At 41.4% G+C, this 246,764-nt stretch overlaps 3 protein-coding genes across 9 annotated transcripts; 2 read left to right on the top strand and 1 right to left on the bottom strand.

Annotated features, from left to right (window-relative positions):
- The first annotated feature begins 22,908 nt into the window (after positions 1-22,908).
- Positions 22,909-148,228, top strand: FOXJ3 (forkhead box J3). 7 transcript variants are annotated; one of them, XM_059885181.1, is made up of 14 exons: positions 23,565-23,743; positions 45,057-45,117; positions 50,243-50,516; positions 69,867-70,209; positions 82,511-82,585; positions 100,005-100,088; positions 110,976-111,077; positions 126,860-126,988; positions 130,272-130,446; positions 132,554-132,979; positions 134,211-134,312; positions 134,667-134,858; positions 144,801-144,908; positions 145,233-148,228. In XM_059885181.1, exons 4-14 carry the CDS (start codon positions 69,886-69,888, stop codon positions 145,346-145,348), a joined length of 1,833 nt encoding a protein of 610 aa, XP_059741164.1. In that variant the 5' UTR covers positions 23,565-23,743; positions 45,057-45,117; positions 50,243-50,516; positions 69,867-69,885; the 3' UTR covers positions 145,349-148,228. The 7 variants fall into 7 exon arrangements, with proteins under 7 accessions (XP_005204974.1, XP_059741164.1, XP_059741163.1 ...); XM_059885180.1 differs by lacking the exon at positions 50,243-50,516 and adding an exon at positions 56,242-56,266 and having other exon boundaries at positions 69,885-70,209; XM_005204917.4 differs by lacking the exons at positions 23,565-23,743; positions 50,243-50,516 and adding an exon at positions 22,909-23,159 and having other exon boundaries at positions 69,885-70,209.
- A 10,060-nt stretch (positions 148,229-158,288) lies between these two features.
- GUCA2A (guanylate cyclase activator 2A) lies at positions 158,289-160,277 on the top strand. Its single transcript, NM_001205990.2, has 3 exons — positions 158,289-158,399; positions 159,452-159,650; positions 160,024-160,277. The coding sequence occupies exons 1-3, from the start codon at positions 158,325-158,327 to the stop codon at positions 160,086-160,088; spliced, it is 339 nt and encodes a 112-aa protein (NP_001192919.1). The 5' UTR covers positions 158,289-158,324; the 3' UTR covers positions 160,089-160,277.
- Positions 160,278-163,825: 3,548 nt separating this feature from the next.
- On the bottom strand, positions 163,826-167,081 carry GUCA2B (guanylate cyclase activator 2B). The gene is made up of 3 exons (NM_001205816.1): positions 166,963-167,081; positions 165,655-165,841; positions 163,826-163,941 (listed from the first exon to the last, which is right to left on the bottom strand). The coding sequence occupies exons 1-3, from the start codon at positions 167,053-167,055 to the stop codon at positions 163,880-163,882; spliced, it is 342 nt and encodes a 113-aa protein (NP_001192745.1). The 5' UTR covers positions 167,056-167,081; the 3' UTR covers positions 163,826-163,879.
- Between the last annotated feature and the right edge of the window lie 79,683 nt (positions 167,082-246,764).

Here is a 246,764-nt window from a genome sequence, read left to right on the forward strand (position 1 = left end):
GGAAATATTAGGAGATGAAAAATACTGGTAGTGACTGGGGCTCCCAGTGGGGAAGTGGGTCCAGGTAAATTATTTGGATCCTTAACAACCAATTTTCTACTTATTTAATAGCTAATCTGTAATGACACCAGGACCCAGGAGAAAGAAGCAGTGACCCCACAAGAGACTGACCCAGACTTGCCTGAGAGGGTCCAGGAGTCTTCGGCAGAGACGTGGGTCAGCTTTGGCCTACTGCGGGGGTGGGGGCACTGAGTGTAGCAGGGCCTGCATGGGACCTTTTGAAGGAGGTCCCCATTATCTTCATTACCTCCACCATAGTTTGGCCTCAGGTCAAATAATAGGGAGGGAACACAGCCCTGCCCATCAACAGAAAATTGGATTAAAGATTTACTGAGCATGGCCCCACCAATCAGAACAAGATCCAGTTTCCCCCTCAGACAGTCTCTCCCACCAGGAAGCTTCCAAAAGCCTCTTATCCTTCTCCATTAGAGGGCAGACAGACTGAAAACCACATCACAGAAAACTAACCAATCTGATCACATGGACCACAGCCTTGTCTAACTCAAGGAAACTACAAGCCATGCCGTGTCGGGCCACCCAAGACGGACGGGTCATGGTGGAGAGTTCTGACAAAACATGCTCCACTGGAGAAAGGAATGGCAAAGCACTTCAGTATTCTTGCCTTGAGAACCCCATGAACAGTATGAAAAGGCAAAAAGACAGGACACTGAAAGATGAACTCCCCAGGTCGGTAGGTGCCCAATATGCGACTGGAGATCAGTGGAGAAGTAACTCCAGGATGAATGAAGAGATGGAGCCAAAGCAAAAACAACACCCAGTTGTGGATGAGACTGGTGATGGAAGTAAAGTCTGATGCTGTAAAGAGCAATACTGCATAGGAACCTGGAATGTTAGGTCCATGAATCAAGGCAGATTGGAAGTAGTCAAATAGGAGGTGGCAAGAGTGAACATTGACGTTTTAATAATCAGCGAACTAAAATGGCCTGGAATGGGTGAATTTAACTCAGATGACCATCATATCTAGTACTGTGGGCAGGAATCCCTTAGAAGAAATGGAGTAGCCATGATAATCAACAAGAGAGTCTGAAATGCAGTACTTGGGTGCAATCTCACAAATGATAGAATGATCTCAGTTCATTTCCAATGCATTCCATTCAATATCACAGTAATCCAATTCTATACCCAGACCAGTAATGCTGAAGAAGCTGAAGTTGAACGGTTCTATGAAGACCTATAATACCTTCTAGAACTAACACCCAAAAAAGATATCCTTTTCGTTATGGGGGACTAGAATGTAAAAGTAGGAAGTCAAGAAATACCTGGAGTAACAGGCAAATTTGGCCTTGGAGTACAGAATGAAGCAGGGCAAAGGCTAATAGAATTCTGCCAAGAGAACGCACTGGTCATAGCAAACACCCTCTTCCAACAACACAAGAGAAGACTCTACACATGAACATCACCAGATGGTCAATACCAAAATCAGATTGATTATATTCTTTGCAGCCAAAGGTGGAGAAGCTCTACACAGTCAGCAAAAACTAGACTGGGAGCTGACTGTGGCTCAGATCATGAACTCCTTATTGCCAAATTCAGACTTAAATTGAAGAAAGTAGGGAAAACCACTAGACCATTCAGGTATGACCTAAAGCAAATCACTTGTGATTATATAGTGGAAGTGAGAAATAGATTTAAGGGACTAGATCCGATACACAGAGTGCCTGATGAACTGGATGGATGGATGGAGGTTCATGACATTATATAGGAGGCAGTGATCAAGACCATCTCCAAGAAAAAGAAATGCAAAGGCAAATTGATTGTCTGAGGAGGCCTTACAAATAGCTGTGAAAAGAAAAGTGAAAGGCAAAGGAGAAAGGGAAAGATATAGTCATGTGAATGCAGGGTTCCAAAGAATAGCAAGGAGAGATAAGAAAGCCTTCCTCAGTGATCAATCAATGCAAAGAAATAGAGGAAAACAATAGAATGGGAAAGGCGAGAGAGCTCTTCAAGAAAATTAGAGATACCAAGGGATCATTTCATGCAAAGATGGGCACAATAAAGGACAGAAATGGTATGGACCTAACAGAAGCAGAAGATATTAAGAAGAGGTGGCAAGAATACACAGAAGAACTATACAAAAAAGATCTTCACGACCAAGATAATCACAATGGTGTGATCACTCACACTCACCTAGAGCCAGACATCCTGGAATGAGAAGTCAAATGATCCTTAGGAAGCATCACTACGAACAAAGTTAGTGAAGATGGTGGAATTCCATTTGAGCCATTTCAAATCCTGAAAGATGATGCTGTGAAAGTGCTGCACTCAATATGCCAGCAAATTTGGAAAACTCAGCAGTGGCCACAGGACTGGAAAAGGTCAGTTTTCATTCCAATCCCAAAGAAAGGCAATGCCAAAGAATGCTCAAACCTACTGCACAACTGCACTCATCTCACAAAATAATGCTCAAAATTCTCCAGGCCAGGCTTTAACAGTATGTGAACCGTGAACTCTCAGATATTCAAGCTGGATTTAGAAAAGGCAGAGGAACTAGAGATCAAATTGCCAATATCTGTTGGATCATCGAAAAAGCTAGTTCCAGAAAAACATCTACTTCTGCTTAATGGACTATGCTAAAACCTTTGACTGTGGATCATGATAAACTGTGGAAAATTCTGAAAGAGATGGGAATACCAGATCACCTGACCAGCCTCCTGAGAAATCTGTATGCAGGTCAAGAAGCAACAGTTAGAACTGGACATGGAACAACAGACTAGTTCCAAATCAGGAAAGGAGTATGTCAAAGCTGCATACTGTCACCCTGCTTATTTAACTTATATGCAGAGTACATCATGAAAAATGTACTGGATGAAGCACAGGCTGAAATCAAGATTGCTGGGAGAAATATCAATAACCTCAGATATGCAGATGACACCACCCTTATGGCAAAAAGCAAAGAAGAAATAAAGAGCCTCTTGATGAAAGTGAAAGAAGAGAGTGAAAAAGTTGGCTTAAAACTCAACATTCAGAAAACTAAGATCATGGCATCTGGTCCCATCACTTCATGGGAAATAGATGGGGAAACAGTGGAAACATTGTCAGACTTAATTTTGGGGGGGCTCCAAAATCACTGCAGATGGTGACTGCAGCCATGAAATTAAAAGATGCTTGCTCCTTGGAAGGAAACTTATGACCAACCTAGACAGCATATTAAAAAGCAGAGACATTATTTTGCCAACAAAGGTCCATCTAGTCAAAGCTATGGTTTTTCCAGTGGTCATGTATGGATGTGAGAGTTGGACTATAAAGAAAGCTGAACACCAAAGAACTGATTCTTTAGGCCAGTGGTGTGGGAGAATACTCTTGAGAGTTCCTTGGACAGCAAGGAGATCCAACTAGTCCATCCTAAAGGAAATCAGTCCTGAATATTCATTGAAAGAACTGATGCTAAAGCTGAAATTCCAATACTTTGGCCACCTGATGCGAACAGCCGACTCATTTGAAAAGACCCTGATGCTGGGAAAGATTGAAGGTGGAAGGAGAAGGAGACGACAGAGGAGTTGATGGTTGGATGGCATCACCGACTCAATGGATGTGAGTTTGAGTAAACTCTGGGAGCTAGTGATGGACAAGGAAGCCTGGCTTGCTGCAGTCCATGGGGTCGCAAAGAGTTGGACACGACTAAGTGACTGAACTGAACTGAAATGCCACCTTGGAATATATCAAGTCTGTGTATATTATGAATCTCTTTCTGGGGTCTCTTTTCTGTTCCACTGACTAATATGTCTATCCCTATACCAATATGAGGCCATCTTGAAACCTATATTTTTACACTGACATCTGGTGGGACAGTCTTTCTATTTTGTTCTACATCTTCAAAATTTTCTTGTCCTTTCCCTCTTCTATAGAAATTTTAAGATTAGTCTGTTTAGTTCCACAAATAGTCATACTTGGGTTTTATTTAGAATTATATTGAATTTATAAACTAATTACTGAATCTTCCAATTCACAAACATGGTATATCTATTTATTCAGGTGTGTGTGTGTGTGTTTTATTCAATTTTTATACTTTTCTTCATGATGATCTTACACACTTACTGATTAACTCCTAGGAATCTTGTTATTGTTGTTACTATTGTGAATGGGATCTTCTTTCTTCCTACAGTTTCTGATTATTTACTGATGTGAAAGGCTACTGATTTTTTCATACTGATCTTGAGTAGGGCAAATTTGCTAAACTTCTTTATTAGTTTTTTTTTTCTGAACTTTATTTTTTTTATTTATTTTAATTGGAGGCTAATTGCCTTACAATATTGTATTGGTTTTGCCATACATCAACATGAATCCACTACAGGTGTACACGTGTTCCCCACCCTGAATCCCCCTCCCACCTCCCTCCCCAAACCATCCCTCTGGATCATCCCAGTGTACCAGCCCCAAGCATCCTGTATCCTGCATCAAACCTGGACTGGTGATTCGTTTCTTATATGATATTTTTCCGAACTTTAAACTATTAGTTTAAACTTATTATTTTTAATAGATTCTATTCTGTGTATTACTTTTGGAATTTGCATGTAATCAGTCATATATTCTGTAATTGAGGATAGTGGCCTTCAGATCCCAGTTTTAAAGATTTGTAAAAATCACGAATGGGTGTTAAATTTTGTTGATGTACTTTTGACATTTATTGGAATGATAAATTTTCTCCTTTACTCTGTTTAAATGTTCAGTAGATTTTAGGATTCTGCACTTCCTAGTATTTCTGGGATAATCAACTTAGTCTTTGTAGAAACAGTTCTTTTGATATTCATATTACATTGTTTCACATAATTTTAATTTAAATTATGTAACTCTAATATCAAATGCACCTTGTATCAATAGGTTATGAACTAAAATACAATCTACCCTGGATGAGCAGAAAAGTGTACAATAGCCCCTTACCTAGCAGGATAACACTGATCATTCTTCTAAGACAGAATAGGGGGCTTCCCCAGTGGCTCAGTGGTGGAGAGTCTGCCTTCCAATGCAGGAGACATGGGTTTGATCCCAGATCCAAGGTGATTCCACATGCTGTAGAGCAACTAAACCCATACACCACAACTGTTGAGCCTGTGCTCTAGAGCCTGGGAGCTGCAACTGCTGAAGTCCATATGCCTTAGAGCCCATGCTATGGAACAAGAGCAGCCACCACTCACTGCAACTAGAGAAAAGCCCACGCAGTGACAAAGACCCAACAACAACAAAAATGACAGAATGGGGAGTTAAGTAGAAATCAATTAACAAAGTGTTCACTGTTTAAGGAAATCAGTGGTGACAAAGCTCATGCTCTGTAAGTCAACATGAGTTGTCTCCATCCAACCACATTCAAGAAATAGTTATTGAGAAATCACTATATATTAAGTACCACGTTAGGCATCATGGTTACACACAAAAGTGAAAGAGATAGTTCCCTTTCACAAAATATTTTCCAGTCTAGTAGAAAGATTACGACTAAGTGCTTTTATACATCATGAAGAGATAGAAAGAGTAAGACAGATGTCTAAGGAAGCATAAAAGCTATCACGGGAGTAAGTAAGGTGTAACTGGGAGGAAACAGTGATCGGGAAAGGAATCTAAGAGGAGGTAGATTCCGCTATGAGCTATGAAAGGAGTTGGACATTTGATATCCACGCCAACTGGCCCCTTTAACTGATCCCTGTCAGTTGCCTTGAAAGCAGAGCTACCCTCTGATCTGCTCTGATGACCATTTCTTTTCTTGTTGGCCTCGCACACAGATTCTCCCTGTCTGTCCGGCCCTTTGAGATGAGATGTCCACTTCCTAGTCCCTGTAAACTGCCACCATGTTATCTTACATGACAATGGAGAATGAAGACGGAAGATGAAAAAAAAAAACTAATCAGCTGATTTTAAGATTGGGAAGTTAGCCTGAATTATCCTGATGGGCCTGGTATAATCAAAAGGGTTCTTTAAAGCAAAAGAGTAAGTGGAAGAATCAGTGCCACTGTGATGCCGCGTGAGGAAGACTTGACCGGTCATCATGAGCCAAAGAATGCTGGTAGCCACTAGAAACTGGAAAAGGAGAGGAAGTGGATTCTCTTCTGAGGCTGCAGCCCTGAGACACTTTGATTTTAGCCCAGTGCAACCCATTTCAGACTTCTGACCTGCAGAACTAGAAGATCATACATTTTGTTTTAAGCCACCAAGCTTGTGGTAATTTGTTACAGCAGCAACGAGAAAGCAATACAAAAGGTTAATAAAGCTGATCAGGAGAAAGAACAGGTTTTGAGAGTAAGTTTCTGGCTTTGTTGTTGCTGAGCTGAAGAGCTGGTGGTTATCTGTGAAGGGGCCAGAAGGCTGTTGGAAAGGCGGGTTTGGAGCTGAGAAAAGAGGTTGGGATCTGAAATTCTAGAATCATTTCATCAAGGAGATATTTGACAGCTACAGCATGGCTGTGATGGCTTTCGGGAGAAAGCTTAAGGCAGTGGTACCCAATAGAAATAAAACATAAGCCACAAATGTGAGCCAGATTTGCAATGTAAATTTTTCAGTAACCACATTAAAAACATAGAAAAAATCATATAAAATTAAATTTTAATAATATATTTTATTGTACTCACATATCCAAATTATCATTTCAACATATAATTACTATAAAAATTATTAATGAGACATTTTACTTTCTTTTTCTTGGTTTAAAGTCTTTAATATCTGGTGAGCATTTTACACTCACCACATATCTCTGTTTGGGACTTCTATAATGAATTTCAAGGGCCCAAACCATCATGTGGCTAGTAGATACAATATTGGACAGTGCAGTTTAGAGAAGGTGCACAAAGAGTGGAGACTTGAGAGACTTCTGCCTTTAGGAGATAGGAGGAGGAAAAGGAGCCAGTGAAGGAATAGACAAAGGTAGTGCAATGTTTCAAAATCCAAGGGAATTTTACTTAGGAAAATGTGGTGGCGGAAAAGCATCACATGATTTCTTTCTTCAGTGCTCTGGCTCATTCACCTCTTCCATTTCAGAAGTATTCCCGCTGTCTGTAGTGAAGTTTTGCACTACATTTTCCTTTTCCCTGCCTTTAATGGTCTCATATATATATACATGTAGTCATAAATTTAGGGGCTCCGATAACCTGTTAGGGATAAGAGGGTGACTAGCAGAAAGAAGAAAGGCGCACTAAGGTGGTATGAGGTGGTTGGAGGATGTGATGATTTGGAACAGGTGCCTGGTGGGAGTAAGATGAAGATCATGTTGCCATGACAACTGATTATTTCATTGGTCCAATGACCAGTTGCTATGGTGACAAAATCTTTGTGTCAGTGTGACATGGATCCCAAGGGAGAGGATGCTTGTGCAAAGGACCCTTTGCTCATTGGTAAAGCTTTTATGTTTGCAATAATTTCTGCACTGTTTGAAGAAACCTCCCCCAGGAACTCCAGTCAACATTGAGATCCTCCCTCCTTCCTGTTCATTTACAACAACCATTGCTTGTGAAATGCACACATTTTCATTGTTCATGCTTTATATGGTGCTTCCGTATCTGAGAGTCCTTAATTGTTTATTAATTTAACTCTTTCTTCTCCACAGATATAATCCTATTGAAGGTAGGGATCATTCCTATAATTCAGATGTATTTTCAAAAGCCTGGGGGTTAGTGGAAAAGACAGACTTTTGGGAGCCAGACATATGTGGGTTTACATACCACCTCTGCTTCTGCCATTTGCAAAGCGCGTGGCCTTAGGAAAGTCATTTCATCTTCTTGAGATTTTATTTTATTCTATAAAATGAGGATAATAAAACTTGCACTGTGAGATTGTTGTGATGATTACAGATAACCTACATAAAGTAGCTGGCTTACAGTAGGGACCCAGTAAATAGTCTTAATTATTATAATATCATGTCCAGCCCATGTTATAATGAGCACTCAGTAATACTTGATGAGTAATAAGATAATAATGACAGATGACAGGATAACAATAGGACTAAGTTTAATCTTCAGGATTCTTAAAGATCAGCTGTCCTATGGTAGTCCAACTATATATCACCTACAGTCTGAACTGTCAATCCAAGTTATGCTGGTTGTAACATCTTGGGAGAAAAGAATTTAAAGTATTTCATTAGAAAACATGAGGGAAGAGATAACCAGATATTATGTGCCTCCTGATGGAAGAACATGCAACCAATTAACTATTAATGCTGCTGCTGCTGCTAAGTCGCTTCAGTCGTGTCCGAGTCTGTGCGACCCCATAGATGGCAGCCCACCAGGCTCCCCCATCCCTGAGATTCTCCAGGCAAGAACATTGGAGTGGGTTGCCATTTCCTTCTCCAATGCATGAAAGTGAAAAGCGAAAGTGAAGTCGCTCAGTCGTGTCCGACTCCTAGCAACACCATGGACTGCAGCCCACCAGGCTCCTCCATCCATGGGATTTTCCAGGCAAGAGTACTGGATTGGGGTGCCATTCTAAAACAAAACAAAACATCACACATAAATGTAATTCAGCCTCTTGGCCTAATTACTGATTTCCAAGAAACATAGAGGACAGCGTGTGTGCATATTCAGCTGTGTCTGACTTTCTGCAACCTCATGGACTGTACATGGGATTTTCCAGGGAAGAATACCAGGGTGGGTTGCCATTTCCTCCTCTAGGGGATCTTCCTGACCCAGGGATCGAACCTGCATCTCCTGTGTCTCCTGCCTTGGCAGGTGGATTCTTTACCACTGAGCCACCTGGGCAGAGTTCATGTTAAAAACCAGCATAGGGAAGCAATCAGTAAGATTCAAATTGTAGGAAATACTATAGGAAAAATAATGTAGTTTCTTCGACAAACACATTGGGAAAAAAGAGGCAGAGATGGAACTTAAATATTAATAAGATTTAAGAGATGTATCATTAATTTCCATGTGTTATTTGAGCTCTGATACAAACAAACATTTAAAAAATTCATAAGGCGACTGGAAATTTAAATACTGACAGAATGGGTCTAAGATATGTCTTAATGCCAGTGACTTCAGAAATTCTCATTAATTTTAGATAAGGGAATGATATGTTTTGATATAATAAGAGCTCTTATCTTTTTGAAATAAGACCCTGACATTGGAAAAGATTGAAGGCACGAGGAGAAGGGGACGACAGAGGACGAGATGGTTGGATGGCATCACCGACTCAATGGACATGAGTTTGAGCACCCTCCGGGAGATGGTGAAGGACAGGGAAGCCTGGTGTGCTGCAGGCCATGGGGTCACATGGGGTCTCAAAGAGTCGGACACAACTGAGCGACTGAACAGCAAATCTTCTGGAAATACAGATTTAAAATATGTGTGTATTGATGAAGTATGATGTTGGCAATTTGCTTCAAAATAACATTGATGGGACAATGTCAGTGTGAGGGTAGGAATCAAAATTGAAAAAGATTAGCTGCTACTTAGTAATTGTTGAAGCTGAATGATGACTATGGGGGTTTGTTGTGCTATTTGTCTATTTGCACATCTGCTTGATGTTTCACAGAAAATAAAGATGTTTGGAAAACGTTAAGGAATCATATTTAAAACATTAAGTGCATTTATCCAAGATTGTAGGCACAATAAGGGCTTCTCTGGTGTCTCAGCAGTAGAGAATCTGCCTGCAGTGCAGGAGACACAGAAGACATGGATTCAGTCCCTGGGTCAGGAAATTCCCTGGAGGAGGAAATGGCAACCCACTCCAGTATTCTTGCTGGGAAAGCCCAGAGGGCCTCGTGGGCTTCAGTCCATGGGACCGCAGAGAGTTGGATACAACTGAGCGACTGAGCACAGCACCCACAGCACATGCACAATAAAGATGCTCAAATGTAAGAAAATACAGAATATTCTCTGGTATAGTGGTGGACAAATGCATTTCTATGGCTTAATGAATAAATTCATGTATATTTCACTTAGCTAGTCCTCCAAAGTGCAATTTCTACATTGGACACATCAATATTTTTCTATTTCAAATTACAATCAGTACCATTCATGTGGTTGTAGGTTACATTCCTAGGAAAAAAAAAATTCCCTAAGAAGGAATGTGTAGACAAGATGTTTTTTAGGGGGAAGATAGAGAGGTGTGCTTTTGTGATCAGTCCTAGTCGAGGAGTAAAGAGGAGAGGGCAGAGGAAAGAGTTGAATGGTGGTGATACGGTTGTCAAGCAGATTTCATTTGAAGCAGCCTCCCAAGCCCCTGGGAGCTCAGGAGATGGAAGGGCCCTTTCCAGATGCACCACTTTGAGGAATGGGGGTTTATACTTGGAATCATCCTCCTGCCTACCTTGCCCCAACAAACTAGAACTCATCCTTTGAGGCTGAGTTCAAATGTTTCTGTGTCTGCAAACTCTTCCTTAAAACATTCATCCCCAGTCAGATTCATTTCCTTCCTTCACACTCCTTTCTCTATGAACCATACAGGGGAATAGGAAGAGCTCACATTTGTAACATTTATGATGAGCTAGGCATGGCGTTTGGAGAAGGAAATGGCACCCCACTCCAGTACTCTTGCCTGGAAAATCCCATGGATGGAGGAGCCTGGTAGGCTGAAGTCCATGGGGTCGCGAAGAGTCGGACACAACGGAGCGACTTCACTTTCACTTTTCACTTTCATGCATTGGAGAAGGAAATGGCAACCCACTCCAGTATTCTTGCCTGGAGAATCCCAGGGACGGGGGAGCCTGGTGGGCTGCCGTCCATGGGGTTGCACAGAGTCAGACACACTGAAGCGACTTAGCAGCAGCAGCAGCAGGCACGGCGTTAAGGACTCTAAATGTGCAGCTGCAGTTGGTTCTATTATTCCCATTTCCACATGAGGAAACTGAGTCTCAGAGAAGCTGAGCAATTTTACCTAGCTAAAGCCATTGAGCTAGTAGTGAACAACAGGGCTAGTGAGGGCGATTTAATGCCTAATGAAGGAGCCCATCCATACTCACTCACTTTTCACCATTACTCACTTATCACAGCACATACTCAATCACTATTGTGCTGGACTGCCCCCTAGCTACTGCTTTTATCCTTGTACTCCAAGCCCTGAGCCCAGTTACCCAACCTAGAGTTAGCATTTAATAAATGTTTACCGAATACATGGATAGCCATCTGATCAACATTTGTAGAAAATTTCATTTTGGAAACAAATCAAATCCAGAGGCAATTTACAGGCACAAGGAGGATGACATATTTCCAGGTAACAAGGAACAAGAAATCCCACTTTAAGGACTAAGATTGCCTATACCCAATATGGCAGAAAAAGAGATTGGGTGAAGGGAGTGAACGTGTAGGCCATAAATTAACTGCTAGGTGGCTAAAAAGGAAAAACTGTACTTAGGTACTTGAGCCAAGGCTTTGTGTTTGTGCATGCTGGTCTTTTGTCATCTCTTGCTTTGAGAATCATTACAAAAAGAAACATTCCACATTCCTTCCACTATGCTGAACAGTGGGAACAAGTCACAGGTAGAGCATGAATTTAGATTAAACAAAATTAAAACTACTTCCTGAGTCAAGACGTATATAAAATAGTTGCTCAAAAGTGGAGATGAGAACCTATAAGGAGAAGAAGATACATGAATTATACATGTTTCTATTATATAGAAAAACAACTCTTCTCCTTTTCCATTAAAATTTTAGAATCTGAGAAAATATATTTAGACAATCAGTGTGGAATATTAGGAAAAGGAAAAATTTGGAAGTCATTGAATTGAGGCTCAAGTTTCTTTTTTTAATTGACTTGGCTGCACCAGATCTTAGTTGTAGCATACAGGATCTAGTTCCTTGACCAGAGATTAAACCCAGGTCCTCTGCATTGGAAGCATGGAATCTTAAACACTGGACCATCAGGGAAGTCCTAAGGCCTAGGTCTTTACATTGCTACTTACTAGGAATGTGACCTCAGTTTGGGGGTGTTTTGTTTTGTTTTTTTTTTTTTTTGCCTGTTAAACGGGGACAGTGATCTCCACCTTTTAGGATCATTATGGGGATTTAAGTAAGGTAAAATATTACCACCTCTAAACGTCTATAGAAATCAGCATTTTGCCTGTCTTCTTTCATAGATCTACCACACATTTTTTCTGGAGTATTTCAAAGCAAATCTCAGTCATCATGTCAATTCACCTTAAGTATTTCAGTTGCAAGGATTTCTGTTATTTTTACCAAAAGAAACCCCAATGTAAATTCCTGACCAAAAAAAAAAAAGAGAGAGAGAATTTTTTTGTACATGTTACTAAGTTTGGTTTACCTGTTGAGTTTAACCCTAACAGGTTCACTGGATCACTCTTCATTTCTCTGCTTTGTGTATGTCCTTTGAATAAACTAATTATGCTCAATGCTGTTATAATTTGGAATCAGCTGCATGTCATGTATGCAGTGTCTTAACTGTTTAAGTGAGTGTTAGTAACGGTTTCTCTTTCTGGTTTTGAAGCACTGATCTGGGTAGTCCTAATTCACTTGCAGGGCTTTCTTCAATGCTTGCTTCAAAGATGTTTCATGGAAGGTTTTACAATTACTGTCCTGTACTCTTTGGAGATGCTCCTTCATTTGCCTGAGTTTAACCTTCACCTGTATATTCTCTTAATCAGGCCCGTTAGGAAACTTGATTCACAGTGCACTTCAAGCTATATTTCTCCTTGCCAAGTCCACTGGGCTCTTCTTCAATGTTTTCTATTCTTCATAATTTCCCTCAGGATATTTGTGCACCTTAATTGTCTATCTTACTCCAGCCCTGCAGATCTCAATGTCCCAGCTATTGTTCATTTAGGTGGCATTTCAAATAAATGAGGTGCATATCACTTGTAAAGTATTATATCAGATCAGATCAGTCGCTCAGTCGTGTCTGACTCTGCGACGCCAAGAATTGCAGCACGCCAGGCCTCCCTGTCCATCACCAACTCCCGGAGTTCACTGAGACTCACGTCCATCGAGTCAGTGATGCCATCCAGCCATCTCATCCTCTGTCGCTCCCTTCTCCTCCTGCCCCCAATCCCTCCCAGCATCAGAGTCTTCTCCAATGAGTCAACTCTTCGCATGAGGTGGCCAAAGTACTGGAGTTTCAGCTTTAGCATCATTCCTTCCAAAGAAATCCCAGGGCTGATCTCCTTCAGAATGGACTGGTTGGATCTCCTTGCAGTCCAAGAGACTCTCAAGAGTCTTCTCCAACACCACAGTTCAAAAGCATCAATTCTTTGGCGCTCAGCCTTCTTCACAGTCCAACTCTCACATCCATACATGACCACAGGAAAAACCATAGCCTTGACTAGACGAACCTTTGTTGGCAAAGTAATGTCTCTTCTTTTGAATATGCCGTCTAGGTTGGTCATAACTTTCCTTCCAAGGAGTAAGCGCCTTTTAATTTCATGGCTGCAGTCACCATCTGCAGTGATTTTGGAGCCCAGAAAAATAAAGTCTGACACTGTTTCCACTGTTTCCCCATCCACTGTTTCACGTCCGAGGCCAGGGGCAGCAGCCCGGAGGAGCAACCCCACGCCTGAGACCAGGAGGACCAATCCCACATCCTGCGTGGGAGCAGGAGGGCCTAGAGGAGCTATCCCACGTTGAAGGTCAGGAAGTGGGGCGGTGAGGAGATACCCCTCGTCCAAGGTAAGGAGCAATGGCTGCGCTTTGCTGGAGCAGCCGTGAAGAGACGCCCCACACCCAAGGTAAGAGAAACCCAAGTAAGACGGTAGGTGTTGCAAGAGGGCATCAGAGGGCAAACACACTGAAACCATACTCACAGAAAACTAGTCAATCTAATCACACTAGGACTACAGCCTTGTCTAACTCAATGAAACTAAGCCATGCCCGTGGGGCAACCCAAGATGGGCGGGTCATGGTGGAGAGATCTGACACAATGTGGTCCACTGGAGAAGGGAATGGCAAACCACTTCAGTATTCTTGCCTTAAGAACCCCATGAACAGTATGAAAAGGAAAAATGATAGGATACTGAAAGAGGAACTCCCCAGGTCAGTAGGTGCCCAATATGCTACTGGAGATCAGTGGAGAAATAACTCCAGAAAGAATGAAGGGATGGAGCCAAAGCAAAAAGAATACCCAGTTGTGGATGTGACTGGTGATAGAAGCAAGGTCCGATGCTGTAAAGAGCAATATTGCATAGGAACCTGGAATGTCAGGTCCATGAATCAAGGCAAATTGGAAGTGGTCAAACAAGAGATGGCAAGAGTGAAAGTATTATATAAAAATTGGCTAATAAAATTACCACAGCCGTCCCCTCGAGATCCCTTAACCCAGTGGGCAATATACTACAATATAGAAGAGCCTTTGTTGGGGAGTTAGGAGACGTTAGTTATTTTCCCAGATAATTCCTTAGCATTAGTTTAAAAAAATTATAAAAATGTATTGAATGCCTAGTCAGTGCCAGGTACCCAGTAGGGTGCTAGGTTTAAAAATGAATGAGGTGGCTCTTGCTTCAAGAACAGGGACTATACTGCAACCCTCTTTGTAACTTCCTCTGGGGTGTGACACAGTCCATGGAACCTATCTTATAAAGGCTTGTCTAAGCCCACAGATCAGGATTGAGCTTCAAATCCTGTATTTTAAAACCTTTCACTATACTATACCATGGACATGAATCTGAGCAAACTCCAGGAGATACTGGAGAATAGATGAGCCTGGTGTACTGCAGTCCGTGGTGTTGCAAAGAGTCAGACGCTACTTAGTGACTGAACATCAAGAAACATTACATTAACCACCCATTTCCTCTATTTTCATGTAATTCCCAAACAAACTCTTTTACCTGGGGATGACTCCAGAAATTTGGATCAGCAAAAGAAAAAAAGTTGGGAAAGCCACTAGGCCATTCAGGTATGACCTAAATAAAATTCCTTATGATTATACAGTGGAAGTGACAAATAGATTCAAGGGATTAGAATTGGTAGACAGAGTACCTGAAGAACTATGCACAGAGGTTTGTAACATTGTACAAGAGGCAGTGACCAAAAACCATACCAAAGAAAAAGAAATAAAAGAAAGCAAAGTGATTGTCTGAGGAGGCTTTACAAATAGCAGAGAAAAGAAGAGAAGTGAAAGGCAAGAGAGGAAGGGACAGATACACCCAACAGAATGCAGGGTTTAAGAGAATAGCAAGAAGAGATAAGAAAGCCTTCTTAAGTGAACAAAGCAAAGAAAAACAGGAAAATAATAGGATGGGAAAGACTAGAGATCTCTTCAAGACAATTGGAGATACAAAGGAACATTTCATGTAAGGACGGGCACAATAATGGACAGAAATGGTATAGACCTAACAGAGGCAGAAGATGTTAAGAAGCGGTGGCAAGAATACACAAAAGAGCTATACAAAAAAGATCTTCAGGACCCAGATAATTACAATGTGTGATCACTCACCTAGAGCCAGACATTTTGGAGTGTGAAGTCAAGTGGGCCTTAGGACGCATCACTGCAAACAAAGCTAATGGAGGTAATGGAATTCTAGCTGAGCTATTTCAAATCCTAAAATATGATGCTGTGAAAGTGCTGCATTCAATATGCCAGCAAATTTGGAAAACTCAGCAGTGGCCACAGAGATGGAAAAGGTCTGTTTTCATTCCAATCCCAAAGAAAGGCAATGCCAAAGAATACTCAAACCACCATACAATTGCATTCATTTCACATGCTAGCAAGGTAATGCTCAAAATCCATTAAGCTAGGCTTCGGCAGTACATGTATTGACAACTTCCAGATGTGCAGGCTGAATTTAGAAAAGGCAGAGGAATGAGAGATCAAATTGCCAACATCCGTTGGATCATAGAAAAAGCAAGAGAATTCCAGAAAAACATCTACTTCTGCTTAATGGACTATGCTAAAGCCTTTGACTGTGTGGATCACAACAAACTGTGGAAAATTCTGAAAGAGATGGGAATACCAGACCACTTTACCTGTCTCCTGAGAAATCTGTACGTGGGTCAAGAAGCAGCAGTTAGAAGTGGACATGGAACAACGGACTGGTTCCAAATTGGGGAAGGAACACAACAAGGCTGTATATTGTCACCTTGTTTATTTAACTTATATGCAGAGTACATCATGCGAAATGCTGGGCTGGATGAGTCACAATCAAGATTGCTGGAAGAAATATCAATGACCTCAGATATGCAGTGATACCACTCTAATGGAAGAAACTGAAGAGAAACTAAAGAGCCTCTTGATGAGGGTGAAAGAGGAGCATGAAAAGGCTAGCTTTAAACTCGGTATTCAAAAAACTAAGATCTTGGCATCCAATCAAAGTGGAAACAGTAACAGATTTTATTTTCTTGGGCTCCAAAATCACTGTGGAGGTGGCTCATACATACAGACACTCCAAAATGACTGTAGCCATGAAATTAAGAGATGCTTGTTCCTTGGAAGAAAAGCTATGACAAACCTAGACAACCTGTTAAAAAGCAGAGACATCACTTTGCTGACAAAGGTCTGTATAGTCAAAGCTATGGTTTTTCAGTCGTGTATGGATGTGAGAGTTGGACCATAAAGAAAGCTGAGTGCCAAAGAATTGATGTTTTCGAATTGTGGTGCTGGAGAAGACTCTTGAGAGTGCCTTTGACTGCAAGGAGATCAAACCAGTCAAATTCTAAAGGAAATCAATCCTGAATATTCATTAGAAAGGACTGATGTTGAAGCTGAAGCTCCAATCCTTTGGCCACCTGACGTGAAGAGTCGACTCATTGGAAAAGACCCTGATACTGAGAAAGATTAAGGGCAGGAGGAGAATGGGATGACAGAGGATGAGACCCTTGGATAGCATCACTGACTCAAAGGACCCGAGTTTTAGCAAACTCCGGGATATAACAAAGGACAGGGAAGCCTGGACACTGCAGTCCATAGAGTCACAAAGAGTTGGACGTGACTTATTGACTAAACAATAACAACAAGGCCAGGAGCAACTTCCAGTTTTCAATGGCCCTATCAGCAAAAGTCAGTTTCCTCACTTAGGTTGCATGTCATTCCCAGGTCAGCTTTGCTGCATGTGATCTTCCCTCTAGGATGAAGGCAGATGGATCACTCTCTATCCTGAACGTTGCTGGTCATCAGGGCAGCAGGAAAAGAAAACAAAGTGAAGTGCTCTGACTCAAAGCTTCCAGGTTGACGCAAAGCTTCCACCTGGAGGTGGCTCATCCAGTCACTCACATTTTACTGACTAATTCAAGTCACATAACCAAACCTGTTGCTGAGGGAGCGGGGGAAGTACAATCCACCCTCCCAGAGACACAGGAAATGTTTGGGAACAATAATGTTTGAGCGCTTTACCCTTTCTTGATTGCAAAACAAACAGATTTTTAGCCTTCTGCCCCCTCTCTCAGCAAAGAATATTTGGACTGTGTTTGTTTCAATAGGAAAAATGAAGAGAATTCTTTGGGATTTTTCGTGTAGAGGTTCCCACCTCAGCTGTGTCTCTGATATGGTTTGAAAGGTTTCCTGAAGTGGTACTTGGATGTAAATACACCCTCCTGCAGTGGCTAGCACCCAGCAGGTTACATTTCTCATATTAATGTAAACTGACCGGTTAGAGGGTCTTTGAAGATGAGCTTAGAGCCACAGTCCTGGGTTCAGATTCCCACTCCATCACTCTCAAACCACTGAGCATTTGTTTTCCCCCTTCTTTAAAATGAGGATGACCCACCTCATAGTTTTGCTTTAAGGATTAAGCGAAAATATTTGCAAAGGGCCTACCACATTCCTAATCACACAAGAAACAATAAATATTAGCCACTCCCTACCACTATTCCTCTAGCATAGGGGTTTCTTGATCATTCTTATTTAGCCCATCAGACATGGAGAGGTAGAAGCTCACAACTTGAAATCAAATAGTTTCCTAAATACCATGTTTGTACCCAGAGTTTCAGGATTCTTTGGGCTGCAAATCTTGGCTGAGATGCTCCTAAGTCACTGGAAGAGAGGCGGGTTCCTCTGCCCCCACTCCACTTGAACATCTTCTGACTCACCCTTTCTAGCATCACCCAAACTTCATCTTCACCATTGCTTGTATGTAATGTACGTACCTTATTTAATCTTTGCATTTGTTCTTGTTTGTTCAGCTGTCTCAGTGCCCTTGTGTCTTTCACTATGCTTTTAATTAGGTCGGTTGATTCTGAGAATGGAGGGAAGCCAAGGTTTAAACCAGGTGGTTACAAGGAAGATGGTTGGAAGGAGAGTATGGGGGAGGTAGGTGGTATGAGCGCACTAGTGTAAATTCATTGCTAAGAAAAAAGATTTAGCCTTCCACTTTCTATTGGTGAGATGTAGTTCAAGTTACTCCTTTCTTGTGAGAATGATTAAGTAGTAGAGTGTTTGGGAAGGATCACATTTTGCCTTAGTGATAAAATCTGAGGTTAACACCAAGCTCCTAGAGGGCAGGAACTCAATTTATGGATGGTTTACATAGAGCGATATGGTCTAGATTCATGAGTTAGCTCTTTTCATTAGCCATTAGTGTTTAATGACCACTTTTAAGACTGTAATTTCTGCGGCCTCTACTTTTCTTGTATCCACCCAATCCCTGACTTTGCACAGGCTTTCCTCCTCTACTCCAAATTTTCTTTCTTTACCCTCAGCCCTGCTTCTGTCCCTGTGGCAAACTCCTACCTATTTATTCAGACTTGGCCTTAATCTTACCTATGGGAGTGAAGCTCTCTTTGGTGCTTCCCCTCCCCAACCAACCTGACAGAGTTGAGTCTTGCTTTTCCTTTGTTCCTGTGGCACAAGTACAAATCTCTACAAACTGCACTGGGATTGACTGTTAACACGTCTGTTTTCCAGAAGCCTAGGAGCCCACTGAAGGTACAGAATTTACTTATCCCCTCTTGACTCCGTAGTGTTCAGCCTAATATCTGTTATAGAGTAGTTGCTTGATAAATGGTTATTGAATGCTATTTAAGTGTGCATAGTGACCAACACCAAACACCCAAGTATTATCATTAAATAGCAGTTAGTGGTGCTAAAAGCCTCCTAGTAGCCTCTGTATAGCTTTTTTTTTTATTCTAGTACATGAAATATAAAGTATTATATAAAGATACCCAGGGAATCTGGAAAGCTCCTCCAGGACTGGGAATGATGGGAAGGGCTCTCTCCCCTTTGCAGGTCTTGTGTGTGTGCTAAGTCACTTCAGTCATGTCTGACTCTTTGTGACTCTATGGACTGCAGCCTGCCAGGCTCCTCTGTCCATGGGATTCTCCAGTAAGACTACTGGAATGGGTTGCCATGCCCTCCTCCAGGGATCTTCCTGACCCAGGGATCGAACCTGTGCCTCTTTTATCTCCTGCATTGGCAAGTGGGTTCTTTACTACTAGCACCACCAATTCATTCCTTATTTTCTGCTTTTGTTTTATAATAAAGAGGGAGAAAGGATCAGGCAAAGCCTCATTAGTCTACTTGGCTGTGGGTCATGTGAAGTGTTGAACATCCTGCTACTGACACATTGCTGGTGCTGAATTAAGGTTTTGTAGGGCTATGGCAGTCCAGTTTGGGATTTTCTTTCAGGAAATTTATAATCAAGGTCGACAGAGGATGAGATGGCTGGATGGCATCACTGACTCGATGGACGTGAGTCTGGGTGAACTCCGGGAGTTGGTGATGGACAGGGAGGCCTGGTGTGCTGCAGTCCATGGGGTCGCAAAGAGTCAGACACGACTGAGCGACTGAACTGAACTGATAATCAAGGTGAGGCTGGGAAAAGATTGCAAACAACACAAAACAATAAAACCTCTATGTCATTTCTCTTAAGGATCATCCCCTGAGTTGGATACCATTTTCTTTCTGAGGGCTCTCCCGCTCCACCCTCTCCCTTCCAGGCCACTCTCATTTCTCAAGACTATGAACTGCTCTTTTCTGTGCCGACACTTGACCTTGTACCTAGTAGTAGCTGTCTTTGGGGGCCTTTATTTCATGGCAACTTGTGCATGATCTCTTTTGCTATGCAACTATGGTTATTTTTCCTATTTAATACACCTGGAAATAGAGACAAAGAGAAACTAAGTAACTTGATGTAGGCACATAGGAAGTAAGATGTAAAACATGAGGTTGAACCCAAGTCTGCATTCCCAATCTGAGCTTTAAGCTTTTCCTGCCCACCCTGCTAACCCTGCCACTACTATTCCAGAACCACCCCACTCCATGCTATGGTCCTTACAACTTTTGGGGGGTGGCATAGGGGATAGGGTGGTCCTCAGCCTTTGACATTCTGGGGCTTGTGATTCTTTCCTTCTCAAAGGCTGCTGATTCCCAAGCCTCCAACCCCATTATGACAGCTATCCAAAATGTCTTTCTACTCTTTTATTCCATCATCTGGCTGACTCAACTCAAGTGGCTCAGAGAGATTCCTGGTTTGAGGACCTTGATTCCAAGTCCAAGTCTCAGATTAAAACCTTAACTATTGGTCTTGTTTTCTTCCTCTGGCAAATAAGGATAATCCCATTTTTGCTCATCTCCTTAAATGCATGACCCAGACTGTTCTTTAGTAACTTTCTGCTCATAGGACCACTCAGATGATAGTGGGGTTCAAGTCCTGAAGGGCTGGGAAGAAGAAACATGTTATCTATGTTATCAAGGATCCACCCAGTGACCCAACAAAGAACACAGAACTTTCAACTCCCTTGGCAACTTGGTAGAAGAGGGAATGTCTACTCTGTCAGAAAAACTGGCAAGGGTGGCCTCTTCTTCAGGATACTATTTCCCTTATCACAGTGTATTGTAATTACTTATCTGCTTTCCACTACACTGTGAGTCCTTAAAATATAGAAACTGTATCTTATTTAACCCACTCACTGCTAATAGTTTGGTCCAAGCTATTATCCTGCACCTAACTAATGGAGCCTCTGGCATCCATCAATGTCCACTTGCTATCTACTCTTAGCACATAGCCAGGGTGATCTTCTGAAAGCACGAATCAGATCATATCACTCCTCTGTTCCACGCCCTGTAGTGTGTCCACTTTAGCCAAGATCCTTACAATGGCCGACAAGACCCCACTCTCTGACCTTATCTCCCATTCCTCTTTCATTTGCTTACCTGGTTCCAGTTGTCCTGGCCTCCACTATTTCTAACATTTCCACAAATACTTTCACTTCAGGGCCTTTACCCTAGCTGTCCTTTCTGCCTGGACACTTTTTACTATTCACTGCATGACTCACTCCGTAACCTCTTTCAAGTTTCTCATTAAAGTCGCCTCATGAATTGGGTTCTCCCTGATAGTTCTATTTAAAATCTCATTCTGTAAAACTGGAGTTGGAATTGGAATAAGCTATTATGAATCTACCTTCATTTTTCTTCCACTATATCTTCTTAAAGAAACTATAAAGGACTATAAAGAAAGCTGAGTGCTGAATGAAGGATTGATGCTTTTGAACTGTGGTGTTGGAGAAGACTCTTGAGAATCCCTTGGACCACAAGGAGATCCAACCAGTCCATCCTAAAGGAAATCAGTCCTGAATATTCATTGGAAGGACTGATGTTGAAACTGAAACTCCAGTACTTTGGCCACCTGATGTGAAGAACTGACTCATTTGAAAAGACCCTGATGCTGGGAAAGATTGAAGGCAGGAGGAGATGGTTGGATGGCATCACTGACTCAATGGACATGAGTTTGGGTAAACTCTGGGAGTTGGTGATGGACAGGGAGGCCTGGCGTGCTGCAGTCCATGGGGTCGCAAAGAGTCGGACACGACTGAGCGACTGAACTGAAGTCTTCTTCGCTACCCCTTTTCTTTGTTCTACATGTCTAGATTTTTGATGTCCCCCATGTTTTCCTCTAAATATTTTATTTTCTCCCTCCCTTTGGCCCCAATGCAGATCTAATGTCATTCAACTATATTCATGTATCAGTCTTCTTGATGAAAGAGGTAAGGCATGAAACAGAAAAATATGAGTTCTCAACTGAGGTGAAGCTGGAAAGGGAGCTGGACTCAGAAGACACTGAGTTTGAGTCCCAGTTCTCAGCTTCAACTTCATCAGCTGTAAAGATGAACACAGGAGTTCTAACTGAGGGACTTGGTGAAAACACTGAAGGAGAGGGCAAGTGCAAGCACCTGGCATGTGGTCTCTACCAGTGGCAGAGCCTTGGCTTATTGTTCACTGAAGCCCCCCTGCACCTAACATGGTCCAGTTGAAGTAAATGAACTAATTATTGATGAAGAAATGTTTGATGTTAAAAAAAAAAAAAATCCCACTTTTCTTCCTTCCTCCAGATTTTTTCATACCTCTTACCCTGGTCTTTTTTTTTTTTTTTCTCCATAGCACTAAACACCTTCTATCATACTAAATTCTTTTCTTGTGTTGATCATCTTTCTCTCTATACTTAAGATGATAGCTCCAAGATGGAAGGGTATTCCCACCCTCTTCCTGCTTCTAGTCACTGATCCAACCCAAACACTAAAATGGGGTCTGACAACCTGATCAGCAAGTATTTGTTGGATGGATGAGTGAATGAATCTTTTAATCTTCAGAATCTCGCTGGAGTCTTAGGTATAAAAGGATATAGGAGTAATTTGAATCCTCAGGGCCTAGTACTACTTGGTAAATGGCAGGCGTTCAATGTTGGCTGAAGTTATTGGGTACTCAGCTCTTTACCTGCAGTCTTTATCTGGTTACTACAAGACTACGTCCGTCAAAAGATGTTCCCAAGGTCAATTCACTCAGGCCTCTCCTTTTCATCCCATCCAATCAACCTAGTATTCATCTAACAAGTTATCTGAGTTTCCAAATATTGAACACCTACTGTGAGTTCAAAAGCATACTTGGTGCTATATGTGACTAACATGAAGAAAGCAATAGCAAATAATACGATGTCTGAATGTAATTAAACGTGAAATTACAGGGCAGATACTTTAGAGAAAAACTCAGTAAAGACTGACGTAGAAGTAAATTCCAAAGTTCATAAGTCGCCCAACTACTCTTCTAAGTGCTCCACCTGTTGATATCAAGGACCATAACCTGAGCAGCTGCTTAACAATCAGAAGGGCCTTTAGAGTTTCATCTCCTTTGTTTTCAAGAGAAGGAAACCAAGGCGAGGCACAGAAGAGGCCCCGGCAGAGAGATGGGTCTAGAACCCGGGACATGTGGCGTTCTGGAAGAAGAGGTGTCGTGAAGGTCCAAGGTGCCTTTGCTGGGGCCGTAGAAGCCGCGGTAACCGGTGTCCCGGAGAGGCTAAGGTAGCTGTTGCTACGGTGAGGTAAAGGGAGCTTGGGGGAAAGTCGCAAGGCGCCCTTCCCCCCGGGACACAGGGCCCCGGAGTCCCTGGGGAGGGTTCAAGGCGGAGGTTCCTCTTGTCCTCAACTAAAGGGCCGCCCCAACTGCCTTCACTTCCTGGCCGCCACTCTGAGGGACAGAGAACCCGCTACTCCCCGCCTCAACAAGTCGCTCGGAGCTGTCTGCGGCTGCCTGACACCCGCTTCACGGAAGCCGGGGCCCGCTCGGAGTCCTAGGGTACTATTTGCCCCAGCGGAAGGATCTCGCGCGCATATTCGCAGCAGTGACCGCAGAGGGGCAGTGACGCCGCCGACGCCGTACCGGTGGCGCAGCGACGTCGCGGGAGGCGGGGGCGGGGGAGCTGGTCGGGAAGTAGTTCCGGGTACGCGGCCCCGGATGTTGGCTGCTCCCGCTGCCGCCGCCGCTCTCGGCGCTGCTCCGGGCCTCAGCGGCTCGCACCAGGCGCCGTTGGGACGTTTCCCGGGGGGCGGAGACGCACACAGCGGCCGGGGGCTCGGCCGGGCCGTCCCGGCCTGCGCAGCCTGAGGTGAGCGCCCGCCGCCGGGGCGGTCGGGCCGGGGCGGCGGGCGAGGAGGCGGGGCCGGGGCATCTCCCGGGACGGAGGCAGGGGCTGCCCTCCGCGAGACGCCCTCTCCGTTCTCTCAGCTGCGGCCGCGTCGCGGGGCGGGCGGCGGGCGGCGGGCGGGGCAGGGGGCCTGGGCCCAGGCTGAGGCCCGGCGAGCGGCTAGGGCTGGGTTCCTCCCTCCCCCGCGGCGCTTCTCAGCTGCTGCTGCCCCTCAGCAGGGAAGCGGCGGCTCCGCGCCTCCCGCCCCTCCCCCAGGCGGGGCCCGAGGGAGCTAGACGGGATTCCCGGGGGCGTCGAGTCCGAGGACAGTGGCCTCCGTCTTCTCTCCGTGACCTGCCCCTGGCCTGGGCTAGCCCCCCTTCCCCGGCGCGATGCAGCTTCTTCCCTTCAAGCTCCGGGGTGCTTTTTGGCCGGCGAGGCGGCCAGCATCTCGCGCGTCGGGGGTGCCCTTCGGGGTGGGGAGGCCCGTGCGGGGGGCCTATGTTCCCACCCATCCTGTCGCCGTGTCCTCTATCGGCATTGGGCAGAGGCAGCAGTTCCATGCGGACGTGTTGCTGTCCTGTGTGTGTTGCATCCTGCCCACGTGGTAGGGTGTCTCCCCCCCCCCGCCAACCCCCCTCCAGTTTGCAGCTGGTGAGGAGGGAGGTTAAAGCGGGCTGGTTTTTTCCTCTGTGATTTCCTCCGGGTGGCGTGGAAGGTGTTAGGGTCAATTTGCTGTGCCGAGGCCGCCGGTTGGGCAGCTGGAAGAAGCAAGACTTGTGCTCTCTGAGATTGAGACTAGTAAGGGACTTAGTTTCATTGACATTTTCCCCTCTTCCTTGAGCTGCTCTTGTTCTTTTCTCTACAGTTTAATCCTAAACAGAATAATAAGCTCTAGCTGCTGATGCATTGAGGTGTATAGTTTTCACTTCTCCGTTGTACTTTTTTGTGTATGGTTGGCTAAGGTTTTTCTTTTCTGTATTGTGCAATCCACGTCTGTTCCTGGTTGGATTCCTGAATGAGCTTAGTTGGATTGACCAGCGAGTTAGAGATTGATGGGGCATCTGCCTTGTCTTTTTCTGACATTTTTTCTTTCTGTTTTGTTTGCCAGTGAAACAGGCGTGCGTGTCATGGATGTGTTACATGCATAGCTCTTTACTTGCAAGGCAGCACTAGATAAGTTTCAGTGAGTCACCCATTTCGTGGGTGCTTTTTTATTTCACTTTCCCTCTCTTTCTATTGAGTATCATTGTACTGTCTGGTTTTTTAAACATTTGTTTTGAGTAATTTTTTTCCTTAATGTCTCTCCCAGGTTAAGGTTTCCATCTTCCTGTGTTTTGCTCTTTTATGACCACAGATTGCTCCCTTAACAGGGAACAAGCCACAGTAGCAGTGAGGGAAGCCTTTTATTTCTCCTAGGCTAAACATATTTATAGACGAGCAGTGAGCGCCTTTTCATTTTTATGTTTGGGTAGCATCTAGAGATTTGATTTAATTTTTTTTTTTAGGTTTCTGTTTGCTTTTTGTGTTTCTTGAAGTTAAGGTGAATCTTGTTTTTGGTTTTGTGTTACTGAAGATATGAGGGCTTCCTCATGTTTTTATTAGCTATGTTTTTGGATGAGGTCGGGTGATTTAGACGATTCTCTCTCTTTCTTTTTTTTTTTAAATCTGGTACAATTGTTAGTATAGTCTCCTTCTGTGTATGTAAAATAAAAATATTTAAAGACAGATTCTATCTGCCATCACTGTGCTAAGTATGGGTGGGGCAGTGGAAGATAAAGAGGGTTGTTCTGATACATTCTGAGGCATATTTATTAAGTCAGTATTTGTGTACTTCTGCAAAATACTGTGCTGTGTGTGAAGTAGTCTATGTGATATGTATGAAGAGACACAGGAAATAAAATATGTGGTCTCCTCTCACTTTTGTTAGGGAAAGAACATATAATATGCATCATTCAGAATTCCATACAGCATCAAGCTCCTGGTTGGGATAACAGTGCAGCCAAAATCAAAGGTATAAAGTGAGATTTGGAGAAACTGAAATTTTCAAAAGGCAAGAGATGTATTCCAGGAGAGTGAAGGGGTATTTACCAAGACATACACTGACAGTGCATCAGTACAGAAGATACCGAGCAACTTGATTGGCATAGAGCATCTTATTGGTGAAATATAATAATAAATGAGTTTAGGCTTGGTAGAGTAGGTATTGATGGAGGACCTTATTAAGGATATATAGTTTAATTTGATGGAGTACCACTGTGGGTTCTAAAGATTGGGAGTAAGATGATATTCCTGAGGAAGATTTTCATAATTAGTTGAGCATTCTGGAGTAGGGAGACTGACTAGAAGGCTCTTGAAGAATTTTAGGAATAAGCTGATGAGGGTCTGAGGTAAAATGGTGATGTTTGGAATAAAACAGTAACTAGCATTTATAGAGTACTGTATGCCGGGTACAGTGTTTTAAACTATATACATGTATTTAACTCCTAAAATCTTTATAATAAGCTGTTGTTATCACTGAAGAAACTGAGTTACAGAAAGGTTAAGTAATTTGCCCTAAATCCCATAGAGAGTAGGCAGCAGAGCCAGAATTTGAATCCAGGCAGTTCTACCTTTGAGCTTATGCATTCAGTCTTTAAATTATATTGTCCTGTGAAAGAATGTATAGAATATATGAGGATGTATATTGGAGTAAAAATTAATTTGAACTTAGTGATATCTGGATGTGTGCCAAGGGAAGAGGGCAAATTAAACATTAAAAGATTAAAGGCTAGAATTTTGGGAGAATGGCTGATAATGATGAGGAAATTAGGAAAGTGTCCCTATAAAGATAAATGAGCCGGGGTGGGTAATGGTTAACACTTAGATTGTATACAATCAATTTTTCAATAAAAGATTAGCCTCCTGTAACTCCTGATGGTCTTTTCTGCTTGCTGGTTTGACTTGGAAGTGTAGGCTAGTTTAGTATTAGCCTAAGCAAAACAATTAGAAAAACAGATCTGCTCAAAAGAAAAAATGTATAGGAACTATTTTGGTTGAGCCATATCACTGCTTTCCAGCCTTAGCAAAGATAATCAAGATTTGAATAGAGTAATCCTGTAGGGTATCACTGTAAGATGATATGAAATGTAGATTGTATATTGAGCAGGGCTGTATTTGGTAGTAAAAAAAAAAAAACAAAACATGAGTAGATGAGTGTTGGAAGGTTAGTAGTGTGATGGCGAAAGAGCTTTGAGGTTTGGAACTGTGGGTGACATTATAGGCTAATAGATAAAGCATTTCTGAGAAGAACCAGGAAGTACATCAGTGCCACAGAAGCCAAGGATAGGAAGGGTAATATGGTAGACAGTATCAAATGCAGTCTTAAAGTTCAGAAACAATGATCATTATGAAAAGACTATTGAACTGGGACCAGGAGGTGATTTGTAACCTGTGAATTTTGAAAGGAAGGATAAGAGATTCCAGATTTGTTTTCTACAGAAGGCATGTAGAGATGTTATGGTCTAGTGTGGTAATTCTTAGTATTTTCTCCTAATGTTTCCTTCAGTCTCATTCTTGTCCACATGTCAGAGCTGCTCAAATATTAGAAAACTCACTTTTTTTCATTAAAAAAGAAACAACCTTGTGTTCTAAAGCCAGTGATTTTATACTTTAAAGTTTCTCTCAAACTTATTTTTCTTTTTTTAAAACGGTTTTATTGACATAATTCACATACTATACAGTTCACCCATTTGAAGTGTACAGTTCAGTGGCTTTTGTTGTATTCACCAAATTGTGCAGCCGTCATCACAGACATCATCTCAAAAGAGAAAGTCTGTGTCCATTGGCTGTCACTGTCCATTTCCCCTTCATTCCCCAGTCCTAAGCAAGTGCTAGTGTACTTAACATTTCTGTAGATGTGTCTTTTCTGAACATTCTGTATAAATGGAATCATACAACTCATGGTCTTTTGTGTCTGACTTTTTTCACTTAGCGTAGTGTTTCAAGGGTTGTCCATTTTTGTATTGTGTCAATATCTCATTCCTTTTTATTGTTGAATATTCTGTTGTATGGGGCTTCCCAGGTGGTGCAATGGTAAAGAATCCACCTGCCAGTGCAGGTGATGTGGGTTCAATCTCTGGGTCAGGAAGATCCCCTGGAGGAGGAAAAGTAACCCAATCCAGGATTCTTGCCTGTAAATCCCATGGACAGAGGAGCCTGGGGGGCTGCAGTCCATGGGCTTGCAAAGAGTTGGGCACGACTAAGCACCAGCACGATTCCATCTTCTGGCTCTACCGCCTTTTGTTTCTCTACTTTTCAGTTGATGGACATTTGAGTTTCTTACTCTTTTATCATTGCAGTCCCCACCCTGTCAACTCCATCCTTCTTACGGCTTTCTTTTAGACTGTAACCTCTGCTATGCATTTTGCTAGGCATCGGGGATATGAAGATGAGTATCACATGGCTCGTGAACATTCATATAGTGTGTTTTTGGCTTACATATGTTTTCTCATGTGTTATCTGTGTATCAGGCAATAGCCCTGTAAGGTAGGCAAAGTGTTTTTTAAGGTGAGCAATTTGAAGTTTAGATTAGGTGACTTGCCCAAGATGAAGTCAGTGATGGAGCAATTAGATCATCTTAGTGCATGTCTGTTGCTATTTCCACTTCTTTATGCTGCTCTTCTAACTTAAAGGAGCCTTATGTGAATTACGGGAGAATTAGAGAGATTGGAAAATCCCGTTGCTTAGGGAATGAGTTGGAGAAGGCAATGGCACCCCATTCCAGTACTCTTGCCTGGAAAATCCCATGGACGGAGGAGCCTGGTGGGCTGCAGTCCATGGGGTCGCTGAGGGTCGGACATGACTGAGCGACTTTACTTTCACTTTTCACTTTCATGCATTGGAGAAGGAAATGGCAACCCACTCCAGTGTTCTTGCCTGAAGAACCCCAGGGACGGGGGAGCCTGGTGGGCTGCAGTCCGTGGGGTCGCACAGAGTCGGACAGGACTGAAGTGACTTAGCAGCAGCAGCAGGGAATGAGTAACTTTTAATATTAAACTTCAGGATTTAAAATGAGATTTTTCTTACTGCATTTTGTCACTTCTTTGTAATTTAGATAAGTCATTTCATATTTCTATCTTTCTTTCAGAACTTTACTGGGAATTAATATGATGATGATAATAGAGGTAGCAATAATAGCTAACATATTCTGAGGCTTTAGTATGGGCTCCAAAGTGTTCTGACTATATTATTCATATATTCCTCACAACAACTCTGGAAGGTAGATCTTATTATCACCAAAATTTTACAGATGATATAGGTACAGAGGTTAGATAAATTGGCTAAGGATATGTAGCTGGGAATGGAAACAGCCAGGATTTGAACCCCTGCAGTCTGTTTTCAGTACTCATTGACTCTTAATCACTGCAGTGTACTGTTATTGTGTTATGAATTAACAGAGGGTAATGTTTCAAATAAGGATATGACCAGAATATGAAGATGTGATTTTGAGTTTGGTTGGGGAAATAAACAGTAAAGTTGACGTTTTATCCACATTTCTTTTAAATACCGGTCTTTAACACTTCAGTGTACAGAGATACATGTTGTTAGGCATCCAGGTACCTTTTTTCCTGTTTATCCCTGCTGATAGCCTCTCAAATCAGAAATTGTGTTTTCAGTGTTCTTCACTGTCAGCTTTGCTAGTCACTTAGCTTTTCACATTGCCACTACTCAGAAACCTTGGCTTAGGACAGCTGAAGCTTACTATAACTACTCTCCTCAGCCTTCCTTTAGCTGTGAATCTTTTTCATTTTGAACAGTTAGCCTTTCAGTCCTTAATGGAGGTACTCTTTGCCTCCTCCACCCCAAAACTCAGAAAACACCACAGAGGCATTTTATAGTAACTGTCAAAAATTTTGACCATCTTAATTGGCATAAATGGATTTTAGTGCACAAATAACAAGAACCAAAGCTTAATATTTTGGTTAAAGAGATTGACTTATACTGAAATTGGAAAAGGCATCTCCTATACAGGATTTTGGATTTAATAGAATTTGTTATAACCAGATCAACAAAGCATTACTACTGTGGGCCATCTGCTGGGATATGGAAATAGCTTTGTTATTTGGAACCACATGTATTTATAACAATGGAATTCTACTTATTTTAAGTAATCTTTTTAGTTAGGTACCTTTGGCTGCTGTTTTACTTGGCATGTCAGCTGATAACCTGAGAATGCAGTGTTTTTCAAAGTGATTATTTTCTATAGAATTGAGACAAAAGAACTGAAATGGAGAGCAAATGAGACTCATATATGGTGTCTAGTACTGTAACAAGAGAAAATATAGGGTAGATATGAATTTGATATAAGATAATTAGGGCCATATTCAGTTAGAACTCTGGCACTGTCAAGGTTAGTTTCTGATAATTATGAAACTGCTCTGGTTGCTCTCAGAATTTTACTGTAATCTAAGTGACTTCATTTTGGTATAATCAGACCTACATTAACATTGTCCTAGTCTGACTTTCTCAGGTAAAGAAGTCTGTTATGGGATGCAATAAGAGACACTATTGCTTAGAACATAGTCCTAGAAAACTCTTTTGAATTGAATGCTAATAATTTTGGAGATGGAGAAAGTCCTTGGGTGGAAGTTTTTAGAGAGTGTCTGTAGAAATCTGGTATTTTGACTGTCTTTGTTTGGGCTGCTGTAACAGAATGCCACAGACTAGGTAACTTATAAACAGCAGAAATTGCTCACTCTTCTGGAAACTGAAAAGTCTAAGACCAAGTGCCTTCTGGTGAGGGTCTCCTTCCTAGGTCATAACTGATGCTTTCATGCTGTGTGGAAAGGGCAAGGGATCCCTCCTGGAGCCTCTCTCATGAGAGGCTAATCCTATTTATGGAGGCTCTGCCTTCATGACTAGCCACCTCCCAAAGACCCCACCTCCTAATATCATGTTTAGGGGTTAGGATTTCAACATAGAAATTTTGTGGGGGACACAAATATTTAAGCTATAGCATTGGCTATTTTTTCATTATTTTCAAATAATATGTATGTCATGGATTCTATTGAAGAGTTGACTGATGATCCTAGGATGACTGTGTGTCTGAAGGAGACTTTACCCAGTATACTGAGTTTTAGTTGACGTTTTTACCTGGAGTACAAAGCTGAAACCTGTAAATGAATTCTACTAAACAGAGTCCTGCCCAGAGGTGTATAGTGGTGTCAAGGATATAAGATTGATGTTCTGATTGATTGGTAAAATGTGGTGTCAGTGTGACTTTATTAAAGATTTCAGAAGTTGGAATTGGCATGTGGTGCCAGTGACCTTATTAAAGATTTCAGAAGTTGGAATTGGCTTTTTCCTAAGGCTGAGACCTGGCCTTACTGTGGAACATAGATTTGTGAGAGAATGGATGAGCAGAGGAAGACTGCTAAAACTCCGTAATAACAATTTCAAATTCTGTTTGCTTATAGAGAGATAGGATTGGGTGTGGGGTGCAGTGTGATCCTAGATTTTGGCTGGTGTGTATATGGGAACTAAAATGTTTCTGTGGCTTGGCTGTACAACTTTGGGAAATTACAGACAGGGCAGTCAAGTATGTTGCAGTCATGAGCAGGTTGACTTTTCTGAATGAAGATGGAGCAGACTGTCATGGCAGGAAAACAGTATATGTCATCAGCTTTTGCTAGTGTGATTGGGTCTGTGAATTTGTGACATGCTTTACCTGTCTACCCTGTGTAAGGAGCTGTTGATGGTATTGTCTCATAAGTGTGTACATAGATAGGAATCACTGTCGGAATGGCATCTGTGTGCATCAGGGCAAGTCATGTTTTCTGTTTATTATAGGGCATGTGTGTATTGGAAAGATATCCACCTTAATTTGAATAATACTTTATGAAAAGCTTTTTCTCTGAGCTGTTAGATTTTGGAGCCTCACTCAGTCCTGTGATGTAGGTAAGGCAACTAATACTTCTTTTGACAAATGGAGAAAATGAGACACAGGCTGAGACTGACATAGTGTTACTCAGTTATATAGAGCAGAGACAGTAGCCTGGATCCTGCATTCTGTTTCTAGTCTTGTACTCTGTAGTAGAAAGCTGACAGGATTTTTATGAAGAACATACATGGATTTTTGAGGTAGAAATTGAAGTTTAAGAACATCAAAGGACCTGGGCTACTTGGAGTAGAACTTGTCTTATGATGATGTCAGACTGAGGGACAAAAACTGTTGGGAGCAGTGTCTTCCTTTGTTAAATTTGGATCCTTTTCCAGTAGTTGGATGTACTTTTACTTCAGCTTGCATTCTTTGTGAATTCTGAAGGTAAGAAGAAGATGGAATCAGAAGGGAAACATCAAAGGATTACTAAATAGATTTGGTCTTATTTTTATGAAAGTATACATCTGTAAAATTTAGAGATTGAGAAATTGTACCTGGAACGTGATTCTACCGAGGATACTTGGGTTACTGCCATAGTGTGAATCTGTTTTCTCTTGTGCAGTGGGTAGGGAGAGTGACAGTATATAAAGAATTTTTAACTCCATCGAAAAAAAGACTGGGAAGGAAAGCATTTTTACATTGGGTAGTCTTATTTTCCAAGTTCTCTACCAGGAGCAGATAATCATTTTTATAATCTTCTGTTTTCTAGTTTTTAACTAAAAACAACCTAATTTTTATGGTTCAAATGAGAATTTGAAAAATGTGAAGCATGGCACTTTTGAAGAATAATTTAAGCACTTAGTAGTATTATAAAAGTATTTTGCTTTTTGGTCAGTTATGTTAATAAATCAGTTTTATAAATTATTTGATTATACTCTTATAGGTCAAGTTGTGGGTGTATTAAATGTTTTAGGTTTTTCTTTGCATTAGACATTTGTCATTTAAACTTTGCTGATCAATAAATTTAGTCCCCCAGAAGCAACCAAGAACTTGGATTTACATATAAATAAATGACATAAAAATAGCACTTTTATAGTGAAAAACTAGATTTAAGAATCTACTCATTTTCTTTCATTTCCTTGGCAGATTTCTAGTAAGAAAAATAAAACTGTTAGTGATACTTTATTAAGTACTTGTTTTCATCCAGCAACATTGGACTCAGTTTTTCTCATTTGTTTGCTTATTTATTCAGCGTCTAGTATGTCCTGGGCACGGTACTAAAAGCTGGGGACACAAGTAACTGATAGGGTCCCTGCTGGCAAAGACGACCACTTTTGGTTTGGGAGAGACATCAGAGAGATATCCTAGGCATACGGAGACATCTATTTTTTTCTCTTTTCTAGTTTTTAACTTAAAAGGCAGCATGACTAGCTTATTTCTTTGAAGAACTTAATCCTTTTAGTGGTTTGGTTAGATGACTTTGAGAGAAGCTGATGGCTTCATAATTATTTTGTCTTACTGCAAAATACGAAAATCATTGACCTAAAGAATTTCCTTATCTAAGGAGCTCTGCTTACAGAGGTGGATGACCTACCTGTTTGTATCTGTTCTGCTTTGGAAGCATAATTAAGAAACCCTGTGTTGATTCTTCCAGAATGGATACAGTGTCTTTTTTTGTTTGTTTCTTTTATTCTCTCTGCTGGTGATCCTTGAGCAATAAGGGTTTGAATTAACAGGTCCACTTGTACGTGAATACTTTTCAGTAGTGACTGCTGCAGTACTACACGGTCCATGGTTTGAGTTCAGAGATGCAGAGGAACTGCAGATATGGAGGGGCAGCTGTAAGTTATACTCAGGTTAAACCTCACATTATTTGGGGATCAGCTGTACTAATAAATGAAAGGATATTTCATATTTGAGCTTAATTTTAAGAATTTAATGTATCAAAAGTTATCTTTTGTCTAATATACATATCCATATAGACATACATCTTGAGTTAATCTTTTATTCAGGCCAGTGAGATATCCCACTAAAATGCTTGATACAGTCATTCAGCTACTCTTAGAATACCTGTAGTCACTGTAGCTGAAAGGTAACTTGTTTGTTACTAGCTCTAATTGGGGCAAAATTTGCTTCTAACTTCATCTCTTTTTCCTTCTCCTTCTCTGTGCAACATTGGAGACCTAGTTTGCCTTATTTAACAAGATAACTCTTTAAATATTTGAATGTGATTATTCATTCAGCAAATATTTTTTCAGCACCTACACATTCAAGACATGGTTCCGGGCATTGTGAGAGATCCAAAGGTAGTTAAGAGGCATAGTCTCTTAAAGAACTGATGTAGAGAAAGAGTCAGGGTTTTGTTGAAAAGGGTGGTTTTTGCTTATGACCTGGAAAGCTTCTTGGAAACAATAATGTTTGAAATAAGATAATGAGAGGGTAGTCTACTGTGAGCACATAATTAGAAATCTAGAGGTGAGGAGAAACAATGCAAGTTAGAGAAGTAGCAAGAAGGCTCAGCCTGGCTGTTTCACAAACTGTTCTCAAGGATATTGAAAACGTTCATTATTGTATTCTCAGTGCCTGGAGAAGTGTTGGCAGGTAATAGGGGCTCAGTAAATATTTGTTGAATGAATGGTTACATTTGGGAAATACAGAATTTCTTGAGTCATAAAGTGCTCTAGGATATAGAATACTTTGCTAAAGTCCCTTAGAAAAGTATTTGACTCAAACTTTCTTGATTATGGAATGCCTGTTAACAATTTTTAAAACCCTCTGGAAAATATTATACTGGGGTCTCTATGTTAGAGCTGACATGGAAGGCTGGAAAGTGTTTGGTTTTTTTTTCAAGCTAAACACACCCATTTTCTTCGGTCATTCTACATTTGACATTTGGCTTCTAAACTCCTTGCCAGTCTGATATCCCTCCCTCCAAACTTTCTAGCTCCTAAGTGTTCTTAAAATGTGGTACTCAGAATACAATACTCCACTTGTGAACTAACCAGTGAAGAGTGAATGGGACTGCTACCTCCCTGATCTCGATACTGTTCTTCTAATGAACCCTAAGATTGTATTTTCTTTTCAGCAGCTGAGTCACTGTCTTGGCTCATACTCAGTCCTCATATTAATTTACAAGAAGTTCTTTGAGTCAATTCAGAGAGATTTCCTATTAGTAGAGCTAACAAATGAATGCCACCCCCCCTTTTTTTTTTCCTGATTGAGTCTAGGCTGTTTTCTCAGAAGTACTAGTCATTCTTAAGCTTCCTGAAATGTGAGGAAAAAAAGAAAAAGAGTTGATTGTACAGTGCTGCTGGAGTAACATTAAAGTCCAGCTGTACTGCTGAGTGCACTCAAAGCTAGATAAGATGTAACGAATCCCCCTATACCTGTTACAGATTTAATAATTATTAAGCTGTTGGCCATATATGCCTCAACTGCCTTTTTTCCTTTTTTCTCTTTTGCTTGAGTATTTTAAAGAAAATTGTAGACATTGTCTTTTCACCCCTACAAAGCTTAGTATGCATGTCTAAAAAATATAGACATTTTCTTACATAACCATGTGCTGCTATTGTAGCTAACAGAATTAGCCGTATTTCCTATTAGTGTTGTCCAGTGTCAGTTCATAGTAAAAATATCCTTGATTGTGTCTTTTTACAGTTTTTAATTGAATCAGGATTCGGACTAGGTCTACACATTACATTTAGTTGTTATTGTTTGTTGTCTCTCTTAACCTGAGTTCCCCCCTTTCTTTTTGGCATAATTTCATTCTGTCCACTTCTTTGGATTTTCACGTTTCTGTACCAAGTTCTGTTACTATTATTTTGGAAATAGCTGTAAGAGTTTTACTTCATTTATAGCAATTTAGTAAACGTTTTGGACTATTACGTACAAAATATGTGCTCAGGATTACGGCAGGTAGAATGGTTAATTTGACATGTCCCTGGCCTACTAGGAGGCCTGCAATCCAGTGGCAGAGACAGGTACATACAGGAACAATAGGAAAGAGATTATTTGTCTTTACATGGAGCATGCCTTGATTATATAACCTCCCATTTATTTTCACGGTAAATGCTGCTAGTGGACATTACTTCAGTCATGTCCTGATCAGAAACCCATAGTTGATTTTTGTCTCTTGATTCAAACTAAACTATACTGTTTCAGGCCTGGCAGTCAGTGCTCCACTAATTCTCACCTTTACCTAAAGTGAAACTCCTCAAAGCACAAATACCTTTTTTTTTTTTTTTAAGACCAAGTGTATATTGTCATGTAGAAATTTTCATTTCTCAAGCAAGATTATAGACATTTTGAGAGCAAAAATCTTTGTGTATTATTGGAAAGCTTTATAATTACTTTTGAAGAGTTCTGGCACACATGTTGGTGGGCCTGCTCTTACTGCCTATTACCTTCCCGGAGAGAGCTTCTGCCAGTTAAAAGTAAATAATCCAATTCTGGATCTCTTACCCAGAAGCCTCCTTAAAAAAAGCCCATTCGGTCAGTGATCTGAGTCACGACGGCAGATACATGGTTTGCATGTTATCACTTCCCGATCACCATGTCCATGGCGAACTACTAATTTCTTGTTTTTTTAAGACATGACATTCTCATTGTAGCACTTTAGGCAACTACTACCTATTGAACATAATTGGCAAGTGATAGGAAACCTTTCTGCTATCCCAGTCCTAAAGCAGTAGTTCCTGAATTAAGCTGTGCAACCAGAATCACCAGATACTTGTAATTAATAGATTTCCTAGGTTTCACCCTAGACTCTTGAATCAGGATTTCCAGGAATAGGATAGAAACGATTCTTAAAAGTTGGCAGTGGTTTGTTGACTGGCTTTGGGGACCAGACAGGCAATTCTTCTTTTGTGAAAAAGCTGTAGCAGTGGAGACTATAGCTTCCCATCTTTCCCAGGTGTAGTACAGTGTCTCATTCCTCTAACAGTCATGATGTTCCGATGTGTTCAATTTACGTTTCAGGAGTATGGTGGATCTCTTGCTTTGAATTATACCAGGCGAAGCACATGAATCAAATGCCTGAGATAAAGATACGGGATCCAGAGAGGTGGCATCTTGGTTTTCTAAATATAACTGAGCATAAATTTAAAGCCTCAAAACTGTTCAGTCCTCTGAGAGCTTCTTCTTTCTCTGTTTAGTGAATACCTTTAGAAGTTTAAAATGAAAGAGTTCAACATTTTTGGAGTGAACAGGTCTTTAGAATTTTTTTCATATTTCTTGTATATTCTTTAAAGATTTAAACATATAATATGATTTAGTTTCATATACCTTTGTCAGATTTTTCATGAAAGTAAATCTACAAATTGGGGAAACATTCTTTATTAGACCACATGATTTGATTTTGGGACTGGAAATTGTGGTTAAGTTATTGAGCAAAGTAGACAGACTGAAGTTTCAAGATTATCCAGTGAGTTAATAACAGACCCAGAAATAGAATCCTGTGTTATTTACTTGGGTTATGATTTGGTTTGAAGAGGAAGGCCTGTGATCTGTTTACATAAATTTAGGGATTTGGAAGAAGTTATAATTCTGTGATGTTTAGCCAAGAAGCTCCCCTCCCCCACATTTACCACCTGTTTTATTGACACTAACCCTACGCTATAGAGGGTAAAGAGACAGTTCATATTTACACTTCCTACTTCTAAAACAGTCTTGTAAAGCCGAAGCTGATTGTTGGTTTGCCTGCTTTTTTTCATCTTCTGTTATTAGAGAATAACAACACCTTGCCCTAGTTTTTTTTTTTTTTTTTTTTTTAGGAGAGGTGGTATAGCCTAAGTAGTTGTTTTATAGGTAATGTTAGAGTGGTTTCCTATAGCATTTTTTCAGGGTTTATACAGATGTATACCCAAGTGTATCTTTGTTAAACATGTTTAATTAGTGTGTGGTTTGGAAATGGTGGAGACCACCAGAAAACGAACTTTCCTGAACCACTAATGGTTGAAGGGGTTATAGATTTCAAAGTAATTGCTATAATAGAGTTGCTTTCTGATGAAGTCATTACTTTTACTCTCCCCTTTTCCATTTTGTGGAATAGGGTGGCGGGGGGGGGGGAGTTTCCTATGGCACCAGTGGGGAAAGAAGCAGGAACTTACAGAACAAGACAATATTTGTGTGTGAATGTGTGCTTAAACTTGTGAGCAAGTTTAAGAAACTTAGGAAAAAACACAAAGGACCCCCCCCCCCAGCTTTATTGAGATAAAATTCACATACCATACAATATACCTATTTAAAGTGTAAAATTCAATTTTTTCTAAACATTTTCGTAGGGTTGTGTATGTTTTCCTCTCCCTCTAAAACAAGCCCCACACTTATTAGCAGTAAGTCCACTTTACCTGCCTCTCTGTGCTTAGTCACTCAGTTGTGTTCAACTCTTCCACTCCATGGACTGTAGCCCACCAGGCTCCTCTGTCCATGGGGATTCTCTAGGCAAGAATACTGAGTGGCTTGCCATGCCTTCCGCCAGGGGATCTACCCAACCCAGGGATCAAACCTAGGTCTCCCTCATTGCAGGCGGATTCTTTACCATCTGCCTACCAAGGCCACCTGCCTCCCTAGCTCTGCTGCTGCTGCTAAGTCGCTACTAACCCATAATCTAATTTGTCTCGTTTGGACATCTGATATAAATGGAATCGTGTAATATATAGTCTAGTTACTGGCTTCTTTCACTTAGTATGTTTTCACGGGTCATTTATGTCATAGCATGTACCATTCCTTTTTATTGGCAAACAGTATTCTGCTGTATGATTATAACATCTTACTTATCCATTCATCAGTTATTGGGCACTTGGGTTGTTTCCACTATTTTACTGTTATTTAATGCTGCTATGAACATTTGTGTATAGATTTTTCTGTGGTGGTATGTTTTCATTTCATGGGTATATTCCCTGTAGAATGGCTGTGTCATATGGTTACTCGATGTTTAACTTTTTGACAAACTGCCAGACTGTTTTCCAGAGTGGCTGCACTGTTTACATTTCCACTGCCAGTGTATGAGAGCTTCAGTTTCTTCAAATCTTTGCAACTTTTGTTATTGTCTGTTTTTTTTTTTATTATAGCCATCCTAGCTGAAGTAATATCTGATTACTTAGTATCTGATTACCTAGATGAAGTAGTAGTGTGATTCTGATATGCATTTCCCTAATAACTAATTATTTTGAACATCTTTTCGTCTTATCGGACATTTTAATATGTTTTTTTAAGAAATACGTATTCAAGTCTCTGCCCATTTTTTCTTTTTTTTACAGTCAAATGCTCTACCCCTTTGCTCTGTCTCCAAATCTTTGGGCGTTTTTAACTTGGGTTGTTTTAACTTGAGTTGTAAGGGTCCTTTATATATTCTGGATACCCAACTTGTTCTTCTAACTGTGAATTTGTCTTAAATTATTTGCTTCAGAGGCAGAGAGAATTAATGGATACAAAGACTACATTTAAAAGATTTGGTGAATTTTCAGTTAGATCTTAGCTGTACTTCTTTTGGGTTTATTCTCTTTCCAATCTAGAGGAACTTGGTTTATTAATTCATTTGAACAAATATGACCGCAGACTACATACTAGCATTTGGGGATATAACAGAGACTGAAACAGAAACTTAAATCTGCGTTCTAGGGGGACAGAAGCAGACAGTAAAAGAAAAGTCATTATCAAGTCGTATCAGATGACAAGAGCTATGAAGAATAAAACAGGGTAATGGGGATATAGTGTGATGGATGAGCTTTCTAATATGTTCTTCACCTTTCTTGATTTCTTAATCCGTTCCTCTCTGCTCTGTTTGACCTTATTGCACTTTGTTTATTTTCATTTTATGTAGTTTGTAGCTAATTTTTTATTTCACTCTTTCCTGGTTCTTAACACCCTTCCAGTCTAATTTTTGTTCCCACTAGTCTGCAAACCCCACCCTCTATAGTATTAAATGATCTTCCGTTAAAAGCCTGTTTTGTGTTTTCCATTTATGTCCGTCTTAATCTGTGTGTAACACTTGCCTTTTTCCCCATTAAATCACTTGCTGCTATTTCCAGTACAGTTTTCTCAAGGGTGTTTTTTAAAACTTGTTCCTCTTCTCTAAATCTGAGTTCTCCAAGTTTAAGTTTTGGCTTTTCTTCTCCCTCTAACATTACCATGGTGAAATGATCATTCTCACATGATTTTGCTTTCTGAGAGCATGTGACTCTGAGTTCTCGCTTTTTAGCTATAGCTGCATCACTGCCTTTAGGTTCAACGAGTGGAGCTGCGATGAACAGCTGATTGCTACTCACTCAGCAAGATTCTTTTCCCTTTACTCCTTCCTCTGGCAGATTTTTCCTGTTTAGGATGATTAAGACACAGGTTATTTCCATGACTGCTTTAATGATTACCTGTGAGTAATGGTATAGCAATTCACGATGTTCAGTCAAGGAACCTGACTCAACAGGGTTGTTCCTTCATGAATGCTAGTAAATTTTTATTTTCAAGTCTTATGAAAGATAGAGCTGAATTCAGAAGTTTATTTTTTTTTTTAAGGAATGCTTTCTTGACTTACAGTGCTTTAGAATTTATTTTCAACAGACTTAATTATTTTATATGCCACGGTGGTGGCTTCATTAAAGCTCCTATTACAGTAACTTGAGGCATGACTTTTCCCTTTTAACAATATGCCCAAAATCACAGTTGGGATTGCAATCAAGGTCTTGGCTCAAGGTCTTTATAAGGTCTTGGTTACGAGTTCTTTATAAATAAAAATACTTCCATTTCACCTCCTCCTCTCAAATAATATATTTTATACACCTGTTAGTTTGTTAAACATCTGCTTCCTAGATGTGAATAGTTTGTAACTCAGTTTAATGTACACTTGATGACTGCTTGTATTAAAAGAAATTCTGAATTCTTCTGTTAGTGATGACATGTAATACAGTAGTTTCTATTGGAGTTTGTGCATCAGTGCATGACTGATTTTTACTCCCCATACTCTGGTTATGTTATGCTACACAAAGTTTCTTGTTTGTTGATTTTCAAAGGATTTGCAGAAAATGCTAGTTGGTGCTGTTGGCAACAACTTAAACTGTATAAATTTTGGATGAAGTTGAATGAATTAATATAATTGTTCAACATAGTTGACTTCAGAAATGTGAGTTTGTGATTTGGAAGAGACTGATTTCACTATGAATCTTAGCCTTCTTCTGTGAGCATTCCATGTTTCTGGACATTTGCCTGGGTAGGGAGAATAATATTGGTGTATTTGTTCTTTCAACTAACCTGACTGGTGTTCAAGACACCATGTAGGAGCAATAATCTTAAGTTAAAAGAGTGAAGAAAACTGAAATGAAGGCATCAAGGCTGCAGTAGATTAGAAAGATAAAGTTCACCATTTAAAAGTGTAAAATTTGGTGATCTTATACTAAAGGATTTTATTCACAAAGTTGTGCAACTCTCACCTCTATCTAATTGCAGAGCATTTTTATCAACCCTGAAAGAAACCAGTTAGCAGTCACTCTCTATTCTCATCCCTCCTCCCATCCCCCTATCTACTGGCTAATCTACTTTCTGTCTCTTAAGATTTGCCTGTTCTGGACATTTCATATGAATGGAGTCATGCAGTATGTGGTCTTCTGTATCTGACTTCTTTCTTAATGCTAAGATGTTCAAGGTTCATTCATGTTGTGTCATGTAACAGTGTATCATTCCTTTTTATGGCTGGATAATATTCCATAGTATATGGATACTGTGCAGATACGCCACGTTTGTGTACGTGTTCATTGGTTGATGGACATTTGGTTTCTTTACACTTTTTGACTTTATAAATAATACTGCTATGAACATTTGCGTGCAGGTTTCTGTGTGAACATATGTTTTAAGTTCTCTTGGTGGAGAGTGTATATTATATGAGTATATATTATATAGTCCCAAGAGCATTCTATATATATTCATGTATGTATATATTTGTGTGTATATATAATTTATATATGTAATATAGATATCTCTAAGGGTAGAATTGCTGGGTCATATGGTAACTTTTATAAGAATTTACCTTTGTTCTTTGTAAAGCTGATAATGCAGAATGTAGTTTAGGTTTAAGAGCCAAATGTGCTGGCTAACTTTCCATGTTCTCTTGTCCCTACCCACCCAATATAGACAGCTCACCTGATGTCTAGATTAACTGTTGGAGTCAATAGGGCAGTCATACTCAGATAACTACCTTGCAGAATCCTGGATATAGAGTCCTGGAGTTAGCTCTACCCACTTGGTGAGGAATGGCCTGAGAGCCCAGGGGTGTTTAAAAGTCATTCCTCATAGAAATCAAGAGTTAAAGTGTTCACCTCTAACAAGGAAAAAGAAAGGTGTTAGGCTAGAAACCTGAAAGCCATTCTTAGATAAAGGACCCTAAAGGTAGGAAATACTACTTTAAAGAAAGAGGATGAATTCAGCTTTGGACATAGTAAATTTGGGATTTCTGGGAGAGAATGTTAGTTATGTGTAGAGATTAGGAGATTGATCCCTAATAGGGATGTGGATTTGAAATTCATCTACATGTAGGCATTTGAAATATAAGAATGGGTAAATCATTCATAAAATAAAAACAGTAGGGAAAAGTCTCATAATTCCCATATCTGAAGTCTGAGTTTTTGAGTCTGCCACCTGATGTTTCAGCTGTATTTTACTCTTGAGTGGCTTGTTTCCTTCTGGTTTTGTGATTTTTGATTGTGAATTTATTTATCTTGGGACCTTATCCTTGAGAATTCTTCCAAGCCTAGATCAAAGGCAGATTGCCAGAGAGGATTTGCGTTTGCATCTGTCAAGGTTGAGGGGCAGATAACACCGTTCTAGGACCATTCTAAAATTCTGAGTATGAAGCTTTTTAAACCATAATCTAGGTGAGGGTTAGCTTCTGGTTGTATCTGAGAAGACACTGTTGAACCGCTCTTTTAGCCTCAGTCCCTCACCAACACTCAATGCCAAGGTTAAGAAATTTTCGTTGAGATTCTCTTGGATAACATCTGGACTTTGCCTCTTGTACCTTGAGCCCTAACAAACTTTGGAATTGCAAGCTGAAATTCAGGGTTTGGCGCAGTGCCAAATGAGTGAAAGCTGGTTTCAGTACTCTGCATACTTCTCTAGTTTCCCTCTTTCACTTAGTGTTTAGTCTTGATCATACTTTATTTCCTTTCAAATTATTGATTAATATATAAAGGTTTAAAATTATCCGGTGTTTGTATTTTCACTGGACATGTTGATCAAGCTATCTATTCTGTTGTTCTGGCAGAAGTAGAACATCTCTTGACAATTATTGATAGATGCAGGGAGTGGAGTCAGCCTCTAAAATAAAAGTTATAAACTTGGGATAACCACCAATGTTTTGTTTGGCCCACATAGTGTTTAGAAAATAAAAATTAGGAGATTTCAAATAAAATTTTGGATATTTTGCTTTTCTTGAAAAATTAGATGTTCTTAACCATATTTTTGGGGCTCCAAAATCACTGCAGATGGTGATTGTAGCCATGAAATTAAAAGACGCTTACTCCTTTGAAAGGAAAGTTATGACCAACCTAGACAGCATATTAAAAAGCAGAGACAGTACTTTGCCAACAAAGGTCCGTCTAGTCAAGGCTGTGGTTTTTCCAGTGGTCATGTATGGATGTGAGAGTTGGACTATAAAGAAAGCTGACCGCCGAAGAATTGATGCTTTTGAACTGTGGTGTGGGAGAATGCTCTTGAGAGTCCCTTGGACTGCAAGGAGATCCAACCAGTCCATCCTAAAGCAGATCAGTCCTGGGTGTTCATTGAAAGGACTGACGTTGAAGCTGAAACGCCAATATTTTGGCCACCTGATGAGAAGAGCTGACTCATTTGAAAAGACCCTGATGCTGGGAAAGATTGAGGGCAGGAGGAGAAGGGGACAACAGAGGATAAGATAGTTGTATGGCATCACCGACTCGATGGACGTGAGTTTGAGTGAACTCCGGGAGTTGGTGATGGACAGGGAGGCCTGGCGCGCTGCAGTTCATGGGGTCGCAAAGAGTCGGACACGACTGAGCAACTGAACCCGAACAGTACGGGGCTTACAATCCTGCTCAGCAGCAGTTGGCTAGAACTGGAAAAGGAGCCAATCCTTTTAGAGTGAACCTGTTTTCTTTAGTTGCAAACAATTGTATGCATATTATACTCTTCGATTCCAGCTTCTCTCATTCATATTACTTGTAGACACTGAATGATCCTTGCACTGGATAGTAGTGCTAATAGATAGTTTCACATTTGTTCAATGATTTAATTCTAATAACAAACCTGCAGTTTATCTCTTGATAAAGATCTAGGTGATACTATCCCCAAGCTACAGATGGAAAAAATGGAGGTTCTCTGCTGCTGCTGCTGTTAAGTCACTTCAGTCGTGTCCAACTCTGTGCGACCCCATAGACGGCAGCCCACCAGGCTCCCCCGTCCCTGGGATTCTCCAGGCAAGAACGCTGGAGTGGGTTGCCATTTCCTTCTCCAGTGCATGAAAGTGAAAAGTGAAAGTGAAGTCGATCAGTTGTGTCTGACTCTTAGCGACCCCATAGACTGCAGCCTACCAGGCTCCTCTGTCCATGGAATTTTCCAGGCAAGAGTACTGGAGTGGGGTGCCATTGCCTTCCCCGGGAGGTTCTCTGAGGATATGTAATTCTTCAAGATCTCAGTGTCATAGCTAGAATTTGAACAAAGCCTTTTCTGTTCAATGTTATTCTTAACTTTTTAATTAAGCAGTGGAACTGTTCTTCAAATCAGGTCTTATTGAGGTCCATTCTGTGATACCAACAAAGATATCACTGCTTTGATTGAAGGGTAGATGAAGTGGGAGATGGGAACCTGTGAGGATGGGGACCTGCATGCTGAGCTGTTTGGTAGCCTTTAGGCACCTCTCTGGAATCCCTCAGTTCAGTTCAGTTCAGTTCAGTTGCTGAGTCGTGTCTGACTCTTTGCAACCCCATGAATTGCAGCACGCCAGGCCTCCCTGTCCATCATGAACTCCCAGAGTTTACCCAAACTCATGTCCATCGAGTCGGTGATGCCATCCAGCCATCTCATCCTCTGTTGTCCCCTTCTCCTCCTGCCCCCAGTCCCTCCCAGCATCAGGGTCTTTTCCAATGAGTCAGCTCTTTGCGTGAGGTGGCCAAAGTATTGGAGTTTCAGCTTTAGCATCAGTCCTTCCAGTGAACACCCAGGACTGATCTCCTTACACTCTACTAAACCATTTGGACTCTTTATCTGTAACTAAGCTTAATTTGTTAAATTTTGTGAGTTTCTGGCTTCTTTGGGTGTTACAGTTATAGTGTGCCTATTTTTCCTGTGCTTCTTGGTATGTCAGTCTTCCTTAATGTAGTTCATCATATTGCTCAACAGCATTTTTAGTATATTTTGATTTATAGTTTAATTTATTTTGGAGCATCTGATAACTAACTCTTCTTTACTTTTCAGATTCTCTTTGTGGCCAGATGGGTTTGTATGGACAGGCTTGTCCATCTGTAACTTCATTAAGGTGAGTACTGTTTTTTTTGTTTTTTTTATTAGAACATGTAACATTTTAAAAGTTACGCTGGTCAAGTCATATTAGAATCAGTTTCACTGTAAGGTTCACAGTAAAACACTGTAGTTTGTTTTGGGAAGTAGCGCTGTTTTGTGAGACAGGGAGATACTTTGCTTAATAAGACTAGATAATAATCGAAATTCCTTTCTAAAGGATGATATAAACAGGATACCTAAATTATCCTCATTTACAATAAATAAGTAAAATGTAAAAAAGTAGGAACTAAGTTGTATTCAACCCAGTGGTTTTGTATTTTTTTTGAAGTTTCTAAATACTTTCTTCAAATTAAATCTTAAGTGAAATCCTGTGAATAAATTAAATAGGTAAATGCTGGGCTTAGACTTCCATGTTCTACCCCCATAGTTGCCCTTGAGGGATTACTGTAGTTCTCAGAGCACAGTCTGAAAACATAACGTAGATCTAACCTGTTTATTAAAATTTTTCAGACTGGAATGTGAAGTGTTGATGGCAGCACCCACCAGCTGCGTGTGGTGTTGCAGCTAGCTACCATGTGTGGTTGCTGCCATTTCTTTGTTCAGCATATTGATCACCTAATATAGTGTCAGGAGCTGTCTGAATGCTGAGGCTGCAGTAGTGAACATAACGGATTAAAAATCCTGTAATCATTGGGTTTATAGTTTGGTGAAGGCATAATTAAACAAAATAAGAAGTGTTAGACACTGATAGTGATAAGAGCTAAATGAAAAATAAGAGAATGGGATTAGGAAATTCAGAGATAAAGTGTTATTTTAGATAGGGTAGCCAGGGAAAGCTTTACCAAAAAAATGACATTTGAACGAAGACTTGAAAGAGTGATGGAACAAACCTTTCGTTGGATAGTAGAGGATGAACATTCCGGGCATAGGGAACCTAAGAAGTGCTGGGGCAGGAGCCTTGCTTTGTATATTGGAGGAACAGTGAGGTCATTATAGCTGGAACAGAGCAAGTGATAAAGAGAGTTGGAATTAACCAACTTTGGAGGGCAGAAGAGAGAGGAGGGGTACAAAATTATTAAGAGTCATTAATGTGGAGTCATGGAATCTTCAGGCTTGAAAGAAATTCTGGTGGTTTAGAATGCCACAAAAGAAAAATAAAGTTGCCTTTTTTGTTTTCATATGCTTGAATTTTTATCAGACTAAGGCTGATATCCTTTTTCCTCAGTGGGAAAGCTTTACCCTATGCTGTTTTGGCATTTCCCTAAGAATACATCTTCCAGCTTATAATGGAAATAGGTGGAGTGATGCGTTTCTACCTTGTTGGAGTCCATATGCCCCCACACCCCCACAATAGACACCTGTACAGTTTTGAAAAGAACTTAAAAAAAAAAAAAAAAAAGGGACTGTTATCTTTCATCTCCAAAGCTGCTGTAGAACTAATTTCATTTAAGAGTGATTTCTGCTTAATATGTTGGGAAGAATCATTTTACCCTTTTTTTGAATATTTAAAACTTTAGATATGACCAAATCAGGTTATTTTTGTAGACTTTGATTTTCCACTGATCATAGATTTCCTTAAAGACACTCGTTTGTGGGTTATGTTAACCATGTATTAAAGTCATTTACTGAGATTTTATATCCCTCTGTTTGAATAGTTCTGTCTAGGTGAAGCTTATATATGACATTGGATTAGGAATAATAGATACCTAACTTTTTTTGCTTGATAGAATTATATTATTGAAAGGGATGATGAAAGAGAAAAGATACCATGAATTATTTTATAACTTGCTCACTGTGTTTAATTCTTGTGTGTAATACTCTATAATCAAATTTTTATGGATATAGCTATAAATTTAGCATTTAGTTAATAAACTGAGAAGCTCTGTGACATTTGAGCTGAAATACTTAGGATCCTTCTATCCTAATCTTTCATTTTTTTGTAATCTGTATGGTCCAGTCCATCTGGGAGGCAGAGAATTCACATTCTCAGATATATGGGTAGACCATTGTTTGTCATTGATTTTTCTAACTGAAAGCCAGCTTTGGTTTGATATAAGGAGGAGAAGAAAAGAATGACTGTTTTTTTGGTGATGGGAAGAGAAACTGAATTACTTAAAACCGCAATCAATTTTTGTCTGCTTTTGCATAGTCTTTCCCAAGCCAGAAATGGCCTCTAACTACACTATCCCAATAGAAGTAGAGTAAGAAGTCTTAAAGTAACTCAAACCCAGTGACCAACACTGCTTATTTGCCATAACTCTCTTTGTATATATACCTTTATGTCTTGTGTATACTTTCATATGCTACCTATATATCTAGAAAGTGACTAACTTCAAGATAGGAAAGCATGGGAGTTGTTGGAGAAGAACCACCATATGGCTGGGAATGAGAAAATGGTTAAGCAGGTGGTGGGGAGGGTTGTAGGCATAGATGAGAGTGGGAGTGGATTACTTACGTGAGGTAAAGATAGGGGGTGGAATGAAATCATGTGACAACTAAAAAATTTGTTAGGTAGGAGAAGGTGCTTAGTAAGTGATTTAAAACTCTTCCTCTGCCCTTTAAGGTAAACAAGTTAAATATTGTTTTCTATAGATGATATTTGATCCTTGTTGAATTTGAGCATGTTAGAATTATTTTAAAAATTATGCTCAGTGTATTTTCATGATTAAAAAGTAATCATAAAGCAATTATTATAGAAAATTTGGAAAAACAGAGATAGCCATTGTTGATAATGTCTTATCATGTAATTTTATTCCAGTGGATACTGTGTGTGTTAAAAAAAGGTGCCCCAAATTTTCTCTAAAAGAATGGTTGCAAAAGATTTTGTTATGATAGCTAAATACACTCAATTTTAGTCAGATTGCTCTTAACTAGCATTTTGTTCTTTACTTTATAGTGTAGGTAAATTGCAGTTTCACAGAAGTTACTATAATAATATCATATACTATTACAGTATAACGAGATTGTTTTCTTTTTATCAGGATTCTGTCAGGAGGCAGAAACCACACCAGTTACATGAACAGAGACTTTAATAGAGTCAATGAGTAGATTTGAAGTTGTTAACTAGATAACAGAATGGATAAAAATAAAACTACTTAAATTATCATGGAGATAGATACTTCCAGAAGCAGCCATGAGCCCTAAGAGCTTGGGCACCAAAGGGGAAACCTAGAGACTTAGAGGAAGGGTCCTGTGGAAACAATTCAGATCTCCAAGGTGAAGGTACTACATGCTAACGCTTGTATTGAGTTCAGAATAGAAATCCCATAGGTTTGAAACCCAGAAATTTGGGGAAAGGGTGCTGGCTGGTGCTGGGGTCTTTGAGTAGGGTATGATTAAACTAGTTTCATAAGTGTTAGAAAAACTGCTGTGGGGAAGACTTTCTGTTGTAGGGGTGAAGAAACCTTTGCTGGGATAGTGCTCCTATGAAGCCCAAAGAAGAGATGGGAAAGCACAAGTATTTCTCTTTTTTCTCCAGGTTTGCAGTCCATTTTTAGTGTTTCCTCTTGGCAGACCCTTATAGGAAATCAGCTGGTAAAGCAGAAATGTGGTTTGCAGGCAGAGTTCCACTTCCAGCATCATTAAGGCAGATGGGGAAGAAGCAATGCGGGTTTGAAACTGAGGGGCAGTAACTTAATAAATTGTTTCAGCAAACTACTAAGAAATACAGTGTTAAAAAATGTTTTCTCAGCTCTGTTCTGCAGCCAGTGTTTATGTGATTTTAGAAAGGTATTTGCATGTTGCTAAAAAAGTGCTAATTTTATAAATCATGTGATATATATGAGTTACAGATATTCCTTGCAGTCTGAATCTACTGCATTCGTATCCTAAGTTTGAATAGTAGGAGTCTGGATAGTGAATACTGAGTTATGCTACTGCTGCTGCTAAGTCGTGTCAGTCGTGTCCGACTCAGTGCGACCCCTAGATGACAGCCCACCAGGCTCCCCCGTCCCTGGGATTCTCCAGGCAAGACCACTGGAGTGGGTTGCCATTTCCTTCTCCAGCGAGTGAAAGTGAAGTCGCTCAGTCGTGTCCAACTCTTAGCGACCCCATGGACTGCCGCCAACCAGGCTCCTCCGTCCATGGGATTTTCCAGGCAAGAGTACTGGAGTGCCATTGCCTTCCCCACTGAGTCATATACATTATTTAAGTCCTGAGTTTTGAATAGCAAGAGTGAGAGTTCAGGTAATGATGGATATAGTTTCTGTCAGACAGTAGAATCTTAAAAATTTAGCAGAATCTGTTTGCTTACTGAGTTTATATAAGAGGCTTTGAATCCTGAGGTGAATCTCCTTTTTATTTCCAGGTACAGACTCAGTAATAGCAAAAGCTTACTGAAAAAGCCAAAGTTTTCCTTGAACATTTGTTTTATGTAGACAGGTAAACACATATATGTATGTAACATACTACTTTCACATATTGTAGCATTAGATTTTTTATAATTTGGTTTGATTAAAGCAAAATAAAATTTGATATTTCTTTGGACTTGTTAAAGCATATCTGAATTGCCCAGCATTTATGAGGACTGATTTTTTTGGTTCACATGTGCGTTCAGCCTAGGGCACTAGGTTATCAGTAATACTTTCAAGTATCAGTAGTTTTTGACCTTCTGCCTGAGATTTTTCCTTTCATTATCTTTTCTGTTTTTATGGTTCACACTTAAACCTTTTCCTTTTTGTTACGCTTCTCCCTTAAAGATGCCTTTTATTATTGATCCAGTCTGTCTGTTTATGAGGTTAGGGAATAGACAGGGATTTTTAGCACCAGAAAAAGCTTGTGTGTTAGTGTCCCAAATGAATTTCCTGTCCATCCATTTTCTCATTGCCCTCCATTTGATATTGATAACTGTGCAGTTTAGAATGACCAGAGAAGGGTAGATTTATTTTAAGGCTTCTTGCTGCCTGGTTTCTAGTTGCAGATTTGGTATTGTTAAGGCAGTTCTGCTACATAGTTGTAGAATCGGGTAGGTACAGGTTCAGATCTCTGCCACATATTATTCATAAGATCTTGGGTAAGTTACTTAACTTTTCCTAAGTTTTTTTGTAATAGAGTTGTTAAGGTTTACCTCACTGGCCTGTTTGAATTCATGGGATACATACATAAAGCATCTGGCATAATTTTTCCTCTCTTGTGTTTTCCAGTAGTAGAAAGGGCTTCCCAGATGGCGCAGTGGTAAAGAATCCACCTACCAATGTAGGAGACGTGGATTCGAGCCCTGGGTCAGGAAGATCCCCTGGAGAAGGAAATGGCAACCCACTCCAGTATTCTTGTCTGGAAAATTCCATGGACAGAGGAGCCTGGCAGGCTATGGTCAACGGAGTCGCAAAGAGTTGGACACGACTGAGCACGCATTCAAACCCTCAATAGTAGAAAGCAAAAGGGATCATTATTTTTAGAACAAAAGAGGACATATTTGTATCCTTTGCTGTCAGCTCAAGAACGTGGGGTAGAAGAGAATTTCTTTCCTCCTATTTCCCCTTTTCCCTCAATTCTTATTTTTAAAATTTCTTAAAATTTTTTTTTTAAGAAGGATGGTTGATTTTCAATGTTTTTGTTTTTAGTATATAGCAAAATGATTCACTAATGCATACATATATAGGTATATTCTTTTTCAGATATTTTTCCCACTATAGTTTATTACAAAATATGTTGAATATAGTTCCCTTTGCTACAGTAGGACCTTGTTGTCTATTTTATATAGAGCAGTGTGTATCTGTTATTCTCAAGCTGCTAATTTATCCTCCCCCATACCTTTCCCCCTCTGGTAACCATAAGGTTTGTTTTCTATGAGTCTGTTTCTGTTTTGTTAAGTAATTTTTACATGTTTTTTTTAATTGTACATATAAATGATATATATTTACCTTTCTGTCTGGCTTAATTCACTTAGTTTGGTACTCTCTAATATGATAATTTACCAGTAGTGTTGAGGTTTGCAACTGACCTTAGGCTAAGGATCTTGCTGACATTGAATATTAGATTTTTATCGTATTTATAATTAATACAGTTTCATGTTTTTATATCAGTTCCACACAGTGGCAGGAATAACTTGTATTATCATAGTCCATTATATTTATCAAACTTTTTGTAATTGAAATCTATTAATTTGTGTGTTTAGTTCTGACATGTTCCAATTAAATGAAGAGTAGTAATTAACCATCTTAATTTTGACCATTACAGAAACTTTTCTAAAATCTGTTTTGAACTTTCTGGCTTATCTTCTAAAGCTTGTGTCTCATGTGGTAGCCAGTAATGTCATGTGGCTCTTTAAATTAATTAATTAAATATCAGTTCCCCAGTCACACTAGCCACATTTTAAGTGCTTGATAGCCACATGGCCACTGACTGTCATATTGGCTAACACACTAACATTTCCATTGTTGTAGAAAGTTCTGTTGGATAGTACTGGTCTAGAGTATCCTAAATGTAATTTAATCTTTGATTTACACTGACTTCTAGGGCTTCCTCTTCTGAGCATCAGGTATTGAAGAGTACCATTGGCTATTCACTGACTTAAGGCTGTATAAAAATTATTATGGGACTAAACATTGACTTTGATAAGGGTGGTGTCATCTGCATATCTGAGGTTATTGATATTTCTCCTGGCGATCTTGATTCCAGCTTGTGCTTCCTCCAGCCCAGTGTTTCTCATGATGTACTCTGCATATAAGTTAAATAAGCAGGGTGACAATATACAGCCTTGATGTACTCCTTTTCCTATTTGGAACCAGTCTGTTGTTCCATGTCTGGTTCTGTTGCTTCCTGACCTGTATAAGGTTTCTCAAGAGGCAGGTCAGGTGGTCTGGTATTCCCATCTCGTTCAGAATTTTCCACAGTTTATTGTGATCCACACAGTCAAAGGCTTTGGCATAGTCAATAAAGCAGAAATAGATGTTTTTCTGGAACTCTGTTGCTTTTTTGATGATCCAGTGGATGTTGGCAATTTGATCTCCGGTTCCTCTGCCTTTTCAAAAACCAGCTTGAACATCTGGAAGTTCATGGTTCACGTATTGCTGAAGCCTGGCTTGGAGAATTTTGAGCATTACTTCACTAGATGAGATGAGTGCAATTGTGCGGTAGTTTGAGCATTCTTTGGCATTGCCTTTCTTTGGGATTGGAATGAAAACTGACCTTTTCCAGTCCTGTGGCCACTGCTGAGTTTCCCAAATTTGCTGACATATTGAGTGCAGCACTTTCACAGCATCATCTTTCAGGATTTGAAATAGCTCAACTGGAATTCCATCACTTCCACTAGCTTTGTTCGTAGTAATGCTTTCTAAGGCCCACTTGACTTCGCATTCCAGGATGTCTGGCTCTAGGTGAGTGATCACACCATCGTAATTATCTGGGTCGTGAAGATCTTTTTTGTACAGTTCTTCTGTGTATTCTTGCCACCTCTTCTTAATATCTTCTGCTTCTGTTAGGTCCATACCATTTCTTTCCTTTATTGAGCCCATCTTTGCATGAAATGTTCCCTTGGTATCTCTAATTTTCTTGATGAAAGTGAAAGAGGAGAGTGAAAAATGTTGGCTTAAAGCTCAACATTCAGAAAACTAAGATATGGCAACCGGTCCCATCACTTCATGGCAAATAGATGGGGAAACAGTAGAAACAGTGTGAAACTTTATTGTTTTGGGCTCCAAAATCACTGCAGATGGTGACTGCAGCCATGAAATTAAAAGATGCTTTACTCCTTGGAAGGAAAGTTATGACCAACCTAGATAGCATATTCAAAAGCAGAGACATTACTTTGCTAACAAAGGTCTGTCTAGTCAAGGCTATGGTTTTTCCAGTGGTCATGTATGGATGTGAGAGTTGGACTGTGAGGAAAGCTGAGCGCCGAAGAATTGATGCTTTTGAACTGTGGTGTTGGAGAAGACTCTTGAGAGTCCCTTGGACTGCAAGGAGATCCAACCAGTCCATTTTAAAGGAGATCAGTCCTGGGGTGTTCATTGAAAGGAATGATGCTAAAGCTGAAACTCCAGTACTTTGGCCACCTCATGTGAAGAGTTGACTCATTGGAAAAGACTCTGATGCTGGGAGTGATTGAGGGCAGGAGGAGAACGGGACGACAGAGGATGAGATGGCTGGATGGCATCACCAACTCAATGGACGTGAGTTTGAGTGAACTCCAGGAGTTGGTGATGGACAAGGAGGCCTGGCGTGCTGCAATTCTTGGCGTCGCAAAGAGTCGGACACGACTGAGCGACTGAACTGAAATACTGATTTTGATAGCTAGCTTTGTGGTATTCTTACTAATATACTCGACCAGGCATTTAAGAATTTTAAAATACATTAATTAAACTTCCCCTCACAACTCTTTGAGGTTGGTGTGATTATTATTTTCATGTCACAGATGAGAAAACTGAGTAAAAAGCAACTCAAAACATACAGTGAATAAGGGACAGAGCTGGGTTTCATTCACAGGTCTTGCTCCAGGGTCAGTGCTCTTAATCACTAAATTCTACCTCTTGGCTAATCAGTATTTATCATAATTTGAGGCTTTCTCTTAAATGAGGAATGCTAAAAAATATTCTACTTAATTGAAGACACTGTTAAAGAGTAAGTGCAAAGGGGAAATACCAATGCAGGAAACAAGGAAAAATGATAGAAAAATAGTGATTTAATTTTGAAACACATTATCTAAAATTGAAAAAACCTTGAAAGGCAGCAGTTTTTTAAAAGGTGGGTAGAGAAATGTAAATTGTCATGAATTCATATACATGGAGGGAAATAATATCAGAGGTAATAGAGACTACAAAGCATCACTGGATATACTGGCACAATAAAGGAGGTGTTAAATATAAAATCTGTGCCTACCAACAGTGCACAGAATGTAAAATAATAGTACAGAACGATAAAAAAATTTTATGATTTGATTCAGTAAAACATATTTTAGTCAAGTTTTGCTTAGTTACAAGTAAAGGAAGCCAGCACTGGATATATATCCAAAAGTAAAGGAATTTATGTGGTGAATACTGCAGTATTTCTTGGAATCCAGAGATAGCTGGATCTCATAATAGAACTTACGTTCTTAGGAACCTAGGCAGTGTATTTTCTTCTCTCTTGCTTTTCCCTGAATGTAACGTATTTCTTCATTTTTTACAAACCAACTTTTCTTTGCTTTTCTGGCACATGGCTATCCCATACTTCACAAGTACATAGCTTGTTCATTCAGGAGACCAGCCCAAACTGTTTTAGTCCTAATACTGAATTTCCTGAAGAAGAAAATTCAGGCAAACAATTTGTGTCAGGTACAAATCCTTTAATCTGTTGTTGTGGCACTGACTTACAGGGCCCTGGAAATGGAGCCAACACTGAGAAAGGGCTTGATGAGTTAGGCAAAACTCAACAAAAAGTTTGTGATACAAAGCAGCATGTGTTCAGTGTTGGGTGATAAGAGTTAGGATTTCAAGAGAGGATATTTTTAGGGTTTAGAATTTTCCTTACTATTACATTGGTAGTGAATGAAAAACTTGATTCCCATCTTCATAGCAGAACAGAATATCCTTAGGATTGTGTATTTGAAATTGGACTCCTGCTTCAGTTTTGTTCGGTTTGACGTATATATGTGTATGTTTATTTTGTGTATGTGTATATATACAGACACACATACATATATATTTTTTGCTCAGGGTTCAGGATCCTAGTCCCCTGAAGGAATTGAACTCATGCCCCCTGCAGTGGAAGCCTGGAGTCTTAACCACTGGACTGCTCTGAAGTCCAGAGTTTGACATGTATATTGAATACTTACTATGTGCTTATTTGTATTCAAGATTCTCATAAAGGCAACAAAAGCAGGGAAAAAAGGTTAGTCTGCTCATAGTAGGGCTTACTTGAGAACCTGAGGGATAGGTGCTATGGACAGGTCTCTGTGGAAGGTTATGTCGCTAAATAGAGATTTTAAGCAGAGGAACCCTTTTCTTTGTAGTATGTTAACATTCTTCCTTCCCACCTTCTGCATAGCTTAAAGTGGGGGAGAGCTTCAAGTGATTAGCTGTGTAAAAAAGCATAGTCCATGCAGGTTATGGAAAGATGAGACTATTTGAGTAAATGGAGACTGAGATAAGCATAGTGCTTCTTAATATATTACAGGTAGGTCTGTAGAAAATGGAAAACAGGAAGGAAAAAAAAGAAAAACAAGAAGAAAAGCCCCTGTAATATAATGAGAGGAATGCTGGTTTGGAAGCCATATAAAATGGAGATAATCATTCATTATTTCCTTGCAACACAAATCAGTTATGTTTGTTTTTGATACCAAGAAGAAACCTAAAGGATATAAATTCATGAAGATTATTACTGCCTTTCAGATTGATTTTAGACATTTTACTGAGTATGGAGTAGTATCTCATTATGATTTTCCTGATGACTGATGATGTTGAACATTTTTAATGTACCTAATGACTACTTGTATGCCTTTGTTCAAATCTTTTGCATATTTTAGAACTATATAGCTTGTCTTCAAATTGCATTGTAAGAGTTCTTTATATATTGTGGATGCAAATTATTTTGTTAAAAAGTAAAATTTTGATAGCATCCAGTTTACCAATTTTTTCTTTCATAGTGTTTTGTTTTATGTCTTAGCTGAGAAATCCTTGTTGTTGTTCAGTCACTCAGTCGTGTCTGACTGTGACCCCATGGACTGCGGCATGCCAGGCTTCCCTGTCCTTCACCATGTCCCGGAGCTTGCTCAAACTCATGTCTTGAGTCGGTGATGCCATCCAGCCATCTTGTCTTCTGTTGTCCCCTTCTCCTCCTGCCTCCAGTCTTTCCCAGTCTCAGGGTCTTTTCTAATGCGTTAGCTCTTCGCATCAGGTGGCCAAAGTTTTGGAGCTTCAGTTTCAGCATCAGTCTTTCCAGTGAATATTCAGTGTTGATTTCCTTTAGGATTGTCTAGTTTGATCTTCTTGCTGTCCAAGGATAAATCCTTACCCACTCCAAATTGCAAAATTTTTTTGTTTTATTGAGATATAATTGACATGGTACAGTTTGATGTTTGACATATATACATACCCATAAAATCATTACCACAACATGTCCATCATTTTTAAAAGTTACCTGGTGTCCCTGTGATTCTTCCCTCTTATCCCTCTCTCTACAAGATAGCAGTTGATCTGTTTTTCTGTTTGTTTCTATTTTCTAGAATTTTATAGAAATGGAATCATACGGTATGTATTCTTTTCTGGTCTGGCATCTTTTATTCAGCACAGTTATTTTAAGATTCATGTATGTCTCTGCAAGTATCAATAGTTTATTCTGTTCCATTGGATTTATGTATAGCAATTTGCATATTCATTTACCTGATGATGGATTTTTAGATTGTTTCCAGCTTTAACTGTTACAAATAAAAATGCTGTGAACATTTGTTTTTATGTCTTTGTGTGGACATATGATTTATTTTGGATAAGTACCTTGGAATGAAATGACTCTTAGCACTTGGTGGGTGCATGTATAACTTTAGCAACTGTCAAAACTGTTTTAGAAATCGTGGTACCATTTTATATTCCCACCAGCAGTGTATGAGAGTTCCATTTGCTGCATGTCTTTGTTAGTGCTTTGTGTGGCCAGTCTTTTGATTTTAGCCATTCTAGCAGGTGTGCAGTGATACCTCAGTGTAGTTTAATTTGCAGTTCCTTAATAACTAATGACGTTGAGTATCTTTTCATGTGCCATAACACACTTACTTTCTTAGTTGAAGTATCTATTCAAATCTTTTGCCCATTTTTAAAAATTGAATTTTCTTTACAGTGAGTTTTGAGAGTTCTTTATATATCTTGGATACAAGTTCTTCTTAAGATACATGCTTTGCAAATGTTTTCTTCCAGTCTGTGGCTTGTCTTTTCGTTCTAACAGTGTGTTTTGAAGAATATAAGTTTTTGATTTGATAAAGTTTGTCAGTTGTTTTATGAATTGTAATTTTTCATGTCATATCTAAAAAATGTTTGCCTAACCAAAAGTTATAAAGATTTTCTATTATGATTTCTTTTGTAAATTTTATAGTTCTAGTTTTTACATTTAGTTCTGGGATTCGTTTATCAAGTTTTTGTGTATGATGTGAGGTAAGGGGTCATTGTTAACTTTTCTTCCCATACAGGTAGCCAGGCAGTTGTTTCAGCACCAATTTTTGGAAGTCTTTCCTTTCCCTGCCAACTTGTCTTGGGACATTTATCAAAAATCACTTGGCTGTATATGTTGGGTCTATTTTTGGATTCTGTTCTGTTGATTTATGTATCTATCCTTTCACCAGAACCACTTGTCTTGATTACTGTAGTTTTTCAGTAAGTCTTGAAATCTGAGTCTTAAGTACTTCATGCTTTACAAGTTGAGGAAAGAGCTCGATAATCCTGTATTTGCTTAGTGATGGGTTAAACATTGAGATAAAGACAGACGTTCATATATATGAATTACCAATTAAATTTTTCAGAGATGATAAAGAACTATGGCTTCCTTGAGCACGTGGGAGGAAATACCACTGAGGAAAGATGGTGGCCATTTATGGAAGAAGTTTCTGTAAGGAGAAGAAGATAAAGTCTATGTTAAAGACAGTAAAGATAGGCTTTAAAGTGATGATGGCAAGAAACAAGAAGTAGAAACAAAGAATATAAAATCCTTATGAGCCAGTAGTGAAATAAGCAAGATAATTCTCCCCTGGAGTCTAAGCTGCAACAGCTTGAACAGATTTTATTAGTAAATATTTCACCCTACATTGCGTGCAATTTCTATGAAAATTAATCCTCTTCATACCACAGAATGGTAATCAGTATTAATGTATTATATTAATTGATAATGATTCATGGGCACTTAGAAAAGAAGGTCTTATTTATATATTAACTAATGGATAGTATCTTAAACTTTTTGGTATCAAAAATTAGTGTTCAAAGAGCATGCGTTTGTGAATTTTATCTATCAAAATTGATTGTATTGAAAAGTTAAAACTAAAACAAAATTAAAATATTTATTAATTTACATACATATATAGTAAACTAATTATATGTTAACATAGATAACATTGTATGAAAAATCATTGTATTTTCCAAAACAAAAATTTAGAAGATTAGTGTTGCTTTACATTTTTGCAAATTTTTAAAATGTCTGGCTTCATAGAGATAGCTGGATTATATTCTATGCCTCTTCGTTCAGTCTCTTTTGATAGCACCCATCACATAGCATCTGAACAGCTCCACTGTACACTTTTGAGAGGATCACAGTGAAAAAGACAAGTAATATCTTACTCTGAAAACTGTTTTGATCCTTTAGATCCCCTGAAAGGGTTTGGGCTACGCTTGAGGACCAACGAGCCATAAACATCATATGTAGCAGCTTAACCTGTTTCTTTAGCATTTTCTGTGTATCACACTTAACACTTAAAAATTAAATGGGCTCACATTCCATGATTTTAACCTTCTGCTAACATAGATGGCATATTATTGGTATAATGTCATGGAGGCAGTGTGTATGGAGATATCAAGTAAATGTTGTGTATCGTGAGTTGAAGCAGTATGGTTGCAGAGAGGTCAGGATAAACACTTAAATGAATAAATACATGTTACTCAGAGGACGTTTATTATTGCATGAAAGTGAAAGTCACTCAGTCGTGTCCTGACTCTTTGCAACCCCACGGAATTCTCCAGGCCAAAATACTGAAGTGGGTAGATTTCCCCTTCTCCAGGGGATCTTCCCAACCCAGGGATCAAACCGAGGTCTCCTGCATTGCAGGCAGATTCTTTACCAGCTGAGCCACAGGGGAAGCCCGAGAATACTGGAGTGCATAGCCTATCCCCTCTCCATCGGATCTTCCTGACCCAGGAATAGAACCTGGATCTCCTGCATTGCAGGTGGGTTCTTCACCAACTGAGCTATGAGGGAAGCCATTATTATTGCATATACACATATTTTTAGAAAACTGAGTATAAGAACTATTGTGATACCAGATTCTGTCTTGGTTTTTAAGTAACATGTAGAGATGCCTTTGAGTATTCTTATATCAAAGGGATTCTTGTTCCTTAGCTTTCCAGCTGCTCAAGACACATAGAGATTCTAATATGTAGAGTGAAATATAAATGTAAAATACAGTACTTACATGATGACAGAATGTAGTTCAGTGGTTAATGTCCAGAAATAATTGTTTTTTCCTCCTTAAATTGTAGAGTAAAATATTTTTAAGGTGAAAATTACATATATAGCATAAAGGTATCTTTTGAAAGTATGATCCCTAAACTTTAGCTCAAATGGACTTTAACTTTGAGTATGGCTTGTATGAATTTATGAATCTCAGATTATATATTTGAATAATAGAGTAATTTGGAGAGAATCTAGAGAAGAGCAGTAACTATATTATGGTTCTTAATTCAAATCCTGTTGGAGTTCTGGACATTAAACTTTGAGAAGGAACCCAAATGGTGTTAAAACTGTAAATAATCACAATTCTGACCAGGTCTCATATTCCAAGATAGACTTTAAAGAAATTTTCTTCTGTAGCGAGGGAGATATAGATTAGCCTGTTAAAATATTGTTATTTCAAACACAATGAATTACTACATACTTTTTGTGAACTTTTCTTCCCTTGGAGATAAAGAATATTGTTGGTTTCCAAAACAGGTCTCCAAACCAGGGCTTTTAAAAATGATATAATGAAGTTCTTTTTCATCTCTGATTTTATGATAGATATCTCTGAAACCACAATTGTGTTTGCAAATGGCAGTTGCCTCACTAAATCCAAGTTTTTGCATAAGCTTTGTTGTGAATATTCTTGGAATTATAAGGGTAAGACAAAAGTTGTGAAGGTCAAGAGTTTTGACTTGTAAACTTGTACTATTTGTGTATTGGATTTCTTATCCTAAATTATGATTCTTCCACCTGTATTCTCACTTCAAACCAGTGAGGATTTTTGTAGCTTGTCTTTTAAAAAGATCATTATTCATTGGAAGTTTAAAGGCTCAGTCATTCATACCTTAGTGGTGATTAGTTTGATGCTGTCCACTTTCCTCCTAAATAGAGCAGAGATCAACTGCTTTGAAAAGATGAGAGTGTTTACTGGAAGAGAAGAGCAAGTTACTAATTTTGGAGCTTATAATACCAATTTCAGGGATGAATTTTGGAGGCTTATGTCAGTGTGAGATGGGAGAGCCAAGATAAAGATGCTTCTTAGAAGTATGCCTGATATAAACCATGTACATTGAATTTTATTGGGAACAAGCTGGTTCTATACCAGGAAAATGGAAAAATTTATTTCTTTTTTTCCCTTGTTATACTTCTGTCTCTCTGCTCCAAAATATCCAGCTGGGACTTTTATACTTTTAGAACTTTGGATTTTTAGAACTCCTTTATAGAATAAATAAGATTTTGTGGGCTGTTTCAGGAATCATCATTATAGAATCTTATTTCTGTGGGAAGAGCATATTTTCAATTTTCATATGCAGTCTACAAACAAAATTTAAAAACACAACCCTTTCTGGGTCATTTCTTTGGAGTAAATAATTGAATGAGGGGCTCATTTCCATTGAGGTTGATAAATGATTATTGTCCCAAAGAAAGGCAATGCCAAAGAATGCTCAAACTACCGCACGATTGTAGTCATCTCACATGCTAGTAAAGTAATGCTCAAAATTCTCCAAGCCAGGCTTCAGCAATACGTGAACTGTGAACTTCCTGATGTTCAAGCTGGTTTTAGAAAAGGCAGAGGAACCAGAGATCAAATTGCCAACATCCACTGGATCATGGAAAAAGCAAGAGAATTCCAGAAAAACATCTATTTCTGCTTTATTGACTATGCCAAAGCCTTTGACTGTGTGGATCACAATAAACTGTGGAAAATTCTGAAAGAGATGGGAATACCAGACCACCTGACCTGCCTCTTGAGAAATCTGTATGCAGGTCAGGAAGCAACAGTTAGAACTGGACATGGAACAACAGACTGGTTCCAAATAGGAAAAGGAGTACGTCAAGGCTGTATATTGTCACCCTGCTTATTTAACTTCTATGCAGAATACATCATGAGAAACGCTGGGCTGGAAGCAGCACAAGCTGGAATCAAGATTGCTGGGAGAAATATCAATAACCTCAGATACGCAGATGACACCACCCTTATGGCAGAAAGTGAAGAAGAACTAAAAAGCCTCTTGATGAAAGTGAAAGTGGAGAGTGAAAAAGTTGGCTTAAAGCTCAACATTCAGAAAACGAAGATCATGGCATCCAGTCCCATCACTTCATGGGAAATAGATGTGGAAACAGTGTCAGACTTTATTTTTCTGGGCTCCAAAATCACTGCAGATGGTGACTGCAGCCATGAAATGAAAAGACGCTTACTCCGTGGAAGGAAAGCTATGACCAACCTAGATAGCATATTCAAAAGCAGAGACATTACTTTGCCAACAAAGGTCCGTCTAGTCAAGGCTATGGTTTTTCCAGTGGTCATGTATGGATGTGAGAGTTGGACTGTGAAGAAGGCTGAGCGCCGAAGAATTGATGCTTTTGAACTGTGGTGTTGAAGACTCTTGAGAGTCCCTTGGACTGCAAGGAGATCCAACCAGTCCATTCTGAAGGAGATCAGCCCTGGGATTTCTTTGGAAGGAATGATGCTAAAGCTGAAACTCCAGTACTTTGGCCACCTCATGCGAAGAGTTGACTCATTGGAAAAGACTCTGATGCTGGGAGGGATTGGGGGCAGGAGGAGAAGAGGATGACAGAGGATGAGATGGCTGGATGGCATCACTGACTCGATGGACGTGAGTCTGAGTGAACTCTGGGAGTTGGTGATGGACAGGGAGGCCTGGAGTGCTGCAGTCCATGGGGTTGCAACGAGTCGGACACGACTGAGCGGCTGAACTGAACTGAACTGAACTTAGGGCATGTCAGATTAAAACCACTGAGTAAGAGTGACAGTCATTTAAAATTTAGAAAATTCTGAAGAGTAGGAATTTGATGATAATAGGTAATATTTATTGAATGATTATTTACAAAATTCTTCTTCAGTCAGTCAGTTCAGTCGCTCAGTCGTGTCTGACTCTGCGACCCCATGGACTGCAGCACGCCAGGCCTCCCTGTCCATCACCAACTCCCGGAGTTCACTCAGACTCACGTCCATTGAGTCGGTAATGCCATCCAGCCATCTCATCCTCTGTCGTCCCCTTCTTCTCCCGCCTTCAGTCTTTCCCAGCATCAGGGTGTTTTCAAATAAGTCAGGTCTACACATCAGGTCTTCTTAATGGTTTGTATATATATCTCACGTAATCCTCACAACAGTTCTTTGGGGTGGGTACTGTTTTTATCCTCACCTTAAGGTCATATAACTAAAAGTGAAAGAACTTGGATTTCAGTACAGGCAGTTTGCTCCAGAGGCTGTGTTCTTTTTTTTTTTTTAATTAATTTATTTTTAATTGAAGGATAATTGCTTTACAGTATTTTTTTGGTTCTTGCCATACATCAACATGAATCAGCCATAGGTATAGTATGTTCCCTCCCTCTTGTAGGTCCCTCCCATCCCCTACCTCACTCCACCCCTCTAGGTTGTCACAGAGCCTGGGTTTGAGTTCTTTCAGTCATAAAACAGAGCCTGTGTTCTTAATTACCATATTTTTTCTAAAGTAGGATGTTGGCCATGTTATTTTGCTGAAATTGAACTAGGAAACTTTGGCTTTGCTGGTATATGATAACTAATCTTGAAAAATAACAGCAGCTCCTTTTGCTTGGAATAACTTAAATTGCTTCACTTACACATTAAAAAAAATTTTTTTTTTTAATGTCACATGCTTCCAAAATGTAAGGTCAACCTGTAGTAATTATTTTTTTACTTTTTAAGGTTCTGCTGCAATATGCCTTGGGTACCCAAATATCTACATGTACTCTTCTTCCTATAAGTAGAACTCACTTCCCCCTTTCCCAAGAGAAACAACCTAGAATTTTATTCATTTATTATATCCAGCTGAAATTCTAAGCTCTCTGGGTGCTTTCACTTTCATTAGATCCCAGAGTGGCTTCTTGGTTTATGGTAGAGGAGAAGGAATAGAATAAAAGCAATAAAAGCCATTAGTTAGAAAATGGGATAATGAGAAGCACAAAATACTCACTAGGCCATATTGATTATAAAATCTTCCTGGGTAGCAGTGGCAGAGCCTCATGCCATGACAGTATAATAAGTTCCTTGATTCTGCTTTTGGGCTCTGCATTGTTCCCTGTGCCTTCTGAAGGGGCTCACCTTGTGGCCACATCTGAGGTGGGTATGGGTGAAGATGCCCTTTCTGGGAAATGCACAACTTTATAGCTCACTTCTTACTGATTAGCTTGGGTATTATTTTGGATACCTAAGAGACTTTTGCAGTCTAGGCATCCCCCTGCCCCCATACAGTTATTTTAAAAAGCTTAATTTTCTAGACTTTTTGCTACTTTGAGCCAAAGGACATGCCTAGGCAGAATTTTTTAATGTGAAGACTCTGCCCTCTGTGCTTGGAACTTACCCCAGGGACTTCTAACCTTCTGGTGCCATGGAATCCCTTCAAAGTCTGGTGAAACCTGTAGACACTTCTCAGAATAAGGTCTCAAAATTCATAAAATAATATACTTAGGATTATAAAAGAAACCAATTAATTATATTAGCAAAATATTAACTTTATAACAGTAATATATGTATCTTTGAATTAACACATTAAATAAAAAATCTAATGGCAAATCTTAATACACTGTCATAAATTTGAAGTAGTGAATTTAAAAAGTTGAGATTCTGTAACATTTATCACAGTATATGAATATATTAGTGATTTTTGTTGATGGCAGAGTCATGGGTACTGTTAATGCTACTGTGATTTGTTGTCTACTTTCCTAATTAAAGAAAGTGCTTAGTTTCAGTTACAAGTTAGTAGAAATAAAGGTTATATTTTCCCCCGTCCAAGTTCTTTTACCTCCTGAGGGAATGATGGCGCTGGTGAGGCCATTGAGGTGTAATAGTCTTGGGTAGAAAGTCAGCACCTCACAACATTGCTTTTGTTTGGCAAGACAACACTCTTCTCTATTGCTAAGGCTGCAGTTTTGCAGCCATCAGTCAGTTACTTCGGTTGGCTCTTTCAGAAGCAGTATGTGTTTTTTTTTTTTTTCAACCATGTAGGACTTCCAATTGTAGGACTTTTATCTTGAACTGCAGGCCATGAGCAGAGAGTACCTCCCTTAGCAAATCTGCGTTTTCTCCATCTCTGCTTGCAACTCTATTTGAAGTTAATTTTTCTTTTAGGACTTTGTTTTAATTAACTAGAAGGAGGCAACACATGCCAGTATTCTCAATTTTTCCTATAGTAATTCTCTACTTGCTATATAGCCTCAGTTGGCATATGATCTGTTTTCCATTTACAGTAGGTGACAATTTGACCAAATCCTTTGTCACTTTAATAAGTGTTACCAACTTTCCATCCTGCAGTTTTAGAGTTCTTAATGTTTACCTCATCCTCTCCTCTAAGAGAGTGTCTTTTTTTTTTTTTCCTATTTTATGTATGTATCATAATTTATTTCTACTGAATATCTAGGTTATTTTCAATTTTTACTATTATAAATATTTATTTTAAATTTTTTTTTTTTTTTTAACTTTACAACATTGTTTTGGTCTTATTTTAGGTCCTATTACTTGTATCGCTTCACTTCCGTGTCCCAGATTCCATGTTTGTTAGTAGTTGCGTTCACCTGCTGGTAGAGTTCTTTTTATAGTACTTAAACACGTAAAACTTCCCTGGTAGCTCAGCAGTAAAGAATCCGCCTACAGTGCAGGAGATATGGGTTCGATTCCTCACTTGGCATTAAAGGAAATGGCAACGCACTCCAGTATTCTTGCCTGGAAAATACTATGCACAGAGAAGCCTGGCAGACTACAGTCCATGGGGTCGCAACAGTCAGGCATGACTTAGCGACTGAGCAACAGCAAACATAAAAAGTCTGGAAGGTAGCAGTTCAGGACTAGGATGGCAGCTTCACAGTTGGTTCACCAAAAAATCAGGGACCCAGATCCCTTCTTTCTGCTCCATGCCTTCAGCATATGACTTCCATTTCCACAGATCACTTTATGGCCAAAGATGACTGTTGGCACACTAGCTGTTGTATCCACATTCAGGATAGGGCAAAAGGTGTAATAGTATCCAGAATAAAATTTGGGTTGTAGTCTTAAGGAAGAAGGCCACAACAGGTATTAGGTGGTAGTTAGTGGTCTCTGCCATCGACCTTGCTTCTGATTGCCTTGAATGCTGAGATGCAGTAACAGGAATTATGTTTTAAAATGTTTAAGTATATATATGTATTTTGACCCCCTGAGATGCATGTGATCAGAATTACTACTGTGGTAATTACAAGGATTTCTTTTAAGTTCCCAGTTGCTCAGTTTTTCACATGATACCAGGTCTTAAGATAAAATGGCAAGGAATGGAGGGGGAACATTCAGGCATATCTAGGTCACAAAATCATAATACTCATTACTCTTATTTTCCTTGATGTCTTCCTTGATGTCTTCCTCTTAGGTCCATTTAGGAAAGCCAACAGTACCTCTACCCATTTCCCACCTTTTCAATCCTATTGAAGTCTTGAACTTTTTCTTTGTAAGCTTTGGTTACTCCTCAGGTATTAGAGAAATTACAGAGGGAAGCCAAGCAACAGGCTGAAGTAGCTAAAATGCGAATTTGTGAGCATATCATTGGCAGTATGTCATTAAGTGAGGTCAGAACCCCTTTTTTCCTCCTGTATGGTGGAGTTGTTAGATCTTGATACTCTTTACCTTTTCATTGTATGCAGAGAAAATTCCTCATGCAACTCCTTTTAAGCAATAGATACCATTATAGATTTAAGAACTTCAGACATAATTTCTTCATGCCTTGCTTTATCCTGCAAGTAACATTATCTTCTTACCTTTACTTCCGTCTCCCCATTTTTCTCTCCTCTTGTAGTAGAACTTTCTGTCTCTGTGTAGTGCTACTTGTCAGTCTGTGCTGAGTCACATTTTTTTCCAGTTCATAAAGGACTTCAGTCCTGTGGTTTTCCTTCCTCATACTGTTGAGTCCTCTTTTCTTTTACCTCTTCCTTTTAGCTTGAAAACATGTTTGATCTTGTTTGTTTGGGGAGGAGCATACCCACCTTCATTGGATAGTCACTATTCTGATCATTTAAGCACCCTTTACCCACTATATTCATAGGCATTGCAGGAGCAGAAAAGAATCAGAAAATTCCTTCTTCTAAGGAGCTCATGGCCTCATGAGAGAGTTAAAGATAATTTAATTCTGTGTAAGTTCTGTAATAGAAGTATTTATAATCTGTAGGGGTAAGATCTAGTTCAATTTAGGAGATGGAGAATGAGAAGAGTAGATTGACAAGACTTTCTGGAGCGGGGGGTGGAAAAGGAAGTGAGGATAGAAAGCTTATGATGTAATTGTACATGTGAAAACAGCATGGTTGAGCCAAACTGAGGTTATAATTGCTCTAGAAATTTATCAAGAAGGATTAACAAAAGGTAAATGAAAGCTAATGTAGTTGAAAATGAGGCATTTAGAATTAGTATAATAGGAGAAGAGGAACCATTGAAAGTTTCGGGGCACAGTGGCAGGAAAACATTGCTGACTTCTCTCTTGGAGTATATGCATGGACCCTGGAGGTGCTTAGCAGGGAGGAATCAGAGCCTACAAGGCCAGCTAGGAAGCTTTTGGAATGAGGTGAGGTAATGAGGGCCTGACATTTCTTAACCAGATTTCCATAACCAGATTCCTCAGAGCCTCTCCTGCTGTTTTTAAATCTGCCACCATCTGTTCTCTTATACAAGTGGACTTCTGTCATCACCATTCCATTGAGAGGTTTCTTTCTAAAGTTACTTGATGATCTGGCCAAATCTAATGGTCATTTTTTTGTCTTCTCAGTAGAGAACCACTGCAGCAACCAGCCTAAGCAGCAACAATGGAGACACTTTTTATCTCCCCACCAAGGATATGTAAAATTGAACAAACAGCAAAGAAAACAGAAACCCAGTTTTTCAGATTTTAAATTTAAGAGAGATTTTTATAGTCTACTTCAAATTAGAACTAGTAGACATAAGCACAACAATGGAATACTTTTTACTCATGATGTCTTTGACTAGGCACAAATTCTTTCCAGCCTATTTAGATCTTAACTTACTTCAAGTCTTAGCTAAAGTTCTTCTGTTTCTTAAGGCTGCAGCCCATGTTGTCTTCTACTTTTTTCTGAACCATTACAGAACCCATAGCTCTTTTTCAACTCTTTCTTGTATTTGACTTTCCTAATTGGAGTATAGGTTCCTAGAGGATAAAAATTTTATCTTAATTGCTGTGTGTATAAAATTTTACTCTAGAATAATCTTGTATACATGTGTAATCACAAATTCTTATTAAATGTTATAACAGTATTAAGTACCTACTTACTGTATGTTCATGTTTTATTACTGAGATTCTCATAAAGTCAGTGGCACTGGTGGAAGGAAACAGAAGTTAAAGATGATTTTCAATAGGAAGCATCCGCAATATCTGTTATATTCCAGTTTGCAATGTACTTTTACATTATCTTTGAAAATGTATATGACTAGCTGCGTGGGGAATTTGAACAAAATAAAGCTGTTTGGTAGAGACTTAATTGAGACCAATACGATGACAGCCTGGTATAATAGCCAATGCTTGTAGAATAAAATGTGAATGATAATAGCAGCAACTATCAATACTGTTATCACCACCACCAAGAGCTAATATTTATTGCCTGTTTATTGTTTGCCAGTCACTGTACTTTATGTCAGCGAGAGGTAGATACTATTATTCTAATATTACAAGTAAGTATGGTAGAAAAACTGCTAGACTGGGCATCAGGAGCTCTGAGCTCTGGTTTTAGTTCTGCTGTTAACTATTTGTATGAATTTGTTTTTCATCTTTAGATTGAAGCGATTGTTCTCTGATCTCTAGGGTACTTTGCCTACTCTTTGACATTCTGTGATCTCTAAATTATCTTGGCTTCTTATTCCACAAGTTTCTATAACTTATTTCATTCTGGAAACAGACGTTTCTGGCTGAGATTGTAGAACAGGAGGGTGAGGTTTTTTTTTTAGATCTCTGAAGGTGCTGTATAGAGGAATTTAAAGTTCAGGTTTCAGAGGAATGCATACTGTAGAGATGGGAAGGGAGAATGAAAAATGTAAAACTGTTAATCAGAATATAAGAAAAAGAATATCTGGTAATGCAGATAGAATCCTCATGGCTGTCTCTCGATTGCTTGATCTTGTTTACTTTATGGTTCATTAGTACCTTCCCTAGATACTCCTAGAGCAATATTATTAACTAACACTTATTGAGTGTTTCTTCCTAGTGTAAGTTACCCATTTAATTTTTAATTCTCAAAGTAGTATTTTAACCATAAGCATTATTATTGTTTCATTTCACAGATGAGATGGGGTTTAGAGATACTAACATTTTCATAGTCTCACAGATAGTAACTGGTAGATTATGTACTTGAATTCTGGTCTACTTGACTCTAGAATCTGTTCTTTATCAGTTCTACATTGCCTTCCAGAAGTTCAGATCCTAAGCACAAAGTGTAGATTGTTTTTTGCCTGTGGCCATTTGGAATGAAGGGTATATGTGGGATTTTCTTTGCCACAGTTTTTTCTTTTTACTGAGATATTTTAAATTTCCTATTTTGTTTTCTTTTTTCCTTTATTTTCATATCAGTTAGAAGTCTTTCATGCCTCTCTGCTTTGTTGTCAGGCTCACTTTTCCTGCTTCTTTGATCCCAGGATAGGAAAGTTTGTAGCCCTTGTTGAAAGTTAGCCATGCTAGTGTGAAGTGTCAAGCTTTGTTTTATTTTATCTTTCATTCTTAGGGCAGCTTCCTTCTCTCTCCAGAATATGTGTTAACCTGGCAGGTGTTGTTTTTTCTTTCTTTGAGTGGTAATGGTTTGAAATTTTTCGGCCTTGGAGAGAGAGAGATTACAGAATCCAGATTACTGGATTACTGGATGTTTTTGTAAGCCTGTCCTTGAGTTTTTAATGCTTCTTTTCCTGCTTTTCATTTATGTGACTTTATCTCTTATATCCTATACTCCCAGATCTTAGTTTTTTAAAGCTTGTTCTTTGACTTTTTTTTTTTAAACCGCGTGGTGCTGCCTATTCTCCATTTCTGTATTTCATCTGTGTCCTTGAGTTTGCATTCCTCTTTTCGGTCAACTCCCCCAGCTAGCTTGTCTCCTTGCTATTCTTGTCTACCCTGCTTTACTCTTCCTACCTCCCACCTGCTCAGCTATACCTTCTTTCCTCCATGTAAATTCCTGTGCCTGTTTCTCAGTTACTTCTCTGACCTCTTGTCTACACTTTACTTTTGGTATTCTTTTGTATGATTTCCCTAAAATTTATGTAAAAGAAATGCCAGATATGTAGTCTTAAGTTTTAAAAGGGCCTGTGGTGTTGGTGAGTAAAGAGCTGGACTGCAGACAGATTTTTTTTTTTTTCACACTGTGATCCTGTCTATCTGTTCAAAGTGACAGATAGTTGTTTTAAGAAAACTGACATAAAAATTTTTACACTTTGTATGTTTGCATTGTTCTGTCTCTTGTATAGTTTCAAACCAAATTTGTTGTTTTGGAGAGGAAGAAATTAAGAAAAAAAATTGGAAATGTAATCCCTTAAATATTTGGTTTGGTCATTAATATACTCAATCTTTTTCCTCCAGATTTAACTCAGGCTTTCCCTCACTTTGGAAGTCCTAGATTTGTGAATATTGGATATTTTGAGAAGCAGGGGTTCTTTCCTTGATATTGACTAAGGAGTCTATTTACCTTCAGGATGACATCTGAACTGGAGAGCAGCCTAACATCTATGGACTGGTTACCACAGCTCACCATGAGAGCAGCCATCCAAAAATCTGATGCTGCACAAAATGCACATGGAACCGGAATTTCCAAGAAGAACGCACTCCTTGACCCAAATACAACCCTGGACCAGGAAGAAGTCCAACAGCACAAAGATGGGAAACCTCCATACAGCTATGCCAGCCTCATTACATTTGCAATCAATAGCTCACCCAAAAAGAAAATGACTCTGAGTGAGATCTACCAGTGGATTTGTGATAACTTCCCATATTATAGAGAGGCTGGCAGTGGTTGGAAGGTAAGGATTTTATTTAAGTTTTTATTTTTATACTGTGAACAAGAACAATATTGGCTTCTACTGAAGGTAAAGCTTTGTGGAGGTTTATGTAATTAAAGGTGAAATTCTGATTACTAGTCATTTTTAGGATGTAAAAGAAATGTTTTTAGTTTGATGAATAACTATTTTTGGTAGAATATTAATTTGTTAGAACTTTATTGCAAGAGCATAGCATGAAGTGGGAGTAGAGATAAAGTAGCAATCACTGGAAAACCGTACCCACAGTTCAGGTAAGTTGAGAGTCTAAGGTTCGAAAAAACCAACATAGTATTGCAACTAGTATTGTTTTCACGACCCAAGATTTTTAAAAAACCTTTATTTTGAAAGAATTCTAGATTTACAGAAGAGTTACATAAGTAGTACAAAGCATTCCTGTATATCCTTCAGCCAGTTCCTCCATGGTAACACCTTATATAACTAACCATTAACAAAACTAAGAAATAATACTTTTGACTTAGCAGTACTGTTAGCTTCTAAGTACATTACAGACTTTATTCAGATTTCACCAATTTTTCCACTTATGTCTTTTTATGTTCCAGGATTCATTTCAGGATCTAATCTAGGATCCCACATTGCATTTTGTTGTCATTGTCATGTCTCCTTAGGCTTCTTCAATCTGTAACTGTTCCTCATCTTTTTTTGCCTATAATGATCTTGACACTTTTGAAGAATACTTGACACTTTTGAAAAGTACTTGTCTGGTATTTTGTAGAATGTTCCTTGGTTTGGATATGTCTTATATTTTCTTGATTAGATTGAGGGTAGTGCATTTTGGGGAGGGATAATACAGAAATGATGTGTCCTTTTCTGTATATCAGTCATATCGGGGTATCTTGACGTCAGTATATCTTATTACTGATAATGTTGACCTTGGTTCTTTGGTTAAGATGGTGTCTGTCAGGTTTCTCCACTACGAAGTTACTATTTATGACTTTGTAAATTGTGTTTTGGGGGAGATACTTTGGCATGCAAGTACCCTGTTTTTTCCTTAAAACTTTATTCATTTCAGCTTTCATTGGTAGATCATTACAGCAGTTTTTGTTTTTTAGCTGTGATTTTCTCTTTTCTTTTATTCCTCCCATATTAATTGGGATTCTTCTGTAAAAAAAAAACTTATCCCTACTTCCCCTTTTGTTTATTTATTCATTCATTCAATCATTATTTGTAATAGTTGGCACCCATGGATATTTATTTTTTGTATTGCTGTTATTTGTTCTTCAAATTGGTGCTGCTTTTGCCATTGGGAGCTCTTAACAAGTTGGCTCCTGTAACTGTTGATATATGGTTCAATTCTTTTGTTTACTTCTTAACTTTGTGACTCCACAAGATGTTCCAGGCTCATCTTATACCTTTCCTGTCCCAGCTCTAGAATCAGCTACCTTTTTAAGAAGTCCTACTTCCTCACCTAAGCTTTTTCAGGAACCTTCAGGGTAGTTACCTGCCTAACTTACGTTATACAATGGATAATTCAACTTTCTTTTGTATCTACACATGTTGCATTCATATTCTTATGTAGGAGTTATCCAGTTGTGTGCTTTGTGGAGGTGTGTGTATTTGTTTATGTGCATGTGGAAGAAGGGGGTTTACAGAGGTGCCATCAGCTGGTAGTTACACTTGCTTCTCTTAATCTTTCCTGTCTTAACATCTTTGTCTTTTTTGTTTAAATGTATTTATTAAAGGCATTTACTAAATTACTGTGTACCAATGATGTGCTCTGTACTGTGCCAGATAACCAAGTGCCTTATGGGAAGGGATTTTTTTTTTAATCTCTTCCTCTATTCCATGCCCCAGCATAGTACTTCTGTTTGCTGCTGCTGCTGCTACTAAGTCACTTCAGTCATGTCTGACTCTGTGTGACCCCATAGACGGCAGCCCACCAGGCTCCTCCGTCCCTGGGATTCTCTAGGCAAGAACACTGGAGTGGGTTGCCATTTCCTTCTCCAATGCATGAAAGTGAAAAGTGAAAGTAAAGTCGCTCAGTCGTGTCCAACCCAGAGCGACCCCATGGACTGCAGCCTTCCAGGCTCCTCCGTCCATGAGATTTTCCAGGCAGGAGTACTGGAGTGGGGTGCCATTGCCTTCTTCCATACTTCCATTTAGTAAGCCTTAATAAATGCAGTTTGAATGAAAGCCAGCATCCTGGTTCCAGCTTTCTTTCCTAGCTTTATCTTTTGTTAGTTCCCTCTCATATACTCTTTCTTCTTCTATCTAGTCCCACCTATTAGTTTTCCTAGATAAAGATATTTTGATTTCTTGCTTTTTTCTCTTACTTGTCCTTAGACTTTCTCGCCCTTTTTTCTGTTAGCTTTATTCTGTTTATTCTTTAAGCTCATATGTAACCTCTTTTCTCCATGTAGAAGTCATCTTTTGTGTTTCTATATGTTTTATTAATAACTCTATTACCAGGTGGAACCTGCGGCAAAGAACCCGCCTGCCAGTGCAAGAGATACAAGAGACGTGGGTTCGATCCCTGGGTTGGGAAGATCCCCTGGAAGAGGAAATGGCAACCCACTCCAGTATTCTTGCTTGGAAGAGAATGAATCCCATGGACAGAGGAGCCTTGCGGGCTGCAGTCCGTGGGGTCACAAAGAGCTGGACATGACTAAGAGACTTAGCACACAGCACTATTATAGAACTTAGAGTTTTTTGTTCAGAGATCTTATTTCATCTGAGTCCACCTGTGAGTGCCAGATTCGGTCTGTTGTATTTCTGGCTGCTGGCCAGACCAAGTTATGGTCTGAAACTGGTTTAGAAATAGTGATATTTTACCTGGAAGATACATGGTTTGAATGTAATGAAGGAGAAAAATGGGAATAGGTGGAGAAACAATGCTGCTTTTTAGAACTAAAGGATATGCCGAGGAGATTATCTGGTTCAGTTTTTTATATTAGGAAGCCATTTAGTATTTCCAGGGATTGCTATTTCATAATTATTCTTTTTTAAAAAGTTTTCTTCGACCCAATTTTAGGAGCCTAGAACTGGCCATAATTACTTTTAAGTTTTATTTTTGTAAACATAGAAATGTAATATTTTGAACATTTGAAATGGAGATACATGGAAAGTGATTTATCTTCTCCTTTGCCAAGGTCTTATCTCTCTTTTCATGTTTAAAAGTTCCCATTCATGGTCTTTAGATTTGTTTAACATTGCTTGTGCAATTTTCTGTTCACTATTTCTTCTTCAGGTATGGAGGAGATGGGTTAGGGAAGGTCATGTAGAATTTGTGAAATTAGCTTGTGTTGCATGAAATGAGAGTTGAATAAAGATCCTAAAGCAGTTGTCATCCATCTTTCCAGAAACATAGAGACAGTTAAAGTTACCCAAAGGAGAAAATGTTGCTGTGCTTGCTTAAAAGATTCAAATAGAATTTTAATATTTAGGTGAAGTGAAAGTCACTTAGTTGTGTCCGACTCTGCGACCCCATGGGCTGTACAGTCCCTGGAATTGTCCAGGCCAGAATACTGGAGTGGGTAGCCTTTCCCTTCTCCAGGGGATCTTCCCAACCTAGGGATCAAACCCAGGTCTCCCGCATTGCAGGCGGATTCTTTACCAGCTGAGCCACAAGGGAAGCCCCAAATTTAGGTGAACTCCCTTTCATTTTGTGCCAAGGCATTGAAGGGAGATTACATATTAAAAACAATCCTTTGAATAATCCATGACAGTTCAAAAAACTATATAAGTTTCTATAATTGAATGATTTTATAATCTGAACTAGAAGAAAAGGAATTTAGATTTTCGTGCTATCCACCTTACTGAAGAAAGCTAACCTGTTGTTGGAATTTAAGGTAGTAAAAGAAAAATATGAAAGAGTGGTATTGGTATGTGGGGTATATTCTACTTTTCTGAGTGAAGGAAAAAGAAATAAGAGTATATTATGTATTTGCTTATTGTAAAAAGAAATTTAGGAGTAATAAACTAGAAATACAGTAAATATAGGTATGTATAGAACTGAGGTAGAAGAGAGAGAGAATGGAATGAGATTGTGAGTGTACCTTTTTATATAGTTTTGAGTTTTAAAACATCTTAAGTGTTTCACACATTCAAAAACTATATGTAAGGAAATAAAAAAAGGTTTAAAAAAAATCTTAAAACTGAATAAAAGTAGTAATAGTTGTAACTCAGCTAGTAAATAATCTGCCTGCAATGCAGCAGACTGTGGTTCTATATCTGGGTTGGGAAGATACCCTGGTGAAAAGATAGGTTACCCACTCCAGTATTCTTGGGTTTCCCTGGTGGCTCAGACCATAAAGAATCTGCTTGCAGTTTGGGAGACCTGGGTTCGATCTCTGGGTTGGGAAGATCCCCTGGAGGAGAGCTTGGCAATGCACTCTAGTATTTTTGCCTAAAGATCCCCATGGACAGAGGAGCCTGGCAGGCTACAGTCCATGGGATTGCAAAGAGTCAGACACGACTGAGTGACTAAGCACACAGCACATATACACAGTTGTTGTTCAGTCGGTCTTCTGGATTCTCTCTAGACTGAGATGTTTGCTTATTTTCTTAAAATCCATTGTTCCTAGACTTTTGTGGTCATCTCTTCTTGATCCTTGACCTTGATTATTGTGTTCTGGTTTTTGTTGTTGTTGTTTAGTTGCTCACTTGTGTTCAACTCTGCAATCCCATGGACTGCAGCACGCCAGGCTTCCCTGTCCTTCCCTATCTCCTGAAGTTTGCTCAGACTCATCTGTTGAGTTGATGATGCTGTCCAACCATCTCATCCTTTCTCACTTCCTTCTCCTCCTGCCCTCAGTGTTTTCCAGCATCAGGGTCTTTTCTGATGAGTCAGCTCTTTGCATCAGATGGCCAAAATACTGGAACTTCTGCTTCAGTATCAGTCCTTCCAATGAATATTCAGGGTCAGTGTCCTTTGGGATTGAGTGGTTTGATCTCCTTGCAGTTCAAGGGACTCTCAAGAGTCTCCTCCAATTCTCCTTTTAATCCACAGTTCAAAAGCATCAATTCTTCAGTGCCCAGCTTTCTTTACAGTCCAACTTTCATATCCATACATGACTACTGGAAAAACCATAACTCTGACTAGATGGACCCATTTGTCAGCAAAGTAATGTCTCTGCTTTTTAATATGCTGTCTAGGTTGGTCATAGCTTTTCTTCCAAGGAGTAAGCGTCTTTTAATTTCATAGCTGCAGTCACCATCTGCAGTGATTGGGGAGCCCAAGAAAATAAAGTCTGTCACTGTTTCTATTGTTTCCCCATCTATTTGCCATAAAATGATGGAACCGGATTCCATGATCTTAGTTTTTTGCATGTTGACTTTTAAGCCAGCTTTTTCACTCTCCTCTTTCACTTTTATCAAGAGACTCTTTAATTCCTCTTTGCTTTCTGCCTTAAGGGGGTGTCATCTGCCTAACTGAGGTTATTGATATTTCTCCCGGCAATCTTGATTCCAGCTTGTGCTTCATCCAGCCTGGCATTTCTCATACAGTACCCTGCATATAAGTCAGATAAGTAGGGTGACAATAGACACCTTTCTCGTTTGTGACAGGATGACAATATACATACTCCTTTTCCAACTTGGAACCAGTCAATTGGAAGTGATCAAACAGGAGATGGCAAGATGTGAACATCGACGTTTTAGGAATCAGCGAACTAAAATGGACAGGAATGGGCAAATTTAATTCAGGTGACCATTGTATCTACTATTGTGGGCAAGAATCCCTTAGAAGAAATGGAGTAGCCCTCATAGTCAACAAAAGAGTCTGAAATGCAGTACTTGGGTGCAATCTCAAAAATGACAGAATGATCTCTGTTCGTTTCCAAGGCAAACCATTCAGTATCATGGTAATCCAAGTCTATGCCCAACCACTAATGCTGAAGAACCTGAAGTTGAACGGTTCTGAAGACCTAGAGGACCTTCTAGAACTAACACCCCCAAAAGATGTCCTTTTCATTATAGGGGACTGGAATGCAAAAGTAGGAAGTCAAGAAACACCTGGAGTAACAGGCAGGTTTGCCCTTGGAGCACAAAGTGAAGCAGGGCAAAGGCTAATAGAGTTTTGCCAAGAGAACGCACTGGTCATAACAGACACCCTCTTGCAACAACACAAGAGAAGACTCTACACATGAACATCACCAGATGGTCAATACCGAAATCAGATTGATTATAATCTTTGCAGCTGAAGATGGAGAAGCTATATACAGTCAACAGAAACAAGATTGGGAGCTGACTGTGGCTCAGATCATGAACTCCTTATTGGAAAATTCAGACTTAAATGAAGAAAGTAGAGAAAACCACTAGCCCATTCACTTAGAACCTAAATTAAATCTCTTACGATTATACAGTGGAAGTGACAAACAGATTCAAGGGATTAGATCTGATGGACAGAGTGTCTGAAGAACTATGGACAGAGGTTAAAGACATTGTACAGGAGGCAGTGATCAAGACCATCCCCATGAAAAAGAAGTGCAAAAAGGCAAAATGGTTGTCTGAGGACGTCTTACAAATAGTTGAGAAAAGAAGAGAAGGTAAAGGCAAAGGAGAAAAGGAAAGATATAAGCATCTGAATGCAGAATTCCAAAGAATAGCAAGGAGAGATAAGAAAGCCTTCCTCAGTAATCAGTGTGCGTCGTAGGATAGAACAAATGACTACAGGTATTCGTATTTTGGGAGTCCCAGCTCTCACCGTGGGAGAAGAGAAATATATGTGGGAACATGGTGATTGATGGAATTAGAGATGCCAGATTAAACTCAAGTTGAAAATAAAAATCAGTAAGAGTGCTTTTAAAATTCAGATTTCTGGGTCACAAGTCCAGAGATTTTAAATTAGTCATCTTAGAGCCTAGTAATCTGCATTAATATTCATCTCAACTGATTCTAGGGTAAGTAGGCTGTACTTTTGAGAAGCTGCCTTTGAAGATGTGGTTTCCAAGGACAAGCAGTTTGCCTTTAACAGTTATTTTAGTTCAGTTCAGTCGCTCAGTTGTGTCCGACTCTTTGCAGCTTCATGGACTGCAGCATGCCAGGCTTCCCTGTCCGTTACCAACTCCTGGAGGATGATGCCATCCAACTATCTCATCTTCTGTCATCCCCTTCTCCCTTCAGTCTTTCTGAGCATCAGGGTCTTTTCCAATGAGTCGGCTCTTCACATCAGGTGGCCAAAGTATTGGAGCTTCAGTTTCAGCATCAGTCCTTCCAGTGAATATTCTGGTTTGATTTTCTTTAGGGTTGACTGGTTTGATCTGCTTGCTGTCCAAAGAACTCTCAAGAGTCTTCTCCAGCACTCCAGTTCAAAAGCATCAGTGCTTAAGTGCTCAGGTTTCTGTGGTCTAACTCTCACATCCATACATGACTACTGGAAAAAAAATCCATCAGTTATTTAACCTGGGCCATTTTTCTCCACCTTTAACTTGGCCATCCTGATTATGTCTGCCTCTACTCTTTGAGCTTTTTTCCTTAGGGTTGTTAGATGTAGTGTGTGTCCAAGTTGTGAGGTCTGAAGTAATCTCTTTTCTCTGTTGTGTACTGTAAATACATGTCATGGCTCTCATAGCTCTCTGGGTGTTTTTATTTTCTGAATATGCTCTTGGTATTTTTCCAGAAGATTCATGATTACCATATGAAAAGCATTATATTCCATTTTCTGAATTGGTAGAAAAGATCCTTACTTAGGAGGAAGAGCATTAAACAATCATTGCGTAATGTGAAATGTACATTTTGCCTGACCTAATCATCTATGAAAGTCAGAAAAGATTTCCTTAAGGAACTAACATTTAAACTAAGAATGAATTGGAGATTGAGTAGACTCAGGTGAAGGGAGTGAAGGAAGGCTGGAGGCCGTAACTTTTGCAGGAGACGGAAAGCCTACAGGTGAGAGAGAACATTGGAGAGGATGAGGGTAGAGTACAGACAGTATAGACTTACAGATAGCAGGTTAGGGTGAGGTCATGAAGATGCTTGTGGAGGCTTTAGGATTTTAGATTTTATCCTAAGTGCAATGAGAATTTACTGAAAGATTTTAATTGAAGCGGTAAAGTCAGATTTGCCTTGTGAGGAGGTAACTGCCTGCTGGGTGGAGAATACTGGAGAGGGGTAAAGAGAGGACTGCAAGGAGATCCAACCAGTCCATTCTGAAGATCAGCCCTGGGATTTCTTTGGAGGGAATGATGCTAAAGCTGAAACTCCAGTACTTTGGCCACCTCATGTGAAGAGTTGACTCATTAGAAAAGACTCTGATGCTGGGAGGGTTTGGGGGCAGGAGGAGAAGGGGACGACAGAGGATGAGATGGCTGGGTGGCATCACTGACTCAATGGATGTGAGTCTGAGTGAACTCCGGGAGTTGGTGATTGACAGGGAGGCCTGGCGTGCTGTGATTCATGGGGTCGCAAAGAGTCGGACACGACTGAGTGACTGAACTGAACTGAAGTGAAAGAGAGGAACGAAGCTATTGTACTAGTTTTTGGTGTGACTGGTGTCCTAGACTGAGATGGTAACAGAAGAGATGGAATAAAGAAGGTAAATTGAAGGCAGACTTAAAAAATTTGGTGATGGATTTGTTTTAGATGGTAAGGAGGAGGGAGGAGTTAAGGAGGCTTGACAGGTGTCTGATTGGAGCAGTTATATGAATAAGCAGAGAAGAGGAAACTAAAGGAAGACCACATTGGAAATAAAGATTGAGTTTAGTTTTAAACATGTTGGGTTGGAGTTTCTGGCGATGTCTAGTAGATTGTTGAAAATTTATGTTAATTTAGGAGAAAGGTCTGTAACAGATGTTATTGAAGCCATGGCTGTGGATGAGATTGCCTACACAGCAAATGTAGAAATGAAAAAAGAACAGTGGTAGAATCTGGAAGATTTCCAGCTTTTAAGCTTTTTATAGAGGCGGAAGACCCAAGTAGAGATGTGTTCTTACAAAGCCATTTAGAAAACATGACCATTTTGATTTCATCTTGATTTTTTTTTTCCATCTTGAAGTTTTTAGATGGGTAGTTTTTCAGATTAGTTCTTTCTTTCCTTTGTCTTCTTTTGGATTTGGACTGAGTACTTTTTGTGATTTCATTTTATCTTCACTATTATTTTATTAGTTATATCTCTTCCTAAATTTTGTTTTGGGAAGTAATTATTCTAGAACTTACCACCCATATATTTAACTTATCACACTCTACCTTCATTATACTATTTTCTATATGGAGTGAGAACTTTATAAACCTTATACAGTTGATCCTTGAATAGCCCAGGCAGTGCAGGCTGACTCCTCCACAATCGAATGTATAATTTTACAGTTGGTTCTCCATATCTGTGGTTCCACGTCTGCACATTCAACCAACCTTGGATTGTACAGTACTGTAGCGTATTGTGGTGGTGGTTTAGTCACCAAGACATGTCTAACTCTTGCAACTCCATAATTGTGGCTCGCCAGGCTCCTCTGTCCATGTATTTCTCAGGCAAGAATACTCAAGTGGATTGCCATTTTCTTCTTCAGGGGATCTTTCTGACCCAGGGATCAAACCCATGTCTCCTGCATTGCAGGCGGATTCTTTACTTCTGAGCCATCAGGAAAGCCCACTATAGTATGTATTTATTGGAAAAAAGTATGTTTAGTGGACCGGTATAATTCAAACCCATATTGTTCAAGGATCTGCTGTACTTCTGATTCCCCTGAGCCAGCCTTTATGTTGTTACCATGTTTTCCTTTTACATGTTATAAACCTCATAATAAGCTGTTATATTTGCTTTAGACAGTCATCTTTTAAAGGCATTACAAATAAGAAAAAGTGATTTTTGAAAATTTGCCTTCATTTTCACGGTTTCTGGAACTCTTCATTTCTTCTTGTAGTTTCAGGTTTCCATTTGGTATCATACTTCTGCCTGAAGAACTTCCATCTAACATTGCCAGCCAACTGGTGGTACAAAAAGTGAATTTTTTCAGCTTTTGTGTCTTGCAGAGTCTTTATTTTGCCTTCATTTTTGAGAGATATTTTCACTGCATATAGAATTGACTTTTTCTTTTATTATTTTAAAGATGTCGCTTTTTTGTCTTCTAACTTGCACAGTTTTTTGAGACATCTGCTATAATTCTGATGTTTATTTCTCGGTACATAATCTTTTTTTTTTTTTTTCTCTTGCTTCCTTCAAAATGTTCACTTCATTTTGAATTTCAGCATTTGGGCTATAATGAATATAGGTGTGTGGATTTTTAATTCCTTCTGCTTGATGTTCTCTGAGATTCTTGCATCTGTGATGTGTCCTGCATTATTTTTGGAGGACTCTTGACTGTTACTTCTTCAAATTTTTCTCTGCCCCATTCCATTTCATTTCTTCTTCTGAGACCCTAATTACATGTATTGTTAAACAACTCTTGGATGACTTTTTTTGGATTTGTGCATGTGTACATGCCCGCATGCATATGTGTTAGTCTGGATAATTTCTACTGATCTAGCCTCAAGATATCTGAGCCTTTCCCTGGTTCTGTCCCATCTACTGATGAATCATCTAGGGAATTTTTTATCTTTGACCATGGTTTTTTGAAACATAATCATGTTACATTTGACCCTTTCTTATAGTTTACGCATCTCTGTTGAAATTCCCCATCTTTTGATGCAGTTGTGCACTTTTTCTGCTTGTTGCTTGAACATATAGTTTTCTAAAAGTGCTTGTCTGATATTTCTGACATCTGTGTCATTTCTCAGTGGGGTTTTTCTGATTACTTTATCTTTTGATAGTGGGTTTTTTTTCCCCCTTCTTTTCCATGTCTCTTGCAACTTTTGACAGTTTTAGCTACATGTGTAGAAGAATGGTTGAGATAGAGGTAAATAGTATTTATAACTGTAAATGGACAGTCATCTTTTTTCACAGGCCATTTGTGTCTGGGTTGAATTACTCTTACCAGAAGTTGAGCTGGATTTGAGTTTCGTTGTTGGTACGTTTACCTTTAGTATGCCACAGACTTTACGTTCTTCCACAGTAGACTCCTGTTACCTTGTGCTTGGAGACAGGCTTGGGTATTGTAGAGTTTTCTCAGTGTTCCTGCTTTCTCTTTAGGTTTTAGTTGTCTCTGCCCACCTTGCTGCATATGGGGGGCTCCATGCTTCTGCCCCTCCTCTGTCAGTAGATTATTACTTCTCATTCCTGCCAGGCTTGTGCTAGGGTCTAGTGGTTTTGTGTTCTTTTTTTTTCGGTCTTGATCCAGACTTAGTCTTACTCAGGCCCTTGGACCTGTGGGGGAGGGGTGTCCTTTTTCAGTGTTTTTTTGCCCCCTCAGCCAGATCAGTTATCCTTGTTTATCCAGTTAAATTTGAGTGGGAGTTTTGTGCCCCTTTCCAAGCTATAGTCAACCTCCAGCTCAGTGTGGTATATTGGAGTAGAGTCCTGGCCCCAGGGCAGTTTCTGACACTTGTCCCATTGTTGTTGCTGTTACTGTTCAGTCTGTCAGTCATGTCCGACTCTGCAAACTCAAGGACTGCAGTATGCCAGGCTTCCCTGTTCTGCACTGTCTTCTGGAAATTTTGGAGCATTTAATTAAGAAGAAATGGCCTGTAGGTATTTTCTTTAATAATTGAGGCATAGTCCTGTTTATTCATGAAAGATTACCTGTTTCACAGCTTCTTCAGGTCTCTGTGTTTTCCTTCTGTCCAAGTTGGTTTTCCTTTCCTGCTGTCATTGAGGAACCTGCATGTTCTTGCTGACTTCTGTAGCCCATGTCTTCCCATGTGGTTTTCTTTCTTACATATCGTAGTGAGAACCTAGTTGGTTTTTATGTGCTGCTCTTGTAATGGAGCACATAAACTTTTTAAACTCATTAAAAAGTGGTAATATATGTGCCTTGTGGATCATTTGAACATGATAGAAAAGTGAAAGGAAGAAAATAATCTTCACTTATAATTCCGTGTAGAATAACTCCTAGCATTTTGCATTCTGCCTTGTTTCTAAGAATAAATAAATTAGCTAATAAATATATACCACAATTAAAATCACAATATGCATATAATTTTTTATTTGGTGTTTAACATTGATCATAGACATCTTCTTGCATCATTAAAAGATCTTACTAAACATTTAAAAAGGGACATTTACTCCCTGTTTGGAGTTTTGTAAGATTCACTGGAACTATCTTTTCCAATAACTATTTCCCTTTGCAGCATTCATAATTTGAAAATCAGATTTAAATTTGAAGCTCATTTAAAAAGCTTATTCCATTTGTAATGATATGTCAGCATATAGAGATATTTAGGTTGCTGATTCTGTTTTTAAAGGGGGTTTTGGTTTTTGGATTCCAATGACCCTATAGCTTTTCTTTTTTAATTTCAGAATTCCATCCGACATAATCTGTCACTGAACAAATGTTTCCTTAAAGTGCCTCGATCCAAGGATGACCCTGGAAAGGTAGGATTCATTTTCTTAAAATAATTGGATTCCTCATTGTATCTGTTGGCATGTTTGAATCTGAGTTATACCTATTATATAAAGAAAAAGAATTGGGATTAAAGCTTCAGGACCTTGTCTAGTTCATTGATAAGAAACCTTTGTGAAATAGCAAGTCCTCCGTTACCCTATACTCCCTATTCTACTTCACCTCGCCTTACCCTATTTTAGTTTGTATGCTTCAAGGAAAACAGCAGACAGGAAGAGATTTCTTTTCAAGCAGTAAGAAGCTAGCTAGCTACTGAAGAGTTGGTCTTCTGTTCCAGGTTGCTGTTTCTAATCTAGTTTTTGTTTGGTTATTTTTTTAAGTGTTATGTATTAAATTAAACATGACTTTTGAATTTTAGAACCACAATTTATTGTTGCATATAAGAAGTGAATCTGGGTCAAGGGGGAAAGGAGTGAATCTATATGTAATTGACTAGTGGAAGTAATTCTTACCCTGAAGTAAAATTTTTCTCTGTTTTATCCTTGTTTTCTTGGTTCTCATTTTTTCCTCTTCATTCCATTTATCTTCTGCCATTGTTGCATTTTTAATATTTTATCTGCAGAAACTTCCTTTTTTTGAGTTTCAAACTGTATCAACTGAATTGTAGCCTGAACTTGGTACTAGTTGTTTGGTTTCTGAAGCTCAGAGTACTTGCTTGCACCATTTTTCGTTGTCATGATAAATTGATAGATTAGGACTTTTGAGATAGTCTATCTTTTGGAAACCACACATTCTTTTTCTGTTGGTTAGACTCTTTGTCACCTTCTTCAGGCTACTGTCACTGAAAGAATTTTTCTAAAATGTAAGCCTGATCATGATATCACCCTGTTTAAAAGCACTCTCCAGTGTCCTGGAGGTGTTTCTTACATCCTTTACTATCTTTTCCTTATCTTCCTTTCTAGCTATGATTTCACCTTACTCAATATCCATTGTGAGGAACTACTTGAAGTTTTCCATACATACCTTTCATATAGTTTTCTCCTATTGCACAAACTCCCTCAACTTGTCTTCATACTCGTCTTTTAAGATTGAGCTGCAACATTACCCTGTGAAGTTTTTTTGTTTTCACGTACTTCAATTGAGTTTGTTGTTCCATCTTTTGAGTTCCTGTTACTTTGTCATCACTATAGTAGCTTCTAACTGATATCTCTATCCTATGCTATGCTATGCTAAGTCACTTCAGTCGTGTCCGACTCTGTGTGACCCCATAGACAGCAGCCCACCAGGCTCCCCCGTCCCTGGGATTCTCCAGGCAAGAACACTGGAGTGGGTTGCCATTTCCTTCTCCAATACATGAAAGTGAAAGTGAAGTCATTCAGTCGTGTCCGACTCTCAGCTACCCCATGGACTGCAGCCTACCAGGCTCCTCCGTCCATGGGATTTTCCAGGCAAGACTACTGGAGTAGGGTGCCATTGCCTTCTCCGTTCTCTATCCTAGGGCTTACTATCTTCAGTATATAGTAGCCAGCCATCTTTCAAAAATGGCCATATGGTCTATGTTTAAAAATCTTCATTGGTTTATTTACTGCCTTTAGGTTAAAGTCTAAATGTGAAGAGGATGGGGATAGTTTGTATATAGTTCAGTTTTTTAGCCCCAGTTGCTTGCACAGTGACTGGTGGCACTGAGGAGACACTCCTGTTGAATGAATGAATATAAAGCTGACCCTGAACAATGCATGGGTTAGAGGCATTGACCCTCTGCCAAGTATAATTTGTAGTTAGCCCTTGGTATACATGGTTTCTGTGAATCCACAGTTCCACATCTCCCAGATTCAACCAACTGCAATTATGTAATATTGTATTTAATATTGAAAAATGTGTGTATAAGTGGACCCGTTCGGTTCAAACCTGTGTTGTTAACTGTATTGTATCCTCTGTTAGACTGTTGACTTCTTGAGGTTAGGACATGGAGAGTTATTCATCTCAACTGTAAAGCAGGCACTCTTAAATAATGTTTTATGGCATCTTCTATGATCTGCCCCATCAAGTTGATTCTCAATAAGATTGAATAAATTATTGTAATAGTCTTGTTTGACACAGTTTACTATTTGTGTTCATAACTCTCTAAGGTTGTGAATAAGAATTGGTAAAATTTTTCTTAGCTTTAAAGCAGGCTTATTATAAAAGAAGAGGAATTGTAATTTATATTTGCTTTATTACAATTTCTGATGAGTAATGAGGGTATATGAATCTGACTAAAAGTCTTCTTAATAGAGTTTCAAGATTATCTGTGTTATTAGAGTTCTATGAAGCTAGTAATTGCAATCAGATTTAATTTTTAAATGATATTTAAATCATTAAAAATAAAAAACCAACACCCATGAAGCTTAACTATATCATGTACTAAATTTTAACCAGTTGGAGATTTGTTTAGTAAATCTTGTGCTGTCAGCTTTTCTTTTGTGCAGAACTTAAAAGCTTTTCTCCACTTTTAATTAAATAATATCATGGGGGTATGGCAGGTGATTAAGTAATACTACATTATTCTTTGCAACTGTTCTTTTTGAATCAGGATTGTCTTACTATTATGCAGCCAAAACAGTACAGAAATTGAATCCTGGTAGGTTAATAAAGTAGAAGGCAATGGCACCCGACTCCAGTACTCTTGCCTGGAAAATCCCATGGATGGAGGAGCCTGGTAGGCTGTAGTCTTTGGGGTCGATAAGAGTCAGACACGACTGAGCGACTTCCCTTTCACTTTTCACTTTCATGCATTGGAGAAGGAAATGGCAACCCACTCCAGTGTTCTTGCCTGGAGAGTCCCAGGGACGGGGGAGCCTGATGGGCTGCCGTCTATGGGGTCGCACAGAGTCGGACACGACTGAAGCGACTTAGCAGCAGCAGGTTAATAAAAGCTTTTAACTTTTAGCAGTAGTCTTTTTAAAGTTTTGTTTTTATCAAATACATCATTTGGAGAAGGAAATGGCAACTCACTCCAGTTTTTTGCCTGGAGAATCCCATGGACAGAGGAACCTGGCAAGCTACAGTCCATGGGGTTGCAAAGAGTAGGACACGATTGAGCAGCTAACACACACAAATACATCATTGTTCTTATTGATTTTAGTCATTGTAGTAAAATATACATTTGATATGATAAATATCATACATTTGATAGTGTATTTATACTAATAGTCATTTTTATTTTCAGTCTCAAGGTGAGATTTAAATACCAGTTCTTAATTGATTTCGGTCAGAAGTAAATGTAAATCTCATAAAGTAGATTTATATGAATAAAATCATTTTGGTTTTTAATATCAAAATAAGATTTTTTTTTAAAATAAGTTCTGTTGCTTAAAACAGTTTGGAAAACGTTAAATTTAGCCCATTTTATAGATGAGGAACTAAGGTCCATAAATGAGGAATGACTCACTCAAGTTCAGTGTGGAATTAGAACCCAGGTGTATTGGCTAGACTTACTTGCAAGTCACAGGAACCTATTACAGACTAACTTAAGGGAGAATATATCTGCAGGAGGGACTGAAATGGGAGCCAGATTCTTCAGTTGTATCACTGGGGATGTCTCTTTATATCTGTTAGTTCTACTAGCTTCTCTCATGGCTTCATTTTTAGCCAGATTTGTGGCAGAGATGGCCGTCAGCAGCTTCTGGCACATATTCACTTAGTTCAGTAACCCTTAGCAGTGTTTGGTGCCCACCCCACCAAATCCCTGGAGTACAGCAAACATCTTAGAATGAATGCCCAACAAGGAGACTACAATTGGTTTCTTGGTTCCTACTACTGGTGCCTTTTCCATTCTACCAGTCAGTCTTCCTTGAAAGGGAAGCCAAAATGTTAGTTAAGTTTTGGTACTTATGAATTGTTTTTTTTTCTTTTTGTATTACAGTGTTTCCTGGCATTTGAGGAGCTTTTCCAAAACCACCCTCACCACAGTGGGAGAAAACCATTGAGCCAAGGTGGGGTGGGAGTAGTTTTTGGTCTTGGGTAATGGGTGTATTTTAACCCCTTAGGATTTGCAGGCTTCTGCCATGATCCAGATGGGTCCAAAGAGGTTGAGTTAGAAGTAGCTCATACAGCTTTTTTCCCATAATTCTGTGGTATATAACTCTGTTCAGTGTATCCACCAGAGAGGTGTAGTGACCAACTTAAACTTGAGAAGTTCTTGTTGAATTACAGGTGCTTTTATATGACTACTTATTACTGACTCAATCCTTATTTTCTAGTAATTTTTGTCATAAAAGCCCTTAATATTTGATACTCTCCCAATATACCCTAATGGTCTGAAATCCATTTTTCTTAGTTCCCTGAAACTAAATGCAAACAGCTACTTTATTGCTCTCTTTAAAAAGAAGATCAAAATGAAATTGTATTTTGCACTCATAACTCTGCTGCCTTTTTTGGGACAGATTTGTTTCCTTTCCCCTGATAACAGCCCTGTTTCTGCATCCTGTAATCTGTCTGTCTCCTTTTTTTTTTTTTTATTCCTGTCTTTTATCTCCTCGCTTACCATTAGCTTTGTATTTTTGTCTGTTTTTTAATCTAATTTTTGCCAAAAGTCTTCTCATTCTGCAGTTCACACATGCCTCTTTATTTTAGAAATAAGTATTTTTGCTCATATTATGAAAAGACAAATTCTATCAGCTAAATTTTGTTTTAAAAAAATAGAGTTCTCTTTTTTTGCTTTCCAGCTTAATCTTTTCTCAACCTTGTTTATTCTTCTCTAAGTCAGGAAAATGATACTTTGACTTTAAAGGAGATAAAAGATTATAAAAGGTAGTTTCAGCAATTGTATAATTAATAGCAGGAGTGAGCTCTGGAGAAATTAGATGATAATTAAGACCCCATGAAGGCCACCTGCCTGGCGTGGGAGAGAGAACTGCAATGAATTCATTGTAAGAAGAGTTCTTTGTTTTTTGGTTGGTTTTTCTTACCTGGATTGGGGAGGTTGTAAAATGCTCAACGGCTGTGGAGATTGGGGATCTCCTGATTTGTAAAGAAACAGCAAACTTACTACTAGAGGGTTAATTTTTAAAAGCTCTGAGATAGTGATTATTTTCTACTCCTATCCTCTGTCGTAGTATAGGAGACCATAACATAGTTGACAGATTGCTTTTGTTCAAAGTGTATTCTTTTTTTGGTCCATGTTAGTACTGTATTGTATTTATTTGTAAATTGTCTCTTATTTATTGGAATTCTGTTTGGGTCATTTCATTTGTAAAGCATTGTAGAAAAACTGGAAAGGTTTGAGAAAACATAAGATACAGCATTGAGTGATAAACAGTGTTGCGAGAATTATAGATATGTACCTTGAAGAAGGAAGATAGTGTAATTTTAATACTAGCCTTAAAATAGATGCATGATTTTTGTGAGGAAGAAGTTGACCTCTTATCTGTGTCTTTGACTAAAACCAAACACGAAGTGGAATTTAAAGATAGGCAAAAGTTTTCTTGGACAAAAATAAGGACGTTACGTTTATTGGGGTGAAAAAAAAAAACCCAGGGTTCCCAAGGGAGGCTTTAGAGTTTGCCACTTTTAAAGTACCTCAAGGAGAGAAGAAATTAGCAACTTTCGTAGTAGCTTTAACTCATGATAGGTAAGAACACCAGTTGAAGACTGAGAAGAGGACTTGATCAGGTTTAGCTGAGGGACCCATCAGAACACAGCTGAGATAGAATGAGTAATTAAGGGAGCTAATGTAAGTACTAACATGAAGTCAGGAATGAAGAAAATGCGTTGGTACCAAGGGTGCATGTTAAGACAAGAGTGGATTATGAATGTGAGACAGTCCCTTAGACAAACCAAGGTTAGAAAGCCCAGAGTAAGCGTTAAGAGGGGCATTCAGAGAGGGTTTGAAAGATTGGGATAGATAGGAGGTGAGGGTCTGATTCAGAGAGATAGCACTGCAGAAACAGAAAGAAGTACTGGCATACAACGCTGACAAGACACGATTAGTCAAAGCAGTTTAGTTAAGAACTGTGTTTTATTTGCACATAACAGTATTCTCTATTCTCTTCTTAGGAGCAGTATATATAACATTTTGTTGGTGGTGGTCTCCTTTCCATATCTACTTTTTTAAAAAATAATTTTTTGCCCTCAGATTAATTTTTTAATTGCCCCTTGGTAGTCAGCACTGCCTTGTCCCCCACCCCAAGCCCTGGCAACCAACCACTGATCTATTTTCTGTTCTTATAATTTTGCTTTTTCCAGAAATTCAAATAAGTGGGACTCATTCAGTAGGAGGCCTTTTGAGTCTAGCTTCTTTTACTTAGCATAATGCATTCGAGATTGATCTTTGTTGTTTGGAGTATCAGCAGTTCCATTTTGTTTCATATAGCCAGTCTTATGGATTTGCCACAATTCAATCACCATTTGAAGAACATCTGGGTTATTGCCAGTCATAAGTTCATTTGAACGTGAAGTTTTCTTTTAGACTTAGAACAGTAATTAACTTGATAAATCTAAGACACAAGACAGTGTTGAATTTAACCTGAACTAGTAACGTATATGTAATAGTTATTATATGTGAGTCACTCAGTTCAGTTCAGTTGCTCAGTCGTGTTCAACTCTTTGTGACCCCATGGACTGCAGCACGCCAGGCTTCCTTGCCCATCACCAACTCCCGGAGTTTACTCAAACTCATGTCCATTGAGTCAGTGATGCCATCCAACCATCTCATTCTCTGTCGTCCCCTTCTCCTCCTGCCTTCAGTCTTTCCCAGCATCAGGGTCTTTGCAAATGAGTCAGCTCTTCACATCAGGTGGCTAAAATATTGGAGTATCAGCTTTAGCATCAGTCCTTCAGGACTGATTTCCTTTAGGAAGGACTGGTTGGATCTCCTTGCAGTTCAGGGGACTCCCAAGAGTCTTCTCCAGCACCACAGTTTAAAAGCATCAATTCTTCAGCACTCAGCTTTCTTTATAGTCTTAACTCTCATATCCATACATGACTACTGGAAAAACCATAGCATTCACTAGACGGACGTTTGTTGGCAAAGTAATGTCTTGACTTTTTAATATGCTTTCTAGGTTGGTCATAACATTTCTTCCAAGGAGTAAGCGTCTTTTTATTTCATGGCTGCGGTCACGATCTGCAGTGATTCTGGAGGCCCCCCCCCCAAAATGTCTGCCACTGTTTCCCCATCTATTTGCCATGAAGTGATGGGACCAGATGCTGTGATCTTAGTTTTCTAAATGTTGAGCTTTAAGCCAACTTTTTCACTCTCCTCTTTCACTTTTGTCAAGAGGCTCTTTAGTTCTTCTTCACTTTGTGTCATAAGAGTGTTGTCATCTGCATATCTGAGGGTATTGATATTTCTCTCACATGACCTTCTAAATTTTGTATAAATATACCTCATTTTATTGTGCTTTAAAGATATTGCATTTTAAAGAAATTGACGTTTGTGTCAACCCTGTATCAAGCAGGTTTATTTGGCACCATTTTTCCAGCAGCATATGCTCACTTCATGTCTCTGTGTCACATTTTGGTAATTGTTGCAGTATTTCAAACTTATTTTTATTACTTTATTTGTGATGGTGATTTGTGATTGGTGATCTTTGATGTTACTATTGTGATTGTTTTGGGGTACTAGGAACCACATTCACATAAGACCACAAACTTAATTGATAAATGTTGTTTGTATTCTGTTAAACTTACTGGACTTTCCTCCAATTTTCATTTCTCTTCTTCTCCTTGAGCACCCCTATTCCCTGAGACACCAATATTGAAATTAGGCCAACTGATAACTCTGCAGTGGCTCCCAGGTGTTCACGTGAAAGGAAGAGTTGCATGTCTGTCACTTTAAATCAAAAACTAAAAATGGGCTTCCTTGGTGGCTCAGTGATAAAGAATCCTCCTGCCAGTGCAGGAGACATGGGTTCAATCCCTGGTCCAGGAAGATCCCACATGCCATGGAGCAGCTAAGACCTTTGTACCACAACTTTTGAGCCTGTGCTCTGGAGCCTGGAAACTGCAGCTACTGAGCCCTCGTGCTACAAGCACTGAAGCCTGTGCGCCCTAGAGCCTGTGGTCAGCTACAAGAGAAGCCGCTGCAGTGAGAAGCCCATGTACAGCAGCTAGAGAGTAGTCCCCACTTGCTGCAGCTAGAGAAAATCCTGAGCCAGCACAGCCCAGAAATAAATAAAATTTTTAAAAAGTTTCACATTGAAAGAAAAATGATTAAGCTTAGTGAAAAAAGCATGTCAAAAGCTGAAATAGACTGAAAGCTCTTGTGCCAAACATTTAACCAAGTTGTGAGTGCAAAGGAAAGGTTCCTGAAGGAAATTAAAGTCCTCCTCCACTGAACACACAAATAAATGATAAGAAAGCAAAAATAGTGTTAATATTGATATGGAAAAAGTTTTAGTGTATGGATATAAGATCAAATTAGCTACAACATTCCCCTAAGCCAAAGCCTAATCCAGAGCAAGGCCCTAACTCTCTTCAATTATATGAAGGCTGAGAGCTATAAGGAGGCTGCAGAAGAAAAGTCTGAAGCTAGCAGAGATTTGTTCATGAGGTTTAAGGAATGAAGCTGTCTCCATAACATGGGAGTGCAAGGTGAAGCAGCAAATGCTGATGTAGAAGCTGCAGCAAGTTATCCAGACAGTCTAGCTGAGATAATTCTTTGTGATGGCAACACTAAACAACAGATTTTCAGTGTTGACAGAACAGCCTTCTACTGGAAGATGATGCCATGTAGGACTTCTATAGCTAAAGAGGAGAAGTCAGTGCCTGGCTGCAAAGCTTCAAAGGACAGACTGACTCTCTTGTTAGGGGCTAATGTAGCTGGTGACTTTAAGTTGAAGCCAGTGCTCATTTATCATTTTTACCACCACAATACGTCTGACAACATGATTTACTCAGTATGTTAAACCCACTGTTGAGAAAGAAGTGTGTTTCGTAAGGATCTAGCTGCCATAGTGATTCCTCTGATGGATCTGGGCAAAGGAAATCGAAAGTGCTCTGGAAAGAATCCAGCATTCTGTATGGTGTTAGAAACACTCACAAATTCATTGGAAGAGGTCAAAATATCAACAGTAACAGAATTTTTAAAGAGGTTAATTCCAACTGTCATGGATGGCTGGGAGGGGTTCTAGACTTCAGTGGAGAGGTAACTGCAGATGTGAAGTGGAAATAGAGAACTAGAATCAGAAGTGGAGCCTGAACTACTGCAAACTTTTGACAAAACTTCAGTGTTGAGGAATTGCTCCTTAGGGATGAGCAAAGAAAATGGCTCCTTGAGATGGAATCTACTCCTGGTGAAGGTGAAGATTGTTGAAACAACAGCAGAGGAATTTAGCATATTACATAAACTTGGTAGAGAAAGCAGCAACAGGATTTGAGAAGATTGATTCTGATTTTAAAAGAGATTCTGTGGGTAAAATCCTATCAAATAGCATTACATGCTACAGAGAAATAGTTCATGAAAGGAAGAGTCAGTTGATGTGGCAGACTTCATGGTTGTCTTATTGCCACACAGCTACCTCAACTTTAGCACCTACTATGTTGAATAGTCAGCAGCCATCAGCATAGAGGCAAGACCCTCCCTCTGCCAGCAAAAAGATTATAACTACCTGATGGCTCAGTATTGATGGTTAGTATTTTTTAGCAGTAAAATATTTTTAAGTTAAGGTTGTACATTGTTTTTTTTAGACATAATGCTGTTGCACACAATAGACTACAGTATAGTGTAAACATAACTTCTATATGTACTGTGAAACTAAAAAATTCATGATTTGCTTTATTGTGATATTTGTTTTAAATTGTAGTGGTCTGCAACTGAACCTGCAATATTGCCGAGGTATGCTTATAGTACTTTTGTTGGAATTTAACATGGTGTATTACTTAGGAAAAATTTTATAGGGAGCTTGCCTAGCAGTCAGTGAAGGAAGTTAAAGAGACTGATGTCAGTGTGACTTTGATAAGAGTTGAAGTTGCCTCAGCTCCTGAATCAGGTGAAACAAGTGTGGATTTAGCAGACACAGATTTCAAAACAGCCATTATAAATATGTTGAAAGAATTAAAATAAAACATACTCTAATAATTAATTAATGAAGAGAGAGGGAATTTGAATAGAGATGGAAACTAGAAAAGAACCAAAGAAAAATTGTAGAGATGAAAATACAATAACTAAATGAATAATTTACTGAATGGCTTTAACAAAATATTGGATACACCAGAAGAAAAGATCAATTGATCAGGAACATCTGAGAATTATAAATGTATGTGGCCAAAAACAGAGCTTCAAGAAATCAAACAAAAATTATCAGAACTAAAAAGAGAAATCAACAAATCCACAATTTTTAAATTATGGTGTAGTTGATGTAGTGTATTATGGAAGTTTCAAGTGTATCACATAAATAATAGTGATTCACAATTTTTAGTCATATTTATAGTTATTATAAAATATTGACTATATTCCCTGTGCTGTACAATATATCCTTGTAGCTTATTTATTTTACACATATACCCAGGAGTGGAATTGCTGGATTACATGGTAGTTCTATTTTTAGTTTTTTGGGGGGAACCTCCATACTGTTTTCCACAGTGACTCCACCAATTTACAGTCCCACCAGCAGTGTACAGGAGTCCTCTTTTTTTTCACATTCTTTCAACATTTGTTATCTGTGGTCTTTCTGATGATAGCCATTCTGGGTATGAGGTGGTATCCCATCAGCATTTCCCTGATGATTAGCGATGTTGTATGAACTGTTAAATTGACATTAATCCCTTCTAAATGATGAAGTCTTTGAGATGTATATTTTTTGACTAGAGGAATTAGATTAGGAAGAAAAAACAAAAAGATACTTAGGAAATTCCAAACATTTAGAAATTAATGTAGTTCTAACATATCTCTGGGTCAAAGACATCATAAAAATATTAGAAAATATTTGAACTGAGTGATGAGAGCAGAAAATATAAAAATTTAAATACTTTTATTTGAAAAATCAGAAGGGTCCAAAATCCATTACTTTAAGCATCTTTCTTAAGTTAACAAATAAGAACAAGTTGAATCCAAAGTAAGTAGAAGGAAGGAAATAATAAAGGTAAATAAATAAAATAGAAAATAAACAAAAAGCAATGAAACAAGAAGCAACAATGCCAGTCTTACACAAATTCTTACCAAAAAAAACATGAATGAAGAAACAGTTCATTTCGTCAGCATCACCATGATGGCAAAGAAGTAACAGATCTATAGACCAGTATCTTTGTGAACTTAGACCCAGTAATCTTTAACACAATATTAGCAAATTAAATTCATTGATATATAAAAGGGAAAATAGATCATGAGCAGGAAGGATTTGTCCCAAGAATGCATTGCAGGTTGAAATTAAAAAACCAATTGATTTAACTCACCGTGTGAGTAGAAGAAAACTGAAAAAAATAATATCTCAAGTGTAGAAAATTTTTACAAAATTTGATACTTATTCAGCAAGCTAGGTATATAAAGGAATTTCCTTTATTTAAAGACATCTATAAAAAAACCTACATTTTATATCATATTTCATAGTGAGACACTGAATGCTTTTGCTCTGAGATTGAGAAATAAACAAAAATGCTTATATTCACTGTTACCATTGTTCTGTTAAAGGTTCAAGCCAATGAAGGCAAAGGAAAAAAAGACATCCAGGTTGAAAAAGAATATTTCTTATGTTTGCAAGTGACTTTATTGCATATGTAGAAAATCCTAAAGAGTCTGTGGAATAGCTGGTAGAACTAATAAGTGAGTTTCGCAAGTCATAAGATACAAGTCAGTACAGTTTTTTTTAGTTTTAATTTTTTAATGCTATCAATTAATGGTTGGAAAATGAAGTTTAAAAGAAAAGCAGTTCCATTTACAATAGCATCCAAAATAGTGAAATACTTTAGGGATACATTTTAACAAAATATATGCAGCCTATTTATTGAAAATTGTAAAACACTGCCGAGAGAAGTAAAGCAAGACCAAAGTAAATGGAAAGATATAGCATGTTTGTGGAATAGAGGAGTCGTAGATGTCCGTCTTCCCCAAATTGGTTTATAGAGTTAATGCAACCCCAATAAAAATCCTAGCAGGCTGCTTTTTAAGAAATTGACAGACTGATTCTCTTGGTCGTATGGAAATACAAAAGACCTAGAATTGGCAAAACAATTTTTTGGGGGGGAAAAAAGATTGTAGGACTATAGTGCTTGATTTCAAGACTTTCTATATAGCTATAGTAATCAAGACAAAAGGGTATTAGCACAGGGGTAGATGTGTAGGTCAGTGGAACAGAATAGAGTTCAGAGGTGGACTTACATATATATCCAGTTGATTTTGGTAGAGATGCCAGTGTAATTCACTGGGGAAAGGACATAGTCTTTTTCAAGAACTGTTTATGTCTTGGTGGAAGAAAAATTTATATTGATCCTTAACCTCACACTTACACAGAAAGTTAACTGTATATCTACCTCAGACAAAAGACTTGTTATTTAAAAAGTATAAACAATTCTTAAAAATAATCAAAAGTCTTATATAACCTCAATAAACCATATGGTCAAATTTATGAATGACTGCTTTGCAAAGGATGATACCTGGATGCCAGTAAGCACATGCAGAGATGCCTGTCAACATTATTCATGATGGAAATGCACGTAAAAATCACTAAGGTACAACTGCACATCCCCTGCTGCTGCTGCTGCTAAGTCGCTTCAGTCCTGTCCGACTCTGTGCGACCCCTAGATGGTTGTAATTGGTAAGACTTAAATACCAAGTGTTGTCAAAGACATGGAGCAGTTCAACTCATATATTGCTAATCAGTTCAGTCGCTCAGTCGTGTCCGACTCTTTGCTACTCCATGAATTGCAGAAGGCCAGGCCTCCCTGTCCACCACAACTCACGGAGTTCACTCAGACTCACGTCCATCGAGTCAGTGATGCCATCCAGCCATCTCATCCTCTGTCGTCCCCTTCTCCTCCTGCCCCCAATCCCTCCCAGCATCAGAGTCTTTTCCAGTGAGTCAACTCTTCGCATGAGGTGGCCAAAGTACTGGAGTTTCAGCTTTAGCATCATTCCTTCCAAAGAAATCCCAGAGCTGATCTCCTTCAGAATGGACTGGTTGGATCTCCTTGCAGTCCAAGGGACTCTCAAGAGTCTTCTCCAACACCACAGTTCAAAAGCATCAATTCTTGGGTGCTCAGCCTTCTTCACAGTCCAACTCTCACATCGATATATGACTACTGGAAAATCTACTCACATCCATACATGACTACTGGAAAATCCATAGCCTTAACTAGACAGCCTTTGTTGGCAAAGTAATGTCTCTGCTTTTTAATATGCTGTCTAGGCTTGCAGTTAGTCGTTGTCATCTCCAATGGCCAGCCACTGTGCTGCTCATCTCAAGGCTCTTGTCTCCTTTGCAAGGCTTCTTGAACCACCACTGCACTATATGTTAGCAATTCCTGGGCCGATTGCATTGTTGATGTTGCGAGTTGTCTCTGCTGCTTTATGACCCATTTTGAACTTGAATAAAATCACTTGAATTTGCTTTTTGTCTAGCATCATTTCTGTAGTCTAAAATAAATGTAAAATAAACAGCAAGTAATAAATCATTGGTTAAAAAAAATAGAAAAATGCACATTAAAATGATGTATAACATAACCACATTTGTTTAAGAATGTATTCCAATATCAAATGGCAAAGTTCATCAGTGCAAAACCACCATTATGTTTGCACCAACCTAATAAACACGTAGTGGATAGGGTTAGGCTTATGAACAGTTGTTTTCTCTTTTGTTGATCTATTTGTGATAAATTACAGCCAGTCATATTTTGTGTGGAAGGACAGGTACATATTAGTTTTTGTAGTTTTATTAAAATGTTTAATAACAAATCACTGTAATGTTTGGACAGTAAGTGGTTTCTCAGATTAATACAAATATACACACTCATGCAAAACAAACTAAATACTGAAATTCATCATTTCCATGAACAGTGATTTAAACTGTTGTCCATTGAATTTGAGTATTTTTCTTCCTGCTTCACTTTCAACTTTAGTAACAGCTGGGTGTAGAACTTTTTCTTGCTTTGCTTATTTTGAGACCTGCTAGCCTGAACCATAGTTATGAAATTGTTGTTTTAATTGTTAGTGCTTAATTTCTGTAGCATTTACATTTTACATGATTCTTGGCAAGTTTACGTCAGGTCTGGTAGGCTTATTAGCTGAAATGCAGTGACCACTTAGAAAAGATAACGTGGAAGAATGCCCCAGTATGGCTGTGTGTGAAGTGAGATACACTGCCTAGATTAGGACCTGGGGAAGCCTGATGTTACACCCCGTACTTGGCACGGTTTGTGCATTATCTTCCCTCTACCCCCATTCTAACACATGTTTATTGAGTACTTACTCTGTGTCTGATGTGGTACCTGGCACTGTTGATATAGAAATGAGTTTCTATGCTTTAAGGAATTTGTAGCCTAAAAAGGGTGTGCTGTATGTGCATGTGTGTGTGTGCTCTAAGTCACTTCAGTGGTATATGACTCTCTGACCCTAGGAACTGTAGCCTGCCAAGCTCCTCTGTCCATGGGATTCTTCAGGCAGCAATACTGGAGTGGGTTGCCATGCCCTCCTCCAGGGGATCTTCCCAACCCAGGGACTGAACCTGAGTCTCTTATGTCTCCTGCATTGGTAGGTAGTTCTTTACCACTGGTGCCACTTGGGAAGCCCCATAAATAGTATAGAGAGAGCTTGTAGAGAGAGAGATGAATTCTTGAGTATTGTAAAAGGATCAGAGAAGGATTCCTTTAGATAACATCTGAGCTAACATTTGGAGGTGGAATATGAGTTTGTCAGTGGTAAGGTAGCTGTTATAGGCAAGGAGATAAGCATGTAGGACAGGCACAGATGCATGAATGAACATGGTGTATTTAAGGAGGTATATTCAGATAATTCACGCGGGGTACCACGATTGATAGATGAAAGCTGCACTTTCCCTCATTGTCAAATTCCAGTTTCAGTTCAGTCGCTCAGTATCTGACTCTTGGCAACCCCATGAACCCCAACACACCGGGCCTCTCTGTCCATCACCAAATCCTGGAGTCCACCCAAACCTATGTCCATTGAGTCGGTGATGCCATCCAGCCATCTCATCCTCTGTCGTACCCTTCTCCTCCCACCCTCAATCTTTGCCAGCATCAGGGTCTTTTTAAATGAGTCAGCTCTTCGCATCAGGTGGCCAAAGTATTGGAGTTTCAGCTTCATCATCAATCCTTCCAATGAACACCCAGGACTGATCGATCTCCTTTAGGATGGACTGGTTGGATCTCCTTGCAGTCCAAGGGACTCTCAAGAGTCTTCTCCAACACCACAGTTCAAAAGCATCAATTCTTCAGCGCTCAGCTTTCTTCACAGTCCAACTCTCACATCCATACATGACCACTGGAAAAATCATAGCCTTGACTAGACGGACTTTTGTTGGCAAAGTAATGTCTCTGCTCTTTAATATTCTGTCTAGGTTGGTCATAACTTTACTTCCAAGGAGTAAGCGTCTTTTCATTTCATGGCTGTAATCACCATCTGCAGTGATTTTGGAGCCCAGAAAAATAGTCAGCCACTGTTTCCCCATCTATTTGCCATGAAGTGATGGGACCGGATGCTATGATCTTAGTTTTCTGAATGTTGAGCTTTAAGCCAACTTTTTCACTCTCCTCTTTCACTTTCATCAAGAGGCTCTTTAGTTCTTCTTCACTTTCTGCCATAAAAGGGTGGTGTCATCTGCATATCTGAAGTTATTGATATTTCTCCCGGCAATCTTGATTCCAGCTTATGCTTCTTCCAGCCCAGCATTTCTCATGATGTACTCTGCATAGAAGTTAAATAAGCAGGGTGACAATATACAGCCTTGACATACTCCTTTTCCTATTTGGAACCAGTCTGTTGTTCCATGTCTAGTTCTAACTGTTGCTTCCTGACCTGCATACAGGTTTCTCGAGAGGCAGGTCAGGTGGTCTGGTATTCCCATCTCTTCAGAATTTTCCACAGTTCGTTGTGATCCACACGGTCAAAGGCTTTGGCATAGTCAATAAAGCAGAAATAGATGTTTTCCTGGAACTCTTCCTTTTTTGATGATCCAGCAGATGTTGGCAATTTGATCTCTGGTTCCTCTGCCTTTTCTAAATCCAGCTTGAACATCTGGAAGTTCACGGTTCACGTATTGCTGAAGCCTGGCTTGGAGAATTTTGAGCATTACTTTACTAGCGTGTGAGATTAGTGCAGTTGTGGGGTAGTTTGAGCATTCTTTGGCATTGCCTTTCTTTGGGATTGGAATGTTGTCATTGCATTGTCATTGTCAAACATTGCCTGAAAAGCAACCTGGGAAGACTAATTAAATAATAGAGGCCAAGATTAAACTTGATTCTGGTCCTGGCTCTCAAATTCTTGGTTGAACAGGCTTTTATTTTTTTGAGCTTGGATCTCCTCGTTCGTATATGTGGAAACTATATAATATTTGCTTTTCAAGATACTTCTCGAGGAAGTCACAATTTGAGGGCCTGGAATACAGTAGGACATCAACATGTATTTTTGAAAGAGTGGTCTGAGAACTTGTATCAAAAAATAAGGGAGAATGAATAGTTAAAATTAGAATAAACAATAAAAGATATATCTATAGACCATTGCTTCCCAGGGTGCACTTATTGTATAAAATGTGATCAAGAAAGTTGTTTTATAAAATGTTTCACTTACTTGTTTAGTTTTCGTGAGGTCCCAGGTTGCAGAAACTACACATCAGATTCTGGCAACTTCCCTGGTGGTCCAGTGGTTGAGAATCCTCCTTCCAGTGCCTGGGGCGTAGGTTGGATCGCTTGCCGGGAACTAAGATCGTACATGCCATGGGGCAGCTAAGCCTGTGCACCGCAACTGGAGAGCCCTTGTGCTGCGGTGGGGCTTGTGCACTGCAATGAAAAGATACTGACGTAGCCAAATAAATATTTTAAAACATTGTGTAGGCATTGCAAGTTATTACTGCAGAGAAAAGCAAGGAAGCTGGGAAGGAAAAGACCATAAAATAGCAAATTAAAAAATAAAATTAAGGGAAAAAATTAAAAGAAACATTCTCTTTCCCTTGAATGTCATGTGCTGTTGTAATGATCACATATGTTCAAATAAGATTTAGTATATGTACATTTTAAATGTCTTTGGATGGTCATTTTCCTGTTTTTATTTGCCTGTGACATATTTCTTGGACTTGGCTTTTTCAGATTGTGATTTTTTTTAATCTTTAATAATTAGTTATAAATGGACTTTGTTTCTTATGTAAATGTTTACTTTTCCCAGTTGAAAATTAGTGTTTCCTCTCACTCTACTCTCCCATTGTATCTGCAGAATGTTTTCTTTTGAAGCACAGGATTGTGAAAGTCCATGTTTAATGTTACAGAATTGCTGTAATATACTGTTAATATTTGTTTCTTTACCTTTAGGGGTCCTATTGGGCAATAGACACCAATCCGAAGGAAGATGCGCTGCCTACTCGGCCAAAGAAGAGAGCACGATCTGTAGAACGGGTAAAAAGCTCTTTATCACTAGTTTAGTATGATGGGGTTATTATTTTGGAAATATAGATCTCAAAAATTCATATTTGTATAATGCTGTAATTTCCAATATTACAGTAAGTATAACTGTAATGAAGGTAATATTTTACTTGGGTGACATTTTCTGTTTTTTTTTTTCAAAACATTTTGAGACTTATTTGATCCTGACAGCTCTTGAGTGAGGTGGGCAGTTTAGCAATCAGGTAAAAGGGTTTTTGTTTGTTTATTTGTTTTGTAATTAGGGCACAGTTATCTAACTGAAGGTTGAATCCAGGGCTCTTCATTTGCTACTCTTCCCTCTCTGCATCATTGAGGACTGGTTTTAGGTAACAAAACCATTCACTTTGACTGCAGATAATCAGTCTGATTATATTGAATTTTCCTGATTATCCTCAAAATGCCTTTTCCTGATTCCAACTATGTAATAATTATTTTGTGCACAAAACTGTCAGGACCTCAAGCTGGGCTTAAATTGGGATTGGATGAGCCATGAGGTACGGCAGCAATGGAATTTAGTCAGGCAAATTTATGGTGCCAGCAGAGGGAATTCAAGTACTCTAGTTACTAAACTTTGCAAAATTAAAAGTGAACTCTCAGGTCAGAACCCTTTTTGGTTTTTTACAAACCAGAATTTAAAAAGGCTTATATTGATGGTATAGTTTTATGGTAATAGAGTTTTAAGGCTGAGATGATGAGCTCTGTAGGTAATGGTTTGAGAGGAAATGACCTTTGGTTATTGCTGTCAAGCTTTTGTTTTTTTTTAAACATGCGACTTTTTTTTTTTTTTTGGTATCTTTTAAAAAATTTATATTCTATTTTTTAAAGTTTATTTTTAGTTAGAAGAGAATACGGACTTTTATTGTGTGAAAATGTGGAGAACACAGTGTTTAGCAGCTACTGCCAGAATTTGAAGGAAGGGGAGAAGAGTCCACATCATTTAACCCAGAGCGTTAGCATGGATGATTTTATCTTGAGGCTGAAGAATTGTGGTCTCTACCATTTGCTCTCTCCTTCTGAATTTCCTGGAACTTGAATATTTTTGGAAATTTGAATTGGTAGTTGGGTTGACAACTGGGCATTCTGTTTGGATATGAAGCCTGGCTTTTATTCTGTTACCTTGTTTCATAATTCTTAGAGCAATATTTCTTTATTTCTAAGAGCATTCTTTTTTTTTTCTGAAGACCATATTGTCAGTTTTATAATGGAAGTCTATGAAAATATAGTATTCTGATTACAGAATTACATTTTATATACTAAGTATATGTTTTTGAATGTGTATTTGAACATGTATTTTCTATATTTTCTGTTTATATTTTTATCTTTTAAGTTTAAAGCATTTAAAAGATCCAACAATTTGCCTTTGTAATATAGTGCCATAAAATATCCAGTACCAGAGCCTTTCAGTTAGTATAGTATATTTTTGCCTGAGCTTTGTGTTGGTTGCTACTGTAGGAGAGGAGCCTAAAGAAAGAGAACAGCTGTGAGCAGAGTATGTCTAATCAGGGAGACAGATGTTGTTTAATACAGAGTACAAGCTCTCACAAATACTCTGAAAGGTAATATTTTTACAAAACATAATTTTGTGCCCTGATAAACTGATGTGTCTGTACTTGTTTATTTAGAGGGTTTTGGGGGAGCAGGTAGTATTTTTATTAGGACACAATTTGTATTTAAGTGTACTTGTATTAAAGTAGTTACTGGGTTTTATCTAAGGGAGTACCTAAGATGGTCAAATAGTATGATTGTTAAACATTTAGAACTTTTTGTCAAAAACTAAACATGACCCACAGGTTGAAACTTGAAAGAGTTTTAAAATGTAGATGGTAAAATATGTTGACATCCCTGAAAGCTTATTAAACTTCTGAAATGTTATTTCTTTGTCCATGTGTAAACATCACAGTTCTATGTGAAATATTAATGTATGTCACAAATTTTTGAAGAAAGAAGAGTTTTTAATGTAAGAGAAGCAATTTTTAAAAATGCACGTAATAGTATCTTCATGTCTTAAAGGAAAAGTAAAGCATGATTGTTATCTCCAGCCTAGTATTCTTAACACAATTGTCTGGACTATCTTCCTGTTCCCTCCATTTACTTGAATAAACCTCTGTTCTCTTTTGTCCATTGTGGTATTACTTTTTTCTTTTCTTAATCCTTGAATATGTATCAATAAATGCCTTTCATTTTCCTTTTTCTGTTTTCTTTCATCATCTTACCATGTTTTCTTTATTTATCATAAAGTAGACATGAATACCTAAAAAGAATTATTAATAAAGTTTAGCATGGTGAAGATGAATGGGCTCCATGACTAGGATTCCTGTGTTTTCCTTCTGGCCTTACTATTTACATCTTTTGTGACTTTTGGCAAATTGTTAGAATTTTTGAGCTTCAGAATCCTCAACTGTAAAGGAAAAGGATAGAAGTCTTAACAGCTGCCATGGACTAAATGTGTTCCCCTAAATTCATATGTTGAAACCCTAATCCCAGTGTGATGGTATTTGGAGTTGAGGCCTTTGCTAGGTAATTGGATCAGGACTGTGAAGCCCTCATAAATGGAATCAGCGTCATAATAAGAATAGGCCAGAGAGCTGGCTAGCTCTTTTCTGCCATGTGAGAATACCAATGAGGATACCTGCAAAAGAGCTCTCACAAGAACCTCAGCATGCTGGTACCATGATCTTGGACTTCCAGGCTCCAGAACTGTGAGAAATAAATTTCTGTTTTGATAAGCCACCAGTTTATGGTATTTTGTTATAGCAACCTGAATTAAGATAACAGCATAATAAAAATATAATTGAGTTTATGTGGTAGATGTTTTTTAAGAATTTTATGTATATTAAATTATTAATTTTTATAGCAAATCCAAATGATGAAAGTGATAGACACAGATGTTAATTTGTCCAAGGGTACAAAGGACAGTAGTAAGTACCAAGGCCAGAATTACGAACTCAGTCTGCCTTAAGGGTCTGTGCTGTTTACAGTTGCACCACACTGCCTCCAGTATTTGCTGTGCTGAAGATCATAGCACTCAATCAGATTTCTTTTCATCTATACATATCTTATTATGAGATAATGGGCTTTATTTATTTTTGGATCTGAATACTAATTTTTTTATTTAATGCTATTTAAAAGTATTTTTAAGTCAGTTGATATACAACATTATATTAGTTTCAGGAATATAACATAGTAATTCAATATTTTTATAGATTATACTCCATTTAAAGTTATAAAATAATGGCTATATTGCCCTGTGCTATACAATATACCTTTGTTGCTTATTTATTTTATACATGGTAGTTTCTCTTAATCCCATACCCTTTACCTTGCCCCTGCCTTCTTCATTCATCTCACTGGTAACACTAGTTTGTTCTCTATATCTAAGAGTCTGTTTCTCTTTTGTAATTTATTTTTGTTTGTTTTTGAGATTCAGCATATAAGTGATGACATAGAATGTTTGTCTTTGACTTATTTCACTAAGCATAGTACCCTCTGAGTGCATCCATATTGCTGCAAATGGCAGAATTTCATTCTTTTTTATGACTAATATTCCTTCATACACACACAGATTTATATATATATATATATCTCATTTCTTTATCCAGTCACCTGTTGAGGGACACTTACATTGCTTTCATATCTTGACTTGTAAATAATGCTGCTATGAACGTTGGGGTGCATGTATCTTTTCAAATTAGTGTTTTCGTTTTCTTCAGGTATATACCCGGGAGTGGAATTGCTGGATCATATGGTAGTTCTTTTTTTATTTTTTGAGGAACTTTCATATTATTTTCTATAGTGCTGTACCAATTTACAATCGGAGAAGGCAGTGGCATCCCACTCCAGTACTCTTGCCTGGAAAATCCCATGGATGGAGGAGCCTGGAAGGCTGCAGTCCATGGGGTTGCTGAGGGTCAGACACAACTGAGCGACTTCACTTTCACTTTTCACTTTCATGCATTGGAGAAGGAAATGGCAACCCACTCCAGTGTTCTTGCCTGGAGAATCCCAGGGACGGGGGAGCCTGGTGGGCTGCTGTCTGTGGGGTCGCACAGAGTCGGACACGACTGAAGTGACTTAGCAGCAGCAACCTCAGTGGTCCCAGTAAAACATGTATTGTATCCTTCTGATAGTTCATTATTGGTGTCTAGAAAAGCAACAGATGTCTAAATATTGTATCTTACAGCTTTACTGAATTCATTTCCTAGTTCTGAGAGGGTTTTTTTTTTTTTTTTTTTTGGCTACAGACTTTAGGGTTTCTATATATAGTATGATGTTATCTGCAAATAGTGACAGCTTTACTTATTACCTTCCAATTTTTTCCTGTCTGATTCCTGTGGTTAAGGCATCCGGTACTATGTTAAATAAGAAATGGCAAAAGTGCGAATTCTTAGCTTATTCCTGATTTTAAAGGAAAGGTTTTCAGCTTTTCACTATTGAGTATTGGCTGTTAGTTTGTCATGCATGGCCTCCTTTATGCTGATATATTCTTTGTATACTAACTCTGATCAGAGTTATCATTGTATCATAAGTGAATGTTTAGTTTTGTCACATGCTTTTTTTGTGTCTTTATATGTTGTTGAATTTGGCTTGCCAATATTTTGTTGAGTATTTTTGCATCTATATTCGTCAGAGATACTGGCTTGTCATTTTCTTTTTTTGTAGTGTCTTTGTTTGGTTTTGGTTCACCAGATCTCTTCATTTTGAGAGAACCCACCACATTTAATCTATATCTATATATGCGTACACACATATATATAATTCTCATAAATACTATTACAAATGACAACAAATTACTATATAATTAAAGCAACATGTTAGAGCAAGCAGTGGTAACTAAAGTGACTCAAAGTAGAAAATGCTTCTGTGGGAAGGCCTATAGGAAGAGGAGTAAGACTTATAAATTTGATGCAGAAGTATAACTTTTTTACATAGAAAATAGTAAAAGATTGGGGACTAACCTAGTTGGTTCAGTGTTTAAAACCCTGCACTTCCACTTCAAGGGGCACAGGTTTGATCCCTGGTTGGGAAACTAAGATTCTGAATTGTTACACAGAGTGGTTTTGTTGTTTGAAGTGAACTCTTACCACTTGCCTTTCTCTCTCAGGCTGAGTCTGAATGAGGGAGGCTTTAGTTAAAGGTATATATGGGCAGAGGAAGGAATGCAGTCTGCATACTCTCAGAACTCTTAGAACTGGAAAACATTTCAATGGACAAACATATACTGAGTGTACATTGTGTGGGAGGTACTACATGTTGCCTCCATGAGATACATTGAAATATAATTTCTTGAGAAATGCTACTCATTTTTGTAGACCAGAAAGTGTTTCATAAGGGATTATTTTGATCAATGGGTAGGATTTACTTTTTTGTTTTTTAACAGTATTGTTGGAGATAGTTTATGTACAGCTAATTGAATGTTTAAAATTTACAGTTTGAGGATTTTTGTCATGTGAAGTTATTACTAGTTGACGGTATGAACATTTCTTTCACACCCAAAGTTTCCTCATTTCCTGTTGTAACTTGTGCTTCCCGCCAGTCTTGTCCCAGACAACCCGATCTGGGGAGAATTAACATCTTAACAATATTATTTCAAGCCATGAAAGTGTGATATCTTTCTATTCATTACATTGTTAATTTTTCTCAGGAATATTTAGTTTTCAGTGTAGAGGATTTGGATGTTTCCAGTTCAATCATGAATATTTTAGATTTGGATGCTATATGTTTAAAGTTCAGTTTTTTGCTGCTAGTGATAAAAATGTAATTAATTTTTGTACATTAAACTTGTATCCTGCAATCTTGTTAATTCTAGTATTTTTTAAAGATGCCTTGGAATTTCTATAATTATGTTAATAGTTTTCCTGTGTCTTTCCTTCCTCCTCCTCTGTCTATTCCTAGAACCTTACTGCAGTGATGAGAATCTCTCATTTCAAGTCTTTACTTGAAATGAGAAAGTGGGCATCCAGCCTTATTTCCATTCTTAGGAGGAAAGTATCCAGTCTTTCACCCCTAAATATGACATAGTCTGTAGGGCTTTTGTAGATGCTGTTTATCAGATTGAGGAAGTTCTCTAGTAAGCCCAGTTTATTGAGTTTTTATCATGAATGGGTGTAAATTTTTTTAACTGCTCTTTTTGTTCTTTTGAAGTGATTATATGACTTTTCTTTTATTCTGTTTGAGTGTTGAATTACATTGATTGCATTTGAAATGTTGAACTTGTATTCCTTGGATGAACCCTTACTGAGTCATGATATATCATCCCATTAACGTATAGTTGGATTCGTTTGCTAATATCTGAAGGATTTTCGTATCTGTGTTCATGAGGGATGTGGATACAACAAAAATCAGGTAGTCAGAACATTAAAAGATTATGTTCAAGAAAACTAGACCTCTCAAGTTAATGAATTTAGCACTTTTCTATGTATGGGAAGATGCAAGAGTCTGGGCTCATTGAAATCATTCCTTTGATAGATTATGCACCTTAGTATCTAGGGTCAGTATCCTGTTTTTCTCCATCCTGAATCGCCTCAGGGTGCACAGTTGACGGTGGCTGCAGTGGCTGATGGCTTGATGGCCTTATCATCTTCTGTTTACTGATTTGACAGGTGACATTTTTCGTCTCTAGTAATATTGGCTAGATTTTGATATTAGGGTTATGCTAGCCTCATAAAACTGATAGGGGTATATTCCTTCTATTTTCTGAAAAATTAATTGACTGGTAGATTGATATATCTTCCTTGAATATTTGAGAAAATTCATCAGTGAAATCATCTTGACCTGAAGCTTAAGATTTTTTTATGTGTGTGGAGGCTCAGCTTGTAAAGAATCCGCCTGCAATACGGGAGACCTGGGTTCGGTCCCTGGGTTGGGAAGATATCCTGGAGAAGGGAAAGGCTACCCACTTCAGTATTCTGGCCTGGAGAATTCCATGGACTGTTGTAGTCCATGGGGTGGCAATGAGTTGGACACAACTGAGCAAATTTCCCTTTCAGTTTCACTTTTAATAGTTACTTTGTTATGGGACTGTCACATTTTCTCTTTTTATTCCAGTTTTGGTAACTTATGTTCTTAAGGAATTTTGTCCCTTGTATCTAAATGGTTATATTTGTTAGTATAGAGTGGATCATAATATTCTCTTACTTTAATATATATAGAGTCTGTAGTAATAACTCTTTTCATTCTTGATATTGATTATTTGTTTTCTCTTTTTTCTTCATTGGTATAGCTAAAGGTTTGTCAATTTTGTTAGTCTTTTAAGAATCGGGTTTTGTCTTTAAAAGATTTTTTTTCTGTTGGTTTTCTGTTTTTATTTCTATTTTTATCTTTATCATATACTTCTTTTTTATTTCTTTCTCATTTCAGTTCAGTTCAATCACTCAGTCTTGTCTGACTCTTTGTGACCCCATGGACTGCAATACACCAAGCTTCCCTGTCCATCACCAATTCCTGGAGCTTACTCAAACTCAGGTCCATCGAATCGGTGATGCCATCTAAACATCTCATTCTCTGTCGTCCCCTTCTTCCACCTTCAAGCTCTCCCAGCATCAGGATCTTTTCAAATGAGTCAGCTCTTCGCATCAGGTGGCCAAAGTATTGGAGCTTCAGCTTTAGCATCAGTCCTTCCAATGAAAATTCAGAACTGATTTCCTTTAGGATGGACTGGTTGGACCTCCTTGCAGTCCAAGGGACTCTCAAGAGTCTTCTCCAACACCACAGTTCAAAAGATCAGTTCTTTGGCACTCAGCTTCCTTAATAGTCCAACTCTCCCATCCACATATGACTACTGGAAAAACCATAGCTTTGACTAGACGGACCTTTGTTGACAAAGTACTGTCTTGACTTTTTAATATGCTATCTAGGTTGGTCATAGCTTTTCTTCCAAGGAGTAAGCATCTTTTAATTTCATGGCTTCAGTCACCATCTGCAGTGATTTTGGAGCCAAAAAAAAAAAGTCTGTCACTGTTGCCACTGTTTCTCCATCTATTTCCCATAAAGTGATGGGACCAGATGCCATGATCTTAGTTTTCTGAATGTTGAGTTTTTAGCCAGCTTTTTCACTCTTCTCTTTCACGTTCATCAAGAGGCTTTTTAGTTCCTGTTGACTTTCTGTCATAAGGGTGGTGTCATCTGCATATCTGAGGTTATTGATATTTCTTCTGCAATCTTGATTCCAGCTTGTTCTTCATCCAGCCTGGCATTTCTCATACAGTACCCTGCATATAAGTTGAATAAGCAGAGTGACAATATGCAGCCTTGATGTACTCCTTTCCCAATTTGGAACCACTCTGTTCCATGTACAGTTCTGTTACTTCTTGACCTGCATATAGGAGGTAGGTCAGGTAGTCTGGTATTCCCATCTCTCTCAGAATTTTTCACAGTTTGTTGTGATCCACACAGTCAAAGCCTTCAGCATACATAGAAATAGATGTTTTTCTGGAACTCTCTTACTTTTTCGATGCTCCATCGATGTTGGCAATTTGATCTCTGGTTCCTCTGCCTTTTCTGAATCCAGCTGGAACATCTGGAAGTTCATGGTTCACGTACGTTGAAGCCTGGCTGGAGAATTTTGAGCATTGCTTCACTAGCGTGTGAGATGAGTGCAATCGTCTGGTAGTTTGAACATTTTTTGGCATTGCCTTTGGGATTGAAATGAAAACTGACTTTTTCCAGTCCTGTGGCCACTGCTGAGTTTTCCAAATGTGCTGGCATATTGAGTGCAGCACTTTCACAGCATCATCTTTTAGGATTTGAAATAGCTCAGCTGGAATTCTGTCACCTCCGTTAGCTTTGTTCATAGCTTTGCTTTCTAATGCCCACTTGACTTCACATTCCAGGATGTCTGGCTCTAGGTGAGTGATCACACCACTGTGGTTGTCTGGATCCTGAAGATCTTTCTGTTTTTCTGTGTATTCTTGCCATCTCTTCTTAATATCTTCTGCTTCTGTTAGGTCCATACTGTTTCTGTCCTTTATTGAGCCCATCTTTGCATGAAATGTTCCCTTGGTATCTCTAATTTTCTTCAAGAGATCTCTAGTCTTTCCCATTGTATTGTTTTCCTCTATTTCTTTGCATTGATCGCTGAGGAAGGCTTTCTTATCTCTCTTTTCTATTCTTTGGAACTCTGCATTCAAATGGGTATATCTTTCCTTTTCTCCTTTGCCTTTAGCTTTTTTTCTTTTCTCAGCTGTTTGTAAGGCCTCCTCAGACAATCATTTTACCTTTTTGCATTTCTTTTTCTTGGGGATGGTCTTGATCCCTGTCTCCTGTACAATATCATGAACCTCCATCCATAGTTCTTCAGGCACTCTCGTCTGTCAGATCTAATCCCTTGAATCTGTTTGTCACTTCCACTATATAATTGTAAGGGATTTGATTTAGGTCATAACCTGAATGCTTTTTGGTTTTTCCTACTTTCTTCAATTTAAGTCTGAATTTGGCAATAAGGAGTACATGATCTGAGCCACAGTCAGGTCCCAGTCTTGTTTTTGCTGACTGTATAGACCTTTTCCATCTTTGACTGCAAAGAGTATAATCGGTCTGATTTCAGTATTGACCATCTGGTGATGCATGTGTAGCGTCTTCTCTTGTGTTGTTGAAAGAGAGTGTTTGCTATGACCAGTCCATTCTCTTGGCAAAACTCTGTTAGCCTTTGCTGTGCTTCAGTTTGTACTCCAAGGCTAAATTTGCCTGTTACTCCAGGTATTTCTTGACTTCCTACTTTTGCATTCCAGTCCCCTATGATGAAAAGGACATCTCTTTTTGATGTTAGTTGTAGAGGGTCTTGTAGGTCTTCATAGAACCATTTAACTCAGCTTCTTGGGCCTTAGTGGTTGGGGCATTGACTTGTATTACTGTGATATTGAATGCTTTGCTTTAGAAACGAACAGAGATCATTCTGTCTTTTTTGAGATTGTTTTTGAGGGTATTAACTTCAGCGTGCTGATTATACAGGATCACTACCACCACATCTGTGTCCCAGGGTTGCAGGGAGAGGGAAATAGAATGGGGGATAAGCAAATTCTTTTCAAAGACATGACCCAAAAGTTGCACACTTCACTCTTGCTCAAATCCCATTTGTCACACCTTAGTCCCATCAGTGCAAGTAGTTGCAAATGAGGCTGGAAAAGGTGGTCTTTAGCTGGGCACTGATGAATTAATGACTACAGAGATCCATTACTAAAAGGTAGAAGAGGGAGGGATTGGCATTAGGGGACTATTAGCAGTATCAGCTACAGAAGTTTCTCTCTCATTGTAAACTCATTCCATAGCCCATGGTGATTATCAGGTCAGTGGGTGTGTGCTACGTCACTTCATTTGTGTCTGACTCTTTGCAACCCTATGAATGATAGCCCACCAGGCTCTTCTGTCCATGGGATTCTCCAGGCAAGAATACTGGATTGGGTTGCCATTTCCTTCTCCATATCCGGTTGCTGCTGCTGCTGCTAAGTTGCTTCAGTCGTGTCCGATCTGTGCGACCCCATAGACGGCAGCCCACCAGGCTCCCCGTCCCTGGGATTCTCCAGGCAAGAACACTGGAGTGGGTTGCCATTTCCTTCTCCAACGCATCAAAGTGAAAAGTGAAAGTGAAGTCGCTCAGTCGTGTCCGACTCTTAGCGACCCCATGGACTGCAGCCCACCAGGCTCCTCTGTCCATGGGATTTTCCAGGCAAGAGTACTGGAGTGGGGTGCCATATCAGGTTAGTAGTAGCCTATTAAAATATAGTAGAAGATAATTCAGCAAGGAATTTATTTTCAGAAACAAAGTACAAAACTGGATGTTGGAGAATTTTGTGAAATAACTTCAAATTGTGTTAAAGTTGGTGGTTTTATGAGCTAATAATTATTTATTTTGTTCTTGTATTTTAGGCCTCAACTCCATATAGCATAGATTCAGATTCTTTGGGAATGGAGTGTATTATTTCGGGAAGTGCCTCTCCAACTCTGGCAATCAACACTGTGACTAACAAAGTAATTCTTTTTTTTTGAACATTTTTGAAATGTCATTGATAATACATTTTATTCACTTATATAGTAACAACAGGTTTCTTTATGGTTGAGGTTCAAGAAGATATCAGTTTGACCAAACCATACATGGCAGTTTGAAAGCTGAATCCTCAATGCTTTTTAGCTTTACGTAAGTTAGAAGTAAATAAATAATGCTCTGGAAAATTGAAAAATACTTATTGGGAAGCTCTATATTAAATCTAAATTCTTGACATTTCCGGTCCCAAAAACTTTTTTTGAGTACAGCATTTTATTGAATCAGTTTGTTTCAATATCATTGGTTACCCCTCTAAATATGTGATTTAAAAAAAGATTGACAAAGTCCCAGGGCATCAACTGAATCCAGTAAGGTAAATAGTTCAGGCAAACTTCTGGAGTTGATTTGAATGTTGGTCAACATCTTTCATGATATTCAAGTCTAGGTACATACCCAGAAATAATATGAGGTAGTCTACTGCAATTTTTTCTTTTTTAGACAAGGGTCAAAACTTTGTGCCAGCTCATTATTAAGTATACCTGCTGCTGCTGCTAAGTCACTTCAGACGTGTCCAACTCTGTGCGACCCCACAGACAGCAGCTCACCAGGCTCCCCCGTCCCTGGGATTCTCCAGGCAAGAACACTGGAGTGGGTTGCCATTTCCTTCTCCAATGCATGAAAGTGAAAAGTGAAAGTGAAGTCGCTCAGTCGTGTCCCGTGTCCGACTGTTCGCAACCCCATGGACTGCAGCCTACCAGGCTTCTCTGTCCATGGGAGTTTCCAGGCAAGAGTACTGGAATGGGGTGCCATTGCCTTCTCCAAGTATACCTAGTGGGATACAAATATCTCTTTGTATCAAGAGATATTTGAAATGAAGGTAATTTCTTAACTTCATATCTCAAAACCCTATAAAGGCTGTGGGAGGTTCATGAAGTAACTCAGTTCTGTGCATTTGTTTCCTCCTTACTGGACAATGATGGGCACCTTGAGGATGTATATTTCCCACACTTGTACTCATATAATCTGTCAGTCTTGCTTTTACCCTCTCCTCTTGTTTCCCTTGTTTTCACTTGCTCTGTTTTTTAATCTCTCATGCTTGTACTCTCTTGTGCACCTACATAAACACAAACACATACACATACTCAATTGCTATATGTAGTATCTTTCTATTTGTTAAAGTTAATGGACTAACAGAAGACAGGTTATATCAGAGTCAGATTTCTAATTTAGATAGGGAACTGGCAGCTGAGATAAAGAGTAATAATTTTTGTCAGATAACAATATACAGGCTGATGGCATCAGAATCACTTAGGAGAGGGGTGAGTATGTTAGTGTGTATGTTTGTTTGGTGATGGTAGTAATTCCTAGATTCCATTGCAGCCCTACCAAATCAATTACTTTATCTTTATGGAGAGGACCCAGAAACCTGTACTTTAAAAAATCATCCCTGAGGGTAGCCAGCTAGACTTGAGTATTTCTGGTGAAATCTATGGGCTGGAATCAGAAGTATCCAGTACTGTTCTTTGCAGTAGTCCAAGTAGGAGATACTGAGTTCTAAACATGGAAGTTGTGGCTATTAGGAAACAATTAGAAAATAATAATGCTGAGACTTCATGACTATTAGGAGCTGGAGTTTTTGGACTTCTACTTTCAGATATGATAGAATAGCTAGTATCAGATTAACCCTTCTCCCTATCTATATAAAATTACCACTCCATCCCCCACCCCCTGCCTACCAGTTAAAAAGAGGGGAGAGGCATTGGAGAAAAAGATAGAATTTCAGAAGTGAAAATCTCAATAAAAAGGGTAGCACACTGAGATAAGCTATTCATATTTTCCTTTGGGACGTTTCCCACTTCTCAGTGCATGGCATAGGGGCTGAACAGAAAACTGCAAACCTTGAGCAGTCATTGAGCTAGGGAGGTAAAAGCTGAAGTTTGAGGTTGCCAAAGAGCCAGGGCTTAAGGACCATTATCCTGAGGAATCTCAAAAGTGAACCTCAACTTTTAGCAAGCAGTATCCACTTAAGGCTTTTGCTGACCACTAACCTGTGTGTGCTTGGACTCGGACACAGACAAATCAGGTAGAGCTGGCACTAGCCAGGATTCAGCAGTCTCACAGAGAAGGGGGAACAAAAATTGTAGTTTTTCCAGAAGGGAGCTATGGTAATCACCCCAGTATTTCAGATCGATAATTCGGAAAGATTATATTCTATGAGTAAGAGCAAACCAAAAATAACACCAGTTTCAAACTGTTATTAGCGTGGTATGCTAATCTACTTGCCAAAAGGAAACTAAATTCTTTCTGGAAGATAACATATCCTCAGCTTTTTCAAGTTTTCATAAGTAAGGTCTCATTTTCAGGAAAGAATTGTCAGACATTCCAGGAAACAAGACCAAATAATTAAATGCCAAGACAGGGGAAAGAAAAGGATATCACAGTATCCACAAGTGATCTAGATACTGATTTTTAAATAACTGTGACTAATATGTTGAAGAAAATAGGCAAATTATAGAAAATTTAATTGGAATCTGTGTGGAAGAATCAAGAGAACTAAAAAGTATAACAACTGAAATTAAGAATTCAATGGATGGGTTTAAGAGAAGATTAGACCCACCAGAGGAGAGAATCAGTGAACTGGAAGATAGTACAAGATATGCATACTGATGCATGATGGAAAATCCTGGACAATTCATAAAATTTAGGAGATAAATGGGATATCGGGAAAAGCTCTACTGAACTTGCCATTAGGGTTCCAGAGGAGAAGAAAAGGAAATAGAGAAGAAGCAGTGTTTTAATTTTTTAAGACTGATAAAAGATAACACAGTACAGATTCAAGAAGTCCTGAGAAGCTCAGGAAAGACCAATTAAAAGAAATCACTATTAGGCAAATAAAAATCAAACTACAGAAAAACAAGAATTAAAAAAAAAAAACAACTTAAAATCAGGAAAATAACAGGCAACTTTAAAGAAACACACTGAATTCTGAATAGAAATGATAAAAGACACCACCAGAATGAACTTTTTGTAGTGGTGAAAGGAAATACCTGCTAACCCAGAATTCTCAAATTAGAATTTCTATGAAAAAGGGTTAAAAAATAGTCTTTTACAGAAACAAAATGTGAGGGAATGTTACTAGTTCACCCATATTAAAAAAATTAAAGGAGGTTAATTTTTCACATAGAAGGAAAATTGCCCTGTGCAGAAAAGAATGAAGAAAACCAAAAGAATATGTATGTCAGTAAATAGAAATATGTATTCAGTGATTAAAACAATAGCAGTGCTGTTGTATAACACAATGATTTGGAGTCTAAAATGCTTGCAGAAGTTAAAAAGTGCATGACAGTACTAGGGTAAGACAGGAAATGCATGTACTTAATGTCTTCACATTGTGTGGCAAGTAGTAAAAGTACTAACTCAAAGACGTGTAGCAAAATAGAGGGTACTGATTCTTAATACTTCAGTATATATCAGAATAACTAGGAAGGCTTGTTAAAAACTCAGATTCCTGGGCCCTACTCTAAGAATTTCTGATTCTCTTAGTCTGGATTGAGATCTGAAAAACTGCATTTCTTTGAAGTTCTCAGATATTGGTCTTGTATTGGTTCAGGTTGCTTGCCTTATAAACCACTGGTCTAGCTTACTACAAGAATAGTAAAAGAATATTACCAAGTAAGGAAAAATAATAAATCCTTGATTAATCCAAAGTATCCAAGAAAGGAGCAAAAAATGAACAGAGAAGAAATGGGAACACAGGAGAATAAATAGTATTTAAATCTAATTGCATTAGGAAATATGTTAAATGTAAATGCACTGAATATTCAATTTAAAAGCCAAAGAATCTTTTCTGACCACAATAGCATGAAACTAGAAATCAACTGTAGAAAGAGAAATGAGAAAAGAAAAAAAAGATTACATGGCAGCTAAACAACCAGTGCATCCACAATGAAATCAAAGAAATTTAAAATACCTTGAGACAAATGACAAACAACCATACAAAATCAATGGGATGCAGCAAAGCAGTTCTTAGAGGGAAGTTCATAGTGATATAGGCATTCCTCAGAAAAATAAGAAAAGTGTCAAACAACCTACCACCCAAAAGAATTAGGAAAAGAATAAACAAAACCTAAAGTCAGCAGAAAGAAAGAAATAGTAAATAGAAATTTTTTTAAAAAATAGGAAAAAATAAATAAAACCAAGAACTGGTTCTGTGAAAGGGTAGACAATATAAATAAACTTCTGGCCAGGCTCACCAAGCAGAAGAGAGGACCCAAACAAAGTAAGAAGTGAAAGAGAAGTAATAACTGATACTGCAAAAACACAAAAACCCATAAGAGAATACTTTGAACTATACTAAGAAATGGACAAGTTTCTAGAAAAATACACCCTACCAAAACTGAATCAAGAAGAAATACATAATATACCAGAAGTGAAATAGAATCTGTGAGAAAAAAAAAAAAAAAAGAGAAACTCACTGCAGACAACAGTCTAGGACCAGATGGCTTCACTGAAGAAAGCTACCAACCATACCAAGAATTTATACCAGTCCTTCTCAGACTCTTCCAAAAGATTGAAAAGGCGGGGGGAGAACTCTTCTAAAGTCATTCTATGAAGCTCTTATCACTGTGATACCAAAAACAGACATAGACAATAACAAAAAATTACAGGACAATATCTTTGATTCATATAGATGCAAAAATTCTCAACAAAATATTAGTAAGCCAAATCGAAGAATACATAAAAATTCTTAGGTGGCTCAGAATCTGCTTGCCAATGCAGGAGCCACAGGAGACGTGTGTTTTTATCTGGATTGGGAAGATCCCCTAGAGAAGGAAATAGCTACCCACTCCAGTATTCTTGCCAGGATAATCCCATGGAAAGAGAAGTCAGGCGAGCTACTGTCCCTGATTGTGAAAGAGTTGGACATTGCTAAGCTGAGGATGATACTATGATCAAGTCGGATTCATCTCAGGGTCACAAGAATGGATCAGTATATGCAGTATATTTTTAAAATCACTATACTATTCAAAGCAGTCTACACACTTAATGTGATCCCTATAAAATTACCCATGATGTTTTCCACAGAACTAGAATAATCCTAAAATTTATGTGGAACCATAAAAGAAACAGAATTGCCAAAGTAAACCTGAGGAAAAAGAACAAAGCTAGAAGCATAACCTTCCCAGACTTCAGACAATACTGCAAAGCTGTTGTAATCAAAACAGCATGATATTGACAGAAAAACATACATATGGATCAGTGGAACGGAATACAGAGCCCAGAAATAAATCCACCCACCACAGTCAATTAATCACAAAGGTCCATCTAGTCAAGGCTATGGTTTTTTCAGTGGTCATGTATGGATGTGAGAGTTGGACTGTGAAGAAAGCTGAGTGCCGAAAAATTGATGCTTTTGAAGTGTGGTGTTGGAGAAGACTCTTGAGAGTCCCTTGGACTGCAAGGAGATCCAACCAGTCCATTCTGAAGATCAGCCCTGGGATTTCTTTGGAAGGAATGATGCTAAAGCTGAAACTCCAGCACTTTGGCCACCTCATGCAAAGAGTTGACTCATTGGAAAAGACTCTGATGCTGGGAGGGATTGGGGGCAGGAGGAGAAGGGGATGACAGAGGATGAGATGGCTGGATGGCATCACTGACTCGATGGACGTGAGTCTGAGTGAACTCTGGGAGTTCGTGATGGACAGGGAGGCCTGGCGTGCTTCAATTCATGGGGTCGCAAAGAGTTGGAGACAACTGAGCAACTGAACTGAACTGAAGGAGGCAAGAATACACAATTGAGAAAAGATAATCTCTTGAGCAATGACAGAAAGGGAAGAGGAACTGAAGAGCCTCTTCATGAGAGTGAGAGAGGAGAGTGAAAAAACTCACTTGAAACTCAACAATAAAGAAACTAAGATCATGGCATCTGGTTCCATCACTTCATGGCAAATAGATGGGGGGAAACTGGAAGCAGTGACAGATTGTATTTTGGGGAACTCCAAAATCACTGCAGATGGTGACTGCAGACATGAAATTAAGGACACTTGCCCTGTCTTGAGAAAGAAAAACGGAACTGGAGGAATCAAGCTCCTTGACTCAGATTATACTACAAAGTTAATTAATCAAAATAATATTGTACTGGGACAAAAATAGAAATATAGATCAATGGAATAGGATAGAAAACCCAGAAATAAACCTTTGCACCTGTGGTCAATTAATCTATGACAGAGGAGGCAAGACTATACAACAAACAAATGGTGCTGGGGAAACTGGACAGCTACATGTAAAACAATGAAATTAGATCATTTTTTAACTCCATACAGAAAAATAAGCTCAAAATGGATTAAACACCTATTTGTAAGACTGGATGCTATAAAATTAGAGGAAAACATAGGCAGAACACTCTCTGACATAAATCACAGCAATATATTTTTCATTCCATCTCCCAGTATAATGGAAATAAAAACAAAAGGAAACAAATGGGACCTACTTACACTCAGGAGCTTTTGCACAGCAAACAATAAATAAACCGTAAAGACAACCCACAGATTGGGAGAAAATATTTGCAAATGATGTGACAGATAAGGGATTAGTCTCCAAAATTTACAAAGAGCTCATGACACTCAACAGCATCAAAACAACCCACTCAAAAAATGGACAGAAGACCTAAATAGACATTTCTCCAAAGAAGGCATACAGATGGACATTAGGCACATGAAAAGATGTTCAACGTTGCTAATTACTAGAGAAATGTGAATCAGAACTACAATGAGATATCACTTCACACCATCAAAATTTCACAAACAGTAATTGCTGGAGAAGGGTAGAGAGAAGGGAACTCTTGTACACTGATGGTGGGAATGTAAATTTGTACAGCTACTATGGAGAAAAGTATAGAGGTTCCTTAAAAACTGAAAATAGAGCCACCATGTGACCCTGCAATCCCACTCCTAGGCATATATCTGGAGAAGAATGTGATCCAAAAGGATACATGCACCCCAGTGTTCGTTCATTGACTGTTTACAATAGCCAAAACCTGGAAGCAACCTAAATGTCCATTGACAGAGGAATGGATAAAGAAGATGTGGTATGTATATACAGTGAAATACTACTCAGTTGTAAAAAAGAATGAAATAATGCCATTTGCAGCAACATGGGTGGACCTAGAAGTTATCGTGCCAAGTGAAGTAAGTCAGAAAGTTCTAGACAAGAATCCTATGATATCACTTACATGTGGAGTCTAAGATACGACATAAATGAACGTATTTGAAACAGACTGACAAATGTGAAAAAGTTATGGTTACCGAAGTGAAAAGAGAGTGGGGAAGGGATAAAACAAGAGTTTTGAATTAGCAGATATACACTTCTATATATAAAGTAAATAAACAACAAGATCTTACTGTAAAGCTCGGCGAACTATATTCAATACCCTATAGTAAAGTATAATGAAAAAGAATGTGAAGAAGCATATATGTGTGTGTGTGTATAACAATCACTTTGCTGCACACCAGAAACTAATACAACATTGAAAATTAAATAACTTCAATTTTTTTAAAATGCTAAAATTGTCAGACGGGATGGAAATACAAAAATTAAACTATGTTCTACTTATACAAGATAAATTGTAAAAGAAAGAAGACACGTCACTAAAAACAAAGATTTATTTTTGGAAAAGGACCATTTCAGTAATTAACTGTAACACTACTAAATTTGCATATGCTTAATAACAGCCTCAGAACCTGGCAGGACTGAAAGAAGAAACGGATGGATCTTTGACCAGTGAGGTGGGTTTTAACATGTCTCTGCTGCTGCTGCTTAGTTGCTTCAGTTGTGTCCAATTCTGTGCGACCCTATAGACGGCAGCCCATCAGGCTCCTCTGTCCTTGGTATTCTCCAGGAATCTCCAAGAATACTGGAGTGGGTTGCCATTTCCTTCTCCAATGCATGAAAGTGAAAGTGAAGTTGCTCAGTTGTGTCCAACTCTTAGTGACCCCATGGACTGCAGCCTTACCAAGGTCCTCCATCCATGGGATTTTCCAGGCAAGAGTACTGGAGTGGGTTGCGATTTCCTTCTCCATAACATGTCTCTAGAAATCATAAAACAGCAGATCAATACCAAAACACAAAAATCAGACAAATCCTATTCAAGATATTTAAAAGAATTGAACTACAAAATTAGGAAATTTGACTCAACTGATATATAGAATGTCTTATCCAACGGTTGTAGAATAGACTTTTTTTTAACGTATGCATGGAATAATTACCAAAATTGATCATGTTATACTGACTTGTGCTAGAGCATTAAAGTGATTCTCAGCAAATTTCAGAAACCAACAACATACAGTGAGTATTTTCAAATGCAGTGGAGTTAAAGGTAGAGATAATAGCAAGGACGTAATGAGAAAATCACCCAAAGTTTGCAAAATAAGCAATATAGTTACACAACCCGTGGATCAAGGAAGAGTCATTACAGAAATTAGAAAATAGTTGGATTGATGAAAAACAGAAATATGAAATATCAAAGCCTGTAGAGCACAAAATACTAGCCTCAATTGCATGTAGTAGAATACAATAAAGATGGAATGTTAACAGTTTAAGCATCTAGAAAAAGAAGAGCAAAATAAATTCTAAGGAGGAGGACATAAAAATAGAGGTCAGTGAAATAGAAAGCAGGTGTACTGAAGCCTGAGTCAACAAACAGACATTCACTTCTTTATAAAAGATTAATAAAGTAGATAATTTGTTTCTAGCCAAGGTGGAAGAGCAGGGTCTAGACTTAATTTGTTACTTCAGACAACTGAAAAAATAGACAATGTATATCAAACAATGGTTTTCAGGAGATTGGGTCTTAAAGACAGTTATCCCCTGAGAAATGGTGAACAAAGTGAGTCCTGTGGTTGTACTTACTAGATTACTGCCTGGAGAAAGTTTCCAGGACACAAACTGGAACTAGAACCAGGAGAACTTGGTGGCTGGCGTTGCCAGGGCGGCATGTCAGAGGAGAGAGCTGCACAGAGAGGAATTTCAGAGTTACACAGAGGGTTCCTCTTGAGTCTTCCGGACTGTCGCCTACCAGGCTCCACAGTCCATGGAAGTTTTCCAGGCAAGAGTACTGGAGTGAGTTGCCATTTCCTTCTCCAGGGGATCTTCCCAACCCAGGGATTGAACTTGGGTCTCGGGTCTCCCACATTGCGGGCAGACGCTTTACTGTCTGAGCCACCAGGGAAGCCCTATTAACTGGGTATTTGAAGGTAATTATTGAGACTGAGGAAAGAACCACCTGAAAGTATTGGTGTCGGCAGTCATTGACATTCAATGGGCCAGAAGTAATTACTGTTCCCACCACAGTGAGATGCTTTGTAATTCAGTCTTTTGCCCTCGTAATGGAACAAAATTGGCCCTAGTTTAAAATACTGATCTGGTCCTACTTATACACTTTAAAAGAAAAACCCAGAAGGCTCAAACTGTTTTAAAGTAATAGCCTTTTTCAAATTAATTTTTTTTTTTTCCAAATACAATTCAAAGCCCATAAATTCACCCTTTTAAAGTTTACGGTCAGTGGTTTTTGGTATATCCATAAGGTTGTACGACCATTAATTATCATCTAGTTCCAGAACATTTTCATTACTCCCAAAAGAAAATTCCATACCCCTTATCATTCATTTCCCATCTCCTCCATCCCCTGGTAACCATTAATATATCTTCTAAAACTGTATTTGCATATTCTGGACCTTTCATATAAGTGGAATTGCAGAATATATGGCCTTTTATGTCCAACTTCTTTCACTAAATACATTTTCAGAGTTCATCCATGATATAGCTTGTAACCATATTTCATTCCTGTTGTCAGATAATTTAACTTTGTCCCAGAATAAAGCCCAAGAACATTTATAGGAATATAAAAATATAGCACTTAATAATGTAAATTCACAGTAGTCCAGCATTCAATAAAAAGGCCGTCAAAAAAGCAGTAAAAAACAGTCCATAATGAGAATTACCAGTCACTCAGAACTGACCCAGAAATGTCACGCATGATAGAACTAGTAGAAGAGAACGTTAAACCAGTTACAACGAGCCAAGACGTGCACTAACCTAAAAGTGTCCGTCAGCAGATGAATGGATAAAGAAAATGTGGTACGTAATTTATAATGGAATAATGCTCAGCCATGAGACAGAAATCCTGCTATTGGTGACAAAATGGATGGACCTTGAAGGCTTATGCTTAGTGAAATAAGTCAGGTAGAGAAAGAAAATACTATATGATGATATTACTTGTATGTGGAGTCTTGAAAGGCCAGACTCAGAAAAACAGAATAGAATGGTGGTTACTGTGGGCCTAGGGGGTGGGGAGAAATGGGGATATGGTCACAGGGAGTTTTTTTTTTTGTTATAAGATGATAAAGTTTTAGAAATCTAATATATAGCTTTGTGATTACATGCATGGTAATACAGCACTGTTATATACAGAAAAGTTTCTGGGAAATTAGATCTTAAATGTTCTTGCCATTAAAAGGAATGATGATCCTGTGAGGTGATGGAGTTGTTAGCTAACGTTGTGATGGTAGTGATTTTGTAATATATATCAAACTACACCTTAAACTTACACAATGTCATATGTCAGTTATATCTCAATAAAGCCTGAGGCTAGGAGTTAGTGGGAACTGTTATTATATTTTATGGAAGTTCAGGTTGAATATGTATATAGACACTTGGAAGACATTTTAAAAACCCAAATCAAAATCTTTAGGGATAAAATTTATGTTTAGGGAAAAATTATGTTTGAGTTGAAAAATAAGCTAGATGGGAGACCTCCCTGGTGGTCCAGTCATTATGACTGGAGTCATAACACAGAGTATTAACTGAAGTTATGACCCGGAGTCAATCTGTTTAAGAGATAACTATGTAAAGCAAAAATTCCAAAAACAAATTGTGGATTTGTAACACATAAAAGTAAAATATATGACAGTCATAGTGTTCAGGCAAGGAGAGTAGAAATTAGTTACGAAAAAAGAAAAAGTTTAAAATTCAGGAAGTCAGAAGTAAAGCTGTCACTCACAGATGACATGATTGTTCATACGGAAAACTCAAAAGAATCTATAGATAAACTGTTAGAATTAAAAAATGAATTTACAAAAGTGTCAATATTAGATCATTGTTGGATTTTGTAAGTCATTCGTATTTCTTTGTATTAGCCATAGACAGAAAACAAAATTTGGAAGATAATGCTTACATTAGCATTCAAAAGCATCAGGTATAGAGATACCTTGTTTTATTGTGCTTTGCTGTATTACCCTGGCCAGATACTGCACTTTTTACAAATTGAAGTTTTCTGGCAACACTGTGTTGTCAGCTGATGGTTAGTTTTTTTTTGTTTTTGTTTGAGCTAATAAAGTACTTTTAAATTAAGGTATGTACATTGTTCCTTTAGACATAATGCTGTTAACACACTTCATAGAATTAGTACAGTGTAAACATGACTTTTTTATGTACTAGGAAGCCAAAAAAATCGTGTGACTCACTTTATTTTGATACTTTCTTCATTGCAGTGGTCTGAAACCAAGCCCACAATATCTCAGATATCTAGGATTGAATGCAAGACAAAAAAAACTATAAAGAATTCCTAAGAGAATAAAGGGTATAAATTAGTAGATATGTAGTTTTTGTAAAGAAGATTATTGTAAAGAAGTCAGTAGATTTAATATCCGAGTCAAAATTCCACAATGCTTTTTTTAGGAAAAGGAAGTTAGTAGAAAATGAACAGCTAATTTTGAAATATAAATGAGACTCCAGATGGGACACAGTAATTGAAGAAAATATTGAAGATAAAGGTAAAAGAGGATTTATACTTCCAGATATCAAGAGTAAAGCTATAATAATTGAAAGTGTAATATTAGCATAAGAACAGACAGACAGACTTATGGAACAGAGTTCAGTGATGTCTTTCAACAAATGATGCTGAATCAGTAGTAAAGTGAGATTTTTTGTTCACAAAAATCAATTTCAGATGGATCAGAGACCTTAATATAAAGTTCTCAATTGTGTGAAAAAAACCCCAAATTTTTAAAAATGGAATGAAAGAAGTAATAAAGATTAAGAGCTGATACTAATGCTGTATGAAACAAAGCTTATGTAATCCTTGAGCTAAATTTGCTGCAAAAGGATAGAAAAGGATATATACATAGTATGAAACTAATCATTAATGGTAGCTGTCTGTATAAAGGTTACCTGTAACAGGAGATAATGTGGATAACTAATGACTGGCTGGTGAATGATGATTGGGGGAGTTTATGAGCAGGCCTTTGGTGTGCCAGTATGTTCTATGTCAGTAGTTCTGTGATCTGTGGACACCTGACTAACAAGTACTCTTTTTGGGATTCCATGAGAATACTAAAATATTACTTGCCTTTTTCTTTGTTTTTGTGTTTTCATGGATGTAGCAGGAGCAATACAGGTAAACATCAGCGCAAGGCAAGGCAGTACTGACTGTGCTAGTACTCACTGTATTCTTCACAGCCACACACCCTTCAGATTGTGGGGGGACATAACGTTTTACCTCAGAATATCCTTGGTGATGCAGGAAAAATAATTTTATTAAAGTATGACCTTTGAGTACATATCTTTTTAAGAGTGTGCAGTGAAGCTGCAGTCCATGGGGTCACTAAGAGTCGGACACGACTGAGTGACTTCACTTTCACTTTTCACTTTCATGCATTGGAGAAGGAAATGGCAACCCACTCCAGTGTTCTTGCCTAGAGAATCCCAGGGACGGGGGAGCCTGGTGGGCTGCCGTCTATGGGGTCGCACAGAGTCGGACACGACTGAAGCGACTTAGCAGCAGCAGCAGCAGCAGCAGTGAAGTGAGAAGTATGCGTAAAACACGGTGTGATGGCTTCAAGGAAGAGCATTCATGTTGAACTAGCTGCTCTGTTAATGGAGATGTGATTTTACTTGAAAGACCAACTGACACTATTACTCAGATTTGAGTACTTGGCAGATATTTTCTTGAAAATGAATAAGCCTCTCACTTCAAGGAAAACAATTAACAGTGTCTCTTGCCAATAGTAAAAGTTGAGCTTTTAAGCAAAACACATAAGTTTGGAAAACTTGTATCCACTGCAGTGAGTCTGATAACTTCACAGTCTTTTCCAGTGAGATTATTGGTGATGTTAACAAGTGTGATGTTTTGAAATACGTCAGTATTTGGAAGATCTGCAAAGCTTCGTGAACAGTATTTTTCAAATGATCAATGTATAGTGTTATAAAATCATAAATGATGCATTCAGAATACAAAGTGGAAAGTGGATTATAATGCAGAAGAGTATGATAATTTATTCATGTGGTTTCAGGTTCTCCATTGCAACTAATCTTTTAAAAATCGCCATTTGTTGTATTTTAGTGTCGTATCAAAAAAGACTAAAGTTATCTGAAAAAGCTATTAAAATATTCTTCCCTTTTCCATATGTGTGTGTGTGTGATGCCGGGTTTTCTTCCTATCCTTCCACCTGAACAACATATTGCAACAAATGGAACGTAGAAGCAGATATGAGAATCTAGCTGTTCTCCCTTTAAGCCAGGGTTTGAGATTTACAAAAATGTGAAACAGTGACACCCTTCTAATTTTACTTATTTATTGAGAGAAAAATTTTTTATGTTATATTATATAGTTGAGTTTGTGATTATTATTTTTAGATAAATAAATACTTAAAATTGTTCATTTCTGATACGCCAGTTATTGATAAATGTATCAAAAACTTGTTGACTGCTTAATTTTTAAGACTGTAAAATGCTTCTATGATCAGAGTTTGAGAACTGTTGATTACGTGAGTATGATTCTATGAATATGCCCATTTTTTAATTAACAAACTATAATTTGTATATTTACTCTATGTTACATTTTAGTAAATCTTATCTTCCTTAGTTGTGAGGATTTGTCTAAGATGATGGGAAGTATTTCTGGCTTGAGTAATAGGTAACAGCATAGACAGGAGAGAATGAGCAGCCAACAGAAGGACTATAGAAAGGATGGTTATAATTTGTTGATATTTTATTGTTTAAGAGCCTGTAAGGTTGATTTTTTTTTAAAAATGAAATGTATACTGGAAATACCAGAAAAATCTTTGCCATAGTTTTATTTCCTCTCATTTTCCCTTATCCACTTTAATTAGTTCGTAGACATATAATTATTCCTAGCTGATGTGAAGGTGAGACAGTTTGGTTTTACCTGAAATATAGAGGCATATATGCCTCACTTCCCTGGTAGCTCAGCTGGTAGGAAATCCACCTGCAATGCAGGAGACCCCAGTTCAATCTCTGGGTCAGGAAGATCCCCTGGAGAAGGGATAGGCTACCCACTTAAGTTTTCTTGGGCTTCCCTGGTGGCTCATAAGGTAAAGAATCCACTTGCATTGTGGGAGACCTGGGTTCAGTCCCTGGGTTGGAAAGATCCCATGGAGAAGGGAACAGCTACCCACTCCAGTATTCTTGCCTGAAGAATTCCAGGGACAGAGGAACCTGGCAGGCTACAATCCATGGGGTCACAAAGAGTCGGACATGACTGAACAACCTTCACTTTCAGCTTTTGACAGATGAACATTGGGCTTGACCCCATTTTTAGTTTAGACAGAAGAGCGGTGATAGATCAATTGGTCATTAAATTCAGCAAGTATTATTATTTGTATACTGAGTAGAGAGCATAAGTGTAATGCTTACACTTATTTTGGGGGGAACTCAAGTTGCTAACAGTCTACTGTTGGAGAAACATTTGGGGAAGTGGCTAAGACTCTGAACTCCCAATACCAGGGGCCCAGATTTGGTCTGTGATCAGGGAACTAGGTACCGCATGCCATGTTAAAGATTGAAGATCCTACATACTGCAGCTAAGACCCTGCGCAGCCAAATAAGTATATATATATATTTTTCATTTAACAAGAATTAATTAGCCCATAAAATCAAATGAGGGCTTCCTAGGTGGCACTGGAGTTACTGCCTGCCAGTACAGGAGTAATGGTTCCCACGAAAGCAGGAGCACAGAAAGAAAAGTAGTAGCAGATGAATAGAACTTTAAAGGGTAGTTGGGCTAATTTCCTCTTTTAAAAATATCTTTTTGTTCTTATTTCTAATTAAAAATGATAATGCATATTATATACAGACTTAAGCATTGTAAAAACATATACCATCAGTGATGAAAGTCTTAAGGGATACCCAGCTGCCTACCAGTTAACCATCGGTAACAGTTTGATACATAGTTCTTTCATATCTAATGTACATGTTAGCATATTATTTTAAAATCAGATCACATATTTATTGATTGTGCAAATACGTTGGATAGTTAAGTTTCTGCTTTTCAATATTATAAACACCATGATGCCTAAATTCTGGTTTCTGTATTCTTTTTTTGATGCCTAAGATTTTGAAAGAAGGAAAGATCAGTTTTGCTTAAAGCTTGAGTGAAAATAAGTTTATGCATTATAGAAATATTTAACAATAAAAATCTATTATAATCCCCTTATTAAATGTTGATGAACTAATTGTACCATTTAGAAAGTTGAATTTATGTACCTCTAGATGGGACATATCCTTCAGTTTGAAAGTATTTTGTGGTGAACATGGAATTAGTGAGTATAGAGCACAGATCACACCAAAGGAAAGACCAGTAATATTTTGCCTTCCTTCCATAGTCCCGGTTAGTTGTATTTTTGTAGAGTTGTTTAAAATGTAATTTTTATAGTGGGAATTGCTCATTCAAATGTTGCTGTTCTTTTCATTGTAGGTAACATTGTACAACACTGATCAGGATGGTAGTGATAGCCCACGCAGTAGCCTTAACAACAGTCTCTCAGACCAGAGTTTGGCATCCGTTAATTTGAACAGTGTTGGAAGTGTGCATAGTTACACACCGGTAAGTCTTAGTGAAGTTAACTCCTTTGTTGAGTACTCATTTAGTGCTTAAAACTGAACAAAATGTAATTGATAATGCAAATAAAAAGTGAATATGTATATTTCTCATTGGTCAGTTCATGATCATTAGCTTAGATAAGTAAAACAGATTTTTATTATACCTTAGCAAGTTAGATACAAACATATTGTACTATGTTATATATTTTGGTCTACTTAATCTGTTCCATGTCCAAGTGAAAAACAATTGGAATAGGAAAAGAATTTTCACTTTACTTTTCTAAAGCTGTGTTTGATGGTATTTTATAGCCCTTGGTTAAAAGTGCTTAGAGGATATGTATATCACCTTGTTTCCCAGAAGTGGATCTGAGAATAGGATTCTACAAACCCCAAAAGTTAGGATGACCTGGTACCCAGTTGCTTACCAGTCTTGTATTTTTAGATTGGGTCTAGAAAACTAAGGTATGCTATAAAGGGACCTGTGTGAGTCTTCTTGTTCCTATGCTGACCCTTGTTATCTGATACTTCTTTTCAAGTCATCTTGAAACTATCTTCCCCAGTAGACAGAAGCCCAGGAGAGTCACACACCAGCCACACTGTTCATGGTACAAATTTGATCTCATCAAATCACTCTCTGTTCCAAGATGATAAATAGATAAAAGCCTACACAGGGAAAACGTAAAAGGGACAGAGGGGACCCGAATTTAAAAAATAAGAAGAGGGAAACAAAAACTTGTACAGTTCACATTGAATGTAGGAAAAAAGATGACTGAAAACCACTAACAGTGCTCTAGGGGAAAAATATTTTTCAAGAACGCAGAAAAAAACAGATAAAAGAATAACAATTATGTAAAAGAATGCAGTAGGTATGGAGAACTGCGAATTATAGGTGTCCCCAAATAGTTGGTACAGAGCAGTTTTCAAAAGAAATAAAGAATAAAAGGGTTAATGAGCTCTAAGAAAAGTAAATGGAAAAAACTATCTAGACACATCATGACAAATTTTTAAATGAAGTAATCATAGATACTCTAGCAAAAGAAATAAGGTGCATTCAGAGAAACACAAATCATACTTTTCTTCCATAATACTAAATGCCAAAAGATAATGGAACACTTTTATACAGAGTGTTGAGGGTATAGATTGAGAATTACAAATACTATGCCCACCAAATTGTCATTCAGTTGTGAAGTCAAAAAAAGACATTAATTCTTTAATACAGAGTTTGGAAAGCATCCTACCCTTGTTTTCATGCACGCTTCCTGAAAAAAAGTTACATATTTAGCTGATTGGGTGGTGAATTAACTCAGTAATGATGAAGTCATGATAGAAAAGGACTAGTATTGATTGGGAGCATTGACGCAAACTCAGCAAAGATTTAATAATTTTAAGTTGTTTTAAAATAATTAGAGTAGACAATTGTGAAATGGAATCAAAGAACACAGAATTCGGTATTACAGAATATAAGAAGAAAAAGAAGCCTTTATAGAAACAGGTGACAGAAGTGGGAGCAGACAGGTCTGTTATTCCAGTACATGTAAGAGGGTTAAACTCCCCTGTTAAAAACTAGACATTGTAGACCACTTTTTTTTTCTCCTTCATTTAATAAGATAATCAGTCATCAAGAGCTCCTAAAGCAACAATACAATGTGAGCTTCTGGTTGGGCTTATCACGTATCCATAGATTGAGCCTTTAAGGACACAGTAAGGCTAAATGCACTGTGACAGTTTTGTTACTTATGCATACTGTATAAGCCAGATCACTATGGTGTCAGCTCCCTGGGTCCCACAGGATGACACTAAACCAAAGGAACCAGATGAGAAACCGTGCAAGTGATGGGTGCCTGTTGTGGAGGAGTAAATTCCATTCTGTACCTAAATTGTTACACAACTTGCAGCTGTACCTTAGAAAGTACCCCTCCCCCCCACCCCCATTTGGGAACAAGGAGGTAGATGAGAAACCATCTCTTGGCAGATTCCTGCAAGTTAGAGAGATGGACTGCTTTCCTTCAAGTAGAAAAATGGATGAAAAATATCAGATAATAATTTGCTGCTTGTAAGGCCACTCATCATCCCTTGTTCTGGGGTAATCACAGGATTTTCAAAGGCCTAGATTATTCTGCCATTGAGACTCGCTTACATGGCCTGTGTGGAGACAACGTTTAACGTCACCAGAGTGCCAGTTGGTGAAGCCATTGCCCTACACAAAATTCGTATTTTTTCAGGTTATTGTAGACTCCTTGTGAGTATCATTTTGAAAGGCTCTATAAACTTACGGTCACTGAAAGTGAAAGTTGCTCAGTCGTATCTGACGCTTTGCGACCTCATGGACAGTATGTAGCCCACAGGCTCCTCTGTCCATGGGATTCTCCAGGCAAGAACACTGGAGTGGGTTGCCATTCCATTCTCCAGGGGATCTTCCTGACCCAGGGATCAAACCCAGGTCTCCTGCATTGCAGGCAGATTCTTTACCATCTGAGCCACCAGGGAAGCCCACTTACAGTCACTGCTCATATCTTATTTAATTTTGCAAAACACTAAAACATATGGTAGTTTGTCACTGCTTGATATAATCTTTAAGAGATATTGCTGATCATGTTTCATTAATTTTATTTCTAGTTGTGCTATTTTCAGAGATAATTCTTACTTTAGTGTTCATGGTACTCTTTTTCCCTTTCAGAGCTCAAGGCCCTGATCTGTTTTTCTCAGCATCTCCTTTGTCTTTTATCCTTCACTTCTCATTTCCCCTAAGTTTCATTTAAAAAAGAAAAATTTACCTACAAATGAAGAGTTAGATGAATTGAAGTTCCTTGTTTCTTTGGGCAGTGTCATACAACCTGACTCAGCAATACTCACAGTATATTAAGTACTTAAAGGTTAATTGAATAAACAAATGAGAAATGTTAGTTTCAGAGTATAGTGCGTTTGAGATGAGATTGCTTCTGTGGAAATTGAGATGAAAATTTCACAGAAACTGGAAGAGTTCCAGGCTTGATTTATCACTTATTATGACCTTGGGAATCTCCTTTAATTCCTTTGAATACGTAACTCCTCCTGTGAAATGTGGAGATTGGATTAGATTTCTGTGATTCTTTAAGAGACAAGTTAATAATTTATGGTGTGCCCTTTATGTGTATACAATTTAATAGATGATAGGAAAGCCACAGACAGGGAAGTTAATTCCTTTGGATTCTATTTTCAGTTCTAGTATTTTTAGTTACATATTTTATGTAACAAATCAATTTTGATATAAAGCTACTAAATTAGTAGGTTTTTTCTTTTCCTGTTAGGTGACAAATCATCCAGAGCCAGTTCCTCAGTCATTAACGCCTCAACAGCAGCCACAGTACAACCTTCCAGAACGAGACAAACAGTTACTTTTCTCAGAATATAATTTTGAAGATCTCAGTGCCTCATTTCGGAGCCTTTATAAGTCAGTTTTTGAGCAGTCACTTAGTCAACAAGGTGAGTTTTAATACTTCTTTGTTAATATTTTATTGAAATTTTTTAAAGAATTATTTTCAGATAACACTGTTATTTTTCCTTAATCTTAGAACATTACCATCATGATAAGGATTGAATGCCTTTTGCGCCTTTACTATAGTCTGTATATATAAGAAATCTATCTTGTCATGCGTGCCTACCTCATTTGATTACTACTGATATCCTGGAGCACTGTGTTAAAGAATTCTGACACTGCATTTATGGCATATGGGAAGGCCTGTCATGATTAGTTAGTGATGTCTAGCATGTGAAATGTTTTGAGTGGTAAATGTGGCATCACAAGAGTAGATGTTCCTTGCTTTTCTGTCCTGACTGCTGTTACCAAAGAGATAGCTATTAGAGTATGGTAGCACCAAATCTGCGATTTCATGTATGACACTTACAAGTAAACATTGTAGTTGTCGTTATTTTGTACAACATACTTAAATCAGATTTCATGCTAAAAGAGATACTGGTTGAGATGCAGTATTATATTTCAAACAAATACTAGATTGTTGCATTATTGTTGGGGTTTCCCAGGTGCATTTATGTATTAATGTCCTGTCAGCTGCTGGTTTAATCAGAGTCATATGATAGAATCAAGATGTCTCATTATTCGCCCATAGAACACCAGTCAGAAATTGTCGGGAACTCAAACATCGAAGCATTGCTTTGTTTGGCAGGTTAACTGTATTCCAGGTCAGAGAGTATACCTGTTCACAGCAGTAGACAAAATAGACAAAAATCCCTTCCTTTACATTTTAATACATATCACTGACAAATATGAAAGTTAATGTTATACATAAATATTACATATATTGGTGAGTATCCGTAGTTTGTATAGGAAGTTAGTTTTCTGGTTAAAGTAAGAGTCACGTGTTTTCTCAAATTTTATATTAAAATTTTTTTCCTATATAAGTACCAAAATAAAAAAACCCATGTAAGACTTTGCTAAGCAGATCCAGCTTTGCTGATCTCAGTACAAAAATACTGGCTTTGAAATATCAGTGGTAAGTTTCTCATGTTTGAGCCCAAGATGGCTAGAATCCTTACGACTAAGCAAAACAAACGAACAAACAACCAGCCATCTCTACTGCTCTGTTTCATTACTTTTATGGAACATTCTTGAGACAGACACAGTTTAGTGGCTTGTAATCCTAGCAACAACTCTTACGAAGCACGTACCATTGTCATCCTATTTATAATTGAGGTGATTGTGACTTGACGAGGTTAATAATGCTCCAGAGTTACAAGTGTATAAATTGTAGTGCAGAGATTTTAATTATTCTTTTCTGGCATTAAGAAATATGTAATCTTAACCCTTAAACTGCCATATTGGACTTAAAGTTTTTGGAGTAGTCAGAGAAAGAGATCAGAAATCAGTGAGCTTTATTTCTACTCTCCTCTTTTGCCGAAGGTCTTCAGACCTGTAGAGAGCCATCTTGAATGTGACTCAATACCTCTTCCTCTTTTCCCTTAACATTTAGTCATCTTCCAAGGGGCTTCCTTGGTGGTTCAGTCAGTAAAGAATCCGCCTGCAGTGCTGGAGACCTGGATCCCTGGGTTAGGAAGATCCTCTGGAGGAGGGCATGGCAACCCACTCCAATATTCTTGCCTGGAGAATCCCCATGGACAGAGCAGCCTAGAGGGCTGCAGTCCGTGGGGTTGTAAAGAGTCGGACATGACTAGTGACTAAGGACAGCACAGCACATCTTTCAAGACAACCCAGATATTGCCTTTTCAAGGAGGGCTTCTTTGTATTTCGATGCCCCTTACTAGGTAGAACAGGGAAGAAGAGATTCTGTATTCCCTCTGATTACTTTTGCTTTAGTACTTACAATGTTGACAAAATCTCCTCAAGTGTTTGTCTCTTCCCCTTGACCATGAACTATTGAGGACAGAGAATGATGTTTCTTCTCGGTAACCCCAGAGCCCAGGGTATGGTGGATATTACATCAGCATTTGTTCAACTGAACCAGAATTGCTTCCTGACAGCATATACTTTTGCTCTGTAAATAATTTTGCAAATGTCTGTCATAAAATACAACTGAAATCTGACCATCACTGATCTTGCTCTCTCTGTTCTCAGGTTTGATGAACATCCCTTCCGAATCTTCCCAGCAGTCCCACACTTCTTGTTCGTATCAGCACTCTCCCAGCAGTACAGTGAGCTCTCACCCACACAGCAACCAAAGCAGCCTGACCAACAGTCACGGCAGTGGCCTCAACACCACGGGCAGTAATTCGGTTGCACAGGTCTCACTGTCACATCCCCAGATGCACACACAGCCGTCTCCACATCCATCCCATCGACCGCATGGTTTACCGCAGCATCCACAGCGTCCCCAGCACCCAGCACCACACCCACAGCAACACAACCAGCTCCAGTCACCTCACCCCCAACACCCCTCTCCACACCAACACATACAGCACCATCCGAACCACCAGCATCAGACGCATCAGACATTGACACATCAGGCGCCTCCACCCCCACAACAGGTATCCTGTAATTCTGGTAAGTTTTTGTCTTCTGACTTGTGTTTGGCTGTGAATTCCAATCTTTTATCTGGGGCTTGTATATATTTTCTGTCTGTACTCATCTGTCTTCTTTTATGTTTCCTTGCTGTGGTCCTGTAGTTGTAAATCGTTTAATCCATAGATTAAACTGGATTATTGTCTTGATTACAGTTTATTAGTATAACATAAGCAAACTCAGCAACCCTTGCAGGTTTTGGTTTTTAACTCTTGTCCTTCTGGAAAATGAGCATTTTAAAGAAGAATGTAATGCACAGTCTGTCTGCAATCTGTTGTGATTCAGTGTGGTATAGAATAAAGAGTATAGATTTGTGTCTGAAAGACCTGCATTTCAATCCTCATTATGACTCTTAGATCTTTGGTGCAGTAGCTCTTTTAGTCTTGTTATTTTTTTATCTATAAAAATAAAACAGCCCTGGTATACAGTGCTGTTATGAGGATCACATTGGGAATACAGATATAAAATGCCTAGTCTGGCATGTGTGCTTAGTCACTCAGTCATGTCCAACTGAGCGATGCTGTGGACCATAGCCTGCCAGGTTCCTCTGTCTGTGGAATTCTCCAGGCAAGAATACTGGAGTGAGTAGCCATTCCCTTCTCCAGGGGATGTTCCCAACCCAGGGATCCAATCCTGGTCTCTTGGATTCCAGGCAGATTCTTGACTGCCTGAGCCACCAGGGAGGTCTAGTACTTTGTGTTTATGTATTTGGTGAATGTTCCTACTTTTTCTTTCTTCGCATATTCCTGCCAAGTGTTTCCTTTAGAATGATAGATTCATACCCTGAATTTTTTTTTTTTTTTAAGTCTGCTGCTCATAAGATAGGTCTTGATGGTTTCTGGTGAGATGTTTAACTGACATAGCTCACAGACCAGGCAGTCTCTGCATTGCAGAACTCCAAAGGGTGCTATGGACTTCTGCAAGGTGAATGGGGCCTCTTGGAATTTTGCAGAATACAACTGGGTTCAATTCTTAGATACATCACAGTGGCCTTGTTAAGTTATGTCACCTCTAGGTTCAATTTCATTTATTTGTAAAGTGCAAAGAAATAATACCTTTCCTTCCTGTCTCACAGAACAGATTGCCCAACACAAGATATAGTGGGTTTGAATCCATTTGTAAAACTGGATTGGGATCATCCAATACCAGGAATAAGGCTAGCTCAAACTTTCGCTATCCAAGATTTATAATATTGTCAGTATTATTTTTATAGGTGTTTCAAGTGATTGGTATGCAACACTTGATATGCTCAAAGAAAGCTGTCGAATTGCCAGCAGTGTTAATTGGTCAGATGTAGACCTCTCACAGTTCCAAGGTGAGTATTGATTCCTTCTTCCTTATAACCAAATACACATGATCGTGTGTTTTTGAGTACACTGTAAGTTTCTTTGAAGTAAGCGTCTCCTTATGTAGTGTTTCTTTTACAGTTGGTAGTATGCTTAAAAACAACAATTTGTAAAATTCTTAATTAAGTCTTCTGGCCAGTTGATGTAGTAGATGGTCACAGACAAGAGATCTGAGGGAAATAAGAATCAGTCTTTGAATAATTTAGAAAATGTCATAAGCAAAAGATTACCAGTGAAAGTTTTGAGGGCTGGAAAAAAATTGCTGGTTTTTTTGCAATGTTTGCAGGACCATGCTAACAGTATTTTTAATGTTTTCCTCATAGGTTTGATGGAGAGTATGAGACAGGCAGATCTCAAGAACTGGTCTTTAGATCAGGTTCAATTTGCTGATCTCTGTTCTTCTCTTAATCAGTTCTTTACACAAACTGGCCTTATCCACTCACAGAGTAATGTTCAGCAGAATGTCTGTCATGGTGCCATGCATCCAACAAAACCTTCCCAGCACATTGGAACAGGTATGGCTTTAATTTTCTTCTTGATTTTCTCTTTTTCTCATTCATATTTAGTAACTATTTAGGGAAACTTGATATGTTGTTAATGATAGAAGTGATCCATTTATATCTTTTTATTTCTAAGAAATGAAATCAAGTAATTTAAGGTATATCTTAGAAAAAGTAAGATAAAAGAAACTATGTTTTTATCTCGTGATTTACTTGATTATTTTATTGTTTGTGGTCTTTAACCTTTCAAGTTACCAATCGAGAAAATGTCTTAAGGATATGTACATTTTAATTGTAATAAGAACATAGTTTTAAGGTGTTATCAATTTAAATTTGTAGAGACTTGCAATGAAAATCAACACATCTTTTATATCTTCTAAGAATGTTAAAATTAAAGTTAATTTATTTAAATAGTATATACATAATGGAAGTCTCATTTAAGTTTTACTCTGAACTCAAAATTTGTGCTCTGCATTTTTCATCTCACTTTCTTCTTTTATTCTTTCCCCTTATGGCCAATCTCATTTATTCTGTGAAATTGCGGTGCTTACACTTTTCTCAAATTTATATTCTGTTCTTTGTATCCAGGTTCTTTCTCTCTTCATCTTAATTTCTTGATGTCTTTTATCTCCAAGTTGACTTCTTTCCTGTTTGTTGTCTTGTTTTAAAACTTGATGCTGAAAAGCCCTCTCTTTCTATCCTGAGTTGCTTCATTCAGTTGTTATCCTAGCTTATTTCACGTACTTGATCTTTCCATATTCTCTAGAACCCTAGTCCTTTTTGTGAATCTTCATTTCTGTGTCTTTTTTTTTTTTTTCAGTTTATTTTTTAATTGAAGGGAATTGCTGTACAGAATTTTGTTGTTTTCTGTCGAACCTCAACATGAATCAGCCATAGGCATACATATATCCCCTCCCTCTTGAACCTCCCTCCCCATCCCACTCCTCTAGGTTGATACAGAGCGCCTGTTTGAGTTTCCTAAGACATAAGCAAATTCCCATTGGCTATCTGTTTTACATATGATAATGTAAGTTTCCGTGTTACTCTCTCCATACATCTCACCTTCTCCTTCCCTCTCCCCATGTACAAAAGTCTGTTGTTCTCTATGTCTGTTTCTCCATTGTTGCCCTGTAAATAAAGTCTTTGGTACCATTTTTCTAGATTCCATATATTTGCGTTAGTATATGATACTTATCTTTCTCTTTCTGACTTACTTCACTCTGTATAATAGGTTCCAGGTTCATCTACCTCATTAGAACTGACTCAAATGTGTTCCTTTTTATGGCTGAGTAATGTTACATTATTCAGTAATTAAGTCTACTGAAGCCACTTAGCAGCAGCAGCAGCAGCAGCAGCAGTGTTACATTGTGTATGTGTACCACAGCTCCTTTATCCATTCATCTGTCAGTGGACATCTAGGTTGCTTCCATGTTCTAGCTATTGTAAATAGTGCTGCAGTGAACACTGGGGTACATGTGTCTTTTTCAGTTTTGGCTTCTTCAGGGTGTATGCCTATGAGTGTGATTGCTAGGTCATATGGTCATTTTATGTATCTATACACATCACATTTATCTGTTCATCTGTTAATAAACACTTGGGTTGCTTCCATGTTTTAGCTATTGTAAATAGTGTTGTGTGAACATGAAAGTACAAATATTTTCTAGGGTCTGCTTTCAGTTATTTTGGGTATATACTCAGAAGTGGAAATGCTGGATCCTGTGCTAATTCTTATGTTTCATTTTCTGAGAAACCATCATCCTGTTTTTCATAGCAACTGTACCATTTTACATTCCCACTAACAGTCAGTAAGGGCTCTAGTTCGTCTACATCCTTGCCAACATTTGTTATTTTCTCTTTTTTTTTAATAGTAGCTATTTCAGTGGGTGTGTGGTGGAGTCTCATTATAGTTTTGATTTGTATGATTAATGATGTTGAGCATCTTTTCATCTTATTGGCCATTTTTTTATCTTCTTTGGGAAATGTTCTTTGCCCATTTTTTGATCAGGTTTGTTTTTTTGTTGCTGAGTTTTAGGAATTCTCTGTATTCGTGGATATTAACTCCTTATGAATTATAAGATTTACATATATTTTCTCCCATTCTTTTGTTTTCTTTTTTACTGTGTTGTTAGTGGGTTTTTTCTTTTGTTCTGTATACCTTCAGTATAATATCCAAGAAATCATTGTCAAATTCAATGTCATGAAGCTCTATTAAAAGAGTTTTAAAGTTTTAGGTCTCACATATAAGTCTAACCATTTTGAGTGAATTTTGTATATGGTTAATATAACAGCCCAATTTCATTCTTTTGTATGTGTGTATACAGTTTTCCTGTTACCATTTGTTGAAAAGACTGTCTTTTGCTCCATTGAATGGTCTTAACACCTTGTCAGAAATCATTCAACTAAATATATATGTGTTGCTGGATTTTTTATTCTGTTCCATTGGTCTTTATGCCAGTACATTGTCCAACTATGGTATCTTTGTAGTAAGTTTTGAAATAAATGTGATGGAACTCTGCTTAATGTTATGTGGCAGCCTGGATGGGAGGGGAGTTCAGGGGAGAATGGATACATGTATGTGTGTGGCTGAATCCCGTCACTGTTCATCTGAAACTATCACAACATTGTTAATCAGTTGTATTGCAATACAAAGTAAAAAGCTCAAAAACAACAGAAAAAGAAGTGTGAGTCTACCAGCTTTATTCTTCTTCTGGATAGTTCTGACTGTTCAAGGTCTTTTGAGATTCCATATGAATTTTAGGATGGGATTTTCTATTTCTACAAAGGTCATTGAGATTTTTTATATGGATTACATTGAATCTGTAGATTGCTTTAACATATTAAGTCTTGAAGTCCATGAACATGACGTGTGTGTCTATGTCATCTTTAATTTTTTTTCATCAGTGTGTTGTAGTTTTCATTGTACAAGTTTTTAATCTCTGTAAGTAAGTTAATTTATTCCTAAGTATTTTATTCTTTTTGATGTCACTGAAAATGGGATTTATTGTTATTTCCTTTTCAGATTGTTCATATATAGGAATCTGGTTGAATTTTTCATGTTGACTTTGTATCCTGCTATTTTGCTGAATTCATTTCTTATAACAGTTTTTTTGTGTGTAATCTTTAGGGATTTTTACACATGAAATTCTATCTGTGAACAGAGATAAATTTACTTCTTCCTTTTCTGTTTGGATGCCCTTTGTCTCTCTTTCTTGTCTAATTACTCTGGCTAGGATGTCCAGGACTGTGTTGAATAGAAGTGGTGAAAGTGGACATGTTTGCTTTGGCCTTAATAATAGTAGCGGAAAACTTTTCAGTCTTCTACTGTTGAATATGTTTGTTGTGGGATTTTCATACATGGCTTTTATTATGTTGAAGTGATTTCTTTCTATTCCTGATGTGTTGAGTGTTTTTATCATGAAAGGGCTTCCCTGGTGGCTCAGACAGTAAAGAATCTCCCTGCAATGCAGGAGATGTGGGTTTGATCCCTGGATTGGGAAGATCCAAGGAGAAGGGAATGACTACCCACTCTAGTATCCTTGCCTGGAGAACTCCATGCAAAGAGGAGCCTGGCAGACTACATCCCATGGGGTTTCAAAGAGTCAGACACAACTAAGCAACTAACACCTTCACACTTTTATCATAAAAGGTGTTGACTTTTGTCAAATGCTTTTTCTGCATCAGTTGAGATGATTGTGAGGGCTTTCCCCCCTTCATTCGGTTAATGTAGTTATATTACACTTATCGGTTTTAGTTCTTCTTCAAATATGTGGTAGAATTCACCCATGAAGCCATCAGACCCTGGGATTTTATTTGTACAGGTTTTGTTTTTTTTATGTATTGAATCTTCTTACTCATTATAGGTCTGTTCAGGTTTCTTCTTTTTTCATTATTCACTTTTTGTTGATTTTGTGTTTCTAGTAATTTGTCTGTTTCATCTAGGGTGTCCTGTTTGTTGGTATACAGTTATTAAAAGAGTTCTCATTCTTCTGATTTCCGTAGAATCAGTAGTAATGTTACTATTTTCAGTTCTCATGTTAATAATTTGGATCTTTCTTTCTTAGTCCATTTAGTTAAAGCGTTGTCAGCTTTTTAGTTTTTAATCTGAAGAACCACCTTCTGGTGTTAACAGATTTTTCTGCAATGTTTTACTGTTCTCTGTCTCATTTATCTCTGCTCTAACCTGTACTACTTCTTCTGTCTGCTGGCTTTGGGTTTGGTGTCTTCTTTTTGTAGGTCTGTTTTTTAATGTAAGTCTTTATAGCTATAAATTTCTGTCTTAAAACTGCTTTTGCAGTTTCCTATAAGTTTTGGTATGTTGTTTTTGTTTGTATTATCTCTTAAGTATATTCTGACTTTCCTTGTGACTTCTTTTTAATCCATTGGTTAAGTGTGTTATTTAATTTCCACAAATTGATAATTTTCCAGTTTTACTTCTGTTTTTGATTAATTTGTCCCACTGTGGTCAGAGAAGACACTTTGTATGGTATCTATCATTTAAAATCTATTGAGGGACTTCCCTGGTGGTCTAGTGGCTAAGACTCCACGCACTGTATACAGAGGGGCCCAAGTTCAATCCTTGGTCAGGGAACCCATATGCCACAACTAGGACTGAAGATCTTCCATGCAATAGCTAAGACCTGCTGCTGCTAAGTCGCTTCAGTCGTTTCCGACTGTGCGACCCCATAGACGGCAGCCCACCAGGCTCTGCCATCCCTGGGATTCTCTAGGCAAGAACACTGGAGTGGGTTGCCATTTCCTTCTCCAATGCATGAAAGTGAAAAGTGAAAGTGAAGTCGCTCAGTCGTGTCCGACTCTTAGTGACCCCATGGACTGCAGCCCACCAGGCTGCTCCGTCCATGGGGTTTTCCAGGCAAGAGTACTGGAGTTGAGTGCCATCTAGTTCAGCCAAATAAATAAATATTTTTTAGAAATCTGTTGAGACTTGATTTGTAGCCTAACATGGTTTATTCTGGAAAATAACTGATGCACTTGAGAAGAGTGTTTATGCTGTTATTGTTGGGTAGAATGTTCTATATATGTCTAGTAGATCTAGTTGGCTTATTGTGTTAAATCCTCTGTTTGCTTATCTTCTGTCTGGTTGTTCTATCTATTATTGAAATAATGGGTATTTAAGTCTCCAACTATAATTGTAGAGCTGTTTATTTCTCCTTTCAATTCTGTTGTGCTCCATGATTTTTGCAGCCTGTTATTAGGTGCATAAATGTACATAAACAATTATAAATGTTTATAATTGTTCTGTCTTCTTGCTATTTTGCACCTTTTGTTGATATATAATATCCTTTAGAGGGAGTAAGACTTTACAAGATATCTCTTATAACCTTTTTTGGTTTAAAGTCTTTTGTCCGTTATTAGTACAGCAGTCTCTGCTCTCCTTTGGTTGCTGTTTGCATGGAATATCTTTTCATCCTTTCACTTTCAATCTGTTTGTGTCTTTGGATCTCAAGTGAGTCTCTTATAGTCAGCATATGGTTGGATCATGTGTTCTTATCCATTCTGCCAGTCTCCATCTTTTGATTGAGAGGTTTGATCTGTTTATATTTAAAAGAATTATTGATAAGGAGTGACTTTTATGTTTTACTATTTCTTTGCTATTCCTTGTGGCTTTTTTTTGTCCCTTATTTCCTGCATTACTGTCGTCTTTTGTGTTTAGTTGATTTTTTGTAGTGAAATGTTTAAATTCCTTTCTCATTTCTTTTTGTGTATATTCTGTAGCTGTTTCTTTGTGGTTACCATGGCAACTGAGTTTAACATTCTAAAATTACAACACACTAATTTGAATTTATATCAGTGTAACTTCTGTAACATATGAAAACTCTGTTCCTTTTCATCTTCACCTCTGCCTCTGTTGGTTGTCAGTGTCTCAGAATTACATGATCCTACATTGTATGCCCAAAACATACACTGATAATTATTTTAAATGTGTTAGTCTCTTAAATTATGTATAAAACATGTGAAGCTGCAAGCCAAAGTTACAGTAATATGAACTTTTATACTAATAGCTTTTAGAAACATATTAGCATCTTAAATCATATATAGAACAAAAAGTGGAGTTAAAAATCATTGTTATGATAATACTGTCTCCATAATTGCCCATGTATTTACCTTTATTGAGATCTTTATTTTTTCTTATGGCTTTAAGTTACTATTTAGTGTCCTTTGATTTCTTCCTGCAAGACTCTCTTGACCACTATCTTCCAGGACAGGTCTAACAGTAACAAACTGCCTTAGCTTTTACTCATCTGGGAATGTCTTAATTTCTGCCTCACTATTGAAAGTACTCTTTTACCAGCTGTAGGATTCTTTGTTGACAGTTTTTTTTTTTGGTCTCTTTTGGCACTTTGAATAGATTGACCTTCTGGCCTCTGAAATTTCTGATGAGGAATATGCTTATTGTCTTAATTGAGGATCCCTTGTATGTGACAAGTCACTTCTTTCTTGCTGCTTTCAAAATTCTCTCTTTATCTTTGGCTTTTGAAAATGTGCTCACAATGTGTCTTGGTGTGGGTTCCTCTGACTTGATCTCACTTGGAGTTCATTGAACTTCCTGGATGTTTATATTCCTGTCTTCCATCAAATTTGGAAGGTTTTCACCTATAATGTGTTCAGATAGTCTTTCTACCCCCTTTTCTCTCTTCTTCTGGAACTCCCAGAATGCATAATTGGGCTGCTTGCTAGTGTCTGACAGGTCCCTTAGGCTCTGTTTGCTTTTCTTCAGTCTTTTTTCTTTCTGTTAATCTGTCTCAGTAATTTTCATTGTCCTATCCTCTCTTCAAGCCTGTTGATTGTTTTCCTGTGCCTACTCAGGTCTTCTTGAGTCCCATCCACTATTGTCCTGTCAGAGGGGCCAGGCATCTCTTATGGATTCTCTCTTGACTGAGATCCTGGATTATTTTCTTAAAACCCTTTGTTCCTAGACTTCTGTGGTCATTTCTTTTTGATCCTTGATCAAAAGGATCATTTGTTCTGGAACTGTTGTGTTCTGGTTTTTGTTGTTGCTCAGTCGTGTCTGACTCTTTGCAACCCCATGGACTGTGGTACACCAGACTTCTGTCCTTCACTGTCTCCCAGAGTTTGCTCAGACTCATATGTCCATTGAGTTAATGATGCCATCCAACCATCTCATCCTCTTTCACACCCTTCTCCTCCTGCCCTCAATCTTTTCAAATCTCAGGGTCTTTGAGTGGGCTCTTTGCATCAGGTGGCCAGAGTATTGAAACTTCACCATCAGTCCTTCCAATGAATATTCAGGACTGATTTCCTTTAGGATGGATTGGTTTGATCTCCTTGCAGCCCAAGGGACTCTCAAGAGTCTTTTCTAACACCACAGTTCAAAAGCATCTATTCTTCAGCACTCAGCTTTCTTTATAGTCCAGCTCTCACATCCGTACATGACTACTGGAAAAACCATAGCTTTGACTAGACGGACCTTTGTTGGCAAAGTAGTGTCTGTGCTTTTTAATGTGTCTAGGTTGGTCATAGCTTTTCTTCCAAAGAGCAAGTGTCTTTTAATTTCATGGCTGCAGTCACCATCTGCAGTGATTTTGGAGCCCAAGAAAACAAAGTCTGTCACTGTTTCCCCATCTATTTCCCATGAAGTGATGGGACTGGATGCCATGATCTTAGATTTTTATTTGTTCCCAATTACTCTCTGACCTTGTCTTCTTTTCCCTTCCCCTCCTGTCACACCCCTGCTTGTGCACTGCTGGCCTCCCTACTGTTACTTGAACACTCTGGACACACACCACCTACCTCAGGGCCTTCACACTTGCTCTTTCCTCTGTCTTGAGTGACTTCCCCAGATAGACACATGACTCAAGTTTTTCCCTAAAAAAGCACCTATTCAAGTGATGACTTCCCTGATCATCTTACTTAAATAACACCTACTGTTCAGCACTCCTTTTCCCTCTCCTTGCCTTATTTTTCTCCATAGTGTATATAATGTACTATTTATTTTCCTCCCTTCCTCCCATCTTCATCCTTCCCAATAATCTGAAAACAAGTTCCACAAAGGCTGGGAATTTTATTTTTCGTTTATTCTTATTAGCACAAATACTTCTTAAATGAATGAATGGTCATTCAACAAAAGTCTGCTTTCAAAAAACACGTTTTGTGATTAGATTTGTTGTTGAAATATAGTTGATTTGCAATAATAGCTTTAGGTGTGAAGTACAGTGTAGATTTTTAAATTCTTATGACTACATTCTAAATATTATAGGATCTCAGAAATCTTTAGAAGCTGCTTTATAAGTTAATTTCTTGCTTAGAAAGTCCAACTACGCTCTCATTGTTCAGTCTGTAATGAGAACATGGAGGTGGGGGGAGATGAGAAGTAATGAGAATCTCTACATGAAAATAAAAGTGTTAAGAATGTGACAGTTTCAAAAAGTTAAGGCCATTTGTTTAATTTGGGTGTCAGTTTATGCCCATCGTCTTGTTTATTTTCATGATTCTTCTCTAATTCTCACCTGTCTCCTCCTTTACTCAGAGGAGTGAAGCCCCGTAGCCTGATTCAACCTTAAGAAAGAACATGAGCCACAAATGTGAAGGCTGGTCAGCACTTGGCAGAACTTTTTCTCCTGCAAAAATATACTAGAGCTATAACTTCATATAACTTTTCTCTTCTTCTGAAGTCTTCCGTATGGCAGATTGGTCAAAGACCTCAGTTCTGACTTTAAACTTTTCTATAAAAAAGCATGTCATCTTGGGAGGCAGTAGCTGGAAGTCAGAAGTCTTGGGTTGTCTCCCTGGTTCTTTCCCATCTTCTCTCATCTCACTTCCTCACCTACATGAACAGAAATAGGGCTGGGTTAGATTATCTCTGAGACTGTCTCAAGCTTGGACAGTCTGACTTTCCAGTGGCAGGTGGAGACTCGGAGTGGCCAAAGATAGTGTGCCCTACCTTGAATACAAAAGGAAGACTTTTCTTCTCCTTCTGTTTTCTCTGGGGAAATGATCACTGTTTCCTAGTTTGATTACGGTATTCCTAGAGTGCAAGTGTAGTCTGTGTGAAACACCAGCGTACCTTAGGGGAAAAGCCTTTCCAGGATTCCAGATGTTTCATAATGTAAAACCGATGTTACCATGGTTCTTCCCCAGGAGTTATTGTGGGTGCCTGTGTGATGTATCCTCCCCTCCCTTTCTGTTTTGCATTAGGATGCAGTGTAATTGACATTTTACAAGAATAACAAGAGCTGTTATTCTTGATGACTGCTGTCAATGAAAGCATATTAATATAAGAACCTTCTGAAATGCTATTTAAATAAGATCTATATTTTCCATCTGCACACTTCTAAATAATACATTGTTAATCACTTTGGAGGTGGCTCTTTTACTTCATATAATAAATCTTTCCTATCATTTTGTGCCTTCAGTCACTTTGTTAATCAGGTTGTGTGCACTTAGGTCTGCTTTCAGGATAAGAAAATCAGGGCAGTAGAGACAGCTGTTACTGGAAAGAACCTGTGAATTAGAGCTGAATTGTAGCCCTAGCCTCTGTCAAACTGATGTGTCTTTGGACAAGTCAGCTCAACCTTCTGAGCGTCAGTTGCCTCATCCATAAAATGGGATAATCCCTGTCTTGCCTTCATTGTGGGCCTAGAGGGAGACTCAGATGAACTAACGGATATGAAAATGCTTAAGAACTATGATAAGGTATGTAACAACAATAGACATAATTGGCCTGCAAGCTTCCAGAGAATTAGAGACAGTGCCAGAATTAGTACCAGGGTATCCACCCATCCCGGCACCCTGTCTGAAAATCCAGCATTACCTCTGGCAGAGTTTTAGCATCCAGAAGGAGACATTCTCCCTTCTGTTTTCATCTTCACTTAACCTGCTTAATTTAGTTTTAGGTAACAATTCTATTAAGATTTTTATGCTTAATTGTTTTACTTATGGTAATAGGTTTTCCTTCTTTGTTCTTTTCAATCTGATTAGGAAATCTGTACATAGACTCCAGGCAAAATCTCCCTCCTTCAGTGATGCCGCCCCCTGGTTATCCTCACATCCCACAGGCACTCAGCACTCCAGGAACAACGATTGCAGGTAATTTGAGGCGTGATGTGTTGGGGTTGGTGCTCAGAGTTTAATACTGAAGGGCTTTTTTAGCTTTCCCAGCAGTGAATGAAGCTACCTCAGGAGGGAGTGAACTCCCTGTTTCAGAGAGAGGGGTGGGGTGCAGAATATGTATAAAATGAGGATCATTTATAGAGAGACTTTTCATTTATAGAGATCATTTATGTAGAGACTTGAGGGTGGATGAGTGAGAGCATGTGCGTTGAGTTCCTGGCATGAAGGAGTGTTCAGTAGGTGTTTGTTTCGTCTTCCTTCCTTCTCTCGCGAGTCACTGCTGATGTTGGTTCCTTCCAGGCCATCACGGAGCCATGAGCCAGCAGCACATGATGCCTTCCCAAGCCTTCCAGATGCGGCGCTCTCTGCCTCCAGATGACATCCAGGATGACTTTGATTGGGATTCAATTGTGTAGAGCTTGTTTCTCAAGGCTCCAGACCCAGTGTCACCTTTCTGTGCAGTGGAAGGGAAAGGTTTAAGAGAATCCAGTGGAGAAAAGAAAGTTGCTAATCATTTTACCAATGTTATCAAAATTTTTTTTGAAGACAATCAAGATTTTAGCTGGATGACTTACTGCTTTTATCTGACCCAGACGAGTACTACATGTTTGTCTCCCTGCCAGCTGCCCTATGTAGCTCCTAACTGTTGTGTGATTTGAACGGCTTTTGCATATTGTGTCAGTTTGATGTTGACCACAAGTGCCAGACTGATTTTTCAGACAGAGCCTGTTTTGCTGCAAGCAGTTTATAGATGCATATGTATAAGTATGTGTACAAACATTACTAAAAGGCTTCAGTTTTTTTCTAATTGGATTATTGTGTCTTGAGAAGAAAGTTACTGTGAGTTTTTATTCTTTGTTAGGCTATTTTATGCAGAATGCTTTTAACTGATGTAGGCAACTGAAAGGAAATAGATTTTTTTCAAAGCCCAGTTCCCCTTATTTAAAATCTTTTTTGGAAATGTGAGTATTAAGTTCTCCTTAGTAAGTCATAGAGAACCCAGAATTTGATACTCTCCAAACAATCTAAAGGGGCACGTTGTTCCCGAGTAGCAGGAAGGACTGACCGGATGTTTTTTGATGCCTGGGGGATTCTAGAGTTCATGTTATACCTTGTCAGCATCTGTTTTTCTAAGTCTGCACTGTCTGCCAGTTCTAAATGTGTTTGATTGATTAGAATCTGGGCATTCTTGGCTTTTTAAACAAATCAATGTCTCCACATTCACTTACGTATTTATTATTCAAAAGTGTTATTTTAATATTTATTGCTATCTTCTGTGAATGCCCAACTCCTGTTGGGTTCATTAAGAAGAAATGCAGTGTCTGCAAGCACAGAATTAGTTTTCTTGATAAGAGTTTACAGACAAGACAATCAGAGAGAGATTGTGTCTTTCTCTTTGTCATTATTCCTGCCTTGTGAGTATATTCTCTATCTTTGCGTTTCTGCTGATTGAGACATTAGCTCAGTAAGATTTTCTGGAATTTGAATCTGAGCTCATTTGGGCTACAGAACAGCAGGGCAGTGCTTATCAAGCAGCTTTCCCCCATTCTCTTTCCATTTAGGGAGCGCTGAGAGGAGCGTAGAGCCACACGTGGGTTCTGTGTGCCTCACTCTCCAGTGCAGTAACTGTCGCGTGGCCTGCTGTTTCTGTTGTCCTGTGTGCCTGTGTATGCATGCCGTTTGGTTCCTTTCTTTGAATGCAGCCTGCATCTTAGGATTTTTTATTAGTTTGGTTTTTTTTTTTGTTTTATATCACAGTTATTTTGCATGGATTGATTGTCTTAGTTTTATAATGAAACTGAGAGAAATGAGATTTCTTTTTTCAATGAATAGATTTTGAATTGATTCTTTAGACCAAAAACAGATTTTTTTTTTCTTTCAGTTCTAATGGTGAAATAAAATGTTCCATGAAATCAAGGAGTACTAACTGCTCACTGGTTGCTCTTTAGCATTACTAGTCTCTGTCAGCCATGCCTAAGTCACTTTAATTACCCTTACTGATTCTGTGATTGAGTAATCTCTACTTGGACTAAGCAAAACATCTTTATTTCTCTGTGTGTATGTGAGAGTGTTTGTGAACGTCTGTGGGTATTTTTTTAATGGAGTGTTGCCTTGAATGAATTACTGGGAAGCCAGCCATGGTAAGGGCTGGTGAGGGTGGGGAGAAAGGAAGGGCTCTATGTTCCTGTTGTTTGGACCCTGCTTGGCATGGGAAAGGAAATTCAGTTCCAGCCCCTTGGATCAGTAAAAATCGGGGGATTCTGGAAAGGCAGCCAATAGGCCCCTCTTAGATGGATCAGAGGCAAGATGAGATAGCGGCCTGCAGAGAAAAAGCTTGGAAAAAAGGGGGGAGGGTGATTCTTAGTCTGCTCAAGTCACTGTTCTCTAGATACCAAAATAGCTGTTTTGAATCTTTAAATCGTGTGGGTAGCAATGTGCACTTTAAACAATTTGAGTATTGGAATGCAGTAGCTTATACTGAGTGATTCAGATAGAAACCACTGATGAAGATTTTACAAATTGTGTGAAGCTAATTTCCCATTCAGCAATCATTTACTGATGTGCAGTGATCCAGATTTTTGTGAGAATTTAAACTTAGCATGAATGGCCCTGGAGGCAGAGCCTCCACCCAGACCCATCCCACTCTAGTTAATGCACAGGACTGGGCAGCCCAGGACGGGCTTCCTGGCAGGTCCGGCCAGCACAGCTACCTGGCGAGGTGCACCGCGTCCCTCTAGTGGCTGTCTCAGTGGGTAGTTGTTAATGCAAAGCAAGTTCTGTCTTGGGCTTAAATTGACTGAAGACTTGGGGAAAAGAATCAAATGCATATAATCAAATGGGGGCACTCTGTCCAGGAGAATAATCCGACTGGCATTTGTGGCAGTTTTTGAAATGTAAATGTATTCATGTGTGTTTTTGTAAATACGTGTCTCTCAGATGTCCTTTGAAGTGGGAGGGAATCAATCTGGGGATTATTTCAAATGGAATAGAGTATTTTGATATTGTTCATTCAGAGGGTGACGTGTACATATCTATATTGTATATATGTGATGAAATGCATTGGCTTTCTGTGCACACACAGTCTGCTCTCTGTACTGCTGTTGGCCAGTCAGTGTTTTAATGTTTCTACAGTTTTGCTATTGCACGATTTCATATTTTGCCTCTATGATGAACGGCACCCATTCTTTGTAACTGTTTAGTGCTGTAAAGAAATATTCCAAGTGTCATTAGGATTGTTGCTGCCAGAAGTGATATGCATGAATGGCACTTAAAATAAATATATTATGTTAACTCTATTTACAACACCAGTGGGTCTGTGTCATTTGCTGCAGTTGAGGGAACAAGACTGGAGCTAGTGCAGAAGCAGAAAGCCTGCAGTCTGTCCTTCCTTGGAGTCTCGGAGATCGTGTCCCACATATTGCTGTCTCAGAACAGTCATTGCTGCTGTTTACTGACCATCTCACTTGCTCTGTGAACTTGGGAAAATTATTTCCTTTCTCTCAGCCTCATTTTCCTCATTTACAGTTCCTATAAAGTGAGAATAATGCCTGCCTCCTAGAGTTGTAGAGGGATTAAATTAATTAAGGCATTTAGAACAGTACCCGGAACATAAAAAGTACTCAGTATGTGCCAGGTGCTATGCTAAGTAGACCCTGTTATCATCATCTTACCTGTGGGAACAACTCACACAGAGGTGTGAAGGCATCCCCAGATCCTTTGTTGACAAGAGGTAGAGCTAAGGTTTGAATCCAGATCTTTTGACTCCAACCTCATGTTCTCTTAACACCATCCACATTATTCCAGGGGAATTCCCCCGGACCCTAGTCTTGCCCCCAGCACTGCCTTCCCAGAGAGCTCCTTCCAAAAGGTGAAAGTGGAGCTTCTTAATATCTGTGGAGCCCAGAGTGTCAGGCATTCCCCTGCGAAATCCAGAGATGAGAAACCCACAGTTCCTGTCTGTAGGGGGTGCAGACTTCCCATGACAGGGAGCAAATGCCAACACGGGGACACTGCCCAGGGAAGCTACTCTGAAGGTGCCACCTGGCAGGAAGATTCTGGGGGTCAGCAGTTAGGTCATACTGAGGCTGGGGCATTGGCTTAGGGAAAACTTGGAGTGGGTATGGGCTATTTTGAGTCCTTGTAGGGTCCTAGATAGACAGGGAAGGCATTTCCATTTATATCACTATGCTGAGCCAGGCTGGGAAGCTAGAGTAGCATGGAGAAGGGGTGGGGTTGAAGCTAGAGAAGTGGCGGATTGCTAGTTAAGAGCCAAGCACCAGCGATTCTATGGGATGAGTGGTAGTGTCCCAACCTGATGATGGAAGCATGCTCGATGACACTGATGAAAGACCAACAACACTGGTGGGAAATAGACATGAAGCTGTGGTCTGTCTCAGGAGCGGGAGGACTTCCTACCAATCCCATGATCCTGCCCAAGACCTCTCCCTGCTTCTGACTTAACCCATACAATGCTGTGTACTTCAGGGTCCCTTTTGTCTGAGCATCTCAACACTGAGTGTCATTCTACTGGGTAAAACATTGCCCTTGGATGCAAGTCAGCTGCTTCCAAGACAGACTGTAAGCAAGAATTGGGAAAAATGGCCATGTTGGGCTTACTGAGACACTGTGTTTATCTCCAGCATGATTTTCCAGAGGATTTTGGACTTAACCTCCTGGTATCTCTCTCACCATATGATAAGCAACTAGTCAACCACACATTTGGTAAGGGACTGCACCAGAGCCAGAGTCCAACCCCAGGTCAAGGCTGCTTTGGCCCTGCTCTCAAGCTGTGTCCCCGAGCAACGCTGACCCCAGAAGTCAAGAGTAGGGCAGTCACCATGTATTCCTTGTTTCTTTACGTACTCCAAGTACTTGATACAGGTGATCAGATTTCCCCTTCAGCTGTGTGGTAGACACTCTTGTTATCAACCTACTGCAAAGGAAGAATCTGAGCCGCAAAGTGATTAAGTCACCTGCCCTGGGCCATCCAGCCCCATATCTCAAACCCAGGTCGTCCAGCCCCAACGCCTGCACTCCGCTGCACTGCTCTGTCAGTCCATACCAGGCAAGGAACGGGAGCCTTAGAACAAAGCCATGAGGCTGCAGTAAGGAGCAGAGGCCGCCAGAGGGCGCAGGGCCACCAGCTGTGTGCTTTTACTTGTTTGGAAGGCTTCCTTTACCACAAGTGCTGTGTTCTGTCCTCTGCAGCCCCCACAGAGCTGGGTGCTCCTCCAGATAGATAGGGACCCCCAGGGCCCACCTCTCAGAATCTGTTCTTTCATCATGAAAGCTTGCTGGAGGGAGCCAAGGAGCCCCCTCTAGTCTGGAGTGGGGCCCACTCTAGAGCAGCCTCTGAGCAGAGACATCACTTTGCCAATAAAGGTCCATCTAGTCAAAGCTATGGCTTTTCCAGTAGTCATGTACAGATGTGAGAGTTGGACTATAAGAAGGCTGAGTGCCAAAGAATTGATGCTTTCCAGCAGTGTGCTGGAGAAGACTCTTGAGGGTCCCGTGGACGGCAAGGAGATCAAAGCAGTCAATCCTAAAGGAAATCAACCCTGAATATTCATTGGAAGGACTGATGCTGAAGAAGCTCCAATACTTGAGCCATCTGATGTGAAGAGCTGACTCATTAAAAAAGAGCCTGATGCTTGGAAAGATTGAGGACAGGAGGAGAACGGGGCAACAGAGAATGAGATGGTTGGATGGCATCACTGACTGAAAGGACATGAGTTTGAGCAAACTCTGGGCAAGATCGTGAAGGACAAGGAAGCCTGGCATGCTAGAATCCATGGGGTTGCAAAGAGTTGGACGTAACTTCGCTACTGAACAACAACAACACCTGAGCCTGCTGCCCTGGCTCAGCCCCAGTGGTGCCCACTGTCCCCAACTCCAAGGTTAGGGTGGGGAAGGTCACCCCGCCATCCACCGCAGCTGAGTTTCCTGAGGCTCTGCTCTTCTGGGACCTCAGCTGATGCATTATTTGGGCAGGTGTGGGGAGGGCCATGGTCAGGCCAGCCACAAGCCTTGCCACTGTACATCCACCCTTGTCCTCCCACCCCTCCCTCCGAGCCCCCCCCCACCTCCGCCCACACTCACACATCAACCCCTTTGGCCATCACAAACATTATGATTATTGCCACTATTTGCCAGGCCCTGTGCCCAGCACTTGACAGCCGTTATCTGAGTTAGCACTCCCAGTGCCTTGGAGGTTGATGTCATTTATCTCCCTTTTACTGCTGGACATTGCCATTCAGAGAGGTGAAGTCATTTGCCCAAGGTCACCGTCGTGAGAGGTTGGCAAGGGGATGGGAACCCAGAGCTGCCTTACTCCGGTCTGCTCTTGGCACCAAGGCCTATGACCTCTTCCTCAACACTCCCTGGTTGCCCTTGACCTTCCTTGGGGCCAGTCTCCACACCCATCCCAACGCACCCCACCCTAGCCTGAGCTGACGTCACTGGGTGAATGCCACCCCTCTCAGGACGCAGCCCCCAGAAGGTCAGAGAGGCAACTTCCTGTCCCAACAATGGCAATAAAGATGTCCGAGGACACTTCTCACCCTTCCCACACCTGAGTGACGTCCACGGGCAGAGGCCTTCCTGGGAACGGTCCTCCGAGAGCGTGAGTGTGTGAGCTGTGACTGGGGTGGGGGCGGGGGCCGTGTGTGTGCAGGTCCCCTAAGTCAGGGTAACTGCGGGTGCTGATTGTGCTCGTGTGGCCTTCCGCACATGTGCGCAAGACCTTGTATGTGTGTGCTTGTGTGTCTGTGCCTGGGTATGTGTGTTGCCTGTATGATTGTGACTGTGTGCCTTGGTGTGCCTGTGTGTGACCACGAACCGCAGACAGGAGGGAAGCATTCTGTCGGAAGGGAGGGCCGGATGGCTCCTAACCTCATCAGCCACTCGTGTCTCCCTCTGTGGCCCCCGTCCCGGGAGACAACTTGCCTGGGATAGAGCTGGGGTTAGGACCCTCAGATCTATTCTTCCCCCTTTCTCATCATATTCCTGGCCTGGCCCCTGTCACTGCTCCTCCCTGCTGTGGCCCTTTGGACAGGCACCCAGATCTATCTATACTACCCGTTCCTGCCCCCGGGCAGTTCCTACCCTCCTCCTTGTCCCCCCAGCCCCCAGATTTCCTGGTCAGACCAGAAACTGGTCTACTGTGAGCTGCTGGCCTGTGCCTGAGCACGTTCCCTGCAGGCCTCAAAGGCCAGAATCACACCTGAGACCATGGAAACAACATAGATTCTGCAGTCAGAAGAACATAAAATTCCATCTGGGCAAGACATTGCCCTCTCTGAGCCTCAGTTTCCTCATCTGTATAATGGGATTAGAGTGTTGATGAGACCATCCATGAGCAGTCAGATGGAAGCAGCCAGCCCAGGCCCTGGAATGTTGCCGATCCCAAGGGCCCATCTACCTCCCCTTCTTGCCCCCTTCTCTTGCTTCTCTTCCACAGGTCAAGACCCATCATTCCCCTGCAACACCATCCTTCCAAGCACCCCTGGCTCTCTCGGGGCACCATGAGGGTGGGACACACCCCTTTTCTCCTAGACCAGTGCAGCAGCCATGCCTAGACTGTCCACTCCCAACACCAAGGGCCATGACGGTGTTTCTAAATCACAGCTCCCCTCTTCTCCCTGGCTTCCCACTGTCACCAAGTCGAGGGCAAAACGCCTCCACTTGATGTGTAGAGCCTCCTCTGACTCCTCACCCACAGCCAGAGGGTGTCACACTCTCTGCTTCAGCCCGTCCTCCTACTTTGGGCTTTTTGATGCCAGCCTTTGCTGTGCAGCCCCCATCTCTGTCCATCCAAATCCTCCCATTGATCAAGGCCCAGTTCAAACACCACCTGGTCTGGTAAGTGTCCCCAGACCTGGTCTCAGGGGCACCTTTTTCCCCGAGGAGCCTCAGAGGAACTGTGCCTGTGTCTCCTCCCTCTAGCCTGTGGGCTCTGGGGCCCATGGCAGGAGCTCCAGATGGGTCTCCTTCCGTCCCTGACAGCCTTTGGGAGCAGCGGTTGCTTCTGTGGTCAATGCCCACAGGGAGCCAGGGTTACTGGGGGTAGTTGCTGGGGGGATGAGGCAGCAGCTGGCCTGCCATGTGGGGAGCAGATGGTGAATGGAGCTCCCCAGGTGCCTCATCCTCACCAGGCCACGGGGATGTGAGATGACACTGCCAAGCAAACAACCAGACACACCCTCTGTCCACTCCCCAGCTGCCCCCCCAGAGCATCACGGGAGACATTCTGCCCACCCCAGCACCTGGGAGAGGGAAGGGCACCCTGAACCCCAACCTGGACTTCAGCTCGAGCCCATAGGCTTCACATTCCCACTCTGTTGTCCACTTTCCTTCTCTGTGAAATGGATGTCGCTGTAAAACAGGGTCTGACTCAGAGGCTTCACCCTTCTTCTCCTCCTTCTGCGAAGATGGAAGTCTGAGGGCCAGGAAGACAGGGCAGGAGGTACGAACCAAGCAGAAGTTTCAGCTTTTCTTTGGCACTTGGGAGAACTGGCCTCTGCTCTGGAATTTACAGCTTTGTGACCGCAGCTGCTGCCAAGCCCACCTTGGCAATGAGTCTGAAAAGCTGCGCCTTCCTCTAGGCTGAGCCGGCCTGCCCCATGCCCGTGTCTGCGCCTCCCTCTCTGTTGGCTAGGTGCCCTCATGCCGAGCACCATCAGGGCAACTGTGCCCGAAGCTTCTGCCCGCGCCCTCGGGAAAGTTGTGGCGTCTTAACCTCTCCGGGCCTCTGAGCCTCAGTGTGCACACCTATAAAGTGGGGCTCTACAGTGACTCTTCAGGCATTCCCAGAGCTGGTCGGAGATTCACATACATCCGGCTGTCTTCCTCAGGCAGTTCTGGGCTCTTGGAAGAACGTCCAGGACGTGTTTACAAGCGGGATGGGGAGCCTGTGAACTGTGGGCCGCACCCTGCTCCTGGCCACACAGATCAATACGGGAGTCTCCAGCCTCCCACCTGCGCTCTGCTCCAGGCCTTCCTTCATGGGGTCAGCTGAGGCCTCCCGCCCTCAGGGGAGCAGAGCCAGGCCTGGGAGGACTGGGCCTCGGGGCGCCCAACTTTAACAGGCACACTGGAACCATGCTGAGGTCACCCCAACCCAAGAGTTCAACAACCTCTAGGCCAAAAACGATGGCAGTCGGCAACCTCACAGGGTCCAGAGGGCACCCTAATAACGGGGAATCCCGGCAGCTGCCAGAGTGGGTAAGGGGTGGTTGGGCTGCAGGCCGGGGTCTGGTTTCCACACCCGTAAAGCACGTACCCAGACCGAGTGCTCAATCCTCACTCCCTGTTACTGTTGTGATTAGTTCAAATACCACAGCCTCTCTGGTCTCCAGGCTGCCCTGGTGGCTCAGACGGTAAAGCGTCTGCCTGTAATGCAGGAGACCTGGGTTCAATCCCTGGGTCAGGAAGATCCCCTGGAGAAGGAAATGGCAAACCACTCCAGTACTCTTGCCTGGAAAATTCCATGGATGGAGGAGCCTGGTGGGCTACAGTCCATGGGGTTGCAAAGAGTCGGACACGACTGAGCGACTTCGCTGGCTCACTGGTTCGGGTCTCCTGTGGGATCAGGGGTAGCCACTAAGTACCCAGCCTTGTGTGGGTACTGGGGCCGCTGCGGAGCAAGACATAGGCTCTGCTCTCAGGACTTTGCAGGAGAGGGGGCGGGACAGATTGGTAGATTTTATCAGGGGAAAGAATAGGAAGCTGGTGGAGCCCAGGGGACAGATATGGTCTTAATACAGGCTTGCTGGGGCTGGAAGTCAGTGAGGAAAGTCTTCCAGGCAATCCAAAATCTACAATATAGTTGTCATTGTTTCCATTTTTCTGATGTAGACACTGAGGCTCAGAAAGAGCACACCACTCTTCACTGATGAGCAGGGACTCTACCCCAGGGCTGCCTGGCTCCAAAACTGGAGCTATTCTGCCAACATCAGGAATCCCCAACCTCTGGGATCTAATGCCTGATGATCAGAGGTGGAGATGATGTAATAATAATAGAAATAAAGTACACAGTAAACGTAAGCACTTGAATCATCCCTAGGCCTTTCCCCACCCACCCACCCTGGTCCATGGAAAAATTGTCTTTCATGAAACCAGTCCTTGGTGCCAAAAAGGTTGGGACCGCTGACCTACAGGGCCCCAGGTCTGGGCTCCTTCTTTTTGGGCTACTCCTAGGGAGACTTGGGATCCTGGGTGAAAGGTGAGCAGGGAGCTGACCATGATGAGCTTTGAATGCCAGGACAGGGAGTCTGGGCTTCCTTCTGAAGGTGTTGGGCAGCCACTGATGGGTTTTCACATGGGGAGGCAGATAGAGGTGGTATGGCCTGGAAGGCTATGGAGGTTCAGGAGTTTGTCAGAAGAGGTGGCCTTGGATGTGAGCGTCCCCAAACAACCCAGACTGACCCACTTGCCTGTAAGGAATGATGAGGGGTGTTGGGGTGCTGGGGAACCAAGACCACAGGACTCAGGTGTGGGCCTGGGGTGGTCCAGAACCCCAGGCTTCCAAGGGGGCCCCAAGATCCAGCAGCTTCAATGCAGGAGAGGAGGGAGGGGGCCTGGATCCACACCTGGGCCCACGCTGGGCCAGGGAATTGGCGGGGAGAGAGGGAGGGTACTGGTTTCCATTTCCCAGGGAAGATGTCAGAGGCAGGGTTGGGTAGGGTCAGGCCCAAAGGGCTGAGGCCTGGGAGCCATTTCCTCTTTCCCACAGTGCGGAGCTATGTCACTGCCACACACCTAGACCCCCACCCACCCCACCCCTGGTGTGCACCAGGTCAGCCCTGGCTAAGGGCGTATGGGAGAAAGAGGATGCAGGAACCAAAGCCCCCTCCCTTTACCCCTAATCCCATGGTGCCTCAGGAGGGAAAGGACTGAGAACCAAAGGGAACCAGAGACAGGGCTCCTCAGCTCACAGCAGCCTATTCAACCCCATCCTTGATGCTAAACTGAATCCCAGTCCAGCTCCCCATCCAACCCCAGTCACAGACCTGACCCCCACCCACTCCTCCATCTCCGCTGCAGACTCAACTCCAACCTTAACCAAGCACAGAACCTGAACCTCACTCCAGCCAACCTCCATGTCAGGGACAGTCCCTACATCATCCTAGCCGCACCCCCAATTCTAACCCTGACCCTGACCCTTACCCCATGCCCAAGCTCAGCTCCACCCTGACCCTGACCCAAACTCGAATTCGAGTCCTAACCTGAACTCCTTTCACTCTCTGCTACTTCATTTTGCCCTAAGGTAACTCCAGCCCCAGCTGGAAACCTATGAGTGGTCTTAACCCAGCTTCTACGCTAGCCCAGCTCAAGTCCACCCAACCCCAGTTCCAACGGCAGCAGCAACCTCAGCTACACTCCTCCTGGTCTGTACCTGTGCTCACCTCCATCCCAGTCACAATAAATTCTACCCTGATTCTAGCCTTACCTTCAACCCAAACTCCATCCTTAACCCTACTGTACCCTGTCCATACCTAACCCTCCACTGGTGTTCACTCCCACCCAGCTCTCAGCTAGCAGAGGCCACCACATGGCTGTTCTGGATACGTAGACTTCAGCACATATACACACCCCTCATACACACTAACACACTTCAGTCCACACACACACCTCTGTGTACATACACACACACACTCTAGAAAAGGAGGGAAGTTTAGTCTGGTTCTGAGGATTAGCCTGAGAGGGCAAGTTAACCAAGTGTTTCTTGCTCCTCCCTGGGGTTGAACCCCTTTGAAGTTCCCTCCAATTTCCCCTTCAGTGTTGACTCTCCCCACCCAGGGATTCCCACCCCTACCTCTTTGTTTGGAGCCTCCTTGGCTTCCAGCCAGATTGGTTTGTAGATTAGAACAAAGCAGCTCCTGGGGCTGCCCTTCCTCTGTGTCCAGGAGGCTCTGCTCAAAAAGAATACAATAAACATGCACTCTGCTGGAGTACAGAGTTCATGGGGGTCAGAGTCTAGAGGGGCAAAGACGCACACCCAAGTAACTCAACTCGACCAGATCCCAGGTAGGGAATGTTATCTGGTTCTGTGAGAACAAAGAGAGGTTATTTAGCTGAGGATGCAGTGGGGGCTACTGGATCTGGGCCTTAATGTTTAAGTAGGAGTTCATCTAGTGATGAGGAAGGAAAAACCTTCCAAGGCAAATGGAACCACATATTCGAAGTCAGAATTGAGCTTGGCAGGAAAGGCCAGGATGGAGGAGATTAGGCTGAGTTAGTTGTGGGAGGGGGAGCAGAAAAAAAAAGGGATGCGGTGGAGGGAGGGGGGAGATGGTGAGAGAAGCAGGGGTCAAGGGAATCAGGAAGGAGGAGAAAAAACACATTTGAGGAAGATATGAACCTGCTGGATGGACAGGGCAGCAGACCCAGCACAGGATGAGAACAGACTGGCTCAGACCAGGAGGCTGATCCCCAGAGGGGCCAAAGGGAACCAGAAGCTGCTGCTACTGTTGACCAAAATAATGATAACTCAGAGGTCTGAACTGTGTGCTTTCTGCGTGCCGGGCATTGAGGTAAGCGTCTTTCTAACCTCATTAATTCTCACTCCCATGAGATATGCATTATCATGTTGGTTCCCAGAGAGAATACAGGGAGCTCTGAAGTTCAGAGATGGAAACAATTTGCCCAAATTCACATACATCGAAATGGGGCAGTAGATGGGGCTTGAACCCAGGCCTACGGATGACAGAGCGGAGTCCTCTCTCAAAGTCACAGTGGTTAAGCCTTGTACCCGCCTTGGTTGTGTCATCTCTCAGGACTCGAAGCCCCCTTGAAACCTCCTCCTCCCCCCAGGCTGAATTACTCACATTTCCCCACTTCTACCAGGCCTATTTTACTTCCCTGCTCTCCCACACGTGGCATTCTCAGCAAAAAATGGCCTTCTACCCTTGGCCCCTTCTCTAAGAAAATTTTCACCCATTCTCGAAAACCAAGTGCTGGCATAACCTCCTTTGGGAAAACTTCCTGAACTGCCCTGCCCCTGGGCTAGGTGAATGGCCCCTCCATTCCCCTTGCCCACCCACTCCCCTAATAACCCTGCACTTGCCCCTGCCTGGGCCACCCTCTTTAAGGGCTAGGTGCAGTCTGCAGCCCCACCCTGGCACAAGGCCTGGTGGTGAATGAATGCAGAACCCAGTCCAGTCGTGGGTTAAAGTGGGAATCCAGGGAGGGGCTGGGGCTCTTCCCTGGACTGATCTCTTATCTGCCAGGGCGGTCTTGAGCCTTATCTGATTAGGATTGAATTGACCAGCAAGCAGCTGAGATGCTCATCAAGACTCCTGAGTTACTCAGTAACCCTGCCCTCTTTAAAAGTCCCAGTGTTTCCCCCTGGCATCCAGAACCAGTCACTCTTCTCTCTTGGGTGCTGCCACCATGAACACCTTCCTGCTGTCCGCCCTGTGCCTCCTTGGAGCCTGGGCCACCCTGACAGGAGGAGTCATCGTGAAGGTAAGTTCTCTGTCCCCACCATTTTCCAGACTGCTCTCTACCTATAGGATGCAGGGCCTGTCCTCTGATAAAGCAACCCCTCCCTGGGGACTGAGGGTGCGGTATGTCTAAGGCTTGGCTCTGCCCCACGGATCTCCTTCTCAGTCCTGCCTCTCACACCTTTCGTTTTCAAACTCAGAAAGATCAGGAAGAGAGAAGAGAAACAGTCAGGGAAACGCAGGTGACCAGCCAATTTACAGAGTGCTTGCCGTGACCAGGCTCCACTGGGGCCCCAGGATCACTTTGGGAAGAAGAGATTGCTAGCCCCATTTCTTAGAGGGGGGGGGGGGGAAATGGAGCCTTAGAGTTTGTAATTTGTCATGGGCACGTGGTTGGGAAGTGAAGGAGCTCAGTTTCATTCCAGACCTTACTTCTCAGCCAAAGCCCTGACCTGGGTCTCAGAAATCACCTGGACACCCTGAAGGTCCTGACGGGAGGGTGTCCCTACTGGTGTGGATGCCAGCTAAAAGGCCAGTCTGGCACTCATTAGGGGCCCTACTCTGGCTCCACAGCCAGGCCCCGGGAGGCCTTTTATTGCTTCTCAAACATCAGCCAGGCACCAGGCTGGAGCTGGGGGCCAGGGGATCAGCCCACACTGCTCTCAGGCAGAGGTGAAGACAACCCGGTATAGCCACGTGGATTCGGGAAGCCTGGATCTGGTCCCAGCTCTGGTCCCCACAGATCAGCACCATGGCTCCCACTAGTAGACACCTATTGTGTCCCTGACACTTCGTGTCTGTTTTCTCCATTCCTTATATAACATGCAGAACCTAGGCTCCCGGAGTGTAATGACCTGTTCATGATTCCAAAGCAAAACCAGGATCCAAGCCTAGTGTCTGGCTGTAAAGCTTGAACTCTGACTACCTCATATTGCCCCACGGCGGAGCACCTGGCTCCCATATGCCGCAAACACTGCTCAAGTGCCTCTGGGCCGGGAGAGGGGTCACTTCTGGAGGAGGCAGTCAGGGAGCAGGCTGCAGCCTGGCCTCACACTCCGAACATGTCTCTCTCAGGATGGAGACTTCTCCTTTTCTCTGGAGTCGGTGAAGAAGCTCAAGGACCTCCAGGAGCTCCAGGAGCTCCAGGAGCCTAGGATCCCTAGAAATCCTGGTGGACACATCGCTTCCAACCTTTGTAGCTTGCCTACTTTTCCCGAAGAACTCAAGCCTCTTTGCAAGGAGTCCAACGCCCAGGAGATCCTGGACAGGCTGGGTGAGTAACCCTCTCTCTGAAGAGTCTGAAGAGCCGGGGGCCCATGGATTCCCGGATTTGTAGCTCTTGAAGGAGAGGTGTGTTCTGATTGGTGGGATTCCGAGGACGGGCTCTACTCTGATTGGTGGGTCTGTTAAGCCCTCTGTTGTGCTTCTGGGTTCTTCTGGTCTCAGCTGTAGCAGCTGAGTAGACTCTTCTAACTGGCTGGCTTGAGTGGTACTTGTGTCCTGGTTTGTTGCTGAAAGCCCCGCTGGTCAGAAAGGACAGGCCTCGGTTTCTCCTGGGTGGCGGGTGTCCAAACTCTGGCTCAAGTGAGGGAGGGAGCTTTGGGGAAGGGAAGCTGCGCTCACGGGGCTCCATCTCTCCCGTCCAGGGGCCATCGCGGCGGATCCAAGCACGTGTGAGATCTGTGCCTACGCGGCCTGTGCTGGATGCTAGAACAGATAGTACTCCCTGCCTCCTGTCCCTTCCCCGCAGGGCGCTCCTCCTCCTCACAGCTCAACCTACCCCGAATGCAGGAGTGAGGAGAGAGCAGCCTGAGGGGTGCCCAGCCCCTGCCCCACCGGAGCTGCTGATGCTTCCTAAGATCCATGCCCACCCGCGGCTAATAAACCAGATTCCAGAGCCCTCTCTGTGTTGCGTTCGTTCCTTCTTTTATCCGTCAGTCTACTCATCATCACACTTTAGGGATGCCTACCCTGCCCTCACCAGCTCAGGATTCAGTGTGCTATGTGCAAGTATGCCACTCTTTCTGCCAAGCCAGCACCCCTTCGGGCTGCCTCCTTGCACAGACGCTGAGGGGACTTAAGTCCACCATCCATCAATGGGCAGGTGGAAACTCTGCTTTTCTTTCACCATCCTCGGAGTCATCAAGCCCACTAAACCACAGGAGAGCACCTGAGCTGCTTTGGATGACCAACACAGGCATGGAGGGGCTATGCGGTCAGCCCCTGGCTGGAGAGTGTTCAAGGGGCCTCACAATCTAGCTCTACATTGACCACTTAAGCGCTGCCTCCTGCCTGCCACCGCCCCCCAGCCCCGCCCCACCCCCACCTCCTACCCACCCACCCCTCCCCGCCCCGCCCCCAGGGCCCACACCCCAAGCCATAGTTCTCACCATATCCTTTGTTCCACTTTTCACATTCCTGACCACATCATCCCTGCTCGGGGCCAAGTCCTCACCCCCGTGCCTCCTCTCAGAGGGCAGCCTTTCCTCACCCCTCCAGGAGGAGTCCTTATGCCCCCTCATCCTTGCTGCTCCCTGGGCCTCCCTGTGGATTAATGGCTTCGGAGTCTGGGGAAGTCCCTCTGAGCCCCGGGGCAGGTGAGGCCCGCCACGGGGCTGATCCTGTACACAGGGGGCAGGGCAAGCAACAGCTGCACCGTTTCGGCCCTGTGGTCCTGCTCAGGTCTTCCACATCCTGCGTGATGTTTGGAAAGTCGCTTTCCCACTCTGAGCCTCATCTCCTTCTCTGTAAAACCGGAATTGTAATTGTACTGACTTCCCAGGAGGCGCTAGTGGTAAAGAAACCTCCTGCCAGTGCAGGAGGCATAAGAGAATCGGATTCCATCCCTGGGTCAGGAAGATCCCTTGGAGAAGGAAATGGCAAGCCACTCCAGTATTCTTGCCTGGAGAATCCCATGGACAGAGGAGCCTGGTGGTAACAGTCCATGGAGTTGCAAAAAGCTGGACATGACTGAAACGACTTAGTGTGCACACACACAGCACACACCCAGAAATAGTGTGTGTGAATGTGTGTGTAATGCAAGAAAAGTTCAGATGCAAACAGAATGCAATAAGTGGTCAAAACAACAAAACAAAATACAAACAACAGAGAACGGTAGAGGGAATGAGGGAAAAGGAGGCAACCAGGGTCCTTCTTAGGGAAGGAAGAAGTGCCCGGGGTGATTCTGGCAGGATTCCCTGGGCTTCAGGAATCAGAGGGTGAGGCATCTTCAGGGCAGAGGTCAGTAAGGCTCTGTGAATGGGGAGAGAAGGCAGGGTGTTTGCATTGGCCCTTGGAGTTTGCACTGGGATGGATGTAATTTCAAAATCAGTGTGAAGGGAGAGAGGCAGAAGGCATTTCAGAAAATGGATGGGGTTTAATGCAGACACAGAATCAGGAAGGTCCATGGCACTGGCATGGTTCAGCCTGGATGATGTAGAGCCCAGGAGATGCACAGGGCTGGGTTTGAGCCTGATCTTGTCATTGATAGGCTCTGTACCCTTCTCTGAGACTTGGTTTCCTCATCTGAGAATGGAGATGATAACAGATCCCTCCTCCCAAGGTTGCAGGGGCACTTGATGAGAATGGTGGTGGGGCAGAAACACTTAATTTTCCCACTCTGAAGCCACACTCCGTCAATTCAGGCATTGCCCGTTACCAGTTGTGTGAATTTTGGCAGGTTAGTTAACCTATTCATCCCTCAGTTTCCTCATCTGTAAAATGGGAATGACAAGAATCCCTACTTCGTAGGGTTGAGTGAAGATTAAAATGGGTAATAGAGGAAAGGCTTTTAGAGGTCCCTGGGGGCCCATGTGAGCACTTTGCTGACGCTGTTATTATTTCTGTGCAGATGGCTCCACCATGTGCCTCGCATATAGTAGGTGCTCACTCAGTGGCAGTTGCCTTTACTGCCTCCTCCCCTGGCAGCTGGGAGACGAGGCCAGATGGTGCTGGGCTCAGGTTAGATATGAGAGATGGTACTGGGGAGCCTCAGAAGGGTAAGGGGCACTGTCGGAGCAGTGCTATGGTGTACGTCTGGCATGGTGGGCATAGAGAGCCTGCAGGGTGCAGGGCAGGGAGGAATCTCTGGGCTGGCAGGGGTTGTAGGAGTTGGGAGGCAGTGATGACAGAGGAAGGAGAGGAGCCCAGAGAGATGTAGGAGGCCTTGCAAAGGCCCCCAGGCCCCCGTGAGGGGAGCAGAGGAAGGAGCCAGAGTGGCCACTGGCCTCAGGCAGCTAGTCTGGAGGGATTCACCATGGCCATGGCCCTGGGATCTGTGTTCAGAGGGCACAACCCAAGGGTTTTCTCCTCTCTGGTTACCTGGGACAGAGGCCGAGGAGGAAGCCACTCTGGGAAGCCCTTCTTCCAGGAATCCCCAGCCTCAAGAAGAGCTCGGAAGGCCCTTGGAGGAAGGCGGTGGCTGCAGGGCATCCTCCCTTGGGTGTCCTCAGCTGTGGCCAGGGCCTGGGGTCACAGGGAGGCAGTAACATGGCAGTTCAGAGCAGAGACCCTGGCCCAGACTTCCTGGAAGAAGCCTGCTTTGCCATTGTGCTGAGCCTGTGATGCCGGGCTCACTAGCCCTCTCTGTACCTGGGTCCCTCACTCGTAAAGTGGATGTGATAATAATGAAGTATCTGCTGCACTGGACTGTTGTGAGAACTCAGTGAGTTAATATCTGCAGAGAGTTCAGAGCAGTGCCTAGGGTGTAGCAGATGCTCCGGAGATGCTGGGATCATTAATATTCCTCGGGGCCACCAGGGTGAAGAGAGGGAAGGAAGGCCTCCCACCTGGAGCTGGCCAGATGGTCCTGGGGAGCCCAGGAAGGGGGACAAGGGTGCACTAAGGCAGAGGGGGTTGGGGGGGCATGGGCAGAATCAGCCCAGAAGGTGCACTGAGTGGCTCTTCTCTCCACCTGTCCCACCCCACTCCCACCTTCAGGAGAGAGCCCCGTTCCTCCTCCCATTCTCTCCTCTTCTCCCCTCATCGTCCCCCAACTCCATCAGGAGCACAGAAGCTCTAGCTCTGTAGCTGGGCCAGGCCCTGAGCTTAGCTTGGGGGTCAGATGGGTCTGGGTGCTCTGTGCCTTCCCAACTCTGTGATCCCAGGCGACTCATTTCCATTCACAGCCTCACTCTTCCGATATGAAACAGAGCTTAATGAACCAACTCCACAGACAAGGAAACCAGGAAAATGCCTAACTCAGGGGTTAGGGAAGCTAACCTAGGGAAGTTCTGCTTAAGCCTCCTGGGGATGAACAAATGGACGCCTGGCTCCGAGTGTAGGTGGAGAATCTTTATTCAGCAGCAGGGCTGCTCCAGGAACCAAACTCTTCTCCAACTGTAGTTCCAATTGCTTTGCACCAGATCCAGCTGTCGGGCCCTGGAGGAAAGGGGATGACTGTGGTGGTGGGGACCCCCAGAGCCTGGATGGGAGTGGAGGCTCTGAAGGCAGCGGACTGGTAGGGGCAAGGTTCCTGGGTGAGCTCAGGGCACCCAGGCCATCTCAGCTGCAGCCGGTACAGGCAACATTCACACACAGCTCACAGTCGTCGTTAGCGATGGTCCCTGGGTGGAGGAAAACACTTGTCAGCTGAACCTGAAACATCTGTGGTCCAGAGAGTCACTGACCAGGCAGCCAGAGAAGGCCTGCCTCTGAGAGGGTCTGAGGGAGGGGCCTGGTATTTTTGTCACAGGTTGAGAGCAAGAAAGTTTAAAAGCAGAGTGAGAGGCTTGGGCTCAAGTCCCATGTCCTGTCCTCCTAGCAGTGTCTGGGCGAGTCACTCAAACCCTGCCTGAGTTTTCCTGCCTGCTCAACAGACAGTGTCAGCCTGGCCAAGGGGTAGTGAGGATAGCAGGCAGGCAAAGGGATTGACCCAGGGCCTGGTACTTAGTAAGTGCTCAGTAAATCCTGGCTACTAGAGATCATACTAAGTGAAGTAAGTCAGGCTTCCCTGGTGGCTTAGAGGTAAAGAATCCCCCTGCCAATGCAGGAGATAAATGCTCAATCCCTGGGTTGGGAAGATCCTCTGGAGAAGGAAATGGTAACCTAATCCAGTATTCTTGCCTGGGAAACCCCATGGACAGAGGACCCTGGTGGGTTACAGTCCATGGGGTCACAAAGTGTTGGACAGGACTAAGAGACTAAGCAACGGAACAACACCCATCAGACAAAGACTATCACCACAGAACACCACTTCTATGTGGAATCTAATTTTAAAAAATGATACAAATGAACTTATTCACAAAACAGAAACAGACTTACAGATACCCAAAACAAACTTATAGTTACCAAAGGGGGAATGAGGTGGGAGGGATAAATCAGGAGCTTGGGATGAGCGTATACACACTAGTATACATGCATGCGTGCTCAGTCACTTCAGTCGTGTCCGACTCTGTGACCCCATGGACTGTAGGCCAACAGGCCCCTCTGTCCATGGGATTCTCTAGGCAAGAATACTGGAGTGTGTTGCCATGCCCTCCTCCAGGGCATCTTCCCCACTCAGGGATCGAACCCATGTCCCCTGTGTCTCCTGCACTGCAGATGGATTCTTTGCCCCTGAGCACCACTATATATAGGACAGATAACCAACCAGGACCTGCTGTACAGCATAAGGAACTTTACTCAATATTCTGTGATAACCGATATCAGAATCTATAGGTTATAGATTAACCTATATAGATATAGGTTATAAATTAAGGTTACAGAGAAAAGAATCTGGAAAAGCAAGAGTGAATAGATGTATATGTATAACTGAATCGTTTTGTTGTATACCCAAAGCCAATACAACATTCTAAATCAATGATACTCCAATAAAATCGAAAGGAAAAAAAATAAGTGCTAGCCAGTTCCTGCATTCTCCTGATCAGCTGTTTCATCCCGCACATTTCAGCTTAGATGTCACCCCCTCTTGGAAGCCTTTCAGATTCCCTTTCATGTCCCCAGACATGAGCCATCTCTCTCCTGTGTCCCCGCTGTGCCTCCCTGGTCGCCCCATGTATTGCAGTGATTTTTATGGATCCTTTTCCAGTGTCCCTTCCCCCCACCTGTTAAGTCTTGGAGGAGGGCTGATTCTCCCAGCCAGGTTGCTAGGGACTGAAGGGGCTCCTTGAATGGCTGATTTCAGCGCCCTAGCCGGGAAGGGCAGGGGCTGAGTTTCTTGAATCTCCCTATTCTCAGCCACTAGGTGCTTAACAGAAACCTCATGAGGTAGAGGACCTGGGGTGCAGGGAGGCGAGAACATGAGGGTCAGGTGGCTCCGTGGGGGAGGGTGGACTCACTCAAGGCCTGGAAGATGCTAGCTACATCCTTAGAGGCACAGATGGGCCGGAGGTCCAGCGGCAGGGCCGGGTGATGGCACACAGAGGGCTGGGGACTCTGGTCTTGCAGGCCGGGGCTGGGCACCCATTGACCCACCAGGTCATTCAGCTGCTTCACCGATTCCAGCTGGACCTGGAAGCCTTGGTACTGGAGGAGGAAGGAGACCTCAGGCATCACAGCCTGAGCAGGGAAGGGGGCAGGGTGCTGCCAGGAGACCAGGGAGCATCCCTGTTCTCATGGAGTTGAAAAGTTGAGGCGTGGAAGACCACCTGGCAGGTGGGAGGTGCTGCCTGACACTTCACATCCCCCTGTGCCACAGGCGAACTGGGAGATAAGGTTGAGCAAGGCTGTGATCATGGCGGTTCAAGGCATGGGCTTTGGAGACGGGGCTGGGGGGGACTTTGATTCAAATTCCACCGGCTGCCCGTCTCTTCCCCACTCTGAACCTCACCTGACAGAGACAGTCACACTCCACTCCTCCCAGGTGCCTGGTACCCAGGCACCACCATCCCCCCACCCCTGTAACTGCGTGATTGCCCCTGAACCAACATGGAAAAATGATGGCAATGCCTAGTCCAGCTGGTTGGCTCCAAGGCCAAGGCTGCAGGGGGAAGCTGACACACCCCACCTCAGAATTTCCTTATTCCTTCCCCAGGATGCCCAGTCGAATGTGCTACCCAGGAGCCCAGTGGCAGCTTGCCACAGTGCAGGTAGGCCCTGCCTCCATCGATGGACTCCTTTTAGCCTCACAGCTGCCCTTCGAGGAGACCTGCACCCCCTGCTGTCTTCTCCTGGGGCCTTTCTGTATGCTGGGGCTTTCTCTTCCTGGAGCAGTCCCGGTCCCTGTGCCTAGATCCCTCCTGCTCATCCTGCAATGTCAGCTCAAGTTAACTCTCTGAGCAAACTTCTCTGGTGGCCATCATCCCCTCTCCACCCACACGTGGGAGGATACACAGAGTCATGGGAGCATTAAAGAAGTCTCCCTCCCCTTCTGGGCTCTTCAAGGGCAGGCACTATGTCTGATTCCCCATCTGACCTCTGACCGGGATGGGCTCTTGAGGAGAGCAACGCAGAATGACCATATTTATTGTTATCATTACTGTCATCGCTGTCATTGGCGTTCTAGCTGCTTCCACCCACCTGCTCTTTTGGCCCCTGTGGTGTGATTGGGTGTTGGGCTGAGCCCTGGGTCCTGGACTGTCCTTAGTGAGTTTCCCAGCATTCCCTCTCCATCCCAGCCTCTCGCTGTGGGGACCTTCAGGACAAACCTGGATGTAGACTGACTGTGTGCCCTGCAGCAGCATGAGGAAGACCAGGGCAACCGCACACAGCAGGTACCCTGACACCGCCCTGCTGGCCATCTCGCTCTCTCTGTGTCCCGCCGCCGTCCACCTGGCTCCCACCTGCTTCCTCATCTGGCAGCTTTTTATAGGCTGGCCTCCAGCACCCTGGTCACTCATTAACTGGCCAGCCAGGGCGGGGTTGACAGCTGGCTGGCACCCTGACAAGCCCAGGGCCCACTCCTAGGACGGGGGTTGGGGCTGATGGGGGTAGAGAGGCCCAGAGAACACAGGAGCATGATGCTGGGTTAAGCGCCTGCCTTGTGTGCAAGACATTTTGCAGGTGGAGTGAGGGGAGACCGTTTCATAGCCAGGGAGAGCGAGGCTCCAGAGGTAGAGCACCTGGTCTCAGGTAACAGGGCCAGTCGATAGTAGAGTGGGGACTCAGGCATCTGCCCCAGTTGAGCCTAGGGTTTTTCCTCAGGTCAAAAGGTGCAGGCAGACAGGTGGGCAGATATCAGGCTGACCTCAGGGTTCTCCATCCCTAGATCTTGTGTCTCTCATCTCCTCTCCCCAGTTTTATTGAAGGACCATCCTTGTGATCAGTGCCTGCCCAGCCCCTCATCCTGCCTCTGCTGGCCATCTCCCAAGTGATGGGTACACCTGGGCCTGGTATCGTCCATCTCACCTGTCGATGCCTTTTAGAAGCCGAAGTCCTAACCTGGCCTGGAGGAAAGAGCACCTGCTTTGGGAACAGATTGACCAGGGTTCAAATCCTGATCCTGCTGCAGCCGAGTGATCTTGTCAAGTCGCATCAACTCTAACTGAGCTTAGTTTCCTCTTCCATCACAGGGGCATTGTGACAGGACCCACCACATGAGGCTGCCATGAGAGTGATGAGGCTGGCTCCTCCTGAGCTCGTCCTTGTCTGGGGGTAAAGCATGCCACTGAAGGTCCCTTGATCTCACAGCTGCCATTCGAGGCAATGTGTGACCTACCATCTCCGTGATGGAAGGTTGGGTCAAAGTCCGCAAGGGCGTCATCACCACCGCCAGCCAGGACAGCTGTCAACAGTGCCCATCCCATGTCTCTGCCCTGCCAGGCACGGAGCCTGGCATGCAGGAGGTACTCCATGCTTAACATTGAACTGAAGCCCAGATAGCGCATCTGGGTATTCCGGGCCCACTCTCCAATTTGTGGCTAAAATCTGATGTCACTGTGTTTCCTAAGGCTGATCCTTTTTGCAAAAGCTTAATCCCATCTCATGCTTTCAGGGCTGCTCCCCACCGGTCTGCATGCTCATCCCCTTCTTTCTTATCTTGGGATGAAATGGAAAAAGTTTGAGTGAACTTTGGTATTCCCATTGTCTTGCTTTGAATCCAGACTTTGGCCTACTCTTCTGAGTACAAAGAATTTGATAGACTCTTACATGACTTCTTATCTGTAAACCGAAATAACCGTCAGAAGCAACAACTCTCTTCTCAAACACGCAGGCACCATGCTGTTCTATGAGCAGAATCCCCTTCAATCTGTTGCGACAGGTATCACTGTTGTCTTTCTTTTACAAATGAAGTTCATTTTACAAGCCCAGCGAGTTCAAGCATGTGGTGTGTGCAGCACGTTTTCTCTCTGGAATTCTTGTCTCTGCTCAGCTTATGGGAGAAAAAAGGAACATGGGCCTTGGAGATAAGGAGATCCATGTTCAAACCCAGACCCCAGCACTTCTGAACTGTGTGACCTTGGGCAGCTTCTCCAAGTCTTCATCAGTAAGTGGAGGGAATAATGGACCACCTCCCGGTGGCTATTGGGAGGAAAACCTGGACAGTCCCATCCCAAAGGAGCCCATGACTCTCCCTTTCCCCAGAACGTGCTTGGCCCTTGGGGCCCACATTGTGAGTCGTGGTCTCCCCGCCTGCCTCTCCTTCCCCATGGCGGCCTCCCTGATAGGCCCCACCTTTGAAGCTGCAGCTGCAACACTTCCGATCTTCGAATCCCCCGTCCCCGCTCTCTCCATCAGGCAAGCTCAGCCTCCCTGGCCTGGCCCCAAGAGACAAGGGCCAGCCTGTAGTGTTTAGAGGATCCTGTGTCTGTGGCCTTCTTCCCCTCTCTGTCTTCCCCCTCTGCCAGCCAGGGACGTGCCATTCTTTCCCTGGGAACAAGGTGCAACTTCCCCATCTGCCTAGCCTGACTCAGATTCATATTTCAACCCTGTTCTTCCTAATCTCTTCACCAATCCATCATGCCACAGACGCACACCCCTGCCACTGCCCCCATCAGCCGGCATGTGTTGACATTTCTCAGGGCACTGCCTTCTTGAGGGACATGGGAAGTGACTGTCGGGCCAGCCTGGACTCCGGTCCCTGTGTGGAAGCCTCGGACGTGGAGACAAAGTAACAGTTTGCCTCTGTGTGTTTTAGGGCTGCTCCTCTCTCCACAATGGATCCCCTGCCCAGTGCCCACCGCCACAGTCCTCCATGCCCCCAAACTGACTGTTTCCCAGCAGCATTTGTCACAGCTGACCATGCCATCACTCTTGGAATAAAGCATCTTCTTGACTTGGCTTCTAGGACACATGCTCTTCACTTTTTCTGCCAGTTTCATTGGCCCATTTTCTCAGTTTCCTTGGCTGTTTCTTTCTTCTCTTCTTGACCTCTAGAGCTTAGAATCCCCAGGGGCTCCAGAGCTCAGTCCTTGGATTACTGTCCTCTGTCTATAATCACCCCCTTGGGGATCTTCCCCAATCTTAAGGACTTGAATGCCATAAATACCCTAGCCTGACCTCTCCCCTCGGCTCCAGACTCATTTATCTATCTCCTCAGCATCTCCCAGAACAGGTGTGGGTACTATCATTCATCAAGTTGCTCAGGTCAAAAGTCTCGGGGTCATCCTTGATGCCTGTCTTTGTTTTAATTGCCAAATTCAACTCATTAACCAATCCAGTTTATTCTACCTTTGAAATGTTTCTGGACCCCAACATGTCTCACCATCTCCATTGCAAATGCCAAGGTGCAAACGATCATCATTGATCATTGGTCTCATGGATTATTGCAAGCACTTTGTATTAGAATTCTCCAGAGAAACAGAACTGATTCTGTTAAATATTTATATATATTCTCTTCTCTCTTCTTATCTGTCTTCTATTTCTGTTTAGTTGTTCCATCGTGCCTGACTCTCTTGCAACCCCATGGACTGTAGCCTTCCAGGCTACTCTGTGCATTGGATTTTCCAAGCAAGAATGGTGGAGTGGGTTGCCATTTCCTTCTCCATCTTCTGTCTCTACCTGTCTAGATTTTATTTACTTTAAACAATTTTTATTGGAGAATGGTTGATTTTCAATGTTGTGTTGGTTTCAAGTGTACAACAAAATGAGTCAGTTGTACATATACATATATCTACCCTTTTTTAGATTCTTTCCCCATAAAAGTTATTACAGAGTATTGAATAGAGTTAACCTGTACTATACGGGCTTCCTTGATGGCTCATCTGGTAAAGAATCTGCCTGCAGTGTGGGAGACCTGGGTTCAATCCCTGGGTTGGGAAGATCCCCTGGAGAAGGGGATGGCAACCCACTCCAGTATTCTGGCCTGGAGAATTCCATAGACTGTATAGTCCATTGGGTCTCAAAGAGTCAGACATGACTGAATGACTTTGATGGAGGTTCTTAATAGTCATCTATTTTATATATAATAATGTGTATATGTTGGACTTCCCTGGTGACTCAGCAGTAAAGAACTCACCTGTCAATGCAGGAGACATAAGAGACTCAGGTTTGATCCCTGGGTTGGGAAGATCCCCTGGAGAAGGGGATGGCAACCCATTCCAGTATTCTTGCTTGAGAAATCCCACAGACAGAAGGGCCTGGCGGGCTACAGTCCATGGGGTTGCAAAGAGTCAGAAACAGCTTAGCTACTAAACAGCAACAACAATGTGTATATGTCAGTTTCAATTTCCCAGTTTATCCCTCCCTCCCTCTTACCCCCTGGTAACCATAAATCTGTTTTCTACTCCTGCAACTGTTTCTGTTTTGTAGGTAAACTGTGTAGATTTGTTTTAAAAGATTGGCTCAATTTGCCAGCTGAGGGTGGCAAGTTTGAAATCCATAGGACCAGTTGGCAGCTGGAAATGCAGATGCAGTCGTGTGTCTGAATTTTGAAGGTCAAGCCAGCAGGTGGGAAATTCAGGCAGGGTTTCCAGGTTGCAATCTTGAGGCAGGATTCCTTCTTCTTTTTTGGGAAATCTCAGTCTTTCTAAGGCGTTCAGCTGATTGGATGCAGCCCACACACATTATTCACTTGAACTCTACTGACTGTAAACATTAATCACATCTGACAAAAATATCTTCACAACAACATCTAGACTCATGGTTGATCAAACATCTGGGCACCACAACCTGGCCGAGAACTTTCCAAACAGATCTCTTTCCTGTCTTCAGGCCTCCTTGCAGCAGCCGCCGCAGTGATCCTGTTGAAATCTAAGACCATGTCTCTCTCCTGCTTGTTGAGCACACTAATGATTTTCCACTTTACTCAAGGTAAAATTCAAAGGCTTCCACTGGCCCTGAAGGTCCCTTTGGCCCCCTTCATATCTCTGAACTCATTGCAAAATTCTGCACTTCACCCTCTTGGTTCCAGCCACACCAGCTTCCTTGTTGTCACCCAAACATGTTAAAGGTAGCTTACCTTGGAAGTCTGCTCTTCACTCACACACTTATATGGCTCTCCTGTCACTTCCTCCACGTCTGCTTAAATGCCACTTCCCCAAAGAGATCCCTCCTGACCATCCTACCTCAGAAAGCCTCCGCATCACTCTGGTCCCCTTACTTTTTTGTAGCACCTGTCATATATGAGCATTTCATTTCTTACATTTCTCTTGCCACTAGAAAGGAATTTGTCTGTTTTCCGCAGACAATATCTGGCACGTGAAAGTGAAAGTGAAAGTTGCTCAGTCGTGTCTGACTCTTTGCGACCCCGTACAGTCCATGGAGTTCTCCAGGCCAGAATACTGGAGTGGGTGGCCGTTCCCTTCTCCAGGGGATCTTCCCAGCCCAGGGATCGAACCTGGGTCTCCCACATTGCAGGCAGATTCTTTACCAGCTGAGCCACAAGGGAAGCCCAAGAATACTGGAGTGGGTAGCTTATCCCTTCTCCAGAGGATCTTCCAGACTCAGGAATTGAATCGGGGTCTCCTGCATTGCAGGCGGATTCTTTACCAGCTGAGCAGGGAAGTCTATAATTGGCACATATCTGGCACATAATTGGTGCTTCAGATCAGATCAGATCAGTCACTTAGTCATGTCCGACTATTTGCGACCCCATGAATCGCAGCACGCCAGGCCTCCCTGTCCATCACTAACTCCCGGAGTTCACTGAGACTCACATCCATCAAGTCAGTGATGCCATCCAGCCATCTCATCCTCTGTCGTCCCCTTCTCCTCTTGCCCCCAATCCCTCCCAGCATCAGAGTCTTTTCCAATGAGTCAACTCTTCGCATGAGGTGGACAAAGTACTGGAGTTTCAGCTTTAGCATCATTCCTTCCAAAGAAATCCCAGGGCTGATCTCCTTCAGAACGGACTGGTTGGATCTCCTTGCAGTGCAAGGGACTCTCAAGAGTCTTCTCCAACACCACAGTTCCAAAGCATCAATTCTTCGGTGCTCAGCTTTCTTCATAGTCCAACTCTCACATCCATACATGACCACAGGAAAAACCATAGCCTTGACTAGACGAAACTTTGTTGGCAAAGTCATGTCTCTGCTTTTGAATATGCTATCTAGGTTGGTCATAACTTTCCTTCCAAGGAGTAAGCGTCTTTTAATTTCATGGCTGCAGTCACCATCTGTAGTGATTTTGGAGCCCAGAAAAATAAAGTCTGACACTGTTTCCACTGTTTCCCCATCTATTTCCCATGAAGTGACGGGACCAGATACCATGATCTTCGTTTTCTGAATGTTGAGCTTTAAGCCAACTTTTTCACTCTCCACTTTCACTTTCATCAAGAGGCTTTTTAGTTCCTCTTCACTTTCTGCCATGAGGGTGGTGTCATCTGCATATCTGAGGTTATTGATATTTCTCCTGGCAATCTTGATTCCAGCTTGTGTTTCTTCCAGTCCAGCGTTTCTCATGATGTACTCTGCATATAAATACCTATTGAATTGAATAAATGAATAGGATTCAAAGATTAACTCCACCAAGCACTAAATGTTCTACTTCTCTGAGCCTCATTCATCTTGTTAGCATCTTCCTGTCATATGCAAGGGGCCTGGTGACTGTTCAAAAAATGTGGAAACGTTGTGAACTAGTGTTCTTAGCTGTGAAATTATTTATCAAGAAACAAAATTCTTTTTGTGCCATATGTGCACATAAATTATTCTAGGGCGTACATAATTTAATCAGCACGTAGTTGCTGGTGGCCCATTATGTTCCAAGCACTATTCTAGGCACAACGGGTACAGTCACCAGCAGACCAGACTAGGCCACGGTCCACAGAGCAGTGCCAGTTGCTTGGATGGGGGGTCAGAATGGAGATGCTGAGAACAGGTTGGATTCTAGACATTCACTGAAGTCAGAGCCCACAGGATTTTCTGTTCTTTTGAATGTGAAGGGTGAATGAAGAGAGGAGTCAAGGACAATTCTAATGTTGACCCACATCAAATGCAGCTGCCACTTACCCAAATGGGAAGGAGGGATGAGCAGGTCAGATGAGGGTCTGGAGAGTTCAGTTTGAACATGTTAAGTATGAAATGCCTACTTGACCTCTGAGTAGAGACGTGGGCCACTGATGTACATGCTGTGGTCACCAGGGAGGATCTGATTCTTAGGGTCTTGGAACTGGACTGAGAGAGGAACTGGAAGGAGAAGAGGCCAGATCCCAGGGCTGAGCTGTGACAGGGTCCTGCAGCATTTGGAGGTAAAGCAGAGCATGAGGAACCAGCTAAGCAGATGGAGAAGGAGCAGTAGGTAGAGCACCCCCCAAGAGAGATCAGTCTTCAAAGCCAAACAAAGAAACATTTCAGCTACAAGAGCCTGCTCTGTGGGGTCAAGTGCTGGGTTCACTCTGCTAAGATGAAGACAAAACTGCCACGGGATTTGACAACATGGAAGTGGCTGGTGACCTTGACAGGATCAGGTTCAGGAAAGTAGTGGACGAAACCTGATTGGAGTGGGATCGAGAGAGGAGAGGAGGACAGGAAGTGGACACAGTGAGAATGGAGGTCTGGTTCTAGACCAGAGTTCTTAGTGTTGACCTTAAAGCGTGCAATGGAGAGATGACAAATTTAAAGAAAAATCAGTGTATTGGGTCTAGCAGAAGATCCGGTATGGTGAATTGTTTAAACTGAGGTGTAGTGGTTTTCCAGTTTCCCAAATGAAATGTTGGCCTTTCCCTGAAGAAGTAGGTGACCTAGTGAAAGGTTTCATTTTTTTGCTCTGGTCAGTGGAAGACTCAGAGTAAGCTTGTACCCCAACATTAATGACACCGAAGCTCATTCAACCAGTGGCTTCCCTTTTAATCTATTGATCTATTTCCCCAGTCTACCCATATGGTACTGATCTTGCCGCACCCCCCTCACCTTCCCCACCTCCACACACACAGCCCTTTAAGTCTGTTTGTATTCTCCCCAGCTTCATTGTCTAGATGGACTGGGGGTTGGGTATGGTTTTCAAAAACGCAAATAAGTGGATCAGGGCTGCCCCCTGGTGACAGTCAAGGAACACTGCAGGCAGAGGAAGCCGACTGTTCTTGTTCCTTAGGGCATCATTGTCTCAGCCAACCCTTTACAGATAAAGGGTGAGGAGACAGACTCATTTGAGACGCAGTGGGAAGCCCCAGTCCGCATGTCTATGTCTGGCTGTGAGGGGTGTCCTGCAAACATGATTGTGACAGTCTACAGAAGGGGAAGCCTGTGAGGTCGTCAGGAAAAAGTCCCTGCTTGCTAGCTGGGGTCTGAGTTCTGTGGTCTCTAGATAGTGGATGCTGAGGTGAACAAGAGGGCCGCAGTGGGGTGGAGAGGGACGAGAAAGTTCAGGCCACAGGCAGGACCCAGTACTGACAGCAGGGCTTGGGGGCAGCCAGGGGGCAGCCTGAGGCAGCAAGAGAACCGTGGTGAAGCGGGGGACGCTGGGCCTCCAGGGTCTGGTGAAGCCTGAGCTGCAGACAGAAGCTGGCTCAGACAGAAGACTTGAGTCTTGCCCTCTTGGGAGGGGACGGTGTGCTTCTGACCTTGGCCTCTGTCGGCGTCTCTGCCTTCCTCCCCTTGGGGTCAAAGGTGTGTGTGAGCACGTGTGTGCATGCCTGCCGGCTGTGAACATGTGTATGTATGGGTGCTCTTTGTGTCTATAGGGGAGCAGGTGTGTGCACATGTGGTAGGTGAGTGTGCATGTCCATGTGCATGCGTGTGTAAGAGCACGTGATCACGAGTAGGCTGTCTGCGTAGGCATCTGCATGTTGCTGTGGGTACATGTGCAGACGTCAGCGTGTAGGCATATGCGTGTGAGCATGCGTGTGTGCTTATGTCTCTATGGAAGCGGGGTGTCCCAGTGTGTGCCAGGTGCTGGAAGGGAGGCCTTTGTCGCCTGGATGTGCACAGGGGCCGGGTGGTGGCCAGGGTCCCACCTGAGGCAGGCCTGGGCCCGGGGTTGGGGGTTCCGGGATGGAGGGTGGACGCTGAGGCTGGGGGAGCAGCCTTCACACAGCTGCGTGGAAGCTGGGGGACTAATGGAGGACCCGGGAAGGAGTCCAGCCCAGGGCAGCCGGATTGGACTGTTCTCGCTTCTTCACCTCCAGCAGAAGCCCGAGTGCTGTGGCTTTGAAGTCGGGTAGAGCCGAGGTCACACGGCTGTGGACTCCTGGGCAAATCCTTCACTTCACTGAAGGCTAGTTGTCTCGATAGTGAGATGGAAACAGCACAGCTTGGTGACCGAAGTGGGGTGATGAGGGCACAGAAAGGCCAGTGAGTGTTCACTGGGGGCTGACAATGAGCCAGCCCTGATCTAAGGGTTTTACAAGTACAAACATGTGGCTTTCTCACACAACCTTTGGTGGTAGAAAACTCTCCTTTTACAGAGAACACAAAGGCACAGAGAGGCTTATTAACTTTCTTGAGAACACACAGCTTGTATGTGGCAGAGTTCCTGAGCTGGTGTCACAAACACTATACTGACCTGTATGAGCGGTGAGTGGATATAACGCATCCCTCAAAGTGCTGGGCACATCGTAGACCCTCGATAGCTGTCTCCTCGTTCTCTCTACCCTCTATCTCTCCTAAGGGTTCAGGGCAACAGTTGAAGGAAAGAGTAAGTCCTCTTCATGATTGCTACCTCACAGAAGAAGTTCTTGGGAGTCGTGGAATCTTGATGTATCAAAGAAATGATCTGGATGTTGGTTCCTGTAACCCCACCACCAGCAAGGTGATAATAGCAACATATTGTTATATATGCTGATACATAAAGGTTGGATGTAGTCTTTCATTCAATTGACATTTATTGAGCTTCAGTTCTTTGCTGGACATCAGGGCTCAGAAATAAGGGGCTTCCCTGTTGGCTCAGACAGTAAAGAATCTGCCTACAATGTGGAAGACTTGGGTTTGAACCCTAGGTTGGGAAGATCCCCTCCTGGAGAAGGGGCTGGCTACCTACTCCAGTATTCTAGCCTGGAGAATTCCATGGTCAGAGGAGCATGGCAGGCTACAGTTCACGGGGTTGCAAAGAGTCAGACATGACTGAAAACTAACACTTTCACTTTCATGGCTCAGAAATGGATAAGACGGTCCCTGATCTCAAAGGGCTCATCATGGTCGATGAGGACAGGTGAGGTCAATACTGTGTGGCGGACGTGGGGAGTGGGGAGGCTCAGGAGGCGGCGGGAACCCCGAGGAGGCACCGCCTGCCTCCAACGAGGAAGTGGGGAGCTGTCGGCCCCCTCCAGCCCTTTGCTCACGTCTCAGCCCCGGGATGCTTCCCCAGTCCTCTCCCATGTCCAGCCTAGCACCCTTCTTCCGGGAGGCCAGCTCAGACCATGCCCTTCCTCTCCTTCTTGGGAACTCCCGCGGTCCTTGTGCCCCCTCCATGGAATCTAGCTTCTGCTACCTTGTTTCTGGTTTGGGTGCAAGGGACCCACCTCCACAGATAGCATCCTCTCCAGGGCTCAGCCTTCATCTCACATTCCTCAGAGACTCGGTGCTCAGGTGGCCCCACACAAGCCTGGGGCACATCATCTTTACCGATGCTCCAGTTGGGGGTTCTTTGTTTGCAGCACCAGGGTTGAGCCGCTGAGGAAATCCTAACTGCTGAGTCAGGGGCCCCCGCTTTGCCAAGCAGGACTGAGTTTCATTAAGTGAGGATGAAATACAAATTCCCAGCAGCATTCATGGGATTGATGTCCAAGGCGCAGCTGCCATTTATGTTTTGAAATTTGCAGTTGGGGATCATTGTGAAACTTGATTGCTCGGTCTTGGGGACTTCTTAAAGTCCAACTCTCACAATAAGGCCAATCAGACTCCACCATCAAATGTCAAATAGGAGCTAATGAACCATTCACGGGCTGGGGAGAGAAATCAGGCAATCTCTTATTTCGGGATTATCCCTTCCAAATATTGAATCTGAACTGTAAGCAGAATTTGCTATAATTGCATCCCCCTCCTCGCGGGTATGGGGGATCATTGGCATTCGCTTTGTGTCTCAGCTTTCTGGAGAGAGGCTTGACAAGCCGACCCGCTGCTGTCTGGAGGCACGTGCTCCTGGGGCACTGTTTAGAGACAGAGTGGGCAAGGCGTGCTGGGAGTCTTCAGCTCCCTTGGCTGAGTCGGTTGAGCCTGATGTTGGCTGGGTGTCCCTAGGTGCCTGTATGGCAGCCTCTTTGTAGGAGAGAGTGGTCCCCAGCAAGGAAGGAGGACACCTTCACATTGGCTCCACTGGGAGCCTGGCTTTGGCTGCAGGAAGGTCATTCTGGCTCAGGGACAAGGGAATGTGTCTGTTGCATTGGGATCTGCAAAGGCTACCCGCTCGGCTGCTGCCCTGTAGGCTGATGCCCAAATACGTATGTTGCTCTCTGACTCCCCTTTGAAACATGTGGCTGGGTGACTTTGGTTATAATAGATGGTTTGCCATCACTTTGACCTGGGACAGTGCTGTGATATGGGAGGCATTTCTTTTCCTCTTGGTTTCTCTTGGAACGGAGGGTAGCAAGTGGTGAGCCACTCCCTGCGGCAGAGGTGGCGGACCGTCTGGCAGTTTCCTCTCCCCTGTCAGACGGCACAGTCCTGGCTGGAAAGCAGCTGTCCGGCCAGCGATGTGCAGTTAGGCTTAGTCACATGGCTGGCTTTCATCACTAAAACGTGAGAGGCGGCGATGTGGGCTACTCACACTCCAAGGATCTTAAGGGGCAGTGCACCTTCTCCACCCCAATTTCCCTCCTTTACTAAGTGGTTTCGGGTGATGACAAGGCTCAGCGGGATGAGCTCACAGATGGGAGGAGCCAGAGTCCCTGAATCACCCACGCTCAGGCTAGGCACCCGTAAGTGGAGTGCATTTAACCGTTCATCCCTGCCTGTAGCTGTTGTCATGTGAACTTGGAGTAACCCCTGTAAAGGTGGAGCGTATTGGTCAAATCAACGGCCTCACAGCTTGTGGGATCTTAGTTCAGCAACCAGATACCTGGGGCCATAACAGTAAAAGCACAGGGTCCTAACCACTCTGGGAATTCCCTCATTATTTTCTTGAATCAGGTTTGCCACAAAATTAAAGGAGATTTCCCCTGGCCCCACATGGGCATAGCCTGTCCCATGATCACCAACGCTCACCAGAGTGTTACTGTTGTAAAACCAAGAGTGAATTGACGCTGACACACCCTGATCCCCCGAAGTCCATAGTTTCCCTTCGGGTTCACTCTCGGTGTTGTGTATTCTGTGGGTTTGGACAAGTGTATGACATCCATCCATCATGATACTGTACAGAGTATCTTCACTGAACTATTTTGCTTTTCTCTTTTTTTTAACCCCATCATGCCATGCTTGTGTGCTAAGTTGCTTCAGTTGTGTCTGACTCTTTGTAAACCTATGGACTGTAGCCTGCCAGGCTCCTCTGTCCACGGGATTTCCCAGGCAAGAATATTGGAGCGGGTTACCATTTTCTCCTCCAGGGGATCTTCCCAACCCAGGGATTGAACCAGCATCTCTTATGTCACCTACATTAGCAGGCAGGCAGGCTCTGTACCACTAGCGCCACCTGGGAAGCCCCCATCATGCCGTGAATTCTCAGGAAATGGGTTCCAGTGGCTCAGGCTCCTCTCCATGGGTCTCACAAAGCCTGCCTCTCTGGTTGGCGCAGGCTGGCACTTCCACTAAACCCAGCACCTTCCTCCTTGTCTCATTTCTATCCTGGCTCTTAGAGTGCTTACTGCATTCAATGCATTCACTCCTTCTCTTGGCAAGTATCTTGTCCTTCTCCTGTTTGTTCATAACAATGTCAGCAACACGCAGGCCCGTGTCATAGGCTCCTCCAGTTTTGCTGTGGTGACACTTACAGTGCATTCCTTTTGAACAGTCCTGTTCTTGGATGTCGACAACATCACCTTCTTTGTAGGTTCACGTGTACGTGGCCGAAAGAAAAACTTCCTGTTTTCTAAAAGCCTGGAGAACATTTAGTGGGTGCCCCTCCTCTTTCCCTTCATGTTGGTCATTTTGGTGAAATTACTGGAAGATGGTGGTTCCGGCTAAAAGGCCATAAATGCTTTTCGAATGAATGAAATGAAAATGAATGAAAGAAAAAAAAAAAAGAGTCTTGAAAATAGTATTGGGAAAAAAAGATCAGAACGTATAGGCTGAAACAGCTGTTCAACAGGGTTCTACTGTACAGCACAGGGAACCATATTCAATATCCTTCAATAAACCATAATGAAAAAGAATATGCAAAACAATATATATATTTGTATAACTGAATCACTTTGCCATACAGCAGAAATTAACACAACTTTGTAAATCAACTATACTTCAATAAAATACATTGAAAAAAAAAAGAAGCAACCGTTTAAATCCAGAGTTGGCTCCTAGTCCACATGTGGCTTAAATCAGCACCATCCTCACGGTATTTCAGTGCAGCGTATTTGGACCTCAGGGGCACCCCAGCTTGGTCCCTGCCGTCCTTCCCACGAATGACAGTGTTGCCTAAAATTTTCAAGCATCGTTGATTAACACACTAGTCTGAGGTGATACACTTGAAGGGGCAGTGTTCTTCGATACATCTTTTGACTTGTTTGCTTAAAAATGCACCACGTTACTGAAACATGCATTGTCCCAGTTCCTCTTCCATCATGATTTGGAAGAAGACTTGGCAGCAAATCTGGATGTTGGAATCTTTCTGGAAATTGTCGTCATCATATTGTCTGTCAGCGGGGGCCGGGCACCTACTCTGCAGGCAGTGGTGAGTCCTTTAGTCCTCTCAACGCCTCTGTGAGGGGTCCCTCCTGCTTGTTGTTTAGTCACTCAGTCGTGTCTGACTCTTTGCGACCCCATGGACTGTAGCCCACCAGGCTCCTCTGTCCATGGGACTCTTCAGGCAAGAGCACTGGAGTGAGTTGCCATGCCTTCCTCCAGGGAATCTTCCTGACGCAGGGATTGAAGCCACGTTTCCTGCATTGCAGGTGGATTCGTTACTGCTGAGCCACCTGGGAAGCCCCATGCCAACTTTAGAGGTGGATAAACTGAGGCTCTGGGAGATAGAGCCAGGTGCCAAGCTGGCACAGCAGGAACTGGTACAGCGAGGATCCAACTCCAGAGTACCAGGTGGGGCAGGTATGGTATCTTCTATAGGCCACATGTCTTATTGAAAAGGTCAGGCAGACGCTGCACTAGAAACCCTACTCATTGACACCCCATTGTTCCAGAAACGTTGGCTGAGGGTCTTCCCTGTGTGAGTAGGTTGCAGGGAGGCAGACAAGGTGTCTAACAGTTGAAGCTGGAGAAGTGGAAAGCCTCCTGGGAGGCTGGGGCCTTCCTCTCACGTGAGCAGGGCCAAGTGGCTGACCTGGGGACCCCCAAAGTTCCTTCCTTCTTGAGCCTATGGGCATATGTCTGACTTGTATCCAAGTGACCCTTCAAGCTGTGCCCTTTCTGCTCTAGAAAGGAGCCACGTCTGGTAGGGGCACCCACAGGGGCAGGCTCCCTGCCCTGAAACACTCCTGGAGCTGGTTTGCTGTCCTGTGCGCAAGGTCAGTGGTGGAAGACCCACATGACTTTAGAAACAGCCTGCTCTACTCCTAGGCAAGGAATCCTTTGGTTGGTAGCACAGGTTCGAGGCCCAACAGATCTCAGTTTGAATTTTAGCCTAGTTGTTCCCTAACCAGGCTTGGTCCTCCTGTGTAAAATGGGGATAACAGATTGAATCTCCTTCTCTGAGTTGTTATGATGGATGAATGAGTAATGCATTTAGTCCAAGACTGGCACAGAGATGAATATTTACCAAAACAACCAGAATTGTTCAGGTATTTTGCCCAAAGTGGTGTCTTTGGCCTTCGTGGAAATCCTTAGCATGAAGTAATAATCTTGATAACATTTGTTTGGCACAGACTAGGTGCCAGACTCTGTTGTAAGAGTTCTAGGTGTATTAAGTCATTTAATTCCTATGTCAGCTTCATGAAGTGAGTATTATTATTATCTTCATTTCATAGATAAGGAAATTGAGGCACAGAGAGGTCTGTCCTGGAAATCTCTGAGGAGGTTCCATAAGGCTATAGGCTGCTCAACAGGAGGGTGGTTTGGTTTGAGATGGGGAACCCATTCTTAACATCTACCAGAGCAGTCTTTTTAAAACTCTATTATGTGTAAAAAATATATTTTTTGGCTGTGCCCCACAGCATGTGGAATCTCAGTTCCCCAACCAGGGATCAAACCCTGCGCCCTCTGTGTTGAAAGCCGGGAATCTTAACCACTGGACTGCCAGGGAAGTCCCTAGCAAAACAGTCTTAATGATATCCCCAATATTTGTGAGACCACCTCACAGTAAAGTGAGTATTTTTTTAAGTTACAAATTAAGAACTCTTGTCCTTTGTAAGACACTGTTAAGAGAATGAAAAGACATGCAACAGACTGGGAGGAAATATTTGCAAGTCCTATATATGTTAAAATATTTGAATCTGGATTAAATAAACAACTTGTGAAAGGCCATAATAAGAAAACAGCTCAATATTTTACAATGAACAAAAGATTTGAACAAATACTTCAACAAGAAGATAAACAAATGGCAAGTAAGCACATGAAAAAAATGTTTAACATCAGCTGGCATGGTTGTAGTGCAAAGTAGGACCACCCTGAGATACTACTTTATACCCCTTAGAATAGCTGGAATTTGAAAGACTGACTACACTATGTGTTGGCAAGCAACAGCTCAAACACTGCTGGCGGGAGTGTAAAATGGTACAGTCCCTTTGGAAAACTGTTTGTCAATTTCTCGAAGAGTAAAATTCGCACCTACCTTATGATTCCAGCCACTGCTAGATAACCACACCCAGGTATTTATCCAAGAGAAAGGGAAGGACAAGTCTACGGGAAGACTTGTATCTCAATGCTCACAGCAGCTCTAGTTGCAACAGCTCATCAAGTGATGGATCAACAACTTTGGTACATGCGTGCTATGGAGTACTCTCCAGCAAATGCTGTTCCATGTGGATGAATCTCAGAATAGTTAGGCTGAGTGAAAGAAGCCTGGTAAAAAAAAAAAAAAAAACAAAAACAAGTAGATCTCTGCTGCTAAGTCACTTCAGTCGTGTCTGACTCTGTGCGACCCCATAGACGGCAGCCCACCAGGCTCCCCCGTCCCTGGGATTCTCCAGGCAAGAACACTGGAGTCGGTTGCCATTTCCTTCTCCAATGCATGAAAGTGATAAGTGAAAGTGAAGTCGCTCAGTCGTGTCTGACTCTCAGTGACCCCATTGACTGCAGCCCACCAGGCTCCTCCGTCCATGGGATTTTCCAGGCAAAAGTACTGGAGTGGGGTGCCATTGCCTTCTCCGAGTAGATCTCTAAAGTCCCATTTATATAATTCCAGGGAATACAAATGAATCCATAATGACGGGAAGCAGGCAAGTGGTTGCCTGGGGGTGAGGGGAGAGAGGGTTGGATTTCCAAGCTGGGAAGACATATTCCCAAGACAAAGGCCCATAGGCTCAAGAAGGAAGGAACTTTGGGGCTCACCAGTTCAGCTGCTTGGCCCTCCTTAGGTGAGAGGATTTCATTTCCTTAAAGAGGAAACTTTAAGGGAGGAGGACATATTTGCCATCTCAAGTCTGGGGGTGGTTTCACAGGTGTATATATTTGTCAAAACCTACCCAATTCTAAGCTTTAGCTATCTTCAGGCTTTAATGTTAATTATACTTCAATAAGGCTTCCCTGGTGGCTCAGCTGATAAAGAATCTGCCTGCAATGTGGGAGACCTGGGTTCGATCCCTGGGTTGGGAAGATCCCCTGGAGGAAGGAAAGGCTACCCACTCCAGTATTCTGGCCTGGAGAATTTCATGGACTGTATAGTCCGTGGGATCACAAAGAGTCAGACACCACTGAGCGACTTTCACTTTATACCTCAATAAAACTGTTAAAAGTGAGATTTAAGTGTGATGAATAAGGGCTTGAAGAGTTACTAGATACCCTGACTGACTTAACCCAGGGTCTGATGCTTTTAAGAAATTCTTTTTTTTTTTTTTTTTTCAATTTTTAAGTTAAAAAATTTTTTGGCCATGCCTGCAAGGCATGTGGGAGAAGGCAATGGCACCCCACTCCAGTACTGTTGCCTGGAAAATCCCATGGATGGAGGAGCCTGGTAGGCTGCAGTCCATGGGGTCGCACAGAGTCGGACACGACTGAAGTGACTTAGCAGCAGCAGCAGCAGCAAGGCATGTGGGGATCTCAGTTTGATCCTCGAGCAGGGATCAAACCTGTGCTTCCTTGTGTTGGTAGCATGAAGTCTTAACCACTGGACCACCAGGGAATTCCCTGGGGAATTATTTTTTAAAAATTAAATCTCCAGTGAAGGGCAGGCCCTGTACTAGGCACTTTCACTTCGTTCTCTCAGGACCTGGTCAGAGCCCATGCAGCCAGTGTCCCTCTAAGGTGCATGGGGTGGGGGTGAGGATGCTGCTCAGAGCTCACATGGGGAAAGCTTGGGGAGATCTCGTCAGATTTCCAGCTTTCCACTTTCCAAATGTGTAGTTTCGGCTCTTTTAGGGCTGGTTCTTCCTTTGAACCTGACACCTCTCCCCTTGGCTCACTGCTATTGCTGTGGAGCTGTGTTCCTTAACTTCCTCCTGGAACGATGGGAGGCAGAGGAAGGATCAGCTCTCTGTCGGCAGCACCAGCCTACCAGTTCAGAGCTGAGTGAGGTGAGGAGGGCAGGGCCCTGGAGACGTCTCTGCCCCAGGCCGCATGCTCATCCTTTTGAAACAGCCCTGGGGATGCTCAAGCATCTGTCTCATGCATATTCCAGCTGTCTCCTGAGGAGGCAGACTCGGCAGGCAGGCCAGGAAAGGGAGGGACGGTGCATCTGTTCATGGTCTGGTGCTCTCGTTCTCCTTTCACAGACCCAAGTGAAGATTTTAAAAGATGCTCAGAGATGTTTGCAATGGAAATCACTGCTGGGTCCCATCCCCAGTGTCTTGGTGTGCGTGTGCGTGTGCGTGTGCGTGCATGCGTGTGTGTGTGTGTGTACACAAGCCCAAGGCCAATGCAACTTGGCTCCCTACCTCCTCCCATGATGCAGGTGTGAAAGCCCCTCCTCTCCTGGTTTGGCAGTCTGTTGGGAAGGACCTGCTGGACTGTTGGATAAAGGCTGGCTAACCAGGGATGGAGGCTGTGAATCTCAAACAGGCACAGCTGTGAGTGTAGACAGCAGGAGGAACAGGCTCCGGAGGGAATGAGGGGCTGACCAGTGAAGAATGCATGCACACGTCGCAGAGTCTTCACCTCACCCCGGGCGCTACTGGTGTCTTTGGCTGAATTGCTCTTTATTGTGAGGTGCTGCCCTGTGCCTTGTGGAATATTTGGCAGACACCCTAAGATCCCACCCTGGGAAAGTCATGACAATCAAAACTGTCCCTGGCTGTCCCCTGGGGGAGAAATCACCCTGGCTGAGAGCCACGGGACTAGCCATTTTGGATCTCAGTTATACCACCTGAGAAATGGCCACACTTGCTCTCCCTGAGGGCGGGAGATTGGACTAGATTTGCACTGTCCAATGCAGTGGTCACAAGCCACATGCGGTTTGAACACTTGAATGTGGCTAGTTTGCACCTGTGAAATGCAGGCTGAATTTTTAAGATTTAGGGCTTTCTCAGGTGGCACTGGTGGAAAAGAACCTGCCTGCCAGTGCAAGAGACATAAGAGACACAAGTTTGATCCCTGGGTCAGGAAGATCCCCTGGAGGAGGGCATGGGAACCTATTCCAGTATTCCTGCCTGGAGAATCCCATAGATAGAGGAGCCTGGCGGGCTACAATCCATAGGGTCACGCAGAGCTGGACGCGACTAATGCAGTTTAGCACAATAGCATGAGTAGGATAGAAATGAAGTAACATATCTCACTCATTTTTGTGTTGCTTACACGTTCAAACGATAATATTTTGGACATATTGGGAAAAATAAAATATATTATTAAAATTAACTTTACCAGTTCCTTTTTACTTTTTAAAATGTAAAACTTTTTAAAATTTATCTGAGGAAATCTGAAACAACCCACGCTCCTCCCACCATTCCTATTAGACAGTGTTAGTGTGGAGGAGTTGTTTAGTCACTAAGTCGAGTCCAGCTCTTTTGCAACCCCAGGGACTGCAGCCCCCCAAGCTCCTCTGTCCAGGCAAGAATACTGGAGTGTGTTGCCATTTCCTTCTTCAGTGGATCTTGGCTACTCAAGGATCGAACCCACATCTCCTGCACTGGCAGGCAGATTCTTTACCATTGAGCCACCAGGGAAGCCCCAGTGTGGAGAAGCAACAAACGTCAATCAAAGAATCAGTTGGCGTGAGGATTCTCTGATGAGGAAAGAGACATGGCAGATGCGAGCATGATGGGGGGATGCTCAGGAGTCAGGAAAGGCTCACCTGAGGCAGTGATGATAGCAGATCTGAGGGAAAAGGAGGGGAGGAAAAGGAGGAAAAGAAGAAAGAGAGTGAGGGGGAGTAGGAGGAAAAAAGAGGGACAGGAGAAGGAGAAAAAGGAAATTCACGCAGAGGAAACAGCACCAAGGCACGCTGTGGTGGGAGGGAGCGCGGAGCTGAGACCCGGCCAGCAGCCAGGATGGCGGAGCACAGGGCTGGACTTCGTGGGCTGGATGAGGAGCTGGTCTTCATCCTTAGGGCAGTGGGAAACCACGGAAAGGAGTTTAAGCAGTGAGGTGACACCGTCTGATTTGCTTTTTAAAAAGTTCGCTTCTTCTTTGATGTTTTACCTCCACTCTGAAGAAGTCACAGAGGGCTCCGGACAGGGACTGCTGGGTCCAGATCTGAACCCTGTCATTCACTCGCTCGGGAATCACCAGCAGGGAACTCAAATGCTCAGTGCCTCAGTTGCCACATCTGGAACATGGGATGATGATGCTAAGAGCATTTACCAAATAGGGTTGCTGTGGCGATTAAGTAAGTTATCATGAGAAGAACACGGTAGAACCGGGCTGGACACACAGTAACCACTCTGAGTTTTTCAACAGTAACTTCCTGAGCTGGGAGAACTATCTTAGAAATCTTGCCTTTCTTTGTCCCGGGTATGAGTACAAATATGCCATATGTATATACATAGTGGGCAAGGCTTTTGAGGGCTTAGTTTCCATATCAGGGATGGAACTGGTGCCCTCGGCAGTGAGCGCTCAGAGTCTCAAACCCTGGACTGCTAGGGAATTTCCATGTCTTGTATTCTTACGTTTCTCTTTCCCTTGAGCCTTTTTCCTCTGTTAGGAGGAAATCTCAGCTGTTGGAATTTTTGCCTTCTGTTCCTGGTTCTTGACACATGAAGGCCCAGAGAACGTGAAGAAAGGAGTTGGGAGGCAGGCTGTCAAGGGACACAGGGAGAGGATGTCATTCAGGGCCACAATTCCAACTTCTCCCCAATGGCAGGATCTCTTACAGCTTCTCCCAGTGTTGCTTCCTTTTAAAGTTAGTCTGAAAAAGAGGTGCTACCCCAGCAGGAAGGAAAAGAAAAGTGAGCTTCCCTTGGCTCCTGCCCACTGGAGAGCCCCAGCTGCTGGGCCAAGGCAGGGAGAAAGTACAGCTTTCACAACTTTATGCACATATTTGGAAAAGTGCTTGATTGTTGAGTTCTTTGACCACCTTCCAAGAACCCAGCAGTGCCTCCTTGGAGGGTGACCCCTGGGAGCCAAGACTGGTCTAGGATATGCTGCAAATTATCCAAAGGTTTATAGCAGCTTTGGCGGCATGACAGGTATACAGAGGAGCTCAAAATCTTAAAAATCCATCTGGGTAAATAAAACCAAGTTCTTCTGCAGCTCTACATTTTAATTCAACCTGAAGTTTCTGAACAGTGCTGGGTCACGAGCCTGACCTGTCATCAGTGGACAGCTTTGATGACAATCCATTCAACTTGTCTCCTGGGAGGAGGGTGTGCTTGCCGTGTGCAGTGAGGCAGGGAAGAGAGGCTCCTGCAGCCAAGACCCAGGCAGACTTGGATTCGGCCATCCATCTTCCTGCTCCCGACACAGTTAAGAGCTGAATTTGGTCCAGCTTTCTTAAGAACTTAGCTCACCCTGGGTTAAAGCTTGGGCGCTGGGCCCTTCAGGAATCCCAGGGGATTCTAGATCAACTTCATTCTCTCTAAGGTAAAGCCTAGGGCTGATGTGATCCAGTGTGTTTCTGAAGCTCCAGGCATCACATCCCCAATATGACAGTTTACCAAGTAGAAAGGAAGGGGCTATGGACAAACCTTCTTGCTTGCTGTGATGTAGTAAGAGATATATTTATCTCTGTCTCTGATTCCTGGTACAGAGCACCTAAAACCCTGGTAATCTCCTGAGTGATGGGAGACTAGGAACATCTTTTATTCTAATATTTGCTCTTTGACCCTGATTCTTGACATAAGGACTTCTAATACCCTTGGAATCTCCAGTGTGATGAGGGTCTCTTTGGATGCTAAGGTGAGGACTTGTGACTGAGGGTCCCTTGATAGCTTCAGAAGTCACCAGAAAGATCAAGTCATGATGTGAAGCTTAGAATTTTCAGCCCTATTTCCCAAGTTCTAAGGAGGCTGGGGGGCTGCAGGTTGACTTGGCCATTGATTATACCTACATGATGAAGCCTCCATCAACATCTCTAAACTATGGAGTTTGGAGAGCTTCTGGGTTGATGAATACATGGAGGTGGTTGGGAGGGTGGTGTACCCGGGGAGGGCATGGGAGCTCCACTTCAATTCCACATTTACTGCCCTTGAACATCTTCATCTGGCTGTTCATCTGTATCCTTTGCAATATCCTTGATAATAAACAGTAAACATGAGTAAATGTTTCTCTAAGTTCTGTGAGATGGTCTAGAAAATTATTGATCCTGATGGAGGGAGTTGTGGGAACTCCTGATTTATAGCTGGCTTCCCTGGTGGTTCAGATGGTAGAGAATCTGCCTACAATGCAGCAGATGCAAGAGACCCAGGTTCTATCCCTGGGTTGGAAAGCTACCCTGGAGAAGGAAATGACAACCCACTCGGAAGGAATGAGGAGCCTTCCGAGCTATGGTCCATGGGGTTGCAAAGAGTTGGATATGACTGAGCACTTGTCAGGAGGGTTAGAAGTACAGGGAGATTGAAATTGAGTCAGAAGTGAGGTGTGGCCTTGTGGGACTGAGCCCTTAACCTGTGAGGTCTGCACTAATCCCTGGCATTTAGGGTCAGAATTGAGTTAAGTTGTAGGGCATCCAATCAGTGCCCATTGTGAACTGTAAGTGGAGAATTGCTTGGTATGGAAACCCCCACAGATTTGATGTCAGAAGTGTTCTGAGAGTAGAGGAAAACGTAGTTTTCTTTTACATGCTCTCTCTTAGGTTGGAAGTTTTCCCAAAATCCCTGACACTCTCCTTCAGTCTTAGTGGAACTGTGTCACAAATCCACCTGAGTCACTGGTGTAGGGTTGTTGGTGTAGGGTTGGCTTAGACCAGCCATGGTTCACGCCCTGCAGGCACGCTGGGCTTGGTGGCAAGGAAGAACTGGGCTGCAGCTGGGGAGGAGCTCAGTTGTCCTGCAGAGCCTTTATCCTGAGAGCAATGGGGAGCTATTGTAGAGCTTTAAGCAAGGGAGCGACATGATCAGATTTGTGTTTTTCAAAGACGATCTGGCAAGAGAGTGGAGAATGGGTTGAAAAGAGGCAAGAATAGAAGTGAGGAGATTAGTTCCAAGCTGTCCAAGCTTGTATAACAATGAATCAAGTCAGATAGGATTTCATTCTATTTGCTGTAAAGACTTTTTTTTAAAGGCTTTAATATGTTGCAGGAAAATGCTTTGAAAAACCTGGTATATTTTCCCTTCTTAGTAATTTACTCTTTGCTCTCTCACTGCCCTTAAAGCTGAGCCAGGAGACCAAGTTCATTGCCCCAGGAGAGAGGAGGAAGAACGCTATCTAGGACAAAGAAGTCCTCGCAAGCTGTAAATTTCAAACTAGACTTTCTAAATCCACAGACAGACAATAGTCTAGGGCAGCAGTCAGCACACTACAGCCTTCGGACCAAATCTGGCAGTTTGTTTTCAGTTAAGTTTTATTGGAGCACAGCCGTGCTCGTTTGTCTACAAACTGTCTATGGCTTATCGGCGCTACAGCAGCAGAGCAGAGTGATGAGGACTGGGAAGTCTGAAAAATTTACCATCTGGTCCTTTAGAGAAAAAAGTTTGTCAACTCTAGTTTAGAAAGGCACAATTTGGAAAGAGGACGTATTTTTAAAAATATATTAATTTTTGAAATTAACTATTTGGCTATGACGGGTCTTAGTTACGGCCCTCAGGATCTTCGATCTTCATTGCAGAATGCGGGATCTTTTTTAGCTGTAGCATGTGGGATCTAGTTCCCTGACCAGGAATCAAACCTGGGCCTCCTGTATTGGGAACGTGAAGTCTTAGCCACTGGACCACCAGGGAAGTCCTGAGAGGAGGCATTTTCTTGGAACATGCCTGGAGCTAAATATTTCTTCTCAGGAGCCAAGGCTTGGAAGACGCAGTGTGAAGTAGGAAGAACGAGGGTCTACTGAGAGGCAAGTGTTGACCACACAGGACTGTGGAACATCCTTCTAGTGCTGAGGCAGGCAAGGCGGGTGGACCTTAGATGTGACTGTCCTGGCTTCCCCTTAAGGTCGGGACTTCCAACTGTCCAGGCTCACAGCACTGGGAACTTCGAGGTACCCAGGAAATCTTGCATTTTCATGGTGTGGTGCCAATGTGGTTCAGTGACCGTGAGTTGTGGTTCTTAGAAAGGTGCCCGAGAGACTTCCTTGGTGGGCCAGTGGCTAAGACTCCACACTCCCAATGCAGGGGGCCTAGGTTTGATCCCCGGTCAGGGAACTAGATCCTGCATGCTGAAACTAAGAGCTGGCATGCCACATCTAAAGATCCCCCACGTGGCACGGAAAAGCCTGAGTGCCACAACTAAGACAAATGCAATGCAGTCCAAAAAAAAAAGGAAAGAAAAGAAAAGAAAAAAAATTCAACCATTAAAAAAAAGAAAGATGCCCAAGAGCAGCCTCACCTGGCCTCCCACACTCTAGTCTCTGTTTGGACAGCTTTCACCTTTCAGGAAAGCCTTGCCTAGCTCCACAAAGCTGTTGCTGCTGCTGCTAAGTCGCTTCAGTCATGTCCGACTCTGTGCGACCCCATAGACGGCAGCCCACCAGGCTCCCCCGTCCCTGGGATTCTCCAGGCAAGAACACTGGAGTTGGTTGCCATTTCCTTCTCCAATGCATGAAAGTGAAAAGTGAAAGTGAAGTTGCTCAGTCGTGTCCGACTCCTAGTGACCCCATGGACTGCAGCCCACCAGGCTCCTCTGTCCATGGGATTTTCCAGGCAAGAGTGCTGGAGTGGGGTGCCATTGCCTTCTCCCCATGAACCTAGCTCCTCCTTTTAAATACTTATAAAGAACTCCAGACTTCCCCTTCCAGAACACTTGTTATATCTGTAATTATTAATCCAGTATCTATTTAGCTGACCTGATCATTAATTCTACAAGGTGGGGACCATAACTATTTATGGCTCTAGTGTCATCCTGTAACTCAGTGATTGCACTGAGCAAAGTGGTGAGCAATGAATGAATGAATGAGCATGAGTGCACGCTAAGTTGCCTCTGGTTCTTTGTGACCCTCATGGACTGTAGCCCATCAGGCTTCTCTGTCCATGGGATTATCCAGACCAGAATACTGGAGTGGGTTGCCATTTCCTCCTCCAGGGAATCTTCCCTACCCAGGGATCCAAACAGCATCTCCTGCGTCTCCTTCCTTGGCAGGCAGATTCTTCACCGCTGAGCCACCTGGGGGGCCCAAATGAATGAGGAAGTAACTCTAAAGACCACATCCTGGCTCATCCCTGTCTAGTATTTTATGGTCTAATTGCACTTGGCACCATGATTAGGAAAGGCAGGATCACCATCTAAGAGAGGAGATGAGAAAACCATTAACTTTGTGGCTTCATTTGCAGGCAGCACTCAGAAACCACAGAAGGCCTCAGAGCTAAAATGTGCTGTTGACGTTGAAGCGTCTGCATTGACATATACCCACTCCTGGATGCTCGGATAGGCTGTTGTAGGTACCTGCAGGAAATAAGGCTGTTCTACTTCAGTTTCTAGGTCGGAGAAATGAAACCAACAGACCACCATCTAACAACCAATTAACCTAAGGTGTGAGCACGGCACAGATGGTTGGAAACAGTATGTTGCAGAATGGATCAGGTGGCAGAGGTGTCCTTAGACAAACAGAAGTGGAGTTGGGGTGCTGCCAAATAATTCAAATAATGTGCTTTTATGTACACACATTAGATTTCAATAACAAGAAGTGAAAAAAAGAAAACAAAATAATTTTGACAAGTTACTACCCCAATCAATAATGCCGATAAAAAGCAACATTTGTTTCACAGTCAACAAGGGTCAAATGCTCTGCTAGGCACTTGACATGCATTTTCCTGTTTGATCCTGATGACAACCCTATATGATATTCATCATTCATTACAAAATTAGGTTCTGGGAGCCTCCTTGTGCCAGGCATTGACCAGCTCCTGAGATAAAGCAGTAATAAGAGAGACAGGTCCCTGCCCTCATGGAGCTAACATTCTGGTGGATAGGGACCATTATCAGCCCCAACTTGTAATTTAAAACCCGAGATTCTAGAAAGTCCAGTCATTTGCCCAAATCCTGTGTCTAGCTGGTAGCTCCTCCTGCAATGCAGGAGACCCTGGTTTGATTCCTGGGTTAGGAAGATCTGCTGGAGAAGGGATAGACTACCCACTACAGTATTCTTGGGCTTCCCTGGTGGCTTACCTGGTAAAGAATCTGCCTGCAATGCAGGAGACCTAGATTCGAACCCTGAGTTGAGAAGATCCCCTGGAGAAGGGAATGGCTTACTCACTGCAGCATTCTGGCCTGGAGAATTCCATGGACTGTATAGTCCATGGGGTTGCAAAGAGTCGGACATGACTGAGCGACTTTCACTTTCATTTTCAGCAATTGATTAGGTCTACATTCAGTTCCAGATATCTCTGACTCCAAAACTCCTAACCATTCCACCATGCATTTTCTTCATGTTGATTCCTCCCAAAAGGTTGGACAGATAGCCCTCTATACCAGCTCAGGCTTTCTTCAATACATTGTGATACAGACACATTCTTTTTTACTTTGAGTGCATGATACTTTACTGTTAACTCTGGGCACATGTTTTGAAGCACATCTCTGGGACTTATCCATCTTGTATAACTAGCTTTATACACTTTGAACAATGTCCCATTTCCTCCTCCATCTCTGGGTACATTATAGTGCATACGTCTATACATCTGACTATGTTAGATGCCTCATATGAAAGGAATCATGCAGTATTCGTCTTTCTGTGACTGATTTATTTCTCTATGTCTTCAGTGTTGTTTAAAAGATAAGGATCTCCTTCTGTTTTTAAGACAGAATAATATTCCATTGTATGAATGTACCATAGTTGTCATATCCATTCATCTGCAGGTACCTATTTGAGTTATTTCCATTTATTGGCTGTTGTGAATAAGGTGTAATGTATGTGGGAATGCAGATATCTCTTCAAGATCCTTATTTCAGTTCAGTTCCAGAAGAGGGATTGCTGGATTATCTGGTAGATCTATTTTTAATATTTTGAGGATGCTCCATACCATTTTCCATAGTGGCTCTACCATTTTACATTCCCACCAAAAGTCTACAAGAAAGATCCCAATTTCTTCATATCCATCCTCCCCAACCTTTATTTTTTTAATAACAAATCTTTTCATTGATTTACTATTTTCATTGTTCATGTACTCAGTTTTGGCTGCACTGAGGCTTCACCGCAGTGTGTGGGTTTCTCTGCGGCGACCTCTCTTGTTGCGGAGCACAGGCTCTAGGCACTCGGGCTTTAGTAGTTGTGGTGCACGAGCTTAGCTGTTTCTCAGCACGTGGGGTCTTCCTGAACTAGGGATTGAACCCATGTTCCCTGCATTGGCAGGCAGAGTCTTATCCACTGTGCAATCAGGGAAGTCCTGTTGAATAAAAATTCTATATTTTTCTTTTCTTATTTTAAAAAAGAAAATGTTGGTGTGCTGGCAAGTGCTGGGAGGCTGGATTGAGGTGCTCCAACATTGTCCCAGGGACACCCCTAGGGCCAGCTTCCTATTCCAGAAGGACTCTACATGGTGGGTGCGTGGTCACAAGAATGACCCTGGTGAGTGGCCATCCTGAGACAGTCAGCGTGCCTCTCTCCTGAACTCTGGGAAATGCTGGGAAATGCAGCGCCTGGCTGGGGCTTATGCCTTTCTGAGAACTGCTCCCAAGGCCAAGGGTGTGGGTATTCTTTTTATAACTATATTTTTTTTTCTTTGAGTATGCTATATATTCACATGGCACAAAGTTCAGGAAGTTAAATAAAAGGTTTACGAGAGAAAGGTGCCCCTCCCACCCTGTCCCCCAGACACCCAGGTTTTCTTCCTGGATCTCCTTGTTTCACATGTGTGCAGCTTGGGAAGATTCTAAGGTAAAAGGAGTGGAGATATCATGGAGTGGCCATGCTTAATAGATAAAGAAATATGAAGAGACTTACTCTGAGGCCTCAAAGACTGTGCTGCCAAAGTGTGAGGGGATCCTAAATTATCTCCTAAATTTGGGCTGAACCACCTTTACTGGAGTCAACTTCTTTCCATGAGGCCTGCATTCCAGAACCTCTGGGAAGTCATGGTCAATGACTAGGAAGAACAGTCCCCTCAGGAAACAGATTGATACTCTGCATCACATTTTGGGGTCTTGTGATTTGGTTTACTAAGTGCTACCTTGGGGCTGGTGCCCAGGCAAGAGTGTCCACAACAGCAGACAAGACCCAGGAATGGAGTGACCACTTAAAATTGTTAAGTCCTTTAAGCTCTTATGAGCAGCAAGTTCTCCTCTCTGTTGGTGTTGGCTACTGTTCAACAAACAACTCTTCAAAACACTGAATTCTCTGTAATACAGTTTTTATTCAGATAAGAGACATTTGAAATATTGAGCTATTGGTTTTAAGAAAAGCCAAGGTAGTCCTAGCCAGAGCAACTAGGCAAGAAAAAGAAATAAAAGGCATTCAGATTGGTAAAGAAGAAATAAAACTGTCACTATTTGTGGATGGCATGATTTTATATTATAGAAAACTCTAGTAGTGAAAGTGTTAGTCACTCAGTTGTGTCCAGTTGCAGATCTCTGCAACCTCGTGAACTGAGTCAGGCTCCTCTGTCCATGGATTCTCCAGGCAAGAATATGCAGAGGAAGCTAGTCAGAAAGAAAAACACCAATTCAGTATATTAATGTATATATATAGAATTTAGAAAGATGGTATAGACAACCCTATATGTGAGATAGCAAAAAGAGACATAGATATAAAGAACAGACTTTTGGGCTCTGTGGGAGAAGGCGAGGGTGGGATGATTTAAGAGAATAGCACTGAAACGTGTATATTACCATATGTGAAATAGATGACCAAAGGTCGATGCATGAAACGGCACTCAAAGCTAGTGCACTGGGACAACCCTGAGGGATGCAATGGGGAGGGAGGTGGGAGCGGGGTTCAGGATGGGGGACGCCTGCACACCCATGGCTGATTCATGTCAATGTATGGCAAAAACCACTACAATATTGTAAAGCAATTAGCCTCCAATTTAAGTAAATAAATTAATTAAAAAAAAAAAAGAATACTGGAGTGGGATACATTCCCTTCTCCAGGGGGTCTTCCTGACCCAGGGATCAAAACTGGATCTCGTGCATTGCAGGCAGATTTTTACCACCTGAGCCATCAGCGAAGCCCAGAAAACTCTCAAGTCCACAAGAAAACTGTTAGAAACAATAAATGAAATAGTAAAGTTGCAAAGTACAAGATCAACATGTAAAAATCTGTTGTGTTTCTATAGGCTAACAGTGAGCTAGCAGAAAGAAAAATTAAGAAAACAATCCCATTTATAATGACAACATAGGCAGAGGAGCTGAATATGCACTTTTCCAAAGAAGACATACAGATGGCCAACAAGGACATGAAAAGATGTTTAACGTCACTAGTTATTAGGGAAATGCAAATCAAAACCACAATAAAATATCACCTCAAGCCCGTTAGAATGGCTGTCATCAAAAGAGCAAGAAATAACAAGTGTTGGAGAGGACGTGGAGAAAAGAGAATTCTCATGCACAGTTGGTGGGAATGTAAATTGGTGCCGCCACTATGGAGAACACTATGGAAATTCCTAAAAAAATTAATAGAACTACTATATGATCCAGCTGTCCTGCTTCGGGGAATTTATCCAGACTATGACAACACTGATTTGAAAAGATTTATGTACTCCTAGGTTCACTGAGGCATTGTTTACCATAGCCAACATATGGAAGCAACCTAAGTGCCTATAAAGAAATGAATAAATACGGATGTGGCATATGTATACAGTAGAATACTACTCAGCGATAAAAAGATGAAACCTTGTCATTTGTGACATCATAAAGGGGCGTTGAGGATATTATGCTAAGTGAAATGATTCAGAAAGAGACAAATGCTATATGATTTCACTCATATATGGAATATAAAAAACAAACAAACGAACAAGCCAATCCAGGTCAATACAGAGAACAGAGTAGTGGTTACCAGAGGGGAAGGGGCAGAGGTGGAGGGTTAATTGGATAAAGGGGATCAACTCTACGGTGAAGGATGTAAACTAACTTTTTGGTGGTCAGCACACTGCAGGGTATACAGAAATAGAAATATACATACGAAATTCATGTAATGTTATAAACCAATGTCACCTCAATTAAAAAAAATTGAATAAAAACTGGAAAAAGGGGCAAAAAAGCCAAGGTAATCTGTCCTCTGAATCTTATGTGTTAGAATATACAGAAGGATTCCACTCACCAACAATAAGCCATCTTCTGGGATTGGGTGGGCTTGTGTGCATTCCACAAGCTCACGGATGGGGTTGATTTACGTGACTGTCAGGCCATTTGGCAGGACAAAGCAATTATTATTCTCAGTGTCTACTGAACTTATCTCTTTCTTCATTTCCAATAGGACCGAGAATATGTGTTGGGAACAGATATCCTTGACCATGTATTTTAACTCAAATATATAATGAAATAAACATTCAACTTTATAAAGTTGGCCTGCTGCTTTGTTTTTATCTATTATTTAAGTGGATATTTTCCTTTGAAATGAAGTGTACTGTGGACAATGACCATTTGGCTCTGTTTCCATACCCCCACTGAATTCTCTAGACTCTTGCTAACCCAGACCCAATATGAATAAATCATATATATATTGGTATTCTGTGGAAACTGGGGTCACAACAAAAGCTGCCCATTTTCCTCTCCTGCCAATCCTTGAAACATTCTCTCTGAGTTCTCTGGCTGTGGCTGCAAGCTATCAGCAAAGGACAAGAGGGTTTTTCCATAGGAAGAGTGGATGACAGGTCAAGCAGTGGCCTGGCAAGAGGGCTTCCCTTGTGGCTCAGCTGGTAAAGAATCCGCCTGCAGTGCGGGAGACCTGGGTTCGATCCTTGGGTTGGGAAGATCCTGTGGAGAAGGGAAAGACTACCACTTCCAATATTCTGGCCTGAAGAATTCCATGGACTGTATAGACCATGGGGTTGCAAAGAGTTGGACATGACTGAGTGACATTCACTTTCACCAGGCGAGAATCAATGTTCAAGTTCAGAATTATTCAGAGACTGGCTGGAGATCTGGGGCTCTCACAGGGTCAGCTGAAAAGTGTTGATAGGGATGGAAGATGATATCCAATGCTGGGTTAAGAGCTGAGGCACATAAAGATAATTGAGACATGGTCCTATGTTGAGCATCCTACAATTTTGGATGGGAGATGAACATTAACTTGAGAAATATTTATTGCATATCTACTATGTGCCAGGCATTAGGGAAACAGACAGAAAAAGATGGGAGAAGGCTATTCACTTATAGCCTATAAGTTGATGCAGAGACAGACATGCAAACAGAGAACTGTGGTTTCAAATGAGAAGGGAATGCCATTGTACACATATGCCACATCGTCTTTGCTCATTGATTTCTTTATGGTTACTTAGGTTGCGTTCGGATCTTGGCTATTGTAAACAATGCCTCAGTGAACCTAAGGGTACACGTATTTTTTCAAGTCAATGTTTTCATTTGTCCTTGTTGTTGCTGTTCAGTTGCTAAGTTGCAACCCCATGGACTGCAGCATGCCAGGCTCCTCTGTCCACCAATATCTCCCAGAGATTGCTCAAACTCATGCCCATTGAGTCGGTGATGCCATCTAACCATCTCATCCTCTGCCACCCCCTTCTGTTTTTGCCTTCACTCTTTCCCAGCATCAGGGTCTTTTCCAACGAATCGGCTCTTTGCATCAGGTAGCCAAAGTATTGGAGCTTCAGCTTCAGCATCAGTCCTTCCAGTGAATATTCAGGACTGATTTCCTTCAAGATTGACTGGTTTGATCTCCTTGTTGTCCAAGGGATTCTCAAGAGTCTTTTCCAGCACCACAATTCGAAAGCATCAATTCTTCAGTGCTCAGCCTTTTTTATGGCTAGGGGCACATATATTTTTTTTTCAAATCAGTGTTATCATAGTCTGGATAAATTCCCAGAATCAAGACAATTGGATCATAGAGTAATTTTTTAAAAGGAATTTCCATACTGTTCTCTATAGTGAAGGCATCAATTTACATTCCCAAAAAAATGTGCATGAGAATTCCCTTTTCTCCACATCCATGGCTGGATAGGAATTTGTTAGGAATATTAAACAGAAAGGACATTGGGGTGGGGTGGCTGGCAGGGAAAAACAGAGCAACTACAAGCTGGAGAGTTTGGGAATAACCGTAATGATGATAACACTAGTTCACACTTATGACTTATGTAGCCCCATCCTCACACTGTTGTTAGATTTTAGGTTTATTGGCTCACTTCATCCCCACAACAGCCTTAGGTACAGATGAGACTGGGTCACTTACCCATGATCAGTGTTTATTGGCAGCAGAGCTGGGATTCAAACCCTGGCAGGCTGGCTCTGAGTTTGTACTCTTCGCCACCACACCGTGTCACCATGTGACACAGAGGTGGAGGGAAGCCCCATAGACGTGATTGGCACATGTGTTGGGCCTGGGTGGTGGAGAGCTTTGTCTGCCTGATTTTGGAACTGAAACCTGACCCTATAGCAAAGCATTCTGCATAGCAGAGTTTGCAACCGGATCTGGTCTTTGGAAAAATCACCTTGGTAGTTGCGATGATGAACAAGGGCAGAAAGACCTGGAGGCTGGCTTAAGGCTATTGCAATTGTCTAGGTCAGATTGGTGAGGCCTGAAGGGCAGGAGCCACGGGCTGGAAAGGAGCGAAAGATTTAAGAGCTATTTAAGGAGTAAAATGACCAGGATTAGGAGAGCAATCGGATACTGCACGGTGGGGTCGGTAGTGACCAGAATTGTCGATGACCGAGGCTTGTAACTTAGGCACCATTTGCAGCTGCCAGCTCTGAACTGCTGTTCTGGGCTTGTGGAATGTGGGGTACATTCCTCTACTGAGGTGCTGCTACACCCGAGGCTGTCTCAGTTGTGGACCAGTCAGTTCCCTCAGGGTTGCAGACAGGAGGCTGCAGAAATAACAAAGAAGAAAGGCTATGGATGTAACCGAGAGGCATTATAGCACAGGACTGGCTGTGCCCTCACCTAGGGGTCTAAAGCTCTTCCTTTGTGCCTTGTGCTCAGTCCCCTATCCATGGAATTTTCCAGGCAAGGATACTGGAGTGGGTTGCCATTTCTTCCTCCAGGATATCAGGGTATGGTCTGGACCCAGGGACCTAATGTGAGTCTCCGGTGTCTCCTGCATTGCAGGCAGATTCTTTACCTGCTGAGCCATTGGGGAAGTCCCTTTCCTACTGCAGAGTCTGTTAAACCCAGAACCCTCCTTCTCCAAGTTCTGGGGCCCCAAATCCCCATTTATTTGCACCCAAGAAAGGAAATATTTAGTTTGCATCATTATAAATTCTGCATCCAGGGATATTTTTCGTTTGCTGGCAGTGCAGTTATCTCTTCCTTGTCTTGACCTTTCCTTCCAGGTTAATTTCTGGGCCTCACCTTTGCATACTCAAGAGGCTCATTAAAGCATTTTCCCAAACAAAAGAACAGTCTTCTCCCAAAGATGAATTATGCTGCCACCACTAGAAAGCAGAAACAGCTGCAGGCACCTTTGAAAACTGCAACGTTTTCATTCCTCCCATCATATTTAAATATTGCAAAAAGGCCAAGAATGAAGATCATTAAATTTATTCAGTGTCTCATTGAATAAATATTTATTGAGGGAGAGTGTTCACCTCTGGTAATAGAGGGTCAATCCTCTTGCTGAAGACAGAAAGAAAAACTAGAGATATTAAAATTAGTCTGTTGTATCTGAGAGCTAAACCAGCTCTTGCCTGGGCTCGGTAGCCCATCTGTAAGGCCCCAACAACCTCAGCTCCTGCAAGTGGATTAAGGTGGTTCTGGACTCCAGGTACCCCTCCTCCCTTGCCCCTGCACCTGGCTAAAGCAAATATAAACCTTCTTACTGGAAGTTATCATCATCCGAAACCTTATATTATACTTACAAACAATTTTTAGAATGCAACATTCGACATCAAAGGAGACCAGGCATCAGAGTAAACTTGGTAATATCACGACTGTCATTCATCAGAAATAAAAAACCACAACAAAATAGAAACACAGAAGCTCAGATATTAAAATGATCAGACCCAGATTTAGAATGGTTATTCAGTAACTATTACATGCCAAGCACTTGTGCTAAGCATTGAGGATAAAATAGTGAACAAACAAAACATAATTCCTGCCTTTATAGTGCTTTTTAGTCTCCTGGGTGAGACAGACATTAATCAAATAAATCATCCTGTGGTAGATTGATTGCAAAAATGGGGCCCAGCTTTGAATGTGAAATGGTACAGCTGTTGTGGAAAACAGTATGGAATTTCCTAAAGAAATTAAAACTAGAAATGCCATGCTGCTGCTGCTGCTGCTAAGTCGCTTCAGTCATGTCCGACTCTGTGCGACCCCGCAGACGGCAGCCCACCAGGCTCCCCTGTCCCAGGGATTCTCCAGGCAAGAACACTGGAGTGGGTTGCCATTTCCTTCTCCATAGAGTGAAAGAAAAGTGAAAGTGTGCTGCTCCTGAGCCCAGATCTCCAGAGGCCCTATACTATCTGCTCATTCTCTTGGAAAGCTGACATTAAGAATAATTCTGGGCTATCTTGTTGGAGAAATGCTGTCCTAGCCGAGGCATCAGAGTCGACAAAGAGTCCAGCCAAAATCAGCACACTTGTCTATTTGATCTGCACTGACCACATATGCATGAGTGAGTCTCACCATACATCTGCTGAACTGCCTGAGAGACCCACAGACTTTAGAGAACAAGTATGTATTGTTGCGTACCACTTACACTTGGTGATGGTTGTTATGCAGCATTATTGGGTCAAGGGTGACTGATACAAACATGAGTAACTATGATCAGAGCAATGATTTTTTTTGCAACTTCTTTTGCAACTTTTTGCATCTTTTGAAGGTACAGTGAACTAGAGGAATATTGAATAGGAAAACTTGATCTAGTCTGGAGAGCAAAGGAAGGCTTACCTAAGGAAGTGATGCTTGAAGTGAGATCTAGACAATGAAGACCGTTAAGTGAACAAAGAGGAAGACAGTGTCCCAGTTGTCCATGACTCACACTCGAGCAGAGACGGTGAAGATAACTGAGGTGCTGAAGGAAACCAGGAGGCACTGCAAGAAGGTTTAAGACTAGATTAAGACGGTAGACAAGGACTGGATCATGAAGGGGCACATCTTTATTTCCTATTCTAACAAATAGAGGCCGTACCTGTTGATTCTCTTCTTTGTCAGATGAGGATATCAGGGTCTGTACTCATCCCTCCAATCCCTTTCCCTCTTTCACACCCCACGTTCTGTCGTTGATATACTTCAATCTTTAGATTGTCAAAGTCACAATGTCAGTGGAAAGCTCTTTAATTATAATACCCATGCTTTAGCTCTAGGTTGATTCTAGTAACTGAAGGTCAACAGTTTACATATCAAGGCTTTATACTATTATGACAAAGACCTTATTCCCAGAACAGCTAAGTGATGTATTATAATTTTAACTTTCTCACCTGAATTTAAATATTAAAAATTGCCTTTCACTTTATCTTTTGAAACTATTTATAATAATAAACATACTATCAGGGAAAATATTTCTCTAGAAAATTCCCTCCTGGGACCTCTGTCCCCTTTCTCCAATCTAGAGTGGTTGTCCTGATATCATTCTGAACTTCTCTTCTCTGTATTTATGGGTTATATCACTATTTCTAGAAACTAATATTTCTTCTTGTTTTACTCCTACCTTGTTGAAGAATTTCTTCAAGAAACTTCCTACACAGGGTTGTAGAAGGTGAATTTATTTTTGTTCATCAGTTCAGTTCAGTTCAGTCACTCAGTCGTGTCCGACTCTTTGTGACTCCATGGACTGCAGCATGTCAGGCATCCCTGTCCATCACCAACTCCTGGATCTTGCTCAAACTCATTTCCATTGAGTCGGTGATGCCATCCAACCATCTCATCCTTTGTCGTCCCCTTCTCCTCCTGCCTCAAATCTTTCCCAGCATCAGATGAGTCAGTTCCAATGAGTCAGTTCTTCACATCAGGTGGACAAAGTATTGGAGCTTCAGCTTCAGCATCAGTCCTTCCAATGAATATTCAAGACTGATTTCCTTTAGAATGGACTGGTTGGATCTCCTTGCAGTCCAAGGGATTCTCAAGAGTCTTCTCCAACACCACAGTTTAAAAGCATCTGTTCTTTAGTGCTCAGCTTTCTTAATGGTTTAACACTCACATCCATACATGACTATTGGAAAAACCATAGCTTTGACTAGATGGACTCTGCTTTTTAATATGCTGTCTAAGTTTGTCATAGCTTTTCTTCCAAGGAACAAACATCTTTTAATTTCATGGCTGCAGTCACCATCTGAAGTGATTTTGGAGCTCCGTAAAATAAAGTCTGTCACTGTTTCCATTGTTTCCCCATCTACTTGCCATTTTTGTTCATTTATGTGTGAAAATATTTTTATAGTACCCATGCTGCTGCTGCTAAGTCACTTCAGTCGTGTCCGACTCTGTGCGACCCCATAGACAGTAGCCCACCAGGCTCCCCCTTCCCTGGGATTCTCCAGGCAAGAACACTACCCATACATTTGATAAATAACTTGTCTGATTGTAATAATGTAATAATCTGCATTGAAAACAATTATCTCTTAGCATTTTGAAGATATCACTCTTGTATTCAGACTTGCTGGTGGAAAGTCTGATGATACTCTTTTTCAGTTACTTAATATTATTTAGTATGGAATATAATGCACAAGCAAAAAAAAAAAAAAGAGTACAGAATTCAGAGATTCATCACAAAGCAAACACTTGTGTAACTACTGGCTTTACCAAGAAAACAAAACATCTCTAGTGTCCCTTGCCACCTGCTCTCCCCAGCCCCTCCCCTCACCAGTTGCTACTCCTTCCTTGCTTCTCACATGGTAATGAATCTGCCTGTAATGCAGGACACCTGGTTCAACTCCCGGGTTGGGAAGATCCCCTGGAGAAAGGAATGGCACCCCAATCCAGTATTCTTACCTGGAGAATTCCATGGACAGAGGGGCCTCGAGGACTATAGTCCAAAAACTTGGTGGGTTTTCAAAGAGTCAGGCACGGCTGAGCAATGAACAGTTTCATGTTTTTACTTTTCCCTTCCACCAAAGGTATCAATTATCTTGACTTTTATGGCAATTGTGTCTTTGCTTCTTTTTAACTTTACCACTTAAACTCATGACTCTAAGTTGCATTGCTTAGTTTTGCCTAAGTAAAAAACTTAAATGTATAGAAGAAAAGAAAGTTTTCTTTGAGTCATAGCTTCTTCCACTTGACATTGTGTAGGTAAGATTATCTATCTTGTGTGTAGCAGTAATTTTTTTCATTTTTCACTACTGGGTAATATTTTATTGTTTGAATATACCCCAAATGCATTTATCCATTCTATTGCTGATGGAATTTAGGTTGTTCTCAATTGTAGGCCATTACAGGTAAAGCTGCCAGGAACACTGATTATTTATACACACACACACACACACACACACACACACACATATATATATATATATAATAACCATATATGTTTTCTGTTGGGTACGTATCTAGGCAGAGTAAAATTTTTGAGTCACAGGGCTGGTAGGGACATCTTGTAACAATTTGCATTTTCCTGATTATCAGTGATGTTCCGCACTGTTTCACATGTTATTGCTCACTTTCCCTTTTTCGATGTACCTGACAAATTTTTTGGGGGGCCATTTGTTGATTCTAGTTTTTTTCTTATTAATTTGTAGATGTTCTGGATGGAAGCCATTTTGCCACTGATACCGTTGCAAATAATTTCTCCCATCCTGTGTGTACTTTTAGTTTTTCTAATGGTGTCCATTGAGGACATGAGGGAGCAAAACTTACCACCCTAAAATGTCTCTTCAGCATTCAGATTATGTTGAGCTAAAAATAATCAAGACCCAAAAAACTCAGGGAGAAACATGCACCTTCCCCATAACTGCTTAAAAGAATTTAGACAGAGGGCCTGCCCTGGAATAGAGTTATAACCGGAGATATCTGCAATGAATATGGGCTAGGTGTGCTGGTGAAAATTTTCAGAGATCAGAGTCCACTGTGTCCCATCATCTGTGCATGGCCCAGCAAACATTTATTTACCAAACATTTACTTTTCCATCTTCCTGTTAATTGCCTTCTTCCCTCATGACATCCTAAACCACTACCCCAAATATCCTCTTCTGTCTTTAGCTGAAGTTAGTATTTAAAGTGAAGATTTTGGACATTTTGACAAGTTACTCAGTTTTTCTGGATCTTTCCTGCGTATACATGTTATTAAACTTTTGTTTGATTTTCTCCTGCTCATCTGTCTCTTGTAAATTTAATTCTTAGGTCAGCCAGAAGAGCCTCAAAGGGTAGAGGAAAATTTCTTCCTCCTCAACAAGGAAGATATGTTTCTAAACAAATGTAGCCAAATTATAAATATTTTATTTTATTTAGCCCTTCTTATGTCCTATTTCTTAAGCTTTTCTCCACTCAGATATTATGCAGATCTCTTGTATCATCTTCTAAAAGTGCTATTGTTGCCTTTTGCATTTAGATACACAATCCACCTATAATTCTTATTTTGTGTACAATATGATGTAAGGGTCAAGATGATTTTTTCCACATGCATATCCAATTAATTTATGTAAAAGCTATTCTTTTTCTGATTCTCTTCACTATCATTATCAATGATTGTCACAATCATTGTCAATGATTAATTGTCATTAATCACTTGTGTGTGTCTGCATGCGTGCACACGCACATGTTTGTGGGCATGTGTATTTCTGGGCTCTCTAATCTTTTCCATTGGTTTATCTAGTCTTGTACCAATATCACACTCTCTTCATTACTCTAGGATTATAATAAACTCTGTAATCTCATAGAGTAAGTGTTCACCACTTTAAGTTAATGAAATGAGAGTTCTTCCCTTCTCAAATCCTGTCTTAGGTTGCAAATTGTTTTAAGGAAAGAATGGTGAAATTAATATTTCACTTGAATTCCTGAAGTTGGACACATAATAGCATAAAGAATTTTTGTAGCTTGACTGCATGGTGATAAGTTAAAGCTTTCTTGCAGCAGGGGGATGGTTTGATTGAGGTCATGCTTTCAAGCAAGACCACTTGGAGGGATGGAATCACTGAATCAGAGGTAGAGAAGCTCTGAAGATGCCGGGGATGAGGGAACCAGGTTTGCATAGATGCCCACCCAACTCCAAGGTGGTGCAGGGCTGCTGGGTTATGTTCATGGCCACCTGGAGGGGCGTGAGGTGGGTCATTTCACATACAGGGAAAACAGGTTCAAAGAGGGCCACTTACCCAAAGTTACTCCTCTAGTGAATGGAAGAATCTTGAAAGCAGATCTGAGCTTTTCCCAGGAGCCTCATACTTGCCTTGAGTCTTTTATAGATAAGGAGACTGAGGCCCAGAGAGATGGCAAGACTTGTCCAGGGTCAGAGGAAAGAGTAAGCCCAGGTGTGGTCACTCTCCTCGGCAGTCTCTCAGTCATTTGTCAGAACTTACCTTTCATCCAATTTGCCTTCATTTTTTAAATTGTTTTTTTATGTCTTCAAATGCAGTAGCACATTATGATTCAAATATTTGATAAATTCACCCCATAAAAAGAGAAAGTTCCCCTTAATTTCCCTTCTAAAGAAAGCCACCATCATCATGAAATTAATCTCCACGATTTTGCTTTAGACACACTTACACGCACATGAGTCATTCTACATGTATAACCCTCTAATCTGCTATTTATACCTCACAGTCTCTTTTGATAATCTTTTTATGCCAACAAATGGTACCACCTCAGTTTAACCATGGCATTGTATTCCATATACAGGTGTACCATGTACCATACTTTAAGAAATTACCTACTGGTAGACATTTACATTTCGATAAACTTCCAAAATATGGAAGTTTTGCTTTTATACATTTAAAAAATTTTTGATTTTTGCCACCATGTAGACAAAGCCCATTTCCTCATACTGTCCCCAAAAACGTGTGTTAGTATGGGAAGAGAATTATGACTCCGGGATCAGCCTGAGGTCAGGAGAATCAGGGGACTCAGGGTACTCTGGAGACTCGGCAGGGATGCGGGCAATGTTGGGCAGGGCCTTTGAGGGGGAGTGTGAGAGCAAGGAGGTGCTGGCAGGCCACCTGGCTATCACCAGCCTCACAGAAAGTGTTCCATCTCTAATTTTTTCACACCACAACTCACAGCTCTCTCACGTTTATAATCCTGCAGGGGCCTGTTACTTTATTGAAAGACACATTCCTGAGCAGAGTCTATGAGGTCCTCTGGTGTAGCCTCTACCCCTCCATCCTTAACCTGCACATTCCTCCAGGCACTCTCCACCTTTGTGTTTCTCAAAGGGGTGAACTGGGGACATTGTTTTAATTTCCTGGTCCCGTCCCAGTGCTGCCATGGGCTCTGCCTCCAACACCTGCTCCAGCCTCTCTGGGAGCAGGAACACCACCCTGTGTTTGGGAGTCTGTGTGTGACCTGGGCTGTTGAGCATGGGGCAGCTCCAATGAAACTGAGTACTACTTTGGGTCTGGGAGAGTGTCACTTTTCTGGTTCATCATGGGTGATCTGTAGGAGCTGGCAATGAAAGGTCCTCTCCAGAGAGTGGTGATGGCGCTGCTTATGTGACCCCTCAGCTGGGGAGACCCCTCCAGCCCTGGGGCTCCCTGGATGGTGGTCTCTGAGCATTGCTATGGCTTCCACATTGCCTCCCACTGTTGGAGAGAGGCATGCTCTTATCTCCTCCTCTCCTTGCTGTTCCCTTTGCCCAGGACGCTGTCAGTTTTCTTCCTGGAAGATGTCTCATCCAATTTCCCCATCCAGTGCCCAGGGGAGGGTGTGTCTGATCTCTTCTATCCTCTGTCCATTTTGCAGCTAAGGCTTAAATTCGACATCCTTTTCCTTTGGAGTCTAAAGAGATACTCCTTGCCTCTCTCAATGAAACCTAGTTCTATCAAATTCAAAACTTTGGCTTTCAAAACTATCATTTCTGACATGGGGTTCAACACAGGAGCCTATTTTAAGAAACTGAAAAATAGAACATTAAATATTTATCTCTGCATTCCTTATATGAAAATCCTAATTACGTTTGCAGCAACCCAAGATGCTTCTGACTGATTTCGAAATCTTTACAGGTAAGGACATATGCAAAAGAAAAGAAAGGTGATCATGTCTTGATGTTATCATGTGACAGGCAACTTTCTTTTCACCACAGGCCCTTGGCACATAATTCAGCCTCTGGCTTGATAGGTCTCTATCACTCTACATGGTGATGCTTCCCCCCAGTGCTCGCTCCCTCGGGTAAGCTGACCCTGTCTGTACTCCAGCTGTGTGACCTCTAGGCACCATATACTGCCCCTCCTTAGCATTCATCACAGTTATAATTTTACATCTTTTCATAATTTTATGATTGAATGTCTACCTCTCCACTAGACTGTGAGTTCCGAGAGGATGAGGACCAAGTTTTCTTTTCCTTCCTATTTATTCCCAGTATCTAGCACAATGACTGGCTTATAGTGGGGCTTCCTCAGTAACGCAGTGGTAAAGAATCTGCGTGCAATGCAGGAGCTGCAGGAGACACGTGTTCAATCCCTGGGTTCGGAAGATCCCCAGGAGGAGGGCATGACAACCCACTCCAGTGTTCTCACCTGGAGAATCGCCATGGACAGAGGGACTTGGTAGGCTACAGTGCATAGGGTCGCAAAGAATTGGACACAACTGGAGTGACCTAGCACAAACGCATGCCCTGGCTTATAGTAGGCACTTGATATAAGAAAGAATAAATAAATAATCAAGTAGCAGAAACCTCATTATGGTGTGTGCTGGCGCTGCTTCATACCTACTCATGGAGCCCATTATCCACAACTTCCCCCGTCTCTGCATTCAGTGATGTCACAATAACTTGAAATCAGCCCTGGTGGCAGCATTTCCACTACAGAAATCAGCAACTGCTATGAGCCAGACCTCCTTTGCTCCCCTCCCCAGCCCCCACCCTGCCTTCTGTCCTTAAAACATTGACCAGCTCTCCACTGGCTGATCTGATTTCTGAGAGGTTCTCCTTAACATCTATATATTTCCTTCTACCCTTTTGACGCAATGTTATGTAAACTTAACATATCGATGGTCAGTTCTTTGCCAGATTTTCTTCTTATTAGCATGCATTCTTTAGTTTAGGCAGGCATGTAAGGTCAAATCAATAGGAATTGAAGTGTGTGATATTTAAACTGCTATAACAGCATCTAAAGACTTTACTGCAGATCAGTAAAGCTTTGGCAGGAGCGGTTTAGCTTCCTTTACTAAGAGAGGCACCAGAGAAAATGCACCTATTTGGTGACAAGAGAGAGGCTGTGATCAAGGATGCAGTGATCAACTCCCTGCCTTGTTCCACCATGTAAGGGCTGTGCAGCTATAGAAAATCACCTAGACTCTCTGGTTCTTTTCCTCAAGTGATACATGAATGGGAGGAATTTAATGACTCAGTGACAGGCTTTACTGAACAAGGTAGGGAAGAGATTAACCATGCAGCCTCCAGGTAGAGAAAAGCTGATGGATTTGGGCAGTTAGACCTCATATTGATGAAGCCATTTGTTCATTTCTGTTTACATCTGCCAGTGTATTTTGTCCTAGGGGAATATTTTGTATTTTGTCCCACTAGGGAGTGTATTTTGTCCATTGTGAGCAGGGGTCCACCTTAGGTATGCTTACTTATTACGTTTTGTGGTATTTTAGTGCATTCAAAATCTAAGTTAAAATGTTTGAGAAAAGGGTCCTGGGCATGGAGGTGGGGTGAGGGAGGCTCCAGACGAAAACCTTAACCATAGTTAGCTCTTGAAGAGATGTGTTCATTCTACAAAGACTGTGATTACCTGTCATATGTGGTCTCAGCCATGTTATGGATTTCTTCCCGAATTTATGAGATTGTGCATGGGATCTACTGCGCCCAGTTATAGCTATGATTGGCCTCAAAGCAACACAGGGTACAGCTCTGCTTTTTGGGGATCATGGTTGATTCTGTAATGCTGGTGGAGTATTTACCTGGATAAATTTAGGGGAGACATTTCTAAATTGTGTAGGGAAGAGAGATGGAAGAAGAACCATTGATATTTTTAATCATCCATGAATCTAAATACAAATGAACTTTAAAAGACTTTATGTTTTACAGTGAGGCACCTGCGGATGATGGGTGTTAGCTCATGAAGGCCCTGGGAGGTTCAGAGACATTTTAGAAAGAATACAAATGACACACAAAGGCATTTCGTACGATCTTCATAAGGAAGGCCTTAGTTAAAAGTGGGGGTCCCTGAACCCTTTTACACTGTTGGCAGGAATATAAATCAGTGCAGTTACTGTGGAGAACAGTATCGAGTTTCCCTAAAAACTAAAAATAGGGTTGTGGTGTGATCCAGGAATTCCACTCTAGAGCGTATATGTGGAGAAAACCAGAATCTTACATATGTACCCCAGTGTTCACTGCAGCACCGCTTATTCTAGCCAAGATAAGCAAACTAAATGTCCATCAACAGATGATCAGATAAAGAAGATGGGGCATATATACTCAGTGGAAAACTATTCAGTCACAAAAAGCGTGAAATAATGTCATTTGCAGCAACACAGATGGACCTAGAGGTTATCATACTAAGTGAAATAAGTCGGACAGAGAAAGACAAATATCATATAATATTGCTTATATGTGGAACCTAAAAACTGATACAAATGAACTAATTTACAAAGCAGAAATAGACTCACAGACATAGAAAACAGATTTATGTTTACCAAAGCAGAGCAGGAGAGGGATGAATTCGGAGTTTGGAATTAATAGGTAAAACTATTATGTATGAAATAGATAAACAAGGTCCTACTGTGTAGCACAGGTTACTTTACTCAATGTCTTATAATGACCTATAATAGAATCCAAAAAAGAATACACACACACACATATATACATCTGAGTCATTTTGCTGTATACCAGAAAGTAACACAATATTGTAAATCAACTATACTTCAGTAAAAAAATTAAAGGTCCCTAGGTAATGCATGTGAAAGTGAAAGTATTGGTAGCTCAGTCATGTCTGACTCTTTGCAGTCCCAGGGACTCTACAGGCATGTGGAATTTTATGATTACAAGTGGCTATGGAAATCACATGTCCTGATCATTAGCAAGTGAGGCAAGCTCTTTGATGGTCTCCTTGAAAATGATCACCCAGTTCCTCCTTAAAAATTTCCAGCAAACTCACCACATTACAAGGGCAGCCTGTAAATTATCTGAAACTCTCAGAATGAGCTGAAGCCAACCTCCCAACAATTTGCATCAACTTTTTAACTGCTCTCACTCACTCAGCCCTCATTTCCCTCTAAGTTTTAGTAAATCACCTTTCCCAAATTCACCCTGAACCCTTATTCCAGCTCTGACCCTTCCTGTCATTTACCATCAAGAGCTGTGACTTAGAATTTTTTACGCTCCAGAAGGCTCCAAGGTACTTCCCCCAGATTCCGTGGATTCTTCTATCACAACTGGTTTGTCTGGCAGCTGAGAGTTGACCAGGGTTTAGAAGAATCATCTCAAGAATGACTTAAGACATCAACATATGTGATTGTTACCGTTGTCCATCTCCCTTGGACATCTCCCCACCCCTTTACTTAGGAAACATATGCAAGCCCCAAATGTAGACAATAAAAGTTTTGCTGTATTGGTGCTGACTGTCTAGTGAATCTTTAACTTAAACAATATACAACTCTGAGAAATCACACAAATTCTATGAGACTTTTTAAACTGCCTAAAGCAGAGTGATTGTTATGCCGCACACTTTGGCTACAGTTTTCTAATTTTCCTTTGGTCTTGGTGCATGTTGCATAGTATCTGGACAATAGGTCATCTCTGGAAGTAAGGCAGGGCTTCCCTGGTAGCTCAGCTGGTAAAGAATCTGCCTGCAATGCGGGAGACGCCGGTTCAATTTCTGGGTGGGGAAGATCCCCTGGAGAAGGGATAAGCTACCCACTCCAGTCTTCTCACCTGGAGAATCCCCATGGACAGAGGTGCCTGGTGGATTGCAGTCTGTGGGATGGCAAAAAGTTGGACAGGACTGAGGACTAAGCACAGTACAGGAGTAAGGCAAGTGTATAAAGGTAGGTTCTTTTCACTGTGACTGGCTGGAGAAGTGGCAGGACACTCGTAATCAACCATTAAATAAGTAGTGAGATAGGTCTTGCTCTCAAGGATCTTAAACCCAGTTGGGAAGAGGCTGGCAGGACTTCTGGGGGGGAAAAGTCAATGTAAGCACACTTTAAAAAGTCTTCCCAACTCCTATCTCAAGTTTTGGGGCTGAAAAACATTTTCTTTTCTCATATAAAAACACAGCTGGATGTTCCAGAGCTAGTAGATGGTGATTCTGGAGCATCAAGGATGTGAGATATCAGCTATCTTATTTTTTTGCATCCTGAACATTCAGATTCCATCTCATGGTCTAGGATGGCTGCCCCAGTTCCTGCCATTGCATCCATAATCAGCTGCGCAGTCTTCTGCGTCCAACAGTCTAGCAAAAGGGGAAGGGGAGGGAATGCCCCTTTCCTTTAAGAGCACCACATGGACATCACATACTTCTCTTATGCCTCCATCTGGCCACATGTATGGCCAGATCTCAGTGACATGGCTACACACTCAGCTTCAAGAGACTCCAAGGAATATCTCTAGGTAGATGAACAAATGCGCAGCTAGGAATTGTACTGTGTTGGAAGAGTGGATTAAAGGGATTGGATTCAGGAAAAGAACTGGCATTCTCTGATCCCCACTAAATTCAACAACAACAAAAATTAGAAAAAATCCACCAATTGGAGTGGTTAAAATTAAAGTGATTTCATCTAATATGGGTGAGTGTGCAGGGCAATGGGCTCCTGGTACACTGTTGGCAGGAGTGTAAAGTAGCCCAAGCATCTTAGGTGGCAACTGGCAGCATCCAGCATTCCATCCAGATGGGCGTCCTCTGGCCCAGCAATCACACTGCCAGAAACTCCTCCCACAGAAGCACTGTACAACATACTGTGATAACTATTGATGAGTACTTCATGGAAACAGTGTCAGTGACAACTAATGACCCATCAAGAGGGGGCAAGTTTAAAAAATGATGAAGCATCTGTATAATAGAGTATCATATCATCACTGAAAATAATAAAGTAGATCAATATGTATCGATGCAGAATATGTCCAAGCTATATTTGTAAGTACAAAAGCAGGTTTGAGATGAGCATACATAGAAAGATTCCATATATATATATATATATATATGCCTATTACTGATGAGGTATCTTATAATACGTAAGAGTGGTCAGAATCTAAAGGAATAGTGGAAACAAAAATTCCGTTGCTTTGGACACAGATCCTGCTGGTTCAACACACTGTTACATAAAGAACTTTCTGCAAATGAGAGCTCTTTTCGCTCCTGGGCCCTGAGAGCCAAGAGCTCAGGGGTGACACCTGTTTTGCTCATTACTGCATATTCAACTCCTGGTACAGGGTCTGGCGTATGCCACATATTCCATACATATTTGTTGAATGAATCAATGAATATTAATAAAGCAGAGCAGGCTTAAGTGTGAAGGGGTGAACTTCTTGTGATGAGAAGGATGGAAGCAGGTGGTCCCCGGGGTGGACTGGCAGAGGGGTTCCACTTTGTTGGAAAGACTGGGCAGTTGGTGGCTGTGTTTCTTTCCTGCCTCCAATTTCACGTTCTCAGCTTTGGCATGGCTTTTCCACCCTCCCAATAACAAATTAACACTAAGTCCGGGATAAGCCCCGGGTTTTAGAAAGGATGTGTTTTTGTTTCTACTCTTGCTTTTTGGCAAAAATGAAATTATTGAGCAAAGTGCAAATCTCTGTGCTTAGTGTTATCCTTATCTCTTATCCTTGGGACAAACCTGTACAGCAGGTATTATTTTTAATCCTTAACTTCTGAGAGGTTAAATGATTCACTCAAGGCCATTACCCTAGATAGTAAGTTATCAAGGTGGGATTCAAATAGAGGATGAATCTGCTTAGGAGATGGGGTGTGGGATCTACAATAATCTCTCCTTATTAATGAGGTGGGAAGCTTTTCCAGGCACATGGACCAAAAAGTTCAGATGGTTTGGGGGAAAATCTTGTGTGATTTTAGGACTGGAAGAGGCAGATTTGGAGAAGCAAGAGGCCATACATTCAGAGGGCTTTGGAGCAAAGAAAGGAAAGAAATCAAATATCAAGCCCCTTATCTGCCTTTGCAGGTAGGTGTTGAGGCACTCTGGACGATCGTAGTCTTGGGGCACAATGCCCTCCAAGTCCGTCCATGTTGCTGCAAATGGCAAAATTTCATTCTTTTTTGGCTGAGCAGTATTCCATTGTGTATGTGTACGTATGTATGTATGTATATGTGGGCATGCTTGTTGAGTTGTGTCTGACTCTTTGGGACCCCATAGACTGTAGCCTGATGGCTCTTCTGTCCATGGGCTTTTCCAGGCAAGAGTACTGGATTGGATTGCCATTTCCTCCTCCAGGGGATCTTTCCAACACAGGGACTGAACCCATGTTCTCTGTGTCTCCTGCATTGTATGCAGATTCTTTACAGCTGAGCCAGAGAGTCAGACATGACTGAGTGACTGACACTTGCATCTATAGTAATATAAGTGATATTGTGTCTATAATTTTCTCTTTTTGTAATGTCTTTATCTGGCTGTGGTATTAGGGTAATACTGGCTTCATAGAATGAGTTGGGAACTATTTCCTCTAGTTCACATGTTTTTGGGAATAGTTTGAGGAGGATTGGGATTAATTTCTCTTTAAACATTAGGTGGATTTAACCAGTAAAATCAGTTGGGCCTGTGCTTTTCTTTGTGGGAAGTTGTCTTTTTTTTAAAATTATTATTACTAATCTAATGTCTTTACTTATAGGTTTATTCAGATCTTTTGTTTCTTCTTGAGTAAGTTTTGGTAGTTTGCATCTTTCTAGGAATTTGTCCATTTCATCTAGGTTATCCTCAAACTTAGCTGATCCTTGGTGTAACGGAGTTTTGAGCAGGCATTAACAATGATTCTGTAAACAAGTATTTAGTGAGAGGGAAAATGTTCACAATAGATTGTTAAGTGAAAAAAAATAGGTTTCAAAATATGATTACATTCTGGTTCTGTTTTTGCAGAAATCATATATTATACATCTATATATGTTTAGGGAGGAAAAGCAGTCCAGAAGAACAGGTTAGTAGGGATTAGCAAGGGGTGATGAGATTATTGGTGCTTTGTTTTGTTTTTCTTCTTACAGGGTGATTTTTATAATCTTTGAACCTCTCTGTACTTACTAAATTAAATATTTCTCAATTAAATATGCCACTTATATGAAATAAACAGTATTTTTTAAAAAAAGTTTTTAAAAAATTCGGCTAAAGTTTGTTCATTTGGGTAAGGCTCTGTATCTTCAGTATAACTCATGATTTCAACCCATTTTTCAGGCTGTATCACCTTGACAGAATTCTAGTCTATTAGAAAACTGTCACCTTGGAAACAAGGAAGTGGGCCATCTTGGTCCTAAGAGGACTGAAAATGACAGGTTGGTTTTGATGAGGTGAAATGGAAGGACCTGTGAGAAGTGACTGTCAAGTGAGTTTGACCTTGGCAATGTCTGGACAGTTAGAAATCAGGATAAGGGTGGCGAGGCAGCAGTTGGAAGAGTTGGCAGAAGGACTTTACAGTTTGTTTATGGTGAGTCCGGATCGTCAGTGCACATCCAGAATTTGTGGCGTGCCTGCTAAGTCTCTCAGTCGTGTCTTACTCTTTACAACCCCATGGACTGTAGCCCACCAGGCTCCTCTGTCCATGGGCTTCTCCAGGCAAGAATCCTGCAGTGGGTTGCCGTCTTCTCCTCCAGGGGATCTTCCAGACCCAGGGATCAAACTTGTGTCTCTTGCATCTCCTGCATTGGCAGGCAGATTCTTTACCACTGTACCACCTGGGAAGCCCCTCAACTTTTAGTACCAATTAGAAAAACTTACATACCTACGCTCTCTATATTACTAAAAAGAAACATGAAATCCTTGTATTACCAATAGACGCTGGGAACTTCAGACTTCATTCTCTGAGAGGCAGAATTCCATTTGCAAGAGGGCTGTCTAGTCCTCTCACCCTGGATGGGTCAGCTCCCTCCCTGACCTCATGGCTAAGAGCACAGGGGCCATGCGACGGCCTTTCTGAGCCACACGCAGCACATGGTGGATCCTCAATATACACGAAGGAAACATCGCACACAGCAGCCTGAGCACCCAGGGAGGAGCAGGGGCCTGTGTTTGTAAAATTTTAGGATGCCCTCATTAGGAAAAAGAACTTACAAATTACGTACTAAAAGTACTTTAAAAATGCCAAGTATTTTCTTAGAAGTAAACAAAAATCAAGAAATTACTGGGCTCAGGAGTTCTAGGTCCCTTTCTTGTAAGAGTTCTATAGGTAACTGACCAGGGTTTGTGAGTGTGCTAAGTTGCTTCAGTCTTGCTTGTGGGCCTTTCATATCCCAGATGGTTCCACATTCTTAAAGCAGAGGCTTCTATTCCCTTCCTGCTTTCCCTGGAAGAAGAAGGAAAACTTAAAACTAGCATTTGCTAGAGAGGAGGTCAGTGATTCTGTCTGAAACAAAAGCTCTGGAAAGTATGTACCTTCCACTAATTCGTTATTTTCCCCTCCCTGATATGAATGTGGGTGATTCAGAGTTTATGGCAAGTGTCAAATCTTGATTTCACAAGAGGCCAAATTATAAGTCAAGGGGTCACACAGATAGGCCCAGAGTACTAGTTCATATTTAGGTAAAACATGTAGCTGGGCATTCCAAGAGCTCAAGGAAGGTGTCACTGGAAAATATATTTCCCTGAGTGGTGAATTTCCAAGTCAGACTGAGTATCATTTGCCATTTTTTTTTTTAATCTGAGAAATCCAACATGTGTAGTAAACATCTATTACTTAAGCCTCTATTGCTTACGTGAGGAAGGTTCAGCAAACACTGTCTTGCTACACAGGAGCAAAAAAATGGAAGCATGATGCAGTTACAGGGATATACGTCAGGTCCCTGCAGTGAAGCTAGGAGACCTAGGGTGCTCTGCCATTCACTTCCTCTTCTCCCTTCCTTGGCCCATTGCTCAGGGGAGAAAGTGTGAGGACGCTGTGTAACCAGCTCCTTTGCCCAGTTAAGTCAGGGCACCTGGAGTCTTTCTGCTCTTGCTCTTCATGAACTGGAAAATTCAGTAGCGCTCTTTTGGTTGTAAAAAAATAAAAATCCAGTTGAGTAAGCATAACTGGGAAAGGGGGACTTTATTACAAATACAGAGGAGGGCTTCAAGGAACTCCTGAGTGGGCACACGGCCACCCAAGGGACAACTGAAACCAGGCTCTGGAAAGTCCAGGCTCCTTTCACTCCACCCCTCGTCTCTGTTTTAGTATTTATCACTGGAGAGCAGCTTTCTCTATTTCTTCCATTCACGGGAAAGACTATGTTTCTCACTTTCAGCTACAGGCTGAGACTAATCTGCTGGTTTCTCTGAGCTGGTCAGAGAGTCGGATTGCCCCAGGCGCAGATGCTCACTCCTGGTTCAGTCTTACCCTGTCACGTGGCACAAACATGGCTGCCAGCAGCCTGCCCTGGGGGATCAGAGGCAGTTCCGAGACAAAGGGGATGGGGGATTAGGAGCTGGGCCAAACACTCCCAAAGTGTTTATTTTAGGTGGAAATTTTATGAGAGTGCTGAAGGCCTCATTAAGGGCTGCCTTGGGGACATCAATCTTCACTTTAATCAAAATAGCACAGCAGGCTCTTCCCTCAGAAGACTGCCCAGTCCTTCCGGTGCTTTCTAAATATTCACAGTCTGTAAATAGCATTAGTAGTAGCTATACCTTTAAGTTGCCTGGACACCCTTTAAAAGAAGTGGTCCTGATCCTTCAAAGTTCAGGGTGAAACCGCCTTCAGCTATGACGGGACTGGAGAAGCTGGGCAAGATTTTCTGAAAAACTTTATAATGCCTTCAGAATTTAATTATTAATCTTTCTAATAAATACTGCTGAAGCACTGGGAATACAGTAACGGGTGAAATATCATCCCTGCCATCAAGGAACTCACAGTCTATTGGGGGTAAAACAGATGCATAAACAGGAAATTAAAACACAGCATGGCAGGTGCTAGAATGGAAGAGTGTACACTGGGGAGGGAAGGATTTGATGGGGACAACAGGAACCCAAAGCACCCCACCAGACTTGGGGTGGGGAGCAGGATTTAGAGAGATGGGAGAGGTAGAGGTTACAGGGCAGTCTCTAGGAAGCAAAAATATTTAAGCTGAGCCTTGAAGGGCACAAGGGATTTCTGAGTCCGCGAGTAGAAATGAGAAGAGTAAGTCAGAGAAATCAGACTAATCCCATAAAAAGGCACATGCATAGAGCTTCTACTCTAAGTAAATCTGTACCGCATACTTAAGACATTTGCTGATAAACACACCATCGAGTTCTCATACATGTACCCACTGACATTTACTCAGCCTAGTTAGTGAAGGAAACTGGAATCAGGGCCAGAGTTTCAGGAACCTTGAATGCTGGGGTTGTTCTAATTGTATTTTCTAATGTAACTTAAGAGAAAATGTAGTTGTCTCATCTGGTCCAGTTAAAAATGGTACGTGAGATGAGCTTGATATTTTTGCAATGATATTGTGTGTGTCGTGTGCTGGTTAATTTCATGTGTTAACTTGGCTAGGCCACAGAAATCAGATATTTGGGCAAATACCAGGTTGCCTGTGGCCATGAAGGGTTTTTTGTTTGTTTGCCTTTTTAGATGAGATGAACATTTAAAGCAGTCGACTCTGAGTGAAGCAGATGACCCTCCATAAAGTAGATAGGACACATCCAACCAGTTGGAACCTAACAGACAAAAAGACTTCTCAGAAGGAAGAGGGAATTGTGTCTCCAGATAGCTTTCAACTCAAACTGAAACAAACTTGGGCCTCAGCCTGTTGTCCTACCCTGCAGATTTGGGACTCACCACCAGCCAGCCTCCACAACTGCATGAACCAATTCCTTAAAATCTCTCTCTAAAAATATATATATTAGTTAGAGATATAGATCCTTTGGCTCTGTTTCTATCAGATCAGATCAGCTCAGTTGCTCAGTCATGTCCGACTCTTTGCGACCCCATGAATCACAGCACACCAGGCCTCCCTGTCCTTCACCAACTCCCGGAGTTCACTCAGACTCATGTCCATTGAGTCAGTGACGTCATCTAGCCATCTCATCCTCTGTCGTCCCCTTCTCCTCCTGCCTCCAACCCCTCCCAGCATCAGAGTCTTTTCCAATGAGTCAACTCTTTGCATGAGGTGGCCAAAGTACTGGAGTTTCAGCTTTAGCATCATTCCTTCCAAAGAAATCCCAGGGCTGATCTCCTTCAGAATGGACTGGTTGGATCTCCTTGCAGTTCAAGGGACTCTCAAGAGTCTTCTCCAACACCACAGTTCAAGAGCATCAATTCTTCGGCGCTCAGCCTTCTTCACAGTCCAACTCTCACATCCATACATAGAGAAGTCTAATACAGTGTGTCTACTTTCATCCTCTAAAGTGTGGTTTTATTTTAAAAGAGAACTCAATGCTGCCTACTATATTATCTCACTGGTTAGTCACTCAGCCATATCTGACTTTTTTGCGACTCCATGAACTGTAGTGCGCCAGGACCCTCTGTCCATGGGATTCCCCAGGCAAGAATACTGGAGTGGGTTGCCTTGCCTTCCTCCAGGGGATCTTCCCAACCCACGGATCCAACCCAGGGATCGACCCAGGCCTCCTGCATTGAAGGCAGTTTCTTTACCATCTGGGCCATCAGGGAAGTCCACTATATACTACCTTCGGTTCAGTTCAGTCACTCAGTCGCGTCTGACTCTTTGCGACCCAGAGACTGCAGCATACCAGGCCTTCCTGTCCATCACCATCTCCCGGAGCTTACTCAAACTCATGTCCTTCATGTTGGTGATACCATCCAACCATCTCATCCTCTGTTGTCCCTTCTCCTCCCGCCTTCAGTCTTTCCCAGCACCAGGGTCTTTTCTAATGAGTCAGTTCTTCGCATCAGGTGGCCAAAGTATTGGAGCTTCAGCTTCAGCATCAGTCCTTCCAACATATTCAGGACTGATTTCCTTTAGGATGGACTGGTTGGATCTCCTTGCAGTCCAAGGGACTCTCAAGAGTCTTCTCCAACAGCACAGTTCAAAACCATCAGTTCTTCAGCGCTCAGCTTTCTTTATAGTCCAGTTCACATATCCATACATGACTACTGGAAAAACCATAGCTTTGACTAGACGGATCTTTGTTGGCAAAGTAATGTCTCTGCTTTTTAAAAAGCTGTCTAGGTTGGTCATAACTTTTCTTCCAAGGAGCAAGCGTCTTTTAATTTCATGGCTGCAGTCACCATACGCAGTGATTTTTGGAGCCCCCAAAAATAAAGTCTCTCACTGTTTTCCCATTTGTCATAAAATGATGACCAGATGGCATGATCTTAGTTTTCTGAATGTTCAGTTTTAAGCCAATTTTTTCACTCTCTTCTTTCACCTTCATCAAGAGGCTCTTTAGTTCTTCTTCATTTTCTGCCATAAGTATGGTGTCATCTGCATATCTGACGTTATTGATATTTGTCTCGGCAATCTTGATTCCAGCTTATGCTTCATTCAGTCCAGCATTTCGCATGATGTACTCTGCAGAGAAGTTAAATAAGCAGGGTGACAATATACAGCCTTGATGTACTCCTTTTCCCATTTGGAGCCAGTCTGTTGACCCATGTCCACTTCTAACTGTTGCTTTCTGACCTGCATACAGATTTCTTATGAGGCAGGTCAGGTGGTCTGGTATTCTCATCTCTTTAAGAATTTTCCACAATTTGTTGTGATCCACACAGTCAAAGGCTTTGATGTAGTCAATAAAGCAGAAGTAGATGTTTTTCTAGAACTCTCTTGCTTTTTTGATGATCCAACTGATGTTGGCAATTTGATCTCTGGTTCCTCTGCCTTTTCTAAATCCAGCTTGGACATCTGGAAGTTCACGGTTCACAAACTGTTGAAGCCTGGCTTGGAGAATTTTGAGCATTACTTTGCTAGTGTGTGAGATGAGTGCAATTGTGCAGTAGCTTGAGCATTTTTTGGCATTGCTTTTCTTTGGGATTGGAATGAAAACTGACCTTTTCCAGTCCTGTGGCCACTGCTGAGTTTTCCAAATTTGCTGGCATATTGAGTGCAGCACTTTCACAGCATCATCTTTTAGGATTTGAAATAGCTCAACTAGAATTCCATCACCTCCTCTAGATCTGTTCGTAGTGATGCTTCCTAAGGCCCACTTGACTTTGCAGTCCAGGATGTCTGGCTCTAGGTGAGTGATCACACCATCATGATTATCTGGGTCGTGAATCTCTTTTCTGTACAGTTCTTCTGTGTATTCTTGCCACCTCTTTTTAATATCTTCTGCTTTTGTTAGGTCCTTACCATTTCTGTCCTTTATTGTGCACATTTGCATGAAATGTTCCCTTGGTATCTCTAATTTTCTTGAAGAGATCTCTAGTCTTTCCCCTTCTATTGTTTTCCTCTATTTCTTTGCATTGGTCACCGAGGAAGGCTTTCTTATCTCTCCTTACTATGCTTTCTTGCTTGCTAAGTCACTTCAGTCACGTCTGACTCTTTGCGACCCCTTGGACTGTAGCCTTTCAGGCTCCTCTGTCCATGGGATTCTCCAGGCAAGAATACTGGAGTGGGTTGCCATTTCCTTCTCCAATACTACCTTATTGTACTACCTTGCTGCTGCTGCTGCTGCTGCTAAGTCGCTTCAGTCGTGTCCGATTCTGTGCGACCCCACAGACGGCAGCCCACCAGGCTCCCCCGTCCCTGGGATTCTCCAGGCAAGAACACTGGAGTGAGTTGCCATTTCCTTCTCCAATGCATGAAAGTGAAAAGTGAAAGTGAAGTCACTTAGTCATGTCCTGTGTCCGATTCGTACAACTAAATAGGAAGGATAGAAAGTGGAATCTGATACCAGTCTCTGATAGTGGTGAGATTTAAGTGGTGCAATATGGGGTGTCATTCAGGTGAGGTTTTGGACTGAACTTCTCCCACTCTGGTGGCATGTCTTCTTGCTTCCCTTTTTTCTTTTTTTGTCTTTTTGCTTCCTTAACGGCCCTTTCATAACTTAATTGCCCAAGCTGTCTGTAAGAATGCATTCTTTTTCCCTTTCTTGGTCCTTCTTCCTTCTCCCTTCCAATTTCCTCCTACCCCCTCCTACCTGCAGACAACTCATGTTAATGATCTGCTTATTTATAATTATAAACACACATGCTATTTTTGTCTGTTGTTTTTATTATATAATCCCTACATCTTGCTTCCCACTTATCAGTACCTTATGGAAATCTCTCCAATGAAGTAGGCAGAGAAGCAGCCCATTTTTTATCTGCTGCTCATTTTCCATAGCATGTATGTGACAACACTTACTCAACAAGTCCCTAATGATAGCCTTTCACTCTGTTTTGAGATTTTTTTTTTCCTCTATAGTGTTGCAAAGAACATCCTTGTACATATTAACTGCAAGAGTTACAGGTAGTAACTGCAAGAGTTGTTACTACCACTTAATTACTTAAAAATATGACCCAATTAACCTACTTTGGCAGAAAAAACAAAATGTGTTGTGATTTTTTAATAAAATTTTATTTAATTATTCACCCTCAAACAGATTTAATATTCATGATCTTGTATTTAGTTTCTCATATTTTATTATTTTTCAACATGTTACTCTTATTTTTTTAATAGTTAAATCTGAAAAAGTTTTAATTTAAAAAAATTTTTTAATTGAAGTATACACCAGTTGCTTTTATTTATTTTTTTCGTTTCATATATGATGTTATACATGTTTCAATGCCATTCTCCCAAATCATCCCACCCTAATATGTTCCTCTTATGCTTGAGGAAAGATACAGGGCTCCCCAGCACAGTGTTATCCTTAAAAAGTCAATCTTCAAGAAGTTTACTTATAATAATATAGATTAAAAAATAAAACCTTCCCATCTTGCAGCCCAAATTTTGAACATGGTTTTAAGATGTGCAGATTTAAGGGTATGACCATGAAGTAAGAGTTATTCATATTTACATAGATGGCATTTGAGACGATATTGTCCCAGATCACCTTTTAGAAAATTTTATAAATAGGTTGAAAGAGGCACTTGTCAGCTTGTCTGCTTGCAATAGACACAAAGATTGAGGCTAACCTTTTAGGAAAAAAACAATTAACCACAGAATTCCAGCTTGTGTCCAGGGCTCCATCAACCACTCAGGGCCTTCAAACGTTACCACAGGGCAATGGAATCAGCAAGGTCACTTTGGGGAAGCAATTTATGGAAAGGATCATGCTCTGTAACCTAGAAATTCAAGTTCTAAACTAATACAAAATATATACATAAAATACACTTAAAATTTTGTCATGGCCTTTAATTTACATAAATATGAAATTGAAGGAAATCTACATGTTCAAAAATAGGATAAAGGTTAAATAATCATAGAAATATTTGATGAACTATTATGTACATATTATAAAGGAAGTTTAGGAAGAGTAGGAAGACTATGTAGCAATATTGATCTGAGAGGATAACATAGGCTACAAAGTTATGTATGCAAACTAGTTACAATATACACAGGGATAAAAGTCTAGTGAGAGATATACTTAAATCCTAATTGTTGTTTGTTGTTAAATCCTAAGTCCCATATGGAGTTTTGGGGAGAGGAGGATTTTGAGTGACTGAAAATTTTATTTCCCCAAATTTCTATAATTGTGTTATACTACTCCTATACTTCTTTTTTTTTTTTTTTTTCAAGAGAGAACCAATTTAAAAGTTTGATTTCTTATAAGATTAAAAATTCACCTTTGTGAACTTGTGATAATTATCTGAATTCAGTTCAGTTCAGTTCAGTCGCTCAGTCATGTCTGACTCTTTGCGACCCCATGAATTGCAGCACGCCAGGCCTCCCTGTCCATCACTAACTCCCGGAGTTCTCCCAGACTCACATCCATCGAGTCAGTGATGCCATCCAGCCATCTCATCCTCTGTCATCCCCTTCTCCTCCTGTCCCCAATCCCTCCCAGCATCAGAGTCTTTTCCAATGAATCAACTCTTCGTATGAGGTGGCCAAAGTACTGGAGTTTCAGCTTTAGCATCATTCCTTCCAAAGAAATCCCAGGGCTGATCTCCTTCAGAATGGACTGGTTAGATCTCCTTGCGGTCCAAGGGACTCTCAAGAGTCTTCTCCAACACCACAGTTCAAAAGCATCAATTCTTTGGCGCTCAGCTTTCTTTATAGTCCAACTCTCACATCTATACATGACCACTGGAAAAACCATAGCCTTGACTAGACGGACCTTTGTTGGCAAAGTAATGTCTCTGCTTTTCAATATGCTATCTAGGTTGTTCATAACTTTCCTTCCAAGGAGTAAGCATCTTTTAATTGCATGGCTGCAGTCACCATCTGCAGTGATTTTGGAGCCCAAAAAATAAAGTCTGCCACTGTTTCCATGTTTCCCCATCTATTTGAGTTGAAGTGACATAAATGAGGTGACAATACAGTTTTTATAGCAACAGCATTTTTTGCAAACAAAGAATATTTGAGAACAGATAATACCAGGTAGATTTTATTTTGTTTAGAATTTTCAATTAGTTACTTCAGAATTGATATAAACAGACAACATCATAATCTACAAATAAATGAAAAGGGGAGTGGACAGAGCTAGTTGTGATGATGGAATCTGATGAAATCCAGCAAAGTGTGGGAGTAACAGCAAACACCTGTGTACCCTGAACCCAGCTCTGTCAAAACCTAATATTTTCCTTTTTGGCATCTAATAAAAATTTCATTAAAGATTGAGTTGAAGACCCTGAAAATCTGTTCTTATCCCTTTTTCCTTTTCCTTGCTCAGAGATAATCAATAGCTTTGGTTTCATCATTTCCATGCATATTTTTATACTATTTCTACATTTATATGTATTTATAAACTAGCAACAGTTTTCATCATATTTTATTGTTGCCAGTATTATCATCCTGAGTTGCTCATCATGCAACTTACTTTTGCATTCAGCATCATGTATTAAGATTTATCCACTTGGATGCATGTAACTTTTGTTTCTCTACTTACTTTTGTAGACTAGTCCACTGAGGGAACATGCCACAGTTTGCTTATCCTTTCTTCTATTTATGGGCGTTCGCATTGTTTCCATTTTTTGCTTTCATTACAGTGCTGCCTGACCATTCCTGTCTGTTTACATATATGTGGAAGAGTTTCTCTGCAGTACCTACCTAGAACTGGAATTGCTGGGTTGGAGAGTAGCTCATCTTTACAGGATAAGGTCAAATTATTTTCCAAAGTGGTTGTACAAAGTTGTACTTTCTAAACAGTGTTCTTATAGCTACAAGCAGACCCAGTGCTTGGTGTTATCAAAAGTTTTTATTTTGACAATCTGATGTTGCAAAATGTTATATGTAATTTTAACTTCCTGATTTTCCAGTGTGCACAAATATGTTTTCACTGAATTATGGTTCAGTCAAGTTTGCTCTTCTATGAATTGTCTGTTTTGGTCCCATCTTCACTTTTTTGTTGCATTGTTCATCATTGTGTTATCAAACTGTAGACACGCTATCTGAATGAACACTGATTCTTTGTCAATTATATGCATCAGAAATATTTCCTATCAGTTTGCATCTCATCTTTAACCTTGTTCATGGAAACTTTTGTTGGATATATCAAGTTAATTTTAACGACAAAATAGCAATCTTTTATATTGGGGTTGGTACTTTTCTCTTCTTATTTAAGAAATCTTATTTTTCTTTCTCCATAACCCTAAAGATAGCTTATATTTTATTTTGAAATCTTGAAGTTTTAATTTTAAATTTAACATTGACTCTTTGCGCCCTAGGGATTGAATTGTAAGTTTTCCTTTTGATTATATCACAGCATAAATCATTAAACAACTCATCTTTGCTGCATTGATTATAATGCTGCCTCTGTCATATGTTAATATCATGTTTTCATACCTCTGGTAGCCTGTTCCTGCATTCTCTGTCCTGCTGTTTTGATTTGTTTATTCCAAAGCCAATTTCACATTGTCTTAGTTATTGAGCCTTCAGTTAAATGTACATTTTCTAGTAGGTAAGTCCTCCTACCTTCTTTTTCCAAATTATGTCAACTGTTAAGTTCTCTTTGCTATTCCAAACAAATTTCAGGATCATATTTATCTATTTGGGTTTTGACTGAATTCACTATCAGAGTATTTTGGAGAGAATAGCCACCTTCACCATGCCAAGTCTTCATTAGTCTTGAACATGTTATGCCTCTCCATGTACTGTGGTCTTTCTTTATATCTTTTAAAATGCTTTGCAATAGTCTTCATAAAAACCATGCAATATACTAGATTTACTTCTAGATTCTTTATGTTTTTGTAGCTATTATAAATGATAACTTTTTTCCTATTACATATTCTAATTGACCATTACTGGTATTCGGGAAAATTATTACTAGTGTTTGTTATTCTTGTGTTTAGAATCTTGATGACCTCTCTTATTACTGCTAAACAATTGTGATTCTCTTAGATGTTCTAAGCAAATAATAAATCAGCTGTAGTTTGTCATATTCAATCTTTCAAATTCATATACCTCTGATTCCTTTTCTCCTTGTACATTGACTTTGACCTGTGGGATAGAAACATCCTAGCTTGTTGACAGTTTTTATGCTTCTGTGGTTCACCATTGTATATGCTATTTACTTCAGGTTGAAAAGAATGAATAACTGTTACTTGTTGGGTACAGAGATGTATATATTTATAAGATCAGAGCTTTGTAAATTGTAGGTTACAATCCATTCTTTAGGTTGTGAAGTCAATTTGTTGTTCAGTCAACTAAGTTGTCTCTGACTCTTTGTGACCCTACTATGGACTGCAGCACACCAGGCTTCCCTGTCCTTCACCATCTCTCAGAGCTTGCTCAAACTCATGTCAATTGAGTCAGCGATGTCATCCAACCATCTTGTCCTCTGTTGTCCCCTTCTCCTCCCATCTTCAATCTCTCCCAGCATCAGGGTCTTTTCTAATGAGTCAGCTCTTTGCATCAGGTGGCCAAAGTATTGGAGCTTCAGCTTCAGCATTAGTCCTTCCAATATATATTCAGGGTTGACTTCCTTTATTGACTGGTTGATCTCCTTCCAGTCCAAGGGACTCTCAAGAGTCTTTTCCAGCACCACAGTTCAAAAGCACCAGTTCTTTGGTGCTCAGCTTTCTTTACTGTTCAACTCTCACATCCATACATGACTACTGGAAAACCATAGCTTAGACTAGATGGACCTTTGTTGGCAAGATAATGTCTCTGCTTTTTAACATGCTGTCTAGGTTAGTCATAGCTTTTCTTCCAAGGAGCAAGCGTCTTTTAATTTCATGGCTGCAGTCACCATCTGCAGTGATTTCAGAGCCCAAGAAAATGAAGTCTGTCACTGTTTCCATCGTTTCCCCATCTATTTGCCATGAAGTGATGGGACCAGATGCCATGATCTCAGTTTTCTGAATGTTGAGTTTTAAGCCAGATTTTTGATTCTCCCCTTTCACTTTCATCAAGAGGCTCTTTAGTTCCTCTTCACTTTCTGCCTTAAGGGTGATATCATCTGCATATCTGAGGTTATTGCTATTTCTCCCAGCAATCTTGATTCCAGCTTGTGCTTCATTCAGCCCAGCATTTCACATGATATACTCTGCAGAGAAGTTAAATAAGCAGGGTGACAATATACAACCTTGACATATTCCTTTCCTAATTTTGAACCAGTCTGTTGTTCCATGGCTGGTTCTAACTGTTGCTTCTTGACTTGCATAAACCTCTCTCAGGAGACAGGTCAGGTGGTCTGGTATTCCCATCTGTTTAAGAATTTTCCACAGGTTGTTGTGATTCACACAGTTAAAGCCTTTGATGTAGTCAGTGAAGCAGATGTTTTTTTCGAACTCTCTTGCTTTTTCAATGTTCCAATTGATGTTGGCAATTTCATCTCTGGTTCCTCTGCCTTTTCTAAATCCAGCTTGGACATCTGGAAGTTCATGGTTCACAAACTGTTGAAGCCTGGCTCAGAGGATTTTGAGCATTACTTTGCTAGTGTGTGAGATGAGTGCAATTGTGCAGTACTTTGAGCATTCTTTGGCATTGCCTTTCTTTGGGATTGGAATGAAAACTGACCTTTTCCAGTCCTGTGGCCACTGCTGAGTTTTCCAAATTTGCTGGCATACTGAGTGCAGCACTTTCACAGCATCATCTTTTAGGATTTGAAATAGCTCAACTGGAATTCCATCACCTCCACTAGCTTTGTTTGTAGTGATGCTTCCTAAGGCCCACTTGACTTTGTACTCCAGGATGTCTGGCTCTAGGTGAGTGATCACACCATTGTGGTTATCTGGGTCATAAAGATCTTTTTTGTATAGCTCGTCTATGTATTCTTGCCACCTCTTCTTAATATCTTCTGCTTCTGTTAGGTCCCTACCACTTCTGTCCTTTATTGTGCCCATCTTTGCATGAAATGTTCCTTTGGTATCTCTAATTTTCTTGAAGAGATCTCTAGTCTTTCCTATTCTATTGTTTTCCACTATTTCTTTGTATTGTTTACTTAGGCTTTCTTATCTCTCCTTGCTATTCTTTGGAACTCTGCATTCAGATGGGTATGTCTTTCCTTATCTCTTTGCCTCTCTCTTCTCTTCTTTTCTCAGCTATTTGTAAGGCCTCCTTAGACAACCATTTTGCCTTTTTGCCTTTCTTTTTATTGGGGATGGTTTTGATCACAGCCTCTTATACAATGTTACAAACCTCTGTCCATAGTTCTTCAGGCACTCTGTCTATCAGATCTAATCCCTTGAATCTATTTGTCACTTCCACTATATCATCGTAAGGGATTTGATTTAGGTCATACCTGAATGGCTTAGTGGTTTTCCCTACTTCCTTCGATTTAAGTCTGAAGTTTGCAGTAAGGAGTTCAGGATCTGTCAATTTAGTTGACTGCAACTCACATTTTTTAAAAAGAATTAAGAGTAGAATGAAACAAATTGTATCAGAATACATCATTTGTATTAAAGGCGAATTGCTTGTAAAATTCTGTCTCTCTTTGTGCATATGTGTGCATTTGTCTACTAAATTTTTACATAAAATGATTTCTTAAAGGGACCACATTAAAAAAATTTGCAGATTCTGTATTATATCATAGTTTAAAATTTTGTTATTCAAGGGACTCCTCTGGTGGTTCAGTGGTTAAGACTTTGTGCTTCCGCTGCAGGGGTCATGGGTTTGATCCCTGGTTGGGAACTAAGATTCCACATGCCACACAGCACAGCCAAAACAAACAGACAAAATTTTGTTCTTCAAACTTACTATAACTTTACCAATATTTCGCCTGCTTGATTTATCTGATTCTAACTGTGTGAATAAGTGTTTGACATTTTTGGAGTCTAATTATGAGTTTGTCCTTTTCCTTGTAATTCTATTTTGTTTTACATATTTTGAAGCTATGTTTTTAGATGCATATAAATGCATGATTTTTATATCTTTCTGGTAGATTGTTTGTTAGAGTTATGTAATTCCCCTCTTAATTCCCATTAACTTCTTGCATTAACATCACCTTACTAGTTTTATGTGGATATAACTTTTATCAACTCTTTACTTTTAGTCCATTCAATCCAATATGTTAATCTCTGTTTTGTAATAAATTCATTTACTACAATTGCATTTATTGTGATTGCTGACATACTTTAACTTATTTTCTGATTTCTTTTTGTTAGCATTTTCCTTGTGTTCTTCCTCACTCTCCAACCCAGGTCTTTTGGCTTTTTATTAGATTGGCATATTATTTTTCAAATACTTATTTTATTTTATCCTCTGTTGGCTATAAATCTATTCTTTAAGAGGTTTTCCTAAAATTTTTAGCATATCCTGTATGAATTTAAAATATTCTAACAAGCATACTGTTTTTTAAAATATTTCTATGCTTCTAAACAGAGCATATGTACAATTAATACTTAATTAATCCTAAAATATATTTAATTAATTTTTTCTCATCATTATTTAACTGTTTCTTCTATTCTTTAGTAATTTCACATTTCTTTGTATTGAAATAAATACTAACTGTGTAAACATGGGAATATATGTGGGAGGACTCATTCAGTCTTTGTGCCTTGAAAATGTCTCTTTTTTGCCCTCACTCTTAAATAATGACTTAACTGAATTTCAATTCTAGACTGACTTTTGCATGTTAAGGATATTACTACATTGTCTTTTGGCCACAATTATTGCTGAAAAGAAGTCATTGTCAGCCTTATGGTTCCTTCTGGGTATTTTTTGCTTTTTTCTCTCTGGTAGCTTTTAGGAGTTTCTTCTTATCACTAATGATCTCCACTTTCACATAATATGTCAGATTTTGTCCACAGAGTGCCCTTTCACCAGAGGACACATACCTTTTGCAATCATGAAAATTCTCAGCTCTAATGTCTAAACATTACTCTTCCATCATTCTTTTCATTCTCTTATTTTGGAATATTTCTCAGGTATGAGTTGGAGCCTCTCAGGTATCTTCCATGTCTGTTAACAGGCTACTATACGTGAGTCTCAGTGAACTCCCGGAGTTGGTGATGGACAGGGAGGCCTGGCATGCTGCGATTCACGGGGTCGCAAAGAGTCGGACACGACTGAGCAACTGATCTGATCTGATATTAAAAATAATCTCATTGTCACTCAAGACTATATTCTGTGTATCCATCTCACAACTTATTCTTAGTTCACTGCTCTTTGGATCTAATCTGTAGTTTATTTAGTCTTTCAAGTTCTTATTTTGGTAACCATTTTTTTTTTTTAGTTCCAATGTGTATACCTGGTTTTGTTGCGTATATATCTCTTTTCTTTTTCAGAAGTTCTCATTGTTAATGGACATGATGCCTTGGCTTATGGTTTTGAACATTCTAGGCATACTTATTTTAAAGTCTTTGTAAGACCATTTCATTAAATTACTTTTATCTCTAGGCATTTCACGCTTCATTGAATGATTCTGTAGTATTCCACTTTTTCATTTGTTTCGGCAGCCACAGTTTGAATGTGAGTGTGTTTGTGTGTGTATTTCTCTCATCTGGTTTGTCTAGCAGTTTGGGGGACTTGCAGTTGCTTCCATCTAACCCTCCTCCATGTGCCCAGTACAGCATGAGGCAGCAGGTGGCTGGCTCATTTCCTGCCCAGGAAGTCATGTCTACAGCCTGCTTTCCTCAGCCAAGAATTCCCTGTGAAACTGTAGTCTCAAGAAGTGAGTTGATAATCGCTTTTTCTCAGTAGACTTCTTTCTGTAGAGGAAACTTCCCCATCCCAGCCTCTGGCTTCGAGTGGCGAGCCTGATTTTGATTCACTATTGTGCATGAAGCATTTTTAGTTCCCATTACATGGTAGCAGCCAAAATTTGAATGGTCACCATTTGTCTGCAGACTTGGAACAAAACAGACCTGTGCCTTCAAACCCACTCAACACTTGGTAATTCACTGCCAGGTTTGGTCAATGGAGATGTTTCTCCTCCCCCACCTCTCTTGCTTTGTATTTGGAGGAAAGGGGGTGGATCAAAGCATTCATCCTGGATGCTTCATCTCGGCTGGAAGGCCAGCCTACACCGCAAACTTCTTTGTTTTGTTTGAAAATCCATTTTAGTTTCTGAAAGCTACATTATAGCTGTATAGTGACATGCTTGAAGTAACATTTTATTAAATAATTTTACTTATATTTATTATAAAATTTTTCACAAATGTATGAGAACTTTCATTGCTTTAGTGAGAATAAAGCAACTTAAAGTCTGTTGTTTTGATGGGGGTTTCTGTGCTCTTCGGATTAACATGGCACCTCCCCCAGCCAAACCACTAAAAAAATCTATGACTCCTGCAGAACTACATGGAAAAAGTGCACGATCTACTTGTTGATGGAAGTCAGCCTACTGGAGTGGCTAAGAACCTTGGGAATCTCTGGGAATCCCTTAGTCCTGGCCACTGATTACTAGATGTATGATTTGGGCAGATTACAGAACATTTTAAGCTTCATTTTCCCCATCCTCAACATGTTGGTAAAAATAGAAACTCATAGAACTCTTTCCTGAGGATCAAATGACATAACACACGTGATGTATTTCCACACAGCACTTGGCACATAGTCAGTGCCCCATAGATGCTAACCATTGCTATCATTATGATTAAAATCATATGTGTCAGTTAGTTTTGTGAAATAAAACAACCAAATCATGAGGTTAAGGCATAACTGGAAAGTTCACCTGAAAAATATAACAGCAAAATAAGCTCACTCTTTCACAATGGATTCTGTATAGTCCAAACCGTGAAAAACCACATCAATCTGCCCATGAAAAATAAAATTACATCGAACCATAGTAACGAGTTTTAGAAAGAAAATTTGACTGAATTGAGTTTTCCAGACTAGTAATTTTAATAAAATATTTATGTCCTAGCCTCTAATGACCAAAATATCACTTTCAAATTTTCCATGGCTATGAGTCAAACCGTTGCCAGGGGAAAATCTAAAAAGTAAGCATCTCAACACTTTTGTACTCTTCTGTTTTTATCAGTAGTTTCTATTAATGAAGAGACCTTCTTTATTTCATCCTTCCTGAGTAAAAAAAAAAAAAGATCCCAACAAACTGAAGGATGATCTCAGTCTGAGAAGAGCAGTTCAACTATGCGATGACGCAATGCCTATAAATATTGTCCTATTAGACAAAGGCTCAGTGGCTTAAGTGGCCTAGTTAAACAATTAAAGCTAACCTGCTTGGTCTCTCGGGCTCACAATACTAAGAACCTAGGGACTCAATACAATCCCAGGAGACTCAACTTTAAAGGCACCTTATTTAACTTGCTTTTAAAAATAGCACACCATATTTTCATGTGTTTTTCTTGGCAGACGCACTGACTGGGGGTGGGGCTGGTCTGTCTGCCTGGTTTAGCATCAGCACAACACCTTTCGTTAATGGATGTAAGCGGGAAGTATGCTAAAACGAGGCACTGGTGCATGTGTGAAAGCTTGTCACTTGTTCGCAGAGGAGTGAGACAACTGTAGGGGAAAGGAGAGGTCAAGAGCATGGTTTCTGATGAGGAGAAAAGGAGTTGTGTCTCTAAGGCTGAATTCGTACAATGCTTGGAGTGAATGTCAATGTTTGAACACAAAACACCTCTTTCTTTGGGACCTGGATAGGAGCCTTGACATACTGGGATTTTAAGGGCATGGTCAGAGGCTTACATAGGTTCACCTTTAAAACTGGCAGGATGGTTACCAGTTCGCTCTTTCTTGTGTCTCCAACGTGAACTCCACTGAAGAGCAGGCATACTCTCCTCTCCTTGTGCTTAAAGTTAGAAGGAATATACCAGCACCACGGTACGTGGGCGATCAGAGTTATTGACCCTCTGGTCTTGTTATTGACAAGGAAGAATGTCAGGGAAAAAATAGAGATGTTGATTTTTTTTTTTTTTTGGTATACTTGTTGACGTTTAGATATCTGCTTTGGAGAAATGCCTGTAAAGTCCTGAGCCCATTTAAAAAATTGGGCTATTAGTTTTTTCCTGTTTAGTTGTAGGAGTTACTTACATATTTTGGAGATTAAACCCTTATCAAATCTATGATTTTCAAATATTTTCTCTCATTCCACAAGTAGGATTTTCACTCTGTCAATTATTTCCTTTATGGAAAAAATGCTTAACATCACTAATGATCAGGGAAATGCAAATCTAAAGCACAATGAGATAGCACCTAACACATGTCAGGATGGCTATTATCACAAACCAAAATACAAGTGCTGGTGAGGGTGTGGATACATTGGAACACGTATGTACTGTTGGTGGGAAGGCAAAGTGGTACAGCTGTTATGGAAAACTGGATGGAGGCTCCTCAAAAGATTAAAAATGAAACCATGAAATGATCCAGTAATCCCACTTCTGGGTATTTATCCAAAAGAAGTAAAATCAGGACCTTGAAGAGCTATTAGCACTCCTGTGTTCATTGTAACTGTACAGTAGCCAAGGACATTCGGGAAACAACCTAAATGGCCATTGACAGATGAATGGATGAGGACAATGTGGTGCATATGTACACAATGGAGCACCATCAGCCTGAAAACAGATGGGCTTCTGCAATATACAACAACATGGATGAACCTTGAAGACAGTATTCCAAATGAAATAATCTAGTCACCAAAGAACAAATGCTGTCTGTTTCCCCTTGTATGACGTATCTAAAACAGTCGTATTCATAGAATCAAGGAAAGGAATGGTGGTTGCCAGGGGTTGGGGAAGGGGAGGATGAAGAGTTATTAATCAAGGAACACAAAGTTTCAGTTAAGCAAGATGAAAAAGTTCTAGAGATTTCTACACAGCATTGTACCTATGCTATGCTATGCTATGCTAAGTCATTTCAGTCGTGTCCAACTCTGTGTGACCCCATAGACGTTAGCCTACCAGGCTCCCCCGTCCCTGGGATTCTCCAAGCAAGAACACTGGAGTGGGTTGCCATTTCCTTCTCCAATGCATGAAAGTGAAACGTGAAAGTGAAGTCGCCTAGTCGTGCCCGACTCTTTGTGACCCCATGGACTGCAGCCTACCAGGCTCCTCCAGCCATGGGATTTTCCAGGCAAGAGTACTGGAGTGGGGTGCCATTGCCTTCTCCAGCATTGTACCTAGAGTCAACAATACTGGATTGTAACTGGAAAATTTATTAAGAGGATTAACAATTTAATTTGTTAAGGTCTCATGTCAAATGTTCTTACCAAAATAAAAATAAAATAAAATAAGAGAAAATAAAGGATCCGAAGAGAGAAACTTGGTGAACTAGAGAACAACCTGAGTTTGTAAATGTGCAAAACAAATCTTCTTATGGTCTGGCATTCCTAACTTTGATGTCTTTGCTTAGACACTTTTCTCATCTTTGGATTCCTTACCACCATTTTTTTTTTTCTTACCACCATTTTTAAATGTTGGTCTTCCAGTGTCTTGGAAAAGCCTCTTGATGAAAGTGAAAGTGGAGAGTGAAAAAGTTGGCTTAAAGCATCTGGTCCCATCACTTCATGGGAAATAGATGGGGAAACAGTGGAAACAGTGTCAGACTTTATTTTTCTGGGCTCCAAAATCACTACAGATGGTGACTGCAGCCATGAAATTAAAAGACGCTTACTCCTTGGAAGGAAAGTTATGACCAACCTAGATAGCATATTCAAAAGCAGAGACATTACTTTGCCAACAAAGGTCCGTCTAGTCAAGGCTATGGTTTTTCCTATGGTCATGTATGGGTGTGAGAGTTGGACTGTGAAGAAGGCTGAGCGCCGAAGAATTGATGCTTTTGAAGTGTGGTGTTGAAGAAGACTCTTGAGAATCCCTTGGACTGCAAGGAGATCCAACCAGTCCATTGTGAAGGAGATCAGCCCTGGGATTTCTTTGGAAGGACTGATGCTAAAGCTGAAACTCCAGTACTTTGGGCACCTCATGTGAAGAGTTGACTCATTGGAAAAGACTCTGATGCTGGGAGGGATTGGGGGCAAGAGGAGAAGGGGACGGCAGAGGATGAGATGGCTGGATGGCATCACTGACTCGATGGATGTGAGTCTGGGAGAACTCCGGGAGTTGGTGATGGACAGGGAGGCCTGGCGTGCTGAGATTCATGGGGTCGCAAAGAGTCGGACACGACTGAGTGACTGATCTGATCTGAATCCTTCTCAACATGATATCTGCTCCTCTTTATTGGTCCTGATTACTGTCTCCTTCATGTTAAGTTATTTGTACCATTACATATATTGTCAGGAGAGTGAAAAAGCTGGCTTAAAACTCAGCATTCAAAAAACCCAAGATCATGGCAACTTGTCCCATCACTGTTTGCAAATAGAAGGGGATAAAGTGGAGATAGTGACAGATTTATTTTCTTGGGCTCCAAAATCACTGGAAAAATGCTTGCTCCTTAGAAGGAAAGCTATGACAAACCTAGACAGTGTATTAAAAAGAAAAGACATAATTTTGCTGACAAAAGTCCATACAGTCAAAGCTATGGTTTTTCCAGTAGTCATGTATGGATGTGAAAGGTGGACCATAAAGAAGGCTGAGTGCCGAAGAATTGATGTTTTCAAATTATGGTGCTGGAGAAAGCTCCTGAGAGTCCCTTGGACAGCAAGGAGATCAAACCAGTCAATCCTAAAGGAAATCAACAGTTAATATTCATTGGAAGGACTGATGCTGAAGCTGAAGCCCCAATACTTTGGCTACCTGATGTGAAGAACTGACTCATTGGAAAAGACCCTGATGCTGGGAAAGATTGAAGGCCAAAGGAGAAGAGGGCAGGAGAGGATGAGATGGTTGGATGGCATCACTGACTCAATGGACATGAATTTGAGCACACTCTGGGAGATAGTGAATGACAGGGAAGCCTGGTGTGCTGCAATCCATGGGGTCACAAGGAGTCGGACAGGACTTAGCAACTGACGAACAACAATAATAACAACATATGTGTCAGGGTCTGTGATTTCTAGAGGCCAGGAAACTCAACTTCCTGTTCTGTAGTCCAGATCCTGGCAGCTTGCTTCCTAAAGAGGATGATACTAGTGAGGAGGAAGATAAAGATCATGATGATGATGGTGTCACATCAGAGTAGATATGCAGCTTTGCAAGTAGACCATCCTTGGTTTGAACTTGACCCTGCCATATGCTAATTGTGTAGCACTTGGTAAGTTCCTCAACTTAGCTGAACAGTTATTTTGAGAATTAAATACATTAACCTACACTTATATGTGCTCGATTCTAGGGCACACAATAGATGCTCCAGAAATAGTCAATTCTGTTTTCTTCTCTATACCCAGTCCACAATGGTTCCTAGTTTCCAAAGAAGGTCTATCTTTAATGTACTTGTTAGAATCCTTTCGGTTGTAAGTGACAGAAACTCAGCCTGAGTAAATTAAAAAACAGAACATTTTGCTAGCTCGATCCAGGGCTCAAATGATGTGCTCGGAGCCCAGTTTGTCTCTCTTCACTTGCTAGCTGTGCTTCCTCTGTGATTGTTCACTTCCCAGGCAGGCTCTGTGCCTCATGGCAGACGGCCACCAAAGCTTCGGTTTGTGTCCCTAGCAACCTCAGAGGCAGAAAAGCATCCTTTTCCCTAGCTGCCCCAGGCAAATCCCCAGAATTTCATCCCAGTGGTTTTCATTGGCCTGGCTTAGATCCCATGCCCATCCCTGAACCAACACTAGGGCCTGAGGTAGGTGATGTTCTGAGTGGCCAAGCTAGGATCTCTATTTCTTCTGAGTTGAGGGTGAGAAAAGCCCCACCCAATCACACGTACCGAGAGAAGGGATGAGATGGCTCCTCAAGGAAAATCAGGGGATGGTGACCCTAAAAAGGGGGCCAGTGACAGGCAGGCAAAACAACAGATATTGACTGTTTCTACATGACTTCAGTGAATCTGGACACATCAAGGGAAGACGCCTCTTCTGCTTGATGGGATTCCTAAAAACTCTGTGAAGTCATATAGATGCCTCCATACCTCAGTGGTTTGGGGATTCCCTGTGCTATGCATGTGTGTGTGTGTGTCTGTGTGTGTGTGTGTGAGTGTGTTCATAGTGAGCTAAGTGACATCTTAAGAATGTGGTGATTTTCTCAGTGTCCTGGAAGCAAGGAGATGGCTCACTCTAAGGGGTTGAGCGTAAACGATCATTTAGATGTGGGCAGGGTTAGTCAGGGTGGGGTGGTGAGGTTCCCAGGGCTAGGCTGGAGCAGTGAGAAGGAGGAAGGGGCTTACCAAAGTCCGTTGAGAGCTTGCCTGTGGTCTTATGGGGAGCACAGCCACTGCCTGAGCTCCAGCAAGCAAGGAAGGAAGATGAGGAGTAATTACCCCAGCCTCTCTCTATTTCCACCCTCCCTTTTCATGCTGCTGCCTCTCACTGGCCAAACCCAAACAGAAGCCAGCGTGCAGGAAAATCCAGGTGAGCAGGGCAAAGGGTGGAGAACTACTTGCTGGCTGGAAGGTTTATTATCTGGGAGGAAAGTGTAGTGTGTCAGACATTTAGTGGATGAAAAGTGCAGCTGGGGGGAGGGGGTGTGTAGTCAGCTTCTGGCTAAATTCTGATTTATTCTCTTTGCTTTTGGAAATGTAATAATCTCTCCATCAAAGCTCCATCTATCTGCCAAAATAATGCATGTCCTTTTGTACAAATGAAAGAATTACTGCTATTATGCAAACACTGAAAGGGTACCACATTTGCATGCAAAGGGGAAAAAAAGAAGAATCCTATTTGCAATAAAATTAATTATACCAATGTGGCAAAGAGACACATGAGTATCCATTTAACATTTGGACAGGAGCAGAACTAACTTTCCTTGCCAACCCTGATGAAATAATGGAAGCCAAAAAAAAAAAAAAAAACAACCCTCTGAAAATAGAGGCCCAGGGAGGATATACAGGAATTGGGAATTTCTGGCCACTTTAAGACTTCCCCCTCAACAGAAAAAAAAGATTGAAATAAAGGCTTTTTACAAATACTAACCATGAATATTAATGCTCTATAGTGATGCCTGAACTGAGTTCCTCATTAAAATGGCCTTTGGGTAGAGGAGTGTTAGCATGCAGGGTTTGTGACTGGCACGAGATGCTTGAGAGGATGGTCCTTGTATCTGAAACCAGAAGGAAGGTAGATGCATTAGGGTTAGGACTCGTCAGATGTTTCTTACCTGATTGTGTTTGATCATCAGCAAATAGGAACTATGAAAAGAAGACAAAGGAATCACTTATTCTGGAGAATTAAATTTGAGGGGCATTCAATTCATAAAATTTTGCTCCCCTGTGTTCCAGGATCCTCATGTTATATACATGTTGTTGGTTTGCTTATCTGTCTGCACCAACCAGATGGAGAGCTTCCTGGGGTTAAGGAAGGTATCTACCTAGGTCTTATCTACCCTGTATCTCCAGTGCTTGGCACACAGGAAGCACTCAGTAAATGTTGACTTGAGAAGTATATTAATGAATGAACCACAGAATCTTACTCTGAGCTCAACGTAGTTTCAGAGATCACGAATTCCAATGGTTATGAAAGAATAAATGTATTTGGGGTGAGATGTTGGATAGTAGTGGATGGCAAGGGGGCAGGATAAGGAAGATGAAATAAGTCTGGGAGAGACTTTTAAAAATTTGAATTGCTTTTTTCTTCCAGTTTTATTGAGATAATACTGACATGTAGCACTGTATAAGTTTAAGATGTATAGCATAATGATTTGACTTGCATACATTATGAAATGATTATCATAATAAGTTTGGTGAACATCCATCCTCTTATAGAGATACAAGATTAAAGAAATAGAGAAAAATTTTTCCTTGGGGTGAGAACTCTTACAATTGATTCTCAGTAACTTTCATGTATAACATGCAGCAGTGTTAGTTATATTTATCAAGTTGTACATTACATCCCTAGTACTTATTAGTCTTATAACTGGAAGTTGGTACCTTTCATGCAACAGAGTTTTTGAAGCATGTGTCCCTCAAGTTCACTTACCACCTCAGCCTCCACTCAGATATCAGAATCCAGTGAGAGTGAACACTGTATTTTGAGAAGCTGCATTAGGTGACTCTTGACCCAACAAGGCTGAGAACCACTGGCTGCCCACCCACCACCTCCCCGCTCCCGGTGACCCCTCCAACCCTCTCTGCTTCCAGGGTTCAGCTTAGCGCTGCCACAAACAGATGCCATCAATAGTTGCTGGGTGAATGAGTGTCCCAGGTAGACTACTGAGAAGCCTTGATCATTTGCCTAAAGCCACACATTGTCAGACTTTGGTGGTTCAGATATTCTATCAACATGCAGGATCCCTGCAGAGGGAGACCATCTTTTTTCAACACCTTCCCCTCTGTCCCCAAAGTCAGGATTAAAGTTGAAAGTTTCCAAATGAGATAGAGGATGTAGGTCAGCACTTTCTGAAGAAGGGATGTTGTTAAAAGGTGGGACCAGCCCTTGGAGGAAGTGTTCTCTTGCTAGATCCTCCACTGAAACATTAAAATGTGATGGAAACTCATCTTTTGAGATTTATTAAGATTAGATGCAGCCGGGGTTTCCCTGGTGGCTCAGTGGTAAAGAATCTGTCTGCTAATGCAGGAGACATGGGTTTGATCCCTGGGAATATCTCACATGCTGCGAAGCAGCTGAGCCTGTGCACCCCAACTATTGAGCCGGTGCTCTACAGCCTGGAAATCACGACTGCGGCAACTACTGAAGCCTGCATGCCCTAGAGCCTGTGCTCAGCAACAAGAGAGGCCACTGCTGTTAGCAGTCCCTACATAACTAGAGAGTGGCCCCCACTCACTGCAACTAGCGAGAAGCCCACATAGCAATGAAGACCCAGCACAGCCAAAAGATGAATAAAATTATCAAAAAAAGATTAGATGCTGCCTTTACGGAGGCAAAGAGTGGATGAGAAGTAGAAGCTACCTGATACCATGAATCACACCACAGCTCTGTAACTGCCACTGGGAAATTACACTGCTACCATCGAATTTAGGGGAGTGGATGAAAGAACTGACTGCTGCATCTCATAGTCTCTCAGTCTGTAAAACTGAAGGGAAATTGGGTTTATTTATTTGATGACATATATTGTTGTTAAAAATCAAAATATAGCTAATTTACAATGTTGTGTTAGTTTCAAATGTATAGCAAAGGGATTAGTTATATGTACACATATACATCTATCCTTCCTTTTCTACTGTAGATTATTGCTAGATATTGAGTTTGGTTCCCTGAGCTACACAGTAAATCCTTGTTGTTTACCTATTTTGTACATATTAATGTGTACCTGTTAATCCTAAGCTTCTAATTTACGCCTCCCCACTTGCCGCTTTGGTAACCATAAGTTTGTTTTCTACGAATGTGAGTCTATTTCTGTTTTATAAACAAGTTCATTTGTATCATTGTTTTAGACCCCTTACATAAGTGATGTCATACATTTGTTTTCCTCTGGCTTATTTCACTTAATGTGATAATCTCTAGGTCCATCCATGTTGCCGCAAGTGGCATTATTTTATTCTTTTTTAGGCTTAGTCATATGACATATATAGTTTTGGCAACATAGTGTCTCATTAAAAGCACGGATTCTATTAGTGTACTAAATGCCACTGAATTGTACACTTTGAAATGGCTAGAATGGTGAATTTTGTGTTCTGTGTATTTTCACACACACACACACACACACACACACACACACACAGCAGTTGGATTCTGGAGCCAGAACCTTTGAGTTTGAATCCTGGCTCTGTCACCGACTAGCTGTGTGGACCCTGGGCAAATTACCTAACCTCTCTGTGCCTCTGCTACTTCATCTATAAAACAGCACTTGCTCCATGGGGTTATCATAGGGATTAACTGAGAGCTCCACGTGAGAACTCTCACTAGTATGATTACTGCAGATGGTCTACCCCACAGGGAGATGAGACTTTTGTTAACTTCTACTGCTTGTCTGCTAGACTGTGCCTCATTTAATAGATGAAGTCAAGATTGACAACTGAGGTTGTCTTCACTGTATGACACTGACTCAGACAGAACCTCTTTGTGAGAAAGAATGCTTTGTTTTCCCAGGCACATTGCTAATATAAATGATTTCCTTTGCGTTTCCTGAATCACAGAATCTCAAGCACTGGAGAAGGGCTCACAAATCACGTCAGCCCGCATAAAGAAGAAGCTGACTTGCCCGAGGATGCGTTACTGGTGTGGCCTGGTCTTCTAATTGCTGGAGCAATGCTCTTTCTGCCCATCACCATAGTTACAGTGCCTGGAAATGCATTTTGTTTTCACATCTGTAATGTTTAAAGTGAAATACACACACTCTTAGACACACACACAACAATCAAGGTGCAGAGAGCACTTCGGCTTTGCAAGGAGCCGTCTGCATTTAATTGGGACACACCATATTTTCTGTTTGGAAGGGAGGCAGTAAGGCTATACCCATGTTCCAGGGTTCTTAGTTACAAGTAACAGAAACAAGTCCTGGCTAACTGCAGCAGTCAAGGATTTATTGGAAGGGTGTCAGGTAGCTTGAGAATTGAAGGGAGGCTGGCAAACAAGTCTGGGAAGATAACCATGACAAGAGGGCGGGCCGTGGCTACCACAGTCGAGGTCACCCTCAAGGTCAGTGTGGTGGAGATGCTGCTAGGTGCAGATGTCCCTGGACTTCAATCTCAAAGCCCCACGCTCAGTCCAGTGCTGCCTCCAGTGAATTCTCATCCTTGAGCTTGGTGTTGTGAGTCTCCTACTTTTGTGTCTTTGCATCACTCTCCGTGATTTGAAGTTCCAGAAGGAATAGCCCATCAGCTGAGCTGGATGGGATGTCTGAGGTTCAGCATGGTTAGCAGGGGTATGGGGCGTAGAGGAAAAGTCTCTGGCCTTCTCAGACTGAGGACTAGGAGGAAGGTCCCTGCCTCTGGCCAAGATTTACAAAGGAGGAGTCCACCCACCCACCTCCTGCTTGCTTGCTTTGAATTCTTCCCAGATAAGGAGGTGACAGAATGCTGAGGAATCAGAAACAAACAAAGGAACAAAAACTACAGAAAATTCATGACATTAGGAGAATCCAGGAAAGGTGCCTGGCCCAGATGTCTGCTCTTCTCCCCTTTCTGGAGTCAGCATCCTTTACTCATTCCCGCTCTCTCCCTAACTCTTATTCATCCCGATTGGTCCCTATGTTCGAGGGAACAGATGCTCCAAGAAGGATTCTGAGGTCAAATAATTCTCTTACAGCTCTGTTTACTTTGGTCTCCATCAGAGTCACCCTGGAACTCCTGAGTGTCTTCTCTGTCCAATTAAAGTCCAACAGCCTATTATTTTTATTGTGATAAAATCCACATAACATGAAATGCACCATTTTAGCCATTTTTAAAGTATACAATTCAGTGGCATTTAGTACGCTCACAGTGTTGTGCAACTATCACCGCTGTCTAGTTCTGGAACATTTTCACCACCCTCCCACCCATGAAGCAGTCACTCCCCATCCCTGCCTCCCTGGAGCCCCTGGAAACCATTCGTCGGCAGGCATTCTTTCTCTTTCCAAAATTGATCTATTTTGGAAATTGCATATAAATGAAATCATATGCTATGCAAACATCTTCCTATTTATCTTCACCTCCTTCTGCTACAGGTTCTTCATGACCTGTCTCCCCACTACCTCTGAAACCTCATCTCAGCACAGGACAGGGAACCAGCACTGGTTACTCAGCTTTTCCCCAACAAAGCCACAGAAGGAAGAAAGAGGATGATGTATCTGAGAAACCATCAGAAAGATGGTGAGGCTCCCCTAGGGAGACAGAACATAGTTGGGTGTCTCTGTAAGGATTAACAACCACACAGAACTGGGGAGGGCTAGGTAGGAGGCTGGGATAGATGAGGAGAAAGCCTTTTAGCTGAGTTGAATTCTTTCTCTCTCTCTCTGGGCAGATCACTGCCCACCCCTTCATCTGTTCAAGACAGAGAAAGAGCAGGACCCCAGGAGTGCTGGCTGAGAGTGGAGAGTCAGTGGACCAGATGGGGCAGGAGTGAGTCAGAGCAGGTTCAAGCAGTCGTACCATCATCTGAGTGTCCCAGTCTTTCCTCCAACATTGAGGGAAAACACTTGAGCAACAGCAGTGCCTGAAACTGAAGCCCACGGGAGGTTTGCTGAGGCATAGCATTGCCCTGTGGGGAGTGTACAGCAAACAGGTGATTTGAGCACGGGTTACAGTGTCAGAGGCTCTCCTCTTTCTATCCTCCCTGCCCCGTACCCGCCCGCCCCCCATCACCCCCACCCCTGCAATGCAGTCAAAAAGAGCATAAGCTGGGGCCGTGCTAACAGTCATGATTGCTATCTTAGAGCCAAAGTGACGCTCCCTCCCCCACTACGCCCCCACCCCCCGCAAAGAGAATGGCTTAAATAACATAGGCATGTATTTCTTTCATATATAATAATTCTGAAATCTGCAGGCAACTCTGCTCCATATTGTCATACAGGAAAAAAGACTGACAGCATCTTTGTCATCTTCAATATAAGGCTTCTGAGGTGTCTGTAGCGAGGGGCCAGTAAGCCATCTGGGATATGATCCCATGCAAGGCTTGAGCTTACCTGTAGGATGCAGTATAGGCTTTAAATCAGCAATCAATAGCTGGTGCTGTTACCATGGCAACAAAAAGCACGTGGGCTAGGAACCAAAAGGGAAGGGTTCGGAGTGGTCCTTATAACAATTACAATGAACACTCTCCTTAATGGAACTTCTTTCTCTGTGTTCTTGGACTTCACAGGTTTGGGGTGTTGGTTCTAAGAGAAGAGTATTCCCACCACGGAATGCAGCCTTGGTTCTGATGAATTGGAAGCTGAGCTTGTCTCTGACCATTTGGGGACTCCCCATGCCACTGAATCAACAGGAAAAGAAGTGGATCACTGTCCTGACTGTCAAGGGGAAATCAGGTTTCTGCTATGTGCTAGGGCTGAAAAAACTGCTTGGAACCCAAAGGGTTCATGGGGTCACATTATAGAATCTATTCCAGTAATAAAGTTCAGTGGAAAACTGGCAACCCAGCTCAGAGAGGATTAGTAAGGGTTCAGTTACTTTGAAATGAAGATTGGGTCTCCTTACCAGCTGAGCTGCTGGTAGAGGGTAAGATGAACACAGAATGGATAATTGAAGAAGGAAGTCATGGTTTATTATGAGCTCTGGCTTCAAGACAAGTTACAGAAGTGGTGACTCTAATTGTCATATTTATGTTAATTTATTCCTTTTTTCTCTTCCTCCTTACCAACTACTTTATATGAAGAACACTGGTGGTACCTAACCACAAAATTTAGATTCCAGGTGGGGGTAAACTCGACATCCCCAATGATAATACAGTGGCTGATGACACGTGTTTCCTTGTGTTTGGGATGAGATTTTTATCACTCAAATGAAAAGCAAAAATGGAAGCTGGATGGTAAGTGGGGTAGAGTGAACTGATTATTCTATATTTATGCTGCTGTATCCATTCTCCTGTCTTCCCTGGTGGCTCACTGGTAAAGAATCTGCCTGCCAATTCAGGAGACACAGGTTTGATCCCTAGGTTAGGAAGATTCCCCTGGAGAAGGAAATGGCAACCCACTCCAGTATCTCCAGTATTCTTGCCTGGGAAATCCCATGGATAGAGGAGCCTGGCGGGCTATAGTCCATGGGGTTGCAGAAGAGCAGACAAGACTTAGTGACTAAATAACATCACTATCCACCTTTTCTGCTTATTCTTTCCCTGGGAGGCTGATCCCTATAAACTGTATTATCTGGACTCCCTTGCTGATGGGTTTTCTGTTCAAATGAGCCAGTGCTATAACCTGTCTGATCCAGTGGCCATTTCTCGCCCCAGTTCCTGAGCTCCCGGAGAATAGGAACATTGTCTTAGTTGTCTCAGTATCCAAAGGTGATCTGGTCATAAAATGTTAAAGGAATGAATCAAAATTGTGCTGAAGACCTTTCCCCATGAATCTTGAAAAGCCAGAGCAAAGGACAAACTTCATTAGCAGCATGCTCTTAACTTCCATTTCCAGAAAAGCAACCTGGATTCTTTCCACATCGCCTCTTCCTGGGGTTCCCAGTGCCTTTAGCCCCAGTGGCATACCTAACAAGGACCCAGATAACGCTTTTTCAAATTAGGATGTTGACTACAATTGCATGTCCAAATGCATTATTGTAAATGAGCTACATATCCCGTATGTGAAACCTTTCACACATAATTGCTGGTGCAGTGTATCAAACGATTTGCTCAACCCTTTGGGCTTCCAAGGTGCTTAATCTTTTTTATTAAGTGACTCTCCTCCATTAAATAACCATCCCAGGCTCCTTCCTCTAGGTCCTGTTTCTACAAATAAATGAATCTGTGCTCTGGAATTATTGGTTAATACATCACCACTTCCGGCTGATTGAAGGTTGTCAGGGCTGGGAATGCAGATGTGAGGGAAGGCTGGCAAGTGAAAAATATGACTCAGAGGTCAGATCTGGGAAGAGAGAAAAGGCACATGGAAGGGCTCAGGTCAAAGAGTTCAAGTAGAAGAGGTTAGAATCTGAACAAGGGGTCCAAAGCTGTGGGCCTCACCAACAAGAATCCAAGGTCTTCTAAAGCAGGGTCACCTAGGTGCATTCTTTCCAGATCGCCCCTTCTTCAATGGGTATTCTCAGAGTATAGGAATAAGTGGCTGAAGTATAGTGGGAGAGGGTGGAGATCAGGGTAACCCTTGGCATAGGTTAAAGATTAAGGATTTTTGTTTGCATTTTTAGTCTCAGCTATCTTTTGTTGCGTTAAATTATAAAGTCTTAATTTCCTTAGTGAAAGTGAAAGTGAAGTCGCTCAGTCGTGTCCGACTCTTTGCGACCCCGTGGACTGTAGCCTACCAGGCTCCTCCGTCCATGAGATTCCCTAGGCAAGAGTACTGGAGTGGGTTGCCATTTCCTTCTCCAGGGGATCTTCCCAACCCAGGGATCGAACCCAGGTCTCCCGCATTGGAGGCAGACGCTTTAACCTCTGAGCCCCCAGGGAAGCAAAATTTGTCCAGATTTTCTTTTTGTCCCCATTAGGAGAATGGGCTTGAGTAATCTGGTCTCCTTTGCAAGACGTTGCAACTGAGGAACACATATTTTTATTGCAAGGTCACACAGCTTAATAAACTTAGAAGTACTATGATAGAAAGTGAAAGGAAAGTGAAGTCGCTCAGTCGTGTCCAACTCTTTGTGACCCGGTGGACTGTAGCCCACCAGGCTCCTCTGTCCATGGGATTCTCCAGGCAAGAATACTGGAGTGGGTTGCCATTTCCTTCTCCAGGGGATCTTCCCAACCCAGGGATTGAACCCCGGTCTCCCGCATTGCAGGCAGACGCTTTATCCTCTGAGCCACCAGGGAACTCATTTCCTTAGTGCTTACTAGTAAATTATAATGCACTTACATATTTATAAATATATTAACCCTTTGGAGACTCAGGATGTGAGAGCTGGCAAATTCCTAGAGATTATTCATATGACCTTTATTTTGTTTATGAGAATATGGAGAGCCACAGAGGTTGTTAAGTGTTATTGTTAGGACAATTTATGTTATAGACAGAAAACCAAACTCCAGCAATGTAGGGAATTTATTAACTCATATAACTGGAAAGTTTGGGCTAACAGTTTCAGGTGTGGCTTGATCTAGTTGCTCTCTACTCAACAATGTAGCTGAGGTTCTGTTTATTTTCCATTTTCCCATTATGCATTTCTTAATACTCATCTACTCTCTGGCAATCTAGTCTTTATCCTTGTTGTCACATGTGATTGCATTAATTCTAGACCTTATATATCTGATAGGAGCTATAGCAGGAGAGGAATCTTCTTTT

The sequence above is a fragment of the Bos taurus genome, chromosome 3 (genome assembly GCF_002263795.3).
Source record: "Bos taurus isolate L1 Dominette 01449 registration number 42190680 breed Hereford chromosome 3, ARS-UCD2.0, whole genome shotgun sequence".
In the NCBI taxonomy this organism is placed as follows: Eukaryota; Metazoa; Chordata; class Mammalia; order Artiodactyla; family Bovidae; genus Bos; species Bos taurus.

Bases quoted from the DNA above. Each gene is read 5' to 3' on its own strand.
- FOXJ3 (XM_005204917.4), top strand. From the start codon at position 45,074: ATGGGTTTGTATGGACAGGCTTGTCCATCTGTAACTTCATTAAG. The intron at 126,989-130,271 runs GTAAGTCTTAGT...TTTTCCTGTTAG, and splicing joins GTGTGCATAGTTACACACCG to GTGACAAATCATCCAGAGCC. The intron at 130,447-132,553 runs GTGAGTTTTAAT...CTCTGTTCTCAG, and splicing joins GCAGTCACTTAGTCAACAAG to GTTTGATGAACATCCCTTCC.
- GUCA2A (NM_001205990.2), top strand. From the start codon at position 158,325: ATGAACACCTTCCTGCTGTCCGCCCTGTGCCTCCTTGGAGCCTGGGCC. The intron at 158,400-159,451 runs GTAAGTTCTCTG...TGTCTCTCTCAG, and splicing joins CAGGAGGAGTCATCGTGAAG to GATGGAGACTTCTCCTTTTC. The intron at 159,651-160,023 runs GTGAGTAACCCT...TCTCCCGTCCAG, and splicing joins GGAGATCCTGGACAGGCTGG to GGGCCATCGCGGCGGATCCA.
- GUCA2B (NM_001205816.1), bottom strand. From the start codon at position 167,055: ATGGCCAGCAGGGCGGTGTCAGGGTACCTGCTGTGTGCGGTTGCCCTG. The intron at 165,842-166,962 runs GTTTGTCCTGAA...TTCCTCCTCCAG, and splicing joins CACAGTCAGTCTACATCCAG to TACCAAGGCTTCCAGGTCCA. The intron at 163,942-165,654 runs GTGAGTCCACCC...TCCTCCACCCAG, and splicing joins TAGCATCTTCCAGGCCTTGA to GGACCATCGCTAACGACGAC.